At 42.7% G+C, this 286,893-nt stretch overlaps 13 protein-coding genes and 2 long non-coding RNA genes across 20 annotated transcripts in view; 6 read left to right on the plus strand and 9 right to left on the minus strand.

Annotated features, from left to right (window-relative positions):
* Positions 1-4,154: 4,154 nt before the first annotated feature.
* Positions 4,155-18,838, minus strand: MED20 (mediator complex subunit 20). 3 transcript variants are annotated; one of them, XM_083618079.1, is made up of 4 exons: positions 17,939-18,838; positions 14,650-14,804; positions 11,354-11,607; positions 4,155-5,291 (listed from the first exon to the last, which is right to left on the minus strand). In XM_083618079.1, exons 1-4 carry the CDS (start codon positions 17,950-17,952, stop codon positions 5,076-5,078), a joined length of 639 nt encoding a protein of 212 aa, XP_083474205.1. In that variant the 5' UTR covers positions 17,953-18,838; the 3' UTR covers positions 4,155-5,075. The 3 variants fall into 3 exon arrangements, with proteins under 3 accessions (XP_083474205.1, XP_083474206.1, XP_083474204.1); XM_083618080.1 differs by having other exon boundaries at positions 11,354-11,602; positions 17,939-18,811; XM_083618078.1 differs by lacking the exon at positions 17,939-18,838 and adding an exon at positions 17,449-17,895.
* Positions 18,839-19,440: 602 nt separating this feature from the next.
* On the plus strand, positions 19,441-29,690 carry BYSL (bystin like). The gene is made up of 7 exons (XM_083618049.1): positions 19,441-19,791; positions 21,783-21,945; positions 24,006-24,144; positions 24,575-24,708; positions 26,365-26,525; positions 27,326-27,428; positions 27,904-29,690. The coding sequence occupies exons 1-7, from the start codon at positions 19,512-19,514 to the stop codon at positions 28,250-28,252; spliced, it is 1,329 nt and encodes a 442-aa protein (XP_083474175.1). The 5' UTR covers positions 19,441-19,511; the 3' UTR covers positions 28,253-29,690.
* Positions 29,691-31,998: 2,308 nt separating this feature from the next.
* On the minus strand, positions 31,999-53,547 carry CCND3 (cyclin D3). The gene is made up of 5 exons (XM_083618071.1): positions 52,704-53,547; positions 50,003-50,218; positions 42,405-42,564; positions 41,426-41,568; positions 31,999-33,955 (listed from the first exon to the last, which is right to left on the minus strand). Exons 1-5 carry the CDS (start codon positions 52,890-52,892, stop codon positions 33,785-33,787), a joined length of 879 nt encoding a protein of 292 aa, XP_083474197.1. The 5' UTR covers positions 52,893-53,547; the 3' UTR covers positions 31,999-33,784.
* On the minus strand, positions 34,180-41,414 carry LOC310764382. The gene is made up of 2 exons (XR_014549135.1): positions 37,625-41,414; positions 34,180-37,581 (listed from the first exon to the last, which is right to left on the minus strand). It is a non-coding gene; the product is annotated as an uncharacterized lncRNA (long non-coding RNA).
* Positions 53,548-62,832: 9,285 nt separating the features above from the next.
* On the minus strand, positions 62,833-108,910 carry LOC310764381. Its single transcript, XR_014549134.1, has 3 exons — positions 108,854-108,910; positions 104,965-105,279; positions 62,833-62,924 (listed from the first exon to the last, which is right to left on the minus strand). It is a non-coding gene; the product is annotated as an uncharacterized lncRNA (long non-coding RNA).
* An 11-nt stretch (positions 108,911-108,921) lies between these two features.
* On the plus strand, positions 108,922-116,658 carry TAF8 (TATA-box binding protein associated factor 8; the record flags this gene model as incomplete). 4 transcript variants are annotated; one of them, XM_083618065.1, is made up of 8 exons in its annotated part: positions 108,922-108,990; positions 110,000-110,159; positions 111,684-111,782; positions 112,327-112,389; positions 113,507-113,631; positions 113,911-114,058; positions 114,544-114,686; positions 115,328-116,658. In XM_083618065.1, the coding sequence occupies 8 exons, from the start codon at positions 108,922-108,924 to the stop codon at positions 115,469-115,471; spliced, it is 951 nt and encodes a 316-aa protein (XP_083474191.1). In that variant the 3' UTR covers positions 115,472-116,658. The 4 variants fall into 4 exon arrangements, with proteins under 4 accessions (XP_083474191.1, XP_083474192.1, XP_083474193.1 ...); XM_083618066.1 differs by having other exon boundaries at positions 110,003-110,159; XM_083618067.1 differs by having other exon boundaries at positions 110,003-110,159; positions 114,544-114,677.
* A 7,799-nt stretch (positions 116,659-124,457) lies between these two features.
* On the plus strand, positions 124,458-141,636 carry LOC310764327 (acidic mammalian chitinase-like). The gene is made up of 20 exons (XM_083617974.1): positions 124,458-124,508; positions 124,655-124,684; positions 125,400-125,604; positions 127,553-127,609; positions 127,914-128,079; positions 128,947-129,071; positions 129,203-129,326; positions 129,428-129,610; positions 130,471-130,587; positions 131,040-131,172; positions 132,081-132,233; positions 133,434-133,638; positions 134,040-134,096; positions 135,840-136,005; positions 136,159-136,283; positions 137,073-137,196; positions 138,170-138,352; positions 139,164-139,280; positions 140,333-140,468; positions 141,271-141,636. The coding sequence occupies exons 1-20, from the start codon at positions 124,484-124,486 to the stop codon at positions 141,537-141,539; spliced, it is 2,700 nt and encodes an 899-aa protein (XP_083474100.1). The 5' UTR covers positions 124,458-124,483; the 3' UTR covers positions 141,540-141,636.
* Positions 141,637-148,711: 7,075 nt separating this feature from the next.
* Positions 148,712-158,637, plus strand: LOC310764345 (acidic mammalian chitinase-like; the record flags this gene model as incomplete). The annotated part of the gene is made up of 11 exons (XM_083618048.1): positions 148,712-148,736; positions 149,435-149,464; positions 150,311-150,515; positions 151,003-151,059; positions 152,164-152,329; positions 153,524-153,642; positions 154,703-154,826; positions 154,928-155,110; positions 156,170-156,286; positions 156,494-156,629; positions 158,281-158,637. The coding sequence occupies 11 exons, from the start codon at positions 148,712-148,714 to the stop codon at positions 158,556-158,558; spliced, it is 1,440 nt and encodes a 479-aa protein (XP_083474174.1). The 3' UTR covers positions 158,559-158,637.
* An 8,389-nt stretch (positions 158,638-167,026) lies between these two features.
* Positions 167,027-175,741, plus strand: LOC310765273 (acidic mammalian chitinase-like; the record flags this gene model as incomplete). Its single annotated transcript, XM_083620052.1, is given in 12 exon segments — positions 167,027-167,051; positions 167,822-167,851; positions 168,649-168,850; positions 169,769-169,825; positions 170,606-170,771; positions 170,896-171,020; positions 172,130-172,250; positions 172,340-172,499; positions 172,502-172,524; positions 173,371-173,487; positions 174,298-174,433; positions 175,406-175,741. Coding segments are annotated over 12 exon segments (1,428 nt in total). The 3' UTR covers positions 175,672-175,741.
* Positions 175,742-181,800: 6,059 nt separating this feature from the next.
* On the plus strand, positions 181,801-206,406 carry LOC310765274 (acidic mammalian chitinase-like). Its single transcript, XM_083620053.1, has 22 exons — positions 181,801-181,840; positions 182,482-182,622; positions 184,044-184,082; positions 185,516-185,545; positions 186,371-186,572; positions 187,959-188,015; positions 189,340-189,505; positions 190,241-190,365; positions 190,982-191,105; positions 192,212-192,394; positions 193,609-193,725; positions 194,985-195,114; positions 198,930-198,959; positions 199,601-199,802; positions 201,786-201,842; positions 202,203-202,368; positions 203,234-203,358; positions 204,087-204,210; positions 204,301-204,483; positions 205,227-205,343; positions 205,720-205,861; positions 206,172-206,406. Exons 3-22 carry the CDS (start codon positions 184,058-184,060, stop codon positions 206,360-206,362), a joined length of 2,496 nt encoding a protein of 831 aa, XP_083476179.1. The 5' UTR covers positions 181,801-181,840; positions 182,482-182,622; positions 184,044-184,057; the 3' UTR covers positions 206,363-206,406.
* A 779-nt stretch (positions 206,407-207,185) lies between these two features.
* Positions 207,186-214,871, minus strand: CIMAP3 (ciliary microtubule associated protein 3). The gene is made up of 6 exons (XM_083619770.1): positions 214,678-214,871; positions 213,195-213,337; positions 212,774-212,872; positions 211,351-211,490; positions 210,080-210,197; positions 207,186-209,349 (listed from the first exon to the last, which is right to left on the minus strand). Exons 1-6 carry the CDS (start codon positions 214,820-214,822, stop codon positions 209,278-209,280), a joined length of 717 nt encoding a protein of 238 aa, XP_083475896.1. The 5' UTR covers positions 214,823-214,871; the 3' UTR covers positions 207,186-209,277.
* Positions 214,872-218,585: 3,714 nt separating this feature from the next.
* On the minus strand, positions 218,586-230,715 carry LOC310764342 (acidic mammalian chitinase-like). The gene is made up of 11 exons (XM_083618040.1): positions 230,609-230,715; positions 230,016-230,045; positions 229,396-229,597; positions 228,244-228,300; positions 227,663-227,828; positions 226,968-227,092; positions 226,421-226,544; positions 221,893-222,078; positions 220,446-220,565; positions 220,209-220,350; positions 218,586-218,933 (listed from the first exon to the last, which is right to left on the minus strand). The coding sequence occupies exons 1-11, from the start codon at positions 230,631-230,633 to the stop codon at positions 218,668-218,670; spliced, it is 1,443 nt and encodes a 480-aa protein (XP_083474166.1). The 5' UTR covers positions 230,634-230,715; the 3' UTR covers positions 218,586-218,667.
* An 8,177-nt stretch (positions 230,716-238,892) lies between these two features.
* On the minus strand, positions 238,893-246,875 carry LOC310764341 (acidic mammalian chitinase-like). Its single transcript, XM_083618039.1, has 11 exons — positions 246,803-246,875; positions 245,916-245,945; positions 244,923-245,124; positions 244,459-244,515; positions 244,191-244,356; positions 243,140-243,264; positions 242,287-242,410; positions 241,587-241,772; positions 240,820-240,939; positions 240,505-240,646; positions 238,893-239,270 (listed from the first exon to the last, which is right to left on the minus strand). Exons 1-11 carry the CDS (start codon positions 246,825-246,827, stop codon positions 238,978-238,980), a joined length of 1,470 nt encoding a protein of 489 aa, XP_083474165.1. The 5' UTR covers positions 246,828-246,875; the 3' UTR covers positions 238,893-238,977.
* A 6,452-nt stretch (positions 246,876-253,327) lies between these two features.
* The window catches only part of LOC310765275 (acidic mammalian chitinase-like), a 44,818-nt gene continuing 11,252 nt past the window's right edge, over positions 253,328-286,893 (minus strand). Inside the window, exons 10-22 of the mRNA XM_083620054.1 lie at positions 286,825-286,893; positions 285,414-285,664; positions 262,809-262,848; positions 261,571-261,600; positions 261,248-261,449; positions 260,546-260,602; positions 259,077-259,242; positions 257,868-257,992; positions 256,527-256,650; positions 256,208-256,393; positions 255,482-255,601; positions 254,586-254,727; positions 253,328-253,694 (exon numbers count right to left, since the gene is read on the minus strand). The exon at positions 286,825-286,893 is cut by the window's right edge and continues 67 nt beyond it. Coding sequence (XP_083476180.1) covers positions 253,420-253,694; positions 254,586-254,727; positions 255,482-255,601; positions 256,208-256,393; positions 256,527-256,650; positions 257,868-257,992; positions 259,077-259,242; positions 260,546-260,602; positions 261,248-261,449; positions 261,571-261,600; positions 262,809-262,848; positions 285,414-285,664; positions 286,825-286,893 — 1,787 coding nt within the window. The 3' untranslated portion in view covers positions 253,328-253,419. The remainder of the gene's footprint in view (positions 253,695-254,585; positions 254,728-255,481; positions 255,602-256,207; positions 256,394-256,526; positions 256,651-257,867; positions 257,993-259,076; positions 259,243-260,545; positions 260,603-261,247; positions 261,450-261,570; positions 261,601-262,808; positions 262,849-285,413; positions 285,665-286,824) is intronic.
* Positions 267,032-281,448, minus strand: LOC310764352 (chitinase-3-like protein 1). The gene is made up of 10 exons (XM_083618059.1): positions 281,230-281,448; positions 280,762-280,794; positions 279,182-279,380; positions 277,996-278,052; positions 276,022-276,172; positions 275,187-275,299; positions 273,689-273,812; positions 271,095-271,277; positions 269,247-269,363; positions 267,032-267,561 (listed from the first exon to the last, which is right to left on the minus strand). The coding sequence occupies exons 1-10, from the start codon at positions 281,252-281,254 to the stop codon at positions 267,403-267,405; spliced, it is 1,161 nt and encodes a 386-aa protein (XP_083474185.1). The 5' UTR covers positions 281,255-281,448; the 3' UTR covers positions 267,032-267,402.

The raw sequence follows: 286,893 nt of genomic DNA on the forward strand, positions 1-286,893 counted from the left end.
ATCTTAAGAGCAGAAAAGCACTTAGGTAAGCCATCCTCTAGCTGAAGCCCCATTAGATATTGTACTGTGTTCTAGCATAGCAGAGACCACACCTTGACACCTTTCCTATGTGACAGCCCTTCAGGTCTTTGAAGATTTGCTATCATGTCCCCTCACAGTGTATACTTAACGAGATTTTTAAAACATGAAGTGATTTAGAAATGCTTTTAAATAAATATATGTGGGTATATAAACAAGCATTAAAGAGGCCTCCTGGCCCGCTCACAGGTCCTTTATAAGACCAGTGGTAACAGTTGGCCCTGGAGAATATTAACCACTCTCAATTTTACCTGTGGACTGCCATCTGTCCAGATTTTAATTTCCTCTGAACTAATTTTAAGATGTATTTTAACTAATTGATTGCCTGCTTTTATGTTTTTTGTATACTGTCTTAGTTTCATGTTAGCCGCCCTGAGCCTGGCTCCGGCCGGGGAGGGTGGGGTACAAATAAAATATTATTATTATTATTAATTATTATTATTATTTCAGAAACTTGCAAACTCTGATGTAGTTGAATGCATACTTTGGTGTTTATTTACAAAAACCAGCTTGGTGATTTTTGCCAAGTAAGGTCCCAATCCTACACGGTGTGTCCCAATCCTGGGCAGTGTTAGATGTTGAACATCGTGATGTATCACCAGCCAGACATTGCGGTTTGGCGATGAACTGCAATGTTGAAACAAGCTGCGTTGGCCCCAGCCAGCTAGACGCAGGGTGAAACTGCCGCAACTTTCGCCACCAGAGCTGGGCCCCTTTCACCCCAGTGCCTTGTAGGTTAGGGCCAATGCAGCTGGCCCAGGCCGCTACTCAGCTGGGGGTGGGGGACTCTCCCTCCCCCCAGCTGAGCGAGCCCTGATGCCTCAGCAGCATCAGGCTTCGCTGCAGCATCAGATTGCTCAGATGGGGCTGGTGGGAGGCTTCTTCTTCCACCCATTTGAGAGATGTGACACCGCAGTAGCATCAGGCTTTGTGCAGCTGTTGTGTAGAAAAAGCCGCCCCCCCCCAGCTGAGCAATATGATGCTGTTGAAGCGTCGTGGTTGCTCTGATGGGGGGGACAGTTTCACAGAGCCCCCACCCCACTGCCGGCTTTGGCAAGCCAGCGCCGGACTGGGGGCTCCATTAAATGCAGCTTGTCTCTCCCTCTGCCCCATATGAGGGCAGACTGCAATGTCTTTTTCACTCAGCGGTATATCGCTGGTGAAACCACCGCTCTTCTGAGTCCCTCTGCTAGCAGCACCCCCTGGATGAAGTTGCGCTGCTAGCAGAGGGACTCAGAAGTGCAGCAGTTTCATCGGCGATATACCACTGAGTGAAACCAACATCGCGGTCTGCTCCTCATACTGGTCCTGGGCAATATATCGATATATCGCCCAGGCCCATCTCACAGAAGCTAATGTTTCTCCTCACCTCCTCCCCATGCAAACACATTTTAGAACGGAGGCTTATGTTAACTCCTTTAAAAGGCACAACATCAATAAGCCAAAGGTCTGAGCCTTGAACACTTACCCACTGCAGTTAATCAGTAAGCACGGGAATCAAAACTTATTAAAGTCAAATGAAGTATAGTTCATAGATCAGGTTCAATTTGGTTATTAATATGTTAAATTTACTTGCAGTACAAACCATTTTCCGCACATGTTATGAATCAACTTGTCAGATCTTTCTGGGCTCATAGCCAATGGATTGGATTGAAAATACCAAGAAGCTTTTCTAAGTGCCTTAATGTTTAGATATGCAGGCTTAAGAAATGATTGCCTACCAATAAAAATCATATGTAATTAATAGCTTTGGCAGAATTTCTTTGTAGGCAGTGAATAACAGTGATCATTGTATTTCCTTATTATTTGTATAGTTCTAATGTTTCCTAGTAGCTGGAGGTCAATGGATCAAATACAATTAGTGCTGCAAGTCAAAGTAAATATTCTCCATTCAAACTTATAACTTGCTTTTTGCAGAATACAGTAGATGTGTTATATAGTTTTTACAACTTTGCCCAAATGCAAATTCTGATTACCAATAGCTTTCTTTTAAATGATCAATCTGCACGTATGTTGGGAGAAAGGTTAACATACAATTCAATGCACCTGGATCCAAAAAGTACTATTTGCATTTTGTTCAGAGCAGGAATACAGCATTTCCCCCTCTGACTCTCCAAAAAAGTCCCCTTCCAATCCTGTAAATTAAACATTCTGCCTCACATGCAGTAAAGGCACTACATTTTCAGAGTTTACATTCTGAACTTGCAGCAGAATCCATATATGGGCAGAAATGAAAAGCAGTTGCTACCATGCACTCTTCACACAGTTAAGTTGGGGCGAAGGAAAGAGAAGTGTTTGATTTTTCTAGTGCTGTATTGAAAAACAAGGAATCACTATGGCAAACCACATTCTTGACCTCTCTCTCTCTCTCTCTCTCTCTCTCTCTCCCCCCCCCCCCCCGCTGTGCCATATGCCACATTATGCACACAGCATCCTGATTTGCATGTCATAATAAGCCAAAGTATGGCTTATCAGGGAATGTATGGCTTATTTAGGGAAGTTTTTAATGTTTGATGCTTTATCGTGTTTTTAATATTCTGTTGGGAGCCTCCCAGAGTAGCTGGGGAAACCCAGCCAGATGGGAGGGGTCTAAATAATAAATTATTATTATTATTAGGACCTCATAGCTGCTTTTCTCCTCCCCAGTCTCTTTTACTCTCAAGATGCACTGAGTTAGGCCAAGGTTTGACTTACTGCATCATCTGAACTCAAGCTTGTAGTAAAGCGTTCTCCTCACTAATCACGAGCTCCAAGGTTTGTTCTTGGTTTACAGATTGTGGCTAGTTGGGCAGAGAGCTAAACCATGGCCCCAGGTACAGGAAACACACTAAGCCAGACCTGGCTCCTCCTCAGGTCTTTTTTTACTTCCATGCCACACAAAGTGCCATGCAAAGTGGCTGTCACCTCCTCTCTGGGAGCCTACATATTTGCACTAAGCCATGTTTGGGCTTAGTGTGATCTGTGAACCAATCTGCCTGCACTCATACAAGGCACATCCCTTTTTCATTAAAATGTTTTGGATCATCAAAGGTGGTTGGTACTCTAACTGGCTCTATGCACCCTACAAAAATTAAAGCAAAATATCCTCCCCCCCCCAAAAAATACTCCACTTCCCCTTCAACACATTTCAGGGCACGCATGTCAATATTAATGGGCAGAAATGCTCCCATAGTCCTTATGATAACCACTTATTTGCCACAAATAACTCCTACCTCTGCCTTCTGCTCCCCCCCCCCAAGTGCCATGCACAATTGTCATACGCTGTGTAGTGGTTTCAACAGCACCAGCCCAACAGTACCAAATGTATTGCTATCTCAGCACAAAGGTAGCACAAATTTTCTTTTTTTTTAAAAAAAAAAGATATTTATTGAAATTTTCAAAAAATAAAGAAAAAAAATAGAAAAATAAAAATAGAAAAAAGAAAACACACATATAATTACATTCCTTTCTTTCAATAACATATTTCCTTGACTTCCCCACACCTCCCCTTCTTGTATTCCAATTCAATTTTTAGTTCAGCAAGTTCTTATCCCCAAATTTTACCTTATTATATTTAAATCCTTTTAATTAACCAGTTTTAACATAAACCTCATTCTTTATGCATCAGTACTTATTCTTAAGATCTTTTTCTAAGATCGACCCCAATTCCCTTTCACGAGTTCCCCATTTTAATATAAGTAACAAAACAAAAATATATAAAAACAAAGTATAATTGTACAGCCTTTGGATGCCCAAAACCCCACTCCCCACCTTTCCCGGTTTCAAGCTCCAACAAATGTCCATCAGTCTATCTGGTGTCAGCCTGGTGACCTCACATCCAAGGGTAGCACAAATTTTCATTACTGGAGCACAGGTACAAAGTTTCCTTACCTGCACACTATTACAAGGATCCTGGGGCTGAAGCCTACAGCCTGTTGCTACTACACAGAATAGCACAATACCAGGCTCATACACAAATAGGTCAGGGGGAAGAGAGAGGCAATTGTAAGGCTGGGGGGGGGGGGGAGGTTTACACAGCCAATCCAAATTCTTTATCAAGATTTGGACTCCGTTAATAAAGAAGAGAGGGTCCTAGATTAGTTTTGTGTTTGTTTTTTTAATTTGGGAAGCTTTAAATGCAGTAAACACAACAAACTGTAGAAGTAAGAAAACATAACAAGTTTTAAAACACAAACGAATACAATAAGGTGAAAATGTTGTGCATTTTTTTGATATCGTCTTCAAAAGATAATGATGCCTTAGTGATTTTGACTGAAATCTTGCTCTGTACAAGTTTTGCACTGTCAGGGCTTTTATCTGTTCCAGCAGAAAACATTAGTCAAGAAGGCAGAGGAATTAAGCCCTAAGACTTCAGTGAAATGAACCTGAAGCCCAAACATTTTACTCCTCTCAAATGCTTTTTGAAGATAGTGAGATGCCAATAACTTAAACACAGATAAGCCAACAGATAATTTATCTTGCTTGCTTCAACGAAATATTACATTTCAACCCAAAATATAAATCTCCCACAAATTATAGGATAAAATCTATAAAATAGATAACATCTACAACATTAATATGCAAAATTAAAGTTCCTTTAATAAAAGCCATATTAACATATTTTCACTCTCATAGAAATTTCATGTTCACTCATAGCCAGTCAAGGAAATCAAGAACCCCCAAAGCCCATTCTCCTATTTCTATGCAATTTCAACCTGTGCTCCTTCAAGATGATTGTTTTCCTCCAGTTTCCACTCAGGGGCAGGAATCTTGCTTCAAGAGCGGGAGGCAGATCTCTGAGATAGCAGTCTAAGGCAAAGTATGCCATTATTATAAGAGAGGCATACCCCTGGAGGTTTGAGATGAGACAGAATTAATTCTACCTCTCTTAGGGAGCCAGACTGCATTGATTTAATGGGAAACAATTGCGATCTGGACTACTGGGATGGAACTGCAATTTCAACCGACTATTCAGCAAACTGATTGCTCCCGTGAAATAAGGCCTTACGAAGCTTTCCTCATCTGATTCCTGCGACAGGCACCTGCTGCTGCTTGCGAATCTTGTTGAAGAGTTCCATGTACTGGACCATTGTGTCAGCCGAGCTGTAGATGCTGTCGTGCTTATTGCCAAACACAGAAGGGATTCCGGGAGCGTGACTTCCCATGAAGCTTTGCATGAACTCCATTAACAGGTTCCAGCAGTCGTTGGCTACCACACACGGACAGTATTCCACCTGGCAACAGAAACAAAAGCTCTGAAGCAGCCAGCAGCCAACAAGAACTCTCCAGCGGGCAGTTACGATTCCATCCCAACCTCTCAAAAAGCATAATGTTTAGTAGCAGTGGAGAGGCTCACCCGTTCTTTGCAAGAAAGATTGCTAGGGATTAATGGAGATCGTGAAAATCCTGAGGCACTTGAGAACTTTCAAGCAGACACTCTCAAGTTCTTTTTTTGTCTTTTTTTTAATTAAAGATTTTCTTGTTTTACAAAAGTGTTTGCAATGTCTCTCTCGTATTTCCCCCCCCATGTAACATTTTTACAAATCAGTTTCATTTGTTGATACATTGGGAAGAAAAGGGGGAAAGAAGTGGAGGGGGGGAAAAGATGGGTGGGGATGGGGTCGGGCGACGGTGTTACTATTTTACTTACTATATGTAGGGTTTGGTGTCAGCGTTGTTTGTGTAGGTTCTTTGTTGTTTGCTTGTGTTCCTTTGGTGGTGAGAGAGGTTGGGGTTGGTCTAGGGTGTGGTTGTTCATTTGTGGTTGGCTGTGGAGGTCTTTGTTTTCATGTGTGAGTGGGGTGGGTGGGTGTTTTGGATCAGGTTACCCATATTGGTTTGTATGTTGTTGGTGGTTTTTTGTCGTCTTGTTAGGCTGTGTATGTGATAAAGGGGAGCCATACCGGGGTGAAGGGGACACTCTCAAGTTCTAGCTCTATTTAGGGTTGTATCAAACACTGCTGTTTCGTTCAAGCATTTGTACTATGGAAATTTCCTCTCCGTTGCAGCCCCCACCCATGTACCCTCAAAATCTGCTCCATATGGTTGCGGGGCGCTCCAGAATAGATTTTGGAATCGCATAGTGTGAGGAAGGGGAACTCCCACTGTGCAAACAGAACTCTGGTCATGCAGCACTGGCTACAACCCTTAAGCTTGCATGGGCTTACCACTGCAAGATTAGAATAAATGCCAAAACAAGGGCAAATTCAGTGCCTTTTTGGGGTGGAGTCCAGAATACTGGAAGTGTGAATATTATAAAGCAACCCCCTTCTTTCTGACACATAGCAATTTTTTTTATTATAAATAAGCATAAGACTAAAATTAGCCAAAGTCACAAAACATTTGCTCATGTCACAAATGTATTAATTCTGGATTCTGATCAAAACCAGGCTTTGGCAAACCTCTCGGGGGAGGGGGAAAACAGTTCCAAAGCTGAGGAATTGCCAGTAAAGTTACCTCCCTCTAGGATTTTACTGTTCATCCTCAGCAAATGGAGACACAGCTCTCAGCTGATTAGAGACAATTACTGAACCCAGAGGTGGAAGTAGTATTTATACGGTATAGCTGCAATGCCTAGGTAACTGACAAAGTGACACAGCAAATAAGTACTAGGTAGCAATATGAAAGTCTCAGCTTTTCAAGCGTATGCCTTTGGTTCTGATCATTGGATCATGTCTTTGGCTGAGATCAACAAGGCCACCTTGTAATTCGTTTTAATTAGCATTCATTGCACAACAAAGGTTTAACGCTACAAATCCAAAAGAAAAGCTTTGTGTAGGTTTGTGTATGTAGGTCTATGTTCAGAGCTTGCTAACCACTACCCATTCAGTTCTCCATAGGCATTGGACTAGCCTTGTGTAAAAATCAAAACCATGCCTATACAGTGGTACCTCGGGTTAAGAACTTAATTCGTTCTGGAGGTCCGTTCTTAACCTGAAACTGTTCTTAACCTGAGGTACCACTTTAGCTAATGGGGCCTCCTGCTGCCGCTGCCGTGCGATTTCTGTTCTCATCCTGAAGCAAAGTTCTTAACCCGAGGTACTATTTCTGGGTTAATGGAGTCTGTAACCTGAAGCGTATGTAACCCGAGGTACCACTGTAAATCGGCATAAACAACTCAAATATAATTTGTGAATTACACCCTCTGAAATGCATTTCGATTAGTTCAGAACCAAAGACAGCACATCCTGTTCACAGGAAAAAGTTTCATCTGTAAAAAGGATTAGGTCTTTGATAATACTTTTTTAAATTGTTGAAATTAAAAGACCTAACTGTCTGGATTGCCGAGCCAAAGTTCAATTAGTAACACAACCTCCAGTCTAACAAATGGATTACACTTTGAGCACAGGTGTGATATGCCAAGAGACTCTCCTATCAACAATTCTGTTGTAGCATTCTGCGTTAATGGCAGTTTCTGGACCAAGCACAAGGGAAACCCCATGTAGGGTGCATTCAAGTAGTGCAGCCTTGAAGTTACCCAGATGACCCAGTGCAGGAATGGTTGCAGCTGTCTGCCCTCTTTGCCACCAAGGACAAGGTTAAATACCTGCTCCTTCAGAGGGAGCGCAACCCCATCTGTAGCAGCCAATGGACCAGCTTCTCAGACACAAAAACCACTTGCCCACAGAGCCTCTTTCTTGCCAGGATTCAGGCTCATCTTATGCATAGCTGTCAACTTACAGATTTGAAAATAAGGGACCAGCAGCCTTGAAAATAAGGGACCAGCAGCCAAAATAAGGGACCTGCAGCCTCACCTGTTCCAGGCACTCCTGTCTTCCTGTCCTCCTGCAGTCTGGTCAAACTCATGCTGGTAGCTTCGAGAACACTGTCCAACCAACTTTTAAACCAGAGGTTCAACTGACTAGAATCTGAATCACATGCACCACAAGGCCTATGCAGCCTCAACTTAAGATGGCTCCCCGGCCTGGCTTTGCACTGCAAAGTTTGCAGCAGCACGTGCAACAAAATGGTGTCCAGCATTCAAAAACCCCTTCAGCTTGCATTAACTAGCCACACACAAGGCATGCAAGCTCCACCCCCCAGTCGTTCTTAGACTTCTTATTGGGTGAGCAACACAGCCAAGCAACACAGTTGGAGCCTCCCTCCTCCCTGGCCAGCAGGGAGAGGAGCTGCTTCCTTTGAAATTTAAGGGACATCATTTAAGGGACATCCATCAATAAGGGACAGCAGCGGGACATGGCGCTGGAATAAGGGACTGTCCCTTCAAATAAGGGACACTTGACAGCTATGCTTATGTCCTCTCATTCAGCCCACCATTGCATCCAGACACTGGCCCAGGATCTTCACTGCCTCTTGCTTTTAATGGACAACTAGGCTATGGACAACGAGAGCTGAGTGTCACCAGCATATTGATGGCATCTTGCTCCATTTGCCCCAGTGATAGTCCCTAATGGCATCAGAGATAGAAATGGCAAAGTCTGAATCTAGCAGTGTAAAAACAGCCACCAACACACACAGACCATTACACTGCTCCAAGACCGCTCAACTTCTGGGGCATTGCCATAAACTCCAAGATAGCACTGGTATGCATTAGCTTTTTAAAACGTCTTGAGGAAAAGCAGCAGTGGACTCTGCTGGGGCACTGACAACTGCCCAAGGATGTCACCCCACTGACACCAGGCTTTCCCTCAACTGAAACAGCTCAGTGACCTCGAGCTCTCAGCTGTCTGAATCTGCTCCGCCAATATTTTTTTTTTTATAATATATTTATTGAAATTTTACAAAAACATAGATTTACAAAATACCAAAAAGAAAAAAAAGAAAAGAAAAAGAAAAAAGAAACATACAAAATTACATAAAAGAGAAAAAAGAAAGATAAACATACAAAGTACAGGAAAAAAACACGAATAGATACAAAAGAGTTAAAAACAAACCCATTTTTTGTAACTTTAAACTCATTAGCTTGTTTCCCTGACTTCCTCACACCTCCCCTTTTTGTATTTCCATTTAAATAATCAGATCAGCAAATCCTTACCCTCTTTCGTTTATCTTAACTCTATATCTTAACATATTATAGCTCTATATTTTCATCCATTATCAACTCATTTTTGCATATTCTCACTAACTTTGTTGCTAATGCCTCTTATTTTCAATCCAACATCATTTTAACATTCATTAATTTTACAGTGTTTCTGAAGATAGTCTTTAAATTTCTTCTAATCTTCTTCCACCAACTCTTCTCCCAGGTCTCGGATTCTGCCAGTCATTTCCGCTAATTCCATATAGTCCATCACCTTCATCTGCCACTCTTCCAGGGTGGGTAAATCTTGTGTCTTCCAATACTTTGCAATGAGTATTCTTGCTGCTGTTGTAGCATACATGAAGAAAGTTCTATCCTTCTTTGGCACCAATTGGCCGACTATGCCCAGGAGAAAGGCCTCTGGTTTCTTCAGGAAGGTATATTTAAATACCTTTTTCATTTCATTATAGATCATCTCCCAGAAAGCCTTAATCTTTGGGCACGTCCACCAAAGGTGAAAGAATGTACCTTCATTTTCTTTACATTTCCAACATTTGTTATCGGGCAAATGATATATTTTTGCAAGCTTGACTGGTGTCATGCACCACCTGTATATCATTTTCATAATATTCTCTCTTAAGGCATTACATGCCGTAAATTTCATACCGGTGGTCCACAAGTGTTCCCAGTCCGCAAACATAATGTTCTGACCAATATCTTGTGCCCATTTAATCATAGCAGATTTAACTGTTTCATCCTGCGTATTCCATTTCAACAGCAAGTTATACATTCTTGAAAGTATCTTAGTTTTGGGATCTAACAATTCTGTTTCCAATTTTGATTTTTCCACCTGGAAGCCAATTTTTTTGTCCAAATTATAGGCCTCTCTTATTTGATAATAATGAAGCCAGTCTCGCACTTTATCTTTTAATTTCTCAAAACTCTGCAATTTCAATTTATCTCCTTCTTGTTCCAATATTTCCCAATATTTCGGCCATTTGGCCTCCATATTGAGCTTTTTCTGAGCCTTCGCTTCCATTGGTGACAACCACCTTGGGGTTTTATTTTCCAATAAGTCTTTGTATCTTATCCAGACATTGAACAATGCTTTCCTGACAATATGGTTTTTAAATGCTTTATGTGCTTTAACCTTGTCGTACCACAAATATGCATGCCACCCAAAAACATTGTTAAAACCTTCCAGGTCCAAAATGTCCGTGTTCTCAAGAAGCAGCCAGTCTTTCAACCGGCAGAATGCTGCTGATTCATAGTAAAGTTTAAGGTCTGGCAGGGCAAATCCGCCTCTTTCCTTTGCATCAGTTAATATTTTAAATTTTATTCTGGGCTTCTTGCCCTGCCAGACAAATCTAGAAATATCTCTCTGCCACTTCTTGAAACAGTCCATCTTGTCCAAAATTTGCAATGATTGAAATAAAAATAACATTTTTGGCAATACATTCATCTTTATAGCTGCAATTCGACCCAACAAGGAATGCTTCAAATTTGACCATATTTCTAAGTCTTTTTTCACTTCTGTCCAACATTTCTCATAGTTATCTTTAAATAAGTTTAAGTTCTTAGCAGTCATATTAACCCCAATCTGCTCCGCCAATAATTGCCCATCCATCCATCCAGTTTTCATTTTTCATGAACTAGGCATATATTCGCCCCCTAAAAAGATCATGTTATACAATGCCTACAAAACACTCTACGGAGAACATTTACACAGCTAATGTGCTACAAATGGTGCTTAGTAAGCTCATTGTAACGGGATCACTTCTTTTAAAGCCTGTGTGCCAAGCAAATCAACCAACTTGTGGACTCTCAGGTTGAAATAAGTCACGGCTTTGCACAGAGATAAAAGATCATGAAGGGAAAGACAGACTTCTCAGCATGTATGGAGAAATTCCCTTTTTGAAATACTACCCCTTAACCAAAGTGGGTGGGGTGGGGGTCTGGACAGGGATATGGGAAGGGTTTGTGTAGGTTTCATGAACCCTGGACCACCCTGGTGCCCTGCCTGTGTGCACACCCAGTTGCGTGCTCTGAGGGGAGAAACCAGGTACTGTTATGTCCTATGGAAGGACTGGGGAACCTGTGGCACTCCAGATGTTGTTTGACTCCAGCTCCCAAGAGCCCCAGTTAGAATGCAGTCCACACCACCTCAAAGGCCCACAAAGACCATCTCACCTCCTAGATACTTATTACGTATGTTTCCTGATTCAGCAAACTGTTTGCTAAACCTGTCCTGAGCTGGAGCCATGTAATATATTACCTCGTATGCTGACTTCCCCACTGTCTGAGGAGCATCCTTACCTCTACAGATATACCACGGGCGCTGGGCCCCATGGTAACAGTGCCAATCTTCACCAAGAAATCGCAGTACTGGTACCGGGTTCCCCGGCTCTCTATCTTGTTCCCTTTGGCATTCTGAAAGAAGCCTTTCAGCTTTACCATAAGCACGTCAAAGTTGGCATCTGCTATGAGGCAAGGGCCATTTTCAAAGAGAGCGAAGCAGCTGAGGGGATATTCGGAATTGTGCATCACATACATCAGCTTGGCAGCCTGCCCTGAAACAAGAGCAGCATTACTTTCACTTCAAGGTTGTTATTCCTTCCCTCTTAAGATGCTTTAAAATGAAACATCTGTTACATTTTCCTTTGTCTCTTTGCTGCTTGACAACCACTTGGGCTGTTACAGAATCTCTACGTCGCGCTGGTCGCTGAATGGCTTTTCCAGGCTAGCAAAACACAATCAATGTTATTTTACTTAAAGAACCACGACCTTGAGATAAATGAGCATTTGTTCTTTCTAGAGTATATACTTCAAATACACATCCGCTTAACCTCCTTACAAAAGTACACTCAACAACATTCTTTTGCAAGATGGAGAGAAGAGGGGTTTGACTATAATTTGAACTACAACAGTCATTGCAAAAATCTTCAGAAGCCTAATGAATCTATTGTGACACAGTATTATGCAGAGCACAATGAACACAAGACCTGGGATTGTATCCAGTGTTGTAGCTCTATTGGCACAATGGACTTCTGCACACACAATAGAGCATCCTCTCCCTCTTCTGTCTCCTCCTCCATGATCTCTGGCTCCCCATGCACCTTCAAAGCCAACTCCAGAGGGTTGGGGACAGGATAGGGTTGCCACATTTCAAAAAGTAAAAACCAGGACACCCCGAAAGTTGTTGAACTTTTTTTGGACAAACCCAGGGAAGATCAGGATGTATGGCAGCCCTAGGGCAAGAGGACAGGAAGAAGTTCTGCACCAGGAGAGCCCACTCTTCCCTGTCCACCTCTGGTAGGTCAGGGACAGCAGGGGAAAATGCTGCCTTTTAGAACTCAGAGGTACTTCTGTAAGGAACAAAATACGTACAGTGCTTCCAATCCTTCCCCTACCACTGGAGTGGGAGGGGTGGGGGAAATGCTGCCCTCAATGTCACCTCTAAAGAGCACATAGAACGTTTTGTCTCCCTAACTCAGCGCTGAGATCGGGAGACAAAGAAAAAGTTGTAGGGGCTGGCAAGCCACTTCCTGCAGCTTGCTAGGCTGAATCCAGCCCACAGGCTAGCCAGCCCTGCACTGTAGCCATGCCTAAGTAGACATTAGCACTAAGATCTGCATCTCTGTTACACTCCAGAGAAAGTTTGCCAATCCCCCTTAAAATGAAGGGATTAAGCTGATCTGATCAATGGATCAATTCAGTAATAGCAAATGTTGGTCCTACTGTACCAGTGGGAATTGTACCAGGCAAAAACGATGCTTTTGCAGGAGTTGGGGTATATTTGTGGCCTATTTCTTTCCAGTTTTGAGTGGCGTGGGTTGTATTAGACATGTCTTTTATATATGTTTGGAATGGATGTGATTTTAGACTTCTGTTTTTATACCTGATTTTAATGTCTGTAATGTAAGTTGGTCTGGGGTTGTTTTTTTAAGGCAAGTACAATGATGTGTTAGCAACTGATGTAACTGTCCCCTGTGCTGCAACTGTTTTAGGATTCCAAATAAGATGCATCTTTATAACTAATCTAAATGAGGCTTTAGAAATAGCTCTTTAAAAAATCACTGCAGGGTTTCTCTCCAGATTAAACTAGTAGTTATACAGGCAGCCTAATCCGATCTATTTTTAATTCAGATGCTCACTGTCACTGGGTTTAATAGGGCTTACTCCCAGATATGCTTACAGTACAGCTCTAGTGGTGTTTTGCTGTTTTTCCTCCACAGTTTTAATGTGCTTAGTGAAAGCCAGGAGTAGGGAATTGATTCAAGCCCTACTGAGAAACTGCAGAAATATATGTATCTCCATGCTAGCAATCATGGATCCAGCCATGTTTATGAACCTGCGGCAAAAGGATGGGTGCCCAAGCACACTGCTGACATCTAGAGGGAAAAATAATTAACTTATTAGAAAGTGGCAAAGAACATTTGCTGGCAATCCAGAACGGCAAACTCCCTGAGCCATATTCCAGGGTGATGAGGAATACACTGAACGTTTCCAAGTTCCTTCAGGAAATCTGGCTTCAGCTACCACTGTAAAACCTCAGCTCTGCTAATTATCTTCCAGATGAATTTAATTCAGGTCTTACAAGCATCACACAGCTTGTAAAATATGCTTTGCTTAGATTAATGGAACCTTGAATCAATCATATGTCATTTGGAAGACACAAACATTGCTGAAATGTTCATTTGTCAACAAGTTTTTGTGTAAAAGTTTCTTTCAAAGACTTACTTGCAGGGTTTATCTGATGATGCTAAAAGTGTTTGGTGCTAGTGGGTTGGATCCTGCCTAATGATGCAAAGGTCCACTGAACTTTGTTCCCACTGCAGTCAATGGAACAAGCAAGGATGCTGAAAAGGATGTGTGTGTGCAAAGAGGTACATCTATACCAGCCCAAAGCCAGTGGAGGGTGGGTACATGAGATTTTAGTTTTTTAAGTCTCGATCCCTTTTAGAACAAAGATTATGAAGCAAAATGTACAGGTGCCGTTCAAAACCCATCGCTTTGTGAGATATGAACCCACTGTGATAGCAGAGTGCTAGAGAGAAATTTAGATTCATACGACTTGAAGAGAAGACCCCCAAATGATTTCAAAATGACCCAGGAAGTCCTTCCTTCATTGTCCAGTGAAGGGACTTCCTGGTTCATTCTGAAGCCATTTTTAGGACTTCCTTGGCAGGGAATTTTTAGGACTTCCTTGGCAGCGCGCCTTTCCCGCTGTCCCCCGACTTGGTTAGAAGGCTGGCGGGGGGGAGAAGCCTGCTCCTCCCCGTCGCCAGCCCCGCAAACTCGGGGGTCAGCGGGAGAGGCACAGCGCGCCTTTCCCGCTGTCCTCTGACTTGGTTAGAAGGCTGGCGGAGAGCTTCCCCCTCCTCCAGCCCCGCAAGCTCCCAGAGCGATGCCAAAGCTGCACGCAGCTTCGGCATGGCTCTGGGTCCCGTTCTGGGGGCTGAGGGAGGGGGAAGCTCGGACTTCCCCCGCCCCAGCCCCGCGCCTGGGGGGGGAAAATAATTTTTCCCCCTTTATTTCCCCCCCCCAAAAAATCTAGGTGCGTCCTATGGGCCGGTGCGTCCTATAGGGCGAAAAATACGGTAAATGCTTACCTTGATTGCCCATTGTGGAGGGTGCAGTGTGGTATGTTTCGCAGTCTACACAAAAGGTTCCCTGTTTCTCTGCTCCAAGCAGCTCAAGCTTTCTTGTTAAAATTTCAACTGTTTGCTGGACACTCTTCCCCTCCGTCACTGGCATCTGGGAAACACTAATACAGGAGAAAGGATTTCAACAACAAAAAAACCCTCATTGATCAAAATCATAGCCACTATGTACTTTAGTTCTTTATATGCTACCCAAGGAAGCCCATGTTTGTAACATCTTTATTGTCAATATTAACATAGCACTACCAGTGCATATGACCCCTTTGCAAAGTAGATTGTAGTAAAAACAAATTTAAGTTGTTATTACAGTGGTACCTTGGGTTACATACGCTTCAGGTTACAAACTCCGCTAACCCAGAAGTAGTACCTTGGGTTAAGAACTTTGCTTCAGGATGAGAACAGAAATCGTGCTCCGGTGGCGCAGCTTCAGCAGGAGGCCCCATTAGCTAAAGTAGTGCTTCAGGTTAAGAATAGTTTCAAGTTAAGAACAGACTTCAAGAACGAATTAAGTTCTTAACCCTGAGGTACCACTGTATATCTATTTTTAATTGCTAACTGCTTTGGGATGTTTCATGGGCAGTGATAAACAAGTAAATAAACAAAAAAAAATTGTCTGCCAAGAGGCTTACCATCTAAGTTTCAATAGTGTGGGAGACGTACCTGGTTTTTGTAGAATATCACACAATTTATCTCAAGTCACTTCCAAAAACTCAAATAATTAATAAATGGGGACTTATATATATAGGCTAAACTGACATGGAAGAGTGTGGAGTGTTAACTCAAGCCACAAAAATTCTCATACTGTGTGGAATCTGCTGTATAACCAAGAGCATTCTGTAACTACAAATACAGACTTATTAACGGTTACTTGCAGTAGTTACAACTAGGAAGACAGGCTGGAAACTAGAAGAGAGTTGCTGTTCTCCCACTGGCTGTGTTGGTATGCCGCAAGTAACTGAGGTACTGCAAGTGTGTGAGTAAACATTTATGGCCTGATAACTTTTATGATGTTATTTGCAAGGCTGTATAAAGCATTTGAATGAGACTGAGAGTGAGGTAGACCAGACAAAATCTGCTTGTTTCAGATGTTTTCCTACACACCTTGAATGTGCCATGTACTGGCTATCACTGGCAATGAAGTGCAAAACTAAACACATTGCCAATAATTTATTCAGTTGGTTGTCAAGGCTGGTAGATGTACACACACACACTTGTAATGGTGTACTAGTGAAGAAACATACATTTAGCATAGACACGATTTTTACCATTTTAAAAATGTTGTATGGCTGGTACAGGTTGTTAGAAGAGAAATAAGGTACACAGTGTTTTTTTCTTTGTTTTGAACCTGTCCATTTACTAAGATTATCACCCAAGGTCCTATTTGAGAGCCCTAAATTTGAAGCGTAGACAAGACCTTCTCATGGGCATGCCCAGGCTGAGGAAGAAATATTTGCTTGACACCTCTCTTTTTTTGCTAACGTTGGTCCCAAGGTAAAACTGTTTTATTTGAAAGAGCTCTTCATCATAGATAGCATAAGGATGCTCTTGTTGTTTATATTTACTAGCTCTTGAGACTGATGTGTTGCATTTGGTTTGTTTTTTCTTTATGTACCACTGGGAGGAACGCAGAGAGAAGAAACACCATGGTGTGCCTTTAGCAGCAAATCCAGATGCCTTTATCTGCCCCACCTGCAATAAAACATATCTCTCCCTTATCGGTCTCTACAGCCACATCTGGCACTGTAACTCTCCAGTGGTCCTGCCCTTACATGAAAAGAAGCCCAGTGCAGCAATAGTATCATAAAAACACTGTCATGAAAATTATTTTTAAAAAGTCAAAAACGTTCTAGTTTATAAGCATTCTAAAAATAATAGCATTATCTATTTAACAATTTCAGGATTTCCAGGAACAGTATCTTTCAGCCATCCATTGGCTCAGTAAAGAGGAATCTTTTCAAATTCCTCCTAAAAGTCAATAATGAGGAAGGGCATTTCACAGGTGGGGAGCTGTCACTGAGAAGGCCCTGCAATGAATCAACAACAACCCAGCAGCCCCCAGTTGTGGCACTAGCTACTTCAATATGTATATTTTAATTGTAGTATAAAAATATTTTATTATTGTCTATATTTGTATATCATTCTCCTGTAAACTAGTGTGGAAAGGCTAACTATTTTGAATTAATTAGGGTGCAATCCAAACCACAACCAGTGCCTGCTCCCCTCAAGCTGGTGGGGGAAAGAAGGGGGCAACTTGCTGTGGCAGCCTGGAGCTAGCACAGCAATCAGGCTCAATTCTGTCATGTGATGGCAATGGGGCTGTTTCCGGATCCACCTCAGCTCTTCCCCAGAACTTCAAGGAGGCTTGGATTGCTATGCCCATAATACTGGACTCTCTGGATTCTCACGGGGATAAAACGAGGAAAGAGAACTGTGTTTACCATTTTAACAAACAGCACTTGCCACCCTGGAAGAAAGGTGGACTTGAAATAAAATACTAAAAATCTGTAATTTATATATCTAAAGGTAAGTCAACAGCAATAATTGACCAGATCCCAGATGACCCTTTGTTAGACCTCATTGTCCATTGTCTTCTCCCTTTTTATCTCCTGCCTTGAGTTTCCACCTAGGTTGAGAGGATGTGTTACTAATGGGGCAACTTAGCCAGACGGGCAGGGTATTTATTATTATTATTGAATCCAGGGCAGGGGTACGGTGAAGCTGTGGTGGTACCAGCAAGCGCATACTTGCCTACATCCAGCCTCTAATGTCAAATGCATCCACCCAAGGATCCTGACTCTCTGCGTCCTTCATCTTCTCAGCCTGAATGTCACAAACCGATATCCTCCTTTCTCATAATCAGGCAACTGCCTCGGCTATTGCAACAACCCCCCGTTTGCGGGGACACGCAATTCGTTCACACAGCCAGGTCACCTACTTACACCCTCCCCCCTGCTGAAGGCGTCTCATTTGCATCTATTTGAACAACCCTGCCTCCCGCTGCTGCTGCTTCACGAGCATCTCGACTCGCCTTGTCTTTAAAGCGCCGGTAACCCAATTCTACTACAAAACCCGCCGCTCGCGTGTTCACACGTTACAGTTCTAAAACCTATCCTTCCCCAACTCCTTTTCGAAGTCTTTTCGGCTACTGATCGTCTCCCATCAAGCACCACCAGCCTGCTACAAACTCTGCGGCAGCAAAATGCCCGAGTCAATCAATACCCGAGTCAAAATGCCGTACCAGGTGACTCCCATGCTTCCGACGGCCTCCGCGAGAGACAGGGGTAGTCCTTGCAAAAGAAAAAGAAAGAAAGATCGATCGCGGCTCCAAGGCGCTTCCTTCCTGCCCTTTTAAACGCGTGCAAAGAATGCTCTTCGGGGCGTCTGCACAGGAGCCTCCTTGCCGGAACAGGGACGAAGAATCAGCCTCGCCTTCCACGCTCTCACAGAAGAAAGCCAAAAGGAAGTGATGCAACCGAGCTGAGAAAGGCCCCATCTAGAACCAGCCACCTGGTGCTCCAAGCAGGTAATGCAGAAGCATCGTCCAGAGAGGAGCAATGGGCATCTATGAAGCCATCCTGCCCGATGAAGATCCGGGTCTGGATCAGTACCTGGATGAAATGGGACCAGAAGGTCCCCACGGTGGAAGAAAGGCGGGATTTTTTTTAAATTAAAAAATGTAATAAATAAGCGCTACAGCTATAAGCCGTAGTATGAATTGAGTGGGATTTTGGTTTGCAAAGCCAAACCAGTCTCAGCGACAGCTCTAACCTGCGATGATATTGCAGGGTCGTGTTGCTGCCGTGCGCTCCAGCTTCACACCCCACCTATACTGAGAGTATTCCTACACGGCAGGGTTGTTGTCAAGCCCCCAACGTCAACACCACAGAGCTGTTGTGGGGCATGTTTTTTCTCCGCCTCGGCTTGAAACACGGATCTGCAGTGTGAGGACAGGGGACTGCATCGCCACTGAAGTTTGAACAGGCAGAGCTATTCATATGGGGGTTTTCCTTTGAGGGGGAGGATGCTTCTTCACACGAAATAAGCTCTCCCTCAGCAAGGGAAAGCACACCCGACTTTGCCGCGGCCATTTGCCCCATAGCAGACACGGCAGCGCCGCCAGCGCGAGCACCAGGGATTCCTCCATTGATTGCTATGGGCAGCTGTCACTTCCGGCCCCGAGGGGCATTTTAAAATGGCTTCTCTGAGCAGAAAGCAAGAGGGTGACCCACACTCAGGCAAACTCACAAAGACTCACTTAAAGACTAACACACTTTATTTATTTGTATTTTTTTTTTAAAAAAACACCACATTTTTATATTAAAGATTTCTTGGTTTGCAAAAGTATGTGCAATGTCTCTTTTTTCAAGTTACATTTTCTACAGATCAGTTTCATTTGTTGAGACATTAGTGTTACCTTAGGGAGAAAAGGGGGAAAGAGGTGGAGGGGGGCATGGTGAGTGGGGTCGGGGTCGGGTGGCAATGCTTCTGTTCTGCTTAATGTATATATGGGGTTTTGGGTCAGCGTCGCTTGTGCGAGTTCTCTTTACTATGCGCTTGTGTTCCATCCCCAACCTCTCTCACTACCAAAGGAGACTAACACAATTTATTTGACCGTCAGCTTTCGCCATAAGCTCAACAGCTGGGGATGCCGCAAGAATCTCTGCTGTAGAGTTCAGCGGGAGCCCGGAAACCGCCTATCCAGGCAACGACGCGTCTCTCCACTTTCATAGCTCTGTAGTCGGGAGAGCGCGCATGCGCTTTGCAACTGCCCCTCCTGACACGTGTGCCGGCTCTTCAGCTGCGGGGGCACCATGCCGAAGGTGAAGCGCTCGAGGGGCTCCGGCGGGGCGGCGAAGGCGGCGTCCGTTCCGCTGGCCGAGCAGATCCTCCAGGGCGACTCCGTGAAGCCCGTGACGAGGGTGAAGCGGCGGGGCAAAGCGGGGAAGCATGGCGGCGGCGAGGACGAGTACGTGGACGAGAAGCTCTCCCGGAGGATCCTGGAACAGGCTCGGATCCAGCAAGAGGAGCTGGAGGCCGAGCACGGCGCCGCGGGCGGAGGCGAGCCCGAGAAGGCGAAGACCACCGTCCTGGGTGAGCGTCCCGTGGGCTCGCCGGGGTCTCTTCTTCGCCACGAGGAGGCTGGGCCGCAGCTCAGGGTGGGTGGGGGCACTTGCTTTGCTTGACTCCAACCCCCTGCACCTTCAGGTGGGGCTGGGAAGGACCCCTCTCTGAGCGCCAGCCGCCTCCTCCCTGCTTGGTTCCCTCCAGGTGTCGCTGGGCTGCAACATCTGTTCTTGCTATGCTATCCCTGAAGGAGCGTCTCCACCTCCATCGTTCAGCCCGGACCCTGAGGTCCTCCTCCGAGGGTCTTCTGCTGGTTCCCTCACTGAGAGAAGCGAGGTTGCAGGGAACCAGGCAAAGGGTCTTCTCCGTAGTGGCGCCTGCCCTGTGGAACTCCCTCCCACCAGATGTCAAGGAAATAAACAACTACAGTCATCCCTCGGGTTACAGACACTTCAGGTTGCGTTTTTTTGGGTTACAGACCGCCGAAATCCGGAAGTACCGGAACGGGTTACTTCTGGGTTTCGGCAGTCACACATGCACAGAAACGCTAAATCACGCTTTGTGCGTGCGCAGAAGACCAAATTGCAACCCGCGTGTGTGCAGATGCGCTGCTGCGGGTTGCAAACGTGCATCCTGCACGGATCACGTTTGCAACCCGAGCGTCCACTGTATCTGACTTTTAGAAGACATCTGAAGGCAGCCCTGTTTAGAGAAGTTTTTAATGTCTGGTGTTTTATTGTATTTTTAATATTCTATTGGAAGCTGCCCAGAGTGGTTGGGGAAACCTAGCCAGATGGGCGGGATATAAATAAATTATTATTATTATTATTATTTGTTTATCATAAGTGGGGCTGGTGGGAGTTGTAGCTTATAAAGCTCTAGGAGGCCTGTGGACAAACCCAATAGGCAGTGCTTAGTGGTCAGAGAATGCTAACCCACTTGGTTGGGGGAGGAACAGAAAAAAGTGACGAGAGAATGGGAAACATAGAATTTTTGGAGTAGAGTTGGAAGGGGCCCTGAGGGTCATCTAGTTCAACCCCCTGCATTGCAGGAATTTCAACTGAAGCATACCTGACAGATGGCCATCCAGCCTCTGCTTTAAAACCTCTCGTGAAAGAGAGTCTACCATTTTCCAAGGGAGTCCAATCTGCTATCGGAGGTCTTACCAGCGGAAAGATCTTTCTGATGTTTAGTTGGAATCTCCTTTCTTGTAACTTGAATCCATTGGTTTGAGGTTTACCCTCCAGAGCAGGAGAAAACGAATTTGCTCCATCTTCCATGTGACAGCCCTTTAGATATTTGAAGAAGGAGCATTTCACACTTCAGTGCTTTGTTGCAGGTTCCACGTGTTATAGTTATAAGTCTTTTTTGTTAGGTTTCCAAGACCTGAAAGAAATAGCTGCATAGGAAACTGCATTATACTAAGTCAGACCATTGTTCCACCTTGCTCAGTATTTTTGACAGCAACTGGCAGTGGCTGTCTAGGGTTTCTGACAGGGGACATTCCCAGCCTTATTTTTGTTGTTGTTTAGTCGTTTAGTCGTGTCCGACTCTTCGTGACCCCATGGACCAGAGCGCGCCAGGCACTCCTGTCTTCCACTGCCTCCCGCAGTTTGGTCAGACTCATGTTTGTAGCTTCGAAAACACTGTCCAACCATCTCGTCCTCTGTCGTCCCCTTCTCTTTGTGCCCTCAATCTTTCCCAACATCAGGGTCTTTTCCAGGGAGTCTTCTCTTCTCATGAGGTAGCCAAAGTATTGGAGCCTCAGCTTCACGATCTGTCCTTCCAATGAGCACTCAGGGCTAATTTCCTTAAGAATGGATGCGTTTGATCTTCTTGCAGTCCATGGAACTCTCAAGAGTTTCCTCCAGCACCATAATTCAAAAGCATCAATTCTTTGGCGATCAGCCTTATCTAGTGATGCCAAATATCAAACCAGGGCAGACGCTCTACCACTGAGCCAGGATTTGTTTATTCTGATGAAATATCCAAACCTGTATTTGTTCTACTCTTTCCAGGACCTGCCTCAAAGGACAGAGATTCAGATACAGATGATGATGAGTGGCCAACACTGGAGCAAGCTGCAGCCATGGGGAAGGGAGAGTACTGTGATGAGGTAACAGTGAATCCAGAGGATGAAAAAGCCATTGAGATGTTCATGAACAAGAATCCACCACTGAGGTAAACACTGGAGTGCTCAAATCCTGGCAGTTGCTTACAGTTTATTTTTTATGTTGCAGTATTTATAGATTGCTTAGTGGTAAAAAGTTAGACATGAAAAGCAAGTTGACAAACAAAAATATAAATCAAAACAGCATTTTAATACACACACACGCACGCAGGCACACACACACACACACACACACACACACATACATTATACATGTCAACTTTACATGTCTGGATAGGCTTCCCTAAACGTAAATGTTTTTAGCAGGTGCTAAAACACTATACAGAGAAAGTACTTGCTTAATGTCATTGGGTAGGGAGTTCCATAGTGTAAGGAACCAAACTTTCAGTACGGAAGTACCTACAAGCACAGAATGGACATTGTGTGGGACTTGTAAAAGTGCTTGAGTGTGCATATGTGGAATAAAGCTGTTAATGCTTTTGTCTATTTTGAGTGAATTGAGCTTGAATTAGGCTATGTTGTTGGACAGCCATCTGGTAGGGAAGATGTATGCATACTCTTTCCCTTACCCCCTTGTCCATTCTCATTTATACAGTTTTTAAGAATGTGTAATGCCCTACTTCTTCTAAGACAGATATCCAATGTAAAATTAATTGTGAGCCATTTCCTTTCTGGAAGGGGATTAAGGCTCGTTGAACTGTGTACAGGACTGTAAAACTATTTGAAATTGTTAGGCTTCTAGGTGACTAAGTTATCTTTGCTATATGGTTTTACCTCCACCCCCCCCCCCCCGAGTTTCATCACTTCAATGAGCCCTGGTTGCAAGTGCCTATTTTGTATTGGTTATACTTGAGAGGGTTCTGAGTGAAGAAAGAGAATATGAGAGAGTTTCACAGTGGTTGTTTTCCTTCCTTATGATCATTTGTGGTGTTTTATGTGCCTGTAGTACATGCAGATAGTCCATGAGTGGAGAAACTTTGACTCTCCAGAAGTTGCTGTACTGCAGTTTCCATCAGCCCCAGAAAGCATGGCCAATGGCCAGGGATGATGGGAGTTGTAGTTCAGCAACATCTGGAGGGGCAAAGGTTGCCCACCTCTGATAGAGTTCCACATAAGCTGGTAGCAGATCTTGGTGCTGCTTTCTGAAGCCACTGACATCCCAGCAACAACTGCAATCTTATGTAGGGGAATTAAAACTTGTTGTCAAGCTGTGTACAGGAAAAATATTTGAATTTTTTAGGCCCCCAGGTGACTAGGTACCTTGTGTTTTTCTATATTTTTCTACCTGCACATTTTTGCTAATGTATGCGGAGAAGGGAACAATTGAGTAGAAGTCATTTAGTAGTACAGTGATACTTTTATGTGTGAATTGACCCTTAACAGAATATCTCATCTAAGAATTCTGGCACTGCTTTGCTTATGGAACTGGCATGATTTCCTCAGATTCTCAGCAATAAGTAAAGCAAGCTAGCACCCAAGTATACTTTTCAATTCTGTTCTTGTTTTTGTTTTAACCAGCAGATGGTGCTTTAGTTATTATTTTAGGCATGCCGTCTTTGATACTGCACGGGTAGCAGGAAGCACAATTTTCAGCCCATTCTGTTTGGCATGCCCAGTAATGACCAAGTTTCCTTTCTCCAAGATTGGAATGCAGAGCAGGAACCTATGGCCCTCATATGACTTACCCACGTTAGAATTTCTTCATGCAAAATAGATTTGGGCTGACACCTCTCTTTTGGCATCATGTTATTTTTGTGAACTGAAATTTTAATTTAACCTTTAAAACTTTTGAGAGCTGCCCGTTCTTGTTGTCAATATCTTCATTGAGCTAGAACCCCAAGATCTTGTTCCTCAGCAGATGCCTGTTGCCACCTTCAGGCTTATTTGTATTGCACAGCAGCCTTTTTCACTGAACAGTATCAGTATGGCAGACAGTTCACTTAGCAAAGGTGGGTAGCCATGTGAGCAAGGGATATCACATGTGGAAACTTCATCTCCCCTGTTAAACGCTAGGCTGGGAATCAATCTTATTGTTGCCTCTGCTGCCTTGATTTGCCAATGAGCTTTCTAAGTTCCCTGATCCATATTGTTTCCTCTGAATACCCATTAGGCGCACCTTGGCAGACATTATCATGGAGAAGATCACTGAGAAGCAGACAGAGGTAGAAACCGTGATGTCCGAAATATCTGGTCGGCCCATGCCACAGCTTAATCCCCGTGTCCTGGAAGTCTACAAGGGTGTCAAAGAAGTAAGAGTAATGCTACTTCTGTGCAAATAGGTGTGTGTGCTTCTGCACACATCAGGTTGGACTTAGTCCAGCTGCTGCAGCGTTTAGAAATCTTAGTTTTGGGCAACTCTTTGCTTGCTCTGATTCACCACCCATAGCATGATTGGTGTGGGTGGGGAACAGCTAATGGCTGTGTTTCCATACTGGCACTATAGGTTAAGATGATGCATTATACATATGAATATTAACTAGAATTTGTTTCCATGCTGATAGACTGGTACAGATTTTGCTAGTATGTGGAAAATTAAGAATATCCTATCTGAATGCTTCTTAAAATACATTCACTGAAGATCTCTTAAACAATGGGTATAAACCCTGGAATAAAGTAGCCTTGTCTGCCTGTCCGTGTTAAATTCATCTCCCCCCCCCCCCCGCTCCATTTCTTTTTCAGGTGCTGTCAAAATATAGGAGTGGGAAACTGCCTAAAGCATTCAAGATCATCCCAGCCTTGTCCAACTGGGAGCAGATCCTGTATATCACAGAGCCTGAAACATGGACAGCAGCTGCCATGTACCAGGCAACAAGGTAGGACTCCATCTGTGACACTGCAGGGAATAATGTGTTGTCTGGAAGGTTTCATCCTGACCCATCCCATGAGCTGCCACAATTCCTTTGATTCTTGCTTTTTGCTCTGCTCATCCTGCAGTAGGTCGAATAGCCAAAATACAGCACTATGCAGCAGATGAGTCCTTATGCTCAATGACATACAGAAATGAAAGTCCTTGTTTCAATAATACTGATACTTATTTCTGCAATATCACTGACCTACACATGGTAAATGTGTGGGTTGATTACAGAGCAGTTTGTGTTTATATTTCCAATAGCTCCTTTTCTTTCATTTGGGATCATAGCACTACACTGCACTTTTTAATGCATGCACATACACATCACCCTGTGCTTAAGTTTGCTGCTTTTCAGAAGTGGAACCCCGCCCCCATCAAATCCTGGGCACAAGATCAGATTCTGCCCCCTGTCCCACTCCCCAGTGTGTGGGCAGTCAGGTTGCTTTGATCTCACCACCAGCCCCCCTCCTCCCATCTACTCAACTACTCCTGCCCAGTATTGCAATGCATGAGGCTCCTCTTGTAAAAAGAAACCTGTTATTTGACAAAGCGTATCCAAGCAATGTCTGATTAAAAAATGACCTTTCTATCTATGGCAGCGTTTGAATGACCCTTGTCTAAACAAACTGTTAAGAAACTAGCAAAAAGGTACGAATTGTTGTAAGAAAGTACAGAAAGAGTAAGGTAATAATGATAAGTACAGCCATCACCAGATAGGTTATATGCATCGGGAAATGATAGGAAGTCTGTTCTATGTTAGCAAAAAGATAGGAAAAAAGAGATTGCATAAATTTAATTTAAATTTGATTTTTGTAAACATATATAAGATTATTAGTACACAATTGTTTTCATCTTGGTATATTGTGTATGTTATCTATGAATTTCAATAAAGTATTTAAAATGGGGTTGGGGGAGACCTTTCTAGCACCATGTCTTTGAGCCAGGAGGACCTGAAACAGAGCATTAGGACCCAGAGCTCTTGAGATACAGCACAGTGGGCCCTGGGAGGAAGCTACAAGTGTAAATGCATCTGATGCTTGTTCCGTGTTCTCTCAGAGAGAGAACTTTGGTTCCTCTTCCTCTTTGGTGATACACAGTGCAGTGTGCAGCTCTGGCGAAAGACACAGGCCATTCCTAAAACGAATCTTCTCTTACACATAAACCATTAGGAATTGGTGTTGGTGGTGCATGGCTAGTTGCCTGGCTCTGATATATCTTGCATGGACATCTCTTTTCTTTTTTATGAGAACAAAATAATTTGAGGATCTGGCTTTTTGTGTGTGCTGCTGTCCTTGTTTCGGATTGTATTTTTATTTTATACCGTTGTAATTTGCCGCTTTATTTGGTAAAGAGGAACCAAAACTGTGAAGGGTTAGGTTGAAAAGGCAGCATAGAAATGTGTAGATAAATAAAAATGATTCCGCAGCCTCAAAAGCTTGAAGTATAAAGTCAAGATGGGGGGGCGGCGGCAATGTGGAATGCTGCAGTTATACATGTATTGCATAGTGCAAGCACAAGGAGGGAAGTTGACCAGTTCTCCAACTATCCTAGCTCAGGTTGCTTCTCTTTTTCTCCATTTCCACCCTCTCTCCCCAAATGCCTTTGTTCCTTTCCCTAGGATCTTTTCCTCTAACCTCAAAGAGAGGATGGCCCAGAGGTTCTACAATCTGGTGCTTCTCCCGCGAGTCAGAGATGACATTGCTGAATATAAGCGCCTCAACTTCCATCTTTACATGGCGTTGAAGAAGGCCTTGTTCAAACCTGGAGCCTGGTTCAAAGGTGAGTGGAAAGTTGACCTTGGAGGACAAATACATGGAAATGAGGTTTATCCAGGGGTTCATATATTTCACTATAATAACACAAGAGCCTGCTGGATCAGGCCGACGACCCATCTGGTCCAGCATCCTGTTCTCACAGTGGCTACCCAGAGGCCTGAGAGAAACTCTCAAGCAGAATCTGAACACAAGAGCCCTCTCCTCTCCTGTGGTTTCCAGCAACTGGCATTTGGAAGCTTTGTTGCCTCTGGAACACAATTCACGGTAGTTGAAAATTATCAAAATATGCACTTGATAAATATGCATTTATCACATTTATCACATATTTTGTGATGGTTTGTTTTGTGAGGGTTTGTTTTTCAACAACAAAACCCCAAATACAGAATGGAATTATGAGTGAAATCATTACCAACCTGACACAAAGTGGAAACAAAGAAAATTGCTCATTCCTGCTGCTCAGTCCTGTCCCCCCCCTCAAAAAAAAAGTTGGCAGTTTTCTCTTTGACAGGCTCCAGTCCCAGAAGTAAGACAGGCTAGGAGGAAAGCCTCAAGGGGAAGCTGCTTCTGGGTTTGGTGAATTATTCTTAAACTTGATTTTAGTGATAAATAATACTGAACTGTGCAGAGGTGTTGTTACTGTGGTATGTGTGTGTTGCATATTCTTGCATCAGCCTTCTAGATGCGAAAGAACTGAATGATTCCCCCCCCTTAAAAAATAGTTTTAGCCTTTGATGAAATACTGTGTCTGTATAAGAGATAACTATATGATGCTCCTTTCTCCCCCTCCCCCCATCATCTCCCTAGGGATCCTCCTCCCAATATGTGAGTCAGGAACATGCACACTGCGAGAAGCCATCATTGTGGGCAGCATCCTCACCAAGTGTTCCATCCCTGTCCTTCACTCCGGGTAAGAAGAGTTAGGCTGATTTTGAGGTGGAAGGGAAATTGCACTAATGATAACAACAATAATAAATAATTTTATTATTTATACCCCGCCCATCTGGCTGTGTTTCCCCAGCCACTCTGGAATGGTAGGACTGGATAGACTTTCCTGCCTTTTCTCCCATGCATCTCTCTCTCCCCCCCCCCGGGGGGGGGGGTCAGAAACACCTTTGCTGTCTTGGGGAAAGTCTTCCTAAGCCTGCATGGGCTTCCCCATTACAGATTGTATTCTGAAGCCACGCTTGTAGCTGGGCTGAGGGTCTGCAGTGTGACTATCAAAGGAACTTGCCAGAGAGTACTTAACTAAACTGTGGCAATTTCCTTGTGTCACTTTTTCTCTTCCCTTGGCTTTCACGAATGGAGGGTCATCCATTGATGTGGACCTGCAACAAAGCCTCATTTGCTGCTCCTGCTTTTCTTCCCCTCCTCCACCCCCACAGGGCTGCTATGCTAAAGATTGCTGAGATGGAGTACAGTGGCGCTAATAGCATCTTTCTCCGCCTGCTCATTGACAAGAAGTACGCCTTGCCTTTCCGCGTGGTGGATGCCCTGGTCTTTCACTTCCTCGCCTTCCGGACGGACCGACGCACCCTGCCTGTCCTCTGGCACCAGTGCCTCCTGACCTTTGCCCAGCGATACAAAGAGGACCTGTCCTCAGAGCAGAAAGAAGCCCTCTTAGAGCTGCTCAAGTTTCACAGCCACCCCCAGATCTCTCCAGAGATCCGCAGGGAGCTAGTGAACTCCAAGTGCCGGGATGTGGAGGGGATGCAGCCAGTGGCAATGGAGTGAACGGAGGATGGGAAGGGGAACTCCACAGATTGTGATCACAGCAGAACTTCTGAGTCAAAGGCAGCTGCTGGTTTGAACTTGAAGCTACAGCACGCTGGCGAACAAATAGGGTTTGTACCCTCACTGCTTTGATCCACAGAAGCCTTATTTATGCAGGGTTGATAGTATTTGTAAGCCCTCTGCCCCCTTTTGACTCAACATGCATTCATGGTGATTAGAAACCAGCATCCCTCCCATGAGAAATGGGTCCCCCTTTTGAGGTCCTGGTGGATGCAAGTTGCTGATCAACAGCAGGGAGATAAACCGTTGAGCTGCAGATTAGTAGGGAGGAAAGAGCATCTATCAACTGCAGGGGGTTGTAATTGCTCTGTAGGATCTGGCCTCCAATGGAAATATTGGTAGTCAAGAATCTTACCCTTTTACAGCAGGGGGGACCAGTCTTGGTGGCCCGTGAGCTGTATCCAGCCTTTCTGGCCCGTTTGGCTCAGAGGTGGCGTCTGGCGTCTTGCTGCTGGTCTCGCAGGGGCTGTTGGGTTGACCGTTGCACTTCTGTGATGAATGTGGCCTGCTTTGCTTTTGAGGGTGACACAGCCCAAGCACCACACATTGTGCCTGAGAGCCATAAACTCCCGAACTGGCCGTCCACTTGCCTTTCCTAGTTATCAGTTGGGGAAAACTGCATTGGGGTGGGAAGTCTCTGGCCCTCCAGATGTTGTTGGAATCCCCACATCCCGTTTGCTCCAGCCAGTGTTGCAAATTGCCGTGTATGGTGGGAGTTGTAGTCCAGCTACATCTAGAGGGCCATAGGCTCCCCAACCTTGAGCTAGGCCTAAGCTGTTTCTCTGAACAAGTCTTTGGGAAACCATCTTACACCCAGCTCAGCACAACTTGCCTGAGGCTTGTATGCTGCCTCTGAGCTGGGCGGTCTCCAGCACTGGAATATAGAGATGCTCCAGGGATGTGATGATAGGAAGTCACCTCGGGCGTTGGGGTTGGGCTGCTCAACCTCCACATAGCTAGACTGGCTGAAGAAGACTTTGGACCCCTGGAACAAGTTAGCCATTGCCAATTGAGATGCACCGAGTCCCTGCTGCCCCATCCTCGGTTAATTTGATGCTCTTCCTATTGTTTTCCCATATAAGCAGCAGCCATCATGTATGTCATCAGGTTACTGCAGCTGAGCACCCCGTATTCTTGTCTCTTTCCCTGTCCCCTCTAGGTAGATGTTCTTGGCTAAATCTGTCAGCTGGGTGTTTATACATTTGAAGGTTAGATTTTTGGCTTTCTGGGTTTCTAAGACTATTCATAGTACAGCTCTAAAAATAAAGGCATGCTAGAGCTTGGTTAATGCCCATACTGCTGGTATATAAACCCAAATGAGGTGCATAAGTTTGAAATTACATGTAATGCCCAGAATAAATATCTGAGTAACCAGCAACCTTTTTTCAGAAAAGTTATTAATTAAATTTGTATATTGTCCTTCATCCAAAGAGCACAGGGCAGTTCACAACAGAAAAATACACAATGAGAACACAAAATACATAATAAAACAAAAGCCAGCCAATAATCCTGCTCTCCCAAACACATTTAAAAGGTCATGGAATGCTAATCAGACAAAGGCCTGTTTATAGAGAAAGGTTTTGATCTGGCACCTAAAAATATGTAATGAAGACACCAGATGAACCTCCATGGGGACAGCATTCCACAAATGGGGAGTCACCACAGACAAGGCCTGTTTTTGTACTGCCACCTTCTGGATCTTTCATGGAGGGGAAACATGAAGGGCCCCAGATGATGATCACAAGAGTCCCAGGTTGGTTCATGTGGGGAGAGGCAGTCCTTGAGGTACAGTGGTACCTCACAAGACGAATGCCTCGCAAGACGAAAAACGCGCAAGACGAAAGGGTTTTTCGTTTTTTGAGTTGCTTCGCAAGACGATTTTCCCTATGGGCTTGCTTCGCAAGACGAAAACGTCTTGCGAGTTTGTTTCCTTTTTTCTTAAAGCCGCTTGAAGAGGTGCAGTTGCGACGGACCGTGCTTCGCAAGACGAAAAACCGCGCAAGACAAAAAGACTCGCGGAACGAATTAATTTCGTCTTGTGAGGCACCACTGTATTGCAATCCTGAGCTGTTTTAAGGCGCTATATGTGGCTCAAAGCTCTTGCCTATTCCTTCCTCTGTGGGAGGAGAGAAGTGCCTCTTCAAAAGATGGTGCTTTCTTCCTGCACTATCAAATGCAATTGCTTCCCAGTTAATCAAGGGCACCTTGTTAAGTGATCAAAAGCTTCTTAAATACACCAACCACATTTGGTGACTAAAGATTGCGGCTCTAGTCTTTTACAACTTGTGTGTGCCCACCCCACCCACCACTTCCCTCCTCCCTCGTTACCAAAATGGTCTGGTAAATTGGACCATATTTCAAGTTGCAGCAATATTTAGGTTTTTGTGCTGCTGAATTTGAGGCATCCCCTGAGAACTAGAAACAGCTGTGAACAATCACTTGTGGTGCTTTAACAAGCCTGTTCCCATAATGGCTTTTTTCCACGGTATATTTTCCCTGGCTTCCCTCTATTTGCAGCATGGGAACGGCAATCTTCCCAGCTTGATAGCTAGGCAGTGGGGGAAAGTGGGCACAACTCTCTGGGGACTTGCCAGGCCACTGGGGGAGTGAAGGAAGGCTCTGTGCTGCCCTCTGGCTGCCCATCCTTGCTCTAGATGCTTGGCGTCTTGCTGCAGCCACGTTTCTAGCCTTGGTTAACAAGGAGAGGATATCTGAGGGCAACCCTCTCCTATTGGTAAGGCAGCAGCAATGCTGGCCTCCTGTGCTTTGCAGCCCTAGGGCTGCATTAAATGTCTGAGCATTGATGCCCATGTTCACAAAGCAGACGCGCTCAGTGCTGTTCCAGCAGCAGCTGGGTAGAGAAGAGTAATTGGTTTTGAACAGCTTTTAGCTCCAGGGGAGATTTGGTTGAGTGGCTCCTCTGTGCAGTGTTTGTTTGCGCTGGGAAGATGTCCCCTAGGACAGCCTCTTGCCTGAGCGCAGATTACAGAACAATTTGCACGTCTCCCATCTATCTACTTGGCATCACTTAGCCGAAGCGGTCACAGGCGAAAGCTGTTAACTCCATGCAGAGCTGGTAAATGAGCCTGCTGAAGCCGCCTAGTGCTGGTACGGCTGGAGATCTCCCATGCTTAGTGCCTAAGACAAACCTGCAAGGATGGGTCTCAGACTGGAGAAAGATGTCATGCTAAGGATAAAGCTCTTCTGTATGCCAGGGCAGCGAGTGGCTTGGGGTAGAGCAGAAGGATGGCCAGCAAGCTGACTGCATCAGTGTCTTGGGTCACTTCCTTTGTATTGCTTGTAGGAAGCAGCAGCTGTGTGGTTGTCCTTGCAAAAATCATGAAGTAAATAGGGTAGGAGGGAGTAAGACTCATGAAGAGAGACAGGCATAACACAAAGGTCTTACAAGAATACTGGTTGCTATAAACCTATATAGACTACTTGCTATCTAGAACAGCTAGCCAAAGTTGCTACAGCCAAGAGGCCTCCCGTGTTTTGAAATCAGCTTGTCAGAATTGAATTGTTAAAAGTGGATTACATTAGCAAGGCAGAAATCAAGAAAGCGTTCTTGTCTTTTATTCTCAACAGGCTGATTTCTTAGAGGAACAAGTCAAGCAAGCTGTATTTTAGATGCATTTGGTTCTTTTCAGTCTTATTTCCATCACCCAGGAAAGAAGACAAGAGAGTGCCAATTTTAAAAAATGCTTTATTGCAGTATGGTAAAATATCAGTAAGGCATACTTTCCTTAACAGGAGGGTTTTGAGTGACAGTGACTATCATATTGACAAACTTTATTCAAAGCTCTAATATATAGTTGGGTGGATGTATCTATAAAATACATTCCTCTCGTCTTCAAACTTGTTCCAATAGACTTACTTATCAGAAATGCTGATAGCACATTAATTTTGACTAATCGGCATAAGCACAATGAGGGAAAAGGAAAGGCAAAAACATAGTAAGAGAGAGGCTTTTTCCTGTTGGCCAAGGTGACGGCTCTCCAGTGGTGTTTTAGGTAGCATCAGTTCATGTTTCTTTTCCCAGCTGGAGGGTTGAATAATGAAATGCCACTAGAATTCAAAAGACAAAGTTTGCTCCCATTGCTACAGTTCCCCCACACCAAAGGTTTCTAAAGTCTCTCATAAAAGCAGCATTTAGGAAAAACACACACACCTTTTTCCTGAACAAAACACACAAGAACAATACAACTCTCTAGTCCAGTGCAGTCGCAGCTCATTATATTGTAAACTCTTTAGGGGAAAGAGATCACTCTTGACCCCCTTTTTATTTGCTCAGAATAGATTTGTATAGCTGGACTCCCTTCTCCTCCATCACCCATCCCTTGCATGTAGCTCTCCTGCCCTTTTTTGTTTCTTTTTTGGCAGTGAAGACAGGAGGGATTTGTACATACAAGTATAGCAGCACTTGTTGGGTGTACTCTGATCGGGAATGACCGTGACTCTATCAAAGTAAGCAGCCCAGAGAGGTATGAAGGAGGACGAGGAAGGACATTAAGGCACTCTGTTATATGGCAAAAGGGATGAATCAGGACAACATACCCTACTGAGCTTCTGATGGTGCTTTGTGGCTTTGTAAGGTTTGATCCTCACAATAAATAAAGTAACTCGGGTCTCACAGGAGTAAGAGAAGGCAACTGGTGCAGCAAGTAGAAATTTTCCCCTTGGGTTTCTAGTGAAGAGGGGATTCTCCCCAACCCCCAATATTTTATATGGAAAGCAGCACTTTACAAGCACCTACTAAAAGCGAGCCGAAACCCACTTATTTCTCCTGAACGGGCTAAAAGACTCTGAAGGGTTAATGGATTGTGATACTATTAATAATCAAAGGAGAACTAAGACTTCCTTGGGACTGGTAAAGAGATTCCAGTGCCGGACTTTAAATATAGCCTGGTCTCTCTCTACCAGGTGCCCACACATGGCTGGGTGAGCAGAGCGGCTTCAGCCAAGGATGTCTCAGGTGCATGTTTCAACTTCTTCATGTTAAGCTGAAGGCTGTCTATATAACAAAAGTGCGTTTTCTCTCTTGACACACATGCAACAGGCATGCAGCAAAGATTGGGACAAAACAGCAGTGATCAGCAGCGCGTCCTCCAACGAAGCAAACCCAAACTGAAGAACTTTTGAACTGACGCTAAGCTCACCTATCCTTCCCAAGTTCAAGCGTGGCTCAAAACACCACAGGAAGGTCCCCTGATCCTAGGAAAAACTAGGCTAGCAAGGCAGAAACAGTCCAACTGCAAGGGGCCTATTCCCTTTTGGAGTCCCTCCCACGCCATTCCTCCAAGACCCAAATCCCACACGATCTCATTACAAAGGTTATGCTCATGGGGTCATTTTCTCCCACTCCCCTTATTCTTCAGTGATCACATGGCACAGGCAGAATGTTCCGGGAGGTTTCTTTTCCTGCGTTAAGTTCTACTTGCTGGGAGCTGGGTGATTGGAGGGAGGGGCTGGTCACAGGTTGATGTCTGTGACATCCGTAGGTGTGCTGGTCAGGCTGACATCCTGGCTGTCAGGGTAAACGGCATCCTTGGAGGGGCTGTACTCTTGCCGAGGCTGTGAGGTCTGTTTCAGGTTCTCTGCTAAGGCCACCTCAATCTGCTCCTGACAAGCTTTCAGGCAGTCCTGAGAAAGAAGAGAGAAGAAGGGGGTGCTGTTCATTTCCACTTAAATTTTCACTGCAGCAATAACAGAGCTCCTTCAAACATCTATGCTTTGGTTGGTTTGGACGATAGGCTTTTCTGCTCCAGTGAAGGAGCACATTCACAGTGAATTCCTTCTTCAATATCATGCAAAGGGGTTTGCGGGGCAACTAGCATCCTAGCAGAGTTCTGATTATTCTGTTATTCTTAGATATGTATGAACAGGAAGGTCTTATGAAGTAGGTTAGAAATACCTTATCCTTGTTCCGTATCCTAAGCCTGAGACCAGGCTCAAGCATTCTGTATAGGTGACCAGTATCTGACAGCGGAGACTTTGCCTCTACTTGAAAAAAATTAAGTGTTTCAAATATGAATTCCAGCAGGCTAAATTACCCTAGTTGTGCCTCCACACATCTAGCAAATATTGAGTCTGAATGCAGCTTCTGTGAGTCTTTGTTTCCCTTGGAGCCTTTTGAAAATACTTATTAAAAATTCAATGGCAATAGTCTCAGTCTGCAGTTCTCAAGACTACGATGCCTGTTAGATCAGACCAAAGGCTCATCTAGATCTCACAGTAGCCAACATGGTGCTTTTGGGAAGCCTGCAAGCAGGACAGGAGAGCAACACCATAGCTGGTACTCTGAGACATGCCACCTCTGAGAATGGAGGCGGTACAAAGTCACTCAAGCTGCTAGCCATTTCTATATCCTGTAGGGGCGAATCTCACAGTTTATGTGTGAAGAAATACTTTCCTTTGTCTGCCCTGAACCTTCCCGTGTTCAGCTTCATTGAATGACCTCTAGTTCTGGTATTATGAAAGGAGGGGGGAGACTTCTCTGTTTCGTTTCTCTACACTCTGCAAAATTTAATGTGCCTCTACCCTGCTCCTCCTTACTTGCCTTTGTTCTTAAACATAAAAGACCTCAAATGTTGTAATTTTTCCTCACTAGCGAGTTGCCCTTTTCTGAACATTCTCCAGCTCTATGATACCCTTTTTGAGATGTGGCCACCAGAACTGAACACTGCAGTCCAAGTGCGGTGACAACATGCGTTTGTGTAACACTTTTCTGATCTTGGCAGTTTGATTGTTAGTCCCTTTTTCTAGTGCTCCCTAATACAGATTTTGCCCTTTTTAGAGCTGCTGTACACTGGGTCAACATTTTATTCAACCTAACACACCAAAATCTCATTCCTGGTCAGTCACTAACACTTCACACCTTACAAACTTTTATGTGAAGTCAGAATTTGCCCTAGTCCTTATTGCTTTTTCTGCTCAGGGCTTGCAAAGCTGTGTTAATCAGCTGATTGCTGGCACTTGGGAAGTCCTGTGCAAGGGGATTTGCAAGCTTTGAATTCAGTGCTTCCTGAGAAACAATAATCAGCTGATAGTCAGTGACAGGGAAATGCTGTCCACTTTTTTACCTTTGTGGTTTGGTTTCAAACTGCACAGGCAAAAAGGGAATCACCAGGTGTCACTGACACCAGTTGATTGACAAGTGGGTGACCCCACCCACCTGCCAAACTTCGCACATTGAGGGGGGCCCTTGGCATGGAGATAAAGATTTGGCCCACCAGCCAGATCCAATTCCCCAACCCTATCCTAGAGAGTGATCTAATTTATTGTGTTTATTTTACTTATGTTTATTATGCAAAGCTAAAAACTTCAACACTGTCAAGCTTGTCTCTTACTTATTTGCAACTGGCACCCATCCTTGTTACTAAGGAATTTAGAAAATGGAAACATTTCCACGGACAAGTAAGGCATTGCAAAAAATTCCCCTCCCCAAACCACTGATTGCTATATTAAGTACCTGAAATATGTAGGGTTTCAACCCTAACTACTCCACACATGGCGTATGTTCAGTCCCACCCCCAATTCACCCACTCCCCAACCGTGGAAAGCTTCAATTATAATCTATAAGCCTGTCTTAGAATATAAGCCCAGGAACTTTTTAGAACAGTGGTTCTCAATTGGTTGGTCCGTGGAACGTACTTGTCAATTGTCCAGGATATCCCGTTTTGGGGGGCAGTGCTCTCATGTAGGTCAGAAGACATGTGTTCTGTCCCGCCCCGCCGCACATAAACAAAAACTACCACAGAGATATCAAAATTTTCAAACGTAGGGAGTCCATGGCATGGCTTTTTAAAAATGGGGTCTGCACTACTTAGCTAATTGGGAACCACTGTTCTAGGACTTTCTTTGAAGGCTAATTGCTTTTACGTCATAGCACTAGGACGTGTTCAGCAGTACACTGAACCCCACCCCACTTTGAATCCACTAGCCTGCATGTGACTGAAAATGCTACTGCCAAGGCAATTGCATTAATGCAAGGGGAAATCTTGACCTTACGCTTGGGAGGAGCCGCATACAGCAACGATTTGAGATGAGGAAACCCCTCTTGTTTTGCAATGAGTCACGGTGGTGAGCCCCAATGAACCCCATCGCTGCCGCACCTCCTCCTTTAAAGGCCAGGGTTCGCTCTCTTGCCCCAGATTACAAGAAAACTGACATTTTGCACTGCAGAGCGTCGGGGTTCTGATTGGATCCCCAGCCGGCTCCCCAAGGCTGGGTCCATTTGCAGGATCCTGCAACATACATAATCTTACAAAGAATCCACGTTTAGTTCTTAGAAATTGACAGAGGATGTGGCAAGTAAAAATAGCAACACCCAACACTCCTTCCCCAAGACAGTTCCAGTAACTGTGGCCTCTAAAACCTCCACCCAACAGAAGCCAGGGCTCAGCAAAGGCCATTCTAAATTTATTGGCCAGTTTGTGGGTGCAAGGGAAGGAACGGGAAGCAACACTATGAAAGGAGGAGGATTGATTAAAGGAATTCAGAAGCACTTGTATGGGTTTATGCATGGGAACCAAAAGCTGTTTTTTTGTGAATTGAACCTTGCAAGTCTGTTTTGCAGAGGGGATTCCAGCACTGTTCAGAAACCGAGGGACTATTAAGAGTGGTAGAATGCATGTGCTGCATGAAGAAAACCCCAAGTTGAATTTCCAGTTTCTTCAGGGCGGTCTTGTACCCTGGAGAGGTGCTACTGCTCAGTGGAGAACAAGGCAGCTAATATCCTTGGTGCTCCAGATAATGCTGAAATACAACCCCCAAAATCCCTAACCACTGGCCATGAGAAAGAGCTGAAGGCCAGAAACATCTGGAGTGCCATCGGGTTAGCACTGATGAACCAATGGAAGGCACCCTTCTAAAGAACTTGTGACCTTGCAATGTGACTATGATGAACCAGTGCTGTATGTCTACAGGAACAGCATGGCCTATTGACAGCCATAAAGATTCAAACTGACCCTTCAAAGCATGTTTCTGAGCTTCTGGAAGTGTCCAGTGAGTTGTAGGCAAGAGAGATGCCAGCACAAGACATGGGGCAACTCTGGGATGGAGGGTGGGCAGTAACATGCTGGCTAATGTGATGTAACACCAATGACAAAGCAATTCGTATCTAAATGTGTTTACCCTCAGCTAACCCTGACAAGCAATTAATGAAATGGATGAAACTGACATATTGATAGGAAAGGAAAGAATGCAGGTGTGGAGAAGATATAGGAGGTATAAGGTAAGTTCAGATCACATAAATACTATTCTACATCCTTTTTGTTTGTGAGCTGGTCTCCACTACCCTCAGTCTCACACTTAACTTTCTTTGACAGGACTAGAAACATGAGAACAAAAACTCAAGTCTCAGGATTTTAAAAGTTGTGCCAGGTGATGTGGCTTGCAACAGACAGATACCCAAAACAGGAAGACTGAATAACTACGGACAGCATATCGCAGTATGTACAAAGTCCCAGACTAGCAGCCTAAACTCATGTTCTGAAGTAGATATAGAGCATGTTCTCCTGACTCCAAGTAAAAATCAAGCAAAACTGGAATGCAGCAGAAATCAAAGGTTGATTACGACTGAAGATGTTATCTAGCCTTGAGGATGCATGTTTACTACAGAAGATGAACTGGCAGAGAAAAAAATAGGTACTATCTGGGTCACTGGAACCTGCACAGTAACCAACAGCTCAAGAGGTAACCAAGAAAACCAAACCATGAACCCTTTGGCTGATATTAACCAAACTTCTTGGTACGCTCCAAGCACAACATCTTAATTGGACTGGTACCTTTGTAGGCAAAACATCATGGAAGCATCTATTAAAATGAGGCAGGCCTAATATAAATACCAGAAAGCCTACCCAGATATATAATTTAGTGATGTATGCTTCTTTAATATGAAGTAGCATTTTCACCTCAAGAGGGCCAACCAAGTGAGAACAGAGCCACAGTTTGAAGCCCCTACCCACTGAACCCTCAGCAAAAGCCTGTTAGGTGTGGCAGATGAGATGGCAGGGGACACCACAAAGAGGCATCTTCACCCCGAGCTTGTCTTCTAATTAACTTCAAAAAGACACAAAGAGCAGAAGTGCAGCCAAAAGGAATTGGGCAAAGGAAAGACCCTCCCAATCAGCAAGATAAGCTCAGCGTTCCAACGTAGGCTAGGCCCAAGCTTCTTTGTGGCACCAAGCCTTGGCTACTTTTAGTGCTTCTAATCTGCTCTTTATGGGTCACTTTTGTAATCCTCTCCCCACCTTCCACCTGTTCTCTGCTGTCTTCGATCAACTGTGCTCACAGGACCAGCATTCAAACTCCGCCTCATTCACAGCAGCAGCTTGCAAGCAGCTGGCTGCGGGCAATTCAGAGACTAGGGCAAGAGGCCAAAGAAAACCCAGCAAGAGATAAGTTTCTGCTCCACGACTGTCAAGCAGCGATGGCTGGATCTGCGGGAGAGGTCCAATTCCAGAGCCTTCGCTCCGCCTTTCAGCTTTCGCCAGGTAGCAGGAGACATGAAAAGCTCAGCTTCCCCCTCCTCTCTGATGCCCCTCTGGCACCCAGGGAGCGCCCTGGAATTCTGCTTGAAATGAACTTCTTTGGACTCCATGCTTGCCCCTGACAGGAATCTGACACCGCGCCACATGAACAGATGCTAAGCTGGTTCTATCCCTTCCCCATCGGCCAGCCCAATCCCTAACACCTGTCCGTTGAGGTGAATGGCTGTTTTTCAAAGGCCTCCTGTGTACCCGGGACAAAGAGGAGCAACTGATCTGGGACCTCATGCAAGCCATCGGTGGGAGAGCCACCTGCATCATGCAGCCATCACCCATTCAGCAGCGGGCCAGGAGCTGGCACGGCACATTTGGGAAACGTGGTTGGGCTTTAGAGAAACAGCCAAATTCATGTCAACCCCCACCGGTCAGGGAAGAGACACAGCCACTTGCTGCGCTGGCTCTGGACCAAGAAGTGAACACTAGCTTGGGAATCAGGAGGGAAGGGAAGGATAGAGAGGAAAGCCTGCCAACCATGCAGTCTTTGCATTGAGTAGGCGAAGAAAGCCAACGGTGTCTTCCGTTTCTGGAGGATGCAAGCCCTTCCGCATCAGACTGGAGCTTAAGAAAGAATGGACTCTTCTCAATGGATACCCGGACATGATGAAATAAGCTGTTCCGTGCAGAATATTGTGCCAAATTAAGTAATTAGTCTCCAAGCTGCTGAAAAAAGGTCCATTGTCCTTGACGTCACAAGCTGGGATGGCTGCTCTTACAGCAGGGGTGGGGCGGGGAAGAAATGCAGCCCTCCAGACCTCTCTGCCAGGTCCTTAGGAGCCTCCTCAGGCCACGCCCCTAGCTGGCCCTGCTTTGTATCCTGAGCATTTGCAGGAATGCATCCTGTCTCCTGCTTGTCTGGATGGAGGATAAAGAGGGCTACAAACGTTTGTAGAATATAGCTTGCAGTACAAAAGTGAAATTTACATTTGGTTCCCCACCCATTTTGCCTCTGGCCAGGGCCAGAGCTTGTATGTGGCCCCTGAAAGGATGTCCATAAAGGGAACACAGCCCTCCGGCTGAAAAAGTTCCCCCACTCTGTCTAATGGGATAACACAGGTTATGGAACTGCCCTCATGCCACATCTGGGCTGCCCATATTTCTCCTTCCACTGCAGCTTTTCACGCTGTATGCATCTAAGGGGGACCAACGGAGAAAGGAGAGGCTGGTGAACTCCAGAAGGACACCTTGCACAATATTTCTGGGCAGCATGAACAGGACGATAAACTGAACCACAAGAACTGTCCATGTCCAAAGGATCATTTCAAAGGATGGTCGTGTACTGCAGATACTTATGACTACCCTCTCTGCACTACAATATGATGGCGCTATCAGCAGACCCACAGGGTAAGAGAAACAAAGGGGGCCCAGGCTAGAAATGTCACAACACATGGTACAATAGGGGCTTGTCAGACATCTCTCTCCCCCCCCCCCATGCACTAAGTGAGTGAATGTGTGAAAGGACTGCATCTGCTAACCCTGTTCCCACTGACCATGCTCTTCTAAGGCCTGCATGTAATAATAAGAGCCCTCCACATGTACAGCTATGAATTTCTGTGGAAAAGAAATAGCCTATCTGCTAAAACCAATTTTGTTGAGATATATTTTAATTTGTTTTACTGTAACTTTAATTACGGTTCGAAATACTTAAATACCTGTTTTAACATTGTATTTTATCAACAATTTCCACGTTTTTGGTAAACTGCAAGGGGGTTCTATTTACAATCAAATGGATTATAAATTTTGCTAATAAAGCACTAATATAGAATGATTTCTATATGGCAAGGGGCCCTGGGGGCTGGTTAAAGATACAGTTCTAAGACACACTTACTGCAGAGCAAGACCAATAAACTCAGAAGGGCCAGCTTCTGCAGAGGATTACACTAAATCACTGGCACGGAATATGTTAAGGAAATAGGCCTCCAAATTGCCTTACCTTGACACAGACCCTCTTGCTTGATCTTGCGTACAGTATGTCTGTCCCATTCCCCATTTATTTCTCTCTGATATAATGGGCCCTTCCTGCCTCACAGGTGTGCACTTAGGTTATAAAATAAGACAGCAACTTTCGGTCCTGAAGCCTTTCTTCCCAAAAGAGCAGCTACTCCACCAAGATGAATGCAGCAGAGGTTCTCTCCAAACATACGTCTTCTCATGTGCTTTGGTACACTTAAAAAAAGAGGTGGCTGCAGCTCAGGCACTTCCTGGACTTAATGCTACTACTTTTACAATGTATTCATTGTGGTGATATGCTTTATTGCTGCCTTATTAGCTGCCTTGGACATCTAATTAACATAAAGGTTGGATTGAAATAATTGTCACCATAATACTGCATGGCTATCGTGTGCCTCTAAAACAAAGAGGTCGGCAGGTAGAAGATGAGGCACATTAAGTCCATGCAATAGTTTCTGCAGAGAGATGCCAAATGCCACTTCATAAGTAAAAGCAAGATCTCTGGGCTTGGGCAGATGAAGCCAGAGTAAGCTTGCCTTGAGTCAAACAGCAAAATGCAAGCAGGATCCCAACTGCCCAGAACCAGAGCCCTGTTCCCCACTGAGCCCATACTCACCACCTCTGTGCCAGTAATGCTAGCAAGCAGTTCCGTAAGCTCCTCGCCAGAAAAATCGTCGGATGAGGTAGAGAGGCCATGGACTGCCGCTCCAATGCTTCCAGTAGCAATCATGGATGGGGGATACATAGCAAATGTGTAATCTACAAATTCCAGAAGGAAGAAGAGAGGGTGTCAGGAGAAAGGATGATACGAATTCTTTGCTCACTACAGCTTCCAACAAAGGTGTGATAACAGCACCCCACAAACAAACACATTACCGTTAAGGCCTTTCCTATTGTCCCTGAGAGGTCCTAGGACTTCCCACCATCCAGCTACAGTATCTTAAAAGCATGCACTCCATTAGCTTACAGAAATAGTTTGCCAATAGAATATTATGAGCAGGTTTTCCAGGAGTGGCCTGGCCAATGCACAGGAGGAACGCTGAAGTCCTCTTCAGGCATTTCTCACGTGAAGGAAGAAAGTGAGTTGAGAGCAGCTCCCATCCCCACCATGTTGAGGTGTTAACTTCAGATGGACAAATGGATTTTACCATTCTATTTGGTGGGCTTACACATTGCATTCTCATTTAAATCAAACAAAGACAGCACTCTGCAATGTTGTTGTACAAACTCTCCCAGCCCAAAAGACTATCAAGGGAGAGCCAATTACTTTAGTAGCCAAATGCTAGATGCTTCTGAGAGCAGAGTGCTGGGGTGGATGTGTCTTTAATATGCAATGTGGCTTTTTATGACAAATTTCAACAAGGAAACCTTATAAACAATAGTTTGCCTAATATTCATCATCCTTGCCTTTCAGTCATGAGAAACCAAAGAGGTCAAAGGTTCTAGTATCAATGGGGAAAAGCTGGGTGTCTCTGAAAAATGAGATCCTATGATGCCACTGATAATTTGTTTAGTATAGCTAGGGATAAAAATTAAGTTCTGTTTCATTTTAGCCCTGTAATTTAACTATGCTCCACCATTCCAAGGAAGTATACCTGTAGCACACAATGCAATGAACGTCTGTGCATGCTTCTTCACCAAGTCCACCTTCTGCTGGGGAAGCGAGAGCCGCTGGAGAATATGATCCAAGAAGTCATTGGCTATCACTGACACTAGGTCCCACTTTAGCTTCTCAAGGACTAAAAACTCCCAGTCCTGAATGAAAACACAATAGAGTGTTAAAATAGAATGGGCCTTTTTGAGCAACTTCAAACTACAAAACAACAGTGGTTCAAAAGACACATGATGTATTTCGTAAGACATATCAACAAAAGGTTACAACAGCCAATGGTCGGGGATGCAAGGGACCTGCTTTGCTGGAATAGTCCTGTGGAGATAATGTGGAATCTGCTAGCATTCATAAAGATAGGAAGATATTGAATCCTGCTGCAAGCAGAGATCACACAGTGGCTTGATGTATTAGCCAAGAACTTCAGCTTGTACACTACTGCACACTAAGTTTCATAACTTCTGCCCTTGATTAACCACAGACTGCCATGTTGTCCAGACCCAGAACTATGGTTAGTTTAAACAAGCCAGCTTCAGCCACCGTGGTTTGTAGCTGGCTTGTTTGAAAGTAACTGCAATTAGTATAAACCTCAGTTTGCTTCTCTGGATGACACAACAAACAGGAGTTAAGTAAGAGTGGAGGCAAACATTTCTGAACTCCCCCTAGCCACTTGGCAGGACAAGAGAATGGCCAAACATGAGGCTCACTCTTTCCCATACATGTCATACAGAACTATAGTGAGTGTGACATGAGAATGTGGCCAATTGCTCTCTGCCCTCTTCCGTCCTTTAGTTGGAATTGCAGGCAAGTATGCCTTCTGCTATTGCTCGTGGTATATGTTGACCACTCTTCCTCTCTACTCTCCTAAGGAATGAATTTACAGGTTTAAGTAGAAAGCAGAGCTATACAACATCCAAACCCACCAATGATTTGTCATCTAAGCACAGAATACAGTCAATTAGACACATCAAAGTGGACTGGTGCACTAGCCCTGTGGAGAACAAACTGCATTCTAGGCTAACATTCACCAGTCAATGATGCCCACAGAAACTCCATGATGCAAGGTGTGCATGTGTTATTAAGACCCAACACTTCAGAAGTTCAGGTGCTTTTGGGGTCAGCAGCATGGAAGCTGCCTTCCTCTTTTGCTTAAAATGGTATCCCATTTTTATCGCCTCCTTCCACTTGTAGCAATGCCAGTTCATGGCAGTTTCCAAACCGCTTTAGTTGTAGGAAGAAGCAAGCCTGGCAATTGGAAAGGGAACAGAGGAGCTGCAGCGCTTTGCTCGAAACAGCAAACATCCTTTTCCTGAACTTTCCCCTGACACTTCACAGGCTCAGTTTGGGTCACTTAAAAGAAAACAACCACCAACACAGAACAGAAAACTGAGCATGCCGGACAGCAGTGATGTTACATAACTACCGCTGCAGTTCTTCAGATAGCGACAGGGGACCTGAATGCTTGCATAGCTGTGAACAGAAAGCCCCCACCCCAAACACCCACTTTACCCCAGTTTCTCCCTGAGGAGGTGCCCCCGCTCCAACACCGCAAACTGCTAAATTCCTTAAGTTTAAAAGCTATGCAGAGATCGGACACAAAAACCATTTAAGGGAGAAATTGTGGCATTCTGCATGCACGTGTCTCCCCTCCAATTTGCCTAATCAGCAGATTTTGTGCCTAAAGCCCAAACTGCATTCTAAACTCAAGAAAGCTGGATCCAAACGGAGTACATTGCAGTTAGATCCCATTTGCTTCAATAGGAACAAAGTTTTAAGCCATGACTAACAAGTCGTGTTGATTTTACTGGGACCCAAGGGCAACTAATTTACTCTGGATCAATCCCAGAGCGATTCAAGAGCAGTTTTGCATTTCTTCTGTATCAAAATCCCTGGAGAGGGGAAAAATACAGACCTGGGCAACTTATGTGGAATTTGCACATGACCCCTTCTGAATCTTGGACAGGGCTAAACACACAACATTCTGGAATATACTTTGCGCATGCCTGCCCTTGCTTTCTCATCAAGATTTTTTTCTACATTTTTTTCCATGGAACCCTTAGTTCACTTTCAATACCACAACTTCCTCTATAGACATTTCTCAATAGGCAGCTGATGAGCTGCATCAGGCCTCTAAAGCATCTCCAACTGGCTCTCTGGTTCTTGCCTGCCTTCACCACCCATTACTCTCTCCCACCTTTCTCCAAAAGCCTGCAGTGGATGCCACTAGGCCAGCTCCAGCCACCATGTTTTCTTATGAGGCTACAGCTGCATGATCAGTCACTTGGGAGACATGGTGACCAGGACTGGGATAGCAGAAGCTACCGTGAGCCACAGATATATGGACAGCGCTACGTCACAGAGACAGCTCTTAAATTCTTTGGGTTTAAGATTCTGATTCTGAAGATGTCCCAAAGGCACTCTGACGGTGCAATTTTACACCATGTGTTACTTTATGGAACAGATTCCCTCTTCGCATCAACAACAGCATATCCACACATCAAACTAGCAGAAAAAAACTGCAGAAAAGGACAACTATCCCAGATGCAGTTTGCCACCCAACCCACTCAGCAAGAGATAGTGAAACAGGGAGGAAAGGAGTCCATTGTGCAAATAGGAAACTTCAGTTGAATGTGCACTGTTGCCTCTTCTGCAAGAAAGGAAAGCTAAAGGTGCTATAATCCTTGGTGAAAACTGAAACAACTTCAAGCAGTACCCTTCATAGCTTAGGGTACAGTCAGCACTCACAACCACATTACCAAGTTGAAAAAGAAGTATGTGTACTGGGTAGCCTTAAGAAACAGAAGCTGCCTGGTTTTTGCAGGCAGATGAATGAAGCGATAGAATCCTGAAGTAGCAGACTGGACCATTAGGCGGAGGGGTGCCATTTTTTAAATGCTCCCCAATGTAAATATTCACCACAAATATTCTGCTCGAATATATGTGGTGCCTTTATAGATAAAAATACTAGTGTATCAGAGAGAAAGATCCTAAGTTAGCCCTCTCTTATTGTTATGCTTTGTTCCCTATTTGTAGGGAATGTTTTATATCGGGGAGCGTTAAAAATGTGACATGCACACATTCTTTGTAACCTGAAGTGGAACAGTTCATTCTACCACTTCATGCCCAGGGAAGTTCATAAAGAGCCAATTAATGCCCAACAGATTTCTAAAACACTGGGAAAGTTTTCTTGCTCCCCATGGTGATGCCATGGCTTATGATCTTTGGGAAGAAACAGTCTCTGATATCTATGGAGCAGTCCAGAGCATCTTAGAGAGCAAAAATCCCAAGTGCTAGGCAGACCAGATGGTTACTGAATGAACTGTGAAAGCAGATCCCATCAAGCCAAAGACCTTGTGACCTGTTGACATGAAATGCCCCTCTAGCCATCTCTGCAGCTAAATGTGCACGCAGCAAATTGGCTGAATGAATGAAGTGCAAGGCAACTTAGATAATACCCGTGGACGGAAACCCAGCTTCCTTCAAGTGGATAAATTCCTTGTTGCATCATTTCCTTCTGCTAAGAATAACTTCATCATGATCTTGAATGCTGAGCTGCTGTCAAGCAGGCATCCTCCTCTTCTGCAAGAGGAAATTGACCTACTGGGAAAGTGAGGCGGCTTTCCTTCCAGGAGCGGCTGAGGAGCTGGCTTGATGCTACATCCTGATAAGGCACCAGGATGTAGCCATTGTCCAAACCTTGATGAAGACGCTTTCTCCTTCCTATCCCTGGATCACTCTCACTGCCCCGTTGTGAAAGTAGAGACGCACGGGACATTATTAGCACACAGGAGGGAAGTAGCAGATCTCTGCGGTTGTGTCAGTGAAGCATTAACACTCTCAGTCCCAGGGGCAGATGCCAACCAAGCATTACCCAGGGGAGCCACTGACCCTCAGTCACCTGAGAGTCCCTTCCTGAAGACCAGAGTGTTTCAAGTGCAGGTCTGGGATCAAGGGACAAATTCACATTGCAACCTGGTCTCCTGGTTGTTCACCCACTGGCTTCTAATAACAGAAATCTTCTATTTTGTTTCTGCAGTAGGCAATGCGCAGCGACTCTGGGTTCATCTTGTGTTAAACATCCACTTCCTAGCATGTGTGATGCCTTTAAATAGAGAAACCCACCTTTTCTTCCTACTCCTGGAGACAGGCAGCTGTAGCTCACAACCAGAAATATGGCCACAATGCATACTTTTCCAATGGGCAAAGGTGGCCAGTCTCAAAACATTGAAAGCTTGGCCTAAGAACATTGCCTAGTCTGGACTCCTAACTGAAGTGGGAGGAAGCTGAGTCAAGAGGAACCTTCTCATTCTTCTTACAACTATTTTCTTGCTCTATAGTACCCAATGAGCAGAATCTTTGTCTTAGCAGCAATGGTTGTACTCGGCTATCTGTTGCTTCTACAACATCCCCTATCTTTACAGGTTCAAAGGAGTATTAACAGCCCGGAGTAGCTGGGGCAACCCAGCCAGATGGGTGGCATATTATTATTATTGTTGTTATTATTAACCAGTCAGATATCAAGATGAATTAGAGGCATTCGTGAGTGAACAGGAACTGCTTGCATGGCCCATCCTACAAGATTAGGAGCAAAGGTACAGACAAGTATGAAATTTAAATTCACAGCAGACCTAGATACCTTGCTAGAGAAACTTTTGAACACTAATGGGGCAGAACCTCCCCACCCCCATGAACACATAGTACAGCGGTAGCCAACATGGTGCCCTCCAGATGTTCTGTACTACAACACCCATCGTCCCTGTTCATCAGCCTTCTGGCTGGGGCAAAACATCTGGAGGGCACTACATTGACTAGCCCCGGCCTATTAAAACCCAGCAATGCTTTCTGTACAAGCAAACCTGCAACCACCTAGCCTGTACAAAAAAGGAAGGCCCATGGAAGCCATGGGGATTCCCCTGCTTGCATCTGCATTAAGAAAAATCCTAACTGCTCTGACATCATATCTCTGTTCTTCTCTACCCACACATTCTAATTTGTCAGACGGGGTCATTCACAGATCATCTCAGCCTCCTTTCAGAAAATTCCAACCAGGTGGTGATTACCAATGTTTGCCTCTATAGGCAACCTTTCTGAAAGAACATCTGGCACACTGAGTGACATGCACTGCAGTCAAAAAGTGGCTGTATATATAAAGTCAGATTTTAAAATATTTAAATCAGATTGCAAAAAATTAACTGCATAAGCCTAGCCCCACAATCTGTGGGTTGGGATGTAGCCACTGCTGCACAAGACATGGCAGACTGAATGCTACTCTGCTAGCGGAAGCCAGAGTAGGGTCCTGAAACTGAGCATTACAGGGGTGGGATAAGGCTGGATCCTAAGCAATTCCATTCTCATAAAAGGGGCCTGGCATGGGGCCCTCAATTGTGCCAGTCTAGAGATGGTGCAGCAAAAAATGAAAGACAACCTGCCTCCTTTTGCCCTGGTCAGCAGAAGCAGCAGAGCTTTGGATGTGGTGGCCCCCCACATTTCCAGTTTAGGCTTAGGATTGTTCTGCCTGGATTTCAGTTACATTAAGTATCATCTAAAACACACACAATATAAAATGGTATCTGAATATAATACAAACAAGCACATTAAAAGGCTACATTCATCATCTTTTAAAAGTAAATCCACCACACTTTATCAAGAATATTGTTAACCTACTTCTCTATTAAGAATGACCCAAGAACAAAACACTGTACTTTGGAAATCAAAAGTTTAAGCATGACCCAATGGGCCATGCATTATATTTATTATTGGGCAAATTGTGAATATTTACCCCCCAGCCTTTCAAGCATAATTTCCAGCCCTTGCTTAAGCAAAATCCTGGTTACGTAGTCTTCAAGTAAACAATTTTGCTTAGGTTCCTTACATGTGCATAAGGACAGCAAAACAGAAATCATACCTAAAATAAATTCTGTAGTGGAAAATGGGAAACCAGAGATTTTGTATTATGTGAATGACTTTGTTTACATGTTTATGAAGCTAAACAGAAAAATGCTGTCCTAAAGATTATAAAAGCAAGACTAGAGATGCTGTATTATGTATAGAAGCCCTATTTAGTGGCAAACTGATTATGATTTAATGCTTAAAAGCAACCAAGTAGAATGTTTATATGTTCAGGAAATATATGAATTAGGAAGTTGGAAAATTGGTTTAAATCAGTTGTTTAGTCCCTTTGCTTTGGTGGTTTAAACGTCCCTGATTTAAATCCTGCTGATGTCAACGGATTGCAGTCTCCTAAAGTACAGTCCTGCAGAAGTCCCTCAAAGGGAAGACACAACTTTCCTTTCCCAAGGGGACTTGTTCTAAATGCTAAGAGCTCTTCACTGCCCTGACACACCAGCCAATCTTTCACCCCTAATTAGGCTCTCGATCCTAAATGCAATTATTAGGGAGGGAGGCCTTCTGTACACAGCAGGACTTACCTCTTAGCAAACATGCATAAGATAGCACTGTAAGTAACACTGCAACTCATGCTTGAATTTAACCTGCCTCCCAATAGAAGCTTTTGGTCTCTAGAAGTCCAGCGCCACATTCAATCCAAAAGGTTCCGTCAGAAGACCCAGTGAAAACTCAGCAGCAGAGAATCTTTGGACTCCTTTTTTAACATTTTCAGAACATGCATTGCATTAATATGAAGTCCGCAGTTTGAAAGAACTGTCAGGTTATTAACCAGTGCACCCATCATTGGCTAAAAATTTAGATTAGCGCCCACAGCAGAATCCCATGCATGTCTTCTCAGAAGTATGACCCATTGAGTTGAATGGTGCTTACATCCAGGTAAGTGGGTACAGAACTGGAGCCTTAGTCTAACAACTGATGACTTACCTGTTGGTAGAGAAACTATTTGCCATCAGATCAGCACCAGAGAATATGGCCATACCTTGAGAACAGAGAATCCTGCCCATACTTATGGAAGCTCTAACTGAAGAAGTACCATTATCCATAGGATACATTTATGCCTGTTCATCATGCTACTGATTCACAACTAGACCGGCTACTGGCAATGGCGATGCTGCTATAATGTCTGCACTTCAACAATGACCGTTCAGTTCGGTAAATCAGATTTTGCTACCTCTGCAAAATTCAGTGTTTGTCCCAAACATTCCAGGGCAGCCAACATCAAAGGGACAGTGCAAACAGTTACTGGATTCAGAGTAGCGTGTTCTGTCCCAAATAGAATTGGTTAGCTAGTGTGTCCTCTTCAAACACTGCATCCTGCACGATTCCTTGCTCATTGCAAGATAATATGAGAGAGGCACAGGCTTCTTTCCAATATAAATTGTGCATTGGGAACAAACCTGGTTAAATGGGATGAGTGAAATCTCAGGTGAACTGTGCATACAAAATAATCAACAGCTGAGTTATTACGATGGGGACATAATCAAGAATAGAAAAATGGTGGTTCCCACAGGCATGGAAAAGCATCATGTCTACTTGGGTGTAGCAGGAGAAAGGAAACATATAGGATGCATGGAAAACAGCAACTAGAGCGCCAATCCATGCTTAAGTGGCAGCGAAAGTAGGCCTGTGGAAACAGGGAGAAGGAATCTTGTAACTGAAGAGGAAGAAACAGCTTACCAAAACTTCACGCGGGGTGATGGAATTGTCTGTGTAAATGCAGAGTTTCTCCACTGTTAAAGGCATGGTTTCTCGCAGCTTGGAGGCCAGGAGCATACACACAGCCCCGAGAAGCTGCAAGTGGTTTTTGCGGGTGGGGACACAGGACAGGTAACGATCCACGTAATTCATGGCCAAGGGGAAAACCTCTTCTTCGCACTTCTGTTCCTCACAAACCTGACAAAAACAACAAAAGAGAGGGTTTATAAATAAAACAGTTATCCACTGTGGCCTCTGTATGAAGGTTTCAAAAATAGTTGCTATCAAAGTGCAAAGATAAAGCAAGACAAACTTAGTGACTTCACTGAGCCATACTATCTTTTCTGTAAAATGGGAATAGTTCCCTTCTCCATAGGAACCTGTAAAAACACATAAAAGTTGACACAATCAAGACACTCGGGTACTGTAATTTTCAGTTCTTTAGAGAAGGATTCGTAGCATTTTCTAACAGAAAATATCCATGTCATATGGTGATTTTATTATATTAACTACTTAAACCATGCTGTTGTAGCACTCTGATTTATTGATTTATATTTTACCTCTTTATTTTTCTTGAAGAGACAGTGAGGCAATTTACTGCTCTGTAAAATATGCGTATTAACAAACCAACTTAGTAAGCCTCTCTTTTTATTAATCATAACCCCACCTTTCCACCAAACAAAGTCAAGGGAACTAACAACATTAATAAAAACAACAACAGTACAATCCCTGGAGCATTTACCTAGCAGAGGCATTGAACACCCTCAGATTCCATATATTCAAGTTTCATGTACGAAGTGCAGAAGTCCAAATGTTTCAGATTTTGAATATCGAGTGAGGAATTGGGGTTTGAAAATGCTGGTAGCATCTCACACACAATGAGTAAGAGCCCAACCATCCAGACCCATCTTATCCCAAATTCCTCTAGCTGCAAAACAATATGAGCCCAACCTTCAACCTCTTAAGACTTGTGCCATTGATTTGACTGGTGCTTGCCTAGAGGAAGCCATCAGATGAAGACAGTACTGTATTAACTAAGACCTTTCTCTTCAAATGCAAACCAAAAAAACTTCTGTCTTCCAGTCCCTTATTCCGACCACTGGCTAGACTGTTACCAAGGCGCTGCCCACACTGAATTAAGTCAGCTTAGTAAATGAAACACTGAGGTTTCTCCTTTTGCAGAAGCCCATTTTTCTTTGCTGGCAGTTTTCCTATATCCTATGAGGCAGTTTTTGTATGGATTTGCTGTCATTTTTGCGCCATCATTTTTCTTTAAGTGACATTGAAGCAATTTACACTTCTGTAAAATGGGTGCAATAAAGGAGGAACTTTCTAAGCTTTTGATATTAACCTCAGTCATCCATTTTAAATATCTATGAAATTAAAAAAACAATAGCTCAGCCCTACAAATAAACCAACAAAATGTCATACTTCAAAAACCAAAAACTCTTTATTAGTCTACCTGCCTACAAGGACAGCCTAAAAAGTGTGCTTTGGGGAATCAATTACTTTCTATGGAGGCCACTCTTACCTGCCACAGGCAATTGGGAAAGCTACTTTTTACAAGCCTGAATTTATTAACTTCCTGACACACAGGACAAATAACAATTTATTCTGAATACTTTTCAAAAGCAATCGTTTGCAGGGAGGAGGGGAGGAGGTATATGCATTCACACAGCACTTGCCTCTTAAAGAAACCAACTGCAAGGCAAGCATAACAGCCCTGTCTCCCATAGGCTCTTCAACAAGTGCTGCTCTCTCCATTTCCAAGTCTGGGAAAGCTTTGCCTGTTGAACTTCTGCCTGCAGAGCAGTGCAACCCAGTTCCATTTCTGATAATAACCCACAACATTTATTTGCCTGACATGCGGAGCAAACCTTTACCCGACTTTTACTTTTGATGCAATACGTTTAAAATACCCCCCCCCAAGGTGGAGACGATCTTAGTATTTGTGTCACCCTGTACTCGCAGCCTCCCTTGCCGCTGCCTCTTCATCCTGGCCCTCGTTTTGTCAATTTGTAGATTTTAACTGCGGGGAGATTAATCAACCCCATGATCTTGCGCACGAACCGGGCGAGCGACTGGCGACCCCTAGAGGTCACGTTGCACACTGCGGAGGAAAGGTGCATGCCAGGGTGCTTTTGAACTGCCCCTGCACCGAAAGACAGAACCGGAGGGGGACACACAGGCCTCTTGGAGCTCTGCTTCAGTCATTCCCATCCACGCTCATCACGACCCACCGGCCTCTCTCCAACCCAGGCAAGCTGGCCCACGTACCCGCCTGTTTTAAGACGCATCGGTTCCGGTTATAATACGTCTTCGATCCCCCTCACCTACTGCTCCAAAACGTCCCCCCACCCCGTATTCAGAAGAGGTTGAATCCCCCACTCCGGCTCTCCCGCCGGATCCAGCCGATCGCAAGGCCTCAATCCAACGCGCACTTCACCTAGGGGCGCCAGTTCCATTGAACTGCACGAGATTTACTCCAGAGTAAGCACGCCCAGGATCGGGCTGTGATCCTAGACGTCCTCGCCCAGGGCAACCCAGAGAGCCTTACTCCAGAGTAAACCCGGCCTTAATGGGAAGGGAAAGGGTGTCGTGCGAGCCGGGATCTGATCCCGCGAGCGGAAGGGACGACGCAAGGCATGAGGGGGAGGGGGGGCAACGGGATCCCGGCACAGACCTCCAACATCCAAAAAGCCAACATCTTCCGCATGTAGGGCTGGATCTCCTTCTGCACGCACTGGAAATAGGAGACCCGGGGGCTGTAGCGCTCTTCCTGACTCAGGAGGTTCTGCAGGACCCGGCGGTCCCTTAGCAGCTGCGGATCCCGCTTGGCCCGGATCACCCCCTCCACGCACAGCAGTTCCATGTGTCCGGATCCGGGGATGGGAGGAACGGAGGAGCGGAGGGGATCCGAAGTGCCGGTGGGGGAATCTGGCTGCTGCAAGGCGGGGAGCTCGGAGGGAGGGAGGGGAGGGCTCTCTCGCGCTCGCAGCCCGGGAGCAGGCTGGATCACCCAGCGGCAGCACCGAGCCCAGCAAAGCAGCCTCCCCTCCCCCTGGCTAGGCTCCTCCAGGCTCCCGGCTGCAGAGAGGCGAATGAATGTGCGGCGGCGAGAGCTGCGGAGAGGCGGAGCCGGGGCCCGGATCCTCCTCCTCCTCGGGAAGGTGGAAGGAGGAGGTCTGGTCTGCTAGGCTGACTGATGCCTCCCTCCAGGCCACGCGAGGCAGCTGCCATCATAGGGGAGGAGAGACCTCCTTGCCACTCCACCCCTGCAAACTTTCTTTTCCCCCTACCAGAATGTTCTTTGCAGCAGAGGCTTTCAGATCTGCAACACCCCCCCCCCCCTTTTCTCCATTGTCATTTCATGACCTCTTGCTCCTTACGCTCCGGCTTCCTCCTGACAAGCCAGGGGCATAGTCTATTCCTAGGGATCACGCAGTGCGCGCTTGGCAGGGAGAGGAATGCCGCCAGGCATTGTTGCGCATCGCTTTGCCATATGAATGGAGGAAGCGCCGTCCTGCAGAATGGCAAGGCGCAACATCCGTTTCCAAGGAAGGGCCTTGAGGACGGCTCTGGCTGCAATAGCCCCGCCGCCCGCTGTTGGTTCCAAAGACGGGGTTCCCACGAATAGGATTACGTCCCTGTGGAATCCCAGATCTCTCAATGGAGCTGATAAAGGCTCCGCATTGCCATGCTATCTTGCAATACTCCCATTGCATTCTGCAGCTGCTGTTTTGCCTCTTTTCAAGGCTGTGAGAAAAAAAAGAGGCTGTAAATTGGTAGTGGTGCAATGGCTAAATGTTTGCAGCTGCAAAAAGCAAAAACAACAGCAGAAAATACTGTGATAGCCTCTGGCATCTATATCAGCAATGTAGCCAGTTTGCTGGTTTAGGGAAACAAAAAACAGAATCTATGCAGGGAAGGGGATCTTGTTCTCAGAGATATGTAGGGCCAGATTATGACCTTTAGGGGCCCTAAGCACTGAAAATATTACGGTGCCCCCCCCATATGTAATACAAAATAAAATCTAAACTAAAATGAAATGAAATGAAATGAAAGTTCAAAAATCCCATAAATTTATTGCAGCATATGACAGGATCTGATTTACTTTTACAGGTGCACACACACACACAATATTGCACCCCTGCTTTGCTGGTTCCCTACGCACAAAATGGGTCTGCCTATTGGGTAATCCAGCACTGGTTATATGTGGTGTCCAAATAAGTGGACTATGGCTTAGGGTTACCAGATGTCCCCGTTTCCCGGGGACAGTCCCCGGATTTGTGAATAAGTCTACGGACAAATTCCATCCGCGGAATGTCCCTGGATTTCATCTAATGTCCCTGGGAAACGCAGCAGGGCAGTCTCAGCAGCCCAGAGCAGTTGGCTCTGGCTGGCTTCAGGAGCTGCTCAGAAGTCCCCATATGATGGTGGTGCGGGGGCTCTAAGATGCAGCTTCCGGGCTGCCTCCACCTTCCCTGACCCCAGCAACTCAGCTGTGAAGGGAGGCTTCATGCTGCCTATCAAAGCAGCCTCCCAACTCCTACTTGCATGCAAGCAGGAGCGGGGCAGGGATATCTCAGCTGTGAAAGGAGGCTTCACGCTGCCTATCAGCTTGTGTGCAAGGAGGAGGGGGCAGGGATCTCTCAGGCAATGGGAAGCCTCCCTTCCCAGCTGAGGGATCCCCACCCCCTCCTGCTTGCACGCAAGTAGGAATGGGATTGGGGCTGCTCCGATGGGAAGGAAGGCATTGCGCTGCCCAAGCCTCACCGCCACTGCTCTTGGCCCTCCTCAAGCATTCCATGCCTGATCCACCGCGCACCACTTCACCACCACCACCACCACCAAAGAACCAACAATTCAGGGGCTGCTCAGGCTCACGGAGAAAGGAGATAGAAGCCTCTGAGGAAGGGGAAATGTGGCGGTTGAGGTCAAGGTGGCAGCCGTCCCTCTGCCACCGCCATCGCTGCAGCATCAGTGTCCTGAACGTGTAGTATTTATTTAGAGTGTCCCTGGATTCATTGAAAAAAATCTGGTAACCTTACTATGGCTATGTACTCATTACTAGCTTAAAACACAAGTCTTTCATTTTCTCAATTCAGATTGAAGCTGGTTTTGGGGGGGGATACATCAAAATACAGTGGATGTGTACACATTGCACTAGCCCCCGCTGCTAGTGTTGAAGTCATGTATATGTGATGCTACCCATAGCCCATATCCTGTAGTTTCTTGACAAATGCTGTTTGATATGTTTCCCTTCAAACCAGATTCCATCCAATTTGAAAACGTAATCCATAATCACTGCAGTTAAGCTGAAGTATGAACATTTGAGACAGTCATTGTGCATGCACAGATGAACAGGAGTTTGTAGGGTGGGTGTTTTTTGTTTTTTGCTTGCAGGTGCAGAGAAACTAAGCAGGTAAGGCATACCGGGCAGAGACATCTCTGCTCCTCTGTGGTGTGTAGAGCAGTGTGCAAGTGTGTAACTTGCAACACATCAGATGGAAATTACCTTGCTGTGCTTGAAGCTGCTAGTGTGCACAAAGCCAGTATTTCATAAGAAACAAGATGAACACAGGATAGACATGGAGTGTGGCTAATGTCATGTGTGCATTGCTTGCAAACCAGTAGTGGGATTACACTGGATACAGAGTAATACGCAGTCTAAGAAGCATGGCATAGTTCATTCTAAGCTAGTTCATTCAGAAGCAAGTGTGATGAAATAAACATGACTTATTTGCATTTTTTTTGTTTTGTTTCTATGGAAGCCGCCCAGAGTGGCTGGGGAAACCCAGCCAGATGGGCGGGGTACAAATAACAAATTATTATTATTATTATTATTATTATTATTATTATTATTATTATTATTATTAATGTGTGGAACACTGCTTTCCATTGCTTATACATGGCTGCTTACAACAGTTTTTATGAAGCACCTTTTCAGCACTAATACAATTGTTTTTTAGTTAGGGTAACCATCTTTGCCCAGTGCAGTACTGCACACAAGATTCTAAATTTCCAGAGATATAGTCATGTTGCCTATCTCTTGAAACAAAAGCAGAAAAGAATCTTATGTTATTATATTATAGTTTTCTGTAATGGCATTATGATACTAAGCATTTTATTCTCAACCCTTTCCCTAAGCATCTCTAACACAAAAGTTGCCTTTTTAACAATTGCTGCCCAATGAGTTGATGTTTTCATTGACTATGTCCCAAGGTCTTTTTCCTGAGTAGTCGCATCCTGTTCTGATCCCATCAGCCTATACTGTATTTTAAGTTGCTCCCCCATGTGCATACACTACATTATAATGAAACCTGCCATTATTTGCCATTTTATTGCTCATTATCCAAATTGGAGAGATCCTTTCGAAGCAGATCACAGTCTACTTGGATTTTCACCATCTGCAAACTTGACTGCTTCCCCAGCTCCAGATCATTTATAAATGTTAAATAGCACCAGTCCTCAGCACGGATCCTTGACACATTGCTCTTTATTTCTCTCCCATTGTTCATTTCTACCACTAAGGAGGGGGCCCACTGATTATGGGGCAAATTCCAGAACAGTAACCATTGTAGCAGCAAAAGGATTTGCCTGCCTTAGAGGACAATCACTTCTAAGAAACAAATAGTTGTCCTGTGGCACTACCTTTCACATGCAATGTAATGAATTGCTTTACTGTGGCACTACCTTTCACATGCATTAGCCTGCTTCCTTAGACAAAGTATTTTTTGAAAATGAAGAGGACAGGTTTAGAAGACTGAACAGACCTTCAATACTAGAGCACTAAACATATGAATAGCTGCAGGAGAGAGAGAGAAGGTTTCTAGGACAGAACTAACCACCTTTGTACTGAATAAAGCCAACTGGCAGCATCTTCTGGACCTAATAACATTTGCTATGCAATCAAAGACTTATTCAGATAGTTTGATATATCCACACACACACACACACCCTGCCACTCTCAACAATGCCCTTCTATGTTGGCTAAGCATGGCAATTCCAGAGAATTTAATGGTCACAAAGGAAAGTATTTCATTGGAAACTCAGCCTGTTGACTCATTACCTGCTTAAAACACACCTAGGTCATTCTTTTTCTCAATTCAAATCAAAGCTGGTTTGTGGGGGAAACACATCAAAACACAGTGTTTCATTAGAAACAACAGGATAGATGCAGGATAGAAATGGACTAGCTAGTGTGTATATATACCATTTCCCAAGCCAGCAGTGGGAGTACATTTGTTGGAAGCTGTGCAGAGTGGCTGGGGCAACCCAGTCAGATGGTCGTGGTACTAACAACAACAAAACCAACAATTAATATCAAGTAAATAGGAGTATTGGAGCCTCAGCTTCACGATCTGTCCTTCCAGGGAGCACTCAGGGCTGATTTTACCTATCCATTCTTAAGGAAATGAGCCCTGAGTGCTGACTGGAAGGACAGAGGCTCCAATACTCCCTGGAAGAGACCCTGATGTTGGGAAAGATTGAGGGCACAAGGAGAAGGGGACGACAGATTGTTGGACAGTGTTCTTGAAGCTATGAACATGAGTTTGACCAAACTGCGGGAGGCAGTGGAAGACAGGAGTGCCTGGTGTGCTCTGGTCCATGGGGTCACGAAGAGTCAGACACGACTAAGCGACTAAACAACAACAACAAATAGGAGTGTGTGCATAGCCTAAGATACTTGGGGATACTGTCTCCCAAGTCACTCTCACAGTTCTTGAGGAGATATGCAGGGATGAAGCATAAATAAAAATTGCCAAACTGTTAAACTCATCTCCCTTTGGCAAGGGATCCTGCCATAACACATTTAAATATTTACCACATGGACCACATTATTAGTCTTTCTGCCCCTGCCCCAGTTCATTGACTGCTGATGACAAAAGCATGGAGATGCTTATGGGGAGAGATTTGTGCAATAAGCAGTTCTCTATATTATGGCCAGAATGGGAATAATTTGTCATGTGAAGCCTCACCCCCCCCCCGCATATTTCTTGGTGCAACAATAATATGTATTCCAGGTCAGGTTGAGAAGGATATAAATAATAATTAGGACTCAAGTCTTAAATTTGATAGCAGTTCTCAATGATAACTTCAGAGCTAAAAACCGAGATGGGGGATGGCAGCTGGTCAAAGTCTGGTCTAGATTGAGATTACTGTGATGATGACAAAACTTTACTCATGAAGCTTCTTTGGAAAGCTTAGTAATTAACAAGTAACAAAAGCATGGAATAATAATCAAGAAAACTCAAAGTAATATGAACACAAATACAAACAAATAAAAATACTCCATTAGCAAGTGCTGCGTCAATATAATTTCAGAAGATTATATCACACTCATAAATCCATCTTTAATAGCTTATGCTTGGATTGCATAAACTCTTCCAGCCTCTGTGGCCATTAAATATTTGAAGAATCCATGAGCCAAATATCTGTGTTCACCAGTGCAGGCCAGTCAGCTGAATTTAAACTATGGTTACCTACCATTCCACTTTTTTGGCCGACATTGCTTGGTTTGCACAAAGGCATCAAGTTCTACATATTCAGTGAAAAAAGGCAGAGCCTGTATTCTTTGCCAAACATTGGGAAACCAGAGCACTGGATTCTCGTTCCTTAGGTTTTCTGGATCATGTATTTTGAAACTGAAGAGCCAGGCCACACACTAAACACAGTCATCCCTGGCTTTATCCAAGGTTGGCTCCAACTCAGCATGGAATATTCTGAAGCAAAAGCTAGCAACACTTAGAAGAACAGCAAGGAGGAGAAAAAAATAAGGTTGTTGCAAAATAGACCAAGTGTTCCCTCCAGATGATGACTTGGCAAAACCAGGGCACCCAAAGCCACAGTATCAGGCCAAGATGGCAAATTATAGACTGCAGCAACCCTGAAAAGCCCATTGAATGGCTATTTGGAAGGAAGGGAGAGGATGTTAGGGAAACAATAGTTTGTTCATTGTTGACTAAGGATGGACAACTTCCTGGCTTTCCTGGCGCAGAACTTGGCAATCAGAAAAGGAAATTCTTGTAGATTTTTTTAAATGGCACTGGGGGTTTCTGGGCTTCCAATATAACAGCTATGTTTTTCTTTGATGAATCATAGAGAATTATCAATTTTTTTTGGTATGTGGATGTTGGAAGAATAATAGCCAGCTTAACTAAGGGTGACAGATCTCAAGCAATTGAAGTGGCCGGCTTTAGCAATCTGTCAGGAGGATGCTGACTGCCTCTTAAGTAGAATGCACAATTAATGTAAATCAACCTGTTTATGTGTATAATTATGATGATTTACAATAATTAGGGATCTGGCAAAACTAGAGATTTTTCCCCAAATGGGATTATCTTTTCCCTTCTGTCACAGTCTAAATGCTGCACAGAGATGAACCCCAAAATGCTGAGGAGTGTTCAGTTCCGTGGGCTTTTTTGTTTTGTAAAATTGAGCAGTTAGACGGAGATCCCAATAGATGTAACCCCAGTTGTAGAAAGAACCAAGTTATTCACCCTACAATAAAAACAATGTATGGAGTATCTGAAGAATGTATGGAGTATCTGAAGAATATAGCAGAAAGAACTATGATTCATTATTGCCAGAGGCCCCTACGCCTACAAGGTGCAAGAAATTTCACAATCAAACCCCGCTTTGTCGAGGAAGGTAATCACAGATGTATCATGCATATCAGCAACTAATCAAACAGTGAGCAACGCGACTCCTATCTAACATGGTTTGAATTAGTACAAGGCTGTTTACGCACATTCCCATTTATGTCCAGTGTACCCAAACTGCTGGTTTGGGAAGCAGTGAACATATGATGCTAGGCACAATTCACATCTATCCTGCTCTTTGCCCCGGACCAGCTTTGATCTATACTGAGATCTATACTGATCTATAGCTGCATTTTAAGATGGTAATGTGTACACAGCCCAAGTGTTAAAATGGTATTTCTTTTCGACATTCAGGTATCAAATACAGTGGCCTATTCTGCAAGCATAGTCCTCACTGATGATCTGGATTAGAAAAATGATCTCTACTTTTTCTTTTTTCTTCTTCTTTTTTTTGTCTACAGGATAAATTCCAGCTATTTGTGCTGCAAAGGAGACGTTTCAGATTCCATTCCCGTGTGCCTGCTCTAAGCAAGACACACACAGCCTGGCAATGAACAAGGATCCCTGCTCCCTCGTTAAGGGTATGCTGCTGTGTGGTCCCACACATACTGCAGGAAGAACGGCATTGGCTATGAGTCGTTGGTGACAAAGTCGGTCTGTACTGAAAAGGAAAAAAATAGACAGACATTTCAGCATCCGCCTCCAGCCATAGCATTTTGTGTACAGACATACCGGTATATAAACACAACTTTTTGTCCTTTGGCTAAGATCAAGTCGGGGTCTGGGGAGAGAGCTAGGGGCATCCATGACTGAGAAGGAACAGTTTTCTTTCCCACTGCCAGATGGTTATAATAAAACTCCCCCAAGCTAGGTAGTTCAACCAGTTGTCACTGGACCAAAGCAAGAAAACCTTTGCTCTATAGTATAGGTGTAAAACTCCATCTATTACATCAACAAGAAGAAATAATGCTTTCTTGACTGTTGACTACTCTGAACCCTATCTCGGAATTTAGAAGAAGAAGAAGAAGAAGAAGAAGAAGAAGAAGAAGAAGAAGAAGAAGAAGAAGAAGAAGAAGACGACAAAGAAGACAAAGAAGAGTTTGGATTTGATATCCCGCTTTATCACTACCCTAAGGAGTCTCAAAGCGGCTAACAATCTCCTTTCCCTTCCTCCCCCACAACAAACACTCTGTGAGGTGAGTAAGGCTGAGAGACTTCAGAGAAGTGTGACTGGCCCAAGGTCACCCAGCAGCTGCATGTGGAGGAGCGGGGACACGAACCTGGTTCACCAGATTATGAGTCCACCACTCTTAACCACTACACCACACTGGCTCTCTGACACCACACTGGCTCTCTGTGTTTAAATGACACTGGCTTTAAATGACAGCCATGTCCATTAGGAAATCTGCCTCATGACATCTCTTCATGAAGTTCTCAGAGTCCACATTCTGTTCATCCTTCCCTCTTATAAGCATGACTAAAACATCATTAACAATATCATAATGAAACTTCTTAATATATCAACATGAAAACCTAGCCCACACATATCATCATCATCATATTATGAAGACTAGGGTCGGAAATACCCCGGGTGACTCTTAAAAAGAAAGGTAGTTTTGTAATATTATTTATAATTTTCCACTTTGGGCACAGGATCACAAAATGTTTATTAAATTTGCAACCACTTCCCCTGAAGTCTGCAGGTAGTACATACTAGCAAGAACTGTATCACATGGCTCCCTTCCTGGCTCCCCCTTCCATTAGAGAGAGTGGAGCAGTCAGATTCTGAGTATTATCAAAAGATGGCAAATTGTTACTTATTTAGTTTATTGTATTTTTACCACCAAGGAAGGGGATGTGTTTGTGGGATTCACCCCCACCAGGTTCCAAAATATCTTATCCTGCCTTGGATCCTTTGCCCTTGATTTGGGGCGGCAGGGGTGCCACTTTGGGCTCTGCTTCAGACAGCAAAATGTCTAGGGACAGCGCTGATGCCATGAATATTTCTATTGACTGAGGCAGGCTAGTGTGCCTGGAGCTTGTTAAGACTCTGAACCCTCCATCCACTGTCTTCTTTATCACCGTTCCTCATCTGTATTCGTGTAAATCCACAAATTTTCACAAAGAGATCACACAGGTGATCACTCATCTAAAAGAAGCTGACTCTACAAAAGACTGATCTGAACTTCCTAGCTGTCTTGGAAGGGGAAAGCTAACATATCTATGCCTATGCTCGTTTTATTGAAAACTGAGGTCAGGAAGTTTTACTCCCAGCTGATGATTAAAAGCAGAAGTCTTCTACCCTAGTTATATAAAAAAAGTAATTCCTCATACTTTTTCCTGTTGCTTTCAACTTAGTGACAGATGGATCCCAAAAACATATTTGCTTAGACAGGTGACTCAGGTCCTAGCAAGTACATTCAGGGTTGCACCTTAAGGGTGTAACTACACATTCTGTCTTGAAACTCTGTCAATTGATTCTTCTTTGCAAAACAGCAACAGGGGGACAAATTGCAGCTGGCAGCAGTGCCCCCATCTACTACTTTCCTCTGCTAATTTGACTCTCACACCTTCTTTCCCTGCCCCCAGCCATGGTTCTGGCTAAGCAGAGTGATTCAGGCAACTGATTTAGTGTATCTTAGAAGGGCAGCATCTTGTTAGTACATTTATTACCACTATTATTTATGCCAAGGGTGGGGGAAAGTGCTTGCATGGTTTTCTGCCTCAGCTGCCAACATAATTTGACCTCACCTTGGGGACAAGGGACACCATTTGCTGCTCTGCCTCAGGCAGCAAAACGTGTTTGGCTGACCCTGCTGTTTGTGATGCTCATCTTAAAGAAACTGGCCAACATGCAGGGGTGATGGCAGAGTACAACTGTGCCTCCACCACAGATTACAGCAAATAACTGCATGGAACACTGTTTCTACCAATGGCAAAAAACCCTGATGGATGCAGTAAAATATTGGAGGGATGAAACAACCCCAGCTTCCCTCCACATCCTCCAAAATGGTGGGGACAGCAGAGAACAGTTGCAACTCAATTGTTTAAGGCTCCCCAAGCAGCTTACATGAAATAATAATAAAAAAAAGATTAGGATTTAGTGTGGTGGGAATGAATCAAAGAACATTTGCTAGTTCTCACCCTCAAAGAATTCATGTGTGCAACTGTATTCTTATTTAATGTAGCTAGTAAGCTTTCCTTACCTCCATTAATTATCTGTTGTCCATATGACGTTCTCCTCTTCCTTCCCACACGTTCTGTTCCCTCAATCCAGATATTCCCATACCAGGAATACTCTGAAATGGAGTAAAAGAAAATCCAGGTTGAGGGAGTGGAAAATGTGGAAAGGCAGTCATTTGGAGAAGAACATCTTATAGACAATGGAGAATTAATGGAGGTATATGAAGCTTCCTAGCCATATTAAACAGCTGTATGGATGAACTCCTTTAAGTGGTGAGGAGGCTGTGCTCATCCCCTTGTGGGGAGGGGGTCTTGCTTTGAGCTGCAAACAGGCTGGCTTCCAAGACTGCAAGGTGGTGAACTGACCTGAAGGACAGCCTTCAGCGGAGACCAACTTCCTTTCCCTTAAATTGATCTCGATCCAAATAAAGATGGAGCAGAGGGCAACATTGCCACATATCTTTCCACTGCAGTGCATCTAGAAAACCTCTGCAACCCATTTTTGCTAAACCTACGTTTGCTGCCACCTCACCCCCCAGTGTTTTGTCTTAAAGCATATTTCCCCTGTTATATTTAGTTATTGAAGCCTTTGGCTGTGTACACACAAACATTTACTCTGTCTCCAGTGCACTCCCAGTGCTGCTGTTTGGCATTAGCTGCGATCCACTGGATTAGCTCTGGTGGTACATTTGTAGCACGCTGATCTCCCTGCTGCCTGGCAGCAGCGGCTCAGCTGGTTCAGGAGGGTCAGGTGAGTGCCATCTCACTATCACACCAACCACTACGGCCACAGGATGTTACCTATGTAAAAATATGAGCAAATGGCCTTGGGGGGCAGGGTTTGGTCACTTCTAGTGGCTGATTTTCACTTTTCATCTGAATGGCTGCCTTGATATGTTACGCCATAGCATGCAGAACATTTTAAGCCACTCCTAAGTCTGCAGATAGAGAGGTGACTGATTTGCCTGGCAGGCTGCAGTCATTTTGCGTCAAGGGAGATTGCATATTCTCAGCATTTAAAGCAGGATATTTGGTACCTTGGAACATGAGATCCATCCCTAAGCTTAGCTGCTGTAATGCAATTGCAACGTGGAATGCAGCTCCATGCATTATCATGATGGACACTGATTGTATTGCACCTGAGATCGTGGGTGTAGCCAGAATTTTTGTTAGAGGGGGCAGGACTTTTTGCGGGAGGGGGGGGGCAGAACCAACATTATTGGTCAGTTAGTTAAGTATTTCTATTGTTTAACTTGATCCAGCGGGTCCCCCTACTTCATGCCCATGCCTGAGATGTCATCAGTGGCAAGTGATTCTTAGACAATAGCCAAACCTTGCCCATTACACTGACACAATTCTGTCTGCCCCATGAACACCCACAGCCATGTTGTGGCTTTCAAAAGTAAGTTTATTTATTTATTCACATTTTTGCCAAAGCAGAAAGGCATAAAAAATAGTAAAAAGTAAAAAATGATGGGGCACAATCATTTTGTGAGCTTCACTCACAAAAGTACTCAGAAAGGTAGCTGCCTTTCCTCTGCAAAAAGGAAATGCACACGCAGTCATGCACACAGGGCTCCAATGAACACATAAAATGATTTTTTTAAAACAACGAAACACATTTACAGTGGTACCTGGGGTTACAGACGCTTCAGGTTACAGACGCTTCAAGTTACAGACTCTGCTAACCCTGAAATAGTACCTCGGGTTAAGATATTTGCTTCAGGATGAGAACAGAAATTGCGCAGCAGTGGTGCAGCGGCAGCAGGAGGCCCCATTAGCTAAAGTGGTGATTCAGGTTAAGAACAGTTTCAGGGTAAGAACAGACCTCCAAAATGAATTAAGTTCTTAACCCGAGGTAGCACTGTATATTGCTTTCCCAAGGGATGTAGGGGATTGCACAAAGCAATGCACAAGAATAAAGCGGCAACTATCATTTTTAAAATGCATTTTAAAATGCTTTACATTGTTATTGGAGGGTGAGTGCTCCTTCAGTGCATTCCTCAAAAGTGAGAATGCACATTTGACCTTATTTTTAAAAGAAGCAAACACCAGTAAGGTTCCCTCAACCACTCTAGCAATGCTGTATTATTTTATGAACATATTGCTTCCCATTTTTTTTAAAAAAGGCTGTGTACTTCCTTCTCTAGATTGTACATCTGATCTTTCAGAGGTGTGATGTAATATCCTTGCATCACTATTGTGACATCTTGCTTGGGGTGTTGTACGGATGAAGCAATCAATATGCCCCATCCTCAATATTTATTTGCAGTGAGAGCAATTTGTTGGAGTGCGAAAGACAACTTGAGAAATGTAACTGACTCTCTTTTTGAAAAGCATAACTATAGGTTATTATTTGTTTTCTCTGCAGCAGGAGCGGGCAGACTTCAGTCTTGCTGGGTCTACCTTTTAAAAACTAGAATCCCAGTAGCTGTGTCAACATTTCTCAGAATACATTTTTCTGAGAAAATTTCTGATGTTTGTTTTTCTTACCCCACCCCCAGACAAAGGAAGATGTTTGGCAGATCCCCCCCCCCAATATCCCCCCCATATTCTCCACCATTTTTGTCTGCGTGTGTGTGTGCTGCTCACCATCTTTCTCTCACAGTTGCAGAATGACATTATGCCCAGAATATTGTGGGGAATGCAAAATGGTCAAGCCAATATAGTTGTCAAGCCAATATAGTTGCTGACACGGTGCTACTTACTGCTGTTGGATAATTTCTCCTTTCCCTGGAAATTCAGTGAAATGTTGTTTCCTCCCCACACCCCCATCAACCACCCACTTCTCTGGAGAATTTAAAGAGGCCATTTGTGCATAGCTGTATTTGTTGTAAAGCATCTCTTCTCAATTGAGACATAACACCAATCTTTGTTTATATGTTCCTAATTGCACACTTAGAGAACACTTAAATAACATAAGAAGTGTGGCGAAGGATCAGATCAAAATCTAACTGATTCAGCATTCTTTGCAAGTATCCCAGCAACCAGTGAATCCTAAGTTATCCACCAGAAATCAACTAGTTGTCCATGATCTGCCCATTCATATTCTACACACTACAGCAGTTGCAAGTAGACAAATTAAGCTAGAAACTGTAAAAGCTGAATGAGGTGTGGAAAGCCCCTTTAGCTTATTTATAGTGAATTCTAGGGAGTTCTCTGTGGCAAGTTTTATGCAAATAGGGAAAGAGCTCTCAAATCTGTATTTTTAAGTATATTCCTGTAAATCCACCTTGTTATTCTCCAAGGCATCACATTGTCTAGATTCTGTCTATTAAAAAAGAAAAAAGGAGGAATTGACATGAATTGAGTAATTTAATTGCATTTGTAGTGCTACAGCTCACCTCTCCGATTCAGTAGTAAATGCTACTGGTTTCAATTCAGTATTCATATTCAAGTCAATATGTTTTGCACTGATGTTTTAGTTACCTTTCCCTACATACAGTTTTTAGCACAACATGTTTGCATTTCTCATGCATTGTGCACAATGCTTACATCTTCTTCAAGTTTGCCAAATAGCTTGGAAGGAAATGCCTGGTTGCTTTATCTTCCTTGTGGGCCAATTGCCAAGTTCTTTTGTACAAAAAGTGTTGGAGCTTGTATTTTTTTAAAAAAATAATGCTGGCTTGTTTGCTTCTTTGTTTTTGGTAAAAGCATCCTAATTTTCACTTAGTGTGCATGTTTGATCTGCTTTGCGTAGCACTAATGCAGTAAGAATTTCAGCACATCATTTCACACCATAGAATCATAGAATTGGTTGGAAGGGACCCCAAGGGTCATCTAGTCCAACCCCCTGCAATGCAGGAATCTTAGCTAAAGCATTTGTGACAGATGGCCACCCACATGCTGCTGTGGACACTACCAGATGCCTTGGTTATGGAGTGTTCCTTCTGGTTTGTTTGATGTTGCACCAAGCAATTGCTATCCCACACTTTCCAGTCCATTTCCCCATCACTTTCCTTATTGCAAAAAGTCTAATGCAGGGGTTGTACAAGAGCCTGAAATCCACTTTAATTGCAAATTAAATCCACCTGGTTTTGCTACTATGCAATTGAATCCCACCTGCAAAATAGTGGAAGTCTGGAAGCGGCTTTAGAGACTGCAATGCACATATATGTCCTTCCTCTTTAGCCATTCCCCACAGGTTTTGGAGGCAGTCAGAGTGGGTGACAGTAGAGCAACATGGCAACAACAGCTGTGGCAATTGTTCTTGTGCCCACTTATCTGTTCAGTTTCTTCACCCTGCTGACCTAAAATCAAGTGCAGGTTCAGCTGATCCCCTAATCCAACATTAACCACAGGGGTCAAAATAAAGCTTTAGATATTACTTCTACACTGTCAGGAATGCAGCAGGCTCTCCCCTAAGGCCAGTCCAAGGCACTGCCATCTGCCGTATGGTTCCGCTTAGGGAGCAGAATTATTCTTTCCAGTAGTCCTAAAGGTTGCATTTCTTCTGCAGAGATATCGTATTTCCCCACAACAAATTGCAGTATTTTATGCCGGGGAGAATGTGATTCTCCCCTAGATTCTGCAACCATTCTTACTATGATTCCTTTGTGGCAAGTGACTGCACAGGTGTCACAATCGTCACTGACATTTTTTGTGATGTACTTAGTGATAAGAGATAACAAATGCTCTCATGCAATTTTGTGAAGCTTTACATTTTTATTTTCCACTATTTTATTGTTTCATCTTTTAGTCTTTTAAAAATGTATTTTCTATTTTAAAAATCCTTCAGAGGTTGTCCAGTTTTCTTCCTCCACCCCCATCCCTTTCTCTAAAGTGGAGAACATCCAGCCATTTTGTAAGTTGGTGTCAAAAAACTAGAGAAGCACAGTTGTTTCAGCTTCATCCCTTGGCTCTTACTTTTAATTCACTATTAAGGGTTGACAACCAATCTTCTGTTTATTATTTTTGCCTCTGGCTTCGTATCTGGCATTCTGATAAATAACCTAGGTATTTTATTAAATAAACTGAGGGGAATTAAATTCCCCGCCTCCACATTCACCACAGTACCTTGCCTGATTTTTCAGATTGCCCCTTGACCCACCAGGCCCCTCCTTGCCTTTAAAAAAGAAGCAAGCAGCAGGGGCGGCCTTCATTTCTAACTTGCCAGAACCCAACCTCTGCTCCACCCACTTGCTCATGTTAAGTTCCACTCACTGAACTGGTATTTTTAACTTGGCAACCCTATACATGGCATTGTGCAATAGTGTTTGGCTCCCAAATATGCCTTTGCTGGCCATTAGCTATTAACAACAGGGCAGCATCCACTGAGAATCTCATGACCTGAAACTGTAGCCTACCTGAAACTATAGGTGTTGCAGCCTCTGAGCTTTCAGGCACAGAAGGGGTGTGCCAGATCAGCCCCTGTGACTGGCAAGTAGTAGAACTTAGAAAAATTGCTCTCCCTTCCGGCCAGTTTTGCAGCCCAATTTGCAAACCGCGAAAGTGGAGGGCCATTTTGGCTCGCATCCCTTTTTGCAGGTGGCGAGGCCCGGGCACCTGTTTTGAGAGCGGGCACACAAAGCTCACCATCTCCTTACTGCTTCTTTGCTAAAGTCTTTTCTTTCCCAGAATGCTACACCATTCTGGGCCCTCACAAGCAGCTGCCCACCACAGATCACAGCACTGCCATCCTTGCCACTCACAAAGTCTGCTTGGGGACCACTGATGTCAACGGGTCTCACCAGACAGTAATTTCCCTGGACCTTGCTTAGATATAGTACAGTGGTACCTCGGGTTAAGTACTTAATTCGTTCCGGAGGTCTGTTTGTTCTTAACCTGAAACTGTTCTTAACCTGAAGCACCACTTTAGCTAATGGGGCCGCCCCCTGCCGCCGCGCCGCCAGAGCACAATTTCTGTTCTCATCCTGAAGCAAAGTTCTTAACCTGAAGCACTATTTCTGGGTTAGCGGAGTGTGTAACCTGAAGTGTATGTAACCCGAGGTACCACTGTATAATGGTTGGGAAAGGACAGTTCTCTTCCTCCCTATGCAGCACCCATTGGGTCCATAACATGCCAAGCATACTTTGTAATAGTACAGATTGGACTAGGGGTGGAACAGGCTTCTCCACCATTCACCGCTTGCCAGAGTCTGGTCTCTGCACTAAGCCTAGCAGCACAAGTAATGGCTTGTGCCAAAGCAGTTAAAACCTCACGCAGTCAGCTCTCCCTCTACACTGTTCTTTGCATGCTTCAGCTTTTTAGATTGGTGACATCCTGCTGAAGATACTGTGGGTGACTGGGTGCAGGCTATGATCAAGTGAAAGATGAAACCCAACCCTGCAATCAGCAACATGGCATCCGTGGCCCCACTCATTTTTAAAGTAGTGTGTGAATCTCAGGCAGAGAGGTGAATGGAGGGGGAAAAACCCACATGACAGGCTGAGTTTTCATTTCCCAGGCTTCAGCTCAAAATAGCACAGCAGACATCATTTTTCTGATTCTGGGGATGTGCCCAGCTTTTGATTTGCATCCTTTCTTTCTTTGTTCTCTACAAGGTTGCTCCAGACCAGCAAGAAATGGTTCTTGCAGAAGTCTTCTTGTTTTGAAGATGGTAATGGGGTTCTGCAGCCCCGTGTCCTCTTTTTGTTCGTTTTCACTCTTGGAGATTTTCTTATTCTTCTCAATTCTCCATGATTCATGCTGGAAGACTGGCTACAGCCCCAGATAGTCACAGAATATAAATTTTCCTTGTGGGGCTTCCTGCTTCAACCCATACAAAGGTGGGAGGGCGGGTTTGTGTAGGAACAATTGCTGGAGAACTGTTGTCTGCTGGGCATAATGGTTGAATCAGAGAAAGATACACTTTCACATATAGAAATATTTTGAGTGTGCTTGCCTATCTTCTAGGTAGAGAACCTATAACAATAACTCGGGTCTTCAAAATCCATTGGATGACCCAAACTATCCACAGTATCATTCGGTAAACCTTCCCACTTTTCTCCTTCATCTGAGAGGAGCTCAACAATTTCAGATCAACTGTATCCTGAAGGATCTTTGAGAATTGTATCTGTTTCCAGGGTCCCCAAAACTCCTCTGTTCATATTGAGATAACTTATTGGAAGAGGCTGGTTTCTGGAATCAACGGATGTGGACTGGATGTTGGAACTGGGACAAAGAAACATGGTTACAAAGAGAGGAGAGTTTTGGATCTTGAAAGGGATGGTTGCAAAGGAGTGGGTTCAACATAGCAGATACACAGAAGCATACCTAGGGATTGGTGAAACTGACCTTGGCTGAGGGCATAGGCTTGGGTGGGTGCACAAAAATCACTTGCAGACTATGGAGTGTATGGTGTATATGTGTGTGGTGACGTGCCGCCACTGTTGTCAAATGTGGGAGAAGCATTCCATCCTTCTCACACTGCCGTACAAAGACGTGCAATTTTTCGCCCTTCCTCCTCACCTCACCCTCCCTCTGGACACGTCAAGTATTTGGGTCGTGTAAAATGTAGGAATTTCTAATGTGGCTATTGTAGTAAAGTGATTTTTCAGGTGGGGGAGGCACTGCCGATACAGCTCCCTTTCCTTTGTGTTGAGGCTAAGCTTATGAAGTAAGTATTTAAAAATTATCTATGGTTCATGCTAGAACAATGTCTCTAGAGAGTGGTCTTCATGATATACAAATATTCATGTGGGGCTTCATCTCAAACAGAGGAGAATCAGGGTCTGGCTGTGGGAATATTTGCCAGGGACACATTGGGATTAAGCAATAGTCGGATCAAAGGACATGGCTGAGACACTTTCACATAGTGGAATATTGGAGGGAGTGGGTGCCCATCTTTTAAGTAGAGAACCTGAAGCATCTTCAAGAGCTATTGGATACCCCCAAATTCTCCACAGTATCATTTGATAAAATATTATTTCCTTTCTCTTCTCCATCTCATTGTTTAATGGTCTTGGGTCAACAGTCTCATTTTGTAATTCTACATCTCAAAGGACCCTGCAGCCCCAGCACTGTCACATGGGTAGCCATAAGACCCAGACTGAGATAGCTTGCTTGAAGAGGCTGATTTCTGGAATCAAGGGATGCAGACCCAGTTGCTGTAACTGAAGCAGAAAATGTATGCTTATACAGAGAGTGCAGTTTTGGATTCTGAAAGGGATGGATGCAAACGAGCGATTTTGATATGGGGGTGAATCAACTTTCCTTTGTGTTGAGCTAAGATTTTGAGTGATTGTGGAGTCTGTGAGTTATAGCCTTTATTTTATTTAAAGAAATACATTATTTTAATTCTGTAAATACATAACAGAGCATGATAATATAGGGTTAGAATAATAGAATGATAAAGGTAAAGGGACCCTGACCATTAGGTCCAGTCTTGGCCGACTCTGGGGTTGCGACGCTCATCTCACTTTATTGGCTGAGGGAGCCGGCATACAGCTTCCAGGTCATGTGGCCAGCATGACTAAGCCGCTTCTGGCGAACCAGAGCAGCGCACGGAAATGCTGTTTACCTTCCTGCCGGAGCGGTACCTATTTATCTACTTGCACTTTGACGTGCTTTTGAACTGCTAGGTTGGCAGGAGCAGGGACTGAGCAACGGGAGCTCACCCCGTCGCGGGGATTTGAACCGCCGACCTTCTGATCGGCTGGTCCTAGGCTCTGTGGTTTAACCCACAGCGCCACCCACATCCCTAATAGAATGATAGAATTGTATAATTGGAAGGGACCACAAGGGTCATCTAGACCATGCTGTCCATGCAAAAGCAGAGTGAACTTCTGCTCATACAATAGGACTTCACCATCCTCTCCTCCCCTCTACAGCCTCCTGTGTTCCCTCAATATCTGCTCCAGAGTGTTGGGTATTCCCCAGAATAGATTCTGAAGGCACCCTGGTGGAGATGACTGTGGAGTCCTGTTGCATGAACAGAATTCTATTTCCACAATGCAGCTTTCAGTCATTATAAAACAAACATTAAAACATACAAATTACATAGTTCACTGCTTACAAAATAAATTCCTACCAACACTTTTGGACTGGCCCAATAGATTCAAGCTTTTCATGATATAATTTCATAAAAGCTACATCCGTATCATTTATACCAAGTTCATTTCTTATATGCTGCATCACAGGTTAATGCCTCTCTAACACCACTGTCTATTTCATTTGTGTACTTTGAAAGCCTGTAAGCTTAACAATTTCAAACTGATCCAAACATTTCCTGCTTTTGTTCTACTATGTTTTTGATTACACTTCCAAAATTATTGCATTTGTGCTTATATATACAGCTGGTTCTTATATCTCCAATGAAATAACAGTTTTCACATAATTCTATAAGCATAACAACAGTTTGGATTCTACTTTTAACTGGAAAAACTCAATTATAGTTATCACCAGCTTTGTTTCTTTCATACATTTGCACCACACGCACAAATATATATATATATATATATATATATATATATATATATATATATAAAATTGCCCTTTGCCTCCTGACATATTCAATATTTATTTTCAACCTTATATATTTTATAAATTTTCCATGTTGTCAAATGCCTCTGTTTAGCCATCTTGTATCAGTTTTCTCTTAATTGCTACAGAAAGCAGGATCCTTTTCTAAATAAAAATTGCCATCCTTCATCAAGAAAAAACTGCACATACTCATGCCATTTTAAACTTAATATTTGTAACAAATGTTTGTATTTTAAAAATGATCATACATAATTTTTATATCTTACGTTCTTCCTCCAATATCCATTTCTCAAATTCTTTTTTTCCCTTCTCATCACAAAGGATTAATATCATAATAAGTCAGTGGTCTTAGTTACACGCTCATAATGCTTTTGATTTTTGTATACACCATTTCCCTAATTTATAAGATTTTATATATCTTTTATAATTACTAATTCTAATTGAGCTGAACTTGTTCTTGACCTACTTTCCATATGCAGTTTCCCATTTTTTACTATTTCTGTTACACATTTGTTCGTAGTACTTTCTGTTTTCATTTAAATAAGCAGATGAACTTTTAAAAACCCCTTGCACAAAAGGCCAACCTATTTCCTATGCTATTGATTACCTGCTCCTGAGAATCAACACCATTGTATTCCGGTTTTAAACCTTACATATCATCCCAGCTTTTAAAAATTGCTTAAGTTGTAGCAATCTTTTGACCTTCCATCTCCATTTGAATTTGAACAGACAAATAATTTTGTATCCCCTAGTTTGGACATCCAATATGTAATGTGGTTGATGAGACTACTACTGGAGTTTTGTGACTATGTATAATCCTGGCCCTCTTCATTAATTGTCTGTTCCTCTACTACCTTATTGCCCATTCTACAATAAATTTATTTAATATTTGTCTTATATTGTTCTCCTTAAAATGTACTGTTCTCTGCAGCAATGATGGTGATGCAAGCTTTTTATGGAAAAATGAATGGATAGAGGAAGTTTGTGCATTAGCTCTAGGTGGCAGGTATAATAAGAATTTTTACAGGGAAAGGATAATGATTCCCAGGGGCTCTATGTAAAGGGCAAGGAACCTTTTCATCAAAATAAAGTAAAATAAAATATGAACTATGTGCATTGGTGTTGGTAAAGACACACATGCTCTTTTGAAAAAAAAACCAGAAAAATACATACGCCCTTCTGGAGAGCAATATTAGCAAAGATAGCAGCAGGTGCTCTTCGTGAGGAAAAGGAAGAGTAGATGGGTGGGTAGGCAGATTATCCTAGGAAATGTAGACACAACTGGTGCTACATAGATAAGTGGGAAGGCTGGGGAGAAGAGTAGCTCTTCCCTGAAGACTGCTATTCATGATATAGGAACAAGATAATTAGCAACGAAAATGGGTAGCAACAGTACTATAGAATTAGCAAAATTGAAAAAACTCAAAATCCACCCACCCCCAAAAAGGTGGTGGCATTGTCCAGAAGTTTTCAGTTCCCCATTCTTTGCATCTCTTTAAGACAGAATTAGGGTGCAAACCTAAAGCAGAGGTCTAAGAGAACTGGAGGCAGGTGAGCACTGAGGTTTTGGATTTCTGGGGTTCCCATTGGTTTTCAGCTAAATACTGAGCAGCTGGAGATTGCACAAGGTGTGTGGATTACCATGAAAAGCAAGGAGATGGAAGCAGAAGACAAAACTTTATTTTCTGAGATGTTCTTCATGCTCTGAAATCCCAATTGTATCCTTGGGGAAAATCACAGGGTCAAATTCCTATGGACCAAACCAGTTCTAGAAAACATTTATCCTCCAGGCGGCTCTGTTCCTTTCCCATGAAACGTGTTGGTTCATTCAGCTTTATTTGTAGCCCACAATGATTCACTTTCTGCTTTGGACACAGTCCATTACGGATAGTTATACAGTACGCCATGTTTGAAAAATCACACAGTTGCATGTATGAAGTCACCATGAAATGGAGGGGCAGGGGGATGGGCAGGGAGAGGAATAATCATGCTGCTCTTTGCATTTCCCCCCTAGTAAAATATTAGGCTGGCTGAGGGCTCCAAATTAGGAGCTAGCTTTTTTTCTTCATTTCAAATACAAATTGATGAAACAACAGAGCAGCACAGGAGAGGTGACAGTGGCTACAGGAATAGCCCTATTACTAAGCAGAGTGAGGAAGCTCATGACAAGAGGCAGGTTTTGACCGTATAGCAGCAGATTGCTGGTTAGGTAGTTCTGTTAGTTTTTTTACCATCTGGAGGGGGGCACCATTGGATTTTCTGACTCCTGCACCCAATATCTCAAGCTACCTCTAGGTAGCCTTGCTTTTGGGGGGCCTTCAACACAAAGCAAGGGGGAAAGAATGAATTTTATTATGCGCATATTAGTACCATAACTAGGCACGAGGGGGGGGGGATATAACACTACTGTGGCTCTACAGAAATATTGATGAGGATGGTAATAAGGGAAGTGTATAGTTCAGTGCAGGCATGCTGAGGGCTTGTGTTGCTCACCATTTGTGTTGCTCAGCATTTTTATCCTGCTATTCAGCCAAAAGATGGTGCAACATCAGACTACCTACCACAAAGTTCATGTTCATGTCATAATATAAGAACATAAAGGAGCCCTACCAGATAAGACCACAGGCCCATCCAAGTTGGTGACCATTACTTCATCTTGCGGTAGTGCAATGCCCTGTGGCACTGCAATTTATGATTAGTCACGGGGCAGTATCATCAGTCAAAAAGCTAGACACGAATGGCCCACCACCCATGACTTGGATTCTTAAAGCCTTGGCACCAGCAAGCTATACTTTGATCAAGAGAAATCCCAAAGCACAAAAAGCATATATTTTACATAATGATTCCACCATAATCATGCTCTAGACAATCTTCTGGAAAGGCTCTAAACAAAACAAGAGTCTGAATGCACCTTAAACTGAATTCAAACGGCCACAACTTTAATCAAACAAAGTTTGGGAACATCAGAACCTGTCCCACCCGAAGCTTTGCAGAGTTCTTCCGAAAAGCAAATGCAAGCCTGCCTCATTTTTCCACTTGTTTTGACATTGCACCAATGCTCCCACACACCACTAGTCTTTGTCAGAGCCTGAAATCAGTGAACATATTTAGAGTTGCACAGCTAGCTACATTACACTCTTGCCTTTTCTTTTCAGGTCCATCACCTACAGCATGCCTAGGACTAACTCACAAGTTGAGGCTGAAATGTGAAGAATGTTTAAAATTAATTTGACTGTCACTGTTGTCAGCACCAGTCACCTGTTGGAGCACTGCAAGTGAGACAGCCCAGCAGTCGAAGGCAGTCAAACCCAGCAGTGGAACTGTGGCTCCACATTGCCAGTTTGTTCATGCATGTGCGAAGGACAGCACAGGATGGCTTAAGGTTGTAAAATGTTGGTGATCTGGTGAAACATAGCTGCAGAGTGTCACTCAGTTAAAATGTTTTACAAAACAAAATGTTATTGTGGTAGAAGTATATTGGTGAGGACAGAACCTTAAAAAAAACAATCCCTGCTGGTTTCAGTCCTAGTCATCATTAATATGATTATGTGTTGACTTCTTTTAATTCTTTTTTTAAAGGAAGAGTTTAGTTCAGGCTTTCATAGCCTAAGAGGAACCACACAAGCCAGCAAGGCTAGCAGAAACGAATCCTGACTGCCTCCAAAGATAGCAATCAGTGGTAGTCACCTCTGTTGACCTCCACAACATGGCTACTGAAACTGCAACGGCAAACTGACAGGGTGTGGCTGGGCACAAGCCTCCGTTTCTAATGTGAATTCTTCTGCCTGAGAATAACAACTGGAAATGGCACACACAGGGGAAGGGGGACTTCAGAAAATTTGTTGTTTTCTACAGGGGACAGTTCCCTCCCACGCCTCCAAAAGAATATGGGTGGTGCAGGCCTATCTGTCCTTTCTTGGCAGTAAGTCCTGCTGTGTGCAGTAAGCCTGTGCAGGATTCCAGCCTTAACAATTGTGTACAGCTGGTTCTTTATAAGGCTCTGCCTTGCCTCTGCAAGCATGGAATGAGGCACCAGCTATATCATACCCTCCATCACATCACAAAAAAACAAACAAACAAACAAAAAATGAGGCACCATCTTCCGGGGCTGCACTCTGATGCATGTCACGTGACCATGCGAGTTCATGGTCCCCCAAAAGTGCTTTTAGGGCCTAGATCATGGTGCAAAATTGCATGAGATCGTGATGCCTGGGTTAAACATGAATGATGGTTTGCCCCAGGGATGGGGAATACAGTGGTACCTGGGGTTACATACACTTCAGGTTACATACACTTCAGGTTACAAACCTAGCCCAGAAATAGTGCTTCAGGCTAAGAACTTTGCTTCAGGATGAGAACAGAAATCGTGCTCTGGTGGTGCGGCAGCAACAGGAGGCCCCATTAGCTAAAGTGGTGCTTCAGGTTAAGAACAATTTCAGGTTAAGAACAGACCTCCGGAATGAATTAAGTACTTAACCCGAGGTACCACTGTATGTGGCCCTCCAGAAGGTATCAACTGTGGCCAAAGAAGTTGATAGGAGGATGAACAGGATGATAGGAGCTGTAGTCAACAGCATCTGGAAGGCCACAAGTTCTCCATCCCTTGTTTAACATGACTGGCAAGCCAGGCATTGCCTTAAGCAGATATTTTAATTAGATCATTGTCTTCTTTTCCTTTCTTTGGGCTTCTTTTCTGAACTTTAAGCACAAGGTCTTTTCAGAAGCTATCTTCTGCTCATACTAATCAAGGCATCCCAGCTCCTGCATTATCTGAGGCAGCCCTTCGACATGACACCCTTCAGCCATAGAATAGTTCAAGATAAGCAAAAGGGCTTTTTTGTCCTACTGCTTCCCCAGCCTACCATTTACTGTCTCAGTTTCTTAGAATCCATCTGGTTTCAAAAGAAGACAGGGAAAAAAACCCCAGCAGCCTGTTGACAGGGACTGATAATGCTTCATCAACAGCTGGTTTTCTACTTTATAACGCCTCCTGCGTAGGGCCCAGCTTGCAAAGAAGGTTTTAACTTCTCTGCACACACCTTTATAACCAGCTTCTGCAAACCAAGTCATGGTATCTGACCAAGTGAATAGTGGCAATTCTCTGTGAAAAGATTCACACATACTGAAAGTAGACTGTATTATTCTGGTAAAAACCAAGCTAGGAGAATCTGAGACACTAGATGGTTAAGAATTTGCATTATTAACTGCAAGTTCTTGAGATGAGATTCAAACATCTCAGCTGTGGATTTCTTAAGCAGCCCTAGGCATAGCACTAGTGCATATAGGGCTGGGCCCTCCCAAGTTATTACCTAGACGCAGCACCAACCTACCCATGAGGCAAGGTGAGGCAACCGCCTTAGGCACAGGGGCAGTAGATCTGGCCTCCAAGGAATGCATCATCATCATCAGCTGCCACTGCTGCAGTGGCTAAAGTATGCTCCTTGGAGATGAATTTGCCGCCTCCCAGGATTTTTGGATTCATGTGCTTTAAATGTAGTGTATGTACACAGTCAGGGTCAGGGACAGGCCAGTGTATCATGTATATGATTAGAGATGCTCGTTGTGCTTTTATTTTATATTAAAATATATATTGGCCCTTTCTACAACAAAATGGTACCAATTCCCAAGTACGGTGGTACCTTGGGTTACAAACTTAATCCGTTCTGGAAGTCCGTTCTTAAACCAAAGCATTCTTAAACCAAGGCATGCTTTCCCATAGCAGCGGGGGACTCAATTTACAAATGGAACACACTCAACAGGAAATGAAACGTGTTCTGCTTCCAAAGCAAAGTTCACAAACCAAAACACCTACTTCCGAGTTTGCAGCGTTCTTAATCCAAGTTGCTCATAAACGAATCTGTTCTTAAACCAAGGTACCACTGTAAATATGTTTAGCATTAGAGCACCAAAAGCAAACTTCATTTTCTTCCAGTAGCCATGATGATGCTTTGATCAAATGAGTTTAAAGTATTGAAACTGCACATGCTCAGTACTGGCATTACTTTTTAAAACCAGGGTGGCAAAATGTCATTTATTTGTTTGATTTAATCTATCAGGAATACAGAATAGTGGTGGGGTGAGAAGGGAAATGTTCAGTTTGTGCTTTCGGAACTTAATAACTTTCTATGTTGATTTCCCAAGATTTATATACTGCTTGATTGTAACAAAACATCAAAGTAGTTTATAGAAGAAAACAATAAAATTATCAGTAAAAACAGTCAAAAACAACTATTTAAAACATTCAACAAACAAATAAATAAAATCAACGAGAGACTAAAAACCAGATTAAAACATGTCAAGATTCTACATTTCTGGATAGGGTTGCCTATACATACTGTAAATGGTTTTAGCAGGCACCGGAAAGAATGCAGTGTCAATAAGCAGGGAATTCCAAAGTTTGGGTGATGCCACACTAAAATATTGATTTCTTACAAATGCGGAACAGTGTTACGTGGCACCTGTAACAGGGCCGGTTCTGCAGATCGAGGTGGTCGAGTGGGCATACATGGGGTAAGGCAATCTCATAAGTCAAAGGTTCCAAGCTGTTAAGGGCTTTATATACCATCATACCTCGGGTTACAGACACTTCAGGTTGCACGTATTTGGGTTACGGATGTGGTGAAACCCGGAAATACCAGAACGGGTTACTTCCGGCGCTTGCGCATGCGCAGAAGACCAAATCGTAACCTGCGCATGCGCAGACACGGTGCTGCGGGTTGCGGACGCTGTGGGTTGTGAACGTGCCTCTCGCACGGATCACGTTCGCAACCTGAGCATCCAGTGTATTAACACCTTGAACTTGGCCCAGCAGCAAACTGCCAACCAGCAAACTGCAGAAGTGTTATATGCTGACAGGGTCTCACTTCAATGTTAATACTGTAATACTGAAAGTAACTGAAAGGTTAACTGTGTGCCTCACAGCTGAAGTAGTGTAATACACATGGCCATCTAATGCACACAGGCATAGTAAAACGTCATGGAATTAGCTAGTTGCATTACAATTCAGATGTTTCAGTTCAGTTTACACAATTCAAACATCTCACCCCAAACTACACTATTCAGACAATATAACGCCAGCTTATGTTGTCAAAATATTTCACATACAACTCAGTAATCAAGAGCCATATAAATGCTGTTATCAGTACCACCACCTGCAAACACATTCCTTGCACTACATTTGTGTATCAAAGTATCATTTTTTGCATACCAAATACATTTTATCTGTCACACATGATACTCCTGCAAGGCCCAATCCAGCTACAACAGCGTGATATATTACCTTGCACACATAAGGGATAGGAGGAGAAGAATGGATTTGTTGTGCGGGCGGAGAACAGTTGTTGGCTCTACATCTAAAAAAATGTAACTGGATGTGTACTCGTAGCACAGGAGAACAGAACTGGAAACATTTTGAAATATTAATAATCAAATACAATTAAAGGGTCACAAAATAGCAGTAAGGCTAACATCACTGCTATACACCAGGATCTTCATACTGATGACTACAGGGCACAGGAGGCTAACCTGTTGTCCTCCATAGGTTGCTGAACTACAACTCCCTGACCTTTGGCCATTCTGACTGGGGTGCTGGGAGTTGTAGTCCTTCTGGAGGGCATCATGTAGAAATCCTGTTAACATGGAATGTCACCATTGTGCTACCCTATGGAGTTGCACAGACAATGTGTGCAACAGCATGTCCTGATAACAGTTCCCACATTCTTACTTAGGTAATGTAGCGCATGTACAACTGGAAGTGTAGTAACCATACTGGGGAGAGGCTTCTTCGCCACTTGCTGTGGCCAGCAAACTGCTGTCAGGTTATGTTTGGCAGACAGTGGGTGATCTGGATGAGCTGAATGCCTTTGTCTGAGTGCACAGATGAGAACAGGAAAACTGAAATCCTTTAGAGTCATGCAGAGGGGCCCCTAGTCCTTTCTGTGGAATTTGGAGGTGCCAACTCAGGGGTTGCTTCTTGTTTGGCAGCAGTTACAGGAACAGATAAACAGACGAAACAGCAATTCACACCATGTTGCAAAGCAAGTCAACATCGAATTGTTCAGCTGCAGTATGCTGTGCTGTAGATGAGCCATTTATTACGAGCTGGACAGTCCACCCACCCACCCCCACCACCATATTTTCTGCTGTTTCCCACTATGAAATATATTTTAGCTTTCACAGGCTGTTTTTAGCTATTATTTTACCTAACTTCATTTTCTGTTTTCTGCTGCTCCTTATTTTAAAGTGATAGTTTTTATTGGTGTCCTTCGCCTCCTTGGGTGCTATGTAGAAAGGCAGAATATAAATCTGAAGAAATACAGAAGCTTGTGTTGTGTGCAACCTATGGCCATGAATTGCAACAGGTTAATTATGTGTTCAGGGACAAAATATGTTGTACAGTATATGTGAAGGTATGCAAAGTCTGACCAAATGATTTAAGGGCTGCTGGTTGCAGTTGTCACCTCATTCCATGTCCCAAGCATCTAATTCAATAATCAATAATCTTGTCACAATGTCATGTAAATAATTTGGTCAATTGCCTTGCAACTTTTTTACTCTGTCATTGTTGCTACTCCACCCCCCCTCACATTCTCCATCAACTTTATCAGTGTTTTTAATGTTTGCTATTCTATTCTGAATCCAACTTTTCAGAATCCAATTCATCACAACTTTTTATTTTATTTTATTATTTTATTTTCAAGAGGACCACACATCTTTTTGCCCTCACTTTACAGATACCTCTTCAAAGTTATGTTTCCTTTTATTTACAAATTCTGTCCACCCACACTGCATAACTGTGGCCAAAAAGGGACTTGTGTGAATATAATGACATAGCTAAAATTATTTTGGGGCATTATTTGACCCTATGGAAAGATCCTGGCCAAGTCCAACTGACCAGATTGTCAAGCCGTGATTCCTAAACTGATTGTTTTTTTTTTTTACCCTCTTGTCCAAATACTTGAAATTCCAAGATGTGCTGAGTATTTTGTTGAACTGGGGCTGCTTTGAGAACTGTGTAACCCACTTGTGCTATCATCCCTGCTTCTAAAGGTCTGCTTCTGAACATTTCAACAATCCGCTGAATCAAGCCACAAGAATTGCCCTCACACTGAAGAGGTGAGAAGATCTAGAAAGTGATATAGGTCACATGGCTTCCCTGTTCTGCTGAGTCATCTTCCAGCATCCCAAACTCAGCTTTAGGTTTGATAGAAGTACTTGCAGTTCCTTCTTCTACCAGCTGCTGTGGTGATGCAGGAAGTAGGGAACTGCTCCCCAGAGTCTGAGACCCACAATACCCAACACTGGTATGTGTGTGTGTGTGTGTGTGTGTGTGTGTATGCAAGTGCCTATTTATAGACTGTGTGGAGCCAAATATCCCATGGCAAACACAGTCCTGCCAACAGAATTAAAGCTAAACATGATCACACAGAACATACATTTCAGCTATCTTTATTCAAGTCACAGTTTCTCTGTGGTAGTTTGGATTGCCTTCTTCTTTTAATTAAAGGAAACCCATGCAGCAGAGAAGAAGCGTAGAGCTTGATCACACTTGTGGTTTGCTCTAAACATCCTTTGCCATCTCAACTCAGTGTGAACTGAACCCAGCTGTTCACAATTGATCAAGGATCAGGTTAATACAAGCGTCCTGAATGCATCGTTACAAAATGCTGTTTATTCAGTGCAGAACAGCCATTTTGTGAACCAGATGATTGCGGTAGCCAATGTGGGTTTCTCATTTTATGTTCATGTCCAGGCAAACTTTTCTATAAGTGTATGTTGTAAACAAGGCCTAGCCTAGGTCCCCCCAGGACAATCTTGGGGATAGTAGAAGTGGCCATAGAGTACAGTCCTTTATTTGAAGGCCAGTCTAGATTCAAGCCTGGTTTAAAGATAAAACAAGGGAGGAGTCTTGAAGCTGCCCATGACAGAACTGTATAAAATTAGGCATGGTACAGTGGAGCCTCAGGTTGAGGATGTAATCTGTAATGGAGGCACGTCCGTAACCCGCAGTGTTCATAGCCTGCAATGCCGCGTCCGCGCACATGTGTGACGCGATTTGGCACTTCTGTGCATGTGCAAGCGGCAAAACCCGGAAGTAACCTTTTCCAGTACTTCCAGGTTTCCCGCGGACCACAACCTGAAAACATGTAACCCGAAGCATCTGTAACCCGAGGTACCACTGTACAGAGAAAATGAATAGAGAAAATGTTTTCTCCCTTTCTCATAACTAGAATTCATGGACTTCCAATGAAGTTGGATGTTAGAAGATTCAGGACAGACAAAAGAAAGTACTTCTTCACACAGGAGGCAGTGATGGTCAACAGCTTGGAAGGCTTTAAAAGAGGATTAGACAAATTCATGGAGATAAAGGCTATCAATGACTTCCAGCCACAGTAGCTTTGCTCTGACTTCATTGTCAAAGACGGCATGCTTCTGAATACCAGTTGCTGGAAACCACTGGAGGAGAAGTGCTGTTGAGCTTGGGTCCTGATTGTGAGCTTCCCACAGGCATCTGGTTGGCCACTGTGAGAACAGGATGCTGGACTGGATAGACTATTGGCTTGATCTAACAGGCTCTTCTTGTGAAAAAGTGTTGCCATAGAAATTAAACAGCTGGAGACATTTCTGGAAGCTAAGCTAAGCCAAAGGGGACATCTCTGTCTCCTCCTTTGGCCTGGATATGGTGTCAGCAAGGTGCCTCCATGCTTTAGGGAGCACAACAGTCAACCCTGGAGCTGGAGCTGGAGCTAGGCACTGGTCTGTGCTTTAAAGCACTGGGTCTGAGTGTTGTAGGTTTTGCGCTAGCACTCTCCCTGCAAAAAATCATGCTTTACCGCTGAATTGCTTTTAAAGAGTGGGGTTTTATGGGGACAGCACCGAGCATTTTTTTTAAAAAAGTGCTCAGACATGGCGCTTTACACCTGTGCCTAGGAAGCGTGGGGCAAAAGGTAGGTGTGGATGAGGCCCCAAAAGTGTGACTTGCTTGCTCTGCTGGTCTAGTGTTATGGCATTGAGGAGTCCCCCTAGAAACTAAATGATAGAGCAAGATCTACGAGAGTGCTAATGCTATAAACCTTCCACCTTATGCTTAGCATATATATTTGGGTAAATGATTATCATATCACAACAGTGCCATAGTCTCCCCTGGCCTTCATTCCAAGGAATGTGCTGGGACTCCTGAAATCTCTCACTGCTCAGAGATCAGGGAGTGTATAATAGAGAACAAAACCTTCTGTCTGGGATAGGACAGGTGGGTGCATGGAAATAGAAAAATTATGGGAAGTACTTTTGAAACCAGGGATGTTTATCATTCTAAAAGCTATTTGAAACAGACAAATACAAGATGTTCTGCTCTGTGTCTTGTTCCTTTTAATTTATTTCATTTTATTTAAAATGTGTCCTGTGTGAAGCAGTGTCTTGTCTGTCCCAGAGCCTTAGGGTTGCGACAGCATGTTAAAAAACAGAACAGAAAAAAAATAAGCCAAAACTTAAATCAAAAGGAACCTGCTTGGTTTACCTTCATTACCAAACTCATTGTGCTTGGCTAGGGATCAGGTCAAATCTCCTTATGTAAAGGAAATTCTGACATTGTTAAGCAGTTGCTTTTACTCCAGTGATGTATGTATGTATGTATAAATCATTCTTAGGGACTGTAGGGAAGGAGACCATTTTTGAGGCTAACATTACGGATTCACTGCTGTGATGGTGATGCGTGGCTTGTGGATGTGATCTACCCCACACCACTGCTCAGTTATGTATCAGCTACACATCAACAGGGACTCTGAAAGTGTTCTTAAGGTTGTGAGTATGCGGGAGGCTCAAGATGGCTCAGCATTAAATGAAATTCTAAATTTAAAATGGATCCCAACTGTACCAACAAGACACAGTTCATGATGACAGAATGGCAGAAAAAAGAAGAAGCTGACTGTTTGGGACCTGGCCTCTTCATCCTCAAAACCGCAACTCTCCCCCGCCTGCCCGCAAACATTAGGTCTCAGCTCAAGTCAGAAATGGTCATCTGTCTGGGTTCATGCCTGGTGTTCTTTTGGATTCTGGAATAGCTCAAAAAAACAACAGATCTTTAATAAACACAGCTTAAAGTCCAGTGCAAGTTGAATTGTAAAAATGCAGACATTTTTCTGTGCCTCCAAATCAGTAGTTTACAAATTTCTTTTGCAGCCAAAAATATCACCCGCAAGCACCTGTTTACTTGAGGAATAACTTGTGCGGAAACTAGCAGGTAAAATCTAAATAGACAAAAAACTATTTGTATATAGGTTGGGTTTTTTTGAAACACACCATTGCTTCCAAGCAGGTTGAACATCTATTTTCTGCCTCTTCATTTGCACCCCTGGAGGAAGTAAGCTGACAGTAATGGCAAGCCCAGTGAACTGAACATAGTTCTGCTTTTCATTGCCTCAGCCATCATGTTAAAGGGTTTGTATGATGGTCAGTTTTGGCTTAGTCTTTTGCTCCTTTGTATAAAATTGGTGTTGATAGTTCATCTCCTCAGGGAAGAGCTCTTATTCCCTAGAATAGCACATTTTGCTCTGCCACTTAGGCTTCCATGATTATTAGTACTAGCAGGCTGCTAATAATCATACAGGCCATCTTTCTAATATTAGGTGACCCAAATATGCAGAAGTCTAATTTATTATGAAATATAATAAAAACAGGATCCTTTAATAATAACTGTTCCATGTGCCCAATGTATTTTGAGTGAAAACATTATTCATCTGTGTGTGGTAAAATACTTATCATAAAACAACACATGTCTTATAAATAAATCATTCTTTCAAAGCATCCTTCATCAACACAACACTTTGATAGTCTACCTGATAATTCTAAGATCAGAAGTGATTAAAAGTAAAGCATGCTCAGGAATTTCCAGGGCATGCATTCAGTCTTTTTAAAGGTTTTTCATTTAATGTGTAAATTATATTCAGATAAATATTTATGTGTTCAACATTCCATGCCATTCCAGCCAAATAGGTGATTGAGTCTTGTGCAATATTTCTTCACTTCAAAGCAGCTGTGGGAGCTGCTATTTGACAGGGACAAAGCGGCAAAGAATGGGGTTGGCTTTCCTTGATCTGAATCCTCTCATGACAGAGGGCAGACAGAGGTACACCCACTGAGACTCTACCCCCCTCAACGGAAGTTGGGGTGTGTTATGGATTCAGTAAACAGCATGGGATAATGGGTTAAAAACTCCCTTGCTTAAAATTAAATATTCTTAGGATTAGGCTTGCTTAGTTTTAGTTACATTAAGGCTGTAATCATATACTTATTTACCTGGAAGTGCATCCCTAACAGACCCTCCAAGTGTCCCAATTTTCAAGGGACATCCCTGATTTAGAGAACCCATCCCGGTTTCTGATTTGATCCCAGAATGTCCCATTTTTCCTTAGGATGCTGCTATTTTCTTTGGAGAAATGTTGGAGGGTACGGAGTTATCCATCCCCTGAGCCGTCAGAAGGCAATCCTGTATAGGGAAGGTTTTTTAATGTTTAATGTTTTATATATGTTGGAAGCTGCCCAGAGTGCTGGGGCAACCCAATAAAATGTGTGGGGTATAAATAGTAAAAATATCATTATGGAATGGGACGTCCCTATTTTCATCAGAGAAATGTTGGAGGGCATGCCTTAACTCTTGACTTACTTTTTAGTAGGCAGTCACAGACTTTCACTGTTAAATCTCTGATGAAAAGAAGAGGCAAGAGTTCAGCATGTGTATGTACATTCTGAAGAAATGTTCCTCCTGTCCCCATCAAAAGCTCCAGAACAGTTCCCAAACTGACTAGTGGAAATTCTGTAGGCTTTCATAAAAGAAACTACAGCAGATGTAGACGGGCACCTGGTATTTTCCATTGCTGCCTCTACTGTACAGTACTAGGTAATAGTGTGTCCCTGTCTGACACTTATACTTCTAGATATGACAGTTTTTTAGGCATGACAGCAATTCTCTTTGGCCTTCACACTAGAAAAATAAAAAAGTAAAGCACACTTGAAAGACTCAGAAACCTAAAAACAAATACTTTAAATCACTTCCATTTTTTTCCTGATTGTGATTTTTAAGGGTGTTGCTAATCATCATTTTGGGCCATATACTACTGGAACTGTGCAGCATGAAGCCCAAAATTCATGGACATACTGCAGAGCACCCTTTGCATCAGGGTGTTAATGACAGGAGTTTGCAAATCCTGAAGACAGAAGGAATTTCTCCCAAATCGGGGGATGCCTTGGAATAACTATTTCGAAGGGTGGTACGTACTGTACATAAATGCCTAAAATAATTAGGATTGCTTAAGGCTTCATCAGTTTTTATGCTTAAAGGCTAATCAGTATTAACAGTGATTCCATGTGCACACAAATAGTTTCTTCAATGCTGGAGGGTAGTGGGAGACCCTTTAATGTGGCTTTTTTCCTGTGGAATCATACTGAGACAGGATTCCAAGGCTCTTTTTTTTAAGATAAGGGATTGTCTCCACCTTGAACTATTTGTTTATGCAAGTGTTTCCAAGAGAAAGGCCCCATTTCCAAATGCCTCTACCTATCACAGAGAATACGGTACTTCCTCTTTAGGAGACAGCTGTTGGGAGGGGTCATCATGCATTATCACTATGATGCTTTTAAGGTTGATATGATGATAAGCAGGAGTTGCCAACCTTTTAGGGACTGTGGGCAAATTTGCAAACCAGATTAGCTATTGTGGGGGCCACACACACATTGCAACCATGCACACACCACGACCCGTTACAATGGTTACAACAAAATGCTTCTTTCAAGTCTACTTTCACCCCTGTAGATGTCAGGGTAACTTTTGCCCATTCAGTGTTTTACATACATACATATATATATATCACCACTGCATATGATTTTTTCATGGAACATGATACTTCACTGAAGATATAAGCAGGGAAAGTACTGTGGTAAAGGAAAAGAACAATGCAGAAGTAAGGTTTGGCATTCAATTTTCCCTTTATTCATATGAAACCACAGCTAAAAATGCAGTATGACCTTCTTCAGGCTATTCCTAGTTTTGGTAGGGATATGGGAAGATGCTTCAAATAATCTGAATCAGGGATGTGGAACTCGTGGCCCTTCAGGTGTGGTTAGACTCCAACTGCTATCATTCTTGAACCATGGGCATGCTAGCTGGGATAGGCAGATGGAAAGTGGGATCCCAGTCCTGCACTAGATGCTTCGGTCCTAAATCCTGATGCCACCTTAGTGCCACAAGATGCATGAAGCTGCGGTTTCTGCAACACTTTACTATAATATTATCTTCATAGCCATGTGACTGGTAGAGGCTGATGTGAAAATGCCTACTGTTCCACACTAAAAAGCAAAAGCAAGTGAAACCAAGATAGGAGTCTCCACCATAGCACAAAAGATTTGAAATATGTCTCAAATGTATACTGAACACCACATTGTTATGACATTAGCTGTGGATATGTAAGCAAATCTACTTTGGAGCAGGAAGGCTGAAGTAACTCTTGCTCTTTTAATGAATGACAACACTGCAATGACTAAGGAATAGACTATGCACAGCCCTGTCCTTACTGGGTGGACAAAGGACAGGGAAAGCAAATCCAGAAAACGTTGTGCTCCATCTGTGCAGAACAGTAATGGGCATGGCAAGGTAGGTCCCTGATCCTTTCCCCATGTAGCTTAAAGGTAGTGGTTTTGATGAAAGCTGATTTTGCTTATCTACGTTACATGCAGCATGCAAAGAACCTTACCCATTGCCCTCCTGCAACAACTTCTACTTCTGCTCTCAGATAGGAAGTTGATTAATTTCTATTGCAGAAAGAAAATCAGATTTCAAAACCTTGGCAAATGTTCTCTAAGCTCTGTTAACTCTTTAGAAGAGGCTGCTCCGCTCTGCATCTGAGACTCCTACAATGTAGCACTAAATGTCCCCATAAGTAGATACAGAGGGCTTTGCTTTTGGGTGGGGATAGCTGCTTTATTTGCATATAAAGCACGTTCAACTCACATTTAAAGCATAGGATTCCTCCCAACAAATCCTGGGAACTGTAGTTCCCCCTCCTAGAGTTACAATTCAGAGCATCTTTAACAAACTATAGTTCCCAGGATTCTTTGCATTGGGTGTTCTTTTAACTGCTGAATTACAACTTATCCCTAAACTGAAAACTATGGAGAGACTTGGTCTAATAGAGATATTGAATTCCTGTCTCATTACATATGCTAATCATCTGCATACTATCCCTTGTAGGACTTTTTCCTGTAGGACTAATTGCAGTCTTTAACAGTCATCAACAGGTTTACCATACCCATTGAGTATCACCCATCTCCTACTACCCTCCTGGGGAAAAACCCACCCCACCCTCCCACTATATATAAGGGTCTGGTGACTTCTGTTTCAGTGTATCTGAAGAAGTGTGCATGCACACGAAAGCTTATACCAAGAACAAACTTAGTTGGTCTCTAAGGTGCTACTGGACAATTTTTAATATATATTTTAATGTATGGTGTGGCTCCGCTTAGCAACCTTGAGAAGGACATGATCTGTTAGTAGCCATTTTCCCCACTTTAAAAGGTTTGTGTAGACTCTGAGGCTGCAGAACAAGAGTACACAGCCTGGGGGGGGGGGAATGTTCAACAGGAAATTCAAATAAAAACAGAAAAGGCCACTCCAGATGGATGATGGTAGATCTAGCTGCTTTATGCTTTGTTTGTTTGTTTACTTCACATGAAAACCAGAATGAGGAGCTTGTGGTCCTCCAGATGTTATTGGACTACAGTGGGCCAGGGCTGATGGGAGTTGGAGTCCAACAACATCTGTTTTACAAGGACTAGCTGAGTTCTCTTGATGGATTGGTGCTGAAAAATAACAAGCTTTTAAAATAGTATGAGGTGTAGCAATAGATGTCCCAGGATACCGCTGATGTCATGTAACTGCCAATGGGCATCTAACTCCTGCAGACTCAGTCCATATAGTATTCATTACTACAACGGGAGCAGCAGCGGAAGGGGAAACAGGATCAGCATAGTTGCTTGATACAGGCAAGATGTAGTGAAATCATTTGTGGCCTGTATTGAAACAAGTACATTGGCTCCCAGCATGTTGCTGAGCTTAATTCAAAGTGCTGTTTTTAGAGCCCAGATGCTTGTTGGACTGCCTTCTCCCATACAACTGCCCCTGTCTCTGAAATTGTGGCCTGAGGCCTTTCTTCAGGTACCTCAGCCATCTGAAGTACGTATGACATGTGGTGACCATAGAGAGAGACAGAGAGAGAAAGAATAAAGAGAGGGAGAGCCTTTTCAGTGGTGACCCCTTGTATTTGGATACCTTTGTAAGGGAGCACCATTTGGTACCTATAGTACTATAGTTTAGAGGCCAGCCCAGAGTTTTAAAGACTGTTAATATATATATACGGTGTGTGCATACACACACACACACACATTTTTAAAAAAAATCTGAATGGACTGTTACTGTTTTAGCTGTAACTTTAGTTTTGTATATTTTGTCTTTTTATATTAAATTTTGACTTATATTCATACTGTTAGATACCTTGGGAACATTGTGACTGTGTTGAAAGTTTGGGATATTTCAAGGCCTTTTCAAACAAGCATATTACTTACTTTTAAATTTTATATCCCAAACTTTCAACACAGTCACTATGTTCGCAAACAAGACTTTTCAGAACATCTGCTTCTGTCGTCTTGTATCACCGGTCTGAGGTCAGCCTTTCCAAATCTGATGCCCTCCAGATATTTTGGACAGCTATCCAGTCTCAGCCCCAGTGAACACAACTGATGGAAATTGTAGTCCAGGTGGGCATCAGGTTACGAAAGGTTCTTTTAAGCCAACTGCATTTCCAGTCTAGTTTCATGCACAGTCAGGCTAGGAGTTGAAAGAGGTGAAAGAAGGATGCTAGAAAATGGTGGCAACGAACCTGGAAGAGTAAGGATGATGGAGAAACAAGTTTCTTTGCCTGATGGGAACATAGGCCTTAATTTTGAGTCCGACCATAGGCCCACTCTAGTTCAGCATTTGATAGGGAGTTTTGGGTAGGAGTTTTTCGCAGTCCTTCCTGAAGTCTGAACCTGGGACTTTCTAACAGCTCTGCCACAGTACTGCCCTTCCCCATGTTTGTGACAGCATCACTGGAGATATGTCGCTGCCATCATGTTACAACTGCCCACCTGTACCACCCGACCAGTAATACTGTTGGGAATCATTTTGCATGAAACTCTGTAGTTTGGCCCTTTGTCTTCCTTCTGGCAGGTGCTTTCACCGTCCTTAGTATAGGCCCCTTGTGCTCCACCTGCAACACCAATTTATCTTCAGGGGTTCCCGCCTTCTGACTTCCCACCTCTGAAAGACTATGGGTGGCTAATTTCCATCCCCTGTGTCAGCTGTGGTTTTTCTTGGGTATTCACCGGCATTCGCTTCATCAGAAGTAAGCCCATTGTCTCAAGTGGAACAGGTGTTTGGTTCTTTCCCCCAATGTGAATTTTTGTTTATGATTATATCATCAAACCCAATCAACTGTCAGTGCCAGATGAGAAGACCCTGCTCCTATCAAAGAGGAAAAGAAACCAGGCCTGTGAGCAGTGACAGTTGTTCACAGGTGAAGCATGAACTGCAGCCTCTTGCAACCTGTTCACCCCCTGCAAAAAAGATGGCCCCTTGCCTGTTCTTTTACAGGTGGAAGCTATCTTAGACATCTGTTGCCAGATGACCCCATTTTCCAGGGACGTCCCTGATTTAGAGAAGCCATCCCGGTTTCTGATTTGATCCCAGAATGTCCCATTTTTCCTTAGGCTGTCTCTATTTTCATTGGAGAAATGTTGGAGGGTATGGAATTATCCAACCCCCAACCTGTCAGAAGGCAATCCTGTATACGGAAGGTTCTTTAAATGTTTAATGTTTTATTATGTTTTTCATATATGTTGGAATATCTTACTGGGTTGCCCCAGACAAGTTGTGTGGTGTATAAATAGTAACATTATCGTTATGGAATGGGACGTCCCTATATTCATTGAAGAAATGTTGGAGGATATGTGTTGCCAGAGCAGAGAAAATGGAGGGTGGACAAAATAGCCAATCCCATTTAAATATGGACTGTGGAACAGGTGCGTTCCCCAAATCTGGACAAATATTTAATATTGTATAGTCAAACTCTGGAATTCATTTTAACAAGAAGTAGTGATGGTCACCAACTTGGATGGCTTCAAAGAGAGGATCAGACAAATTCATGGAGGATAAGGCTTTCAATGGCTACTAGCCATAATGGCAGTGTTCTGCTGCCCGTGTCAGAGATAGTATGCCTCTGAATGCTAGTTACAGGGAATTACAAGTGCATACCCCCCCAACATTTCTCTGATTAAAATAGGGATGTCCTAGGGAAAATTGGGTCATTCTGGTATCAAATCAGAAACTGGGACAGCTTCTATAAATCCGGGAAAGCCACTGAAAATAGAGACACTTGGAGGGTCTTCAAGGGAGGAGAGCACTGTTGTGCTCAGATCCTGCTTTCAACCTTCCCATTAGCATCCGGTCGGCCACTGTGAGAATAGAATGCTGGACAAGATGAGCCACTGGTGATTGAGCCTGGGACATTCTGCATGAAAAGAGGTGCTCTGTGATAGAGCTATGGCCATTTTGCCAAAACAATGGGGAACTCGAAACAATGCCCATGTTATTACAATCTAAATAGCCAAGACCCTAAGAGCTCTTTGGATCCACCAGCCTTCTGAAGTATAACAAGTCATGATCCAAGATACATGGTGTTGCCTGGTCTTCTGAATGCAAAAAGCTAGGAAGGCGGCACAGAAACCAGACAGAATGCAAAATATAAGACAACTGTTCTGGAAAGTGCCAACTAAGAAGATTTATCTTACAGATCAACATGCTTTGGAATGCAAGTTGTTTCTTCAGAAGCAATCTATATAAGTCAACTATTCCCTTATTCACACCGGCCTTGGGCAGTAATTTGAATTGTTTTTCAACCTATCTTTGGTTGTTTTTTGTATTCACTTAAAAACTATTTTTAGCTGTTTTTATGGTATGTTTGTAAATCACCTTGAGACACACATAAAAAACAATTCATGAATTAATGAAGAATGATAATAGTAATACAAACAAAATTATATACAATTGTATTTAGAATACTTCTATATTTTTAATTATTTGCATATTGCTTCTTTTGTGTTCCAAAATATGTTGAGCTGTAATAAATCTTCTTAACTGGCATTTTTGAGAGCAATTACCTCTTTTGCATAGTCTTTCCTGTCTTTGGAATGCCCTCCCCCCAAAAAGACTCACCTGGATTCAAGTTTGTCATTTTTTCAGTGCCAGGTAAATACCTTTTTATTGCTCTGGCCATTTAAGGTGTTCTGATGTACATTTTTAACTTACTAGTGTGGATTTCAAGCTGTTTTAACAACTGCTACTGCTGCTAATGTTATAGGTTTTAATGTGATAATGTGATAATTTGCTGTTTTAAACTGATAATGTTTAGTTGTTACCTGCTCTGCAAACCCTTTTAAAGAGTACCACATAAATGTACGTAAAGAAATAAAAGTCTCATAGGACTCCTGATCCACAGCATCTCAAGGTGTATTAGCATTCAATATGTTATCCACTATAATCTTAATCTGTTTTGGCAGGGATGCATTATTTATCCACCCCAGACCTCATTCCCCAGATAATGCTTTATACTTGTCCCCATGGAATTCAATTTTACTGTTTGAAGCTCTTGTTTAGCTTGATAATTTCTTATTTTTATAACCTTTCCAGAGGATAAGTATATAGATCAAAAAATGTGTGGCTCATTAGAAAGTCAAGAAAGTCAAGATGTTTTCTCTTAAGGAAGGAGTTCTATGTGAGGGACATCACATTTGCCCAGAAAGCTGCAAATATATTGTTAGTAGGGAAATGTGATTCCTTCTCCATCTAGCACTGGTCACTAGGATTTGAAGTGCTCTCTGGAATGCATTGCATAAGCACTGCAGGCTCTTATTGGACAGCACCTGTGACATTGTTGATGTCATACACCTCAACTTCCACCCATACCCATCCAATTGTGTGATCCTAACAGCAGTACTGGAGAAAAAACGCTTACAGAGGGGCAATACCAGAGGGCTTGTTCGCACATGCATGTACATCACTTGCTTTCTCTGAATTTGATGATGTATCTGGCTCCATGATGAAGCAGTATTTCTCTATTTATTTCAAGATTTATACAGGCAAGGCCCCCACCCACCCAAAGAAGCTCACACCAATATAAAACATAAAACAAATACTACAAAATGTACCATATGGTTAATTAAGTCAGACTAATAATAAAAATAGTACTATTAACAATAATTACCACCATCACCTTCACCTTCTAGTGTTAAAAAAGCAGCAGTTAAAAACAATTCAGAGCCCCACACATACTAATTTAAAAATTTGAAATATAAACACCTTCCAGGTCCATTTAAAAGCCAGTAAAATAGGGGTCATGTGTACTTGGAGAGGGAATTCCACAAATACGTAGCCACCACTGAAAAACCCTGTATCTACTGCTCACCAATCTGACAGGTCACAATGGCATGCCTATGATCAGGGACAGGTCCGTATAGGTGCAGGTGGCCTTTTAAATAGCCTGGTGAAATGAAGAGATATGAAGTTCTGTCTGTTGTGTGAGTTTTGGAAGAAAGGGTTCAAGTGCATGCCAGAACTTTAGGACGTGGGTGGCACTGGGACGCGGGTGGCGCTGTGGCTTAAACCACAGAGCCTAGGGCTTGCCGATCAGAAGGTTGGTGGTTCGAATCCCCACGACGGGGTAAGCTGCCGTTGCTCGGTCCCTGCTCCTGCCAACCTAGCAGTTCGAAAGCATGTCAAAGTGCAAGTAGATAAATAGGTACCACTCCAGCGGGAAGGTAAATGGCATTTCCGTGCGCTGCTCTGGTTTGCCAGAAGTCGCTTAGTCATGCTGGCCACATGACCCGGAAGCTGTACGCCGGCTCCCCTGGCCAATAAAGCTAGATGAGTGATGCAACCCTGGAGTCGGTCACGACTGGACCTAATGGTCAGGGGTCCCTTTACCTTTACCTAGAGCATATTAAAACACGATGTCGCTGTAGCACAACAAATCCACTTTTTAAAAACCAGGTCTTTTTTGCGGTTAGGCAAGTGACAGGGAAATGCACTGAAAAGTGATGGATTGAATGAATGATGAACGGGAAGACACCCTGCAGGCAAATCAGGATGGATGCTTGTTGCTGTGTAACTGCCCTGTAAACCAGTCAGAACACCAGCTCAATAAAGAGGGGACTTGGTCTAACCACCTTGTAAACTTTGGGCATGCAAATAAGAATGAATGCCAAATAAACAAACCATCCGGAGAAGCCCCCAGGGCTTTTTTCCCCAGCCAGAACTCGCTGGAACACAGTTCTGGCACCTCTCAGGTGGGCGCCATTGCCATTCTAAGAGAATGAGGGAGACGTACATGGTGAATTCCAGCACCTATTTTTCTAGAAGAATAGCACTGAGGAGCTCACATATATGCAGAATATTGCTTCAGGGAAGTGCCAGGCTTGTCGGAGAACTCACACACAGAATTTACACCAAGAAGGAGAGCCCCCTTTTTGGTACTCTGCAGCAAACCCTCCATGCTTGAAGTTACTCCAGAATGTTTATGACACTCAGAGAGAATATGTTTTAATCTCCTACTCCCATGCCTCCCTCTTACTCCTCTGGTCATCAGGAGGAAATGTATTTGCCTAGCTTTAATGGCAACATTGCTTTTTTATTTAACAAACAGCAGTATGACGCTTCTGAGAATATTTCTCTGCACAAGCTACTGGCTTTTTGGAGCACCTACCAAAGGTAAGGTAAAGGGACCCCTGACCATTAGGTCCAGTCGTGTCCGACTCTGGGGTTGCGGCGCTCATCTCGCTTTATTGGCCGAGGGAGCCGGTGTGCAGCTTCCAGGTCATGTGGCCAGCATGACTAAGCCGCTTCTGGCGAACCAGAGCAGTGCACGGAAACGCCGTTTACCTTCCCGCCGGAGCAGTACCTATTTATCTACTTGCACTTTGACGTGCTTTTGAACTGCTAGATTGGCAGGACCAGGGACCAAGCAACGAGAGCTCTGCTGACCTTCTGATCGGCAAGTCCTAGGCTCTGTGGTTTAACCCACAGCGCCACCTGCGTCCCTCTACCTACCAAAAGGGGTCAGTTAAAAATAAAACAATAGGCAGTGGAGCTGGGGGTAGCCAGGCAAATTCAGCAGAGCAGAGACAAGTCTGCAGACAAGTCTACAGGGACCAGCTGACAGGGTCTAAGGAGACAAATATAGACCCAGAGAGGAAGAGCAGGCAATGCGAAGGAGGGAAGGGGGAAGGAAGGGAGATTATATATGTCGGCTGTCCCCAGAGTAGTGAGGGTGAACAGACAGCAGGCAGTGAAGCCTATCAGTGTCTCCCAGCTGGTGCAGATCCCCAGGGATGTCCCGCAGGGTGCTGTCTTGACAGCAAGGCTTCGTGAGGCTTTATCGGCAGCTGTTTTTCGGTCTCTCTCAGCTAACTGTACAGCTCCGAAAAGGGTGGGAGATCAGCTGCACAGAACCAGTGGTGTGTCCCCAACAGATGTGGCTGATGGTCCCCTATCTTTGCCCATTAGTTGCCTCCCTGCATTCTTTCCCTGCTGTCTATGAATGACAACCTTTCCCACCCAACAAATAAGCAGATATCTTTGTTGCACATGTATCTTTGTTGTACTTAACTATACTGAATACTTTCCCTCCATTTGCAAATGCTTCTGACCTCATTCTGAATTTTGGGGAAGTGAGACAGACAAAGCACTGCCAGGCCCCTTGCCCATGTTTATTCAGAGCATCTGGCTGTGTACATGCCATACATTTAAAGGACATGGCTTACACCAAAGAATGCTGGGAACTGTAGCTTATAGCTTTTATATATATATATATATATATATATATATATATATATATATATATATATATAGCTCTTATAGAGCTACAATTCAACCCCCTAACAAACTACATTTCCCAGGATTCTTTGAGGGGGAAGTCATGCACTTCAAATGTGCTTTAAGGGTATGGTATATACACAGAGGTTTTTGCAGCCAAGTCACAGAAGGCTCAAGAGAACCACAATTTTTAACTCCCAAGAAGCTCTGTCCTTTGGACTGGGATGCCTCCAGTAGCCTGCTGTGGGCCACCTAATAACCCTTGCTTGTTGAGACTTTCTCACCCTGCTTCAGGGCTTTGTTACAAAGAAGAGGGTATTTATCAGTAGAAAAACACATGCATTTCATGACAAAAGCTCCACCATCTCCCGTGGAAGGGTCACAGGAAGCAAGGCTGGAAAAGACTGAAGACATGTTGCCAGGCAGAGTAGGCGGGCAATTGTTCCGACTCAGCGCAAGGCTCCTTGTCCCATATGCAGCAAACATGAAGCAAGAAACATACATTTTAAACCATTCACCTTAAGATGTGGGTGTTTAAACATCAAACCCATTTCCAAAGCCATGTTTTAAAATAGCACATTCGATGCTCTGCTTCTGTCTCCTTACTTCAAAGGAGCCAACAGCGCACATGTTGCAGAGCTCCTCAAAACGTTGCAGCAGCACAGCAGCACAGCCAAAAACAGGCCCAGTTCCAATGGGAGACCAAGTCAGGCATTGGCCAAGGTCCCTAGGAGATCAGATGGGCCCCTCACTGGCCGCTAAAGATGTGCTGCCACTCAGCACTCTTTCACCTGGCCAAGGAGTGGTGTTTTAGCGGTGCATGGGCTGTGGTGCCACTTTGAAATGAGAGTCCAAGTCTGCATTTCATAAATCTGTTGGCCGGAAAGAGGGGAGGAGTGTGGGACTGGCAGCATTGTTTCAAGGACCCCAGGAAGTCTGGCCCTGGCCAAGGATGCAAATTTTCTCTTATACACAATTTTTCTGGCCCAATATCACCAGACAGCTGTCCCACAACAACCTCTTTTGCACTGGTTCTGGTCTGGCCCAGTTTATAGCAGATCTGCTCATTGTTCATCTGTAATCTAACTAAATATTGCAGATGAACAATGAGCAGATCTGCTATAAACTGGGCCAGCAGTCTCCCTCAGGAGACATACATCTAGAGGGTCCCCCAAGTACCCTGTGGGAGTGGGGGGGGGGTTGATTACAGGTTTCCTTTTTGGAACCAAAATACTTAACTCATTAACTTATGTTATATTTTATATTGGCATTGCAAAAATTGCTCTAATTGAAAAAAAAGGGGGAATGGTTTGGCTGCAAAGACCCCCCTCTTCTAAACACATATAACCTTCAAGAACTGAACTAATTAAAGGCAATTTATGAATGGAGTGACCACAGGTGAGTGAACAGGAAACAACTAATTAACCACTTTATAATAAAGGGAAAAAGTAGAAGCTACTAATTAAAGGGGTACTAGTCCCCTAAACCCTCAACTGTACTGAAATTTAACTTGTTTTCAACAATGACACCATCTGGGTTATGTGTAAAAACCAAGTGAACAAAGGACACCCATTTCAGACTAAACAACTAGTGTGGAAGGAATTAAACTTCACAAAATCTCCACTCTTTTAGTGTATAAGTAGAAGAACCTCATGATGTGCCAACTGGGAAGAACACCCTCCCCCTACACGACTCAGAACACACACCCTGCAATTCACCACCCTTCCTGTGGTTTCCTGAAGGCTTTGTAGTTGCTTTGTCGAAGATTATTGTGAGAAACCCTAATGTGGTAAAGTGCGAAGATAAGCGGCCCCTTTTGGGGAAAAGAGATAGATGTCAATGCAGGTCGCAGGGAGCAAAGCTGTCATTGGTGTAACCTTGCAACACCTTTCTCTTTGCAAAGCTTTCAGAAATGCATACAACAGAGGATTGCAGTGTAGCCAGCTAGGCTCTCACCTAAACCATGATTATGCAGAGGTTACCATCCTTCCCGCCTTTCAGAACTCTAGCTTAATGTAGTTGCTTCTTTGCATTTAGAAAACAATGCCTAATGTATTCTTTGAGTTTGTGCATGCACAGTTTGCTATAATGGGATACACCATACAGAAGGATTGTATTCGCTTGTCTTTGTAAGTGCTCATCTGTTGCAAATATGCCATTACTTGTGGGCACAGGATGGGATCCACAGGGTGGCACAGTGGAGACATGGGGCTTCTCTGGTCTGGGGTATCCATGTACAGTTTCAATGAAGGTTTCTTAGACTTTTATTCTATCCAATCTGGGTTGCTAATTTTCCTTTCCAAGCTTGAGTCTTTTAGTTGCCAGTAAATCAGATCTCCTGTGCTCAACTCCTGTGTTTTTAGTAGCCAGCTAAAGATGCTATGCATTTTAATGACGCTGAGGTTTCCAGTACAGTGGTACCTCGGTTTAAGAACAGCCCTCTTTACGAACTATTCGGTATATGAACTCCGCAAAAACCAGAAGTAGTGTTCCGGTTAACAAACTTTACCTCGATTTACAAACAGAAGCCGAACGGTGGAAGGGCATCGGCAGCGGGAGGCCTAATTAGGGAAAGCGCACCTCGGTTTAAGAACAGACTTCTGGAGCAGATGAAGTTTGTAAACCGAGGTACCACAGTATCATATTTATACTTCAGATCATAGGCATTGTAAGTCTGAGGAGGACCAGATGATATGGACTCAAGTATCTACAGCTCTGTACATACACCCAGTTATTGCACATCCAGTCCATTCCTACTGCTGGTTTGGGAAGCAGTGTACATGGTGTTAGCTATAATCCACATCTAGCCTGTATCCATCCTATTTTTTTTTTAAATTAAATACTATTTTTGATGCATTTCCCCCAACCAGCTTTGATCTAAATTGAAAAAAAACAACCACGATCTAGATGCATTTTAATCTGATAATGTAAAGAGCCTTAATACTTGCCACATCTAGTGGTAACTAGTGACAAAAGCTAATAAGATTATGTAAAAAATGTATTGATAAATGGTTGAAAATATTGGGGTATAATATGTTATGACACAAAGTTAAGATATTTGAAAAAAGGGTAAGAATTTGCTGAATTAAGTATGTAAATGGGAACACAAAAGGGGGGAGGTGTGAGGAGGTCAAGGATACAAGCATATGACTCTGAGGATCTTGAGAAAAATGGATTTGTTTTATTTTTTTTTAATTTCTTATTTTTTCTCAATTAGCTGTTCTTAGTGTGTCCTGTGCGCTTTCTTTTTTGTATTGTCTATTTTTATCTGTGGTTTTTCTTTTTTTATTCTGTAAATCTTTACTCTTTTTTCTTGTAAAACTCTAATAAAAATTTATTAAAAAAAAAAATACTTGCCACATCTATGGTTGTTGACTGCATACTTTCCTGAAGGGATGAGGAACCTGTGGCTCTCCTGATCTTGTTGGACTCCATCTCCCTTCAGGCCCAACCAGGATGGCTAATGGCCAGGGATGATGGGAGCTGTGATTAAACAACATCTGGAGTTGTGCAATGGTTTTGCACCCCTGCCCTTCTGGAATACCCGGTGTGGACTCTGTAAATTCACCAAAGCTGTTTTTGCTATATCAGCCTTAATTAGACATCAAGGTCCAGTCTGCATTAGTGTGGATTGCACACAAGTGTACACTGTTTAATCATCAACAATATTATTTCCCCTTGATACACGGAGGTCACCCATTCAGCTCTTTTGCCTTTCAAATATATTCTGCAACACTAGTTCACACACTACTGCATCCATTATGTTGCCACCTCACCAAGTAAAAGAAGATAAAAGAACCAGAACCTCTTCCTAACCAGATGATTTCATTCATTGTAACCTCCAAATCCCAAAGTTCTTGGCAGAAGAAGAGAGAGGGAAAAGACAGGGCAACCAAATCTTCTGAGTCACCCATCAGACGTGATACAATTACTAAAAATCTCTAGTGGTTCTCGGCAGTCCAGGCTTGGGGCTTTCTGTCAAAGCTGTGGGTCCACATGCTTCTTTGATTAGACATGGGGCTGTGACTCAGAAACTGAGCTGCGTTTTTCTAATTTACCAGGAATATGACTGTGTACTTTTACTCCCAACACATCTCAGAGAGTTTGGTGGCGAAACACATAAAAAATGTCTCAGACTTCAGAAGCCATTAGGTGAGCAGGATCAAATGTCTGTCTCTGACTATAAGCTGAAGGGTCCTAGCCAAGTTCACAGAAGTGCTGAGTCAAGAAGGAATAAGGAAAACGGTCCAAGGAGAAAAAAAGCATCTGTCCTGAGAAAACGGCACACCAGGTGTGTCCAGATGCTGAGACTCTAGCATATTCACTAGAGAGCATGGCTGGGGAAAAGGTTACATCATCTTTACCCTCACCCCCCGCCCCCAAGGCAGAAATGCAGAATGGTGTGAACAGCAGTATGTGGGGTGCTGTCTGGTCACTGAGAAAAAAAGAAATTAGTCAGCCTAGGAAGCTTTATGAGGTTTGAATACCATAAAAAGGTAGAATGTTAATGCTGTTGCCTGGTGACAACTAATCTGTGGCTCTACAAATGTGCTTGGATTACAACTCCCATCATCTCAAATCATTGGCCAGCCTGTGTGGGCCTGGTGGGAGTCCAGCAATGTCTGGCCACAGGTTCCCCACCCCTGCATGGTCTTTCAGTGCTAACTGTACAGGTCCCCTATTTTGTTCTGTTGCTCAGAGAACAGATGCAGATTTACTCTAAAGTTGCTTTGCTCTGCTGGTAAGTGACACATCAGCACCAGGTGGCTATTAAAAATCACACAAGTCAAAGGAGAGCCACTGTGTAGGTTGCAGAGGCTGCTGGATTGTTGGGCTTGGATATGGGAAGTGCAAATTCAAATACCAGCTCTCTCATGCAGCTTGACTGCATGGTGGTCTTGGATAAGTTGTCAGCTCACAGTCTAACAAAAACTGTGAGGGGAGAGAGAGACTGCTTGCCGTCAGGGGGTGGTTGGTTCACCTGTGCTGCCCTATCTTCAGCCCAGGAAACCATCAAAAGGGAGTTGCTGCCATGGGCATTATATGAGAATGTGTATTTTAATGAATAGAGTGAAAGATTAGGAATCATGGGGGTGAGGAGAGTATGTGTATGAACTTAACAGTGCTTAGTTTATCTTTTGGTTGCTATTTTGTTAATGTTGTTTTATACAGTGGTACCTCGGGTTAAGTACTTAATTCGTTCCGGAGGTTTGTTCTTAACCTGAAACTGTTCTTAACCTGAAGCACCACTTTAGCTAATGGGGCCTCCCGCTGCTGCCGCGCCGCCGGAGCCCGATTTCTGTTCTTATCCTGAAGCAAAGTTCTTAACCTGAAGCACTATTTCTGGGTTAGCGGAGTCTGTAACCTGAAGCGTATGTAACCCAAGGTACCACTGTATATTATAAATGATGCATTGATTTGTTAATCATGTAATGTAACTTTTGCTTTAATTGTGATCATAGAATCATAGTGTTGGAAGGAACCACAAGGATCATCTAGTCCAACCCCATAAAATGCATGAATCGTTTGCTCAACATGGGGGTCGAACCCAGGACTCTGAGATTAAGAGTCTCATGCTCTACCGACTGAGCTATGCTTTGTTTACAGTGTTTTATAGATTTTACAGATTAATGGTTGCAATGATTTGTTAATTATTCTATAGGATTTATGCTCTATGTGTGATGTTCTACTATGTTAAATCATAAAAAATTCCTTCCAGTAGCACCTTAGAGACCAACTTATTTTTGTTATTGGTATGAGCTTTCGTGTGCATGCACACTTCTTCAGATACCAACACAGCTACCTGTTCAATCATGTTATTCTTATTTATTGTTTGTAAGATGCTTTGGAATTCATTTCAATGAAAAGTGGCATAGAAATATAATAAAATGAAATCAGATTTTTACTTGCAAGTGGCAGTAAGCTTTCCTTCTGAGTTGAAATAGGAATAGATGAACAGTTAACTGGTCAAAGTCTGCCCCCTTGTGGCAAAGAAATATTAAAAGAATGGGAAAGAATCATAGAATCATAGAATCATAGAGTTGGAAGAGACCACAAGGGCCATCGAGTCCAACCCCCTGCCAAGCAGGAAACACCATCAGAGCACTCCTGACATATGGTTGTCAAGCCTCTGCTTAAAGACCTCCAAAGAAGGAGACTCCACCACACTCCTTGGCAGCAAATTCCACTGTCGAACAGCTCTTACTGTCAGGAAGTTCTTCCTAATGTTTAGGTGGAATCTTCTTTCTTGTAGTTTGGATCCATTGCTCCGTGTCTGCTTCTCTGGAGCAGCAGAAAACAACCTTTCTCCCTCCTCTATGTGACATCCTTTTATATATTTGAACATGGCTATCATATCACCCCTTAACCTCAGTGCTTCCGGACAGTGCTTCCGGACAGGGGCATCTGGATATTGCAAATGAGTTACTGGCAGCATATTCCTTTTAATTCAATGGATTTTCCACAGAAAAGATAGATACAGATTAAATGAAAAAATACAGGCTGACATTTTGATGGATGCTGCAAAAATATAATATGCATGAGCAGTACCCATCCCAATATAAACACCTGACTTGGGGCACCCAGAGAGCACGTAAGTAATCCGAACTTAAAAATGGAAAGCATAATGCTGGTGGTCAATAAAAGAGGTTTAAAGATTGTCTCAAGGCAAATCTAAAAAAATGTAGTATACACACTGACAGCTGGGAAACACTGGCCTGCAAGCGCTCCAGTTGGAGAAAAGCCTTTACCAAAGGTGTCATGGGCTTTGAAGACACTCGAACTCAGGATGCAAGGGAGAAACGTGCTAGGAGAAAGGCACGCTTGGCAAATCCACACTGTGATCAACCCCCGTCTGGAAACGAATGTCCTCACTGTGGAAGGACGTGTGGATCCAGAATTGGCCTCCACAATCACTTACGGACTCACTGTTGAAACTGTGTTTATGGAAGACAATCTTACTCGGCTATGAGTGATCACTGAAGAAGAAGATAAGCGAACAGGGTGGCTACCACACTTGCCATTATTCTGGAACTGCCATCCTTTGTTCACTCCCTTTTATCCACATGACACTGTTGCCAGCCTGTTGCATTCCAGCATTCTCTTCTGTTGCCCTCCCAACTTTTTTCAGGCCTGCTCTGAGGAGATCCACCCAAGAGAGCCCCAGCCCATTTAATACAGTGGCAGTGCCAGGCTGTCTAATACAGACAAGCAACATGCTATCAAAACTTTTCGTGGGTCCTGTTCTTTAATTAGAAGCTTCCTCTTTGTGGCTTCTTCCATTAATCAGTACTCAGCTTGGCTGTGGCATTACTAAGGAACGAGTCACACAGTGCAATCCTATATGTGTCTACCCAGAAGTAAATTCTATTAAGTTGAATGGGGCATACTCCCAAACAAGTGGAAATAGGATTTCAGCCTCACTCCCTGTCCCAGATGGAATGCTAATCGGCCCAGGGTCCAACACTCTAACTACTACCCCACACTGGCTTTACTGAAAACAAATAATTCATCATCTAAGGTAGGCATCCCCAACGTGCGGCCCTCCAGATGTTTTGGCCTACAACACCCATGATCCCTAGCTAACAGGACCAGTGGTCAGGGATGATGGGAATTGTAGTCCAAAACATCTGGAGGGCCGAAGGTTGGGGATGCCCGATCTAAGGTTTACAGTATAACAATCAAAATTCAAAACTGACAGGAGGCAGAAGGAATAGTTCAAACAGTTTTTATATGATAACATACAAGGACGTTGTTGCCAATTACTGAATGCAGAGGCCACTGACAGGAGGGCCTGGCCAAAATTAAGGGGTAAATTTTTAGAAGCTTCTAAAAGAAAAAGAGTGTAGCAGCATTATCTATATGAGAAGGCAATTGATTCCAACAGGAAGGAAAATAATGATGCAAATAGGCAGATGAACTAGAGATTCAAGATTCTCCCAGACCCCAAAAAGGAAAATTACACCTATCTCCCTGGGCCAGGAGAGGTACAGTGTTATTCAGATTATTATTTTTAAATTCGTTTGACAACATCAGACAACAGATGGAACTGTAGTCCCTCTTTGCAACATTTCTCACAAATCTTTAGCAAAATCCATCTCTAAGCAATGCAACAGTTTTTAAAAACAATGTTAGATGTGTACATATATATGTTTGATCTGGTGTGGCACCAATCAACTGGCCAGGTTTGATATCAGCAACATTCAGGAACTGATTGCAGAACACAATAAACATATATGCACTGTGCCTTTGAGAAGGTGCCTGTAAGAATAAATCACAGTCTAAGTTGGCATGCAAAATATATGTGGGTGTGCACACCATACTTTTCAAAATGGTTGCTTATGAAGTTTGCAGGTAAACACTGTGACTGACACAGATGCACCCATGCAATCACACACTTTGAACTCAGGATGTGGCTCCAGGAACCCAAGATGCAAAATATAAAACAGCACCAATATTGGAGGAATAATAGAATAACGAAAGCCAAAAAAGCAACACCAGTGGAAGGAAAAGCAAAACACCACAAACAGTAATGCAAATAAAAGCATGAGAAATGCCTATTCTAAAAGTCTCATTTTGCTGTATGTTTAAAAGCCAGTTGATTTAAAAAATAAAACATATCATCCCAGACCAACCAGTAGTCAGATCTGTATTTACTCTTTCAGGTCCTGAGTATTACCCACATGACTGTATAGATCCCTTTGGATTTCAGTTAGCAAGCCCTTAGGACATGAATTTTTTTTTTGCTATTTACATTTAAAGAAATGGAATCACTTCCTACCTCATAGCTGGCAACCAAGAACTCTTTTGATACAGATGTACATATATTTAAAAAGTAATCCAGCGTTTCCTAAGTTCCAATTTATATTTTCATGGTCATCCTCTTGGCTTCCATCACTACCAGGAAATCAGTGTTGGCTGGAATAGGTGTTGCGCTTTAAATCAACACAGTATAAGACCTTTAATTTTCTGAGTTCTGACAGTTGTTTACATTTCTGCATTTCGGTGACGCCTTTTCTCTGCCACATGCATTGTACTTGAACAGGAAGTGGGGAGAGCAGAGGGGTTGTAGGAGGTGGGTTTCCTGTTGCACAGTCTGTAAAGCACACAAGTTTTGATGCTCAGTGGAGTTTTGATCAAAACATCACCACCTTTGAAGATAAAGTGAAGCTGAAGGGGAGGGGGGACCAAGCAGGAAAATTAATGCTGAAAAACTAAACAACACCACAACATTCCCAGTGTTTGGGAGATCTAACCAAGAGGTGGAAGCTATTTATATACTAATATTTTAAATATTATACACAGCCGCTGCAGAAACTCACAAATGGTGGTTTGAGAGCCACCCATGCAGTCTGACAGCTTAGGAGCAATGGATATTGGAGACAATGCAGCAAAAGAGGTAAATGGATGGATGGACACCACAACGTTGTTTTTGTTGAATAAGTTTGGATGATCAGCTCAAGAATTCAAACAGCTGCTCGCGTCATTGCTCCTGAACATGCATCCTCTTACTGGCAAGTGGTTTAGAGACGTCCAACTGTACTAGCCTGAGGGACTATGGGAGAGACTGACTGTTCTTGGCTCTTAGATTTATATATAAGTAGCCACTGCCACTTATGTCAAAATTATATGAGCGAGCCTTTTGCCTGGCACACCAGAAGCTGGGAGCTGAGGTGGCTCTGGTGCAGTAGCATTTTAACTGTTGCACCAATACACATGTCAGGGAATAGCGCTAAAAGAGACACAGGAAATTTCTTACACTGAGTCAGGCTACTGATCCATCCAGCTTGGTATCACTGACACTGACTGGCAGTAGCTATTATGGGTTTCAGGCAGGAATCTTTCCCAGCCCTTCTACAGATGCCAGGTTTTGAGCCTGGGACCTTTTGCATGCAAAGCATGTTCTCTCCACCAAGTTATGATTCTTCCCTTTCTGCTGTCACCTGTGAGTCCTTCTGCTCAGTTCTTTAAACTGATGTTTTCATGCATAAAGATGTGAAGAAAAGAAAACTTATGGAAGTGCAGCTACTATTTAATCCCAATGTTAAAAGCAGCACATACCCAAATTCTCTGTTCTGTGCAACTATTAAAAGTACAGGAGCCATGTCCACCTTTGCCTTGGATCACCCTATAAAGGTGCTCAACCCCAGTCAGACGTTTTAATAGTCATGAGAGGTAGGCAGCAGTGTAGTGGCAGGCTGATATACACACATTCACTGCAGTGCTGAAAAGACCCCTGCTCAGACAGCTATACATGTGGAGGGCTTTCTTCCACACATTCAGTAACCTTGCTCTTCTTCCTGCATTTGGGAACCTACATTTCTGTGTTCCTGAACATAGAAAGATGTCTTATGCTGCCTTAGACTACAGTGGTACTTCGGGTTACAAACGCTTTGGGTTACAAACACTTCGGGTTACAGACTCCACTAACCCGGAAGTAGTACCTCGGGTTAAGAACTTTATCTCAGGATGAGAACAGAAATTGTGTGGCGGTGGCGCAGCAGCAGCGGGAGGCACCATTAGCTAAAGTGGTACCTCAGGTTAAGAATGGTTTCAGGTTAAGAATGGACCTCTGGAACGAATTAAGTATGTAACCAGAGGTACCACTGTATTGATAAATCTAGCTCAGTATTGTCTATAGAAGTTCCCTCAACATGTGTAGAGAGGGCACCAACAATGAAATTATCACTCATGAACCAAATTAGTCTAGACAATACAGAAGAGATTAATTGCATGTTTATTGTCTCCTAAAATTTTTGCTTCAGGCTCTCAGTAAATAAAAAATTATAAAAACGCAAATGAACACAGTACATTTGTATCTCACAATGGCAAAGAAGATGATTTGGGAAAACTATGATATGAAAACAGTAGCTCTCTCCTGACATTTGCCTCCTCACAGCACCTCTTGCAACAGATACTTCATCATATACACCCTTTGAACCTGGGCATTCCATTTAGCTATACAGTGGTACCTCGGGTTACATACGCTTCAGGTTAAATACGTTTCAGGTTACAGACTCCGCCAACCCAGAAAGAGTACCTCAGGTTAAGAACTTTGCTTCAGTATGAGAACAGAAATCGTGCTCCAGGGGCATGGCGGCAGCGGGAGGCCCCATTAGCTAAAGTGGTGCTTCAGGTTAAGAACAGTTTCAGGTTAAGAACGGACCTCCGGAACGAATTAAGTACTTAACCCGAGGTACCACTGTATTGTCTAATAGCCATTAGCAGGCAGGACCTGCAACAAAGTGTTGCAATCTGTATCGGCCCTGATCAGAGTTCCAGCAAGCCAGACATGATCCCTCATGGGATACTCCGTTCCATTCTCCTCCCCCAACTCATAACTCTGTACTTTTTTTGACTTGTGCAAACTGTGGGGTCTCCTGAAGTCTTCTGCTACCTCATTTTTGTGCATGAAGGGGCAATTTTGGCTACATTAAGATTGGCACTGAGTTTGCTATGTGTATGGACCTGCATAACAGGGGTTGGACTAGATGACTGTTGGGGTCCTTTTCAACCCTACAGTTCTAACCACATGTTACAGTGTAGAGTCCCCCTATTCAGGTTTCCAGCCATTTTGTCGAATCCTCTCTTGAAGTCATTTAAGCTAGTGAAGACCATCATATGGAGTTTTCATTGGAGGTGGGTGTGGGTGGTCATCTGTCATGGATACTTTAGTTGAGATTCCTGCATCGCAGGGAGTTCACAGAATTGTAGAGTTGGAAGGGACCCCAAAGGTCATTCTAGTATTAGGAGAAAGGACGGAAATTTCCCCAGGGAATGCATATAGCTGTGATAAAATGTGAACTTCTAACATGAGCAATATTTATTTAGACAACTGTTTTTGTGCACTTTACCTCTTCTGCCGTGCTGTGTGCATGGCTCCTAAACCCAACCATGCCTAAAATTATAAGAGTGAGAACTCTTGCAGGAGTAGCTGCATTAGTTTGTTGCAGCAAAGAATACAGTGAAGTTCTGAGCCTCTTTCAGCACTAGCAGGTTTACTTCACTACTGTCTAATGTTATCCTGAGTTGCACAAAAAAAGCCCCCTCACAGGCTGCACATTTTAGATTTCTCTGCCCCCTTCCACCTAGGTTTACAACCCCCTTTTTTTAAAAAAAAATCATTTTTATTTGATTTTACAGATATAAATTGATAACGATACCAAATACATACCCTTGTATAGAGAATTCTCTGAATCTCGAGACTTCCCCCCATCCCCTCAATGGGTCCTATTGTCAACATTTTCAACTGCATATCATTCCGTACTCTGTATTTTATATCCATCCATATTATCCATAATATTTGTCACGTTACAAGTGAAATTAAAATCCTGCTAATGTTTTCATCTGCTTACAGTGGTCTCCTAAGTAAATTGTTCTTTACGACCCCTCTGAAGCGCGCCACGTGAGGAGGAAAACACTGCAGGCATCTGAGGCAAAACCCCCAAAAATTTTATGGATGCAAAAAAACCACAAAACCCCCTCTTCGTTGCAGGATCACTTTTGCTTCACCGTCTCAGAAACGTTTCCCTGCTTGGGTTGCTTACAGCTGCCCGGGGCCCTTCTTGCCTGTGCCCCCTTCCCCAAGTTCTCTGACAGGGCAACTATAACCGCTACCTGCGGGGACGCCTGCTGGACCAGCCCTTAACCTTCTCGATCAATAGGAGTACCAGAGGGGAGCGCCACCGTGCCGCCTCACCGCGAACTACAACTCCCACCATGCTGTTCGTAGAGGCGCATGCGCGCATCCTCCCATGGATCCAAAATGGCGGACACGGGGACCGGCGGCTCTAGTAGCTCGGGCACGGTAAGGCTGGGACTCCGGAGCCCTTTGGGGGGCGAGGGCACGGCCCACCTGCGGGCCCGCTTTGAGGTCACCAGGTGCCCGCCGCAGGCTCTCATGACAGCGTGGGGCGGCGTCAGGACACCGAGGAAGGGGGAGGTTCTGGGTGGGAGGCAGGCGAACGAGCGGGCGCCACTTGATTTGCGGGGCGCCATTGCTTGCTGCCGATCACTTTCAGACCGCTCTGGGTTTCGGGGCAGCGCCTTTCCATTCCCTCTTCTGCGATTCTGCGCTTGCAGAAAGCCAGATAACGTTGCAAGCAGGTGGCCACCCAAAACATGCGCGCAAAAACACCGCTTTCTAAGATCACGAGAACTGTGCACGAATCTTGAGGTCACGTCTAAACACACGCGTTCCCCCCTATCTTCTTCCCACTTTCCGGAAGCTGCCTAATACTGAACCATGCCATTTCTTCACCTTGCCTGCCCAGTACTATGTCCCCCTGACGCTACACATCTATCCAAGGCGGGGGGTCTCTGGCGGATGGGAAAGGCAATTCTGAAAGCTGCTGCTTGAGATCCTCTTTAACTGGAGAAATCAGGGGTGTTGCTTTTGCACACCTGTTCCCATGAGTAAGCATGAGACTAATTCCTTGCTAATTTTGCACACTTGGAAAGTAGAGAGAGCACTGTCAGAAGTGGGACATGAGAGCACATGTTGGACTTTGGGAGAAGGACCCATTTAAGACATGTTTAGCAGTAACTGAGGGTGGGATTCACATAACGAACACTGTTAGTGGAAGTGCAAGGGCTTCTACTTGCACATTGGCCCTTGGGAAGCAGTCAGGAGAACCCCCAGAACAGTGGAGGGAGGATCATTCCATTTGCAAGCTGATACACTTGTGCAAATGGAACATTTATAATAGCGCAGTGTTGAATTCCACCCTAAGTGGTGTTGTTGACAACTTCCGCATGCTCCTTATTTATGTGCTCCCTTTACTAATCACATCCTCCTTGATTGGGTTTGGTTCCAGCAGCGATCAGGTGGCAAACACTCTTCAACCCCGGCAGATAACTACTATTTGGCTCGAAGGAGGACCCTTCAAGTGGTGGTTAGTTCATTGCTGACAGAGGCTGGGTTTGAGAGCTCTGAGAAGGCTGCTGTGGAGACCATGACAGAGATGCTCCAGAGCTGTGAGTATCCCCAACTGTGTAATACTGAGAAACCTCCACTGCTAGTATTAGGCACATTAGTCTTAACCCTCTCCACCAATGACAATAACAGACATGGGCATATGCAATTTCTGCAGGAGGAGCTGACCAAAATGGGGGCTCTGTTTCTTCAGGAGCGGCTTGAAAGGGAGATGTTTGGCAGCACTTTCACCTTCTGTGTGGTGCTGCAACAATTTTAGAGCTGCCATTTGACATGCTTCCCATCAAGTAGACAGCATGACCCTGCATACCAGTTTCACTGCCAAAACTCTGTTTTGAGCAACTGAAGCCCTTTGGCAATTGCTTGACATTATTTAACAAAGTAGGAGAACTGTGATCTTGATTTGCCTGACAGACCACTGGGAAACATAAGCTGTTTGGAATAAAATAAAACCCCAAGGTGGTTGTCACCAATGGAAGCCAAGGCTCAGAAAAAGCTCAATATGGAGGCCAAATGGCCGAAATATTGGGAAATATTGGAACAAGATGGAGACAAATTGAAATTGCAGAGTTTTGAGAAATTAAAAGATAAAGTGTGAGATTGGCTGCATTATTATCAAATAAGAGAGGCCTATAACTTGGATAAAAAAATTGGCTTCAAGGTGGAAAAATCAAAATTGGAAACAGAACTGTTAGATCCCAAAACTAAGATACTTTCAAGAATGTATAACTTGCTGTTAAAATGGAATACGCAGGATGAAACGGTTAAATCTGCTATGATTAAATGGGCACAAGACATTGGTCATAACATTATGTTTGCTGACTGGGAACAGTTGTGGACCACCGGTATGAAATTTACGGCATGTAATACCTTGAGAGAGAATATTATGAAAATGATATATAGGTGGTACATGACACCAGTCAAGCTTGCAAAAATATATCATCTGCCCGATAATAAATGTTGGAAATGTAAAGAGAATGAAGGTACATTCTTTCACCTTTGGTGGACGTGCCCAAAGATTAAGGCTTTCTGGGAGATGATCTATAATGAAATGAAAAAGGTATTTTTCACATTCCTGCTTGTTTGGTGGTGGCAAGTAGCAAATGGCATCAAATGTCTTGACCTTCTCCCTTACTCCTGTTCTTAAAACCTAGAACAGGCTTCCTCAACCTCGGCCCTCCAGATGTTTTTTGGCCTACAACTCCCATGATTCCTAGCTAGCAGGACCAGTGGTCAGGGATGATGGGAATTGTAGTCTCAAAACATTTAGAGGGCCGAGGTTGAGGAAGCCTGACCTAGAATATGACACACACAGCATTACCAATTCTTGTTTTATATATTCCTTACTATTTTCTTGGAGGAAAAGGATTCATTTTCTTAAAAATGCTGAACACTCCACAGTAGAATACTAGGTTTCTATTCCCCCCACTTCCTCTGCAATCTAAATGCTATGGATGGATGATGGTCTCTAGAGATTCAGCTTCTCTAAATTCAGAATAGTGCTAAAGTGAGCATGTGATGATATATCTTGACTCTCAGTTCTGTGGTGATTTTTGCTTTGCCAGACATTTCAGAAATTGGGAGGAGTGCCAAATCTTTCTGTGAACATACTGCGAGGACTCAACCAACCCTTTCAGATATTGTCGTCACCTTAGTTGAAATGGGTGAGTGTCAGGATTACATGGTACAGGCATGGCAGTTGCGGAGAGGTCAGAAGGGATTGTGTAAGTGTAGTCATTGAGCAGATACCGCAATTACAGTGGATGTACCATTGATTGGATGCTTGATCCATTGAGCATGAAAGATGGGTTGCCATCCTTTGGGAATCTTTGGGAAGGATGCCAGAGTCCTACTGCCCAACCCCTTTTCCTGCTATTGAAGCTCCATATCACCTCTTTGTACAGAGGAAAGTTCAATCCATCCACCACCTCATCTTCCTCCTTACTGTGGATGGTGTACCTCCATTTGGCCCATTCGGTGTTGAATATATATTCAAGTAAACCTATCTGCTATTCTGTCTGGATCCCTCTAGAATCAGAGAAGGGAGAGCAAATGCTGGTGAATTAATTAATACTTCCCTCCCCACATAGTGTAGCCATAGTGCCAGGGCTTCAGTAGTGGATGAGTTAAGATCGCACTGTGGATTGGCTTGCTAGAATGACTTTTCCTTTCTTTTGTTTTAGGCTTCTTTGCTTTCTTCTGTTTCAGGCTTTAATGTGGAAACGCTCCCTGCATACGCCAAACGGTCCCAGCGGATGGTGATCACTGCCCGTATGTGAGCTCTTGCATGCATTTTATTTCATTCATACTTAATTTTATAAAAGGAACTTTGGCCCAGTAATTGGGCCAAAGCTCTGTTGCTTTGGAATTACACTGGGCCAGTATCTTTTTCCTATGTCATATTCTCAGGAGGGAAAGGAGTGGTTTCTGCAACAGACTCATTCAATTGGAGAAGCAGTTCACTATTTTTCAATTTAGGCTCTGTGGATCCCTTTAAGATGTTCTTGTTGGCTTTTATCACAGCCTGAAACTCAGCTTTATTTAGTATTCTGCCAATTGTATGTTGCATGGCTGCTGAAGCTATTGCATGATCATTATTTCATTAAATATTTCTTAAGAAGCACATCAAAGGCGGCAGTTTTAAGCACACTTAGCTGGGGAGTAGGCTCTGTTGAAATATGTGGAACTTGATTCTAAATAAATGTGTTGCGTGTGACTTTGGCCTTGAATGAGAACAAAGTAACTTAAGGCTTGTTCCTACTTTTGCAGAGTCTTAATATTTTTGAGTTACACCATATTTGTAGGTAAATATATACTGAAACAGAGTTCCAGTGACTGAAGTGAAATTTTGGCTGCAGTGCTATAAGCACACACATTTGGTTTCAGTGAAATGTTTAAGGCTTTAAGGGCCAGAGACCAAAAGTGAGGGAAGCAATTGATGTCACTCTTACCTTTGTTCAGTAGGCTGCATTCCAGGCACACAGATGCCAGAGGTTTCTACATACACAAACACTTCACACATCTCTCCATATTCCATCCAGGCAAGCAAGAGGCATTCTTGCAGCTCAAGGACACAATCCAGCCAGGCAAAAGCACTTGAGGAGAGTGCAGAGCTGAGCCAGTGAGGGGTGTGGTTTGAGGAGAGTGTGCATAGCCTGGACTGAGTCCCAAGAGCCTCCTATACAAACTTGGAGGGCTCCAGGCCTGAAGTTCCTCATTCCTGCCTGAGGAGTGCAGGCATAGGCAGAAAAAAGTTTGCCCAGCTCTGGCCTAAATAGATTTGTTATATCGGTTGTGCTAAGTTGAACAGAGATTGCCTCCCTCTGAAACTGGGCTGATACCACTGAGGCAGAGGCTGCCATGACCGAAATTCTCTTTCCAATTGCAGCACCTGTAACAAATCAGCCCGTGACTCCAAAAGCCCTGACGGCCGGACAGAACAAGCCTCACCCATCCCATATCCCTGGTCACTTCCCAGAGTTTCCAGATCCTCACACTTACATCAAGACACCAGTAAGTAGGTCTGCCTTGCTTAAAAAAACTGACCAGAGATGGTAGACAAGTTGTTGTGAGACACTTTCAGCCTTTGGGGATGACCAGTGTTTTAAGTCCACTGAGCTATTCCTTTTCCGTTATTTCTGAAAATGGTCCTAAATAGGAGGATTTGGTTGTCTACTGGATAGATGTGAACTTAACTGCACAGGAATGGCTGGATTGCCCCCAGTGACTCTAAACAATACAGATTCGAAGTCTGTGTATAGTCATTGTCGCCTCCCTCTCTTTGCCTTACAGACGTACCGGGAGCCTGTGTCAGATTATCAGATCCTGCGGGAAAAGGCTGCTTCTCAGAGACGGGATGTTGAAAGAGCTCTGACACGCTTCATGGCAAAGACAGGAGAGACACAAAGTCTTTTCAAGGATGATGTCAGCACCTTCCCTTGTAAGACAATCAATCCAGTGGCAGGGCACATTGTTTCAAGTAAGATGCTGTGTGTCTAGTGCAGCCTTCATCCACCTAGCCCCCTCCAGATGTTTTGGAGGGCCAGCAGGGACATTGTGGTCCAAAACTTCTCACGGGCACCAGATTGGCCTTTGGGCTGTCCTATATTGTAAATGAACCCTCCTCAAATGAGCTGCATTTGCAGTAAGGCAAATTACAAATATGAAGTATGACATTGTTGTAACTTTGTCAAAAACTTCTGCATAGCTACCACAGATGGTGACATCTTTACTTGTAGGCTGCTGGTGGTGACAGGTTTACGGTATAACTTTTTCCTTGACCTTGAAAGCTTGCATAGTAGGAAATAAATCTCAATAGTCCATGGCTTTCTTTGCGTTTTTTCTCACTTCCAACCTTTTAGGCCGGACACCTGAGAGATGGATCTCAGTATCTGAGATCATGTCTTCTTCCTTCTTTATCCCTAGTGATAGCCGCCAGGCCTTTTTCAATACCCTACTTGACAGCTCTGCTTCCTTCTGAATTGGAGATGCAGCAGATGGAGGAGACGGATTCATCCGAACAAGATGATCAGACAGACACAGAGAATCTCCCCTTGCACGTGAGCACGGTGGAGCTCGGTTCGGTTCAGCGTGACGTTGACTCCAGATTCCTGGAAACACTGTATTAAACGGTCACTTAAGTGCAAACGGGATATTGCAAGTGGCATTTGTTGGGCAAATGCATTTTATGTACATAGTTCTGGTTGCAGAATAAGCTTGGGGCAGAAGGCAAGCGTGGGCTCCTCCTGTGAAATGCACTCCCTTCTCAGCAAATGTTCGCATCCATAGAAGGCTGTGAAACTTTGCAAGGGGTGGGATGGGGAGAAGAGGAGCCATGTCCTTGTCGCTGGAGCAATTAGGCCAATGCCTCACCTCAATTCAGTTGCTCATCGTCGGTGGTAGGAACAGAATGTGGATGGGATAAATATAGTGGGGTGGTGCATGTATCCCCTTGCCCTGAACCCTCGCTGTGATCCCTTGTTCAGGATAACGCCTGAATCTTCAAAGTTTAGGAAAATTCATTTTGAATTCCATAACACATTTTTGTTGCCTGCCAGCAGAGGGCACCCAACTCTTCTGTGTGCCAGCATTGATTGCTTGCTGCTTTGTCTCCTGCATGTCCTTGTTGCTTTCTGCCTTGCTTGTTCTTGTGTGTGCTGATTTGCCAGCTGAGACCCTGACGTTGTTCACATCTTGTCTTACCTGCCAGGATGACCCGGGAGCTGAGAAGGAGAATGCATCAGTATTACAACACAACACCTCGCTTTCCGGCAGCCGGAATGGAGAGGAGAACTTGATAGACAATCCCTACCTTCGCCCAGTGAAGAAGCCCAAAATCCGCAGGAAGAAGTGAACTGTGGCAAGATGATGGGTGGGATAGGAGGACGATTTTGGACCTCCTGTGGTCCTTGCAACTGCTGAGATGTGGCATGGGAAAGGCAGAAAGATGCTGCTGGTTGAGGGCCAAATGGAAATCAGTCTCTCTGGTTCAGGTCCTTTTCTCCCCAACAGTTTGTTATATAACTTAAGGTGAAGTCTGAAATGCTCACCTAGAAACATGGAAATCTATCTGTCTCTTCCAGGGAACAGCATGCTGCAGCTTGCAGTACTTACAGCATCTCTTGCCATCTTCAAGTGTACCTTCTTTTTTTGAGGACTGCAGACAGATTAGCAGGAAATGCAAAATACTTCCTCACTTTTTGCCAGGTCTCCTCGAACTTCAGAAGGAGAATCATCTCTCATCTCTGCTTGCCTGTCATATATGCTGCTCATCCTGGGATTCATGCCACGTCACCTTGCTAAATATGACATGTTTGGATGAGGGGTAGCCAAGGGCATCAGCTGGATATTCACTGTTGTGCCTTTGCAAAAGATGAGGCTGTTCAGAACCACACAATTTCTAAAGTCTGTGTGCTTGGAGCTGAGGGTTTGGTCTGATCTTATCTCTGGTTTGAATTGTCGGGAGAGCTGAGCAGAGAAATTTGATGGTGGCAGAGCAAGAAGAGAAACATCCCAGCAGATCTGCAATGCTTAACAGTACAAGACAACTCACTTTTTACAAGTGCATGTTGATTGCGGATCTTGTTTTCACCTGGATGAGAGAGCTCTTTGTTTAGAATCATATTGCCTGTGCATTGGCTCAAAGTCTTAGATTTATATTCTCCTTGGCAATAAAGCAGCAGTTTTTCTACCTTTCTCTTGTCTCCAAGTAACGTTGACAAAGGCTGTATTTCTGTCTGTGATAGGAGACAGGGAAAAAGATGCCACCCAGAATGCAATTATAAGTTGTCCACCCTCCTTGATGTTGATGGCTGGGGGTGTGGGTGGGGGTGTTAGGAATGTTCATGGTTGCCTCTGCTTCAGTCTCCCATCAGCAGAGAGAAGCGAGAAACTACTCTCTTCCCCCAACACCTTCCATCCTGGCCAGCATGTGCCAGCAAGGCCTGGGATGTAGCAGTAGATTCTGCATCACTCCCTGACTCCATCTTCAAGTGTCCCTTGCTATTTGTATTATATGCCTATCAGTACGCTATCCTAAAATATTCGATTGAAAAGGAAAAAAGAAAAAGACCACACCTTGGTTTTTTTCTTCAAAGTTTCTGATTACCTTTGGGGAATTTAGTTTTACATCACCTGCTTCTGGAAGGAAATAAAGAACAGTGAGATTGCCTAAAGAAACCTGGTTCAGATGTCATGTCCTGATTGTCCAGGCTATGGTTTGGAGAGTTGAGAATATGCTGCAGCTTTTACTCTCAGTCTTAACCCCTCAGGTGCCAACTCCCTCTGTTTCTTTGTTTCCTCTAACCATAGTTTGACATGACGTCTCAGTCAGGTAGACTGTGGTTAGCACTAACCTCCAAAACATGATTTGAAACAGTTGTTTGGATGCACTCCTGGTTAGCTGTAGCAATTGTTTGGAAGATAGTCTTAATTGGTTTGTGCTAGTTGGTTTGTGCTAGTTGGACTCTGGTGATAACTTTACTATTCTGTTTGGTGAGTAATAATTCAAATTAGCATCAATCCACTTTAACCTCAGCAACACTAATAAGAAGAGCTTCCAAAATGTGGTGCTGAACACGAACTGCAAATTATGCCATGTAAAAGCAGAATTGTGCTGTAGCTTTGTAGCTTCACAATGGGCCTATTTGTAAATACCGTATTTTTCGCTCGATAACACGCACCTGACCATAACACGCACATTGTTTTTAGAGGAGGAAAACAAGGGAAAAAACATTCTGAATGAAACAGTGGATGTATCATTTTTGTGCTTCATGCTGTGGCCACAGACATGTGATCTGATGGTGAATTTGGGGTGACCCAATGCAAAAATCCTGAGAATCCCTGTGGATCCATGCTTTGTAACCACGTTTTTGCACCATTGCAGCCCCAGGCAACAGTGGGTGTGTGATTTTGGGGGGGGGCAGGCTGTAGCCATGGACATGCTATGTGCTCTGATGGTGAATTTGGGGTGACCCAATGCAAAGATCCTGAGGATCCATGTGGATCCATGCTTTTTAACCACATTTTTGCACCATTGCAGCCCCAGGCAACAGTGGGTGCGTGATTTGGGGGGGGGCAGGCTGTAGCCATGGACATGCTGTGTGATCTGATGGTGAATTTGGGGTGACCCAATGCAAAGATCCTGAGGATCCATGTGGATCCATGCTTTTTAACCACATTTTTGCACCATTGCAGCCCCAGGCAACAGTGCGTGTGTGATTTTTGGGGGGCAGGCTGTAGCCATGGACATGCTATGTGATCTGATGGTGAATTTGGGGTGACCCAATGCAAAGATCCTGAGGATCCATGTGGATCCATGCTTTTTAACCACATTTTAAGTGGGGAAGGAAGGAAAAATACAGAATGGACAAGGAGCACGAGAGGGGTGTGCAGAGAAGCAGCTGGCTAAGAATGCAGGAGAGGGGTATAACGGGAGGGAGGAAAGGAAGGCAAAAGTTTTCCCTCACCTACCCACCCAAGCCAGCCAGCTCGCTCGCGCGCTCTCTCTCTCTCTCTCTCTCTCTCTCTCTCTCTCCCTCCTGCATGTTTTCAGCAGCACCGGAGCACAGAGACGACACTCTGCTTTCCCCTGGAGGGGAGGGGCTTTCCCTGCTCTTTGTTCCGTTTGAGCAAACACAGCAAGGAAACAGAGGAGGGTGGGCAGTAAGACCCTGAGGCAGAATGCAGGAAAGCAGCCACTTCCTCTTTTCAGGTTTCCCTTCTCCGAGACGCGCGATTTGATTTTTGCCTGATTTTTTTTGCCATTTGGCTCCAGGGACCACACATTCGCTCAATAACACGCACAGACATTTCCCCTTCCTTTTTAGGAGAAAAAATCTGCGTGTTATAGAGGGAAAAATACGGTACTCGGAGCTCAGTTAATATCCTGTTATGATTTGTTTGCAGCACCTCTCTACTGCAAGTGCAAATTACAGCAGCTGCTCTCTAAATCTCTGTATACATCTGCTCTGCATTGCTCATACCTGTGGAAAATACTAGTTTAATAGCACTATCTCTTCATCTACCCAGTTAAGTAAGCTGGTAACAAAATTCCTCTGCTGATTTGCCAGATAATTCAATGCTCTTCTAGCTCATTAAGAGACATTAGAAAGTCATGGTGCCCTTTAAATGTGTAGAGTTGCCCCAAATGATCAGCTATTTTCCTCTAGGTCCTTTCAGTTGCTGGACTAGAGTGTTCACCATCTCTGACCACTGGCCATGATGGCTGGGGCTGATGGGAGTTGGAATCCCAGCAGTATGTGGAGGGCTCCCCACGACTCTGTAGGTGCAGAGTCAGCGAAAGGAAGGCTCCAGCAATAAAGAACTGGTTGGTGTGGAAGGGAAATAAACTTAGCAGAGTTTCTTTTCAAAATATCCCAAGAGCTTGCACTTATTAAACAGTCATTTTTGCTATAGCCTTCATTCCATAATATCCAAGCAGCTTTTATTGATAACTCATTCCCTTTCCTTCAGTGTAGCCTGTGAGCCTAAATGGATTCACAGATTTTGGCGAGTGTAACATTTGCTGTCTGTTGGTGCTGTGAATCTTTCTATTGCTGGGTTGAACAAACTGTGGTGCTCCAGATATTGGACCCCCAACTTCCATCAGCCTTATGGTGAGGAATGATGAGTGTTGTAGTCCAAAAACATTGAGGACCACAGGTTCTAGAAGATAAGTTGCATTGCTTTCCCCTGCCATTAAAAAAAAAAGGAAAGGAAAGGAAAGTCTTTCACATATCAAATTATTCTGTCCATGGAGATCTTGGGGAAAAACTGTTGTTATCCATTTTCATTTGCCAAAAAACTCTTTCACTGTCAATCCTGCTGATATACTTGTATGTACAAATGTAAATAAAGACAGTTGTATATTTATACATTTATATATTTTTGGTCACTGGTTAGGTTTTTGGGCGATTTAAAATGTTAGCCAGATATACACAAATAGTGAAAATAGTTTATTTTTTCAGTTCATAATAAAATGGTGCCTGCATAAGTCAAACTGAGTCTTTGTTTTATATGACTGGTCTTGCATGGGAACTGATTGTCCATTCTCCTTGAATCTCATAGACATCTGCTACCTCTCCATAGCATTGAGGAACGCACGACTAGCTTTTAAACTTTTCCTGTGTAGCAGCATCTAAATTTGAGCCCTCGACTGATGTCAGTACTTTTTCACATTCTGTCCTGCTCCCCCCCCCCGAAAGCATCAGTGTAGCATTTCAAAGTAGCATCTCCTTCAAAGAGTAGGGAGAGGACATAACAGGTTAAAGCCTATGAAATGGTCCAGTAGGAAAGAGATTCTTAGTTGAGTTGCAGAATAACAGGCTCCAGAACCTGTCTTAACAATGACAATACAAATTGGGTGTCTAATGCAAAATCAAAGAATGTTGGCTTATCTAGCTAATATTTTGCTTCAAATAGAGGCAATTAAAGATTAAACTCTAAAACAGATTAATTCTTGCAAAAAAATTAAATGTGAGTGGTTTTAGGTTGTCCCAAATTACTGACACTGAAAGTAGTAGAATTTATTTTTATGAATCAATAGCTTGTGTTCAACATAAACCATAGTGTTTAGTAGACCTATTGAAATAGGTTGCTAGAAGTCATGACTGACTTAACTTGAGATGAAAGAAGGAGCGATGGTAGATTTTGCTTGTAAGCCCAAAATGAAATGGTGCCATAGAAATAATGTAATCACATTTGTCTGCATGCACCTGTATGCAGGTGCACCTCTTGGTAGCAGGAGGTGTGATCCCAGGGTTTGAGAAGGTGGAGCTCACTTCACCCATTTCTATTGGCGCTGTTGACTTCTAGGTTAAGGTTAATGACTTTGAGACCTTGGGACCTTGACCAACTAAGATAGAGAGTACCAGTAGCTTCAAGGCTGATAAGCCTGCATTTATGTAACCATTTTGTTGGTTCCCCTCATATCTCAATAGTCAACGTAACACTTGATTTTGAGAAACAGAAAGAAAATGGACTTTCCTGCCATTTTCATCATCACCACCATCATTCTTTATTTAAAGTTCTGTCTTGCCTTCCTCCCAAAGGAGCCCAAGGTGTCAAACAACAGAACAGCAAAACAATGCAATAGCAAATTTAAAGCCAGACAAATATTCTCACAGCTGATTTCAAGGATTTCTTGGAAGTTTATTTTAGCCACCAAATTTCTTGGTGAACAGGAATGTTTTAAAATTACCCCTCAATATTAGTAGGCATTCCACAAATGGGGACCCACCCACCATGTCATGGGTCGGAACCATAGTTGTCTTACTCAACAGACAAGCTGCGGTTTTTGAAGCTTGGAATAATTGCTCAGGAATCCACTGATTCAAAGAAAAGTACTGTAATGAATTAATAGCTCTGTAATACGGTGGCTGGTTCCAGCCAGAGAAGGGGATGGGGGTTACTTTGCAATTCTGAAGTGCGTTGCAGAGGAAATGCTCAACAGCAAAATGCCTGGTGAGAAAACGAGAGATTGGTTTGGAGTTTGGTGTCAGCAATATTCTGATGGCACCCAGCTCCAAATCTTGTTTTCATTCGGTCTATGTCATACAGGTAAGTATGCTAGATACGTGGCCATGGAGAGTGGATGTTTGCTGACTCACGATGACTAATAAATTGTAGCAGACACTGATAATATGCTTCAGCAAATGTAAAGCTGCGGTCACATTCCCATTTAATGTAGACTCACTGTCTCCAGCTCTGGTTTTTAGTCTGTGTTCACAAGACATTAACCAAAATGGATATGTATTCTATACTTCGTTGTATGATACTACAGTTGGATACATTGTTTCTCAAACCAGCTTCACACTGACTGGAGTCCTTCAGTCCTCTCTAGTCAAAGTGTGAACACCATGGCACAGGGGAAAAGACATTCTGTCAGTGCCCCCTTGTGTGTAGACAAGCAGGAACAAATGGAATCTGCAGGTGTGAGCAACTGGACAGGGAGCGAAACAGCTTTGAAAGGCACCAAAACCCCCCCTTATGAAAGCAGTAATGGGAACACCCTTAATGGTCAAAGTACAGGCACGTTATATGATCATGGACTGGGCTTATTTCCATTTTTGTGAGTTTGCTGAACTGAGACTTGTGAACGTTTAACTTGCTTTTAGCTGAAACCCTTGGCAACCAAATGGGGCTGTTTGCATACTTGAAAATTACCCAGAAGGAAATTTATAGGCACATTATAAATTTCATAATCCTTTCCTCTCTTTCATTGCCTCTTAATGCATGCACCAAAACATGGACAGTGCATTGCTTTTTAGCAGTCCTGCACTTTCTTTGGATGTCTCCCACCCAGCACCTTAAAGCTGCTATAGCAGTTTCCCAGGGGCACATGAATATATGAAGCTACCAACTAGTCCAGTTGTCTATAGTAGTTGATGGAAAGGTTGTAGCTCAATGGAACAACCTTGCATGTGAAAGGTCCCAGGTTCAGTCTTCAACATAAGCTCCATGTAGGGCTGGGAATGCCCTGCCTGAAATCCTGGAGAGTTGCTGCCAGTTAGTGTTGAGTGGCAATACTGAATTAGATGATCCAGTGAGTCTGACTCATGATAAGGCAGTTCACTATATTCCTTCTCTAACCTGGTGCTCTCCAGATGTTTTGGATTACAACTCCCGTAATCCACTGTCCATGCTGGTGGAGCTAGTGGGAGTGGAAGTTGAGAACATCTGGAGGGTATCAGGTTGGGGAAGGTTGGTCTACACTGGCTCACAGCATCACAGGCAGAATGCTATTTCCAGCCCTTGATCCCGTTTTTCTCTCGAGATGATGGAGGTCAAACCTGGAATTAATCTGCATGTAAAGCAAGTGTTCTTGTCATTGAACTATGGCCCTTTATCTTGCTGCTTCAGCTCAGCTCCACCACCCCTGGCTCCGAGTTTAGCTAATCACTAGCTTTTTAACAGTTCGGAAAAAGAAAAAGTCACTAACAAAGTGAACATGCCTTGAAATGCAAAGTAATTATTTAATAAAGTGTTGAATACCAGTCTCATGATATACCTGGCCAAGATCTCAACTCTGTAGGCATACTGAAATGTTATCATGTTTGGTGTAACACTTCATCATTTCACTGTCATGAAATTATTATGTATATGACTGAGATCTACTTTTTCATCTATGGCAAGTTCTAAGTGCATGCTAGCAACATAAGACCTATGCAACATATATTAGTGGCCCAAGTTTATTGAGATAGGGGCGGCTAGTGAAATATGACAAGCCATCTATGACCCTTCCTATCACACTGAAAGCAGTACGACAAGGCTGTATATTGTCTCCCTGCTTATTTAACTTATATGCATAATTCATCATGCGAAAGGCTGGGCTGGATGAATCCCAAGCCAGAATTAAGACTGCCAGAAGAAATATCAATGACCTCAGATATGCAGATGAAACAACCTTGATGGCAGAAACTGAGGAGGAATTAAAGAACCTTTTATTGAGGGTGAAAGAGGAGAGCGCAAAATATGGTCTGAAGCTCAACATTAAAAAAATGAAGATCATGGCAACTGGGCCCATCACCTCCTGGCAAATAGAAGGGGAAGAAATGGAGGCAGTGAGAGATTTTACTTTCTTGGGCTCCATGATCACTGCAGATGGTGACAGCAGTCACGAAATTAAAAGACGCCTGCTTCTTGGGAGAAAAGCAATGATAAACCTAGACAGCATCTTAAAAAGCAGAGACATCACCTTGCTGATAAAGGTCCGTATACTTAAAGCTATGGTTTTCCCAGTAGTGAGGATGTGAGAGCTGGACCATAAAGAAGGCTGATCGTCGAAGAATTGATGCTTTTGAATTATGGTGCTGGAGGAGACTCTTGAGAGTCCCATGGACTGCAAGAAGATCAAAGCTATCCATTCTGAAGGAAATCAGAATCATAGAATCATAGAATCATAGAACTGTAGAGTTGGAAGGGACCCTGAGGATCATCTAGTCCAACCCCCTGCAGTGCAGGAATATGCAGCCTGAGTTCTCACTGGAAGGACAGACCCTGAAGCTGAGGCTCCAATACTTTGGCCACCTCATGAGAAGAGAAGACTCCCTGGAAAAGACCCTGATGTTGGGAAAGATTGAGGGCACAAGGAGAAGGGGATGACAGAGGACGAGATGGTTGGATAGTGTTCTCGAAGCTACCAGCATGAGTTTCACCAAACTGTGGGAGGAAGTGGAAGACAGGAGTGCCTGGAGTGCTCTGGTCCATGGGGTCACGAAGAGTCGGACACAACTAAATGACTAAATAACAACCATCACACCACTGAAGTTGCTAGTAAGGGTTAATATCACACTAAAGGGGGGCGGGTATGGTTTCTGTCCCGAACTGGTTGCACATCATGGCTGGTTTAAGGAATACAAGGGTTTTTTATGGAAAAAGAAGTCCCAGTGGAAGAGGCCCAGTATTTTATAGGTTCAAGGAATCAAACCCTTTCTGCAAGGAACAAATTCAGCACAGATCCAGTCCATGGGGTGGGATGTTGGTGGGAAGGGTGTGTGGACTGCATACATAAAACATCATCTGCAGAATACTTTGACCTGGTTGTGTTTTTCATAAAAAATGTAGCAAGCAAGGCAATTGGGCACTCAGTAAAAATACCCACGTTACCACACTGTGAATCTAGATAGATAAAATAACACAGTATGGCTTAATCCCCACCAAGTCTGAATCTAAAGCATTAGGGGTTTCTTCTTACTGATTTCATTATGATTAATTACTATTTTTTAAAAGTTCAGTAGATGTGTTTTGCTGTGATCCTACCTTCTCAAGAGTCCAGGTGTGCAGGTTCCACGGTGATAAGAAGGCCTTGCCCCCCTATAAAGTGCTGCTCAGAGCTTCACCTGGGGCTCCTTCATGTGAAAGCAAGATGGGGAAGGTGCTGCTGTGGGTCGGTGAGTCATTTATAATATTTTGTAGACTGCCTCTCTTAAGATTTGTAAGGTGGGATTTCATTTCACAGACACCAAGAATGGTGCTTTGTTAAGCTACGCAGCGCAATTTTTCCATTACTTTGGACTCTCTTCTCTGTTTTTTGCAGGTTTGGCTGTTTTGCTGCAGTTGCAAATCAGTAAGTACTTATTCCATTCCTTAACTAGCGATGAGCAGTGTGTTTTTGTGTGTGCAGAAGATGCAATTAATTAATTATTTCCCTGCCCATCTGGCTGGGTTTCCCCAGCCACTCTGGGAGGCTCCCAACAGAATATTAATAATAATTTTTAAAAGCGATAAAACATACTCTACCCAGCATGGTGCTGTCAACTGAATTTTGGACTTTAGAAGCTCAGGTTTACTCTCCTTCTACCTTAGCCATCCCAGATAGACATGTCTCATTACTTTAGAGTCATTTCAAAGGTAAAAAAGGAATAATTTATATTGTAAGCCATCAAGAATCCTGGGAATTCCATGTGAAAGAAATATTTACAAATAATCAGAACTGCTATTTAACTCAAATTAACCAGTGCCCCCCCATATTTTATTCAAGTTGGCACTCCTGGTTGTATGTATATACTCAAAGTCTTCTCCCTCACCCCACAATTTATCATCTTGCTACATGCAAAATTTGCCTGTGTGACGAAGATTTTTGGCAAAATGGTACAAATTAAAATAGCCACATCCCATCTTTCCAAAAGTTTGTCCCCTAAGGGTTTTGTTTTTGCCTGCTACACAGTCCTTGCATGCTTACCTGGCATATAAATATATGGTTGGGAAGGGATTTTAATTAAAAAATTAGATGTAATGAGTATTTAAAACAGCTGCTTCATTGTTTTGTTTCTTCCGATCAGGCTCGGCATGCAAACTTGTATGCTATTTCACCAACTGGGCTCAGTATAGGCCAGAGCCAGCCAAATACTTCCCAAACAATGTGGACCCACAACTCTGCACCCACCTGATCTATGCTTTCGCTACGATGAATGAAAATAAGATTGCCCCTTATGAATGGAATGATGAAGACAGGCTCTTCCCAGAGTTTACTGCACTGAAACAAAAGTAAGCAGCAATGCAAAACCACAGAGCAACATTTCACATATGGATGTCTGTTTAGGGCCATGTAACTGTCAATTTGGGACACGGGTGGCGCTGTGGGTTAAACCACAAAGCCTAGGACTTGCTGATCAGAAGGTTGGCATTTTGAATCCCCGCGACGGGGTGAGCTCCCATTGTTCCCTGCTCCTGCTCCTGCTCCCTGCTCCTGCCAACCTAGCACTTCGAAAGCACGTCAAAGTGCAAGTAGATAAATAGGTACCGCTCCGGCGGGAAGGTAAATGGCATTTCCGTGCGCTGCTCTGGTTCGCCAGAAGCGGCTTAGCCATGCTGGCCACATGACCTGGAAGCTGTACATCGGCTCCCTCGGCCAATAAAGTGAGATGAGCGCTACAACCCCAGAGTCGGTCACAACAGGACCTAATGGTCAGGGGTCCCTTTACCTTTACCTTTAACTGTCAATTTATGTGCCAGGATGATAGAAATTCTTCTGAGCAGTGTCCCTTTACATGACGCATTTCAACTAATGTGGTGATGCCAGCTGTTTCAGTCTTTGCTTGCTGCTGTGCATTACAGCAGCTTTTGCTGTGCCATCATTAGCTAATATTTAGGAACTTTGCTTCTAGCTGCAATATAATATTTGCAGTGCACTGTGATTGATATTTAATATTAGGCCCACAATTCTTGAACTCTGATTGCATCAGCTAGAGAATGGATGTGAATTCATACCTGCTGGCAGAGGAATGGGGGGCGGGGCAGAGGGAGACCGCCCCCAGCACCATCGGGGAGGGGGGTACCATCGCGGCTCCACCACAGACATGCGCAGCGCACCCCCCACTGTACCAGGCATGCCACGCCCCCAGGATGCATGCCACACCCCCACAGGCAGCATGCCACGCCACGCCCCCGGGATGCACGCCACTCCCCCATGGACAACGTATCATGCCCCTGTGACGCACGCCAGCCACGCCCCCACCGGCTCTCTGCCCCCGGTACTGGAGCATGCAGCTTTGCCACTGTTCATACCAAAATGGTTCTTTGCACGCTAATACTAATATACTAACCGGTAGTTTGAAGAGTTTTACTGAAAGGCATTAATGGTCCATGGCAGAGTGAACGGCCTGACCGCTAGATCAGGTCAAAAGTATACATTCTGTCCTCACATTGACCAACCAAATGCCCATGGAAAGGCCGTGAGCACAATAGCATTCTCTCCCCTTGTGTTCCCCATAGTTTTTAGAGACATACCGCCACTGATCCTGGAGGCAGCAATGAAACACTGTGACTAGCCTTATTCATCATCAATTTAAAGGTCTCTGGGTTGGTGGCCATCACTGTATCTTGAAGTAGCAACTGTGTGAAGGAGGATTTCCTTTTGTCCATCTTGTGTCTCCCAACACTTAGATTCTTTGGTTCTAGTATTATGAGAGAAGAGGAAAACAACCTCCTTGCCCTCTTTCTCCAATCTACGCAATAATTTTGCACACTCGGGTGTAGTGACTAGCACATGGAAGTTGGTTTGGGTTTAAATATCCACTCAGTCCATGTTACTTACCAATTGGTCTTGGGCAAATCCCCACATTTTAGCTTGACCAACACTGTTGTTAGTAGAATAAAATAGGATAATTCCATGTAAGCTGCTTTGGGCTTCTTGTAAGAAAGGGAAGATACAAATGTGATAAAGAAATAAGCATTGGGTTGGATCCAACTTAAGTTAAACACACTTAGGTCCTATAGAAATAAATGTGTGAAAAGTTAGTTGGTTTCAGTGGGGCCTAAATGCAACTCCTTTAGGTTAGATTCATCCGATTGATGCATGTGCCGCATAAATACATAATTGCACAGGGAATGGTGCTGTACTGTTGTGTATAATACTGTCTTGAGTGTATAAACCTATATCTTTAAAACGTTTCTCTATTCACTTTAATATATTAATATATTCTGTGCCTTTTAGGAATTCCGAACTGGTTCAGCTGTTGGCTATCGGAGGGTGGAATTTCGGCACTCAGAAGTGAGAACGGCTTTTGTTTATTTACCTCTACACTGACAAAGAGTCCAAATTATGAAGCAACCAGATGGCTAGAAACCACACTGAGCTCTAGCAGATGTTAGAAATTCTGAAACTTCACAGCAATAAAGGGAAATTAAGTAGTCTGTACGAAAAGGCAGGGCTAGAGCTAAGTATTAATTTATTTGCGAACATGTTCTTGCAAGTGTTCATACATTCTCTAAGGGAGGCATTTTTACCTTAAAGTAAGTTTTCCTTAGCACCACAGTAAAAATGCAATACTAAGAATGAGATCTGTTCCTTTTAGATTCACCACAATGGTTGCCACAGCTGCCAACCGAAAGACCTTCATTGATTCAGTGATAGCATATCTCCGCAAATTTAATTTTGATGGGATTGACTTGGACTTTGAATACCCGGGCTCTAGAGGCAGCCCCCCTGAGGATAAGCAACGGTTTACCATCCTGATTCAGGTGAGGTACCAGCCCAGCATTCTCTCACAGATCTAGTATACTTCCATAGCTAGCTTAGCCTACTGAAAGCTTTTAACAAACATAGCAATCTCATAAGTAGAATGGATGATATATGCTGTTAAGTTGTTTCTGCCCCTAAATGGGCTATATACCAAGAACCTCAACTTATATACAAGGTTCCCCCTAAAGTTGCTTATCTAACCCTGTCTTGGAAATAACAGAAACCCAGCATTTTTCGGGATTGTGTTAATCAGCATGTTGCTGATCTTTGCAGATTAAAAACAGATTAATGTTTCGGATATATTGTTACCATTTTCAGAGCTAAAATGTTTTCCTCTCACTATCACAAAGGGGAAAAAATATACATTAGAATCTGGCAATTGCTGAACATGTGAAGAGGAACTTAAAAGTCCTTTGCTGCTAAATGGCACAGATATAAAGCTAGATCAGTATGAGGCAGACCAGATTATAAGCTTAGGCTCTGGCCTTTCAGATGGATCTCTTGAGATGAAAGGCAAGACGCTGGACTAGCTCAGCTTTCTGACTTAGTTACTGAGAGAATCCCTGATAAATTGGTACTCTTGACTGAGATCTCTGATACCGTTGTCAGTTTTAGAATGGTCATTTAACCTCATGGTCAGAAAGACAAATGACCTTCTAATAGGCATGTCTGACTCCACATTTAGGGTGCCTAGGCATCCTACTGTTTGGGCACTGTCATTTTAATTTGCATCAGTGCCCCACATTGATGCAATGCATTGTAGGAAATTAAAATGACCACAGCTGCCTAGTTCCAGAAAAAAATGACGCGTGTTTGCTCTTGCTCCGCTAATAGGTATTCACTAATAGTTCCTCCTCCCTCTTTAGGAAATGTTGGAGGCCTTTACAGCTGAGGCTGCCAGCACAGGTCGCCCCAGACTGCTAATCACAGCAGCTGTGTCTGCAGGGAAAGGAACCATTGACGCTGGGTATGAAATAGCCGCAATAGGAAAGTAAGTAAATGAAAACATGCATTTTCTTCATAATAGCCCCCTTCTCTGACTTTGGCTTCTCTTAGATACACTCCTAGTGCCTGTGTCAGAACGTTGGCTGTTAACTCTGCTTCTTGTGCAACTTCCTCCAGGCTCCTGGATTTCATCAGTGTGATGACATATGACTTCCATGGCGGCTGGGACACCTTCACAGGCCACAACAGTCCATTGCATGTGGGATCCAAAGACCAGGGTGACTTAAAGTATTTCAACTGTGTAAGGAGATGGAGAATAGATTTGACCAACTCCCATAGAATAAGACAGATATTAAATCCCACAACCCCCTCCATATCATATTCTTTTTTTTTCCAAAACAGGAGTTTGCAATGAAATACTGGAGAGACAACGGTGTTCCAGCTAACAAGCTTCTCATGGGATTTCCCACCTATGGACGCACTTTCAGGCTTACTACCAGTGATACATCTGTGGGTGCTCCTGCTTCTGGGGCTGGCTCTTCTGGACCTTATACTAGAGAAGCTGGGTTCTGGGCCTACTATGAGGTAATGATTTGAGGAAAATTGAATGAGTATTCATTGAATGAGTATTAATGCCTGCCATCAATTCCATGCACGAATGCATTCATTCTGGGTAAGTATTAATGCATATTCATGTAGCTCAGTGGCAGAGAATCTGCTTTGCATTCAGATTGTCCCAGATTCAATCCCCGGCATTGCCAGATAGGGCTACAGAAGGACACCCCCGTTTGTATTCCTGGAGCTGCTGCCACCAATTGGTGCAGACGGTACTGAGCTAGCTAGATGAATGGTGGGCCTTAGAATCATAGAATTGTAGAGTTGGAAAGGACCACAAGGGTTGTCTAGTCCAACCCCCTGGAATGCAGGAATCTTTTGCACAAGGTGGGGCTTGAACCCACGACCCTGAGCTCAAGAGTCTCATGCTCTGTCAACTGAGCTATCCCAGAAGGGCACATAAAGCAGCTTCCTGGGTTCTTATGAATGGGCATCCAGCCCATTGGCCACTCCCCACACATTTGAAATGATTGCACAGGAATGACAGGTTCCCTAAAAACAATCCATAAATTGCTAAAATGGAAGGTTCAGATTGCATGTGCAGAGAAGCCTATGCATCTTTGGGTACAAGCATAGGCTCCTATGCAAATTTATTATAATAGGAGGCTAATCAAATTGAATACCAATTGAGTACAATTACATTTAAAAGATACAAATAAATTCACAAAGGAGCCATCTTCTGCAAGTGACAGGCGGAAGCAGCTGCAGGTATGATCCTAAGCCTCTCACCATATGATAATTTCTAAGCACAATGAGTGTCATTGTTTTCTTGACATGACCGTTCTACTTCTTCATTTTGTCCTCTTGCTAATATCATAACATTTTGGCAGATCTGCACATTCATAAGAGATGCCACGGTTAGTTGGATTGAAGACCAGAAGGTGCCATATGCCTACAAAGGGAACGAATGGGTTGGCTTTGACAATGCCAAGAGTTATGAGTACAAAGTAAGAACCCTTTTTGCATACAACTTTCCCCCTTACATTTGGTTTGTCACAGACATCCTTATCAGCATTCTGAACTTTGTGTGTTCTGTCACGTTTTGTGCTATCACAATTTACATGTTGTAATGTAAGTGACTTCTTCCACGCAAGGCTTCCCCTTCCAAAGATTCAGTGTGTGGGAAACCAAGGAGTTCCATGTACAAGCAGATACCATTTCTGTGTGTGCATTATTCCGTATTGTTTTGTGAAATTGTAATGTTATATGCTGAAAACTGCCCCGAGTGGTCTTTTTAAGGGTGGGGCATGAATGTTTTAAAAAGCAACTAAATGAAATACAAGTCAGATGGTAATATGAATAGCACAAGAAGAGGCCCAAGGCAACTGAAGCTTCTTCCTGATGTGAAAATGGCATCATGGGAATGTCATGATGGATGATGATGATGATTCTCTTGCAGGCCCAGTTTGTGAAGGATAATAAGTTTGGGGGTGCCATGGTATGGGCAATTGATTTGGACGACTTCAGTGGTGGATTCTGTGGTGAAGGAGCCTACCCATTAATAAACAAACTGAAGAGTCTCCTTGCAGGAGGTAAGGCATCTAAATGTAGCACCAAAGGCCATCTTGTGCTCCACTGTGTATGAAGCAGGATCCTCCAAGGGCTCTCCAAATACAAAGTGGCCCTAATTACCACAGTGTGACATTCCTTCCTTGGGTGGGTGGGGATGTATGTATGTATGTATGTATGTAGCCAGTAGGAAGAATGCCAGCAAATTTGATTCCCTAGCATGTATCAAAGGGACCTCAATGCAGAGTGTGAATGGATGAAGTTCTTCCCAATGTCATTTGATTTGTACCTGGCTACGCTCAGTTGAGGCTCACTGGGGACAAAGTCAGAGACTTTCCTCGGTTGTCAGCTAATCTGGCAACAAATTCCTACCTGGTACCAATTTGTAGGTCCTTAGTCTATACAAATTAAGTTTGCTATTGCCTCCTGCCCTATATCTTGTGACCAAGTGCAGATTGTGTAGCTTCTAACATCAGGCCAGCTCAGTAGCCTGATGAAGAGTTCAGAAGAAGCAGAAATTTTGCTCATTGTTTTGTGATGTTTTGGTTGTTCCAAAGTATTGGTCAGTTGTGGATTTTGGTTTCCTTCTTATGGAACAGCAAGCTACTTTGGTCTTTTTTAGCAATGAAAATGTAACCTATCACTTGCCCATCCAGTGATGTACACCAGTATGCCTGTTGACGTGAACCTAGATCAGAGGTCTCAGGTGAATCTCAGAGTAATTAGTTTTTAAAGATTAAATGCCATTTCCCATCAAAACAGGAGCTTAAATGTATTTCTCAAAAGCCAGTAGAGCAATAAGATATTACTGACAGCTTAAAATACTGAACAAATCCAGAATTGTCAAAGTAGCCACATAAGTCAAAATACCTATTAAATGCATTCGCGATTTCCACATGCCTTTCTGAACATCTGTACTTCTTATTGTTAGGCTGTGGTGATGTTCCAACTGTTGATCCTCCCACCATACCTCCTGATGAAACTACTACTCTTCCTGATGACGTAACACCACCTCCTGAAGAAACCACTACTCAGGTTCCTGATGAAACAACTCCTAAGCCAAGTGAAAATCCTGATGAGGGTGGTGAGTTTGCTGCGGACAAAAGTTACAGTTAGCGGTGTAGGAAGATGTAGGGATGGAGCAGCTCATGGGCTGGAACAATTTTTAAGCTGGCTTCTGGTGGCCTAGCAAGTGATTGTCAAGATGTGATAAAATATGTCCGCGATTTTATTTGTGCATATGTGTGTGTGTGTGTGAAACATGTATAAATGGAGAGCCATAAACACTCAAAATGTATTTAATATGATATCTGTATTTTAGTTGTCAAGGTGATGTTCTGGCATAATATTCTGTCAACATTTGCCACTTGTCCTGCACACTTTGGTTTCTGGCTCCACTCTCTGAAAGGTTGACCATAAGTAGGGAAAGGAAGGTTCTCTTTGCTTCTCATTTTTCCTATCTTAAATTCAGTTCCCTACATTTTGCAGCAATTTGCAATAATAAAAAAAACCTCATGAAAATTCATCAGCATTTTCATACGAATTTCTCCTAATAAATACATTTTTAATAGACAGTTCATAGACACATTTTTGCAAGCCATTTCCCCTAATATAATGCATTTTTAACTAATTTATTTTTATTAATTCCTTCATTTTATGCATACCTTCATTTTTATGCATATATCCATTTTTTGCATATCTCCATTTTTATATCTTTTCCCACATATATGCATTTTTGTAAACATAGGGTTCGCCTATCTTGAATACTGCAGTCGGCAACAGTATCCAGACAGAAATTTGAAAAAAAAATTCCACAAAAATAGCTCAAAAACGATGATTTTAGCAAAAAAGCTCAACAACTTTGGGCAGAACTGAAAAAAGCTCAACACTGAAATATGGCAACCCTACTAAACATCGCTTGATTGGAGAACTGCATCAAAAAACGTGGATAAATGCGAACTTTGAAGGATAGCTGTGTTTGGGTTCACATATTATTTCAGAAACAATATTGGTTACCCATCACTCAACTATAGCATTAAATTGGAAATGGTAGGCTTGGGGAATGATATCTCAAAGTTGTGTGACAAACTAGCTCTGGGATTTTGTGCTGTAGTCCCCTTTCCTTCTAGCCCCAGACTGTCTTTAGAACTAGGAAAGATTGCATAATTGTTATGTCTGCCGCTTAAAAATCCTCCATCCAGACACGCTCTTAGAGGATAATGATGGAATGAACTCTGAACATGACTTTGTGTCAACAATGGCACCATCTCCATTTTCTCACCAGGCCATTCCTGCAAAGTTGTGTGCTATTTCACCAATTGGGCTCAGTACCGCCCTGAACCAGCCAAGTACTTTCCAAACAACGTGGACCCACATCTTTGCACTCACCTCATGTATGCGTTTGCAACTATGAACGACAATAAGATTGCCCCTTATGAGTGGAATGATGAGGACAGGCTCTTCCCAGAGTTCCAAGCGCTAAAGCAGAGGTCAGCTTTTTCTTAGACACAACATTAAGATGTAACTGTGATGTGGGTAAAAGAGGTGCTTAACTTTTTGTAAGATGCTTCAGAGCTGTTCTAGAAGCTGATACAGAAGCTGTGGGTCCACCAGACATTTCTCTAGCCTAAACTGATACAGATATTGCAGATGTACCATCTGACCTGGTGGTAATGATGCATTGGTAGCAGTAGACCTCATAAAGAAAGAACTTGTTCCATAATCTAAACTTGACTTTATATAAGCATTAAGTAGAAGTCAGCGGGAAATTTTGGCAGGCAGAAAATATAAATAGTGAGCAGCTTAGTTTTTACAAGAACAATATCTATAGATTTTCTACATCAAATCTGTTTTCAGTTTTTGTTTAAATATATATATTTCCTTTTCACAGAAATTCTGCCTTGGTGACATTGCTGGCTATTGGAGGGTGGAACTTTGGTACACAGAAGTAAGTTTTCTCTATAACTTTGGAAACATGAGTGGTAATCAGCATACAACTGTTGAACATAATAGTATTTGACAACTGACAGACTGTGAGTGGAATCAGACTCCTATAAGCTAAGCAGTGCCATCTGGGATGCCCTCCCTCAAGATTCCAGGTCTGTTTGACCTCTCTGTACTTTTTGTAACAGGAGAGTAAGAGACTGAGAATGGCAAGTGCAAGGAGAAGGGAGAGCTATTCTCTGACGTGCCTAATTCAGTCACTTCCTTCTTAGATGTGACAGTGCCCACAACTGTATATACATCATACACTTAAAGCACATTTGAAACAAATTCTTTCCCTCAAAGATTTCTGGGCACTGTGGTTTATGTCTCATGGAGTGACAATTCCGAGCCACCCTTAACAAATTATGGTACCCAGAGTTCTTTGAGGGAAAGAGCGTTCATTAAAGGTATAATGTGTACCCAGCTATAGACAGCTATAGACATTCACGGTTTGCTGCTTTCTTATTCCTTCCTTAGGAGATGGAAGGCAGGAATGGAGGCAGATGCCTGGTCTGTATTGGTAGTAAATTGAGGTGGTACAGTCCTGAAGCGTATAGTGGATTGTACCATTTCAGGCTGCAGATCAATAATGCCATTTTTAAAATGTTCCTTTCCATATTAAAAATACATGAGAGACAGATTATGGTTTAGCCTGCATTTTAGTGTTCTATCCTTTGTACTTGAAGAAAACTCTTAACACAAAGTGCACTAAAAATTTGAAAGCAACCCTCCACTCCAGACTGAAATGGTACAGCCCATTTTACCACCTCAGGGCTCTTCTTCCCTTCTTTTACTGCATATGTTGACCAGACCAGACTGGGGATATCCATGGGAGAGGTTAGTCCATTCTTTCCTCAGATGCATTCTGGCCTCTCCTTCCCCACTCTCCACTTTCAGGTAACATGAAGAAATAAGGAAAGTTTGGCCTTCCACCCTCTCTTGCAAGGTGCTGCAGACCAAGATGTAGTGGGGGGGGGCAAACCTGTCAGGAATGATTGGTGAGTGCTAGCAGAGATAAGAGGCTGGGAATCCAGCCATATTTACAAAGATTTATTGGTTTCTTCTTGCTATTTACAAGAGCTCTAAAAGTCAGCCTCCATCATGGTGAGTCAGTTGCCTCGACTGAAGGAGCTTTCCTTTCCCCCAGCATATCCACTTCCTGAGCCCAACCCCCTTCCTTCCTCTGTTACGAGAGTGGCTGGGCCCTGGAAGTGGCTCCCCCCTCTCAGATTCATTGCCTCCTGACAGCCCTTCACCACCTTCCTCGTCCAAGGAAGAACAGCTGCTAATTAACGGAGGTTTATCTCTGTAAGTCCCCATTCTCTCCCCCTTCTCTGCCTCCAATTCCCTGACAAAACCCAAACACAGATTGATGCAAAACTAAATGCCATATAACTGAGGGTAGGACTGTGGCTGATAATGGAAGTATGTCAACTGCATAAAGCAAAGAAAGCAAGAAAACAAAGCTGAGGAACAGAAAAAAATAGTCTGTAAAGCAATGTGCAGTTGGATTGGCTGACAGGGAAAAACTGAACAACAAACCAAAAAACAAAACAAAAGGAAAGATACTAGCAACAGATGCAAGAAAAACAGAGGTGCAGAACTGTACCTTGGTAAATTGGATGAAGGTAGGCTATACTCTTGCCTAGGAATGCTCTTTTAAGAAGGTGCTGCCAGACTCTGCTGTTGCTTTTGTTTCCCCCAGATTCACTACCATGGTTTCCACTGCAGCCAACCGCAAGACTTTCATAAACTCGGTTATAGCATACCTCCGCAAATTTGGCTTTGATGGGATTGATCTGGACTTCGAATATCCAGGTTCTAGGGGTAGCCCCCCTGAGGACAAGCATCGTTTCACTATCCTGATCCAGGTATGAGATCAGTAGGTTCAGCAACCCGGCTGGTCAGGCTTCGCAGTTGGGGAAGAAAGCTTTGCTGCTCAGAAGAGGTTTGTAGAGACCTGTAGAAATAGGACTGTGTCACTTAACAAAAGGCTGGGATAATAGTTCATTCTCTTCCTTTAGGAAATGGTAGCAGCTTTTGACAAAGAGGCCAAAGAGACTGGGAACAACAGGTTGTTGGTGACAGCAGCTGTCTCTGCTGGTAAACCGACCATTGATGCTGGATATGAAATTGAAGAAATAGGAAAGTAAGTGGAGAGAAAAAAAGAGCTTTGTTAAATGCAATTATAGTAATGCTTAATTGATCAAGCCTGCTTGGAATTCCAGTCCTATGGCCTGTAAACCTTATCACTCGATGCTAAAGGAAGCTACATACAGAGGTGTGCTCCCTTGCCAATTATTGCTTCACATGTTGCCAGAGCTGAGACTGCCAACTGGAAATGAGTACCAAAGGCCAAATGTCCTGCGAGACTTGTTGCATTGTTTGGCCTCACATGGCTGATTTTTTTTAAGGCATACTGCCCTCCGCCCCCTCCAGATCAAGACCATGAAGTGAAGGCAGGTGGGAAGGTGTTTTTAACAATTTGCAACCACCATAATCCCAATCAGAGTTGCCCTCCTTCATCCTTGATGTCAGTGGGAGAGCTTTCCTTCCATTGTGAATAGCAAGTGCAGAAGGGGGGCTTTTTACAGTTAGAAGCAAGGTCCCCTACCATGGTTCTCACTCTCAGTCCTCACCTCAGCAGCCTCTGGGCAAGGCCAGAAAAGACATAAGCATCAGAAAGAGTTTGGCCTTGACTGAATTTTGACTTTCTTTTCACCCCACATTCTGACTGATGGTCTCTCAGACCCATGGTCCCTTGAAAGTGAGGTTGATAAGGTTCTGAATGCACCAGAAAAACGTTTTTATTGCAAGAATATGCTGATGTGAAAAGTTTATTTCACTCTGTGGTGGGTGCGGAACCTCCAATTAACAAAACCTACCTAGACTTGGTTGTTTGAATCAGCCTAATTCTAAACTGCACTTTTCATTTCAGACATCTGGATTTTATTAGTGTGATGACCTATGACTTCCATGGTGGCTGGGACACCTTTACAGGGCACAACAGCCCATTGTACGTTGGTTCAGCTGATATTGGAGACTTCAGATATTTCAACTGTGTAAGAATATAAAGCACGGTTTATTTTCTTTAGCGGGTTGCTTTGTGTTGTAACATGGAGTCCTTGGAGCACCCCACAATTGCCTAACTTTGACTCCCACAGGTTCAGGTCAGGTGCCACTAACATGAGACTTTAGCTAGGAGATAGAAGCAAAACAGTGGCCTGTAGGCCTGATCTTTATTGTTGCAACAAGACTTCCCACTACCACAAAGGCGAAGCAGCCAGAAGCCCCAAACAATGGTTACACCAGTATTTTAGTTTCCCAAAGTTTCCCATAATACATCTCAGGATGCATCATCAAGACATCATGGATATGTCACAGAAAAGGTGTGGTCTTCGGTAGATTGTGAGATCCAGGCATGCCCATGTCACTCAAATATAGTCTTTCACACTTACGCCATCACAGTACAAAGGAAAGTATTTACAGTTCCCTGGTTGCCAAGTCAAGTCAAATACACCCCTTTGTCTTGTCGGGGCTTCATCCCACTATGGGATGGGTAGGCATTGTGACTGAGATGGTTATCTGTCTGGCGCTCTTGGGGCAGGATATCACCGGTCATGACTCCTTAGGAAGGCCCTGCAAACATGACTGTAAATCTCTTGGGGATTATGGTTGGCTCATACACCTCCTAAATGCCATTGGAACTGAGAAGATTGATACGAGTGATTTCTTATGAATTTCTAAAGTCTTCCCATTGAGCCAGTACGTAGATACATTTATCAAGTGAATTGCTACATTTAGTACTGACACTTCCCCTGTTTTCCTTTGTTAGAGACCTGGGGCTCAGAGGCGAGTCGCAGGCTCCTGCAAATTGAGCTGAGCTTCCCTTGCAGATGCAATGCCTTTGTAGATTGTAGATGTTGTAGATGTTGCTGTGTGGGGCGGGGAGGTCTCTCACCCCCATTCCAATTTCCCGGTAACAGTGTTGGTAAACAACGATTGTGAGGTTAATTCACACTGTCATATTTGCAGGAGTTTGCCATGAAATACTGGAGAGACAATGGTGTTCCTGCTGGGAAGCTTATGATGGGATTTCCCACCTATGGACGTACCTTTAGGCTTACTACCAGTGATACATCAGTGGGCGCTCCTGCTTCTGGGGCTGGCTCTTCTGGACCTTATACTAGAGAAGCTGGTTTCTGGGCTTACTATGAGGTAAGATGCTGGAGAAGTCCTAGGGCAGGATGCCTTTTAGGTTACGGTCCTATGTATGCTTACCTGGCTGAGAATAAGTCCTATTGAATTCAGTGGAGCATGCTTCTGAATATAGAATTGCACTCTAATACAGTTACAATCTTATGCCTGCTTACTAAGAATTAAGCTGCATCATAACTATACTTTAGGACTGCACTGCACATGGTTTGCTGCCATTCTCATGTTTTTCCCCAGAATATATAAACCAAATGAGCCAAAATTATTTTATATACATGTGCCTTCAAAATCTTGAACCTAACACACTGGAATATTTTGACAATATCACGCTACAAGTTTGGCCCAAAATAAAGATCATGCTGTCTTTCTACTTGCCTTCTGGATTTGGATAAATTGCAATTTTTCTTAGCAGCTGTTATTATGGTTGTGTGAGGTTATTTGCTGAATTTCTAATATTTTGGTATTTGCATATATCAGAGTAGTTTTACCCACACAACAAATCTGTAGGGGAATTCAAACCTCCACTGTTACAACAGCTGCTTAGTCTGCAAAGCAGCTTTTATGGTGCAGTCATATTGTTCCTGTAAGGGCATTTTAGGAGCTCTAGGATGCTGTCGCCCTCCATCTCCAAAAGTCAACAGGGACGTCTGCTGTGTTCCTCTCTTAACTGGGACAGAAAGTTCTGTTTCTGTGGTTTCCATGAATTAGATCATTTAAAACCAAGTAACTTCTCTGTTGTGACTTTAATTTCATGTTCCTCCTGATGAATCTGATTCAAATCCATTAATCTATTAATACCGTACTGTGCTTGCAGATCTGTACCTTTATAAGGGATGCTACAGTTAATTGGATTGAAGACCAGTGTGTTCCCTATGCTTATAAAGGTTCTGAGTGGGTTGGATTTGACAACAAAAAAAGCTATGGATGCAAAGTAAGGCTGCCTTTGTTGACTATGACCTTTTATTTTATGCCTTCTTATTACCCACAGTGCTGTACTAAATGCCTGTGTTGCATAATTTGAACACAGGAGTTGCTATTTCTCATTTACAGATCTAAGTGACCTTTAGATGTTGTCCCAGCCATTTAGGAGCTGGAAGATGTTTTCTCAACTATTTGTTTATTCAGAGCGCTGAATTGAAGTATAATGATTTATTTATATCATACACAGAAATACACAATAAAACCATAACATAAAATGACTCAACCACATGGGTAGGGTTTTATTGCATGTATCTTTCCCATGGAATCTACATTGTGCTGTGGGTGCTGATTGCCTAGAAAAACATTTATACCCCCATATGGTTGGGTCCTTTAAATATTCTCCCAGCCGTGGGGAAAGGAAGCTGTTTACACATGACTGGCAGAATGTTTAGAGGGCATCAGCAGTGAAGAATGGAGTTGCATATTGCAGACCAGGAATAGCCATTGTGGGTTGGACTCCCATCAACCAGCATGGCACATGGCCAGGGATTATGGTAATTCATCCATTTACAGCCCTGTGATACCACTTTAAACAGTTATGGCTTCTCCCAAGGAATTCTGGGAACTGTAGTTTGTTAAGGGCACAAAGGGTTGTTAGGAGACCCCTGTTCCAATCACAGAATTACAATTCCCAGAGTTCCCTGTGAAGAGAGATTGGAGCTCTGGGAGGGGAAGAGGGGTCTCCAAACAATGCTCAGTACCCTTAATAAACTACAGCTGACCAGAATTCTTTGTGGGAAGCCATGACTATTTAAAGGGGTATCATAGCGCTTTAAAGGTGCAGTGTGAATGTGGCCTTGGTTGGCTACGTAGACCAACCCACAAACATTCAGGATACAAACATCAAGACTAGATTAATGGCTGATGTAATTTTGCCAAGTAGCCTGTTTGGTAGTTTTCCTGGTGTCATACTGGTATTGAATTAGTGGGGTTTTCTCAACAATCTTCACTGCTTGCTTGGGGGCAGAGCTTGTCATAAAGCATTATCCTTTTTGTTTATAGACCCAGTTTGTGAAGGACAACAAATTTGGTGGTGGCATGGTGTGGGCTATTGACCTGGATGACTTCAGTGGCTCATTCTGTGGTGAAGGACCTTACCCTCTCATAAATGAGCTGAAGAACCTACTTTCAGGCAAAGGTAAGATGGTACCAAAGGATCATTGGAGGTAGGGAAGTTATGAAAAGCCAAACAGTTATTTAGATTCCACACCTGACTCTTTGCAGCTATGTTTTAGTAATGGGAAAGATGCACATTCATTGTCCAAACCGCCCAGTGGCAAATGTTTTGGAACCAGCACATGGTGTTTAAAAGCTCATCTCGCCACATGATGTCTTAGTGTGTGCAATTTAAATGAAGAAAGAAGCAGATGAACTTTTTGCAGTGCATGCATTCCTTAAAAGTCAACTGTGTTGACTTTCACCAGGATGTATGGGGGGCAAGGCACAGTCACTTCATGTTGCATTTGTTTCTATGGACCATCACACCAAATCCTACACAACATAGCACTTCATTTTGAGGAAGATGGCTTTTCCATTTCTAGTTTAGTTTTAAAGTACCAAGCTAGCCGAGTGAGAAGCTCCTTTTAGAGCATGCATTATTTTGAATGCCCAGCTGCTGTTGCATGGCTTAAAATAATAGTTAGCAAAATGAATCTCATTGTATACAGAGTTTCTGAATTTTATTAGAAAATAATTTATACAGGATAATAAGCTTTGCCTCCATGATATTTTATACAAACATATTATACAATGCTCTGACACCCAGTCACCTGCATTATGTGAGAGTAACAATATTTCCTGTTATGGAAAGTGCAGCTCACTACCATTCCTCCTTCCTAAAGCAGGTGGTTTTTATACTCGTAGACTATAATGGCTCTAGGAAGAAGTTATTGGTGGATGAAAGCAAATGTCTGATTCCTGATTTTGCATGTTTCTTTCAGTTTGTGGTGACCCAGGAAGCACCATAATACCATCAACCACTCCTGAACCTATTACTACTCCGGGGCCTACAACCACACCTGATCCAGATGCTCCCACCACTCCTCCTGGAACAGAATTTTGTGCAAACAAAGCTGATGGCATGTATGTTAATCCAGTCGATCCCAATAAATTCTACATTTGTGCTGGAACTGCAACATTCCCCATGTCTTGTGCAGCTGGCCTGGTCTTTGATGAAAGTTGCAAGTGTTGCAACTGGCCATTGAATTAAGGACTCTCAGATGCAAGGCGCTAACAACAACCTCTTCTTACAGTGCCTGTAGCACCTCCCTTTCCCTTCATATGGAGCAATAAAATTTATTCATGGATCTTGGTGCTTTGATGTTTTGTTTATTCTTTTGGGAGGCAGTGGGAGGAAACTGGCCGATTTTGCCCAATTTTAGGTGCACCAACATAACTATTGTATACGGAGAGAAATTCAGTGCAAACATTTCACAACACTTGAAACTGTATGTGTGTATTTGACTGGCACACTTTCTCTGCATGTGAATGGTTTCTGGCCACCAAGAACATTCACCTTCACATTAGATCCCTGAATAATACTTTTTTCAGACCATCTTTTAACGAGAGGAGTTGGGTGGAAGGATGTAAGTTGGAACTTTGGAGAGCTGGCAGCAAAAGTATTTATTTTACAATGTATTTATTAGGAATATTTATAAACTGCCATTCATCCAGGGATTCTCAGGCATTGTACAATAATTCATTGTCAGACATGGATGTTACTATTTGCCTAATTTATCCCCTCCCACAAGGGATCCTCAGATCCCCAACACAGGCCCTTCCCTCAGGTACTGACTGGTGGATCCTTGACTCCACAGAGACACAAGAACCCTTTGCATCCTAGGGGTTCCTTCTGTGTGCAGCAGCTACCTATCCTTTACCTTGTTTCCAGCTCTCTGAGGACCCTGGTCATCTTTGCTGTTCCTTTAATCCTTTGTGCCTGAGTCTCTGCTGAAGGAGAGGTTATAGATTGCTCTGCCTTTACACCTCCTGACCAGGCTTCCTTTCCTGGAGGACCTCTCTCTTTTCTTCTGCCCAGCCATTCCCAATGGTGGTGCTGTGCTCCCAAATGCCCAATGGTAACCTTTTTGTGGGGCCATAGTGAGTGCAGGAGTGTGCTGCCATTGCACGTCAAGGCCCCGAGCTCCCCACCCCCCATTTCTGGATAATAACTCACACGGACACCAAAATTTGGGTTAAAATTTGGCTAAATAAGGCCACAACTTTATTGGTTACAGATGTGAGTGGTATTGGCTTAGGCACTGGACTAGAACCGACTACAGTCATACCTTGGGTTACAGACACTTCAGGTTGCGCGTTTTCGGGTTGCGCTCCACGCTGAACCCAGAAGTACCAGAACAGGTTACTTCCGGATTTTGGTGCTCGCGCATGTGCAGAATCACTAAATCGCGCTTTGCGCATGTGCAGCAGACCAAATCACGACCCGTGTGTGCGCACACGGCTCTGCAGGTTGTGAATGCTGCGGGTTGCGAACGTGCCTCCCGCATGGATCACGTTCGCAACCTGAGCGTCCACTCTATATCTGACTCCTGCCTGCCATGCAGGTAGTCTAGAAAGGGTCAACCACCAATAGGGGGAGCCCTGTTGATGTACATCAACTGCGAGCTCCCCCAGGGTCCCTGATGGGGTCGTGGCATGGCCCTAGCCCATACCCAGGCTTCGGACAAGATCCACACACCCAGATTCCTTTAACGGAATACCCTTAAAGAGGAGGGGCAGGTGAAGGCCACAACCTCCCCTCCCATAAACCAGGTTTTTCCAATGCCTAACCACCAAACCTTACAAAGTTGTGACGATTGCTACAAGGCAGGCAAAAACCACATGGCTGGCGCCAATTTGCCAAGTGGGAAAATTCCTACCTGGTCCCCTCAACAGGCAACCAACCATGGTCCATAGCAAGGCCAAGATGGTGAACGCATGGAAATAGGGTGGGAGGGTGGGAGATCCGAAGCCCAAGTAGGCAAGAAGAGAGAGCCCCCTGGCCACAAGGCTGTTTAAATAGCCCAAGCCACCACCCCCGGTCAACCAGATTGGTTGGCTGGGGCCGTGACACAGCCAGGGACTCCCTGTAATGCGGATGGCATCACCACGCCCCCCACTGTGTATAGGTAGAGTGTGAGGCCCGAGTGCAACCCTGCCCCGGGAAGGGGAGCGGATTTCCCACCACCATGACTCCCACGTCAAAGCAAGACACTGTGGAGACCACAACACGGCTGTCCCCTCACATTAATGTACAGCTAGTGATGGAGGAGAATTTAAAGTGAACGAAGTCCATACATGATACAATTCATGTATGTTATTTTCACTAATTTATGCATTTTGTGCATACTTTCCCTAATCTGTGCACTTCTGTACACTTTTTTTTTTGGGTGGAGCAGTGTGAATATCAAAGGAGGTTTTGAATCACAGATTCTTTTGGGAAATTCAGATCAGGTCTGTTCTCATTAAACTGAGAGATGGACTGAATCCCTAGAGGTGGATTTAAGGGAGTGCGACTGGTTTGGTTGCACTGGGTGCAGAGAGGGGGTGCTGCAAGGGGGGCCACAATTATAATGTTGAATGGAAGGGAAGGGGGGGACACATCAGATATTGGGAATGCACATGGCATAATTGAATTTTGAGACCCACTGTTCTCCCCCCACCTCTAGCTACAGCAAGATTTTTTGCTCCTCTTCCCCAGCACCCCTGGAAGCCTGTATGCCAAAATTGCCATGCCAGCACTTTTTGTGTGTTGCATATTTCTGGTCAGGGCCAGAAATATTGAATATATGGCTATGATTGTCAGTCTGCAACTCAGAGAATGTATGTGGGCCTTTCACAGTTATGTAACTCAAGGAAGGAGATGCAACTGTGGATACCCCTGCTTCCTCGAGCAGGCTGGAAAGAGAGTGGCTAAAGGGGTGGGGGTGGGGGGACGGAAGAGGAGCCTAGGTAGAGCTGCACACTTTTCATGGCTGTTGAGCTGTCAAGGGTCCTGCATTCTCTACTCCAGTTGCTGGACAACCCTATTAGGACTCTGGGGCTTGTAGCGTTTGCCTGAATTTGCCCTCTTGGCTGCCAACACAAGTGAGAGAAACCTTATGAAGCGGCTGAGGGTCTCAAAGGCGTTCCAGTTGCTATGCAAAGCTGTTTCTAATAAATGATGCTGGGGCCACAAGACCTTCTTCTCACTAGCAGAAATGAAGAATGTGTAAACCAGAGGAATGGTTTGTGATGACATTACGATGTGTAAGATCTTTCACTGCTTGTTACTAGCAAGGAGAGATGCAAAACTGCTGGTTTCAGCAACAGCAGCTAAGTATCCCCCCTAACATCCAGCCCTGCCCAGAGATTACTTTTTGTATTTTGTCCATGAATTATGCATTTGCTGATGGGGATGCAATTATGAAAAAGAGTCTTAAAAATATCTAGACAATGGAACAAATTCCTCAGGACACTATGTGCATTCAATTCTTTTAAGTCTACTTAACACAAACTTAGTTCTTTTAAATCAATTTCAAACTTTCATGTAGTGGCATCCTTTTAAACCTTGGGGTTTTGTACCACTATCCCTTCCTTCTCACATGCCAAAGTTAATTCATTGTAATGGTCTTATAGCCCAAATGCATCAACATAGATCAGGCCTGCACAACTTGTCACTTGCAAAACCAAGCATTGTCTATTGTCCTACTGCATTTCTTGCAATAGAATTTTATGGCAGAATGCCTACTACAAGGCTCATCTATACAGCTCCAAATAAAACATGTTAAGTGTGTTTTAAGTGCAATATACAATGTGACACTAGATGGTGATGGTATGCCTTATGGAAAATTCAATGTATTTTAAAAAATGCTTTAAAAAGCATTTTCAGAACAGTTTTTATATGTAGATTCCACCACAGTTGCTAATGAGTTGAAGTAGTTTTGCAGTACTTGGACTAATAGGAACTTAAGAAGCTGTATTGTACATTACCAAGTCACAGCATCAGTCTATCTAGCCTAGCACATTATTATCTATATGGACAGGCAGCAGTTCTCCAGGGTTTCAGGCAAGGGTCTTTCCCAGGCCCAGTTGGAGATGTCAGGGACTGAACCTGGAGCTTTTATATCCACTACTTTCAGGCACAGCAGTAACCAATGCTAAATGATCACATCAAGGACCAGTCCTGTAGCCAAGATGGGGCAAATCAGTGCACAGTCATTGTCTTTCCTGCTTGGCAGGGGGTTGGACTCGATGGCCCTTGTGGTCTCTTCCAACTCTATGATTCTATGATTCTTCCCCACCCTGAGCTGTGCTTTGTCCCCCCTCTGGATTATTAAAAATTGTCTTTTAAATATGTGACATGACAGGCAAAGACAGCCTCCATTTAAAGAATGACAACTTGTTTTAAGAAGAGGAGAAATTTAAGAATTGGAGCCTTTGAAGTATTCAGCGAAAAAGGCAGGGTTGAGCACACCGCAAAAGCCTCATTTGGAAGAGCCACCACAAAGTCTGCTCACTCAAGATTTTCCCTGACTACGGGTGGATTTTTCATTATCACAATCACCCTATAATTACTTAAGTAATCTTGGGTGTGTGGGGAGGGGATGGAGGGTGGGGAAGCCTGCATTGTCACAGCAACAATCGCAGATAACAATGGCTCTCAAAGTGAACCATTCACAGTGGGATCAGGTGTTAAACAGGGTTGTGTTCATTGCATTCATTATTTTCATTGCCATGATCCTACACTTTGTCGAAGGGAAACTTCCCACTGGAGTAGAAATCATTTATCGAACAGATGGAAAGCTCTTTAATCTGAGCAGACTGAAAGCAAAGAGTAAGGTTACCGTAACTTCTGTCATAGGGCTCCAGTATGCTGATGACAACGTAGTGTGTGCCTGCTCAGAGGATGTCCTCTAAACCTTCCTAAATATCTTTGCAGAAGCTTACGAAATGCTTGGCCTATTGCTCAACATCCAAAAAACCAAAGTGCTGCACAAACAAGTACAAAATAACTCCTCTGCAGCGCCACAAATCCACCTCAATAGTGTAACGTTAGAAAATGTCAATCACTTCTCCTACCTGGGCAGTTATCTTTCCACAAGGGCCAACATTGATGCCGAAATCCAGCATCGCCTGAGCTCTGCGAGTGCGGCTTTCTCCCAATTGAAGTGCAGAGTGTTTGAGGACTGGCACATTTGCAGGGAAACCAAAATGTTTGTTTACAAAGCTATTGTACTACCAACCTTACTGTATGCTTGTAAAACATGGACCACTTATAAATGCCATCTGCAACTCCTCAAAAGATTCCATCAGTGGTGTCTCCAATTTTTTTTACACATCATTTGGGAAGACAGGCAAACTAATACCAGTGTACTGGAAGAAGCAAAGATCACCAGCGTTGAAGCAATGATTCTTCAACATCAACTTCATTGGACTGGTCATGTTGTGCAGATGCCTGATTATCGTCTTCCAAAGCAACTACTCTATTCCACACTTAAAAATGGAAAGTATAATGCTGGTGGTCAACAAAAGAGGTTTAAAGACTATCTCAAGGCAATTTTTTATAAATGTAGTATAAACACCAACAACTGGGAAGCACAGGCTTGCGGGTGCCCAGAAACCTATGTCCCCACTGTGGAAGGACGTCAGCTACGGACTCATTGTTAAAACTGTGTTTATGGAAGACAATCTTACTCGGCTACGAGTTATCACCAAAGAAGAAGAAGAAGAAGAAGAAGAAGACGACCAGGTCAGTCAGGGCTACAGTCGACCTTCCTCCCTAGATGGGTTGGTGGCCACTTTTCTAGATGGAGCTTCAGAGATATGAGCTACAGTTTCTCCTGCGCTTCTGAGGAACCAGCTGGGACCTGAAAAGTGGCAACTTTAAAAGCGCATATCTTTCTTAAAGACAAAACGGAGACAAAGAGACCAGGAAATAGAGATATTCCATGGTAAATAAAGGTAGCTGGAGCATGTGCATCAGTGACAAAATTATTACAATGCAGAGATTGCCAAGGCTGCTCCTTTTCCCAAGCCAGTCCTGTTTTAAGGCGTCATCAGGGACACACCAGGCCTCCTTGGCAACCAAATAGCCAAGATCTGTTTCCAAACAGCTGATCTCTCTCACTGCTGAATTGGCAGATTCAGAGTGGATTTGGGACAGAGTGACCTGCCTTGGCCGACTTTAGTGATTAGCAGGCAGGTGATTTATAGGCCATTCATCATGGTCTGAAGGGCACACTGGCCCTTTTGACACCTGGCAGGCATGGAATTTAACAAGACCAGAAACCAGGACAGCTGATTTGCTCCTATCAATACCCTGTAGGGTTTTCTGCTTCTTATCAATATGGTTGCAAGGCAGTTCAGTGGATAACAGCCAAGGAGATCAAGGTTTTTTGTGACGGGTTGAGTTATGTAACTCACAGTGCAATCCTATATTGTACATGTCTCTTCAGAAGTAAGTCCCATTGAGTTTAATTTGGGCTGCCATATTCCAAAAATATCTGGACAAAGTTGTTGAGCTTGCTCCCCCCCTCCCGAAGTCCCCTCCAAAGCCTAAGTTTTCAGCTTTTTTTTTGAATTTTAAAATGATTTTTAAAAAAATCTTAACCCTCACCTTGCCATAGGTCTGGGTTCCCCCAGACATTTTGCATATTTTCTGAAGATATGCCCAGACGCCATTTTCCTGTAACTCAGACGTATGGCAGCCCTAGGTTACTCCATTCTAGGGTAGAGAATGGCAGCCTTTAGTTTGCTACCGAGCTTTTGTTAGCAAGTTGCCTTAGGCTGCAATCTTATGCATACTTACTTGAATGAAATCCCCACTGAAGTTTATGGGACTTAGGCTGTGCCCACATTCTCATTTATGCTGCATCCAGTACATTCTCAATGCTGGCACACGTTATATCAGCCACAATTCATATCTATCCGGTGGTTTCATATGAAATTCTAAGTTTTGATGAGTTCCCCCTTCCAAAATCAGCTTTAATCCAAATTGAGAAAAAGAACAACCTTGCTATGTTTTAAGCCTGTAGTGTGTACGCAGCCTTACTTTTGATTAAACATGCCTAGGATTCCATTGTGATTGGGAATCAGGAGATAAAATTTGTCACAACTTTCATTGCAAGTACTTGGTGACGTAGCTGTCCCATAGGCTATTCAATGCCATTGCAATCTTTAGGGGACTTTGGGAGATTTTATCCTTGTGAAGGCTTCTGAGCAGCTGTTGACCTTGACTAAATGAAATTTTCTACCTGTGATATTTCATCTGAACGTTTTGGAAGTCTTATCTCCCTCATTGCAGGTGCCTGAGTCCCACAGTGATAAGAGGGATTTTGCCCTCTACATAAAGCAGATCTTACCATTGGGAGTTGGGCACTCACAGTTGGAAAAACCAGGAAGATGGGGAAGGGTCTGTTGTGCTTTGGTGAGTATACCTTTCAGTTTTCAATCTTCCTACTACAGTTGTTAGGAAGGACAGAGATTTCCTACAGAGTTGGTCTTAAAAGCCATAGGGTGAATGTGTTCTAGAAAAGGTTTCACACTGTTGCCTTTTGAGAATGAGCAATAATGTTCAAAGTGCTGTCACATGGTTTGGAAATCTTTTTATTAGAGTTATGCCAAATTTGTGCCAACATAAAATATATGGGGGAAACGTGGAGCTACTGAGAGTGGGATTTCTCCAGTATTTTTGAAAGAAGGCATCTTCCTGAGGTGATCCCAGGTAGTCAGAATCTACTTAGAAAACACTTAGATAACACTATCTCATCATGTCATCATTCAGTCAGTTAAATATAGCTATGTGATGATGCCATGAAGCCAAATCAGAGTGAGGGTTGGAAACTCAGGCTTCTTGGTGATGCCAGGTAATCAGTTGGGTTTGACTACACAGTGATGTTACAAAGCCAAATCAGAATGAAGGCAATGCTTTTGGTGAACAATTCTATTCTGCCTTGCTGTAGAATCCCAAAAATAACCCTAAAAATGGGTATAGGGTTGTGCTGGTTCATCGCACAGGTGGTGCATTGTGTGAAGCATGGCCCCTCCATTTTGATTCAACTCTATTTCCACATACTGATGAAAATATTTTTATCTGTTTCTAACACTTTTGCTTTTCTTTTGCAGGTTTGGCAGTTCTGCTGCAGCTGCAGCTTGGTGAGAAACTTTCCCTATATGGTTAATGAGACTAAAGTAAAGGTGGCTTTCTAGGGAGGCAGAGTGTTTAAACCAGCCATATTCACTATGCTGTTATAGTCCACAAGGGGTCACACAGTGAATATGACTGCTTAGGTAACAAATGACTATTATAGCATTAAGGTGTCTGGAAGGGATAAAGCTCTTTAAAAGTACAGTTTATAGATATTTTGGCATGAGGATGCCATAGGGAAACAACTTTGGAATCTCAGTAGGATCAGTGAGAAGGAGACTAGACTTTCCTGAAGGATGGTGGAGTTATTTCAAACTATATGTGATTATTTCGTCCATTTTTAAAAAAATCACAGTACAGTCTTGCATGAGACACATGGTGGGAAAAGGGGATGCTTAACCCTTCCACCTGTTCATCCTTGAAAATAGTCATGCCTAGCTATTTTCCCATCCACTGAGGAAAATATAAAGGCTTCCTGTGCATGTATTTTTCCAACTTTGAACAACACGTTAAAACCCTCCAGTTCTGAAACAAAGTAGCCCTTCTGCCAATCCATGCATTTTTTGGGCTGGGGGAAGATGCCTGGTATACATGCACAAACTCTCCCTGTTTTAGAACTCTGAGCAGGGAGAGCTAATGCACAAGGAGGTCCCCTTTTACAGACACCTTCCCTGTGTGGGCAGTGGGAGGTGGATGGGGGAGACGCCCAACAAGGGCTAATTTGCAGCGAGTGGCTATTTTACTAGCTAGAATAGTTTTTATAGCATAGTTGTATAAGGCACAATGACAGCAAGAATGAAAATGAGCCCTGCAAATGTTGCTCATCTTGGTTTCACCCCCCTGCCCCTTTTCAGGTTCTGCCTACAAACTAGTGTGCTATTTTACCAACTGGTCTCAGTACAGGCCAGAGCCGGCCAAATACTTCCCAAACAACATTGATCCAAATCTCTGTACTCATTTGATATATGCCTTTGCCACTATGAATCAACATAAAATTGCTCCTTATGAATGGAATGATGAGGACAGGCTCTTCCCTGAATTTCAAGCACTTAAGAACAGGTCAGTATTTTCTTTCCCCAGAATGAAGTGAAAACAGGTGATTTTCCAAACACGATTTTCCATGTATGGAGGCACAAATAGTATTGAAGACGGAATCACATATAACTGTTTTGATGCAAACGTGAGCACAAATAATCACGAATGCACAATAACAAACACATTTGGAGAGGCCCATAGTCTAATTACTATGTAAGCTTCATGCAAGCAAATCAAGATGAATCAATAGGTCATCTGAAGAAACCCTGTCTATTTGTACAAGCATGTAACATGGATCCTTTTTTAAAGTTTCAGTTTCAAGAAATTGTTGCAAGAGATCTTGAAATAAAATAATAATAATAATAATAATAATAATAATAATAATAATAATAATGAATTACTTTGTGCCTTGGTTTTTGTTCAGCATCTCAACATTCCTTTAACATTTCACCTTTGACTCTGGAATCACCATGCAAGTTTCTAGACTGATATTCTCTTACATATTTTACAGCAACCCCAATCTTGTCACACTGCTAGCTATTGGAGGCTGGAATTTTGGCACACAGAAGTGAGTATCCTTTCCACATACATACTAAACTGTGACAGTATTAAGACTCTGAAGCCATAGAGTGTGTTCCTGTTGAGCATTTGAAACGCAAGCAGACATAAGGTTCAGGCCAGAGTGATAGCTATGGACAAGCAATGATCTGAAATTAAATTCTGACACTGGTTGAGGAATAAGGTATGGGTTGTGATAACAAACCACTCCAACAGGGTAAAAGCAGCTTTTGACGAGGGGTTCCAGTGACCTTGTTATCTAGGAATAGGGTCAATAAAAGTGATGATGATTGGCATGATACCTGCAGAACTGTTTATGCTGTGTTCTAAATAAAAACACAAAAGCAACAAATCACAATTTTGTGCTACAATAATCTAGTTCTATGCCAATAATTCTGAATTCTGTATAAATTATTACAAAATGGACATATTTGCATATATTTCTTTCATTTGCACAACGTAATCCGATATGGCTAACCAGAGGAGCTATCCAGGGTACTGGAAACTCCCTCTGCCTGACCTGTCCTACTTAGCCTTCCTTCTGGCTTCTGAGCATGAAGCAATGTCCAACTGTCATACTTCTATTGGGTTCCTCTTACATGTTTCCCAAGCCGCTTGCCCATGGGCAACTTCTGCATGACTAGAGCAACATTTAAAGGACTCAACCCTATGAGTGGGGACTGATTGCACAGACTCCAGTCAAGGAATCAATGCTTTGCCAGGAAGAAATGCCGGTTACATGGGCAAGATCTATATGACCAGACCCCTGACCAGTGGTCGGGCCATTTAAACATTACATGAGCTGTGTGGAAGATATTCTTGGAGAAGTGGCTCCAACATGGTTGTGATAAACTTTATAAAGTACATAGCAGCATGCATTAAGTAAAGGAAGACGTTTGCTGGAATTCTTAGGGTGTAAATTGTGCATTCACCACTAATCTTTCACTGTGCAATTGTGTTTTATACATACTCCTAATTATGAGAGTATGTGTGATATCAGTTGCAAAAGAGAGCATACATGCATTAAACAGAATATTGTTTACTAAAAAGGGAATGATATCTAAATGGTATGCAAAGGCATGTGGGAAATTGTCTAAGAATCCCCTCTTCCTAGGTTCACTGAAATGGTTGCCTCAGCTACCAATCGTAAAATCTTCATTGATTCAGTGATTGAATATCTTTGTAAGTTTGGGTTTGATGGGATTGACCTGGACTTTGAATACCCAGGATCGAGGGGAAGTCCTCCCGAAGACAAGCAACGCTTCACAATCCTGATTCGGGTGAGAAACCAACACACTAGTTTTGATAATCCCCCACAATCTGTGCTTCAGAAAATCAGCAGTAATGTTTGATTCCCCAAACCCCTTTGAAACCACACTTTCCTTATGTCTTACAGTTGTACATAAAGTTTATGTGCAGCTATTCACTACGCCAGATTTATGCACTGCATGAAAGCTTAAATGATTGGGACAAAATATTTTTGGCATAATATTTTGTAGCCTTTCTGGCTTTTGTCACTTTAAACAACACAATTGTTAGATTAGCACTACTACACCAGAGCTGCACACTGTACAGCAGGTGACACTCTTCCTCCAAGGATTTAAAAGAATAGCAGCAGCAACAGCTGAAATATAAGCAATGGGGCATGACCAATAACTTAGTAATAATAATGACTTAAATGGGGGCAGGCATGTTGGTCACTTGCAGAAAACAATGGAAGAGAGTTGAGTGGCACCATAGGACACTAGTCTGTTAATCTTTAAGGCAGGAGTGGGGAACTTCTGACCTCTGAGCTGGATGTGGCCTGTGATGGGTTCTCAAATATCCCTAGGCCTTTCCTCCCCAGTCCTGCTCACATAGTGACAGGAGAAGATAGATGGAGAAAGAGAAGTCCCACAAGGCTCTGTCATTTTAAATAACAGCAGCTCTAAAAAAAGTTCACAAATTGGTTTGGGTGGGTAGTCATGTTGCTCATCATTAATCGTGCAAAAAAGTAAATCAATAGGTAAGGCTCTTGCGCTGTTATGTTTCACTCACAATTTAGAAAAGCAATTGAAGCAAGTCTTGGGACAAGAAACCCATTCCCACCCCCCCTTACAAAAATATTATGTTTTCACTGCAGGAAAAATGCTTTTAGATAAGAATTGTGGAATGAATGCAACAAATGTGCAACAAGCTATTAGTGTGGAATGTTCTAACATTTACAAGATGTCTGTAGTGTAGATCAAAGTGCTGTTTGGCAATTTAAAAAACAGACATACATACCAATAAGGTGGCTGATGAATTAACCATAAATTTATGTAACCTGTTAACCAATTTAGAAGAAGGGTTTTTAAAAAAAAAAAAACATGCAAGAGTTTATAAGGAACATTAGGAAGGGGCAGTTTCAATGTCTCCTATAGAAATGTGTGAGCAACAGATACTCATGAGAAACAACAGTAAGGTTTGACATGATTCTCAATATCTCTCCATAGGAAATGCTGGCTGCCTTTGAGAATGGTAAATGTAATGGGAAAAGGCTTTTGATCACAGCAGCAGTTTCTGCTGGCAAAGGGACCATTGATGCTGGATATGAAATTGCTGCAATAGGACAGTAAGTACCAGGAAGTTCAAATGAGGATTTCAACTCTGCTCCTAAATCAGTGGTAGAATTTCCATTTTGTGCAGTTAAGTAGCAGTGTCACTGATGAAAACCTAGGAAGATTATAGAGTCATACCATAGCCTGGTATTGGATTTTCCAGCGTTTCTTATGTCATTACTCAATGACAGGGGTTCTCATATTTTTTACCTCAGGACATCACTTGAGATAACTGAAAACTACCAAGGCCCACCTTGGCTCAGAGCCAGAGCCAGTCACATATTGGTGGTGGAGCTTGGCCTAGTAAGCTGGCAATTATCAACACCATTTTCTGTTGATATCTATTCACTCTCTTGAAATTGCTAAATTCTTCTTCTCCACAATTATTTTCTTGTGGCAAGGAATTCCATAGTTCAGCCTTCTTTGAGCTAAGTACAGACATCAGCTCTGGAGGTTTTGTGACTCGGAGTCCCTGTTTGGGGCAGAATCTGCTAATCCAGAAGTGCTGAGTGAAGACAGCTTTTTATTTTATATTTTCCCTTCTGCTTGCCCACATGCTGCTCAAAGTATTTTTTTTTACTCTTGTGTTGCCATTTCTTCTCCCACTCTTCTATCACATTTCACTTGTACCCCATTCCTCTCTAAACTGTGAGTTTCTTTCACCTTTCCTCTCTACCCCTTTTACTTCCTCCTAGAGCAGCTTCCCTCTCATATCCTCTTCTCTTTTCCTAGTTTATTTATTTTTCTGTAACTATTAGTCTTCTGTCTTCAGCACCTCCTCTTGCCCTTTCCCCGCAGAGGAGGGAGACCTCCTTTTCCTCCTTGCTCCTGAACATCTGTCTCCTGACCACTGTGTGAGGAGCTGCAGGTGTTGGCACTGGACCAGCCAAAAACTACAGCATAGCTAAGGGGGCAGGGGCACAAGGTGGGTAAGTGAGGAGATACTGTGGCACTGAGGCCCACCTAAAAGTTGCCTGAGGCCCACTGGTAGTCCCCGGCTCACTGCTTAAGACACAGTGGTCTATAAGAAACCATGTACTAGCTATAGCAATGGTTTTGTTTGATTTATTCCAGACTTTTAGATTTCATCAGTGTAATGACATATGACTTCCACGGAGGTTGGGATACCTGCACAGGACACAACAGCCCATTGTATGTGGGATCCAAAGACCAGGGTGATTTAAGGTATTTCAACTGTGTAAGTAAAGCCTCCTGATCCTAGAAATGCTACTATTGTGTGTTTTTCACGAGACGGATGAATGTACTGAGTCCTAATTCCACCCTTCCCCTTTTCCTCAGGATTATGCCATGCAATACTGGAAGGACAATGGTGTCCCAGCTCAAAAACTGCTTATGGGATTCCCCACCTATGGGCGCACTTTCAGGCTTACTACATCAGATACAGGTGTTTGTGCACCTGTCTCTGGGGCTGGCTCTGCCGGCCCTTACACCCGCGAGGCAGGCTTCTGGGCCTACTATGAGGTAATTCACTTGCGTAACTCTCTTTCAAGCTCTGCTTGTCAGGCTTTTCATGCAGGTTAAATGCGATATGACTGTGTATATGGTTAGTTCCTGGGTCAAAGGGGGAGTACTTGAAGAGGGAGCTTTCTGTAGAGGTGAGTAGGAGGAAGAAGCCAGTGTGTGCCCGGAGACCTAGGAGTAAGCAAGGCTCTTTGTCTGCTGTAAAACAACTCAATGACCGCTTGCTTTAATAAGCACTTTCTCTGCGTATGTTGGACAACCCGGAACAACAGCATCTTATTAAAAAAAATAATTAAATGGCAATTCTAGAGAAAAGGGTGAATGCGGAAGTATCCTTAGTTGGAGCTGAAAGACTTAGCATTCCATGTCCTGTCACCATCTTGAGCTCTTGCAACGTTGCTTAATGGCAACAGGTCTGCAAACCGCTAATAATGTCCCATGTAATATGAGAGGACTACCACATAGCGCAGTTGGCACGGACTAAGGCTGATAAACTCATGGATTGCATGTTCGCACAGTGCTGGCACATGTTCCCAAGTAGTCGCATTGTTGGAAAACCCCCCCGCCCACATGCTATACTCAGTCTTAGATTATTTAAGCACCTAATTAGAGAACCGGACTACAATAGTTTTGTCATAAATGTTTCTCTCTATAGTTATCATGCTTATGCCAGCATTTTAAACAGTATCAGACATTTACCTTATCAAATGTGATTTCTTGTGCTCAATAATAGGTGCTTAGCTGTGGCTTGCTTTTCTTATCCTCTGTTTCCAGGTCCACACCCTCTTTTTAGATTTGTTCTAGAGGTCCAGTTTGAAATATTAATGATTTACTCTGCACAGAGGTTCAGATCAAGGCCTTAGAAACATGTGGCCATTCAGAGATAGATGTGTCAGGGGATGCTCTGATATGAGAGAAAATCTTTCTCAGGAAACCCTAACCCTTATTAGTTTTTAGGTGCCTGAATCAGCACAAAATGGGGGCCAAAGCTGAGTCCACAATGATGTCCTCTGGTATTAAGATTTGCAGAATGATTTTTTTTTTGTAATGTTTTCACAGATTTGCACATTTTTAAAAACTGCCACAAAAGAATGGATTGATGACCAGAAAGTTCCATATACCTACAAGGGTAATGAATGGGTTGGATATGATGACATTTGCAGCTACAAATACAAAGTAAGATGAATGTGTTTCATTTTCTTTTTACCATTTACCTAAAATTAGGACATACGTGGACTGCATGTTTGAACTGACATGGGATTTAGCAAAGATGTGAATTATTGCTGTCCAAATAAGAAGTGGTTTGAGTTACAGATATGAAATGAAAAGGAAAAATGCCATGGAATTTTTTATTAAATAGCTTTTTGTTTTGTTTTTTGCCAGGTCAAATACCTGAAAGAGAACAATTTTGGAGGTGCCATGGTTTGGGCAATTGATCTGGATGATTTTCTGGGTACATTCTGTAATGAAGGAAAATATCCTTTAATAAATGAGCTGAAGAGACTTCTTGAATCAAATGGTAAGCTGTTTCCAGAAGGGTAGCCATGTTAGGATCTTGTGGCATCTTAAAGATGAGCAAATTTCCTATGGCAGAAGTGTTCATGGGATGGATACAGTTCATGGCATGAGTTGCATGAAGTAGCAAACAGATATACAAACAAAAAGGGTGATGGTGGGAATGTAGAGGACTGAGGTAAGAGGAAAATGAAATGCAGAAAGAACAGACTGTGTTGATTACCTGAAAGCAAGATAGTGACAGTGACAAATTAGCAAGGCAGCAGTGATCGTGATGACACCCGGGCATTAACTTAATCTCAGTTTAAGCTACCAGTGACAGAAATGAATTGCCTGATAAACTATAGCTCAGCGGTTTCCCACTGAAGTTTCCATCTGTAACTCCTTTGTTCAATGATCTAGGACACTTGGAAAACTTATTCCTGCTCAGTTATGTTATTGTTAAGTAAATAGGCATGGTTAAGTAAATAGAATATTTGACTTACTGTTTAAATAATGCTTCCAATATGGCTCCAAGACTAGGAATGGTTATACACTGCTCCTAAATCACCAGAAACAGTGTGAATGCTTAAGGATTCAGTCTCTGGCACATGGTCATAAGTGGTGACCTTGCACTGCAGCAATGTCAGGATCTTAGCACAATTGCTACGCCTCTGCTGCTCACACAAGGACACTCACATTGGCAGTGCGGAATGGAGCAAGGTTTCCCTTTATTTTTTATGTTGCATTCCCTGGGCTTCTCATACTTAGGACATAATATCCTGGGATTATTTTAACCTCAGAATGATTCCACATAGGGCCAGATTTAGATTTGATGAGGCCCTAAGCTACTGATGGTAATGGGGCCCTTTATATGTCCAGCTGTCCTTTGTCAACAACAAAATGTCGCTGTTTTTTGTGTTGAATATATGGTATACAGTGGAACCTCGACTTCCATACACCTTGTCTCACGGACGTTCCAAGTTGCATCCGCGGCAAACCTGGAAGTAAACACTGGGTTTGCCGTGATTTGTGCATGCCCGGAAGCAGCTTATGCCATCTGCGCATGCGCAGAAGTGCGCTACCGCCAGATTTGTTGATCATTTTAATACTTTATTTATTTGTAATTAAATTCATTAATGGTTTTATTACAATCAAGCAGCATATACCGGTAAATGTTGTGAATCAATCAATCAATCAATCAATCAATCAATCAATCATGAAGCCATTTTCTAAAGTGTGAGAAGAGGACCATGCCTGTAAACAAACAGTGGAAATAAGCAATACCAAGTTGGGGATTCCCCTTGATATATCCATCATATGATCCCATATAATTATGAACGTACAGAATTCCTTTACAGGGTTCTGTGTTCAATGGGAGTCACAAATTCCTAAGCCATAAGTCTGTCTCCCATGTGAAGTGCAAGTCAGCCCCCAGTTGATCATGTACCTCTAAGAAATGAATAGCATTTGCAAGAAGACAAGTAGACTGGACATCTTTGGTTTACATAACACACACAATGAGCTTTGCCTGGGAGCACTTTCCTATTTATTTATTTGTATCTAAATTGCTATGACCTGTTTGCATAAACACACCTTCCCTGGGTGGCTTAGTCTTTTAGTATGATTCAGTAGGAATATGATTTTCTCACTACGTTGTTAAATATTAATTTTAGAGCCTATTGTGCCAGACTGCCCTGGTGGTGTAACTCCAACCCCTCCCACAACTACTACTACCACTAATGGAGATACAGGTCCTACTCCTCCTCCTGCAACAACAACTGTGGGGCCCCCAGTGCCTGGTAACTTTTGTGCCAACCAACCGGATGGTATCCATGCGGACCCAGAAGACAAGACCAAATTCTACGTATGCGCTAACCATCAGAGTTACAGTTTCAGCTGCGCAGCTGGATTGGTTTTCGATGACAGCTGCAAGTGCTGCAACTACCCTTAAATATTAACAGGTGGTTTCCATCAAGGAGAGATGATTAAAATTATGTAGCCTTGTGGTCCGCAGCAGACCCCTTTGCCTACAAATAAAATCTACCAGGCATGGCTAAAGTATGTTTCTGCTGATGTCTTTTTGGTAAAATACATTGGCTGGGTGTCCTTACTTTCATTCATGATAAATTTAAAGAAGATGTGACTTTTTATGTCCCTGAGCAAGATGTCATGGAGCTGAATGTGGCTCACCCAACATAGGCTTGTGCATAGGAGGGAATCACCAAAGGAACTTGAAAATGGGGAGGGCATAATCCAAAGGCATACGATGCAGCAATTTTGTTAAAGTTAATACTAGCAACAGAGGAAGTTTTCTTTATCTAGCCCAGCATTGTCTACTCTGACTGGCAGAGATTCTTTAGATTTCCAGGCAGATAGTATTTCACAATTCCTGCTACCTGATCTCATTTTGTAGTTTTCTGTTGTGAACTGCCCTCGGATCTTTGGATGAAGGGCAGTATACAAATTAAATAAATAAATAAATAAATAAATAATAATAATAATAATAATAATAATAATAATAATAATAATTGGAGATGCCAAAGATTAAACCTTCAGCATGCTAAGCATCCCTCCCCAGTCCAATCTCAGTGTGGCGATTGCTTAGATGTGAAACTGCCCAGTAATTTCATGTATTCTGCCCCCCATTCCATCACAGAAGAACAAACAAATGATAATAAACAGTATCTTAATTTAGGCTGGATTCTGTCCAAATAAATAGTGCTGCACGTCATCCCAATCTTTGAGTGATGCAAGATTCCAGAGGTTCCAGGTGTGCTTACTCAGGGTACATGTTTGCTTTTGGAAATGAGGCACAGTGGAGACTGTGGTGTCTTTATGATATGTGTTTATTTATATAACCTGAGCCTACGATGCAGGGGTTCACAGCATTAACCCCCTATGATGGAGGGGTTCACAACATTAACCCCACAGCATTAACAGAAACAAGAGGGTCTTGTTTCTCCCATAGCCTTGGATTCAAATAGACACCAGCCATGGGTCTAACCCTCTCTGCAGCTTGCTGCCTTTACCAGACTGCAACCTTTTCCCTCCAGGTCACATCCCAGCCAACTCTAAACCCTTTCTTTTGTTCTTCTGAGTTCCCAACCACTTGCCATCTAGTATAGAGCCTTTCTGTCTTAACGGCTTTCTTAATGGTTTAGCACCTTCATTTTGTCCTTCTAATGGTCCATAATCTCAGTTGCTTTTCTGCTCAGAAAATTGGCCTATCTTATACACTGTATTAACAATTGCCTTGATTAAATTCTCACCCCTACTGGACTCAGGAATTTAGAGGAGTCTGGTACCCACAAACTCATAACAATATCAGTCTGTTGAGAACTGACAACCCACCTTTTAACATGCCAAAATACCCTTGCTGAGATCCAGAATAAATTAACAACACAACATGGACGTGCCATACTGATGAAGCTCTGTGGAATGGTGGAGTTACCGCTACATCTGCAATCTGGTTACTCAGCAGAAGGTGGTGGTGGGGAAAGTTAGACTGAGTCTGGAACAGGCTTTCTGCTGGTGCCACTAGTTGGGAGAGTAGCTTGGGCAGACCCCATTTCAGGGTCTTCTGTGGGGCTGCTCTGGCAGTGATATCCCTGGCTAGCATCTTGCATGCCTGCAGATTCAGTGGGTGGGGTGGGCAAGGTCTGGGTTGGTGGGATTGCACTGGCTGAAATGACCAAAGGAATTCCTCCACTCAGTGCTTTTTTCTGGGGGGACACAGGGTGCACATACCCCTAAACATTTTGTGAAAGCCGGTCGCCTTCCAAGGTGGGCTGGGTTGCGGTCAGGCCTCAGACTCTTCCTGCACCCAGCAGGGGGGCATGGCTAGTCCCCTGTACCATTGGGGGAATCCCAGTCATGTCATGGCCACAGCCGGCCAATCCGGTTGGCTAGGGGGCGTGGCTAGTGGCATTTAAACAGCTGCATGGCCGAGAGTTCGCCCTTCTGTTCCTGCTTCCTGGAATCTAAGTTTGGCCTCATCGAGGGGCAGTATTTCAATATGAGTAGGAAAATGAGAGTACCCCTAAACATTCTTTTTTAGAAAAAAAGCACTGCCTCCACTCAATCCAAACCACATATGTAAGAGGGGTGTGTATGTTGAAGTGCATTAAATATCAAGTTACAAAAAATAAAATATAAATAGCAGAAGGGCAGCAGTCAAATAAAGAGGCACAATTAAACTCCAAAGCAGCAGTAGAAGATCATGCCACAGTTCAATCAGAAGCACAGGCAAATAAATTATTTTTAATCCCTCTCCTGCAATTTAACAAGGATGGCAGTAGATGGACATTTCCAAGGCTGGCTGGCCCAAGAACAGATGGCACTTCAGGAGAAGGGAACTTTGGTACCCAGGCCCCATTGTTCAACTTCTGATTGCCTTTTGTAAGCTGCCTTGGACCCCATTTTGGAGGGAAGGCATGGGATGTGTTGTGAACATTAGTTCTACTCAGAGTGGACGTATTAAGCGATTTGAGTAACTTAGGTCCCTTCATTTCAGTTGGCTGGATTCAACTACCCGGTTCCACTAGCAGAAGAAGAAGAAGAAGAAGAAGAGTTTGGATTTGATATCCCGCTTTATCACTACCCGAAGGAGTCTCAAAGCGGCTAACATTCTCCTTTCCCTTCCTCCCCCACAACAAACACTCTGTGAGGTGAATGGGGCTGAGAGACTCCAAAGAAGTGTGACTGGCCCAAGTCACCCAGCAGCTGCATGTGGAGGAGCGGAGATGCGAACCCGGTTCCCCAGATTACGAATCTACCACTCTTAACCACTATACCACACTGGCTCACACTAGCACAGAGGGGCTTTTCCAACTCTCTCTTCCCCTTGCATGCCCCCAAGTCTGCTCTGGAGGGTCAGAAAATCCCTAGAACAGCAGTTTGGGAGAATGCTCCAATGGGCAAACAGAAATGTTTGTGCTAATGGTACAATTAGAGCAATGTTGAATTCCCCCAGTAGGTCTACTCTAAGTAGAATTTATTTAAGCTTGTCGGGTTGATTCCAAGTAATAATTTATCCCTGTCATATACGGTGGAACATTTGCACACACAGATATGTAAATCTGTATTTATTTGTGCCATATATAAGCAAATGTAAAACAGTTCATAGCATAGAGGAACCTCTACAATTTAAAAATAATGTGCCCAACATCAAGAAATTGAAATGTTCACCAACACTGGGTGGGCCACTGCTAAATAGTGTTTACAGTAGATGGCAGTCTTGGAATGTTAATCTTAGTCCACTAGCTCAAAGCATCACCTCTCTCTCTCTCTCATCATAATAATCAACAACAACATCCACTGAGTGTGTTGTAAACTAACATGGGCTATAGGTAGATGAGTGGAACTTGATTTGTGCAGTGAAGTTTTCTTGGTTTCTCTCTGCATTGCATTATCCTATGCCCCCTAAAGTCACTCCTGAGGGCCAAGTGACCCTCTGAATAGCTCGTGTGCAGCAGGGCATGGGGATGCTGCAGAGGGATGAAATTTGTAGCTGTGCACACACTTTCAGAAGTGTACACTGAAAGCACATGGGGTGGGGCAAACAGGTGTGATTCCCATTTGGCTAGAGATGATACAGATGATTAGTGCCAAGTGGTTACAGGCATACCATTATACTTTACTTCCTTGTCTGGTATAATGTATTCCTTTAGGGAAAGTATCATATTTTCTTCTTAAGGCTGCATTGTTAAGGGCAAACCTCTTGTGATAATGAGGAGCAGCTTATTAGCTATATGCACGATTTATGCATGATGACTAAGATATTACAGTGGTACCTCGGGTTACAGACACTTCAGGTTACAGACTCCGCTAACCCAGAAATATTACCTCAGGTTAAGAACTTTGCTTCAGGATGAGAACAGAAATCGTGCAGCGGCGGCACGGCAGCAGCTGGAGGCCCCATTAGCTAAAGTGATGCTTCAGGTTAAGAACAGTTTCAGGTTAAGAACGGACCTCCAGAACGAATTAAGTTCTTAACCCGAGGTACCACTGTATTGTTAAACACCATGGTGATTTTAAAAAATGCATAAAATTAACACTGAAAAACTTTTGCAATAGCTGAACTTTGTAAACCTTTTGTGGTCTGGGCAGCCTGGAACAGGTTCCCATGTCTTGTTACTCTCTAAGGAATCAAGTTCAGCCTTCATGGCATTTAACCATAGCTCAGCAGCCTCTGAGGTTAAACTTTGGACCTCTTGGAAGCTTGAAGGTTCCCAAGCCTTCTCTGAGTTACTAACAACAGCTGTATCTACAATGACTGTTTTAGCAAACCCATCAGCATACCTTTCGGCTGGTTTCCCCTATGTGGCCCTTTCAGATCTGCATCCTATATACAACTATGGGCCTGGGCAGGCTGCAGATGGCAATAGAAAGCAAACTAAAAATGCTTTTGCAGTTCATCAAAACTATTCAGCAATATCAAGTTATAGGAAAACTGGTGCTATTAACAGTAATCCTTCTAGTTGGTTAATTGGTTCGGCAGCTTCCATGCATATGACGTGTGATGCTAATTATTTTCCCCAAGCGTTAAATGATAACTAATCAGAGGCAGCTACAGGAGAGCTATGAGATTCAGATGAGGGTCAGATGCCTTGTCAATCCCAGCAGCTATATAAGAGGAAGACCCGGCCTGCGGCCTGCCCATATGGTGGGTCCATACTTCACATAGCAGATATTATTGCTCAGGTATACCAGTGTTCAGTGATGTTTTTTCCAGCAAATGTACCATGTGGGTGGCATGTCTGCATCTTTAATCAGGCTAGGAGCATGATTATATTATCCACAATTTGTTTATTTGCTTCAGAAAGCAGCAGTGTCATCATAGTTTCCATAAAATGTGGCGTCATAAAGTGAGTGATAAAATGGATTATGTTTACATCACTACTACAAGCCCTAAGTTCACATGCACCATTTCCATTAATTCACTGGGTAGCCCTGGATAAATGGATATATCTCAGCATTCGGCTTCAATCCTATGCACACAACTTTAAGTGCCATTGAATAAAGTGGGTCTTATCTTTTAGTAAACACACACAGAATTGCTCTTTACATTCCCAGTCTGTAAGTGTAAAAAGTACTATGGAGTTGGTTCATTCAGTTCAATCCTTTGCCCCAAGAGCATTCATTAAAAGATAGCTATAGCAACTTCTGTAAAAAAGGACCTAATGAGGAAGTCTTCCAACTTCATTAGGTGACAACTCTGTTCCTGGTTGGTTCTATTCATTTGGCTGTTTTTGTAGCCTCTCAACTCTACACATCTATAAAATTGTACTTTTTTTTTAATCCTTCCAACTAGACCATCATAATCTCCATGGTCATCATCATGTGGTCTTCAACAAAATTACTTTCTGGTCTCTTCCAAAATATTCTCCAACTTTCCCTATCTTATGCTATGGCTTTTGTGTTGTTCACTTCAGTTGACCAGAATGACCGCTCCCTGCTTAAAACGGGGGGCGCCCTTTGCGTGGACGCGTGCAGCCCCTAGATCTGGAGCGGCTCCAACAGCATAGGCTTGGCTTTGCCTTCCCTCAGGTGGGATACCTGGAGGTCTCTGCCTACCTCAGTCAGCTGTCCAATCCCACCTGGGGGAAGCGTTGCCAAGGAGACCAGGCCAGGTAGGGGAGGGATTACCTGCCCACACAATAGAGGGAGGATCTTACCTGGGAATCCTCACTTGGCTCCAGAGCTTCTCCCACCCTACCCACCCTCAGTTAATGTCTTATTTTGCAGGTTAACTTTTCGTCACAGGTTTTGCAGGTTAACTTTTCTTCACAGGTATGCGGGCGCTGCTACGTTAAGGTCGCTGTTAAAGGGCCGGAAAGGAATTTCCCTGCATTGGCAGGTTTCGCCTTTCCCGTAGCAAAACGTCACAACTTTGGCGGTATCAGGCCTTGGGTGGAATCCTTTTGTCCATCTTCCTCTTTGCGGCGGCGATACCAGGGTTCCCCGTTAAAGGGGTTTTCTGAAGGGAGGCTTTGACCGTACGCCGAAAGGTCGTCATTGCTCTCCCCTGCAGCGGCGGCGTAACGGGGGCGGCTATCTCTGCTTGAACATATGTTCTCCAGAGCCGGCCCATTCCCCCCCCCCACTGGATAACCCTGATGCTCCCTAGGTCCCCGGCTGGGGACTGGGGAGGGAGAACGCCCAATGCCTGAGCCAAGGTCTACCCACATTTGAAATTTAATAAAGTTGTGGCCAATTTAATCCCATAGCACGTTGTCTTGAGTCGTGACGGGGGGACTGCGCGGGATCTGGGGACTCCGCCTGTCCACGCAAATAGAAATGTGAGCAATGTAACCTTCATAATAAGTGTATAAAAACATTTCCCTCTGAATAATTGTTGTGGAAGAGTCTAACTTTGGCTTTGCATACGTGAAGGCAAACCAAGGCCACTGAATAGGAAAGCCAAATGGGTATTTTCAAAACAATAGAAACTGCTTTGCTGTGGATATGGCAGGCTAAGTACAAACAGAGGGAGGTGGCTGGTGAGGCAAGAATAAATAGCCTTGACTTTCTTTCATTATTAGATGAAGTTCAATCAGTCAAGCTACTTGTCACATTCTGAAGGTTAAGTTGACACCATGCCCAGTTAGAACATTTCAAAGAGTTTGCTCTGATTGATCAAATGTTTGCTCCACTCTTGCCAATATTTATCTTTATTCAAGGGGCATTCAGCAGAAAGATGCCAAAGGGAGGAATACTGAAGAAGTACTGAGTCATTACACTTCTCTTATATCACCCTATCCAAATCAACAAACCTGAGAAACTCAGATGTTGAACATCTGAATTGCTCTATGACTGGCTCAACAAATAGCATCATCAAAATGGAACCACCTAATTAAACCAGGGCTGTGGAACCTGTGGCCTTCCAGATGTTCTTGAACTAGAACTCCTATCATCCCTGATTTCCCCCCATGCTGGTTGGGACTCCAACATCATGGTCCAACACCATCTGGAGGGCCAGAGGTTCCTCGCCACTGTATTAAAACCCTGGGTACTTTGAATATTAGTGCTATGTTTTATTTCCAGCCTGCCATCAACATGGAGAGAGAGCATCACCTGCTGATTCAAAATTGATTATGAAACCTGCTGCTGCTATTTGACTAGGAGCTGCAACAAAATATATCTGAATATGCATAAAAGCAGAAACCAGTGACATCATGTTCTGCACCATTTTTCAAAAGCATGCAAAACCTGACCCTGATTGTATTTGTCATGCAAATTTGTTATGGGGGTATAATTGCAAACAATAAGAGAATTTGTTGTCAGGTGAAATGTACACACATTTTTGCTGGGCCCACTAGGATAAGACACCTGCAGTTTTATTTGTTATTATTTTATTACATGAATATCCTTCTCTCCCCCTAAGGAGCTCAGGGAACATAGATGGGTTTCTTGCCTATTTTATTCTCACAGCACCCCGTGAGAATAAAGTAGGGTTAGGCAACAGGGGATGGAAATTCAGTTCACATTTAAAACAGAATCTATAAAATTTGCAAAACAATATGAGAACTACAACACAATCATCTTTCAAGATTCGCACTTACCCGAATTTTGCAAGGGAGTTCTCGAACGAAAAAAATGTTTACAAAAATGCATATCTTTGGGAAAAGTGTGCATCAAAATGAATGCAATCATATCTTGGATCCCGAATGCCCTGGAACTCGGACATTTTGGCTCCTGAATGCCGCAAACCTGGAAGTGGTCGTTCCGGTTTGAGAATGTTCTTTTGGAACCCAAACTTCTGATGGGGCTTCTGTGGCTTCTGATTGGCTGCAGGAGCTTCCTGCAGCCAATCAGAAGCAGTGATTTGGTTTTTGAATGTTTTGGAAGTCGAAGGGACTTCTGGAATAGATTCTGTTCGACTTCCAAGGTACAACTGTATCTTAGTGAAAATAACACACAAGCATGCATTATATTAGGAGAACTTGCAAGCAACAATAAACTTCATCCAAAAATGTGTTTATTAGGAAAAATTCACACTAAAATGCCGAAGAATTTTCACCAGGACAAAAATAAAATAAAAAATTGCTGCAGAAATGTAGAGAACTGAATTGAAGATTGGAAAAATGAGAATCTGAGAGAACCAAAATGGACACACCCCTCCCATCCCTGGTAGTGATTGTTCCAAGAGCAGTTCCCCTAGTCTGACCATTATATCACATGGGTTCTCTTTAGGTCTTTGCCAGGGTAGAGACTTTTGAAGTGATAGTCAGATGCTCAAGTTGCTGTTGCCCTTGAATACATGAGATTTTATTGATTGTTCTATTTGTCTGGGTAGTATGCAATCTGGTGGGTGCACCACAGGTGTGTGGGTTCCACAGCGATAGCTGATATTTCAGCCTCCATATAAAGCCTTGCTCATCTCCTGATCTGGACTTCCATTCGAAGTCAGGAGGAAAGATGGGGAAATTTCTGCTGTGGGTTGGTAAGTCACTCTTGCATTCTCGAGACCTGCCAACTGTTGAAACCAGATTTTTTTTAAAAAAAACATCCCTGGAAAGCTTTGCATTATGACATCTTTCCCTATTAAGTTTTGTGTTAATACACAAACTTTGCTAAAACATTTGCTTAAGGGCAGATTCAGTGGGTGACCAATTTCTTTGTGGTCAGGGTCATTTGATGGCCCCATATGAGATCAGGAAGTCTTATTACTGGCAACCCACTTTCCCAAAGGTGGGAATTCCAGAGGCATCTCTGAGTTTAGGTTTCTTTGTATGAGAAAGCATCAGTGTTTTGATAGCATTTAATTCGTTCACAAATATAGAAGCAGCTCATAGTGGAGCCGACAGGAAAGCTGCTCATCTTGCACCAACCCCTCAGAGACAACAATTGCACTCCAGGGATCTTTCCACTTCATCAAACACACAGTCTCCAAATTCAAAAGGCCAAACTGTTTCTCTGCCATCTCCCTTAGCATTGGGGCATGGGGAGGCGGGACACAAGAAGGAGCTTGGCAGCTGATTCAGTGAAGGTTGCCTGGCCAGTGTAAGTACCAGAGCTGGGAATGTAGCACAGCTTCAAGTCCTCCTACTGTTGGCCATGGGATAGGTTTGTATTCTTAGACATAACACACTTTTGGCCTCTGGGTAGCTTTATGGACACTGGGAAAACATTAACAATGGAATGGAACCCTGCTCATGGTGTTTCTCACTTTCTCTTTTCCTATTATTCTTATTCTGTCATTTTCTTTTGCAGGCCTGGCCATTTTGCTGCACCTGCAGCTGGGTAAGCAGCTTATTCATTTTATTTGTTTGTGTCTATGTGGCTGCATTATATATGTGAAGATGCATCATGACCTGATTCCCACTAATGGAAGGAACTGAACACTGATAAATAAAGTCACACTAATGAAACATTTACAAGATGCCCCCTTCCCCCAATTTCTCTGAAATACAGAAATAGGGGCACAGTAGGGACAATGATTTACTAGGAGCAGGCAAGAATGTACAGACTGTTCCTGGTACAATAAGAGGGACAAGGGAGTACATGGCACTTATGGGGATAACTGAGCTCAAGGTTGCAATGACATTTTGTTGTCACAGGGAGAGGGACTGGAAGATGAGGGAGAGGGAAATACCTCAGTATAAAATACAGTGGTACCTTGGGTTACAGATGCTTCAGGTTACAGACGCTTCAGGTTACAGACTCTGCTAACCCAGAAATAGTACCTTGGGTTAAGAACTTTGCTTCAGGATGAGAACAGAAACCGCATGGCAGAGGCGCAGCAGCAGCGGGAGGCCCCATTAGCTAAAGTGGTACCTCAGGTTAAGAACAGTTTCAGGTTAAGAACAGACCTCTGGAACGAATTACGTTCTTAACCCGAGGTACCCCTGTACAGAAGTCCAGCTCAGATGATATGTAAAATCTAAAAATCCTTAGTTTAGTCATATTATTGCTGAAGAAAATGCATGTAAGAACAAACCCTGTGTGACTTGAATCAGTCATTGAATGTGTGACATGAATAAGCCACAAGCAGAGGTTTCTTCTGCCTAATTAACTGTGGTTTTCTTTCCTCCATCCAGGCACAGCTTATAAACTCGTGTGCTACTTCACCAACTGGTCTCAGTATAGGCCAAGCCCTATGACGTATTTCCCGGAAAATGTTGACCCACAGCTTTGCACCCACTTGTGTTATGCTTTTGTTACTATGAAAAACAACGAGATAGCACCTTATGAATGGAATGATGAAGAATTCTTCCCTCGGATCCAAGCATTGAAAGAGAGGTCAGAATTATGAAGTTGTGTTAAGGTAGCTTATCTGAATCCTGCTTATAAATACAGGGTGATAAACAATGATAGAGAAGACCAGTTGAGTGATATCCAATGAAGTAGTTTCAAGAGTGCTAGGCCTCTGGCTGCTCCTCCCTCTCTTTTCCCCACATGCCCCTTGCTCCCTCCCCATATCAGTTCTGGAGAGTTGGGGGAACCTACAGAACACATTTGAGGCATGCATGGGTGAAGGAGAGGGAGTTCTAAAGTGCAGCCAGAAATTCATACGCTAATAGAACTACCTTGTTGGAAGCCACTCATTTAAATCAATGGGCATAAATAAAGTCCACTGATGTCACACTGTAATGACTTAGTTGGATATTACCCATACTCTGCAACAGCTATAAATGCAGAATAAACTATCAGCACAGCACCACTGCAGACGCACATCTCCTTCTTGTGCCTGCATCTGTGGCACAGAAGAATTTGGTTGCTGTTGATTCTTGTCTCTGAAGGTAGTGGCAGAGTAAATTTTGGATTTCTTCCACTACTTCACTCTATAATTCTGTTGTTCACATGTTGCATGCAACTCATTTTAGTAGAAGTGGAATCTGCTGTTGTGCCTGCATTCATGGGAGTGACATAATATGTCAAACAAGGGTGAGATCTCATGGATTCCATCTGGTTTCAGATATTGGGTCATCAGTGCTGCATTGCGCATGCTGCATAATTTCATTGTATGTATGGCAAAGGGTGATGTGAGCAAGTGGCTACCAGTGTCAGTGTGGCCGCACAGCCAGATTTTATAGTTCAAAGGTGCAGTGCAAACACTGTCATTTTTCTTTATCATTAAAGAAAATAGTGTTGAGGGAGGGGTGTTTAAAACCAGCAAAATAATTGTGCTGTTTGTACTGTGTCTGCCTTTTCTCACAGGAATTCGGAACTGGTGACACTGCTCTCAATTGGAGGATGGAACTTTGGCACCGAATTGTGAGTCTTTTCCTATTCATTTTATGCTGGCACCACTGATGGTGAGAAGGTTTCTGATAACACCATACATAGCCTGATTCCACTTCATGGGACATTACGCCTTGTTCTGCTATGTGCCAAAGGTTCATTGAATTCTGATGAAATATGTAACCCTACTTATCGTAGGTTTTAAAAAAATAATACTCTGCAGTTTTCCAGTAATCATGCCCAAAGGAATGATTTTGAGCCTTGTTGCTGAAAGGTGTTAATTGCTCAACACCAATTCTTGTCACAATGCCTATATTCTTAATTGGTGTACTGTTGTGGAGATGCCCTCTGTACATGGCCAAAGGCTTTTGTCAGCATCTAATAAACAAACCATTGTTTATGCACACAAGGTAAAACTTTGCAGATCCTGTCTCCTGCTTATCTGCATTGAGTAGAGCCAAGCTGATTTGCATTGCACTGAAGTGTGATATTACTTCAAAGATCAGAAATGCTCTTTGTCAAGATTTATAATTTGTATTCAACAGAGAAATGAAGCATTAATGTAATAAGGCGTGATAATGAGTACAGTGATGATGGCAAAAATGGGTTTTGGAAAATATTGAAAGGTTGTGGTTGAGCATGGTTATGTTCAGCACATGCTCCAGCTCATATGAAGCACTTCTAAGTCCCAGATATTCCTGAACAAAGAATTAATGAAGAGTGCTTAACTCTGCTGTGTTGTGCTCTAAAGTTTGTTTTTGTCTGCACTAGCAGAAATAAAGAAATCATATTTAAGAGTGGACTTCTCCACAGGTTCACCATCATGGTTTCTACAGCTGCGAACCGCAAGACCTTCATAAATTCAGTGATTGCATACCTCCGTAAATATGGTTTTGATGGAATTGATCTAGACTTTGAATACCCAGGCTCTAGAGGAAGCCCTTCTGAGGACAAGCAACGCTTTACCACCCTGGTTCAGGTAGGAATGTCACCTGAATACACCAGTTGCAAATATTCTTGACAATTTTACCTGCTTTACTCAAGACATTAATAAATTCATTTATCCTGTTGAATAAGCATTGCTCACCATTCTTGTATCATAGGAAATGCGGGATGCCTTTACACAGGAAGCTGCAAGAAGTGGGGCGTCTAGTCTACTGATCACAGCGGCAGTGTCTGCTGGTGTGGAGACGATTGATGCTGGATATGAAATTGCTAAGCTAGGGCAGTAAGTAGAATTCTCAAGATACCCTGGGTCTAATTCAATGTGAGCTTGCACAGTTATTGTATGCAGAAAGTACACCCTCTCCTTTTATAAATACAGGAAAAGGTTGAAATCATAATGGCCATCTTTCTTAAATACAACATATTTATTATGAGTATCAGTAAAACAAAAGGCACAATTAATGCACTCTTTGTAAAAACACACATTACTAGGATCGGATTTGAGGAACTGCACATTGGTTCCTCAAATTTACCAAAACTGACAATTCTCTTGAAATGAATGGGATTTCCAAACCAGTGTTTTTAAGATCAGGGTTTTAATATCCCTTGTAAAAGATCCTGGGAGATTCATTAGGTGTGGATGGGTGTTGGGCTGTTGCTGTTAGGATTGCAGTGGCTCCTCAAAGTCTGAGAGATTGCTGAGATGGATGTTTTAATGGCTAAAGGAAGAATATATTTTTATCTGATTTAGAAGAGTAATGGACACTTTTTATTCAGAATGTAGTCTATATTGTAACCATGTAACACTGCAAAAACGTGTTTTGGCAATTGCTTTTCTTTCTTAACAAAAACAATAGTAGACAAAAGTAATTAAAAATGGCAGTAGGATGGTTTGTGCTCCCCCCTCACTCATAGCCATAAGCTGTATCCAGTTGTGACCCTCCGCTGATGGAAGGCTCTTGGGCCTACCACAAGTTTCTGTTGATGGAAATGAGGAAGACAGTTTTCCCTGATTTCCTCTTCTCTCTGCACTTCCCTCAAATCTGTTCAAATGGGTTGGTAGATCTTTTGGAACAACATAGTAGGCTGTGTGAGGGGAAAGAGGGAATTCACAAACCCCTTCCAGTCAAGTGACACACACCTCTCCCATTGAATCAGAGAACCTTCTGTCAGCCAGGTTGGACTTCTGATCCATAGGACTGAACTGCATATTTTCCATATCTTACAAGGGCAAGGGGAAGTCTATGTATATGGGAGTCAGATTCAGTAAGTGCAAAATGATGCTCCATTTGACTGGTGGCATTTTAGCTCATTTCCCCACAAGAGCAAACCGCAATGACACAGTGGTTGAATTCAACTGCTTCCTAACGGATGATTACTGATTTGCGTCAGACTCATGGATTTCATCAGCGTGATGACGTATGACTTCCACGGTGACTGGGATAGCACCACTGGATGCAACAGCCCCCTGTACTCAGGTTCTGACTGGTGTGACGTCGACTATTTCAACTGCGTGAGTAAAGATCCCTTGAAGCCCCTTTCTTATCTATCTAGTAAGATTAAAATATATTGTAAAAGATGCACCTCTTTGTGTTTTGGCAGGCGTATGCGATGGAGTATTGGAGGGACCAAGGGGCCCCGGCTGAGAAACTCCTCATGGGATTCCCCACCTATGGGCGTTCTTTCACGCTCAGTAATAGTGGCAGCACAGGTCTCTGTGCTTCAGTCTCTGGTGCTGGTCCCCCAGGGCCGTATACAGAGGAGCTGGATATTGGGCTTACTTTGAGGTATGAAACCTGAGAACATGATGCTTTGTAATAATGAATTTTATAATTACACATATAAAAGGTTGAGGTTTGTTGCTGTTACTGAGAATATTTACTGTTGCTGTTACTGTGATGCAGTTCATATTTGCATTGGGGGGAAAAGGTCCACAAACCTCCTTCGTCCTTTCTTGAGATACCAGAAGAGTTGAAAGACAAACTTACTTGTCCACCATCGTTTCTGCATTACAGTTGTACCTTGGAAGTTGAACGGAAACTGTTCCAGAAGTCTGATCGACTTCCAAAATGTTCGGAAACCAAAGTGTGGCTTCTGATTAGCTGCAGGAAGCTCCTGCAGCCAATCAGAAGCCGTGGAAGCCCCATCGGATGTTCAGCTTCCAAAATAACGTTCGAAAACTGGAACACTCACTTCCAGGTTTCGATTGTTTGGGAGCCAATTTGTCCAGGAGCCAAGGCGTTTGAGATCCAAGGTATGACTGTACATGTCAAGCAGTGGCATAGCGTGGGGGGTGCAGGGGGGCCGGCCACACCGGGTGCAACATCTGGGGGGAGGCACGGAAGAGACTCGAGTGCTAAAATCCATGGGTTACTTCCCTTGCCCCGGGTGCTGACAACCCACGCTACGCCACTGATGTCAAGTCCTCAGTGAGTCTAAATCAAGCTGCCTAATTTTCAGCCAAGCATTGTTCAGTTCTGTGGATAGCTACCTATCAGGGATGCTAAAGTATTGGATTTCCTGTATCAGCAGGAGCTTAGACTAGATGGCCTTTGACTCAAAGCAAAATAGCAATAGCTTATTTGTTTCAAGGCAAGTCTTGGATAATCTCATTAATTTCCTGTTTTTGATAGGTGTGCGCTTTCCTAAAGGATGCTGAAATACGATGGCTGGAGGATCAAAAAGTCCCATATGCCTACAAGGGGAATGTATGGGTTACATATGATGACATTTGTAGTTATAGACACAAAGTAAGTCTTTTTGTTTGTTTTAAAACTTTATTTACTAATTCTACCTCTAAAATATTTATTTCTGCTGTTGAGACATACATGATTACACTTGTTACTGAAGGGAGAATGATTGAACTTTGCCCTCTTTTTCCTTGTCATACAATTTTATAAATGTTTAACATGTCTCCCTGTTGCTAAATTAGCTGCAGGGAGAGCAGTAAGTTCAACATTTGTACCATTGTATGATAGTTGGAGGAGATTTTTGTCTGGTCCATGCTTTAAATGAACCAAACCAATTTGTACTGCCTGAACTAATAGCCAGACCAGAACATAATTATCCCTCAGATTCCACACTTCTCCAAATGTTGTGATAAACTTCTTGGCTCAAATAACATATTTGGATGCATGAAAAAAAAAGATATTTTAAGATAGAAATGAGTTTAAGTTTTTAAATCCATATTTTGTGATAAAATACATATTTAGATACAAATGTTCATACGGACTTGTTGTATGCAGATATATCACAGATTAATGCGGAAATGGGATGGAATAAACTTGAATGAACACATGTACAGTTGATACAGAACGATTTCTCTATCCTCACCCTTAATCTTATCTTTTCTAAATTTAGAAGCCCCTAAACCCTGGAAGGTCTAATGGGTGGGTCAAAGACAGTTCTTTTTAATGAATTAATTCTATGGAGGGTAATGATATACTAACTGTTATATCATCTATTTCTGTCTACCTTTTTTGGGTGATTCCATTGCATCTGTTTACATTTGATGGCAAATCAGAATATATAGTCAATTTTTACATTTCTTAAAATTGTAGGTCAAATATCTGAAAGAGCATAAGTTTGGAGGTGCCATGGTTTGGGCCATAGACTTGGATGACTTCCGTGGTACTGAATGTAATCAGGGAATAAATCCTTTAATAACTGAGCTGAAACGATTGCTTGAAACAAATGGTAAGAGAGTGTGATGGAGTGCAACTTTTTCATCTTCTCTAGTATTGAGATGGGAATGAAAAGTGCATAACATATTCTGAGCAAGCCTGAATTGTTGGTGTCCCTCTTGATGGCCTTTCCCAATAGTTACAATAATGACAACCTAGGCGACTGTGTTGGAGCAGAAGTTCCTCTATATTATTACTTGGCTGGTTTGGTGCTTGAGAAGCCTTCTCTTTCACCTACACCAGGGGTTCTCAAAATTTCTAGCTCACTCAAGAAGGCTGGGAACCATGCCCACATGTATTGTAAACGTGCATTCACAAAATAATGGTGCTGAGGCAGAGCTAGTCACAAATGGTGGAGGATGGAGCCAGAGTTTGGCATAATCAGTTGGCAATTACCGACATCATATTCTGTTGATATCTAATTCCTCTTCAGAAATGGTTCCTTCTTTTCTTCTCCCGCAGCCGATCTGTCCCTTTTGCCTCCCTCCTTCCCATTTTCTCTTTTCCTTCCCTCAGACTTGGCTAGCCACTCTGCCCATTTCCTTTATTCTATTCTCTTCCTTCCCCCTGCTTCCATCTTAGCATGTTAAAGCCTTGTTCTCTAACCAGCTCCTGCGCGCGCACACACACGTCTGCACTGCACATATTGGGGATGGTTGCTGTTGGTCCAACCAAAAACCTATGGTACATCCAAGAAATGGGCTGTGGTGCTGAGGCCCATTACTGGTTCTTAGCCTACAGTTTGACCAGCTGGAGATATCTGCTATCTCTGATATCTGAGAGAGAGCTATCATTTCCTTGACTTGGGGAATGGACTTTGGTAGGGAACTGAAAGACTCTGTAGTCTTCTCCCTCAGTTGCATCCACCATGCACATGCAGTAGGAATAAGGGAGATGAGGAGAACAGGGAAAAGAGAAAGGTGTCTCTGTGTGTATAAATGAGAATATCACAACTGTTAACACTAGCAGTTCAATTTTGTTTCAGATCCCATTGTGCCAAACTGCCCTCTGGTTGATCCTCCAAGTACACCTACGGTTGATCCTTCAGTTACGCCCACAGTTGATCCTGTCATCACGACGCCAGGGGATTCAGGAGATGAAACTTTTTGTGTTGGGAAAGTTGATGGCATCCATGCAGACCCCAAAGACAAGTCAAAATTCTACATTTGTGTGGGAAACCAGACTTTTCAGTTTAATTGTGCAGCTGGCCTGGTCTTCAATGACAGCTGCAAGTGCTGTGACTACCCATAATATGAACACTACCCCGAACAAACAACAAAGATCAGGCTTACTGTGGAAGTCTCCTCTTCTCCTAAATAAAATTGTGAAACAGCCATGGCGTTCCAGTACACAATCATTTCCAAGCCAGTACACAATAATAAGAACCATTATTAACACTGTGCATCAAAACAGGATGCGAGCCACTGATTTTCTTTAGAAACAATTTGCTGCTTTAAAGTAGTGACTTGCATCCTATTTTGATAGAGCAAACCTTAGCATAACAACTAGAACCATAGGAAATTGACTAATTTTAGCTCCGTTTTCTTGTCCACATAGCCCAGTATTGGCTGTAGCTCTTCAGAGTCTCAGGGAGAGGTTTTCCCCATCACACGCTAGCTGATGCTTTTTTCAAGTAGAGAGGCCTGGGATTGTGAAAAGTCAAAGTTAAACCAGCAACAGTTTATGTAAGACAACCACAATATGAGAACATTAATTGTCTCTTTGCTGCTTGCAGGCAGACACCTTTCTAGCTCTCCTTACTCAAATTTGCGATCTCCAGCATAGTTCAGATGCAGGCCTTATTCTGACATGCCTTTCTCTATCTATTTAAGATTGAGTTTCAGTGTGTCTTCCCACCCACATCACCCACCATAGAGTGTCTGCTTTTTTTTATAATAGATTTTTATTGATTTTACAACATATATTAAAACACAATACAACTAACAATTGACGACACATAAACAAATAAACATGTAAACACATATAATTTCTTAACCTCTCTTTCTTGAACCTTGTTTCCACGACTTCCCCATACCTCCCTTTTCTGCATCCCTGTTTTAAACTTTTCCAGCAACCCCTAATTTCAGTCACCATAGAGTGTCTGCTAGTGCCTAGTTCAGCTGGTTGAATAGGGAGAAATGGCTTCACTATCCATCTCAGAACTTTGGCAGAAAAAGATCTGTTGTCTACAAAGTATGCTCCAATTCAATGTACTCTGGTATACTAGCTGCTACTGAGATCTTCTGCATCAGCTCATGTGGTCTCCCACTGAGCAACTCGGCTTAATTATACTCTGCTTCCATAAGTTGTCCTCCATCAGCAGGGTTTTGCATAGGATCTATGGGGAAGCTGTTTTCTCTTTGGTGTTTCACAACTCACGCAAGCAGTAAATACTGGGTGCATATCACTTTCCAGAACTCAAGAATCCAAGACTGAATACAAGAAGGCACATGGTGGTTTACAGTAAGTCAAACTAAATGAAGATAGGAAGTTGCTCTGGCCTCCAGGCATCTTATGAGAAATATCATTGCAGTCTTGAGGCTTGAACTTTGGGACACATACAAGGCCCGTTTCCCATGACAGGATGACTTTTAGCTTAGTTATTGCAATGGAAATCCACATGGAACCTGATCTGTGAATGAGCTGGCTGCCATCATACTTGTGGCTGGAATACCTTGGGGGCAGCCTGTAGCCACCCACAGCCTCGAATCCATCTATATAAAGAGTAGGATTCTTGACACTGATCCATTAACACAAATCTTTCCCATTTGAGATGGCATAAACAAATGGAAAAGCAAGAGTGATTTTAATACATCTAAGCCAGGGGGAGCGTGTCCTATTTCACCATGAACATGCTGCCATGCTGCTGAACCATCTCACAACCCTTACCTGGGAAGCTGTAGAGGTAGTACTCCAACCAGTGCCCCCGACAGTGGAGAAGATCTCATGAGATCTTGCTGGAAACTGGTGCTGCTGCTGGCAATGTTTCTTCACTGGTGGTGGAGGTGGTGGGGAGGGACTGATTTGCCCACAGGGGCACTGCCTCTTTCATTTCCACTGCCTGAGGCGGCTGCTTCAGTCTGCCTCATGGGTGGGCTGGCCCTGATCTTAGTTATCATTTGTTCTGGCCATGAAGAGCAGATTTACTTTCCAATGGAAAGATTTTTGTGGAAATTGTTGTTGTGTCAATTAGATTTTAAAATTTCAGTGATGAAAAACAGTAATATTTCAATTATCCAGCTGCTGTATAATGGAAATCAACATTGCATTAATCAGTGTTCTGTCAGGGCAAGCATTTCAGCTTTTCTGGTGAATCGTTCTCCCCTCTGCTCCCTCCCCTTATTCTCTGTGTTCTTCTGAGTCTCCCAGAGCCAACTAAAGGGGGTGAGTGGGGAGCAAGGGGGAAAGGCAGAGTATGGCCTTCATCATGGCTAGTAGCTATTGATAGACCTTTCCTCCATGAATCCTTCATAGGATCCCTCACAGATCCCATGAAAGACCCTTTGTCTGATATGAACTTAGTAGTTTACTCAGACATAATACTCCAATAAAAGCTGTTCAATCGCCTACAATTATTTCAAATGATTACTGCTAACAAGGTAATATTAAGAGCTAATATTTGGGTTACAATTGAGCTCATTTTGCCACAGGCAGGAGAATTAACAGTGTATTTGTTTTTCTGCTTCTGAGGCAAACTTTCAAGGTGGGAAACTGTATGTTGGGCAGCATACAGGATATTTGGATGGAACAATGAACAAGTGATAAGATCATTACAAGGTCAAGGGCATCACAATTTGTCTGTTGCCCTGTGGGTGGTGTGGGAAAAGGAAAGACAATCTAGCCAAAGTCATTAGCCAGAGGAACAAGGATGCCTGAGGGATTGCATCCTCTACCTCTCAGGATGCAGAAGATTGACCTGACTTAACAATTATCTAAAGGACCTTAAGCTTCCGGAAGCTTGCTCTGCCTTCCTATCCTGAAAGAAGTCTGCTACAATAGTTGCCCTTTGGCTGTAGAGGCAAGACTGAAGGCAATGGTTCCAGCCACTAACCAAGGGCTTTAGGCGGTTGCACTCCTTTTCTTTTAGCAAGACTTGTGCTGAAGTCAGAATCACTGCCATGAAATACTACCTGTTTGGGGTGTTCACTGAAGGTTTAAGCATATCCATTTTAGAGGGAATCTATGTGCTGTGAGAGGGGGACTGGCTATGTGCTGAGGAAGGAGGACTGTAGGGAATAGGGGCCAAGGTTTTAGTGCTTTTAAAATAATATTACTCAGTGGTAACACTGGATTCACAGTTGCACCCAAAATTCATGGATGGTGAAATTTGGAGGTATGTGTGTGTATTTGTGCCAGTTTGGAGAATTTCTCCAGGGGAAGGTTGAAACTCAGGAGGAGCTCAAAAAGAACACTCTCAAAACTTTACCTTACCTTTGTTGTTGTTTAGTCATTTAGTCGTGTCCGACTCTTCATGACCCCATGGACCAGAGCACGCCAGGCACTTCTGTCTTCCACTGTCTCCCGCAGTTTGGTCAGACTCATGTTTGTAGCTTTGAGAACACTGTCCAACCATCTCGTCCTCTGTCGTCCCCTTCTCCTTGTGCCCTCCATCTTTCCCAACATCAGGGTCTTTTCTAGGGAGTCTTCTCTTCTCATGAGGTGGCCAAAGTATTGGAGCCTCAGCTTCACGATCTGTCCTTCCAGTGAGCTCTCAGGGCTAATTTCCTTAAGAATGGATGCGTTTGATCTTCTTGCAGTCCATGGGACTCTCAAGAGTCTCCTCCAGCACCATAATTCAAAAGCATCAATTCTTCGGCGATCAGCCTTCTTTATGGTCCAGCTCTCACTTCCATACATCACTACTGGGAAAACCATGGCTTTAACTATACGGACCTTTGTTGGCAAGGTGATGTCTCTGCTTTTTAAGATGCTGTCTAGGTTTGCCATCGTCTTTCTCCCAAGGAGCAGGCGTCTTTTAATTTCGTGATTGCTGTCTCCATCTGCAGTGATCATGGAGCCCAAGAAAGTAAAATCTCTCACTGCCTCCATTTCTTCTCCTTCTATTTGCCAGGAGGTGATGGGACCAGTGGCCATGATCTTCGTTTTTTTGATGTTGAGCTTCAGACCATATTTTGCGCTCTCCTCTTTCACCCTCATTAAAAGGTTCTTCAATTCCTCCTCACTTTCTGCCATCAAGGTTGTGTCATCTGCATATCTGAGGTTGTTGATATTTCTTCCGGTGATCTTAATTCCGGCTTGGGATTCATCCAGCCCAGCCTTTCGCATGATGAATTCTGCATATAAGTTAAATAAGCAGGGAGACAATATACAGCCTTGCCGTACTCCTTTCCCAATTTTCAACCAATCAGTTGTTCCATATCCAGTTCTAACTCTAGCTTCTTGTCCCACATAGAGATTTCTCAGGAGACAGATGAGGTGATCAGACACTCCCATTTCTTTAAGAACTTGCCATAGTTTGCTGTGGTCGACACAGTCAAAGGCTTTTGCATAGTCAGTGAAGCAGAAGTAGATGTCTTTCTGGAACTCTCTAGCTTTCTCCATAATCCAGCGCATGTTTGCAATTTGGTCTCTGGTTCCTCTGCCTCTTTTAAATCCAGCTTGCACTTCTGGGAGTTCTCGGTCCACATACTGCTTGAGCCTTCCTTGTAGAATTTTAAGCATAACCTTGCTAGTGTGTGAAATGAGTGCAATTGTGCGGTAGTTGGAGCATTCTTTGGCACTGCCCTTCTTTGGGATTGGGATGTAGACTGATCTTCTCCAATCCTCTGGCCGCTGCTGAGTTTTCCAAACTGGCATATTGAGTGTAGCACCTTAACAGCATCATCTTTTAAAATTTTAAGTAGTTCAGCTGGAATACCATCACTTCCACTGGCCTTGTTATTTGCAGTGCTTTCAAAGGCCCATTTGACTTCACTCTCCAGGATGTCTGGCTCAAGGTCAGCAACCACACTACCTGGGGTGTACGAGCCATCCATATCTTTCTGGTATAATTCCTCTGTGTATTCTTGCCACCTCTTCTTGATGTCTTCTGCTTCTGTTAGGTCCTTACCACTTTTGTCCTTTATTATGGTAATCTTTGTACAAAATGTCCCTTTCATATCTCCAATTTTCTTGAACAGATCTCTGGTTCTTCCCATTCTGTTGTTTTCCTCTATTTCTTTGCATTGCTCATTTAAGAAGGCCTTCTTGTCTCTCCTTGCTATTTTTTGGAAATCTGCATTCAATTTCCTGTATCTTTCACTATCTCCCTCGCATTTTGCTTGCCTTCTCTCCTCCGCTATTTGTAAGGCCTCGTTGGACAGCCACTTTGCTTTCTTGCATTTCTTTTTCATTGGGATGGTTTTCGTTGCTGCCTCCTGTATAATGTTACGAGCCTCCATCCATAGTTCTTCAGGCACTCTGTCCACCAAATCTAAATCCTTAAACCTGTTTCTCACTTCCACTGTGTATTCATAAGGGATTTGACTTAGATTGTATCTTACCGGCCCAGTGGTTTTTCCTACTTTCTTCAGTTTCAGCTTGAATTTTGCTATAAGAAGCTGATGATCTGAGCCACAGTCCGCTCCAGGTCTTGTTTTTGCTGACTGTATAGAGCTTCTCCATCTTTGGCTGCAGAGAATATAATCAATCTGATTTCGATGCCGCCCATCTGGTGATGTCCATATGTAGAGTCGTCTCTTGTGTTGTTGGAAAAGAGTGTTTGTGATGACCAGCTTGTTCTCTTGGCAGAACTCTATTAGCCTTTGCCCTGCTTCGTTTTGAACTCCAAGGCCAAACTTGCCAGTTGTTCCTTTTATCTCTTGACTCCCTACTTTAGCATTCCAATCCCCTATAATGAGAAGAACATCCTTCTTTGGTGTCAATTCTATAAGGTGTTGTAAGTCTTCATAGAATTGGTCAATTTCAGTTTCTTCAGCACCAGTGGTTGGTGCATAAACTTGGATTACTGTGATGTTAAAAGGTCTGCCTTGGATTCGTATCGAGATCATTCTATCATTTTTGAGATTGCATCCCAATACAGCTTTTGCCAGTCTTTTGTTGACTATGAGGGCCACTCAATTTCTTTTACCTTACCTTACCTTTTTTTTTTTTTTTAAAAAAAAACCCTCTACCCTAAGAATTTCATTGTATGAGCTCCAGAAGAGGTGTCTCACTTGGTCTGTGTACCAGGCCAGTCCAGGGCTAATGCAACTTTACAAAGCTGTGCTTCTCACGAGGAGGAGAAATCGGTTATCTTGCTATTCATCAGCTGCTTTATTTGCTTTCTGAGCTGCTTGTCGTTATTGTATTGTGTTCCTGCAGATCCTACACTGTGTCAAACAAGGTGCTTTGTGAGGTGAAGTTTGAGAAGAGGTAGAGATTCCTTGCAAAGCAGTAGGATTATTTCATACTCTATCAGGTATTGCGGATCTTGTTACCTTTAAAGAACTTATGTTGGAAGTCTGAGCTTTGCCAGTGTTTGTGTATGTGTGAAAGAGAGAGAGCAAGAGAGAGCACTTCTTCACATTTCTATGTGTCACTTATTTTCAGAAGCAGATGTGAAGGAGGATCAGTGTCTTGTACCTTTAAAAGCTTTATGGAAGATGGAACGTTCAGCCTCTTTGCTCTGCTCTGCAATACAAGCTGCATGAATCAAACTTCTCTCTTCTAGGCAGGGAAGATTAACAAATTAGCAAATTAAATTAAGATGAACAAATATGATTAACAAATTAAAAATGGGTTCCATGTTTCAGGCTGTAGTTAATATTCTGTGCTCCTGAGTGTGAAAAAGCCGAAGAGCCCTGGACGAGATAATGCTAGAATATATTTGAATAACGCTCTCTCATGGAACAATTTCAGGTCATGGATGCAAACAGATTAATCTTAATTTATTTGTAAATATTGTTGTGGTAGAAATGGATATACCTGTGTGGGATCAAAGGTCTCTTCCCGGACCAGTTGCATAACTGACAGAGAGGGATCTCAATGTCTCTTTTGGCAGTTACTTCATACCATGTTTCATCACAACATTTCTGTCTTATAACTTCCTTTTCTTTTCAGGTATTGCCTCAGAATATCAAGAATATAGGGCGTGGAGAGTGAGGAAGCAAAATGTATAAAAAGGTGCTTTCTGAGACGTGCAGTAGGCAGAGACTGAATGCTACAGAGAACCGTGCTCTTTGAATTGCAGGATTTTGACAGGTCTGTAGTTGCATGAATAACTATCTAAAATTAAAAGGAGTTCTGTGGAGGCGTTTAGGCTTTGTTATGTGGGTTGGATCTCATGCTGAATAGATGGAAGGTGCATTTATGAGAATACAAATTACTTAAAGGGTGTGAACTATTGAATGAGTATTGGCAAAACATATGGAATGGTGCTGTCGTATAATTTCTAAGTTTTCCATTACTGCAATATGCTACAGAACCCCCTGGGTCAGAGGTGGAACATTCCATTTTTCTGCTTGAGGCAAAAGGGGAAGTGCCACCCTGCCCTGCTGCTGCTGCTACCACCACCACCATACCTGCCGCTGCTGCTGCCACTGCTGCCTCCCACTCTGTCACATTCACCACTGGCGGAGAAGCACTGCCATTTTTGGGCAAGCTGGCTCTGATTCTGGGAGAGATCTCACCCCAGAAGGCTGTAAAATCAGTACCTGGAGAGCTTCTTCTGCCTGAGGCAGTGGCCTCACCCTGTTTAGTGGCTGGGCTGGCTGGGCCCTAGACTCATTGGAGTTGTTTTGCTGTTACAGTCTAGAGCAGGGGTCAGAAAACTTTTTCAGTGGGGGGCCGGTCCACTGTCCCTCAGAACTTGTGGGGGGCCGGACTATATTTTGAAGGGGAAAAAAGAACAAATTCCTATGCCCCACAAATAATTGAGAGATGCATTTTAAATAAAAGCACACATTCTATTCATGTAAAAACACGCTGATTCCCGGACCATCTGCGGGCTGGATTTAGAAGGTGATTGAGCTGGATCTGGCCCTCAGGCCTTAGTTTGCCTACCCATGGTCTAGGGTTCAGCTGTCTGTCTAGGGTTGCCACCTTTCTTAGAGTTTTATACCCTGTATTCTCCTTATTATGTTGCAATGTTTTCATTATAAGCAGCATCTATAAATTGTTGTAAGCTTGCAAGTGCAACCTGTCTCTTTTTAAAGCATGTACAGTACATAATTTTCTGAAGCACCATATAAATAACTTTTGCTGTTGTGGTTGTTGTTGCTGTTTTAAAAATTGTTCTTTGCTAATGTTAACAAACTAGCCAGGCAGCAGTCCTATTATCTTAATCAAAGCTCCAACGCAGAATGTGAAGCTGATTGCTACAGGGGACACAGGTGCACCATGGGACTATGGAAGGGCTGTAGATTAGTGGTACAGTACATGCTTGGTGTTATGTATTGAAGTTCTTACCCTGGCCACCAGGAGTATCGTGTATATAGTTTTCACTCAGGTCCACATCAGCTTTTTTATGTAGACGGAGAACTAGTCATATATATACTAGTCACACACACAGAGAGACAGACACAGCACTCAGGGGTGTGTTATTAAGCATGCACAGATTTTGTATTAAGGCAGATCCATTCATTTTACTGTATCTCCATCCCTCTTCCTGCATTTTTGCCTAGGTGCAAGTGTCATTATGGGGAAGCTACTACTGTGTGCAGGTGAGTGTTGTATTAGTATCTGTGTTTCATGATAACTAATAAATAAATAAAACAATGTCATATAAATGATGTGGGGGAAGAGCTCCTTGTTATATATAATTCCATAATTCTTTCTCCAAGGGTTTAGTTTTATCAGGCAACACCTCCCCACACTACTTTCTTCTCAAGAGAGAAAAGATACAGAGTCCTGTATCCTTTTTCTTTGGGGGCTAAAATCAGCTGGTACTCCAGAAAATTGAATTGTACTTACACAATTCCTGTCCATGCATGTAGGCAGCTATGTATCAATATGTGGAGGCCAGGTGCACGAGGATTGGAATAAAGGGTAACTGGATCTGGTGGGCGGGCTGTATTTTGACTTCCTCTAACCGCTGTAGACTATTTTCACAGGTGGGCGCACCCACCTGTCAATCCAGTGTAACACTGGATGCAAACCACATCAGCATAGACTCAGGGCTTTGCAGGCACTGCCAACCAGCTGATAGGCACTGTTCTGTCCCACAGGCCTGAAAGTGGGCCTGGGCGAGTGGTTTATTGCAGGGATTCCAAACAAGGATGACAAAAGCCCCAGAGAGACTTACAACGCAATGCAGAGATTCTTGCTGCTCCGTCTTGGAATGGACATTGAAGTAGCAAGTATGTCGTGACTGTCCATGCCCGACCAAGCATTTATGTATTACTTCTACAGAAATTGGACTTCTGGTAGCAATTAATCCCACCTGCCCGAAGGCCTGTTCCCAACTGTCATCCATCCATCCATCTGACAGGAGAAGGAATAGGTGACAAGGGTCCAGGTTGCATGGGTGGCTCCTGACTTCCATCTCCCTAGGCCAGCAGCCAAGCACTCAGGCAGCAGATAAGCATATCAAAGGAAACAGATACACATATGTGAGAGCAATTTCACAGCAGGTACCAATTAGTCCCAGGGTTATCTTGACTACCAAGATAGCATTTATAGGCTTTCTGGGATGTTTGGCTTTACACAGGCATCTCATACATACCTCATATTTGGCAGGAAGCCACAACTTTATCCGCCCCAAAGCTGATGTCACATATAGCATCAGATGGATAACAGGTTCATGTGGTTGGGAGAAAACAGCCTAGTGGGGCCAAATAAGGATTCCTGTTGGACCAGAGACTTCCCACCACCTGCAGCAAAGGAGGACAGCATTAAATCCCCCCAGCCTCCTGTGATCTTATTAATTATGACCCCCCCATCTGATGCAATTTGCATATAGCCCCCACCCCATTCTGGGCAAATGCCAAACCCATTTAATGCCAAGTTTTGTTTGCCCCCCAAATGCATATTTTGCCAAGCTTCATGGAAACATGCTTGCCATCTGCCTACATTTTGAGTAGAATGGACAAGAATTACAGTGCCTTCTTAAAACCCACATCTAATGTTCAACATTCTTGTTTCTTTTGCTTTGCAGGTTTCATCCTTCTGCTGAATCTGCAGCTTGGTAAGGCTAACTTCCTTTCTGCTTGTTTGCTAGGGACTAGTTCTAAAAATTTGACAGATCTGCCGTGTGCATAGCCTGTGTGCATTGCTCCCAGTTGAGGCAAAGCAGGAACACTTATTGTTGGGTAAGATCACAGCTCCATATAAGGGGCTCCTTATTTCAAAATGCTAAAGCCCTGCAAAGCTCCTTTATTTAGAGTACCACTATTTCATCAAGAGTCCAATCAAGTTAATGTAGGATTTTTCTAAACTGTTCAAAACAGTTTGTCTTATACACACAGACATGTGATGAGTAAATGGCTTGATATAAGTCTGGGTAACTGAGGTCGAAACTCCAACAGCTGCTGCTCCTAGCCAAATAAACTTGCATCAACTCTTCTATTGTGTTTTCTGGGGTGGTGGAAGTTTCCACAACAATCACTTCCCACATGTCTAGACCTGGAAAGTTGCTGGCTCTATAGCTTTCGTTTTGTGTGGAGCTGGTGGTTCTGCCCTGCAAGAGGGTCAAGCTCATGACGAGGATTTGAAGGAAACTGTAGAAAACAGCGTGGGTTGAATTCAACAAAGTCATTGTGTGAGGGAAATGGAACTCCTATCCCTTCTGCTCCCCGTTGTGCCGCTCACACCCTCCCCAAAAAACCCCAAAATAGGGAGAACCGCTAGAGCAGACATGGGAGACTCAGAAGGGCAAGGAGGAGAGAAAGTTTTCATTTCACAAACAGGAGTCATTCTACTTGTGCGCTGACTATACTGCGTAGGACCCTGCATTACAAACTGCATGTAGTATGATCTTTTCTAAATATAACCTTTCGCCTTCTCTTTCCAGGTTCTGCCTACAAGCTTGTGTGTTATGTCACTAACTGGGAACAGTACAGGGACCCGCCAGCCAAGTTCACACCAGATAATATAGACCCACATCTGTGTACTCATGTGATCTATGCTTTTGCTGGCATGGACAACAACCGACTTACCACTATAGAATGGAATGACGTGGAACTCTACAAGAAACTTAATGCCTTAAAGCAAAGGCAAGCAGCTCTCACAATGAATGTATTCACATCATGATGTTTGTTTAACGGCTGCTTCTAGACAATCCCTGACAATAGCAGCAGATGTAGAAGCAAAAGAAGGAAGAGTCTCATGGGGTCCCTTCATGAATTATGTGTTTAATAAATTAATTAAAGTACTTTTAACCCACACCTCACCACATGATTTCAGAGCAAGGTACAATACAAGTTAAAATACAACCAACACAATTCCAGTATATGTAGTTGAAAGAGCAGGCAAGAACACAACACATCTTAAAAATTACAGTATATAAACTCTCAAGGAAACCACCCACAGGTTCCTTCATTGCAGAAACAGTACATTGATATTGTTCTCAATATCACACAAAAGCACAGGTAAACCGGCAAGTTTTTACCTCACAGAGATAAAAGTGTCTCTGCCAATCATGCTTTCAGGGGGAGAGCATTTCTTAATTAAGGTGCCACCATAGAAAGGTCCCCATCCTTTGTCACCACATAATGTTTTCCCCTTGGAGGAGCAACAATAAGAAGGGTCTCCTTCTAAGATCTGTGAACATGGGGAAGTGTTCCTTTAGAACTAAGACTTTTAAAATATTCACCTAAAAATATTAAGGGTGGAAGTGCCAAACAAGAGTTTGAAAGTATGTGTTTCCTAGAGATACTTGTCCAAGAGCTAGGATTGGCTATGGCTCCTATGGAGCATACACATGATGGTAAATCTGTACTTTTTGCTATATAATGTGAAAAAAGTAATTTGGAGATGCCTGGCATTCAGGGGGGTGGGGTTGGTTGGAGTGATGGCTGATGTTTCCCTGTGATGATCATTTTTTGCCTAGTAGGATTCTGTAACTATGTTTCTGAAGACACTTGAGAGTGGAATGATAGTCATCAGCACACATATTCGTTTTGTTCTGCCCTGCCTTAATCTCTGATGAAAGAGCTTTTGCAGGTTTTTGAAGCACCAGGTTGGGGAAGACTGCCTTGCAGGAATGCAAAAGACAGTTATGAAAGGCTGCACGCTTGTTCTTTTCACTGTAATAGCATCTGCTTGGCCAGCCTTCTCTGTCCTTGCTTGGAACTGCCAGCAATCTCAAGAACAACAGCAAGCTTTTAAGTTCTGTCTCACTTTGGGCTCTGTCCCTGGGAGTTGCTTTAATTTCCCCAATGGCCCTGAAAAACTTTTGGGATTCTGCCCACACCCCTGAAAATGAACTAGAGGAGCTCTCAAAAGCTCTTTGGTTCTGAAATCTATATCCTACAATTATAAGGAGCAACTGGTGATGGAAGTCTTGGATATTTTGAGGTGGAGAGAGTAAAATTCCTTTTTAATTATCACAAAATATTTGTGTAATGTTAATTCCACTGTATCTTTTTCTTGCTTTCTAGGAATAATAAGCTGCTCACATTGCTGGCGGTTGGAGGGGGAAGCTTTGACAACCAGAAGTAAGACCCTTCTCCTTCTTATACTCATAGAAAGAGCAGAGGGTGTTCATGAGATATAGCTTCCTAAGAAATTTGTGATTTGGGACACCCGGCTTAAGGCATTTTGGAGAGCTTGAGTCTGACATAAAGAGCATTTCCTTTTCTGAGAAATGAATGTCCTTCAAAGATCAAGGAACATTTTCCCTCTTTTGTTTCTGTGTACACTATTATTCAGTGCGAGCCTCCTTCCCAGAGACGCAGTACAGGCAGATAGTGGTTTTAATAAGAGAGTCTTTTTTTTAACAGATTAAAGAAGAGGGGGGAAAGGAAGAACCCCCCCCACCAACAAATGCAAGCTCCTTCTCCTCGTTGAATCATTCCACTTCCCTCATTTCTTTTCACTTGGAGAGGTTTGGTTGAAAAATCCCCCTAAATTTGGCCAAAACCCCAAAAAGAGTAAAAAGGGACTACTCCTAATTAGTAGAATGGGTGGGAGGGCACTGTGATGTAAACTGGCCTCACTCCACTCATATCTTGGGGTGGAGGAGTAATTTGATTCAGTTTATATTTAAAGATGAACTTACCAGCCAAATGGCCTGGCAGGCTGCCTTTTATCCTTGTCCTTGTGTGCATCCAGGAGTCCTGAGTCTTGTCCTGGGTGTGGGGCCAAGCGCCACCATTGACCAGTTGATCCCACACCCAGAAGAACACCCAAAAGGCCCTGCCGCCAGTGGCCAATTTGGCGGCAGGCAGATGATCCGGCCTGCCATTCGCCGGTTCATGGGAGTGGGCTTGGGGCCCTGCCCACAAAGCCGTAAGGGGCAAACGGACTTACCAAATTCATACTTTTTGAAAAATTATATAAACTGAAACCTTCAGAATTCATACTTCTTCAAATTTTCCAGTGCGATTCCCCAGGTTATGTGTCCAACAATGCACATAGTAGACTAAAGTGTGCATAAAAATGCCTTATATTGGTGAAAATTACATCCAAAACTGTATTAGATTAGGGAAAATTTCTTGCAAAAATGTGTATAAAACTGCATATAAAAATGTTTATTATGAGAAATTCACACTAAAATATTGAAGAATCCTCATGAGGAGTTTCAATTTATTTATTCATTTTTGTGGATTGTTGCAGAAATAGAAGCGAATTTAAGATTTTAAAAATTAGAAACTTGGAGAACCAATATCGACAGATTGGTCCATCCTTAGTCCCTACTGATGTCAAAGCTCTTCCATTTTATAGCAGCTGTTCATGATGCCCAGCAAAAAAATAAGAGTGAAATATAGGGTGATGCAAGTTGTAAAAGGCAGCTGTCAAAAAATAACACATTTCTTCCAGGTTCACTTCCATGATATCCTCTCCAGCAAATCGGCAGACATTTGCCACCACATCAATCGATTTTCTCCGCAAACATGGGTTTGATGGTATGGACCTTGATTGGGAATATCCAGGTTCCAAAGGCAGCCCTGCAGAGGATAAGCATCGCTTCACCATCTTGACTCAGGTATGAAAATAAAATAATATAGATGTCCATCCCAGCTTCAGCAAAGGGTGCTGGAAGCCCCTAGGGAGATAGCATGGATCATACTTACTTTGACAAAAATGGTCAAAACCTTTCTTAAAAACAACAGTGAATGATTGTAACAGAGTTTCTTTATTTTAAAATGGTATTTAAAATTAATTTCCTGGAATGTATACTGTAGTGATAGAACATATGAGTACCTCTGAGCATGTATAGAGTGCTTTTGTAATCACAACCAGCCTCCATATATTTATTCTTCCACATGAAGAACAATGGTTGGTTTGGGTCCCAGTGACAAACAGTGTAATGCTATGAATATCTACTCAGAAGCAGGTTCCATTAAATTCAATGGGGCCTAAGTGACCATACCTGAGAGAAAGCACTATTAAACTTAATGGACTTTTCTTCTCAGTACACTTGTATTGGATAGCACTGTGAATTACTAAATATGACAAAGAAGACTCAACCATCAAGAAGAAGAATTGCTCAGATGCAATCAAATAAATAAAAATAAATAGGCATGCCCAACTTGTGTGTGGAGATTTATCTTTATTTATTGATTAAGTTTATATACCATCCTTCATCCGAAGATATTTCTCATCATGATCTGTATGGGTGGAAATTTCCAGCCTGCAAAAGGCCAGCTGTCCTTTGAAAGGTGTTCTGTTCAGTTGCACATGAGCAGCACCCAACTGATCCTGCTATTTCTCTCTGAAGGAACTAATAGCTGCTTTTGAGGAAGAGGGCAAAAGAACAGGACGCCCACGGCTGTTGCTTTCTGCTGCAGTATCTGCTAGCAAAAACACCATGGATGCTGGATATGAAGTTGCTGCCCTGGGGAAGTGAGTCACATGGTTTCTGCTAAGCGACATGCCCTGCGTCAGAATCTCTGTTGAACACCAGCTCTGAATGCTCTAACTTCTAGGTTTGGACAAATTGCTAAAGAACTCAGGAGAAAGCCGTTCAAATGAAAAGCCTCTGTTTTTCCTCCCTTCTCTTTCTGCTTTATTGCTATTATTATTACTTATTAAATTTGTGCTGCTGCTGAACCTGTACACAGTACACTACACTGGCTCTCCCAAAGATCCAGCCCATTTCAATAATTTTGAACCTCCTCTGGGGATTGATGTCCTGGTTTTGTAGGCTCTCATAAACAGTGGTTTGTAGGGTGGTATTTATTGACCATTGTGTCTATGCAGCCATACTGTGCTGTAGGCTTTATATAAATAAATCTGGGCCTCATTCTACAGTGCCTTTGGAAATATTTCTGAGGGCTTTTAAAGGAGCTGCTACATCATGCTTATGTAATCACAGGTTGTTGTTTTTTAAATTATTTGTCTATGAATCAAAATAACTGTCTTATTATTATCACTAACAGTGTGGCTGTTGGATCATAGATTCCTTAATGTTTGAAGAAATTGTTCCTTCATCTTGCCATTCCTTTCTGTGTGCATCCAGGAGTCTTGATTTAATCAACGTGATGACCTATGATTTCCATGGAAGTTGGGCACCTCAAACAGGACACAACAGCCCCCTGCACAGAGGTCTACCTTCCTATGACTCAACGCCCTTCTTCAACAGTGTAAGAACAAACAACACATTGTTGTTGTTGTTTAGTCGTTTAGTCATGTCCGACTCTTCGTGACCCCATGGACTAGAGCATGCCAGGCACTCCTGTCTTCCACTGCCTCCTGCAGTTTGGTCAAACTCATGCTGGTAGCTTTGAGAACACTGTCCAACCATCTCATCCTCTGTCACCCCCTTCTGCTTGTGCCCTCAATCTTTCCCAACATCAAGGTCTTTTCCAGGGAGTCTTCTCTTCTCATGAGGTGGCCAAAGTATTGGAGCCTCAGCTTCACGATCTGTCCTTCAAACAACACATAACCCAATCTTAAACTCATAGCTAAATTCCAGTGACAATTTCCCCCACCCAATGCACTAAAAACTGAATCAAGCCTAAGCATTAGGGTGGCCACTTGTACACCACCAAAAAGGAGGAGATGCGTCATGAAAAAGACCTGAACAGATTTTCATGTCCTAATTTATATGTCTAGATGCAAAGTTAGAACCAATGTCTATAAATTCAAATAGACATAGAAAACATTTTACCATAGTGGGGAAGATGGGACCAAGTGACCTGTGTGCTAGCTCAGTCTGCTGTCCAGGAGCTGTTACTGGGTGACTTCAAGGCCCCTGCTCTCCCTTTGCATGATTCCTTATCTTTAAACTGGGCCTGGACTGGACAACTCTTCAAAAAGAGGACTTCCTCAAAGAGAGGACTCTTCTCTGTCCAGTGGAACACATGGCCACCCTAGCAAACATGGGTGGGTGATTGATGATGAGGCTCAAAATACATGTTCTGTGTAGCTGCATGAAGAATTCCTCTTTTAAAAAAAAGAAAGTTCAAAGGCAGAGTATATTTGAGTGAATTTCAGCTCAAAAATCACCTTCCCCAAGCTCCCCCAAGCTTTTTTTTTCATTTACAAACATTTTTGGAAGACACAGAGACCCTGACTTCCCACAGATGACAAAGCAGCTTGAGGAGGTTGATCCAAAGAGGGAAAGGGCTAAGCAGCCCCTCACTGCCTGCCCTTCCTCTCAGCTCCTCCCAAATACTTTTGTCTTTTAAAAAAGTAAACTCACCGAGGAAAGAATGACAGAAGTCTGCATAATTTGTCTGTGCTTCAGGAATATGCCATGAAATACTGGAAGGACAATGGAGCGCCAGCTGAGAAACTCATGATGGGCTTTCCAACATATGGACAGTCTTTCAAACTTGCTAGTTCACGAACCGACGTTGGTGCTCCAGCCAGTGGTGGAGGTTCTCCTGGACAGTACACCAAAACTTCTGGGATCTTGGCATATTACGAGGTAAATGGGCCTTTGGCGCTTTATTACAGAATATTGACGACTGAGAGCTACTATAATGTAACTGATCATGTTGGGGAGGCAGAGTCAATTCCCACAGCTGTAAATCTCAAAGGGTGGGCTTGGGCAAATCATTTTCTCTTAACACATCTTATTTTGACAGGGTTTTTGTGAGGATAAAGTGGGATGATTCTGTGGAAGGTGCCTAAGACATAACCAAAGTCTTAGGCAGCAATCCCATGAATATTTATTTGGGAGCCATGCCACGGGTACAGCCCTGTTCAGGCCTTCGCCTGAATAAATGTGGACTAAAACCAGGGAAGGGACAGAAGTGTCCATGTATGTTTCTCTGTTTCAGACCTTCCTGAACTGAGAGGGAAGATCTGAAAGCTGACACTTAAGTGCCTTCAGCAGAATGTGCTTGGCATCTTCACTGTGCTTGGGCTCCTTGCCTTATCAGGGTTTCTGGTGGGAGGAGTCCAAGCACCTATGGGAACATTTGGGATGGCACTTGGGTATGCATTTCTGCTCTCCGCTTTCCATTTTCAGTCAACAAGCATTTAGAGGAATGCCTGATTGGGGGCTTCAGTGTTCCGTCAATAATGCATAGGACCAGCATGTAGAGCTGCAATCCATTGCTAGGGAGCACCTGTTATTCAATGCAGTGGGATGTACTTCTGAGTCAACAAGTGTAGGCTCACACTTTTAGAGAAAACCAGAACAATTTGGTTACCATATACTGGAGTGGGGATTCTTGTCCAGCTCAAGGGCCACAGGCAAATATTGGTAGAGTGATGGATGCGACTTAACTTAGCAAAGTAGTTTACCTTCCAGCCACACAAAATCCATAGGTTTCATCCATCCATAGGCCTCCATCCAGACAAGCTTAAGGTGTGATCACATGCCAAGAGCACATTCTAGCCAAGCAAAGGCACTCATGGAGGGTGTGGTGCAGGGCCATTGAGGCGTGTGCCCTGGGGAGAGTCCTGAAGGTCAGAGGGAGAGGCTGTGGAAGGTCTCATTTGGCTGTTGTATACAGTAAATTAATGCTGCAGACCATCAAACGCTGTACTCTTCTAGCAATAAAATAATCAATGATTCTGATAGGGAAGCTTGGACTGATTAACTTTTAGGATTATAGACTTTGTTTTTATTTTTGTTCATACCCCCTTGAGTTTCTGCTCTTTATCTAAACAGGGATTCTATCATTTTGACAGGTGTGCCCATTTTTAAAGGGAGCTACCAAGGGATGGATCGAAGAACAGAAGGTTCCTTATGCTTTCAAAGCTGGAGACTGGGTTGGATATGACGACGAGAAGAGTTTTCAGTTTAAAGTGTGTCACTGCTTTGTGATAATTGCTACATCCTATGAGAATGAAAATCCTTTAGGCCCTCTAGCTGCTAACCAAATTTACAGCCACATTCTCACAGTCATGGGCTGTATCCAATGCCGTTATTCCACTAGTGCAGCAGACTCATGCAATGGAACTTCCCCCTTTTCTCCTATCCCTAGTGGCCCCTGACATGAAAAGTTTACAGCATCCTCTGGAACAGATTTTGAGGGCACACAGGGAGAGGAGCGGAATTGGAATTGGAAGTCCAGTTGCATGGGTGGACCTTTGTGTACACATGTTCTTTAAGGCTCCATGTTATTTAAAATCTTCTTCTTTTCCCATGATACACCGTTCTGTTCCTCAACTCCATTCTTCCCCCTCTAACAGACAATCCGAATTCTGGGGCCTCTGAACATGTTTTTCTTTTTTTTTTTTTAGTGTTCAACTCAAATATTTTTTGGTACTTCTGGAAACCCTGGGATCCCCCAGGGCATGCTGATACCCTCTTTTATTTATAAGTAGCATTGTTTGAGTACCATCCTGTTGGCTGGCACACAACATTTTGGAAGTAGAAGGAGTGTACAATATTAAGAATTGTCTGCCTCATTCTTATTTCATCCTGGGAGTAAACAGAAATAAAATTCTGCTTCATCCCCTACACAAAATTAATGTTAGCAGCTCCAAGTGCTCTTTAGCCACCCTCTGTGGTTACCTCACAGAAAGAAGGAGCATCTTATTTATGTCACCACAGAGTGGCACACTCTCGATTCACAAAAAATGGGTTACTGAGCCACTGTACGTTAGCTCAATTTCCTTTGAATGTTATGCTTAAATGTAAATTGTATCTTTTTGTAGACTGCTTTGAGGTTGTTGGTTTTTTCTTTTTACAATCAAGTGGTATATAAAATGTCATCTAGTCCAACTCCCTGTTGTGTAGGAATCACAACTAAAGCACACATGACAGGTGGCCATCCAATCTCTGCTTAGAAGCTTTCAAGGAAGGAGAGGCCACCACCTCCCGAGGGAGTCCATCCACTGCTAAACAGCTCTTACTGTCAGAAAGCTCTTCCTGATGTAAAGCCAGAATTTCCTTACGTATATTGTAAATGTGCTGCAGTGTCCAGAAGGAATTTGTAGTTGCCTGTTATTAGCAAATGATAGAAGAGGCATGTTATGTGACAACTATTATGGAATGGGTACATAAGCACTAGTCTGTGGGTTATTTACAAATGTCCCCCCCCCCCTCAACTTCTTTGCAGGCTGAGTTTCTGAAGAGGGAGAATTATGGAGGAGCCATGGTTTGGACTCTGGGGATGGATGACTTCTCTGGCAAATTCTGTGGCCAAGGAGCCAATGTCCTTGTGAATAAGCTTAAGGGTCTCCTAGGAAACTGAGGTAATGACAAATTAGGCTGCAAGGCGCATGTTTCATTAAGCTACCAATCTATCGTCCAGTGAAGTTTGAATTAGGCATACTAATTACATCAGTTTCAACCCTTATTTTCTAACCTCTCTTTTTAGATTTGAATGTTTGGAATAGTCTCAAGGGGATTCATGTGATTAAACCCTGCGATATGAAAGCATTTTAAATATTATATATATATAGTCTCTCAGCTGTAGTCTTCTAAGTGGCTCACAACATGAATACAAGCCACACAACAAATAAAGTTGCTAAAATTGAAATTAAATTGAGACAAGAGGAGAAACCCACTTTGAAAGGGCAGCAAAAGCTAAAATAGAAAGTTAAGCAAAGCTTGTGCATTGCCTACTTACCTGGAAGTAAAGGCCACTAAACTCAATGGGACTTGAGTTACTCTCCATGTGGCCCCAAACTATATGCACCTCATGGATGCTATTTAGTAAACAACAACCAAGCATGCAGAGGCCTATGGAATGCGCAGTGTCATGTCTGAGTTGGTCTAGAGTCTGAGGAAGTGTTGCAATACAGGGTTAAATGTTTCAGGGTTGTTTTTGCTCTGCTATGCTCTTGATAAATAGGAAGTCTTGCAAATATCTGATGTGCTTCTGACATGCATTTGTTCTCCTATGACAGAACATGAAGTATCACACCAAGCAAATAGAGGAATGCAACGTGTTGTGGAACAAAGATGGATCCATGTTATATCTCTCACCTCCTTGAACCTTTGCAAGCGAAAAGATACTTCAAGATATTCGCTGCCTATCAGCATGTGATCATCCAGACTTGAGCAACCTGTTGTGGAATCTTCCATTACAAACTTTTGTTTGAGTCTGCTGCGTGTCTCATTTTTCTTCCTTTACTGTTAATCAGATTTTGAATATCGTGAGATTTATGCAGAATTGGAATGCACATGCTCTTTTTAGGCAACTTTGATTTTCTATTTCACTATGCAATCTAATAAAAAAAAAATTGCATTTACTTGTACTTTAAATCATTTTAAATTGTGGCATAATGGTGATGACAATTAAGGCATTTCTTTCAGGCATTTGATATTTATAACTTTAGGTGCCTCTCCCTTAGCTATTTGTTTCCACCTGTCTTTAAAAGAGAAAGTTTATAAAAATCAAAGACACAGGGAGCTTCACCTTATTCTAGTTTCCAGGAAGGTGTTTGTTGCTTAGTGAGTACCTGAGTCTTGCTGTCAAGGTCCAAAAGAGGATCAGATGGCTTTTTGCTTGGTTAAAAGGCAGAGGCAGCAGTGCTTAAACGAGGAGAGATTATTATTTAATCAGCCTGAAATGTAAGAAATTGTATTTATTTTGAGAAAAAAATCTAATCATCACTCCCTCAATTTTTTTAAATGAACCCCAAAGTGTATAGCTCTACTCCCTGGAAGAAAGATCAAGGACTGCTATGAGAGCCAGAAATTCAACTAAATTCTGCTGCCCTTCTGATTGGCTAAGAGACGGAAAGTTAGAATAGTGTTATGACTTTGCAAGACACTAATCTAGACAAAAAATGGGAACACTTCCCCTTGAGGTTTGAGATCGTTACTTAGAAGACAATGCCAGAGTTTTTGTTAGGAGGAAGTTTTAGGATTTAAGTTGGCTGTGGAGTGATCAAGGGAAAAAACTGTCAGTCTGTTAAATGCAGCAAGTTGGAAACGGGGTGGTGGTGGTGGTGGTGGTGGTGGCAGAACTCAAGTTGAGCTGCCTGTTTTGAATAAGAGATTGTAGCCATGAGAGAGACAGGACCCCCTTGGAGTGTAATGCTTTGAACCCCTGCATTGTAGGCTCAGGTTGTATATATGTGTAAATAAGCCATACATCATAAAGACACCACAGTCTTCACTGTGCCTCGTTTCCAAAGAAAACCCTGGGTAAGCATCTGGAACCCTTGGAATTTTTCAACACTGGGAAATTGGGGTGGCGTGTAACAATAGTGTCTATAAGTGAAGCTGGGGAGCAGCAGGAGGAAGAAAGACATGGAAATTGGAAGAAAAAGCTGGAATAGAGAGTGCTACAGAAGATTTGGACTCCAGGGACAAGTTGTTGGACAATAAGTCCTATCATCACTGACTATTGGCTATGCTGGTCAGGGTTCATGGCAGCTGGAGTTCAACAACATCTAAAGGGCCACAGATTCTCCATTCCTGATTTAGCTTGTGTTCTGTTTCCAGTAACGGTCAGATTCAACTGGAGGCTCAAAAGCAGGGCCTGATGGCTTAGTAAATCATCCCCATAGTTCTTAGAGGACAAGAAGTTCTGTGCAAGTTCATTTTAGCTTTCACAGCTCCGCTCTGTCAGTTTGACTACATTGATTGTTGTTGTTTAGAGGCTTCTCAAAGTCTCATTTCCAGCATCATCAGCAATGGTTTTAGATTGCAGTAGCAAAACTAGAGGAAACTACTAGCTATGTTGCTGTTATTCAGCTCCACTTTGAGCTTAGGCTCCCACTTCTCTGCTATATCGCGTTCTCCTTTTTTCAACATGAAGCATTAGTATAGAGTCTTATCTTGCACTGATATAGTGTCATGGAGGTGTGCCTTGCAGAAACAGCCTTGGGGATTTTAGAGATATATAATCTCAAAGTGACTTTTTATGGGGGGCTGAAGGCCAGTTGCATAAGTTTTTGGCATGGTGTATGGCTGCAAGTCACAAACTAATGTTCTCCTAGGGTTTTTTTGCTTTTTAAGCTGTCATTTAATGATAACCACTTGTTGGGCATGAAGAATGGCAAATTGTGCAAGAATACTTTGGCCCCATTTGGACACAAATATCATTGCTTATTTATCTGACATCTGCATGTTGAGCCGTGTGCCTTGCATGCTATAAATAGTTGTCTAGAAAGGCTATTAGAGCCTCTTCACATATGATTACTCAACACTTGAGCAAGTTTAGACTAGGAATGGACAAATCCGTCCATTCTGCTTTTATCTTAGTTTTCTGATCGTCAGCTCGCTTTCCACATTTCTGCATTGGGTTGCAGGGTTATTTTCTTTAAAAATTTCTCCTGAAAATATCATTTTAATGTTATGTTTTAATGCTGGGACCTTGGAGTGAAGAGTGGGCTGTTGTTGTTGTTGTTGTTGTTGTTGTTGTTGTTGTTGTTGTTGTTGTTGTTGTCCTTTGCCTACACAGAGGCTGACAACACTAGGGTTTGTTTTCAGCTTAACCACATATGTTATTGGGTTGTAAGATTTCTACAATTGAACATTAAGTGATTAATTGAACATTCATTAAAATCATTGGGACGTTTGCTGTCGACGTTTGCTGACATCCAAATCTGTCAAAAATCAGAAAAAGATAGGCCTTTGTGGTTCTCTTCATACACACAATGTAATTTTTCATAAAGTCAACACTTTTTCCATCCTTGAAGTTAGATCTGTTTTCTGTCCCGGGATTTATTCTTCAGCCACCTGTGCACTTTAGCTGCCAGATGTATGCCCCTTTAGCAGGTGTGTGGCTCCCATACTGATAAGTGAGCAGTTTATAAGGCTGTGTTGGATTTCCCCAGATGGGCCATTTCCTCTGAAAAACAGATGGGGAAGATGCTGCTGTGGGCAAGTGAGTGATCCTGTGTGTAATTTTACGTCTTGAGAAACATAAAGAGACATTTCTTCCTAGAAACAAGGGAGGTGAACTTTGAGCTTAGACTTGGGAATGAGAACACCATCAGGTTTGCTTATGAGACAAATAACCCTGGAAATGAGGTGTTTAGCAAATTGAGTCAGATGGTTTTATGCATACTGTAATGGTGTTTTGTTGTTTTTTAATCTTTTGTAGGTCTGGCCATTTTGCTGCACTTGCAGCTTGGTAAGCAGGATTCTTTATTGCTCATAAATTTATTCCTCAAAAATAGATGGAATATCTGAGACAAATTGAGGGTGGGGGAGATGCTTTCAGGTTTGATATTGTCGTTTTCATTTCTGCCCCCTCCTGGGAGCTTGCAATACTAAGGGTGTGATTATGAGTAGCAGCAACCAGCACAAAGGAATGTAACATTAAGAATGAGAGACTGTATCTTTGCATTATATAAATCCACAGATTTCTGTAAAGGAAATATATGGTCCCTCATTCTGGGGGTGATAGGAGTTGTAGTCAAAAACACCAGCAAAGGCTGGGCTAGAGACTATAACTTTCTAATTGAGTATTGTGCATGTATCTTAATCACAATGAGTTTCCTAAATCAAGAGGTAAGCGCACAGGGCCAGACTGAACTAAGTTGTTGCACGAGCAGAATGAGATCTGCTTGTGCAATGGGACTTTGCTCTGGAAGGCTGAAGGAAAACCTAGAACAGGTTTAAGAGGTGGGAGGAGAGGGACAAAATTCCTGTTGCGTGAGCTGACCTCATTCCATTAACACATATAGTATGCCGGTTTTAGAGTCAGTTGCTTTGATTTCCATGTTGTTCTTGCCTATGACATTCACATCACAATGTTCTTTCTTACCTCAGGATCTTCTTACAAGCTGGTCTGTTATTTCACGAACTGGTCCCAGTACAGGCCTGATCCTGCTAGATATAAACCAGCAAATGTGGACCCCTGCCTGTGCACACATGTCATCTATGCCTTTGCTACTATGAGCAATAACAAGATCGCCCCCTATGAATGGAATGATGACGTCCTCTATCCACAGTTCAATGGTCTAAAAGAATAGTTAGTAAATTCTTTAAACACTTGGTAATTACGAAGAATGAACACAGATTGGTTAATCTCAAAATAATAAGGCTTGTTTGGACCTGATCTGATTTTCTAAGCCCCCTAGTTGTAAATGTTTGATTCAGTTTTTTGGGGAAAAACAACAACCCTGGAAGGTTAATATTAGCTGCTGCAGAGCTGCAAAGTACTCTCTACTCTCTGCTCACTAGGCCAATGGCCAGAAGAGAGAAGGGCAGACAAGTCAGTTCTGGGCATAGCTGTCAAGTGTCCCTTATTTGAAGGGACAGTCCCTTATTCCAGTGCCATGTCCCACTGCTGTCCCTTATTGATGGATGTCCCTTAAATGTCCCTTAAATGATGTCCCTTAAATTTCAAAGGAAGCAGCTCCTCTCCCTCCCTCCCTGCTGGCCAGCGAGGAGGGAGGCTCCAACTGTGTTGCTTGGCTGTGTTGCTCACCCAATAAGAAGTCTAAGAACGACTGGGGGGTGGAGCTTGCATGCCTTGTGTGTGGCTAGTTAATGCAAGCTGAGGGGGTTTTTGAATACTGGATGCCATTTTGTTGCACATGCTGCTGCAAACTTTGCAGTGCAAAGCCAGGCCGGGGAACCATCTTAAGTTGAGGCTGCATAGGCCTTGTGGTGCATGTGATTCAGATTCTATTCAGTTGAACCTCTGGTTACAAAGTTGGTTGGACAGTGTTCTCAAAGCTACCAGCATGAGTTTGACCAGACTGCAGGAGGACAGGAAGACTGGAGTGCCTGGAACAGGTGAGGCTGCAGGTCCCTTATTTTGGCTGCTGGTCCCTTATTTTCAAGGCTGCTGGTCCCTTATTTTCAAATCTGTAAGTTGACAGCTATGGTTCTGGGCACTGCTACAACAGCCCAGAGTCTCCCTAGTGCTAAAGAATCTATCCTGTGCTATTGTCTAATATAGGGATCTCAGATCTGCAGGAGTCTTAGTCCAGGCAACCCATCACTGTTGAAACCCGCTTTAAAAAGGTAAAGGTAAAGGACCCCTGACAGTTAAGTCCAGTCGCGAATGACTCTGGGGTTGAGGTGCTCATCTCACTTTACTGGCCAAGGTAGCCGACGTTTGTCCACACAGGGTTTTTCCGGGTCATGTGGCCAGCATGACTAAGCCGCTTCTGGAGAAACCAGAGCAGCACACAGAAATTACCTTTCCGCTGCAGTGGTACCTATTTATCTACTTGCACTTGACATGCTTCCCCTCAAAAATATGAGACTGACTTATACTCTGTCAGAGCATTAGTTCTGTAGTCAAACACTATTCACACTGATTGGCAGCTGCTGTCAGGCAGAGGGCTCTTCCTCATCCTGAGATCCTTCCATTGGAATGGCCACTGGCTGATTATTATTATTATTTTGCATACAGTACATGCTCTCTACTCACTGAACTGACTGTTTTATGCCTTTTGCCTGCCAGTTCCTTCTTGTATCTGTGTCCCAGAACATGCCACCTCTCCAGGACTCAGGGAAAACTTAACTTGACATTAAGCACATTATTTAGTATAGGAGAGTCCCAACCAGAGAGTCTCAAGGGAGGTCCTAGCATGGGCAGAGAAGCTGTTACAACATTAACAATCTGGAAATGCTGTGGGGACAATGGCTTGATGTACCTGTCTGCATGTCTATTATTTGCACTGGGAGGTAATCTCTTCCTAGTACCAGTGACAGCCTTCCTCCCAGGGCACAAATAGGGGTTGTGGGGAGGCTGCTGCTCGATATCAATGGATCAAAGTCCCTTCCCATGATTCTGTGGCCCCAACCCAGATCACTCCTCATGGCTATTTAGTAAAAAAAAAAAAAAAAGAACAAGCACACAGTCCTATGATCAACACAGTATCTAGTTTGGTCCTCAGACCACGCTTAATGGCAGTTCACGAAACAATAAACGATGATGGGAAAAGCAACAATTGCATATTATACATTTATTTCCTAATTTTTCCAATCCCTTCCATAGCAATGAGAAAATGGTTACCCTTTTGGCGATTGGAGGATGGAATTTCGGCACCCAGAAGTGAGAACTTTTCTTTCACATGTATAATGAACAAGATGGGGAGGGGAGGGGGGTAGTTTGTGGCTACTGCTGCTGGCCTGCTGAGGAAGAGGCAATGAATGGATAAAAGGGATGTGGAGGATTTTCACGAACCTCTGGTGGATAGAAAGATAAGACCACTGTGGAGTTAAAGGAGGAGAGTTGGGGGTTTTTTTTGAAGAGTCAGAGGGAAGTATGGGATAAGCAAGTACAGTAGAAACATTTTGTGGGGAAGGAAGTGGTAAGAGAAGCTGAAACAAGCTAGCATTGCTTAATTTTGTGGTTCATATCGTGTATATCCTCATACTTTCAGTAACTTAAAAACAAATCCGGTTTTGTTAGGTTCACCACAATGGTTGCTACAGCTGCTAACCGCAAGACTTTCATCGATTCAGTGATTACGTACCTTCGTCAGTATGGGTTTGATGGGATTGATCTGGACTTTGAATACCCAGGTTCTCGGGGCAGCCCCCCTGAGGATAAGCATCGTTTCACTATTTTAGTCCAGGTGAGGAAGCTTTGCCCAGCATCCTGTGAACATCGTGCCTTGCTCTCTTTGCATAAACAAATGTAATACGGTATGTGAATGAGTCGATTATTTCAGATCCTGAAATCACAAAGCAGATGCTGATTGATATGGTTGCTCAGTCACACATTACCTTTTCTCATGTGATGGGAGTTATCCTCAGCCAGGAAGGCTCCCATCAACAACAGACACGCTTGTCCAAATAAAGCACTAATTCCAGCTAAATGTTGCTAGAAATAAGGTGCCACTGCCAATTACACAATCACATAATAGAATATCCTTTCCTAGAAAAAGGAATATACTTCACTCCATTTCCAGGTTTATAAGAATGTTAAAATAATTTGAAATTTCTTCATATTTAGCTATGTTTAAATGACAATCAGCTGAGTGTACTACTACTACTACTAATTTATTATTTGTACCCCCCATCTGGCTGGGTTTCCCCAGCCACTCTGGGTGGCTTCCAACAAAGATGAAAAATACATTAAAATGTCACACATTAAAAACTTCCCTGAACAGGGCTGCCTTCAGATGTCTTCTAAATGTCAGGTAGTTGTTTATCTCTTTGACATCTGATGGGAGGGCGTTCCACAGGGCGGGCGCCACTACTGAGATTAGTTAGATAAAGAAGCAATCTCAGAAGCAATGGCTGAGCTTTCTAAATTCCTCCTTATATGTACATAATGGCACCATAATGGCACTTTGGTTCATATACCAAAGAAGTGGGATTTCTTCATATATATATATAAAAGATGTTGCATACCACCAATTTTTGAAACCTTGCACACAATGAATTAGCTAGAACTGAATGCAGCTGTTAACTTTACTCACCCATGCCCTTCTCCAGGAAATGCTGGCTGCTTTCTCAAGTGAAGCCACCAGGAGTGGGCAACCCAGACTGTTGATCACAGCAGCTGTATCTGCTGGCAAAGCAACCATTGATGCTGGATATGAAATTGCAGAGATAGGAAAGTAAGTGACAATGTGCTAAATTGGGGACTTGTGAAAATAGGACAAAGCAAGGCAAAATTCATTATTCATTTGGAGGGAATTATTAATTATATTAAGGAAAAGGTGCATACAGAGAAATATATACATGTCAACAATATGAGACAATATATTTGTGCAGTTTTGCCAAAGATTTAAACTTGGTTGTTTGACATTCAAGAATTTAGATGCAGCATTTTGAATTCTTTGAGTGACCACTAAAGGTCTAGTCACAGTTCAATATAAGTGGCTGCAATATCCACTTACCTGGGAGTAAGTCCCGTTTAACTTTATTAAGTTTACAGATAGATATGCATAGGATTGCAATGCTGGACCCAAAGGACACTAAGCTTTAGCTTTCTAGTCAATGTCCTCTTTAGCTTGTTCTGTGATAAAAATGAACAGTGTAGTCAACTTGAACTTCATTTGTTGGGAAGGTTGGATGAGAATTTAACAACTGGACAAATATCCTTGCAGAAAAGGGGAGCAGGAGCTGAGGATCATATAGCTAGCTGTTTAGCAAACTACAAGTCAGATGTACACCATATTGTTCAAATGCATACAGTTTTTGTATGGTTTCATGCAATCTTCAAAAGCTAATGTGAAAGACAATTGGGTTCAGCCCACCAGTATCAAGGGGATCTTTATTTCAGCGTATGGATCCATTAGGCAAGTTGTTATTACTCTGCTTTTTATTTATTTATTTGCACAAGGGTTCTAGATTTCATCAGTGTGATGACCTATGATTTCCATGGAGGATGGGACACCTTCACAGGTCACAATAGCCCCCTGCATGTGGGATCTGCAGATAAAGGCGATTTTGTGTACTTCAACTGCGTAAGGAAATGCTAACAAACTATTGTTTGCTCAGAGCCAGTAAAAAAAATGGTCAGTTCATACCTATATTTATTATGTTCATATTGAAAGGAATTTGCCATGAAATACTGGCTAGAAAATGGGGTTCCTGCTCAGAAGCTTATGATGGGGTTTCCTACTTATGGCCGTACCTTTAGGCTTACCACAGCTGACACATCGGTTGGCGCTCCTGCATCTGGTGCCGGATCCATTGGACCTTACACAAGGGAAGCTGGTTTCTGGGCTCATTATGAGGTAAATGAAACATTTAAAAAGGACCAAAGTTTAAAAGCATGCAGTATTTAAAAATATCTAAGCAAAGTGCATTTTGTCTCTCAGCAGTTATAATCCTGTTTTACAATACTAATGTCTTGCCGTTCACCCATCCGGGTTGCTTATAATCAAGATTACATACAATTGTTTTATATAATTCCACCACATCCATTTTCATCCTCTTTAACAGGTTCCTTAATATGTTCTGATACTTTTTCTTGAACTTCAAAAACTGCTGTGGACTTCGCATATAGGGGAGAAGTTTTTCCCATGGACTAGAAAAGGTTTCCAGTCCTCCTAAAAAGATTCTAAATTTGTGTCTCTCATCAGTGCCATTGATTTTGCCATCTCTGCACAATCCATGATTTTCGCCAGCTGTTCTTCCTTTGAGGGCATTCTTTCCTTCTTCCACTTCTGTGCCTAAAGATTCCTTGTCACTGTGGTTACATGCATAAATACAATTGAAGCTTCCTTTGGAATTTCACTGTCTAGTATCCCCAGCAGGAAGGCTTCTGGCCTCTTGGGAAAAGTCACTTAAAAAAAATAATCATTATTTATCAGGTGCATGGTTTTTCCTTTTTGGTATAATTACAGGAAATGCTGCTAGGAATATTACATTAGCCACAGAAGTGCACCTCAAAGTATAGAATATATTTCACTGATAAAACACCAAGTGCCTGTACAGTTGTTTGCTGTTGTTTGCTAACATGAATGTTCCTTGACAGATTTGTACGTTCTTACCAGAAGCGACAACCGTCTGGATTGAAGATCAGAAAGTCCCTTATGCCTTCCTGGGGAATGAGTGGGTTGGGTTTGATGATTTAACCAGCTACAAGTACAAGGTATGTTATTTTTTTTCTAGTGCATCTAACAGATTTATCTGTACCCACACTCAAAGTACCTTGCAAGATTTACCAGTGCAATGTTTGAGCTTTATAACAATGCTTGGTGCATATGTGTGTGTGTGTATATGTACTGCCGACACTGATCTTGGGATATTTTTTTGCGAGTCAGCTGCTGACATCATTGAATCAACTTTAAGTTAACATTGACTTTTAGGAATGTAGTCAAGCCCTTAGATGCATTGATCTAGTCCAGTGTTTGTCTTTCCCAAACCCCATGAGTCTAAAGAACAGCACCCCAACAATTCATGTCATGTTAGTGCGTGCAACTGACATCAAATGTGATGGGAATATCTTGTACTTGCTTTCTGCGCAGGTTGAATTTTTGAAAGCAAACAACTTTGGAGGGGCCATGGTTTGGGCCATTGACCTTGATGATTTCCTAGGCACTTTCTGCAATACGGGGCCATATCCTCTGATATCACATTTGAAGACACTCCTTGACATACAAACTCCAGGTAGGTCAATTTATTGAGAAGAATTCTGCACTAAGACGTGTATATGCATGAGCGCACATGCGCAGAGCGCCATGCTGCAATCTGGAGGTGCAAGGAAACAAGTAGCCAATGATAAACAAATTATGTGATGTGCAAAGACACTTCCCAATATGTTTTAGCAAAAGGGAAGCAATTTAATGCACACCCAATCCCCTTTGAAACCTCTGTGGGGATGTTCCCTCTAAGTGACTGGCTTTGCACTTTAGTACAACTGCAATGTATTAAACAACTTCTCTCAAGTGTCTTCTCTGATTATATTCTCCACCCTTAGGTTGTGTAGCTCCACCCCCTCCAACAGCCCCACCTCCTCTTATTTTCTGTGAAGATAAAGCTGATGGTATCTATGCCAATCCGGATGACAAATCAAAATTCTATGAATGCTCTGGGGGCAATACTGTTTCCAAGAGTTGCGGAGAAAGTCTGGTGTTCGATGAGAGCTGCAAGTGTTGTAACTGGCCTTGAGCCTGTGGCTACCAACAGTCACTAAATAAAGAGATGGAATGGCATGCAAGTTTTCTCAAAGAATGTATAAACCAAGTGGGCAGTTCCTAATGATAAGAAAAAATAGATGGGAGGAAAATGAGCAGAGGAAATAAGTGACAAATGGACCTTAACAGGTGATGGGAAACACTTTACAAAGTGCTGGAGTCCACTGTGGTTTGGGTTAAACACACACACACACACACCTTTCAGGGTCAATTCAGTTTCTTCAATAAGACCTCAGGATGTAGGAGACAGCTAGTTAGCAGTATTATTGTGCCAGAAAAGCATAAATTGATTTCTCCCTTATATTTTAAACCCCCCAAAGGTTTTTTAAATGGATGTTTTTAGTTTAACTGTTTTCTGGGACAACTGGGGCCCTCTCCTTTCACTCCTCTACTTCCTAGAGAGGCTTACAGCCCATCATGGATATGTTGAAGGCTGCATTCCTATGCATCCTTGGGTATGACCCCAACTGATCTCAATGGAACATACTGAATAAACCGTAAAACAAGTACTACCAAGTTACTTCATAACAGGTGTGGATATGATTGCAACAGGCTTAATTTAAGTAAACCTTGCTTGCCTCTATAGATGCCTATTAATAAATTGTAGAAAAAATATTAGAATAGTAGGAACACATAATCCAGCCCTTATCATAGGGGGAATATTCATTATTTGTATCTTATGCCTCCAGAATGGAGTTATACATTCCGTATCAGATTAACTGCCAATGAAATTCATACTACTTGAGTGATATGCTAATCCCTTGAAAATGAAAAGCATACACACTGACCACACAGAATAATTTTCTGAATTTTATTATGCAGTAAAACAGTAAAACAAATACATTTGGCTATTAATGACACATTACTAATTATAATAAAAAGCAAGGGACTGGATGGGTGGTAGAACATCAAGCACTATATGGCCTTATTTCACTTTGAATTTTTCTCTGTCAACTGTAAATATTTCTTCTTTGCTGTAAGGCACATGGTTTTACACACTGTCTAATCTGAACCCTCTAGCTTGCAAGATGTATAAGGGAAGTCGTACTTAGGAACTGTAGGAAATGATATATCAGCATGTGGCTCCACTGGAATCACAAGGCTCCCACGTGAAACAGTTAAGTGTAAACAATGTTTAGAGAAATCGGGAGTTTCCAAAGGAAACTGCAAGTTCCATAAATAGGGAGGGTTATATAGATATATTGGGTTATATCCAACATTCTGCACATGCAACAGAGTTTTGTTTGTGCAATAGCATTTTCTCTCTCAGAGCACCCCCTGAACCTGCTGGGGGGGGATGAGTAAAGGAGAGGAAGAGGAAGTCCCACTGTGCAAGTGGGCCACTGCTTGTGCAGTGTTTGATATAACCCACTTTATCGTGATGCCATAGATAAGACAAGAACAGCAACAAATAGCAGGTTGTGGGCTAGCTATATACTATCTACCAGTGCTGAGTGAGAAAGCTGCAGTAGTCTATCAACATGTTTCTTATCAAGCATGTATTTCCTCCCATGTTGTAGAACAGATCAAGGAACAGATTGTATGGATGAGCCTACAGTTGTTCACAATGAAATATTCATATACCATGAGTACAAGTTTATAGCATATTGCAAACACATGTTCCTAAGTAAAGTACCTGTGCCTCAGTTCAGACATAACAGGAAACCATGGTTTTTCACTTTGAGAACAAGTTAAAGAGTCTTAAGCTCACATGCTCCTTCCCATCCCTCCTCTTTCATGCAAGTCAAGGAGAAGATCAAAAGCTTCCACAATTGAATTAAAAGAACAATAGTTCCTCATGATGCCAGAATTTTTGAAACTCTGGTTTGTTTAAACTCTGAATAGTGAAAACTAGCAAAATTAGAACTGTGGTTTCTGATCTCATTTTATTAATCCAAGTTTGGACATCTCAAGAAACTGGTTAGTTAAAAATATAAAGGTCTCCTCTCCACAGGCATGAAAGTAGAGAAGGAAGGAGAGATTGCACAAACCTGAGGTTCATCTAGGGAAACCATGGTTTGCTGCTTGGTATGAACCAAGCCTCTCTTTCCCCCAGCAGAGGGTCTCTTTGTGTAGGCGGTGCACTTTTCAGTGGTAAAGCAGCAAGAGTGAACAGCATTAAGAATCACCTCTCCCCTGTTGCCTACTTCAAATTTCAGCCTCCGTAACTGCATTATGCAAAAGAAGAGAACATTGCATAAAAGAAAATGCAGAGATGGAAAGCAGGCACTGTTGTGCTTAGACATACATACCAGGCCACCTATCATCATATCATACACAGTAACAGCAGATAAATGAGCCACATGCTTCCAGGGCCTCTTGTGATGCAAATAGCATGAGGAGGGTCAAGAAGTAAAAGGTACAGGAGATTCTGGATCTGGGAATTTCACCAGGATGTGCTGCTGCAGGCAGTAGCGACTCGTATTTGACATGGCTTTTGTGGGCACTGTGACCTCGTAACTCAAAATGTTGGCAAGATTTTCCAAAGTTGGTCTACAAATTAAAGTGAGTCAGTGACTATCTGTGCTTACAAATTCTCCAAGCCTAACTGACTGCAAACTGGGAGGACTGGCACATGCAGCAAGGAAGGAAAACTGAAGGGCTGGAATAGCTGTTGTCAACAGGCAAGAGTCAAGACACCTACATTTTAAGATACTTTTTGGCTTCACAGTTATGAGTGCTTCACATAAAATCAACAGTTTTGAACTAGGCAATAAAACTAGGAAGGTAAGAGGCATAACAAGACAGCTGTTTATGAAGCAATCTGGTAACTGAATCAGAGTAACAAACAACTAACAAAGTCTAAATTTCCCTTAACAAAAAAACAAACAAACAAAGGCAAATTGGTAGTTCAAGTACACAGAAGAGGAACGACTCCAACCAGAGTAATTAATCACTGTAGTATATGCTCAGGTAGGCCACTAGGTTCCGGTGCTTCCTAAACTCTTTGTCCGAAAGCAGCTAAAACAAATACAAATATAAAATATATTCAGCGTTGTTCAAAAACCCAATAAGCACAATAAAGAAGCAAATGTTTTAGTGCAGATTTCTATCTATAGCTCCATGTCCAGAAAACAAACCGTATGAGACAAAGGAATTCCACAGAAAGAAATGTATGTTATTGTCTTCTGAAAGATCTCTTATTCCTTCCCGGGTCCTTCCCAAGGGGTCTGAGACTCCGACACCTTGTCTCTGCTCTGCCCTCTTTATACCTCAGAGGGTTCTAGGAGACCAGGGGGCGGAAGCTGGTCACAACAGGAGAGAGACCCCATTGGCTTCTTCAGCAGATTGCCTCATCTCTGCCTCTTGGCCCCCAGACTCTCCAGCCTCCACTTCTGCCTCTGATTCTGGACTGCTGCCTGCCACAGCCTCTTCTTGCTCACTAAACCCTGTTACTTCATCAGCTTCTGGCACCTACTCCTCCCAGTCTGCTCCCTCTTCTCCCTCTGACCACTCATTGTTGTCCCACCACCAATCCCCTGGTTCTGAGCCTTCACCCTTTAGGGGTTCTGTTGGGGGTTCCCCAGCTGGTGCCTCCCACCACTCTTCTGTACCCAGCCAGTTCATGACAGATACAGCCCTGAAAAAAATGGCTCTCCCTTGCTGAAATCAAGCCTGTTTGAGATTCTAACATTCTTAATCCCCAAATTGTCACAATGATCATTTAGAAAACTGTATCTGAATTTCATACCTCACTTCTCAGCGTTCTTTTCGCTGGCATTGGTATTAAAGACCAGTCTGGAGCCCCAAACTTCCCTGGCCAGGTGACATGCCTGTGTGGCATGCCATATGGGTCATATGTTCCAGGTCTAGAGAGAAAAGTCTTTGCATCATTTCTTCAGTGAACTAATATGCTCCATTATGCTGTGCACTTTACACATTCCACATTAATACACTGAGATAATGTCTTCATATATTGTGCTTTATTCCGTCATGTTTATACTAGACTGGTAAATTTAAGAGTTATTTTTTTAAAGAAGACTGTAGCTACATCTCAACAGTGATTTGGGTAAATTGCAAAAAGCAACTAAGAATAGGCAAGAGATTAGGGATCCCTGTAATTTTTTATTTCAGGGTTGTTATTTTTTTTTACAAAAATGAACTTTGGCTCTCAGTGCCCATACAAAACCATGTAGGAAATAATGTCTCATGAAAATAATGTAAAATAGAGTCTGTATTAGTTGCAGCTTTTGTACCAGGGCAGTCCAACTTTCCATACCAAGTGGGCTGCAAGAGTACTTTTACACAAAACCTATGGGCCACACACTGAATTAAATTTCTATATTGTAAATTAAAGTGTTCACAATATATTTAATATACACAATTGATATATTTAATTAAATATATATAATTAAATACAAGATTTAAAGATTTAACATATTTAGTTACTAAACAAATTCAGTTCACAAACAAGTATATGCACTTTTGTTTAACAACGCATGATGCAAAAAAATATTTTTAAGGCTTTAAGATGGCCTTTCTTGACTGTTGCCAAGGACTGCATGCAGCTTGTGGGCTGTGGGCTGGACCACCCTGTTTTGGTTAGTAAACAAGTATAGCCCCATGTAGAGTGTATTACAGTCATCTAATATAGAGGGCATCAAAGCATGATTATAGCCAGGTTATTCTGGTCCAGGACTAGATGGTGAATCAGCTAGAGCTGGAAGTAGCCACTCTTTGCCTCTGAAGCCACCTGGGCCTCAAGTGACAATGCTGGACCAAGGAGTACCCAAAGCTCTGATCTTGCTGTTTCAGGAGGATTGCAACCCTGTCTAGAACAGCCACCTCATCAATTTCAGGGCAGGGAATCACCCACCAAAAGCACCTCCATCCTGTCAGGATTCTGCATTACATTATCAGTTTGGGTGACTATAATCCTTGGCCCCGCTTGAGCTTTCATTAAGACCTTGCTGCTCTCATTATAAGGGGAAGCTTTGTAATTCAAGAAATGAAAAATGGTACCCAGGATAAAAGTCTTTGTCCAGAAGCTTCTCAGAAAATCGTGGCATATTGCTGCAAAAAGAGACATGTGTCGGCTGGTGGCGCCTATGGTGGTCTCTGATCCATATAGACTGGTATGCAGTAGGATCAGGAGTCACATGCTATAAATGGAGCATATAAAATTAAGTTACAAGACAAATCCTCTATTAAAATATTGTTATAGTACTGGTGAGGGGGTTGCCCCGCTAAACACTAGAAACGAATAAATACTAGGATTTTGATTAACTGGGATATTAAGGTTCAGAACTGTGCCAGACAGGGAATTCTGGGAATTCCTGGACTGGCTTATGCAAATTCTCCTGGCTGGCTATGGGGAAGAAGAGCAGACCTGTTAGCATTATAAAAAAGGTGCTGATAGGCCATAGGAGGATCCTTTGGGCTGGGGAGCCAGACGTCAAAGGTTGCCGGGGTAACTATGTGTTTGAGGGGGCAGGAAAAGTGAGTTTGGAAGCAGGGATTCCTGGGAAGAAGACGGAGGAAGTAGGGCAGAGATCCATCTTGGAGAGGGAGGTGAAAGGGTCTCCTGCACTGTTGTGGACCATGCTGTAATTCACACACTACAGATTCATTTTGACTTGACAATCCAGGAAGAAGGTGGAGTTACATACTCATTAAATTCCACTCAGTTCATTGAGGTTTACAGCATAGTCCTAACCAGGTCTATTCAGAGTAAGTCCTACTGAACTCAATGGGTCTTACTCAATAATGTGTGTCAAAGACTGCAGCCCTAATTTCCTTTCCTGGGCAAAGGAAAGTTCAGCAAGTATTGTAATTTAATGGCAATACTAAATTTCTTACGTTGAAGCTGCCTTATCTTGGGTCAGTGAACTGGTCAGTGCACTGGTCCATAGTACTGTCTACTCTAACTGGCAATGGTTATCCAAGGTCTGAGCTAGAGTTCTTTTGCTCTCAGCCCTCATTCTGCATGCAAAGCATGTGTTCTGCCACCTTGAACCCTGCATGATGGAGAACAGAGAATGCCTCTTCTAAGAGGATGCTTGCTGCAATATCCCTATTTATCACTTAAAGCAAAGAATTACTGCTTTTTTCTTTAGAAAATGCTTTTTTCATCATATTTAATTAATTGCTCAATCAGCTACAACTCATACTATTTATCAATTAAGATTTCATTAGTGGCACAATACATGTAACAAATAAAGATTGCAGTTTAAGAACCGGCAAAAGCAGAGCCTTGTAGCACCTAAAGAGCATGGCTCAGGACATTTTTTAAAACCTGCTAACATCTAATTCCATAAACAGCTTACTTCAGGACAGACATGCTGAGGCCAGATTGAAATCAATGGAATTATTCCAGGACTATTGTAGAGGAAGTATAATAGACTATATAAAACACAGTACAGTAACGACTGAAAGCGGTCTTTACCTTGCTGAGTAGTCCAAAACGTGGGGTTGTTCTTGCTCCCATGGTGTAACCTTTAGTACTCTCTGGTCTGCGAGCCAATTGGTATAGAAGGTTGTCCTTCTATTAATTTTTATTTAGGAAAGAAAAGCACTTTGGTTATTACAATGCTACACATTTTATACACTTTACTATTTGTTATATTCATACATCACCCTTCTTCCAAGGAGCAGTGTACATAGTTCCTGAAACATTTAATCCTTAAAATCCTGTGAGATAGGGGCATAGGCACCAACTTGAACAAAGTATTGAGGCACAATGCAAAGGGCAGCCCATTTTTAGACGCAGTTCCACTGAGAGTATGGATACCAAATTTCCTTTCTTTACTTCAAAGTGAAGATACGTAGAGAGAAAATACAGCTAAATCAAATACAGTATAGTTTACCTCTGCATAGTTATAAGCTCCAGGTCCACGATCAGGATCACCTTTAATTGGCACATTCTCATTGCCTAACCGATCTGGAGGGTAAAAAACGGGGAATATTCTTCTCTCCTGGCACGATCCAAATGAGTTTCGTTGCTGTGCAGCTGCAAAAACCAGGAATAGTTATGAGTGTCATTTAGAAAGAATACCATCCGACTTGCAGCATGTACTGCTACTACCGACAAATGATGGGATACAAAAATAAATAAAGGTATGGTGCATTTTTCTGCCAATTGTACTGTCATCAGCAGTGACTTGTGAGGGGGAGCAGAAGCTACAGTGTCCTCCTAGCAGTGATGGGAGGGGATGTGGCAGCAAGATTGGGGAAGCCCCAGGGTAGTGGTGGTGACCCTGCAGATGCACACTTCCCCTGAAATGCCCCTTGTACTGAATTCAGCCTGGGAGCCAACTGCGGTCAAAGCATATTGGAATAATGGTGGACATCTAACTTCAAATGAACAATGAAATTCCATTATCATACACAGTGGTGGGAATGTTTGAACAACTAGTAATCAATAAGAATTAAAATGGGATGTTTTATACGCAGGGATGGAAATAAACAGAAATGACAAGTGAACAGAAATGACTTCTTCAGCTCCAGGACTGAGAATTATTTTTTGTGCGATCTCTTTTCATTGTTAAATGTTAAAACATAAAGCAAGAACCACTCTGACCTTGGGGTCCTACTGAATTCCACTGGACTCACTCCCAGTAAAGTGTGTAAAAGAGGTGGACAGCTCAGCTGGTTAGAGTAGGGTGCTGATAATGCCAAGGTTGCAGGTTTGATCCCGTTATGGGACAACTGCATATTCCTGCAATGCAGGGGGCTGGACTAGATGATCCCCAGGGTCCCTTTCAACTCTACAATTCTGTGATTGCTACCCTACATTGCGTAGAGTTAAACATGAAAAATTTGCTGTGGCTCCAGTCATGACGAAGACTGCTCTGCATGGTCTGCTAGCATGCCCCAGAATCCTTTGCAACATGCAGCTGATTCCTGGGCAGACAACTGCAAGTTTTACAGTATCACCAGAGGGTAAAAAACCCTATTGGTTTACCACTACCCTTGGCGTGTATTTCTCATTTGGGGACTCTAAATGGCCATATGTTTAGGTTGTGTACACACTCGAAAGCACGTTCTGTAGAATTCAAATAATTCTATGTAACCCCACACAGAGTTACATTTCCCAACAACGCCAAACACACTACAGTGCCCGGAATTCTTTGAGGGAAATTATGTGCTTTCAATGTATGTGGTGTGTAACTACGGCGAAAGAAAGGGGTGGGCTAAACTGTCTGAGGGAAAGATCCCGTTTCAGCTCAGCAAAAGCTCCCTTTTCAGCCCATTCCCCGGACGGGGGAGAAGGGAGACGTGAGCTCGCCTGGCGCACCTGGGCGACCTGCTCGCCTCACACTCGTTCTGGCCAATCCGTGCCCGCCTCACCTGAGAGCTCCCACGTCAGCTGGCGTTGTCCCATGACCAAGCTGAGGGCGCTCCTCTTGTGTGCCGAGCCTCCCTGTTGCCATGGAAATGCACCGAGGTGGAATCTATTCGCAACGCCCGGAAGACCTGAGCGGTAGTACGTCATTTCGTCCGAGCTATGGACAAAAGCTGCGGCAGGGAGAGAGGACCAGAAAAAGCACACACGTGTGTTTACTCGCCGGGCGCTGGGGAGGTTCAACCACGTGTTCCAAATATGTATATTTCTAAGTGTAACTAGTGCTTATTTTATTGTAGCCATCCTAGCTCTTCTCCCATTTGCGTGCGTTTTTAATTCCTAAATTGGCCCATTTGGCTCAAGTCGTCTTCTTCTGACTGAGAGCAGAGCGAGAAAGAGAGTATACACACGTACTGTTCTTAACAATGGTGGTGATGAGGGAGGATGTATCTTATAGGTAGGAGGCTCCAATCTCGGACCTGCATTCAGTTACAGGGCTTACCCCGGAGCATGGGAAGTAGTGCTGAAAAAGTAGAAGGAGCTTGGACTACGACTCCTATCACCCCTGAGCATTGGCTAAGCTGTGTGGGAATGGTGAGAGTTGTAGTCCTACAATAGCGAGGGACCCAAGGTTGTAGACAGGTGCAGCCAGAACGAACCTGTTCTCCTTGATCAAAACAAATCGGTGATGGAGGGGCAGTACCACCTTATACATTATAGTGGAAAGGTATAATAAACAAGTTATGCTGCTTGTTCAACTAGAGCTTAATCAAGTCAGGTTTTTCTCTCTTCTAATTTCTGAATGATTTATGGGTTGGCTCAAATGCTTGCATTAGTCAAATTGCTTTAATTTAGTTTAATTTAATTAATAAAAATACCTCTTCTCCCAGGCCCTTGACTAATTAAACAATCTATGGCCTTTAATGATTCATCCTGTGTGTGCACAGGATGGGTATTCTTTTCATTTGCTTCTATGGTATGTATTTTTGTGTTTTGATATTGTAAACCAACTTTTGATCCTCAGGTGAAGGTGGCTGTAGAAATTTAAGAAATAAATACACTTAAGCTGGGATACCACTTCAAGAGCAGCAGATTGGTGCTAAGTGCTATGCAGCTGGAGAACACTTCCTTCCATTGCTAAGATGCTGTAGGGAAAGAAGTCAGTAATGCTACTTTAATTATATTAAAAATGGTGAGAGGGACTTATTTATTTGTTTACCATCATTAGTGTGCCTGGTATTTTGCAGAGTGCAAAAGGACAGATCCTTGCCCTGTGGAGCTTACAGTCTCACAGTCTTGACAGAAGGGAAGGAAGTGGAGGCAGGGCTAAAGAGGGTAAGAATATGTACTTAGGCTTGGTTGTTGTAGGGCATGGGGACTAAAGTCTTTTCATACCAATGCCATGATCCGTACTGTGTGGCATGTGCACCTTTTTTAGTCACTCTTGATCATTAAGAGCTATTTGTTTTTGAGACTTAATGGGTTCTGCTGCCTCACACACCTTTTTGCTTTGTTCTCTTGCCTGCTCCTCCTTTTCGATGGTGCTAATGCACCATAGTGACCTCTACAGCCCTGTTGCTTGATGACTGAAAATTATGGAGTCAGGCATTTTTAAAAATTACAAAATGGTAAAGAACCTCAGGACCCCAAAGTCCAGTCAAAGGTGACTATGCGGTTGGGGCACTCATCTCGTTTGTCCACAGACAGCTTTCCAGGACGGACCTTTATAAGTACAGTGGTACCTCGGGTTAAGAACTTAATTCGTTCTGGAGGTCCGTTCTTAACCTGAAACTGTTCTTAACCTGAGGTACCACTTAAGCTAATGGGGACTCCCGCTGCCACCGCACGATTTCTGTTTTCATCCTGAAGCTAAGTTCTTAACCTGAGGTACTATTTTTGGGTTAGTGGAGTCTGTAACCTGAAGCATCTGTAACCCGAGGTACCACTGTAGTCTAGCCTGCCATTATGTTGCTTGCCACAAACCTGCCAGCTGACTCTCCCTTGTCCTACTATTCCTAGTCATTTGCCAATCCTTGACTCATCTTTGCACCATTCTCTTGCAGATCCTTTGTTCGGGACTGCTTAACTTTTATGTACAGCACCTAGGACACTGTTGGCACTTGATGAATGTCACATTGAAATACGTGGGCCTGAGTATGAACTCTGAAATATTAAGTGGTATGAACTCACACAGAAGATAAATTCTAAATAGATTATACTAACTAACAGCATGTACCCGGCAAAACCCCCACAAAAACTGGCTTACCTGGCCATACATTTGAACCTGACTTCAGTGGCATGGTAGAGCATAAATCTAACAGGGACAGATAAAAGTAGCTGATCTCTTTCCCCCTCTCAAATAACAGAACTGTGGTTCTTTTCAGGGACAGCCAAGCCTGACATCATACATACTATAGAACTGTAACCCTTGGATCGCTTTGGTCTAATTATGACATAACAGTCTACATCAGGAGTCAACAACCTTTTTCAGCCGTAGGCTGGTCCACCGTCCCTCAGACCATGTGGTGGGCTGGACTATATTTTTTGGGGGGAAATGAACAAATTCCTATGCCCCACAAATAACCCAGAAATGCATTTTAAATAAAAGCACACATTCTACTCATGTAAAAACATGCTGATTCCCAGACTGTCCACGGGCCGGATTGAGAAGGCAATTGGGCTGCATCCGGCCCACGGGCCCTAGGTTGCCTACCTCTGGTCTGCATCATTTTTATAAAACAGTGGAGGGGTAGTGTCATCAGGGCACAACTTCTCTATGGAAGAAGCTGTTTCTTTTATAGTCATGAGACATATTTGGCATGATGTGGAGTCTCTGTTTTCTAGAGCATTGATCTTCAGTTGTGGGTTGGACCCAATATTGCATCCCAAGGTGCTTTAATGTGGGACATATCAGCAGTGCTACCACCAGACAAATATATGGCATTAAATAAATGATTCCGCAAATGCATTTCTGGGTTATAGGTGAGCCTGAAAAAGTTGAAGACTACAGTTCTAGAGTATGAGTTACAGCACAGTATTCCTCACTTGAGTTTGAGGGGCCTTACCAGTTGAATCAATCCTATACTCAGCTGAGTAGGGGATTGCAGCTATACATGGTTGCCAAAACATTTCCTCCATCACTGCACCCTTTTGGGGAATGACCAGTTTCCAGTTTCCATCATTCCTGGAGAACCAGGTTTCCCCTTCAGATGCCCTGTGCCATCCAAGATGACTCAACTTTCAGACCTCTGCTCTTGGATCATGATGGTAAGTGTAAAGGATGATGAGCATATACTGTATACAAGCAGAATTGCTGCAGAATGTTTTTCCACAGCTTAATTCTGTGCTGGCCATGATGTTGCCACTATTCACAAAGGCACCAAACTGGGCAAATGACAGGCTATGCTTTGGATGCTGCAGAAGCAATGTATTAATGTAAGTGTCCTTTTCATTAAACACAAAATTAACAGTTTGTTAATAATGAATTCTAAAGAAATAACTGGGACGCGGGTGGCGCTGTGGGTTAAACCACAGAGCCTAGGACTTGTTGATCAGAAGGTCGGCAGTTCAAATCCCCATGACGGGGTGAGCTCCCGTTGCTAGGTCCCTGCTCCTGCCAACCTAGCAGTTTGAAAGCATGTCAAAGTGCAAGTAGATAAATAGGTATCGCTCCAGTGGGAAGGTAAACAGCGTTTCTGTGCGCTGCTCTGGTTCGACAGAAGCAGCTTAGTCATGCTGGCCACATGATCTGAAAGCTATACGCTGGCTCCCTCGGTCAGTAAAGCGAGATGAGTGCCGCAACCCCAGAGATGGCCATGACTGGACCTAACGGTCAGGGGTCCCTTTACCTTTACCTAAAGAAATAACTATGTAATGCCAAAACATTATAATGAAGGAGATGAACACACTAGGCTTTAACTTGCACGCTTTTATTTCTTAATTTTCTGCCATGAGTTTAAATTGAAAAGCCTAGGTAAGAGCTGGATAATCTTGTTTTATGCCCAGTTGCAGCATTCACAGCTTGTATCAAAGACCAAGCCAGCCTGGCAATTCTGCTCATAGGTGACTCCATTCAGACAGTGCCAGAAAGCATTTCTGTTGTTGGCCACGGGGTACAGACCATTGGCTTTGCCAGCACAGAAACCGCTACCACCACTGCTGCCACTGCCAGAACTTCCACTGCCAGAGCTTCCACTGCCACTTCCTCCACCGCTAGGAGCAGCTGTGATTGGAGGATTGGGTTGGGCAGGAGCGGTACAGCCTGAAATAGAAAGAAAGCATTACACACTTAGATGTATAGGATCAGAAGCAATGATTCTTCAACATCAACTTCGTTGGACTGGTCATGTTGTGCGGATGTCTGATTATCATCTTCCAAAGCATCTACTCTATTCTGAACTTAAAAATGGAAAGTGTAATGCTGGTGGTCAACAAAAGAGGTTTAAAGACTGTCTCAAGGCAAATCTTAAAAAAGTAGTATAAACACATCTGGGAAACAATGGCCTGCGAGCGCTCTAGTTGGAGAACAGCCTTTACCAAAGGTGTCATGGACTTTGAAGACACTCGAACTCAGAACGCAAGGGAGAAACGTGCTAAGAGGAAGGCACGCTTGGCAAATCCACATCGTGATCAACTCCCGCCCGGGAACCAATGTCCCCACTGTGGAAGGACGTGTGGGTCCAGAATTGGCCTCCACAGTCACTTACGGACTCATTGTTAAAACTGTGTTTATGGAAGACAATCTTACTTGGCTAAGAGTGATCGCCAAAGAAGAAGAAGACAGGATCAGTATTGCACGTATTCTTCCTTTGTCCCTAATTAGTTGTTATTTAATTTAATTATAGTCAGAACCTCTTGAAATGGTAAAAGCTTGGTGGAACAAAAATGCCTTTACTAAAAGGTCTAAAAACAATGGGTAGGATGACTTCTGTGCTAGGCTATAGTTTCCAAGATCAGTTTCACAAAAGCAGAAGGTATTGTTGTTTGTCATTGCTCTAATCTTTTCTCTCTTGCTGCCTTGTTTGCTTGAAAACTGCATGATGCCACCCAGTGGCGTAGTGTGGGGGGTGCAGAGGGGGCCAGCCACACCGGGCGCGACATCGGGGGGGGGCGCTCGCACTCACAGCTCTCTGCCCCTAAAATCCTACGGGTTAAAATCCACGGGTTAGGGGGCGCAAATTACTTGCCTTGCCCCGGGTGCTGATAACCCACGCTACGCCACTGATGCCACCTCTCCCATCTCCCTCCAAAACCTCCTTCAAAGCTCACCTTTTTGTGAAGCCTTTGGCTGAACCCCTTAGTTCCCATGCTCTGCTGAATTAGGGGATCTGCCAGTTTCTGTTCTCTTAGTTTCTCATTTTTCTAATCTTAATCCAGAATGTATCCTATGATGTGCATGATGCTCCATGCTCGAACCATTTGTATGTGTTTTAAGAAAAGTGGTGTGTTTTTTTTATTATTAGCATTACTGAGACATGACTGTATTGCCATTTATCCAAATGTTAATTTGAGAAAGCGTCTTGTTGCTGGTACTTACTGGTGCTTTGAAGACCAAGGGCATTCTTCAGGGCAGTGATCAAGGGGTATTTGCCTTGGTTGCAGAAAGTTCCAGTGAAGTCATCCAAGTCAATGGCCCAAACCATGGCACCTCCAAAGTTGTTCTTCATCAGCCATTCAGCCTTTGAAGAAAGAAACAAAAAAACCAGTCCTGAACCTACCAGGACATTCTAATGCACCAGAATGAATGTATGCTTTTGTGAGATGGATACCATACCTTGATCTGGAAGCTCTTGATGTTGTCATAGCCCACCCATTCATTGCCTTTGTAAGCATAAGGGACATCTTGAGGACCATCCCAAGCTTGAGTGGCTCCATTCTTCAGGAAGGTGCAGATCTGGAAGGGAGCAGACACACAATATTACCAGCTTACATGCTTGAAGAATAGCTTGCCACAGGGCTTGGGGAGGAGATGCTTTGTGCTATAACTGACTTATTAGTTTTTAAACATGATTTTAAAGCTGTTTATCTTTGTCAGAAGATTCCTCTGATCTTATGTCTCCATTGCTTGACTCTGTAATGCACATTAAGGAGTGTGTCAAGAACAAAGCTAGTCAGGTTTTATCTCCCAGGAAAGAAATTTAAAACAATTTTAGCACGAACTCAGATTTCATATGTTGCCTTCAAACAGAAAAACTATGGGTTATTTGGAAATGTTTGTTTGACACAGTTCTTCTTGCACCTAATGCTGCAATAAGCACTGTATAAATTAAAAAATAAACACAGTTACTGCCAGTAACCTACAGCAATCTTATATTTAATTTGAGTTTATCTTGTATTGCTGTTTTTGTACATTTGAGTTATGAAATATTTTTTGTCTGTGTTCTGCTATTTTTAAAAATATAGTTGCTCGAGAAGTTGGCTATTAACACTTTTGGAATGCATAATTCCAGAAAAAGTAACCTTGTGCTATCATAGCAGTTAACTAGTTTATTCTTGCATGAAATCATATAACAATAGCAATAGCTAATTTCATGAAATGACTATAAAATAATAATAACATTATTTGCAGTACTATTTCATGCTAAGAAACAGTCCAACAATTGACCCATAATAAATTGAGACTCTTCTAAGTGTTCCTCTCACCCTAGCCTTTGCTGAACCATAAGCTTTTTATCCCCTAGAAAAAAGGGAAGCTCAGGACAGGCATTCACTGCATGGTGTTTTACTTTATTTTATATCTTTCTTGCCCTCCCCCATAGATCATAGTTCATTGGTGGGTCTCTGGGAGAAGATGCTCCACCCGGTATCTAGGTCCTGAGATGTATAGGGCCACGTATGTCAAGGCAGGCACCTTTAACTTGCCTCTGTAGCATAGTGGAGCTATTTTGCAATAGGCAGCCCCTAATTGCAGCTTCTAAACCAACACCAAAGGCAGCCCCACTTACAACACATTACAGTAAAAATCCATTTTCAGCCCATGGGTTATTGTGACCAAGAATAGCTGTAGCTGATATATTAGATGAAGCTGGTCTAAGACGTTTCTTGCCATGGAGGCAATTGTGATAGATCTAGGAGCACCCCATGCTACATACCTGTTCCTTCAGACTGAGTACAATAATCTCCAAAACAGACGCTTGCTTAATCCTCATCTCATCCTCTATCTTGTTGAGATACCAAAATCTGCCCCTAATTTCTCACGGACATAACTTTGTGGCACATACCTCATAGTAAGCCCAGAAGCCAGCTTGTCTTGTATATGGTCCAGCAGGTCCAGCCCCAGATGTTGGAGCACCAACAGCTGTGTTGGATGGGTTGCTGAGGATGAAGGTGTGTCCATAAGTTGGGAATCCAACAATGAGCTTCTCAGCTGGGGCACCGTTGTTCTTCCAATAGTTCATGGCATATTCCTATAAGGAAAACACAGTGCTAAAATGTCTCCAAAGACATAGTTGGAAGTTTCCTTGAGCGAAGTTCCTTATTTAAAGCCGATCCCTTTGGCATTTTCTGGACTTCTGGTTTGGGATCGCAAGCAGCAGGGAGCGCGGAGAAGCCACTGAGAGCTTTTCCGAGCTTCATGGGGACTTGGGGCCGACGCAAAGGCACTGTGACCCCCAAAATCTCAAGGGGGGCACCCTTGAGGGATAAGCTATCCAGCAGCGTTGGAGTGGTTCCAAAGTTTTTTTGGGTTTTTTTTTTTAAGGACCCGAGAGCGACGGGACTGAGAAACGCGAATGGTAAGCTCTGCAGACCCCGTGTAGCGATGCCTGTAGCTCCTACTGAAAAAGCGACAAACCTCCGTAACTTTAATAACAGAACCCTTAGTGTTTTTGGAGTAATTCTGCGCTAAAAATTTTGGATTAAACACTAAGTGAGATCTGGATGTAAAAGGATTCAAGTGAGGAACCCGACCTGTTTTTTCAGAGTGAAAATGGCGCAGGACATATAGTTGTAAGAGTGAAGAAAGGAAGTGACTATTCACCCGCTGTAGAGAACAGAAAAGTGAAAGTCCTCAACAATCTTTTAAGCGAGGCGAAGGAAACTAAGTAATATAAAAGTAACTGAATAGATCTCTAGAGACTTTGTATCCCTTTTGGGGGGAAGACACTAAAAACAAGAGAATGAATTGAACAGAGTGGTTATAAAGCCTCAAACGCTAATATTGAAGCACAAGGGGGAAGGAGGGGAAAGGAGAAAGGACGAAATAAAATAAAGGCTTCAAAACAAAATAATAACTTCCACTCACTTGCCCTTTTTGTTTTGAATTCGGAAATACTGAAATCTTTATAGTATAGCTTGGGCAATTGATTAAGCAAGAGTGTAAATTTCTCTTTCCCCTTCTCTTTTAAACTTTAAATTTGGACATTAACCTCCCCCCCCCAAAGAACCTGGATTTTTGACCTCTTTTTTTTTGCTTCTTTTCTCTGAGTTGTTTGGAATTCTTCATGAACTGAGCTCACAGGAACATGACCAATTTTTACTTGAACACGTACTTCCTCCTTTTGAATGACTGGATTAAAATTTGAATACCCCTGACTCTTAAAGGTTTGGAAATTTGGATCTTTGTGGAACTGAAATATATTCGAACTTGAGAGAGGAGTGTATTTAAGATTATTGGAGGATATATTTATACTCATTTGATGGACTGGACTTGATTTCTGGTTTTTTGGACCTCTGGATCTTCTTTAATCATAGCCCAATATTGGATTAAGCCAGCAAGTGGCTGAAGAGCACAGAATTTAGAAGCTAAGTAAATAACTTAGAGATGCATGAGTTGATAGATAAGAAAATAGAGGGAGCAGTAGGAGAATTGTCAAGTAAAATTAAAGACTTGACAGTTCGGTCAAAGACTTTGGAAGAAACAAATAAAAAAATACAAAAAGAAATGAAAGAACAAAGAAAGGAGACAGATAGGATAAAGGATGAGATAGGAGAACTAAACAGAAATCAAGATCAAGTTTTGGACAATTTAGCGATGATTGAAATGAAACAAAAACAGTTAAATTTGAAATTTAGGGGAGTAGGAGAAGAAATAAATGAAAACATTAAAGAAAAAATGACCAAAGAACTAGCGAAATGGTTAGAACTGAAAGAAGAAGAGGTTGCATATATGATGGAAAACGCTTTCAGAATAAAAACAAAGACCAAACAGATAAAATCAAAAAAAGTCGCAGGAGACTAGTTATTTTCAACTTGATAGAGATGAAAAATATGATATTAAGAATAAGCTATTAAAAAAATTAATTATTGATGGCAGACCAATCATCATCTTTAAAGAGATACCAACCAGACTCCTGCGCAAAAGGGAAGGTTATAAACAGCTGGCAAGCGTCCTAAAAAAGAATAGTATACAATATAGATGGGAGTTCCCTGAAGGGATTTCCTTTTTTTTATAAAGATAAAAGATTTAGGATTGCCGAGACCCAAGAAGTGAAGAAATTTTTGCGTAGATACGAGAAAGAGCTAGGAAGAGTAGAGGAGAGATATGAAGGAAGAAATGAGGATCCAGAGGAGAGAAGAAGGAAAAAAGAGATAGGAAAAGATCAAGAAGATAAAGGTAGAGAAGAAGGAGTAGACGAAGAAGAAGAGGAAGAGGTAGTAGTGGAAGAGGAAGAAGAAGAAGAGGAAGAGAATAGAGAAAACAAAACCACTCGAATTTAAATTATTAGTTATCTGTAAACTGGAAAGTAGTCATTAATGAATTTGAAAGTTTTGTCGTGGAATGTGAATGGTTTGAATGAAAAAACCAAAAGGAATAAAATTGTAAATGTGTTGAAAAGAAAGAATCTCGATTTAATCTGCTTACAGGAGACACACGTGACTAAAAAGCATAAACATATCCTGGTACACAAAAAGTTGGGGTTGAGTTTATAAATTGTATAGCGGAAAAGAAAAGAGGGGTAGCGATATATGTGAAAGAAAAATGGGAACCCAAAGTGATTTGTAAAGATGATGAAGGAAGGATTTTGGGGGTACAAATTAACTTCCAGGGTGAAAAACTTAATGTGATAAACATATATGCCCCAAATCTGAATAAACCGGAATTCTTTAGGAAACTGGAACAAATTTTACTGGAGTTAGAGTGTAACAAGACGATATTACTGGGAGATTTCAATGGAGTGCCGAAACCAGAATTAGACAGACAATCAGGAAAGAAAAAAAGTAGACAAGGGAAACTGCCAAGATCCTTCAATAATTTGGAGGAAAACTTAGATTTAATAGACATCTGGAGATACAAACATGCAATAGAGAAGCAATTCACCTTCTTCTCAGAGCCACACAAGAGCTGGGGTAGAATTGATCAAATCTGGGTCTCAAGGGAACTTACACTAAGAACTATAAAGTGTGAAATTCAACCTAGAACTCTCTCTGATCATAACTCGGTAGTTTTAGAAATAAAAGGCAAATCACAGGGCGGGTTCAGATGGAGAATGAACGAACATCTATTGGAGAGCGAAGATGTGGTTGAAAAAGCCAAAGCTACCTTAAAAGGTTATTTCAGCCTGAATCTTAATAAAGAAACAAGTATGGACATAGTCTGGGACGCCAGTAAGGCGGTTTTAAGAGGGTTTTTTATTCAGCAAAATAGTTACAGGAGGAAAGTAAGAGAACAAAAGAAAGAGGAAATCCTTAACCAGCTAAGAGAGTGTGAGAAAAAATTAACAAATCCAAAAGATGAACAAAACATGCAAATAATAAAATTGTTATAATCTCAGTACTCAATGTTAACAAGTCAAGAAATTGAATGGAAAATTAAATCAATGAAACAAAAATACTTCGAGTCAGCTAACAAAACGGGTAAATTATTAGCTTGGCAATTGCGAAGAAGGCAAAAACAAAACGTAATAAACAAGATAAAAATAGAGGAGCAATTGATAGAAGATCCAAAAGAAATAAAGGAAAATTTCCTCAAATTCTATGAGAAGTTGTACAAAAAAAGAAGAGGAAGAAATAACCCGAATAGAAAAATATCTAGAAGATTACAATGGGAAGACCATAACAGAAGAAGAAAGAATTCAATTAAATAACCCCATAAAAGCAGAAGAGATCCAAGAGGTGATAAGGAAGATGAAACCAGGGAAAGCCCCAGGACCGGACGGATTATCAGCCAAATATTATAAAGTATTGGAAAACCAATTAATGCCAGTGCTATGTGACATCATGAACAACATATTAAGAGGAGGAAGGGTACCAGAGACATGGAAAGAGGCTCACATTACGATGATCCCTAAACCAGACACGGATAAATTAAATATTAAAAACTATAGACCCATATCACTATTAAATAACGATTATAAAATCTTCGCGGAGGTGATGGCAAGCAGACTTAAAAAATGTCTAGTAAATCTAATACATAAGGATCAAGCAGGATTCCTTCCAAATAGGTTACTTAAAGATAACGTAAGGCATACCATAAACATTATTGAAAATCTGGAATGTAAGAACGAAATACCCGCGGCGCTGATTTTCATTGATGCCGAAAAGGCATTCAACAATGTTTCATGGCAGTTCCTATTAAAGAGTATGGAGAAAGCAGGGCTAGAGGGCGAGTTTATGGATGGAATAAAAGCAATATATTCGAACCAATCTGCAAAACTGATTATAAATAACAATCTAACAAATTCATTTAAAATTGAAAAAGGAACAAGACAGGGACATTTTGGGTCAGCTTTATTTCCTTTAGGTTTGGGTCAGCTTTATTTCCTTTAGCTGATTTAGTTATTAGTGACAAAGCTTCTGAAATATACTTACAACATTGAAGTAGATGTTGCCGCCAGTGTCTGCAGGACCTCTGTACAGAGGGCTGTTCTCTCCAGTGTATCCCTCCCAGGAGCCATGGAAGTCATAGGTCATCACATGGAAATAGTCCAGGTACCTGTTGGGGAGGTAGGTACGTAGGTATTCAGAGATGGGTTCATTTGTGGCCAATTTGCTATCTTACCAGGTTGACAATTAGAATTGTGATATTGATATTGATAATCTATAGCTGGTCTTCTAACTTCTATGCAGAAAAAGCCCAAAATCTGTAAGTAGGGCAATGCCTTTATTAGGTCAGCCAAAATGTCACAAAATAGTGAGCAAGCTTTTGAGTTCTCTAGAACTCTTCATCAAGCTGAGAGCAAAGCAAAGATCTGTGTTAAGGTGGAGTTTAGGAAGAGAGCGCAGACCTACCCAGCTACCCTTTTGCTTTATTGAGGCAGAAAAGGGTGATATCTCTTTATCCATTGCTCACTCAGTATGCACATGCCAGGCACCTCTAAGCAGTAGCTCAAGTACATCTGCAGTTCAGTATACTTACTGGCCCAGCTGAGGAATTTCATAGCCTGACTCAATGTTGGAAAGTCCACCAGCCACAGCAGCAGTGACCATGAGCCTGGGCTTGTTGGATTGTTGGGCTTCCTGCTCAAAGGCTTCCCGCATTTCCTATGAAAGAGAAGAAGAACTGTAGCAATTACTTCTGCATCATGCTGGATATTACCCTCCCACTCTAAGGAGGAAACCCCTGTTTCATATGATAAGCACAGACATTGAGAGAGTCAATAGCAAAGTGGTAGCTGGAACATCTGAGGGTCTGCAGGTAGGTAGTTACTAGGACATGGTGGGGCAGTACTCTTATTTTTCCTGCAACATAAAATAGGAAGCTAGAGTGCAGCAGTCCTGTGTCCCATGCAGTCATATGCATAACATTCAATTTATTCAGAGATTCTCTGGAGTCTTTTCTGTCCATCTTGCTTGGTATACATAGAACTGAAAAATCGCAGGTACATCTATGTATTTGATGCTAGCCCTTAGATATGTAAAATTTCCAGGTGTCCACCTTTCTGGTGACTTAAATATCTCATGCTTGTGTACCGGAATTGCTTAACTGTCCACAGTATCTTTTGCAAGGGAGGGGGTTAGAGAGAAAACCAGAGTACGTTGATTCCGCCTATAGTGACCTCCTGGCTCTGCCTCCCATTAGCTGCCCTACCCACAGCACCATCTCTAGCTTACCTTAACCAGAACAGTAAAGAGGGCCTTATCCTGAGCAGTGCTGCCTCGAGAGCCAGGGTACTCCCAGTCAAAGTCCAACCCATCAAATTCATACTGGCGGAGGAATTTGATGACTGAGTTGATGAAAGTCTGACGAGTTGCGGAAGTGGCAACCATTGCATTGAATCTAAGTAAGAACCAGAGAAGTGGAGAATTAGGGGAAATAACTACAACCAGCACTCACTCCACTCAGCAAGAAAAGACTTGATAAAAAGTTGCAATGGACTACCTAGTCCAACCCCAAATCTCAAGACACTGCAACCCATCCACCCCAAAGCAGCTGCCACAATTGTGAAAATGGTGCACCAAATTTATACACCAGGGATCCCATAGTCAGGTACCAAAAATCAAATAATTGTAAATGGTTCAAATAAGTGAGCGAAATCCAATCTGCTGGTGAGATAAAAACCTCCCGTATCATCATTTGACTTGCGAGCCAATTCCTTTCAGATCTCAAATTAAGGTTATGATAATTCAGACTTCGAGTCCTTGAGTCAAACCCCATCACTGAATTGTCCCAAGAAAAATGTTATGGTGCTTACGGAGCTGTTCCAAAGTTCCAGCCTCCAATAGCCAGGAGAGTCTTGAGTTGTCCATTCCTTGAAAAAAAGGAGTAAGAGAGATTAAGTTCAGTTCTGTATTTTTTTTATTCAGCATCCCCTGATGATTACTTTTCCTTGGGCAGAAGGGACACTATTGTGCTATAAAATATTGACTGTGAGACATCTCATATAAGGCTATTCAAATAACCATTTTTGTTTCTTTGTTTGTTTGTTTCACTCTTTCCTGGAGCAGTGAGAAATCATTCCGATTTCAAGGGTGCTGATTATTTAGACCCATTTCAGTGCAGTTTCCACTGAAATAGCATTGGCAACCCTATTGATTCTATGTGGCATTTGATATCATTGACTCCTAGATCAGTTCTGTTAATGTGTTGTCTAGTTCACAGGGTTCTACTCTGCGTCCCATGCTTTTTAACTTCTATATGGGATTTGGAGGACAGTGTTATCAGCATGTTAACATAAATAACAAAGGATGAATCCTGATAAGATAGAGGTACTGATGGTGGTTTCTGGGTCTGGGAATTGTGTAGATTGCCTGTCCTGAATGAAGTTCCACTTCACGAAGGAGCAGGTGCATAGCTTGGGAGTGCTCCTAGAGCCATCACTTTGACTAGAGGCTCCAGTGGCCTCAGTGGCTAGGAGGACGTATTCCCAGCTATGGTTGGTCTGCCACATACAGCATTTCCTAGACCAGGATAGCTACCTGACTACAATAGTACATGTTGTGCTAACCTCACATTTAGAATACTGCAATGTACTCCACGCAGGACTGCTCTATGTGGGTCTTTCAGATAACAAAGTTGCATTTCAAAAAAAAAAAGGGAAAAAAAGAAAAGAAAAGAAAAGAAAAGAAAAGAAAAGAAAAAGAAGGTATACAACAACTTTCACTGGAATTTGTATATAAATGCATTTGTACCTGAAACAGGTCTGGTGCTTGATACATTCTAGATTTGTTGTATCTTACTGCAACAACTTCACAAGAGAAGCCCTGTGGTTTCCTGCCTTATACTGTATAATATCAGGCATTTGCTACCAATCATGCAGATGCTTTCAGAGAGGCACTCTGCAGAAAATGATCAGCAGGCAATTTAAGAAAATAAATTAGAACCAACTTGTCATCAGGCAACTTACTGGTTTTTCAGCCCGTTGAAAGATTGGTAAAGGGTCACATCATTCCACTCAATGGTGGCGATCTCGTTGTTCTTCATGCCAGCAAATGCATAGATCAGCTGGGTACACAGGCATGGGTCAATGTTGTCAGGTTTGAATTTTCCCAGGCCTGGTCTGTACTGGGCCCAGTTGGTAAAGTAGCATGTCAGCTGGTAGGCAGAGCCTATGGTTAAGAGAAAAGTTGTGATAGTAGTAGGATATGTTCCACAATGAACCCAGTGTGGCTGGGGAACAATTATTATTATTATTATTATTATTATTATTATTATTATTATTATTATTATTACAAGCCAGGATTTGGGACAGAGTTTTGGGCCTCATTCAGAAGAATAAACAAGAACTCCTCACCCCAAAACCCCCAAGAGGGTATTTTGAAATAAATGAAGGAATGCACATTACCATGTAAAGGGGGAGGGCATGAATTCAACTCAGAAATTATCTCATTATGTTAATGCTATTCCTTAGGAACAGGCAGATCCATTTTGTTTATCTCCCAAAATAAGCTCCTGAAAGTGGCACGAGTGGCATAGGAGATGCTCAACACAGCTCAATTGCTTTCGCTCTACCTGTTTATTACTTACCCAGCTGAGCATTCAGCAAAAGCGCCAGACCTACAAAGGAAATAAAGAGTAAAGAAATAAGCCATTGAGGTAGGTGTGTGTGTAAGAGAGCCCAATCATATGGACTTAAGAATGAAAGGCATTCAAATTAATGATGAACCCAAGAATGTTTTGCATTAAATAATAATGGCTCTGAAATTTTTTTTCCCTAAGGAAAAACAAGCAGTTTTCCCTAATATGCTGTTTTGGATGTTAGTTTCACTAATATATGTGGTTTTATGCACATTTCCCCTTAATATATGCATTTTTGTTTGGTTGGCAAACTGCATCACAAAATTTGGAAAAGAGTGCATTTCGAAGCATAGCCGTGTTTCAGTTTGTATATTGGTTTGAGAAATGCAGACAGGTAGTCAATAAACTGCAAACAAAATTGAATTTCCCCTCCATCCCTACTCAGAAGTAAGTCTTATTATGTACAATGCAGCTTTCTCCCAACTAACTGTTGATAGAATTGCAGCCTCAGTCACATTTCAGACTGGCTCATTCATTACAGTGTTTAAAAATAAAACTCAATAACACAATGTATAGACATAAAGTGGTCATTATAGACTTACCGGTAAGGAGAATCAACTTGGCCATGGTTGAGCTGTGTACCACTTTTCCATAGTTCTCAACTGCCTTTTATAGACGACATCCTTATTTAATCACATGGCTCCTTATCAGAAAAGATAACCAAATCAGCTTTTTGACAAAGCTAATTGGTAGTTAATGGATTAATAAATAGATATTTCCATCTCACCTCTGCAGTTTGCCGTTATTTTCCTACAGCGGATTATGTAAACCTGCTGCCATTATGGAAATGACAGAGCTACAATAATAGCCTCATGGACATAAAGCCTGTTTGGGAACGTGTTTGCTCTAATCTGTATGGAGTTGATAGTGGCTATTAATGCTTCTAATTGTTATAACAATGTTTGAATTACTGTGTAAACAGTGTTTCAGGGAATATGACTGTGGAATGTTAGTGGAGAGAATGACGATAGATAAAATTATTTCAAAGTGAACTGTATGGCAGGTAGACCCAACAAGGTTTTGTGTGTCTATCTGGTTTGCTGGCACTGCCAGCTTTTGTGGAGTCACATTTTTGATGTCCTTGCTCTATTCAGCCACTGATTTTCTGGTGGTCAGTTGGCCTTTGCCTTTACAAAGACTCAGAGCTTGGTTCCTCTGCTCTTAAGGGATGCAAACCTCTACAATGACTCTGGTCAAACTCTTTAAGGGAAAAGTTAATAGTGAAATGGCATTTACAATTAGTGGATGGATTTCAAGCACTTGTTTTTACTATAATCAGTCTGGGGCCCTGTTGTAATAAAATATTTGGATTTATGTTCACTTATACTGAAATCCTAAATTTGGGTGGGATCCAGAGGACTTCATCATACTTAAGTCCAATTTATCTCAGTTAGCAATAAACAGCAATCAGTTTAAAGATACAAACTGGTATGATAGTATTTGGAAAGTTAGAAAACCAGTCTAGGTCATCTGCATAGAAATCTTTACTTTTATTTCTTGCATATATGCTACTGGAAATTATTCCAAAGTTAATTTTGGTTTATGTGAATCTTTAAGTGTTATTTCCTTGTAATATCATGCAGAAAGTGTTCAGTGATTTGCTGTCTTTTATTTAAGAATATTTATGAATGTGGAGTCCTGGAAAAAAAATAAAAATTCCTGAACTTTAGAGTCATTCAGTGAAATCAATCCAATGTCCTGTATTCATTTGGTGCAATGTCATGACATTGCTGCACAGTGTTCTGTGCTGCTACAACAAAGCCACTATCAAAATGTCAATAGAACATTTATTAATAACCTTTATTGGAGATATCCACCAGCATCATAGCTTACATTTGAAACCCTTTTATCAAGTTTGCACTTGTGACACCCCTTAGAAGATTACCAGAGGCTCCAGCTTTTGGAGGCCCAATGGCTTCCAAGAGCAGGTGCACAGCTGCTGTGGTGCTTGCATTTCTGTGGGCCAGGACCTTATAAAATCACAGACAAACAAATATATGTGGTACTAGTCATAAGTGACCAGTGAAATACCAATATTTACACAGTCCTTCAATTCAGCCAAATATTGGTTCCTAGTCCCTTTTCTCCTTGTCATGTTACTGGCCTTTAACCTTTGCGCAGCACCAGTATTTTTCCTTCTTGTGATTCCTATTGTACTCATTTTAGTTCTTTTATTGTCCGTATATACTACAATTATTTTTTGCTGACCTAATAAAAAAAGCCCAGATAACATAGTTCTTTTTTAATGGAACGGTCATGTGAAAGCACTGTAGTGAATGTGAACAATGTCTCTTTATAGGTGACTTTCATTTTGCATTTTAAGTATTCTTTAGCATTTGGAATATTAAAGATTATTAAAGATTATTAAATAAGAATATTAAAGATTAAAGCTTTACGTCTTTAATATGGAATCTCTTTGTTATACAGTTGATGCACAACGCACGTGAGGGTTATGTTCTGGGGATGGTGCTTCAAGCCAAAATTGTGCCTAGTTAAACCAACCCTGGAACTGCCCCCAGGCAAGAAACCCTACGTTTTCTAAGCCATTGTGCCAAGCAAGCCTTGCCCCCCCCCATAAGGCAGAGAGCCTCCCAGAGCATCTTAAGCAAAGAAAGAGCTTAAAGCTCTTTCTGCACCAGGTTTGCCCACTGTGGAAATAACTTTTAAGCTCTTTGCTTTGCGTGCGTTTAATTTGTGCCACGTCCACTGGCTGGCAACCAAGCTCTTAAAACTCTGATGAGGCAAGTTAAATGCATGTAAGTTGTGAGTCGACTGTACTCTATGACAGTCCTCCCCAACCTGGTTCTAGATACAGGTACGTAGCCGTGTTGATCTGACGCAGCCAAAAAAAATTAAAAAATTAAAAAATTGTCCAGTAGCACCTTAGAGACCAACTAAATTTGTTCTGGGTATAAGCTTCCGTGCGCATGCACACTTCTTCGGATACACTGAAACAGAAGTCACCAGACCCTTATATACAGTGGGAGGGTGGGGTGGGATTTTTCTCAGAAGGATAGTAGGAGATGGGTGATTGACTCAATGGTATGGTAAACCTGTTGATGACTGTTAACGACTGCAATTAGTCCTACAGAAAAAAGCAAGGGATAGTATGCAGATGACCAAAAATAGCTTTAGCATATGTAATGAGACAAGAATCCAATATCTCCAGGTCTCTCCATAGTTTTCAGTTTAGTAATAAGTGTAATTCAGCAATTTCTCTTTCAAGTCTATTTCTGAAATTCTTTTGTAGTAAGACAGCTGCTTTGAGATCCTGTATTGAATGTCCTGGGAGATTGAAGTATTCTCCTACTGGCTTCTCTGTCTTGTGATTGCTTTGGCGTAGGGTTTGGCCTGTTTGTCCAATATAGAGAGCTGAAGGGCACTGCTGGCATTTGATGGCATACACAATGTTAGAAGATGAACAATTAAATAGGCCTGAGATGGCATGTTTGATGTTTTTGGGTCCAGTGATGGTGTTGTCTGGGTGTATGTGGCAGCAAAGTTGGCATCTGGGTTTATTGCCAACTTGAAAGAGAAGTTGCTGAATTACAACTTATTACTAAACAATAGAGATATTGGATTCTTGTCTCATTACATATGCTAAAGCTATTTTTGGTCATCTGCATACTATCCCTTGCTTTTTCCTGTAGGACTAATTGCAGTTGTTAACAGTCATCAACAGGTTTACCATACCATTGAGTCAATCACCCATTCTCACCACCCTTCTGAGAAAAACCCCACTCGACCCTCCCACTGTATATAAGGGTCTGGTGACTTCTGTTTCAGTGTATCCAAAGAAGTGTGCATGCACACGAAAGCTTATACCCAGAACAAACTTAGTTGGTCTCTAAGGTGCTACTGGATAATTTTTTAATTTATTTCCCCAACCTGGTGCCCTTCAGATGTTTCAGACTACAACTCCCACTGGGATGGCCAATGGCTAAGGATGCTAAGAGCTGTTTTCTGCAACTGGGTTTGTGATTAATTTCTCTCATCGCTGACCATGAGCTGCAGTCAAGAACAAACAGCTGATGGTTAGGAAGAAGCCGAGTGTCAGGGACTGAACTGAAGAGGAGGGCTGGGAATTGCCTCCTCCTTCTCCTCTGCTTCCCTCAGAGGATGAGTGGGGGAATCGCCCCCCCTCCAGTAGTTTCAAGAGAAGAGGGAGACAGGATTGAATTACAGTAGAACTCAGAGCTGCCAAGTTATGAGGTGTTAGGAGAAGGAGGGGGAGGGGGAGACCTGCCAGCAGAGACGTCATTGGAAAGCATAGAAGAGCCACCATCCCCATGTACTCGCCACTCAATTAGAATTGAAGAGCAAAGGGCTCAACGCCATTTGCCTCCTGAGGCCCGTAGCCAAGGACTGTTGCTGGGGAAAGAAGGGGAGGAGCTCAGAGTGAGCAATGTCACTATAGAGTTAAGGACTGGATTCTTTGTCTTGCACCACGATGACTGAACAAAACCATAAACGTTGTCAGGAGTCTTGATAACAAACGAGCATAGTTAATTAAAAGGAAGCTTTATTGCAAAAAAACAGATTTCACCGGAGCGGCGATCACAGCCTTCCATTAATAAAGATGTCCCTTCTAAGGAGGGTGTTTCCGGCGAGACCAGAAACAGCCGGACTTCCTCTTGTGACGTATTCTGTCTTGAAGACCCCCATACACCTAGACCTTGGGCTAAGGGGGTCAACTCCCACCCCTTCCTCATTCTCTGAGAGTCTACTTCCATGGTCTTTCACGCTCTCTGAGCTGCTTTCGTTTCTAGTCCCTGCCGTTTGCCCTTCACTGGCACGCTGGCAAGCTGCCGGCTGACTCTGCAACTCTGCTATCAGTTGGCATTCCTAAGGGTGGAGGAGTTGGTTCTCGGCTATTATCCTCCTGTCTTGCAGTTAACCCTCTCTCTTCCTGGCTCCTTCCTTCACTGGGAGCTGGCTGCAAACTTCCCTTGGAGACTGGCTCATGCATGACAGTTATGAACTTTCTGGTTTCTTCCCTGATCCTTGATGCTACTGGGGGAGGAGAGAATCCCCCATGCCTGACACCTAGATTCCCAATTTTTACTTAGCTCAGCACAGGTGTAAAAAAGAATCTGGTATAGCAAAGTGAATGTGAACTCCTCTGTGAGAGCCCATATATAGAATTATATAGTTGGAAGGAACCACAAGGATCATTTAGTCTAACCCCCTGCAATGCAGGAATCTTTTGCCCAATGTGGGACTCTGTATGGTTCTGGTAAACCATAGTTTGGCTTCCTGTGTTGTTCAAACCATCTCCCTCTCTCTTGCTTACAGGTTCACCCTAAAACGAATTACTTCTGGTAGGCAGGCCGGAAGTCAATGGTTATACCCAATGCCTATGCCAAACCTCTTAGACCTGTAATTAATAAAAGTTGTGGTCTTATTTGACCCAAAGTACTGTTTTTTGCCTGGTTACTGTATTCTATAAGACTGGGTGGGTGGTGGTGTGGTGCCTGGGCACGCAACACTCAGCTTTCTCTTGCCTCTGTGTCATGAAACTCAAGAGGATATGATCAGAGGCGTAGGAAGGTCAGGTGGTACCCGGTGCGGAAAATTTCTTGTCACCCCCCCCCCACATTGATTTTTAATTTTATTTTGCCTGCAAAAATGGTTTTACATTATTTCATATTTTCTTACAAAGGAATGTGGATTCTGGGCCTCTGATAACAAGTAGGCGACTATGGACAGATACTTAAATCTACAGGATGGATTGTGTTTTGGCTTGTGTTATTTTATTTATATTTATTGTTTATTTATTTAATAAAATTTATTTTTAAAAAACCTGCACACTGGTTTACCAAAACAAAAAACACAAAACACCACAGCAGTAAAATCAAGAAAAATTAACAATCCTACTTTAAAACATACAAAAGCTAAAATATTAAGATTAAAATTATTTCAGTTTCCTAAGCATCTAGGTTTGCTTGTCTAAAGAAGAATGCTTTTACCAGGTGTCCAAAAAGAGTCTAGCAAAGGCACGTGCTTTGTTGCAATAGGCGGGGAGTTCCAAAGTGCAGGTGCTGTCACAGCAGTGGCGTAGCGTGGGTTGTCAGCACCCGGGGCAAGGCAAGTAATTTGCGCCCCCTAACCTGTGGATTTGCGCCCCCTAACCCGTGGATTTGCCCTAACCCCCAGATGTTGCGCCCGGTGCGGCCGGCCCCCCCTGCACCCCCCACGCTACGCCACTGTGTCACAGTAAACAATGCAGTACAGATATTATGTGGAACCTGTAGTAGTGCTTGAAAATACTGAAGGGGAGATTTTATTTACTGTTATTTCACCATGCTTTGTATTATCTGAAAAGAAAAACATTTATTTAAAAAACAGGACTGCACAGCAGCAATCTAATCTCATCATGATCAGTGGGACTTATTCCGAGCCGATGGTGCATAAGATGGGCTGCAATCCTATGCACCCCTTGCATCCAATTTGTACCTAACACTCTGCACAAGCCTGCACCAGAGAATTGTAGAGTTGGAAGGGACCCCTGAGGGTCATCTAGCCAAACCCCTGGGGCAATGCAGGAATCTCAACTAGACCATCCCTGACCGATGGCCATCCTCCTTCTGTTTTCCCCCTCAGCTAGGACACACAACAGATAAAGACACAACAACGGAGACTGGAGGTGGGGGTGGGAAACCCAGCTGATGGTAGGGCAGTAGGGCAGTTCATAAAAAAACTTTTTTTTGGAACATGCCTGCTCCAAAGGTCTTATCTTACTAAACTAGGGATTATATAGCTATATCTGAAATTTCATGCATATCAGTTAATATCTTGACCCTGCTCCACTGAATTGAAAATTCAGCTTTCACAACATAGGAAAACGGCCAAGTAAACAGCTATTTTTGTGGAGGAGGGTCAAGATATTAACTGATATGCATGAAATTTCAGATATAGCCATATAATCCCTAGTGTAGTAAGATAAGACCTTTGGAGCAGGCATTTTTTTAAAAAAGTTTTTTTATGAACCACCCTAGTAGGGCAATAATTATTCCTTGATAATTTGTCACCCCCTCCATGATGGCACCTGGGTCAGAGCACCCCCCACCTCCCCTTCCTATGCCCCTGGATATGATCACTTCCTCCCAAGATTCCCAGTACTTCCACTTTGTGAATCAGTTCCTCCCTGTTGGTGAGGACCAGATCCAAGACAGATGATCCTCTTGCTGCTTCTTCCATCTTATGGGAAATGAAATTGTCAGAGAGGCAATGGAGGAATTTGTTGGACCTTACATTCGTGATAGAGTTGAGTTCCAACAGATATTGGGTAGCTGACGTTTCCTATAACTACTGTATCTCTCCTTTTTGAATGTTTGGCAATCTGCTCTTGGAAGGCATCATCCAAGTCTTCAGTCTGGCTTGGAGGTCTAAAGTCAATGTTGTTTCCCTCTCCTACAATTTTAACCATATTGGGCCAACTGAGTATGCTAGTTTGTGTAACACAGTTAAATTTGAGGTGGGGAATCTACATAACTCAAAAGTTTGCATATCTACAAAGCTTTGTGCAATAAAATAAATTGTCTGGGACCAAGCAGATCTTTCTAAGAGGGATCTGCTCTGTGCTTTAGGATTTCATGGTTGGTCAGTAGGGGCTTGTGGATGGACAGGCTTGCCTTGTGGTGAAAGGCTGGGCTATCTTTTCTAACTTTGACACCACATTTTCTACTTTTGCAGCCATTATTTTCTCTGGTAGCAACACCTCTGAGATGGCTACAAAGTGTAATATTAGATCTAGATGCTATAAAATATAACATGGCCATGAAGTTGAATTCATATTGATTCACCTATATTAGGAACTTTGTATTAATTTCCAAGCGGTCAATGGGAAAAAGGTTTGGGAACCACTGATTTATGCTATAGTTTAACATTGCTTTATGACAGATTGCATGAGTGCCCCTCCCCCTGTTTTCAGTGGTGCCTGGCACCTCATGGTCAGTTTTTGGGTGCCAAGCTATGACATTTTGATTTACCCAGCCCTTTGGCAGCTAAGTTAGGTTCTGACCTTTTGGTGGGATGGGGTAGGACTGGTCTTATTGTGTTGTTGAACGAACATTTTAGAGATTTTGTATTCTGGACTGTTTGTTAGATTTTTCTTTTTACTGTTGGTTGATTTTATCTTTTTGTGCTTTATCTTCTTAAGTTGCTTCAATACTTTTTGTATAAAATGTAGATAATGATAGTTTATGTGAAAAGTAAATTTCTTTGAAGGTTTGTTGTTGTTGTTTTGCATTGCGGGGTCACCTGTTTTGGATCCCCCTCTGTTGGGGGTCAGGTACATGCAGCTTCTGCAGGCCACATGATACTGGCCTAGATGGCAGGGCTGTGAGTGTCATGGAGGCCACATGGGTGCCACCACCCACATGGGGCAATGTTGCAAGTAACCAAAAGCAAAGGCCGGATAACATAGTTTTATGGGTACTGGTTCAACAGTCAACCAGGAAGCCAGTATCACAGGAAGCTCCCCTTGGATTATGAGCTACATTTCCTATGTAACTTTAAAGGTAAAGGTACCCCTGACCATTAGGTCCAGTCACAGATGACTCTGGGGTTGTGGCGCTCATCTCGCTTTATTGGCCGAGGGAGCCGGCATTTGTCTGCAGACAGTTTCCGGGTCATGTGGCCAGCATGTTTAAGCCGCTTCTGGCGAACCAGAGCAGTGCACGGAAACGCCTTTTACGAGCTCACCCTGTCACGGGGATTCAAACCGCTGACCTTCTGATCGGCAAGCCCTAGCAGGAGAAGCAGGTGAAAAGAATAGCAAAGCCTGCATGCCATGCAAGTAAATTGACACAGAGGAAAGAGCCATAGGTTTTGCTGAATTTTATTTCACTTTTACAGCTACATGGAATGTCGGATTGGGAAGGCTATGGAGTTAAAAAACCTGATCACTTCATGCCCAGTTGCAGCAGGAGCAGCTGGCATCAAAGACAAGACCCGTCTGGCAATGCTGCAGGTAAGTCCTGCCGTTCACACAGTGGTAAAAGCTGTTCTTGTCTGTTGGGTCTGGGTATAGGCCTCCAGCTCTGCTAGCACAGAATCCACTGCCTCCGGTGCTGGGGCTGCCACCAGAGCCACTGCTTGGGCTGCCACCAGATCCACTGCTTGGGCTGCCACCGGAGCTTCCTCCACCACCGCTGGGGGCTGGTGGGATTGGCTCAATGGGCTTGGATGGGGCTTTGCAACCTGGAAGAGAAGCAGAGGGTAAGCCATCTCAGCTGATTCATCTCTCAAATAACCACTACTGGCTCAAAATGTGAATTCTACATCATTCTGAACTTGATTTAAGGGATTCGGCCTACATGACATGTGTTTGGCTTTTTCCATAAAGAAAACCTGCCTTGTACTTTCTCCCCAGTGTGTGATCCACATCAGTGTGAATAGAGATGCAACTCCCATCAGCCCCAGCCAGCCTGGCTAATGGTCAGGGATTATGGGAATTGTAATCCTAAACATCTAGAGGGCACCAATCAATCATGAGCACAAGGAAAAGGCTTAAAATTTTTTTTTTATTTAAAAGACCTCTGATTTCTTATTCTACTCTACATCTGCACAACTTGTAATCCATTGAGCTGAATACAGGTCACCAGCTATAAACTGTGGCCTGGCAGTTTTTTGAGAACTTGTCTTTTTCTGTTTCCAAGTAGGTAGGAAGAACTGAAGGTTAATTCAACCTCTGCTTGGCTGTCATATACAGATGGTGGGTCATGAGTTGTACAGTCCAGCTCAAATCCTCCCAGAACTTGAGGGTCCCTGTGGCTGTAAATCTAAAGTACTTGGCTATCTGTGGAGTAGGTCAGGAACTACAGCTCAGTGGTAGAGTACATGCTTTGCATGCAGGAGGTCCCTGCTTCAGCCTTTGGCATTTTTAGTTTAAAGGGTCCAGAACCTGGTGATGGGAAAGACCCTTGAGATCTGTGGTCTAGATGACACCTGAGCTAGATGGACTGATAGTCTGTCCTAGCATAAGGCAGCTTCCATTGTTCTTAATTTATGAATACATAGGTTCTGCATTCAGTGCCAGTGATATGATCTCCAAAATATACCTTCTCTTTCACTCTGGACTGCAGCAGCCCTTTCTCCCTGAGTCTTATCGCTCCCTGATTCTATAGTTGTGGTGAATTCTTCTTGGTTGTTTTGCCCCCATCCTTTAATAATGCATTCTAATTTTTTGCCCTTTGAAACCTTCCAAATCCAACTGTTCTCATTCTCTCTTTTTTTTTAAGTGTTACCATTGATATCAAAATGTATCGAGCATGTTCTAAACAGGCCTAAAAGTGACTTAACTGACCTTGGTACCTCAGTTTGGAGGTTAGTTCTAAAATAAGCAACAGTGACTTGTTTTTCAGCATTATGAATTTTTGCTGGAACTTTGGCTTTCACAATTGTTTTGAGAACTTTTCCTGCTGCTGCTACTTACTAGCACTCTGCAGTCCGAGAGCGTTCTTCAGGGTGGTGATCAAGGGGTATTTGCCTTGATTGCAGAAAGTACCAGTGAAGTCATCCAAGTCAAGAGACCAAACCATAGCACCTGCAAAGTTATTCTTCTTCAACCACTCAGCCTGTCAGATGCCAAGAAAGATGCCCAAGTCAATCTACTATATAGAGAACCTGTACTTAGTGGCATTACATCAGCCATAGTCCTCATACCTTGATTTTGAAACTCTTGGTGAACCTACCAAGACATTCTAATGTACCAGAATGAATGTATGCTTTTGTGAGATTGGTACCATACCTTGATCTGGAAGCTCTTGATGTTGTCATAGCCCAGCCACTCATTTCCCTTGTAGGCATAAGGCACATCTTGAGGAGCATCCCAAGCTTGAGTGGCTCCATTCTTCAGGAAGGTGCAGATCTAACAGAGGAAATGAAAAAGGCACCTTGTAAATCATTGCGGGACTCTGTCTTGGTTGCTGTCTCATAATGCTATGTGCATAGTGCAGAGAAGTGAACTGAACGTATCACTGCACAAATCTGCATAGGCATCATAAAGCTTATAAGTATTTCCTCCATGGCTTAAAAAGGAGGCACAATGTGTATCAAGAGTTGAGAATACCTTATTGGCTGCATAGTGAAAAAAGTTATTATCTTGTCCTCAGTTATCTGAAAGTCCTGCCTACCCCAAAAACCAATGTGCATTAGCCACATTACTTCATCTCAGTATAATCTTGAGCAGAAATGCTAAAACCCAGGTGCCCTAGCTAGTGATATCCATACAAAAAATGATCCCTTGGTCCCTATGGAGGAATTTTTTTCTTGCTTTCTGTCTGGCACTGAGAAAAATCTCACTGGCTGCTAAGCTTTAGAAACATTTTTTGCAACACTGGTTTTGTGCGAACAGCATATTTTCCAAGCCATTAGGCCAAAATTTAGTTGTTGCATCTTTGTAGGATTTCTTATTTGATTGGCCTATCTTTAGAATTATATTCTTCATCTGTATAGTGTAAACTGAGTGACGCAAATAAATATTTTAATGGATTGTGGTGGGAAAAGTGAACAAACCTCATAGTAAGCCCAGAAGCCAGATTGTCTTGTATATGGTCCAGCAGGCCCAGCACCAGTTGTGGGAGCACCAACAGCTGTGTTGGATGGATCGCTGAGGATGAAGGTGTGTCCATAAGTTGGGAATCCAACAATGAGTTTCTCAGCTGGGGCACCATTCTTCTTCCAGTAGTTCATGGCATAGTCCTACAAAGGCAAATCATTTGTTACTCTCTGCTTGCAAAGTGGAACGTTAATTTCTTCATTTTTTTAAGGTTTAGTTCCTGGCAGGCTTTGAAGCACCCTGTAAAAATAGGCTTCCAGCTTGGGATGAGAGAATCTGCCAGTTGAGGGTTTTCTCTCTCAGTTTCTTCTTTTTTCCACCCTTAAATTTGGTTCTCCACATTTCCGTATCAGCGTATGATTTACATTAAAGTAAGCACTTTTGCCTTATACACATTTTTTTTGCAAAGCAATTTTCCCTAATACAATGCCTTTTTGTATGTTATGTTCACTAGTGTATTATTTTTTAATGCACATCTTATCCTAGTATATGTACTTTTGACACATTATTTTCCTGAAGAATTGCATTGCAATATTTGGAAAAGTGTGAATTTCAAGGGATGGCTATGTTTCAGTTTACATGTTGTTTCAAAAAGTGCAAATTAGGCAGATTGACCTTTAAATGTCTCTCCCAGCCCTACTTTCAACTTATACTTACAACATTGAAGTAGATGTTTCCACCAGTGTCTGCAGGACCTCTGTACAGAGGGCTGTTCTCTCCAGTGTATCTCTCCCAGGAGCCATGGAAGTCATAGGTCATCACATGGAAATAGTCCAGATACCTGTGAGGAGATTAAATGTATCTGTGTCCAGTTCTTCTTCTTTGCAACTATTAGTAATATGTTGAATAAACCCTATGCTTCTAAGGCTTTTGCAGTCTCATCTTCCATAAACATTACCTCTCTAGACCATAGCCCATTTTCTGCTATGCAGTAGCACCACCATTCTTTTTTCTGACTATATATGATAGCATTTGATGTATAATTAGACCCATAAATGCAGTTCCATAGTGTAAGCCCATCACAGGCCCAGTTTGCTCTTCAAAACAGATCATTATTGTGACTTTGACTTTGGAATATTTGATCATTGGGTTTTTTTAGCCAACCTTCTTAGGTTTGTCCTTCAGGATGAGTATCTATAGCTTTATTAAAGTAATCAACAGAGGAAATAGTATCTGTGGCTGCCTTGTCGCCTGAAGTAACTCTGTGTGCTAGGACTGGCTGTAAGGTACACTGTTCTCCTAAAACCAGCCAGTATGCTAATACTGCAGCTGCCTCTACGCCAATGATGCTGGCATAGTGATTTTACCAATGACACATACTGGCTTGGTTTCACTTTAACGCACAGTGTGCAACTGATGAACAATACGACACACATCAGATGATTCAAAATAACATTAATTGTAAGGGTATCTTCACCTATGCATATACAAAAGACAGAAGTTAAATTTAAAGAGAGACAGACAGACAGACAGACAGACAGACACTAAGCACCTAAAATACTGTACTTACTGGCCAAGCTCAGGAATCTGGTAGCCTGACTCAATATTGGAAAGACCAGCAGCAACAGCAGCAGTGACCATGAGTCTGGGTCTGTTCACTTGTTTGGCTTCCTTCTCAAAGGCTTCCAACATTTCCTACAAAGCAAACAGTAAGGTAAATGTGAATTTTCTGACACAGCCCCACAATCTTGTTACTGTTCGGGTTTTGAGCCAATCCTATGAATTTTAGCCAACAAAATCATTAAAGTGACAATTTCAGACTATAAAAAATGCCTATGAATAAAAATTTCTTGCAAAAAGTAAGAGGTGAGGAACCTGTGGCCCTGCAGATGTTGGTCTACCACCATCCCTGACCACTGGCCATGCTAGCTTATGCTGTTGGGAGTTGTAGTGAAACAACAACTGGAGGACCAGAAGTTGCCCCACTCCTGTTTTAGGTGTTGTCACAGGAAGCACCATTTTAGAAGAGGCACGCACTTCTGTGTGAGATAGATGAAAGCCTGTCTCTTCTAAAATGATGCTCACCAGTTTTGGTTTTTGTAGATAACGATATTAAAAATAAAGACCCCATCAATCTGAGGCAATTTTTAATTGATAGCAAGGTTTTAAAAGATTGATAAAACCTATTAACCGAGTAATGGGACAGTCATACACATGCTAACTTAGAAACAGGCTCCACCATCTTCTGTAGGGCTTACACCCAGGTGGTTGTGTGTAGGATAGCAGCATAAATGTTGTAGCCCTATGTAGCATTATTGTTATGCTGCTATGGCAATGGGAGACCGCTGCTCATCTCTGCTGGTGAGAGTGACTTCCTTCCTTGATTTTAGGGCAGCAGTAGGCAAATGGTGCCCTCTATTGTGGACTACAGCTCCCATCAGCTCAGCCAGCAATGGTCAACGGTCAGGAGCAGTGGGCGTTGTGGTCCACAGTATTTGGTTTTGGCCACCCTAGGTTAGGAGAATAAAGGCAGAGATAAATTGATGCTAAACTATCCAATCTGGCTTCTCCATTTCTGGGTGGTGGTGGGGAAATAAGAACAACATAATCAGTGGTTTTACCTTAACCAATAAAGTAAAGAGGGACTTATCCTGAGGGGTGCTGCCTCTAGAGCCAGGGTACTCCCAGTCAAAGTCCAGCCCATCAAACTCGTACTGGCGCAAGAAAGTGATGACAGAGTTGATGAAGGTCTGGCGGGTCTCAGGAGTGGCAACCATTGCAGTGAATCTGTAATGTGGCCATCAGAGGGTAGAAGATAATTACCTACTTATTATGTGCATTCTTCTCTCTATTACTAGGATGAAGTATACAAGCGTTGCTTCAACTTACGGTGCTGTTCCAAAGTTCCAGCCTCCAATTGCCAGAAGAGTCTTCAGGTCCCCATTCCTGTCATGGAAGAGATTGCAGAGATTAAATCTACCCTATTTCTGGAACAAGGAGTCCCGAGTTGGTGCCATCTTGCTATCCATTTTGTGTTTGTTTATATAATCTTGAACCCCATTTTCTTATGACAGATGATCTGTCAAGTAGTCTAGAATGAGTCACTTTTTATTATTGGTTTGCATCCCAACATCAGCTGACAACCTTGTAGTATTGTAGCTCCACATGTACTCAAACTTTCTTGCTTCTTTGTTCTATGTAGCGCTAGGCTCAGCTAGGTTACAACACTGGCCATTGGATCCCTCTGGGCAGGAAGGCATATGATAGTGCTTTCTGTTCCAGTTGAGCCTCATATAAACAAGGCAGAAGCAGAATGTGGGAAGGGTGGGTGACCATTATTCATGGATACTCACTGGTTTTTCAAGCCATTGAAAGATTTATAAAGAGTGACGTCATTCCATTCAATGGTTGCAATCTCATTGTTGCGCATCCCAGCAAAGGCATAGATCAGGTGAGTACACAGACAAGGGTCAATGTTGTCGGGCTTGTATTTCCCAAGGCCTGGTCTGTATTGGCCCCAGTTGGTGAAGTAGCATGATAGCACATAGGCAGAACCTATCAAGACAAATAGGACAGGTTATAATAAAAGTTTAAATGGAATCGAGCAAGACTGAAGGGTGAGGAGAAGAAAGACAAGTGTGTATTTTCTTTAGCTATAATAAAACATGTATACCTGCCAGATCTTAGTCTATATTGCAGATTTGGCATGTCGTTATAGTAGATGCAGAGGAGCATTCATTGCTGTGATATCTAGGAGGGATTGCTGCAATATTCTTAGAGATAGACACATGCAGCTTAGTGTAATGTAAATGCACTAATTTTCTAAACATATTTTCTTTCAAAATATGCATTTCAAAATCCCCTTTAATGGTTTTGAAAGCTGGGAACTGTGTTGCAACGTTTAGAGAAATGCAAAATACTATAAAAAGCTATGGGCTCCACTGAAAAGACCACAGTCTGCCACTGTGGAGACTGTGGTGTTTTTATAATATTGGGTTTATTTACACATATATGCAACCTGCACCTATGATGGAGGGGTTCACAGCATTAACACCCACAGAGGCTCTTGTTTCTCCCAAAATTACAGCCTTGGATTCAAATGGAAATCAAACATTGCTCTCAAGAGGTGCTTTACCTCTAGGTCACATCACTGCAACTCAACTCTAAACTCAGGCGTTGTCTTTCTAACTATCTATGAGTTGAGGGAAGGGCCCCACCCATTTGCTGCCTCACACAGAGCCACTTTCCTTTGTTTTCCTTAATGGCCCATCACCCAGGTTGTCACTCCAACACAGGAAGTGGCTAGGTGACACTTAGACATTAATTTAAAGAGCTGCTTTCCATACCTATTTGTGCATTCAGCAGGAGCACCAGACCTATAAAGAAAAAGGGAATAATTTGTAAATTAAATATGTATAAACTTTTATGAATTGTTTAGAAATCATAGTGTATCACTATTTAACTTTGAGAAGAGTGGCAAACAATTTCTGTTTTGATGAAAGACTTTGTTGTAGGCCTTATATTGACCGCTATATTATATAGTTATTCAAACACGATTTTAAATAGAAGCACATTAACTGCTTGAATTTTCAAATGAATTGTAATGGAGGTATAATTTACACTGTGCATGCTACTTGGAGGAGGAATAATTAATTTTCTTCCATAATTTGTACCTCAAAGGTATCCATGGACTTCATTGCTAAGTATTATGCAGGAATTTTCAAAAACTGAAATTAATAGTGGGAAAAGAAGGGGTTGATATAACTGAATAAAAATCTGCAAGATTTTCAGTTGTCAGTATTACAGGGAACATACTTGGGTCTCCAGGAATTTTCCCCAACCTTATCTGGAGACACAAGGGACTGAACCAGGGACTATTTGCATGCAAAGCATGTGCTTTCCCACTGAGCGATGGTCATTCTCCAATGGAGGAAATTCCTGATTTCCAAATATCCCGAACAAAGAAAGCTTTCTCTCCACACTATGGAATGGAGGGAAGCAACACTTCTGGTTTTGTAAGGAAATATGGTAGTGAATGAAATCTTTGCTATAAAATAGCAAGAATACAATAAACTTGCTCAGTTATTTTGAAATCCATTCAGTTAATTAAAAGTTGTTCTCTTTTAAATAATAGAATATGCACAAAAAAGGAAAGAATGAGAATTACAGAATGAGTTTCTTCCACCAGCAGAGAAAAGATACACCATTTTATGAATTTCAGATTTGTACTTACCGGTAAGAAGCATCAACTTGGCCATCTTGGTCTCTGTACTGATCTAACGTTGTTTCTCTCTTCCTTTTATACCATACACTTGCCCTTCTACCTGTTCAGTGCCTTGTGACCAAAGCATCAGGTGATTGGGACATTCATCTAAAATTATTGGCATGCAACAAATTCCAGTACCAGAACAAAGACACAATTAAAAAACCAAACTTAAGAAAACATGGTTATCAATATTTTTTATTTTACCAGTGCTATTGGGATCCTGGTGGAATTAGATTACAGTGTTTAAGTCCCTTTAATTGAATGATAACATATAGAAGTCAGGACTGTATATTTGCTGTGCCAATTTGCTTTTGATTACACTTATAAATTGAGAACAAACAGTTATATAACCTGTTTACCGAGGACTTCCAGCTGTTTGTCCCAGTTACCTGATTGTTCCCTTGCAAAACTGAACTGTGTGCATGTATTTTGTCTCTTTGAGGGGGCCGATCTAGGGTGAAGGGGAGAGAAGTGACTAGAGGAGAAGGTTCCCCCAGCATTTGCTCAAAAATCCAGATGTGTCCAGAAGCCTAGAAAGGTTTGCAACAATGGTTATAAATGGACAACTGACAATTCCTTAATTAGTGAGAAATTACGAGGATCTCCCAACCAGGAATATTCTCTGCTTCCGTGGTCTAGGTTTAACAAAACCATGGTTAGAAAACTGGTTCTCAAGTCTTGTTAGGCTTTCCTGTGTCACAGGCATAGAACCTGTGACCCTCCAAATAATGCTGGACTACAGCTCCTATAAGGGACATGGGTGGCGCTGTGGGTTAAACCACAGAGCCTAGGACTTGCCGATCAGAAGGTCAGTGGTTCTAATCCCCGTGACGTGGTGAGCTCCCGTTGCTCGGTCCCTGCTCCTGCCAACCTAGCAATTTGAAAGCACGTCAAAGTGCAAGTAGATAAATAGGTACCACTCTGGCAGGAAGGTAAATGGTGTTTCCATGTGCTGCTCTGGTTCACCAGAAGCGGCTTAGTCATGCTGCCCACATGACCCAGAAGCTGTATGCCGGCTCCCTCGGCCAATAAAGCGAGATGAGTGCTGCAACCCCAGAGTCGGCCACAACTGGACCTAATGGTCAGGGGTCCCTTTACCTTTACCTTTTTACAGCTCCTATCACCATTGAAGAAGAAGAAGAAGAAGAAGAGGAGGAGGAGGAGGAGGAGGAGGAGGAGGAGGAGTTTGGATTTGATATCCCGCTTTATCACTACCTGAAGGAGTCTCAAAGTGGCTAACATTCTCCTTTCCCTTCCTCCCCCACAACAAACACTCTGTGAGGTCAGTGGGGCTGAGAGACTTCAAAGAAGTGTGACTGGCCCAAGGTCACCCAGCAGCTGCATGTGGAGGAGTGGAGACACGAACCCGGTTCCCCAGATTACGAGACTACTGCTCTTAACAACTACACCACACTGATCATGCTGGCTGGAGTGTATGGGAGCAGAAGAGTCTCCTGGATCAGGGCAAAGGTCCTTCTAATCCAGTATCCTGTTCTCACAGTGGCCAGTCAGATTTCCTTAAGCAGGATCCGAGTGCAACAACACTCCACTTGTGATTCCCAGCAACTGGTATTCAGAGACATGTTGCCTCCAACAGTAGAGGTGGAATGTAATCCGTGTGGCTTGTACCCTCCATGAATTTATCTTACCCTCTTTTGTTGAAGCAAATTCTATAGTTTAATTATGTACTGTGTGAAGAGGTCCCTGTGGTTTTTTTTGTCTGTCCTAAATCTTCCAACATTCACCTTCATTGAATGACCCCAAGTTCTAACGTTCTGAGAGAGGGAGAAAGACTCTATCCACTTTCTCTACATGCATAATTTTATACACCTATATCATGTCACCACTTACATGACTTTTCCCTAAATTAACATGGTATTGGCCTTTTTCATAGCTGCCACACACTAGGTAAACATCTTCATCAAGCTACCCACTATGATGCCAAGGTCTCCTTCCTCACCAGTCAACTCCAGTTCAGACCCCATGAGCATGTATATGAAATTAAGATATTTTTTGTCACAGTGTGCATCATTTTACACTTATGTACTGTTTGGAGAGATCCTTTTGGAGCTCTTCACAATCTCTTTTTGTTTTAACTATGCTGAACAATTTGACATTAGCAATCTTGGCTTCCTTGCTGCTCACCTCTAACTCCAGATTATTTATGAACAAGTTAAGAAGCACAGATCCAAATACTGACCCTTGGAGGACGCCACTTTATTTATCTCTCCATTGTCCATTTCTTCCTACTCTCTTCTTCCTGTTTCTTAACCAGTTACCGATCCACAAGAAGACCTCTTCTTTCATAACTGCTAAGCTTACTCAGAAGTGTTTGATGAAGCCTTTTATCAAAAGCATTTTTTTGGTGTGTTGGTGTCCAAGAACTTCTGAAGAGCACAGGTTTCCTACCCCTGTCCTAAGTGAACCACTAACTTCTTCTCCCTTGTAGTGATTGAGAAACAGTCATTTTTTAAAAAGGAACATAGGGTGTCAACAAGTGTTGCATTACAGGATCTGCTGAGGAAGTCAGGAGTTCCTCTATTCTAGGGACTACAGAACTCAGTATGCGTCGCTTTCAGGTGACCTTTTTATTGAATTGTCCGCACAAAGTTTGTGAGGAGGTCATATGACATTTGTTCTTTGAACATTCATTCAGCTTTGTGGTGGAGGTTATTATATGATATTACATTAATCAACCATTATACCACACTTTCCAAAAACTTTTCCAGCCACAAAAGTCCATATTTTTTGAAGCAGGCTTGTTGTGCAAGAGCACCAAATACGCTTTAATTGCGCTACTTGAATTTACCCAGTATGCAACTGAATCCCACCCACAAAATAGTGACAGTCCGTAAGTGTCGTATCTGATAGATTTTCTACTTGGAATGCTATATCCCACTACAGTTTAGGCATGGCAAATTATTTCAGCTACTTGCGCAAAACAGCTGTATTTCAGGATCCATAACAGGAAAGAAAGAATTAACATAAAAGGTGAGGTTATGCAATGATCTAACCATGCTGTGTGCCTGGTTTCACAGTAAAACTAACAACCAAGCATACCAATGAATTGAATGCTGGCTTGAGCTAACAGTTTTGCTTGTTTCCTGTTTTCCTTGTCAACATTTTGCAATTTGTAAATTATATGGTATAAAAAATAATATTTTTGAGTTTCAAATTCAGATTGTTACTGAATAATTGCCTCAACACTAGAAATTCAAATGTTTCAGAGTTGTCAGCATGTCTTTGTCTTGATTTTGGTAGAAATCAAATGTGAAGCCTCATAATAATCTGTCAATCTTCAAATACCATCTACCTTTACACAAAAAAATGTCTAATAGAGTCAAGTATCCGTTATCAAATACTATTCTGTTTATTTCATACAGCTGCTGTAGTGCCAGCCACTGGGTCAAGAGAGGGTGAGCAGGGCAGGATAAGATAGTGGGAAGATCCTTAAGAAGCAGGAGACATGCAGTTGAGGAGCACCAGTTGCCCCATCATGAATGTCTCAGGTTGGCTGTGGTCATGAGCTTTCTTTGCCTTGGTAATGAATGTGAAATGGCCAGCATTGGTAGCCCATTAGGGAAAATAGCATGGGTGCATGTTCCCAACTGTGTTGGGCATAACACTGCCACACCCTTCTGTCTAATGTGTCCACATTTGTGTGATCCAGCCCGCTGACAAAGATGATGGCATTTTAACAACCAAAACCCCAATTTCTTTGAGGAAGAATGTATATAGTTGTAGGCAGTGCTTTCTCCCCTAAAAAAATGTTTAGGGGTTTTCTCATTTTCCTACTCATATTGAAATACTGCCCCTCAATATCTCTCTCTCTCTCTCTCTCTCTCTCTCTCTCTCCTCTTAGATTCACAAAAGGTTTAGTGGTATGCATATCCCCAGAAAAAAGCACTGGTTGTAGAGATGGGGGTGAAATTCTATTGTGCTTGCATTTAAAAATGAACCTAATGAATTCACACTTTCCAAAACAATATGAAAACTGAAAAACTGTCATCCTGCAAAATTCACACTTAGCTGAATTTTGTGCTGCAGTTATTCAACCAATGTTCCCAAGAGGGCACATACTAGGGGAAGATGGGCATAAAAGTGCATTTCTTACTGAAAGTAACATACAAAAATGCATTATATTAAGAGAAAAGTCTTGCAAAAATGTGTGCATTAGTCAAAATTTACATGTTTATTAGGAGAAAGTGGAACAAAAATGCTGAAGGATTTTCTTGAGGATTTTTTTTAAAACCACAAATTTCTGCAGAAAAGTGGAGGACTAAATTGAAGATTGAGGAAAATGGGAAATGGAGAGATCCTTCCATTCCTAATGCTTGAAATGTTTCCAGGTCGGACATGGAAAGTTTTTGTAGATTTTTTCTTTCTTGTTGTTTCCCTGTGTGTTAGAATCATAGAATCATAGAGTTGGAAGAGACCACAAGGGCCATCGAGTCCAACCCCCTGCCAAGCAGGAAACACCATCAGAGCACTCCTGACATATGGTTGTCAAGCCTCTGCTTAAAGACCTCCAAAGAAGGAGACTCCACCACACTCCTTGGCAGCAAATTCCACTGTCGAACAGCTCTTACTGTCAGGAAGTTCTTCCTAATGTTTAGGTGGAATCTTCTTTCTTGTAGTTTGGATCCATTGCTCCGTGTCCGCTTCTCTGGAGCAGCAGAAAACAACCTTTCTCCCTCCTCTATGTGACATCCTTTTATATATTTGAACATGGCTATCATATCACCCCTTAACCTCCTCTTCTCCAGGCTAAACATGCCCAGCTCCCTTAGCCGTTCCTCATAAGGCATCGTTTCCAGGCCTTTGACCATTTTGGTTGCCCTCCTCTGGACACGTTCCAGTTTGTCAGTGTCCTTCTTGAACTGTGGTGCCCAGAACTGGACACAGTACTCCAGGTGAGGTCTGACCAGAGCAGAATACAGTGGCACTATTACTTCCCTTGATCTAGATGCTATACTCCTATTGATGCAGCCCAGAATTGCATTGGCTTTTTTAGCTGCCGCGTCACACTGTTGGCTCATGTCAAGTTTGTGGTCAACCAAGACTCCTAGATCCTTTTCACATGTACTGCTCTCAAGCCAGGTGTCACCCATCTTGTATTTGTGCCTCTCATTTTTTTTGCCCAAGTGCAATACTTTACATTTCTCCCTGTTAAAATTCATCTTGTTTGTTTTGGCCCAGTTCTCTAATCTGTCAAGGTCGTTTTGAAGTGTGATCCTGTCCTCTGGGGTGTTAGCCACCCCTCCCAGTTTGGTGTCATCTGCAAATTTGATCAGGATGCCCTTGAGTCCATCATCCAAGTCGTTGATAAAGATGTTGAACAAGACCGGGCAACTGCTCTGAACTCCACTCATTGTCCCAAAGGAGGAAATACATTATCAACAAAAAGGACAGAAGATTACACAGATCTGCATAAAACTGGCAAATGTTGATTTGTGTGTATAGGTACATCTCAGTATAGTGCAGAAGAACATGACTAGGTGACCTGGGTCCCTGCTCAGTCCACTGTTCAAGGCCCCTGCTCTCCCTTCTTACTGTTCTTTGTATTTAGACCAGACTTGGGTTGGAAGACCCTTCAGATGGAGGATATTTTGAAACAGAGGCTTGTCCTCTCTCTGATAGCCCTTCAAATAAAAGTCTGCCCTCTGGAAAGCAGGACACATGGCCACACCAGGGCTGAATTCATTAAAGGTTGCTGCTAATTGAGGTCTTTATATGTTGTAGTGGCAGTCAAGAAAAGCATTGAGGGTTGGGGGAAGTTAGAGGGAAGAAACAATTTAATTGCATTTGGTCACCCGATTGCTACAATCCCAGAAATAGCATCCATAGGGGTAGCTGGGTACATACTATGCCTTTAAAGCACATTTGAATAACATTCTTTCTCTCAAAGAATTCTGGGCATTGTAGATTGTTAAGGGTTGCTGGGAGTTGTAGCTTTCTGAGGAGTAAACTGCACTCCCCATAATTCTTTAAGGAAAAGACTGTGCTTTGAAGATGTGGTACTGTATATACACAGCCTTACTATGCCTGCCGTAACAAAATCAACAAAGAATGCTGTAGCACCTTTTATAGTTTGTGGAGTGTGTGAATAGAGGGTTTTTCCTCACTGTAGGAAAATGGTGATCTTCAGACTCCAACAAGACCACTATGCTGCTACATTTATTTCCCTATATCTAACTAAATATTTACATGAGAGCTCCATACTTTGTCTCAGAATTGTAATCTTTGTCATGATTTTCTCTTGCAACATGTTTTATATTCCTATGTTGACAGTTTTCTTGCATGTTTCATTGGACACCTTTGGGATGGTAAAAATGATCAGTATGTTTTCAAAGCAAATGAATAAATTAAATAAATCACACATTTGATCAAGTATGGGGTTGTTTTTTACAGCACTGCAAGAAAATGTAATTGAAGTACTTGATTTAATGGGAAGAGATACTGAATTTGTGCAGAAGAAACCACAGACTATGATTTGAATGCAATGCATCTTTATTTATCATGCTGAATTCTTTCCTTGCTGTTGACTGCAGTGGAAGGTGTGTGTACTACTCTGGCTGTTCTCTTCATGCCCAGTTGCAGCAGGAGCAGCTGGCATCAAATACAAGGCCACTCTGGCAATATTGTTGGTAGGTCTTCCCATTCACGCAATGGTAGAAGCTATTTTTGTCAGTGGGATCTGGGTAGAGGCCACTGGCTTTTCCGTTGCAGAAGTTGCCACCAGAGCTTCCGCTTCCACTTCCACTTCCACCAGAGCTTCCACCACCAGATGGGGCTGCTGTTGTAGCCTGGGCAGGCTGATTAGCATTTGTGCCAAGGGTTGTCGCAGGCACCTTACAGTCTGAAAGGAAGATGAGAATAGCGTTAGAACTTTAGGAACACAGAAGGCTGCCTTAAACTGAGTCAGACTTTTGGGAATATCTTTCAATATTGCCTGCACCAGGAGTGAGGAACAAAAGTCTCATAAACACAAACCTCATTCAAGGAGAATTTAAAATTTAACAGAGCGTGGCAAAAGAAGCCCTGGCCAGACTAGACATGGCATTAACCACATCTTTGCAAAAATATAACCAGCAGAGAATGTATGCAGGATAATGACTGGGACTGCAGCCCATGTAGAGGGGGAAATGTAACCTTTCCCTCCATTGTGAAAATTCAGCTAGTACAGTCACACCTTGGGTTACAGATGCTTCAGGTTGCATTTTTTCGGGTTACCCGTCGAAACCCGGAAGTACTGGAACGGGTTACTTCCGGGTTTTGGGGGTCGCACATGCACAGAAGCACTAAATCGCACTTTGCACATGCGCAGAAGCGCCGAATTGCAACCTGCATGTGCGCAGACGCGCTGCTGCAGGTTGTGAATGCTGTGGGTTACGAACGTGCCTCCCGCATGGATCATGTTTGCAACCCGAGTGTCCACTATATTTGCACTGAGAGGAAGGTGTCCAAAGTAAGTAAGGACTTCAGAGGAAGGATTTTCCAAAGGACCATAGCAGAAAAGCAAAGGTTTAAATTCCGCCTCCCATCTGCTGAAATCCAGATAATTATCATCACACCCAGTGGCTTTTTCAGTAGTGGACCAGCCATACTGCCTCAAAAGAAATGAGCCAAAGAGGGCAGAGATGAACACACAATAGGAGTCAGTAGCACTATTTCACATACAGACAAAACGAAGGTTTCTGGGCATGCCATGCACTTTGTTTTGTCCTGCCAACAGGAGTATGCTACTCACTTGGTGTGGTGACTCCCAATCCAGTTTTCAAGGCATTCATCAGGGGGTATTTGCCTTCCCCGCAGAATGTGCCAGTGAAGTCATCCAAGTCAATAGCCCAGACCATGGCTCCTCCGAAGTTGTTCTCCAACAGCCACTTAGCCTGTGAGTTAGACGGTTAAGCATTATGTAATAAATGAGAACCAGAGCTATCTTTCCCTTGAGTTGCTAAGATAGAGAGAGAGCATAAACGACCTGACTCTACACTCCAGAGTTGTGGTCTGTAACTTTTAAAGCTGCAGTTACAGGAAATAGGTTAAGGAATTACAGTACATAAATCCTAAACAGGTAGTCTGAAATCCTAACCATATTTGGAGAAAAAAATCCAGCTGAACTATGTGGAGTTTACTTATATATAAAAAAAAACAGACTTGGATTTGCACTGTTAGAGGCATGAAACTCAGTTAATCAATTTTTTATTTAGGGGGGAAAAACTACATAATTGTTCCACTATCCCCAGTTTTCTGGGATGTGTGTACTTGGGTGCAGTTTTCTTTCTATAAGGTCATGGGAGATTTAAGATGTTGTGTAATATTTTCATATTCTTTACAAATATACTGGCAGAGCATAAATATACAGGTGGAACATAATGGATACCACTCCCCCATTAGGCTTCTAAAAGGGAGGGTGGGGGGAGCTTGTTCCTCCTGAGCTCCCTAGAAATCCTTCTGCTCTGCTCTTTCAGACTCAACACAGTCTAAACCTGCAGTTTCTTCAAAGAAAGCTTGATGGCATGACCCTCCATAGGAATGGGGAAGGTGGGAGAAGAAAAACAAGTTGCCTTCCAGGAGGAGCCTCTGGACATTTTAGAAGAGTGCTGAATAAGGGCAGAATATGGAGACAATAAACAGGCTTACCTTGATACCAAAACTCTTAGGGTTATCATAGCCAATCCACTGATTTCCTTTATAGGCATAAGGGACTTCCTGGGGAGCATTCCACACAACCGTGGCACCCTCCTTCAAGAAGGTACAGACCTGTGGAGACAATATCTTGGATTAAGCCAATGAAAGTGTTTGATCTAGTTACCCAAGGCTAGCTGAACTATGTTGGGTTATCTCTACTTTACACCCATTACCAGAAATCATACCAGTGTTTGTTAGCTGTGAGTAGGAGAGAAATGTGGAAATCATAGCTGGCCTTAGAGTTTTATTAGGGAAACAAGTCAGATGCACAAAATTTCATTCCTTCCAACCATGTCAGCTCCAACAGTGCAAAGAGTGGCTTGCACGTTGCCGTAGTTTAAAGCAGGCTGATGGGATGTTTTTAGTCCAAAACATCTGGAGAGCACCAGGATGGCAGATGCTGGCTTAAAAACAGCACACTTTCTGTATTCGAGAACTGGCCATTTTGCTCCTTGGCACAGAAAGCAACAAATAAACACCCATTCAAAAACAGGAACATGAAACTATACAGAAATAAACTGGATAACTATATTGGCTCACAAGTGCAATGTCCAGATGCAAAACTGCATCAGTAGTACATAAAAAGCTATAATTTTTTAAAAAATGAAAATGACAGCAGGACATCATGATAACTAACAAATGTTCAGGATCGCTGCAAGAACTGTGCCAGAGTTTTACCTCAAAATAGGCCAGCGTCCCAGCTGCTTGGGTGTAGGCCCCACCTCTCCCTGGCCCAGAGGTTGGTGCATCCAGGCCATGGTTAGAAGGGTTGCTCAAGGTGAAGGTGCGAGCATAGGCTCCAAATCCCACCATCAGCTTCTCAGCTGGTGCACCATTCTTCTTCCAGTAGTTCATAGCATAGTCCTGGTGGAAAGAACATTGAGGAGGCAATCAGAAGGCAAATCATGGGACAATTCTGAACTACATATTCAGCAGCTGAATATGTAGGATATGATTGATGATAAAGGAAACCCTTCATTTCTGTTCAGTCACTTACCACATTGAAGTAAATATAGGAGCCTTGGTCTTCAGGGCCTGCATACAGAGGGCTGTTCTCACCAGTGAAACCTTCCCAGGATCCTCTGAGGTCATAAGTCATTACATTGATCAGATCCATGTACCTTGGAGGGACGTGAGGGAAGCAAATAGGCAAATATGTCAGTCCAGAAATTTATTTTCCTCTAAGGAAAACATTGGACCCTTTCCTCATATGTGTTTACTCTGCTAACTAATCACTGCCACTTCTATCAGAGAAAAGGGAAGAATCATGGCTGTTGCACATTTCTATATATCAGTTTCAGTGTATTCAACATTACAATTCATTTAAATTTATGCAAATTTAAAACTGGCCATTTGGCATGCATTGATGCTGTCATCTCGTACCCCTCACCCTGAAAATGTATCAGATTTCAGTTGGTTAGGATTCTAGCCAGGAGGCATTATTATATGATATCCTCAGCCATCTCTGGTGATTCTCAGGTCCCTATCTCGTTTGGTCTCATGATTCAAATCATTGATAAGTAAGAAGGCAAAGTGTCTTGCTTCTGCAATAGAGTTTAATTGTTAATATTAATACAATGTAGATATTGCCAAGTTCCCAATCACTGAGCATGGGGCAGCCTCTCAAGATTTGTGAGATTTGCAGGGTATAGATGCAATACACACAAGATTCACACAGAGACTTTCATCAATCACTTCAGCATTACTGCTAATGTTTGTTTTTGTCACTGGTGAACACAGTAATATGCTCCAATGCACACATTAATAAACTGTTATGTATCTACTTCAGACTATGCTAAAGGATGTAAAGAATTCCATGCTGAAACATAATTTGGCCTGTGCATGTCCTCTGCCACATAAGTCACATTCTTTCCTCTTTCCTGAACTGACAAGTATAGGCAAGATCACAGGCAGATACAGTAGATGGAGATAGGCAGGTACTCTCTGTTTAATCTCTGCTGCTCTTGTTATTTCAGATTTCACTGAAGTGCTGAGCCATAGACATAACCACTGCTTGCCTGATATGTGACCAGGAAACCAGCCATCATATTCTGGATTTTTCTTATTAGTGTTTGGCAAGGTGAGGAGGCACCCGCTCCAACCCAAGAAGCTCTCAGCTTTTACCATAGTGGGTGATCACTGCAGCAGAAGGCCTAAGCTATGGTGCAATTGCCATAATGACCAGTCTGCCCCAATTCCAGTGTCTTTCCACTGTGTACGCCTGTCTCCTCTTAGGAACATAGGAAACTGCCTTATACCAAATGAAACCATTGGGCCAGCTACCTCCGTATTGTCTATGCTAGCTCACAATGAGCCAAGCTATCCACATGCAACTTACTTAGACATCTCTGGGATCTGGTAAGCAGTCTCAATGGTGCCCACACCAGCAGACACAGCTGCAGAGATCAACAGTCTGGGCTTGTTGGTTTGAGAAGCCTCCTGTTCAAAAGCTTCATACATTTCCTGTTATTGGAAAAGTGAATTGTCACAAGCTACTCCAGGTCTGGATCGAGGGTAGGGGGCAAGAGGGGGCAAGTGCCCCAGGAGGTAGGTTGGGAGGGTGGAAAAACTACAGACTTGCTGTGCCTGCTCCTGTGTGTGTATGGATGTGTGGAATGGTGGCCAAGGGGGAAATAATTATTTATCCTTTTCAACCTCCCCCCTGCTGCTGGAGTAAGCACACTAGGAGGGATAAAGGGAGCAGCAGTGCAGGCATTTGCTCCTAAGAGAAAATTTGTAGCTCCAGCACTAAGCTACTCTTTTAAGAACACACACACACCCTTATCTGAGTTCTTAAAGTCTTCATTGTCTGGTTGGTAGAGCATGAGACTCTTAATCTCAGGGTCATGGTTTTAAAAAAATGTTTAAAATGCTTGGCTTTGCAGACATAATGAAGTGATGTTCCAGAATGTAAGGCACAGGGTAACTAAGAAAATTGGGTTGTATTCAACGTAGCACTAAGTAGCTCCTTGCATAAGCAGAATGACTTCCGCTTGCTTGATGGAACTTTCTCCGCTTTCTGCATGCCCCCACCCCCCAGATCTGTTCTGGGTCCCCCATCTAACTTTCCTGAGTAGAGATGGGGGTGGTGTTGGGCATGCACAGAGGGTGGGGGAGTGGGCAGAAGCAGAAGTCATTCCACTCATGCAGTTATTTAATCAAAAACTGTAATCACAGTCTCACTTCCCTCTATATCCACTTCTGAAGCTCTCTACCCACCATTTGCCTCAAACTATGAGCATCACAAATGCTGTTAATATTTCTGAGATGCAGATTATTGGAACACGAACAGGGTACTCAGCTACATTATATTTCCCATAATAAAGTTCACAACTCATTTTCCTGAAACACTTTTTTGATGTGTCTAGATCCAGCCCAGGAAAGACTGAGAAAAAAGGTATCCTACCCTAAAGACATGGAGGTGTTATTATATCTGTTTTAGTGATTGTGTTGCCTAGACAAATAGCACTGGGTAAAATTCCATAACAAACCTTTGATTGCTATATTAGTCACCTAGATACAGAGAGAGCACATTGTCGAAGCCAACCTTGAGCAAGACTGTGAAAAGTTGTTGGGTATCAGCGGGGCTGCCTCTGTTGCCAGGGTACTCCCAGTCAATATCCAACCCATCAAAGCCATACTTGCGCAGGAAGGAGATGGCAGACTGAATGAAAGTCTGGCGGTTCTGAGCAGAGGAAACCATGTCAGAAAACCTGCAAAGAGGAAGGTCGGAATGATCAGTTCCACAAATCTGAAACCATAGAGCTTAATTAGATCTGCTGCTGATGGTCTGAGCTAGCTCTCACCAACCTAGTGCTCTCCAGATACTTTGATTATTGCAAACAGCATAGCCTTTTGAGATCGTTAAATTCTGAATTCCACAGACTTCAGGAGGGATGGGGAACCTTCAGCCCTCCAGATGTTGCTAGTCCCCACCTCTGGTCACCCCTGACCATTGCCCATGCTGACTTGTTGATGGGAGTTTTGGAGTCCAACAGCAGCTGCAGCGTCATAGGTTTTCCTCCCTGAACTAGAAATTTTGATTTCCTGCTCCATAATGCTATCCCTGATTTAGATAGGAAGGTGATATCTTCAGTCACTTAACCTTAAAATCCAAATATTTATTCTTTCTTGATAATATTCCTCACATCTCTTAAGGCATGTTAATTTCCCACATGCCTACAAAGGTGTTAAGTGTGATATTAACTGAGTTATTCGATTTTATCTCCTCAACAACCCTGCAAGATAGGTTAGGCTGGGTGACAGTGACTTGCCCAAGGCCACCCAGTGAATTCCATAGCTGAGCAAGGATTTGAACCCAAGTGTATCCTGTCCAAGTTCAATTGCATTGGCTGTGAACCGGAGTTCCCTCCCTTGTGAGGAACAGCTTGCATTAATCTTCATTGTTTGGACTTGAAGATACTTTCCTGTTGTTTCTGGCAGTGTACCCAGCATATCCAGTGTATCTATGGATTTAATCCAGTATAGAAATGTGTGTATGTATCTTGTGAGATGAAAGTTGCCCCCTGCCCCTGGAAGTTGCTTTTTCTGACTACTTGGAAGCAGAAACATGGAATCTACTTCCAGATGCACACAAGGAGCTGGAAACAAAAAGAGAAATGCAGAGAACAGTCTCACAATACACAACTCTCACACACATCTACATATATGTGTCTAGATTTGTACATGTAAAAGTGGTCCTTGGCTTGTTTAATCTAGAACCATACTGCACTAGTTAAGGAGCTGGAGGAAGGAAAAACAGTTCTCAGATGTGCTAATTTATGGGCTAGGGAAATAGAACAGCTAATGTAGAGCAAGGTTGGAGATGATGCTAAACAATATGTCCAGGTGGAACAGAGGACAGGGCACCTGCACCAGTTGTGTAGAAGAGGAAATTTCAGCAGTTGTGGAGGTTCTCTCTTCTGGTCAGTTATGAAAGGTGCAGGGGCCCTGTCCTCTTTCTCGCCTAATCATCCTAGTGCTAATTACGGGAGGAGATCTCCTAGAGGAACTTACTTTTGGGTACCGAAGTTCCAGCCTCCAACAGACAGCAAGGTTTTCAGGTCAGGATTGCTGTAAACAAATTATTTGGAAGGTCATTAAAGGGACTCTGAACCATATGGAAACAGTTACAAGCAAGCTGTCTTTAAAAAGAAAGAATTGAAATATCCACACAAACTTTACAAGTAGGGATAGATCCAAAGAGAATTCCTGTACCCTTTAAGAATTGTATAGAAAGGGCGATTGTTAATATAAAAATGCAACAGATGGCGAGATCTAATTGGACATTTGCTTCTCATTCCTCTCTACACTCCCTCAGAATCTGGGGAGTTGCAAGAGTTTTGGAGCAAATTTAGGGGGGAGCCTGTCCAGGGCTACAAGAAACCAGAAAGCAAATTGTAAAAGTGTGCTTCTGTTGTGAAAGTGGACAGAAAGTTGCCTGGAGAAAGGAGCAGACACACCCATTTATTACTTTCTTTTCCCTTCTGTATCATATATGTCTGATTTTTGCTAATATGAAAGACAGGTACTGGTATATTATTGAAACGGAATAGGAAATGCAAAAATTAGGTGTAAGCCATAGGAAAACATGGAGCTAAAGTCGCATGGAAGTTCATGGGATTTAAACTTAATACTCAATCCCCATTTATTTCACTGGAAATTCTCTTGATTCTGCCCCTTGTGTTGAATGTTGTATGTCAAACTGCTGGATCTTACTAGGTTTTGAGTCCATTGATGCCACCGTAGAGAGCCACATCATTGTACTCGATGGTCTGGATCTGGTTGTTTGCCATGCCCGCAAAAGCATAGATGACATGAGTACATAGGCATGGGTCAAGATCTTCGGGCATATAACGTGCAATACCAGGTCTATACTGGCACCAGTTGGTGAAGTAGCAGACAATATTGGTAGATGCACCTGCAGTTTGAAAGGTTAAAGTCAACCAATGCACTCAAATTGCTTACTACAGGAGAAGCTTCTTTTAGCTATTGCTTTTCATGGAATAAAATAAAATAAAAAGAAATTTGCTACAACTTACCCAGCTGCACATGCAGCAGGAGAGCCAGACCTATGAAAGAAAAGTTCCATTGTTAGTCAAACACAAAAGCTAGTCGTGTGTATTTCTTAGTTCACCCCAACTTCAAGTCAGTGAACGGATCTACACTACAAACTTGCATTGTCTGCATCAGTGTCATGGCTTCCCCCAACAATCAAGGGAAGTATAGTTTGTTAAGGGTGCTGATCAATTGAGAATACTTTGTAATAGATCCCTAGGCTTTTTCACCCATGGTTCCTTTGAGAGACAGCATTACTCCTAAGCCTGTTTAAGTCAATGGTGTTCTCATCAGGTGGTTTTGCTGTAGATCTCTGAAGCTTTTGAAGCAAGCCATGGGCTTGTCCTGATATATTGCAAGCAATGGTTACTGGCTTGATGAGACAGACAATTCAGTTTGTTATATGTTTTGGTCCTGTCTTAGATGTATGATAAATAAATACTTGGATTATGGGATCCTCTTCATAATGGCATAGATATAACGGGTGGAAATTCACATTTATGAGGAAAACATGGGGTTCCCCAAATCCTGTTTCCCAAATAAGGCAGCGGTGGGGAACAATTCCAGATGTTGCTGGACTGCAGCTCCCATCAGTCTCAGCCATCATTGCCAATGGTCAGGGATGATGGGAGTTGTAGCCCAGCAATCTGCCCCACCAGTCCACCTCTGTCTCCTTCAAGTGTCCTCCCTCCACATTGACGTTATCTCAGCAAATGCAGGATTGGGAATATGTGGTTGTTGAGATACTGTGTAGCTTTATCCTGACTCATTTGTTGCTGTAAAAAGATATTGTGGATCACCTACCCAAGTTCCACACATTAAAAGAATTATTGAAACTTAAGCGACATCCTGAGAGATTTCCCTCAGTCTCTTAAAACTCTAGAGCAAGGAATTCCAAAACTTATTTTAATCTATGCCTGTTCTTACTGTTGGAAGCATTTCTTGTTATCCAGCCTAAAAACATCTGTTATAATTTGTTTTTATTCTTATGTTCTTAGTAAGAGGTCTATTTTTTCCTAAACCATCACAGTTTCTAGTCAATTTATAAACATTTTTTAGAACGGCCATCAAATTACTATAGCTAGGTAGTCTATAGATGTAGTAAGCTAGGTCAGACTAGAATAGTGTGTTGACGAAGGCAGAGAACAACAAAAAGAGATAGATTGACAGAGAGATGGAAACTTTTGCCAGCTCAGTGGTAAGTTGAGCCTGTCCTACTCACCAGTCAGAAGGAATAGTTTGCCCATTTTGATACCTGTGTACTAGGTTGTTTCATCTTCTGTTTCCTTTTTATAAGAAACATTCAGTTCCCACCTCCTTCTGAACACATGTGACTTCAGATGCCCTCACCCCCCAAAATTAAATAGAAAGTTAATATGTAATCATTGGTAGACACAACTAAAGTAAATTACTATACCGACCGTCCTCTTCACCTTGAAATATTATCTTTCATCCCAATCTTCTGAAGTTTGGGATTAAGCAGGCATGCATTGAAAGAGGAAGGTTATTTTTGCATCCTAGATCCCAAATCAATGTTATACCCTTCCACTCAAAATTTACCAAAGGTATTGGGTATTGGATAAGGAAGGCAAACATATGTATCAGTAAGATTTGCTTATGTAATTACAGTGTTGAAAATGGACCATTTAATTGCAGAGAAATGACATTGGAAACAAATCCACGAGCCTTTAGTGAGGCATGAGAGATAACAGCTATTTGGGAAGCAAATTAATTATTGGTTCAGGCCAGTTTCTAATCAACTGCCACCAAGAATTAAAGTGCTATGGCTGTGCATAGGCATGCATGTACAAATCCCATTCACCCCAAAAGCATATCATCCTCAGTAACACATATTTTCCCCAATTTTAATTAGAATATAAATTTAAAATAAGCATTTATACATTTTCTCCATACTCAAAATCAACTCCAAGCCATAAGATTTCCAAGTGGAATATTTTGATTCAATAACACATTACAATCGGATAAAAAAAGATTCCAACTTTTAATATTATTTAACCTAATCCTATTTCTTCTTTCCTTCCAAATCTAACTAAGGGAATAAATTTCAACACATGCAGAGTAGTTTCAATTATCTTAGTCTATTTTTAAATCAAGGTTGTAATTCTATACTTCCTTACCTGGGAGTAAGTCCCATTTAACTAATATGGGGTCTTATATCTGAGCCGATGTGTCAAGGGTTGCACTGTTTAGAACCATTTGATGCTTTCCATTTATATGTTACTTCAGTTCTTGGCATTATTAAATTAGCAGCCAACACTCCTCATGGTGCAGTGCCTGCCGTGGAGAACCACTCTAGCAATTGTCACTCTGTGAGAGAAACAGGGTCTCCTAACAAGTCTCGGCACATTTAACAAACTATACAGTTGTTTTGGCCCCTGAGACAGGGTATCTCATGACTTCCTCTCCCTCTTCCTGGCAGTAGAAATACAAATAAACAATGCATTAGCTAACAGTCCACTGCCCTTTCACAACACCCCAAATCAGCTGCCTGAGCCAGTGTGTTATTTTGCTTAATGGTAGGGCTAGTGCTGCTGCATTCACATTGACAGCGATGGACTGTTTACTAGTGTTGCATCTTATATTTTATTTGCTGGTCTCTAATTTGTAGCTAAGCTGATGTTGTGAAGGGTCATAGCTCAGAGGTAGAGCATCTGCTCTTCGTGCAGAAGGTCCCAAGTTCAATCCCAGTCAGGTTTGATCCTTGGCTGGAAGAGACTCCTATCTGAAATCCTGGAGGACCACTTCCAGTCAATACAATTTTGACTGGAATATTGAGTCAAATGGGCCAATGGTGTGATTTAGTATAAGGCAACTTTCTATGTTCTATTGCAGCACTTGAATAATGTCTTGCATCCCCTGCCATCAGAGGTTGCTTAAATAATGGGAGTTGTTAGAGAGAGGGCTAAAAAGGCTCCCTGAACGTCCTGCTCACAGCCATCTGCTGCCATTGTGTCATTCTCCTTCCCCACCCCAACTCACCCTTCTTCCTGCCGTTACTACACCCTTGTGCAAATTAATTGAAACAAACAATGAATTTAGTAGTTTGTTGTACAAAACTCACATATACATGTACAAAACTCATATATTCGTACATTAGTAATGGATATGACCTCCGCTATTTTTAAGCAGCATTTGAACATGGTTTGGCATGGAGTCTACTAGTTTCAAACAGTCACTGTTGATTTTCAGATCCCTGTACCACACTTGAATCAGCGCCTGAATGAGATTCTCCATAGTTGGACAGTCTGCAGCACGGAGGAGACTTTTGCATATAGCCCACAAATTCTCAATGGGATTTACGTCTGGGGAATATCTTTTCCAGCTCTGGATTAACTCTCTTTCATAGAACCTCAATATATTGTGGCGAGTGTATCATCCCTTGCATTGGCTGCAGGCTTCCGACACCATAATGATCAACTGACTTTTTGTGTTTGTTTTGAGTACAGGATTACGAGTAAGATAGAAAACATGCTTTGTTTCAATTAATTTGCAGAAAGGGTGTATGTAGCCAATCAGATTTTTCTACACAATTACATCGCTGAAATTGAATGAAGTCAGTTCAAAGTGAGTGCAATGCTTCCTGTATTACATTGCTTTCACTCCGAATGTACGAACGCTTGTACTGCTTTGAACCCCATAAAATTGCTAACATGGACCAATTTTGCAGAGTATGGGAGAGTTAATCAGAAGCTAAACTACATGATTGCTGACTACATGCCTTACAAATTGGGTCTACATTTCTGATTCAGGGCAAACCTAGCACATTTAAAATGCCTCAAAGCTGTATGCCATTGCTCATCGTGTGCTTGATTATCTTTGCTGGAAACAACATATGCTGTAAACATTGCTTCATAGGTACATCTTTCAGAACCTGTCATTTTAAAAAAATGCTTTGAAGCTAACAACAGCAACAAAGGCCAAAGAAAGCTAAACAGCAACAACAACAAAAATCCCTTACATTTGGACTGCTGAAATAGTTAAATAAAATAGATACTTTAGCAAGGGACAGTTGCCAAAAACACCCAGCTGCAAAAAAATCTACCAGCCAGCTTTGAAAAATGCTTTCATTCTATACAATAGACTTAATGCATATTGAAACAAGTCAATTAGCTTTTCTGATGGTCCTCAAATCAGGCTGGGGAACCTGTGATCCTCCAGATGTTGTTGACTTCCAGTTCACATCAGCCCCAGTCAGCATGTCCAGTGATTCGGGATGATGGGAGCTGCAATCCAGCAACATCCACAAGACTACAGGCTCCCCATCTCTGCCTTGAAAGAAAGGGGCTAATGGAATTGACCAGGGCCTTTGAAGGAATCACACCTTAGAAAGCAAATGTAACATTAAGCATTTGTCCTTGGAATTCTCCTATAAAAACATTTACTGGGAGAAAATTAAGATAAGATATAATGTTGCTTAGGACCTTGGCAAGTTTTGGAAATTGCCCTAGTGCTGAAATAACCCCAACTTGTACAGAGGACATAAATATGATCTCAACTTAATAAGAATGGGATTGGACAAATTATAATGATAATTGCTTAAACCCTTAACAAACTTCTGGATACTGAACTGCACTTGACTGCAGTTGATTACTGAAGATAGCAACACATTCTCTCATCCAGATTACACACTTGGGAGAGAGGTTGCATGCACATCTTAAAGCACATCTAAAGCAACCCTGTCCCCAAGAATCCTGGGAAATATAAACTACAATTCTCAGGATTCTTTGGGGTAAAATGTGCCTGAAATGTATGGTGTTGTCCTCTTGGTATGGTGTTGTCCTTCTTGGTAACAAACATAGCACTGTGTGGCATGGTTGCAATGCTATGCACACTTACCTAAATTCAAATGTAGCACATTTGCAATAGATTAAGGCTTGCAGGAGTTTTGTGCAAATGATTTTGCTTGATTGTGTGGAAAGGACCTGAGAGACAATTTCAGCCTCCATGGGTGGCATTCAACTAGATTTTACTCAGAGTAGATCCATTGAAATCAATAGATATGACTCAGGTTGCTTAATTTCAATGGATCTACTCTGAGTAAATACTAGTTGAATACCACCCTGTGTGTGCAAAATGCTTGTTTGTGAGTGTTTTTTTAAAAAAGCAATTACATTTACACATTGAACATATTTTAAACCAGATTAATGGCACAACTTTGATAGCTCAGTTGGTTAGAGTGCCATGCTGATAATGCCAAGGTTGCAGGTTCGATCCCCATAAGGAACAGCTGCATATTCCTGCATTGCAAGGAGGTTGGACCAGATCCTCAGGGTCCCTTCCAACTCTATGTTTTTATGAATCTGTATGCCACGCCTCCTCACCCAACACATCATTACAAGACATACACGCACAAACACAATTTCTGAGATAACTATTTTGCAGGATAAGAAAAGAAAGCTTTCCCTGAAAAAAGACAGGAGAGTGTTTTATTGAATGCATTATTTATATATTTGGAAACCAATGCAAGCGCCACCATTAAGAACAGACTTAACCAGTAATGTCATAGCCCTTCGTCCAGGAACTTGGCAATAGTGATGAAAACTGCAGAAGCACAGAGTGGGATGTGGAGAAACGATGTCTTCACTTCACAGCAGTACAGCAAATTAGGAAGTAACATTAACCAAGAAATAATAGAAAACTTGCTATGGCCAACTACATTATAGCACTTTAACATGCATCTAACAACCAAATAAACTTCCTGACATTTCCCACATAGTAAATGGATCATCTGCATTCATGTCTAGAAGAAACAGATAAGCTCCAGCATGCCTTCACAGTTCTCCTGATGTTCAAGATTATCCTCTTGCAAAAACTGGAGCTTTTTTATCCAGTTCTTTCTTAATAGCACCAATTAGAGGGTATTTTCCCTGGTTGCAGAAAGAACCCGAAAAATCATCCTGCTCAAGTGTCCAAACCATAATACCTCCCAATTGATTATCCTTCATGTATTGAACCTAAAGAAGATTAAAAAAGAAAGAAAGGGGAAAAAAGAATTAAAAAACAAAAACAAATTCTATATCAAATGTAAAATTTTATGGAACTTTTTTGCATACCACACATGGATTTTGTTCACACATCATGGCACGCCATACAACATGACTTACCATGCATGAACCAAACACAGCTGCTTTGTTCCTATCTTGCTAGCTTGGCTGAAAACAAATCACCCCCTTTCTTAACATTACATCCAAACCAGTCTGTAGTACTTTGTGTTCTCCATACACAAAGCAGAGAAGAACAGAGCAACCCACAGCAAACCATTAATTATGGCTTACCATGGTGTACAACCTGGGCTGTGGAAGCATCTTAGTCTACGCTGTGCTCCAGATGTGTAAAACAGGCTATTGCTGTCATTTCCTCAATATAGACACATCTGTCTGTCAAGCAGCTGGAAGGCCACCATACTGCACATGCACACATTTGACAAACATATCTTCCAGGATGGTACCAGCCACCTCTATAGGTCTTCTGTTAGGGCTGGATTTTCACATGGCAGTCAAATGCACATGCATTCACACTCACAGCACAGAGTATTAACACCATATTCATGCACATTGCGCAACAAATTCCCATATGATCTCAAAGTGCACACATGTATTCTGTGACAGCTCATACATGTAAAGCAGCAAAGTGATATTTTGCTGGGATTTTTTTTATGGGCCTCTGTATTCTCTGATGTTGGCAGCCTGATAAAATAATAGAATTGTGAGCAGGCCTGCACATTGCTTAGCCGTATAGCAATCCAAGCTACAATCTCATATCTAACAGCCACGCAGCTTTGTACAATGGCTTGCCACCTAGTTTGAGTATCATTGCCCAGTGAAATAGAAAATTAGATTGAAACCAAGCCAATAGTCAAATCTTTGTAAAAACCTGTCCAGGCAGGTCCCCCCCTTATGCAGGAGTTACGTTCCAGAGCCCCGTGTGCATAAATGAAATCTCGTAAAGTGGAGAGTACCCTCTAAATACCCTTTAAACACCCTCTCTGCTGCTCTCTCTTCACCCATACCAAAAATACTGTATTCAAAAATGCCTACAACTAGAATTGAAACTCGGGGGCTGGCTGGAGGCTGGAAAAGCGGCTGCTGCTGCACTACTCCATATATCAGCTGCTAGGTGGGGAGGCTCAGCAGCCTAAACAAATCCCTGTTGTGCCTCCAGTCTGTTTGGGGCTTCCTCCTCCCTCACTGATATTCTCTTTGGGCTCTGGAAAGGGTATCCTTATGAACCGCAAGTGCTCTCCAGCTCTCTCCTGCCATTTCTGGGTTTGAATTGAATTAGTGAATTGTTACCAAATTGATTATACATAAGTGGGGGGACACCTGTACTGCCCGTCACAGTTTTTCTTTTATTCTGCTTCTTGCCACTTAATTTGCTAGTTCTTGCAGATATGGTCTGTGTAGGCAGCTGGGATCATCCAGCTCCTATCCTGATGTACATCTTTGATGGAAACAAGATTTGCCCTCTAAATAAAATTGAGTGGTGGCATCTCTCTGTATGACATTCAGGCGCTCAGCCACTATGGCCTATTTTAAGAATAAGAGGACCTATCCTCACACAATTTCATAACTTTCCTTACCAATACCTGTAGATCATGCAACTTAACGGACAAAGGGAATAGACATTTGCCAGTACTTACCTTGATCTGAACACTTGTCACATCTTCATATCCAACCCACTGGTTCCCTTTATAGGAGTAGGGGACTTTTTGTTCCTGAATCCATTCCTTCTTGGCACCGGAATTAAAGCCACAGATCTGACAGAAATAAATTGAAAGTCATAAACATGAATGCTGATGTTAGCAGATTGTCTATTACTGCAGGACAGGACTAGCCACCATTTTGTCCTGACATCTCTCTTTTGCCTGCCAATGATGGAAAGGCTTTTCACCGAAAATGGAAGGCGCTGGAGTCACCTCCACAGCTGGTGACATATTGCTTGGGGAGTCTGATCTCATAGAAGTGGGTCTCTCCTCTAATAGGCCACTAGACCCTTCCCTTGTGTCCAGATCTCCACCTGCCAACCTGCTAGGACCTTCCCCCACGTTAGTTCTCCAAGGTCCTCCCATTTATCCTCTGACTATTCTCTCCACAACGTTTCCACAGCACTCATGACGCTATAACAATATATATGTGAGCTATAAAAAGTAGGTTAAAGTTTTACCACAACACATGTTTTTGAAGAGAAAATCTGATATAGATTTAAAGCCCTCCCCCATACCATTGCTTTGAGGTCCATAAAGGGATTCCATAGGTAGTGGTACAGTTTGGACACATCACTCCCCCACTTTCCCAATTCTTGCCAGTTAAACTTGATTTTAGGGCAAATGCTTTATTTCAGATTGAGGACTTTAGCTTTCCCATTGCTTTGGGACTGGGAGTGCATACCCTCCAACAGTGCTTTTTTGTGGGGGTACACATACCCCTAAACATTTTGTGAATTAAGTTTGGCCTTGTTGAGGGGCAGCATTTCAATATGAGTAGGGAAATGAGAATACCCCTAAACATTTTTTTAAAGAAAAAAAACACTGCCCTCCAACATTCCTCATGAAAATAAGAACATTGCTCACCCCCCCACCAATTGACTCTCCTTGACCCCTCTTTTTTGGTCCTGCCCCCACAGAGCATTTCCTATCAGAAGAATGGCGAGTGCCACCACCACAATACCAACGGGACACAGCTTACATGCTAACGCCCTGAGAAAACCCCTTATTCCTTTTTTATTTTGCTTTGGTAGATTTAAAAAGAAAAACACACACCAATAAATAAATTTTAGAAAGGGACAAGATTAAATGTGGGTGCACAAAGCTTTAAAAAATCCAGACTCTTTGCTCTCTGCTCCGCTTCCCCTTTTTTCCTGCCCAGGGCGGCCCTGTGCTCTGCCTGCTCCTCAGAGCCAGCACATCATGTGGGCCTGGGCCTTGGCAGCAGCAGCTTCTCCTCCTCACCTGCTATCCAGCAGCTGCTATGAGCTGCCCAAGGGAGGAGGTAGGCAGCGGCGGCCATGGAGAGGCCATGGAGAGGCAACGGGATGCTCCCTCGTTGCCACTGCTGCTCAGGACAAGTGCTAGCTCCTCCTCGAGCTCAGCAGTGGCAGCACTGGTGGGGAAAATAGGGACATTCTGGGATCAAATCAGGAGCTAGGATGGCTTTCATAATACCCTGTCTGTCCTTGGAAAATCAGGACACTCAGAGGGTATGGGAGTGAAGAAATGCTTCGACTGTATGACATAGTGGTGTGTGCACTCTCTCTCTCTCTCTCTCTCTCTCTCTCTCCACACACCCCTATGTGATGTCTGGGTTGTCTATGAAGCCATACATATCTAATTATGTACCATTTCTAAGACAGAGCATGAGATAACTTTGTGTTAAATTTCTCCTGCCTTCTTCCCATCCTAATTCTAATTTGAATCCATCTCCTTGAGATTGATGAGACAGAAGGGAATTGGAGTTTCTATAGGCTAAATGGGAACTAAATGGGAACCTACCTCATAATAGGCTAGTACCCCCGCTTCTTTTGTGAAAGGACCTAGTGTCCCAGCACCAGATACTGGGGCTTCAACTCCAGTCAGCTTGGTAGAAAGGGTATAAGACCGGCCATAAGTGGGGATTCCCATGATGATCTTCTCAGCTGGGGCACCTATGCTGCGTAGATACTTCACAGCGTAGTCCTGAAGAAGGAAGAGTAGACTAGTTACTGCATACATTAGGTAGGACACTGAATGTTATTTCTAAACTTCTTTATTTATTATTTCAATTTCTATCCCAGCCTTCATTCATGGTCCCAACATGGTTAACAACATAACACACCATTAAAACAATTAACAACTCAGATAAAATATACAAAATGACAATACGTCCTGCTCATACCCAGACCCATGATGAGGACAATTGACTTGAATGTTATTTATTTATCAGCAAAGCACTCAGTTATGCCAGCTCCTAAGTTGCAAGGGATATACACACCTGTCAGGGGCTCGGGAGCAGGAGCACAGGGGAGAGAGGAAATGGAGAGCGAAGGGGAAGAATCCGAGGGCAGCGTAGGGGAGTATGACAGTGACCCGAGAGATTCCATGAGCTTCTCCAGCGAATCAGAAGATTCCCAGAAGGGGGCGCCGATGGTCAGGGCAAGGGGGGTCCCAGGGGGGACGCACCAGAAACAAGGAGCCAGCGGGGACCCCCAAAGCAGCAGCAGGGGATCAGGACCAGTTTCCCCACCAGAGCGTAGTGGGGGGGAAGAGTCACATGTGTCAGGACCAGCGTCTCCTCCAGCGGGGAGAGAAGATGAGTCAGGGCTGACCATGCCTCCATCGGAGAGTGGGGGAACGGAGGGGAGGTCAGTTGCAGCTAGCCTCCCCGAAGGGGGAAGCAGTGACAGCAGCAGTGAAACGGTCAGGAGGAAAGTTGCCGGCTGGGCGCGCGCGCCAAGTTCAAATGTACAGGCGCGAGGGACAGCAGGAGACCCGGATTGGGAACCAGCTCCTAAAGCCCACCGGAGGGAGGGGGAAGACTCAGGGGAATCAGCGTCAGAAGAGTCTAGAAAGGGTGAGACCCCGACGGACAGGCGGACCCAGAGGAGGAAAGAGCAGAGGAAGAGGTGGAGCAAGGCTAGAGTCTTAAACTGGTGTCTGGGGGGAGGAGATTCAGACGGAGCTTCAGCGGTCTAGAGTTTGAGACGTAGAGCTGCACGCTGCGGCTGTGGAAGTGAAACTGAACTTCAATAAAGACTTTCGTACTTAACAACGAAGCGGCGTTGGTCCTTTGTGAGCTGGGATCTCGGGCAGCTCTGACAACACCACTCCCCGCTAACTAGCTCTCTAGGCAATCTATCTCTGTAGACCTGTGTTCCATCTTGGACATTTGAGCAACAACATAGCCACGCCTCTTCCTGATTTCTTAAATGCCCTTGTCTGACATGGCCAACACAAGCACCCAATAGCTCCTCCTCAGTGACAGCTCCAGCTTCTCCTGTCACTTCAAGTCCCTCCTTGTGTATGGAGACAGTGGTGGGGAAGGATGGAGGCGATTCCAAAGGCACCACTCTCTCTGGACCCACCACAGGCTCTTTAGCTTCCAATACCTCCTCCAGCTCCCCACACATCACCGACCCCTTCCCCTAGATCTTCCTCCTCCCCGCTTGCCTCCTCTGCCCACACATTCTCTCAGCCCTCATGCTCCTGCCCATCCCTGAACCAAAACGTAATGCAGCACCATGATCAGTTTCCATGTGACCCAGTAAAGTATTCCCAGCAAATGCTTGGCTGCAGAAGTGTGTTTTTAGCTGCTGCTGAAAAGGAAGCATTGATGGCACCAACCACACTTGGAGGGAGAACCAAAGTGTTATCACAGAACAGGCCCTATCTTAAACTTCACCAATTGACAGGGTAAGAAGGACCTGACTGAACCACTCAAGATTCTAGCAGCTGTGTTTCCCCTTAGCTGGAGCTTCCAAACTATCTTCAAGGGTAGTCCCATGAAGACCATATTACAGTAATCTACCAAGAGGTTACCAGAGCATAGATCACTGTGTCAGGGCTCTTATGATCCAGAAATGGCCATAGCTTACCAGACATTGCTGGAAAAGGACACTTTGAGCCACTGATGTCATTTAGACCTCCAAAGACAATGCTGGATCAAGGAGTACTCCTTAAGCTATGAAATGTTTCCTTCAAGTGAGGTTCTCCCCATGCTGAACAGGTCACCTTTCTACTTCCTAGACCTGCCTGTTCAGCACATGTTGCAGATTTGTTGCTCAATGCTATTATCTATGGGATGCATGTGCCTTGGAAAAATGCAGGATCCTGAATACTAGGCTGTTTTAATACCAGACTGTTTTATTTGGGAAATCTGTCCCCTATCCATCTGCTTGAGTTAATCTATCTTGTGCCAGTCATGAAATCAATGGATGGAGGGGGCAAAGTAAACAGAGCTTTACCACTGATATTTGATTCAGAACCTTGTCCACCAGGCTAGCTTTACTATTGCTACAGTAAAGAAAACATGTGGCATTTTTTTTTTAAAAAAAAAGCTTATGGAAAAGCCCTTTGAAATATTTAACAAAGTCCTTGGACTGACAACTTACAACATTGTAGTAGGATGCAGATCCACTGTCAGCTGTGCTCTTCTGAAGGGGGCTTAAATGGCCTGTGAAACTTTCCCAGGCGCCGTGAAAATCAAAGGTCATGAAGTTAATGAAATCAACATATCTAGAGAAAGAAGAACAAATGGTTACTCGAGACCCTTGGGGAATAACTACAGTTATCTTCAGTTTCTGTTAGGTTTAATAAATGTCATCCACACTAGCCTTCCAGAATGGAAATCTATTTGTAGTTACTTACCATTTTGGAGCAAAACTGTGAGCTGACATTTTTTGGTCTCACCTCTACCTTACAACTGAAAAAGGCACTTTATGTTGAGGATATTAAATTTCTGTTATTTAATGTAGGGGGCAGGGGGCGCTGGGTGTGTTGCACTGCGCTTCTTGGCAACTCTCCAAAGCTGTTGCCATAAGCAGTGGACACTTGTTTTTTTAAGATAAAATTCAGGCTTAATTAGCAGGCATGCTCTGAACTAGGGAAGATAAAGTACTCTGCTAACTGATTCAGCCACTGGGTGCCAAGGATTCGACCTGGAGAAGGATTTTTGTTGCAACTATCGGTATGTTGGGGAGGTGAGCCTCCATTACTTCCTTTTGATATATTTTGCATTTGCTGGTTTTCTTGGCAAATCTCCCCCGAAGTACGGTTTGAAATAAGCAAGCAGGACTGAAAGAGTATCTTGCTATCATTATTGTTATGGTTTAACTACAAAATTGACTGTGTGAAATTTGGACTATGATTTTGGCAAAGACCTTTAATTGAATGATAAAAAGAATTTACGATGGGAGCTGCGATGTTTTTTACGGAAACATCAAGTCATTAGCAGCTGAAAAAAGATTACAGGAGGGAATTTTAGATATCTGCCCGGCGCTAATGGCGAAGAGGCAACATCTCCTCCGGTCTTGGCTGTGACACAGTAAGAAATGCAGAAAGTGAAAGTGGATGAGAATGTTGGATTACAGGACAATATTTCACACATAATTACAAAGGACTAATCCGCTTGTCTAAACAAACTCAGAGGATGTTAAAAATAAACAAAGGATCAACATTTGGAAATGTTTATTGGGATTATCTGACTAATTAAGGAATGCAGTAACAACATTAGATCATCACTCCCTGAACTTCAGAGCATGGGAAGTCACCCAAAGATTTATAATTTGGCATGATTATTTGGCTGTTTTGTTGTATTATAATTTGAAATGTTTTATGTGGTTTTTGCTGGATTGTTAAATTGGAAAACTTAATAAATATTATTTATGAAAGTAAATTACTGTTATTTATTAAATTTGTATACCACCCTTCTCAGGGTACACAAAGAAAGTTGTGCAAATAAGCCCTAAATCATCATTATAGCATCTGTTTGCTTGCCTGAACCATTTAAACTGGAACTAAAGAAATGTACTGCTTGCTCACTGTAATTGCCCCACCCAGTTTGCTGTTCATTCTGTTTAATGTAGATTCTTTTTTTAAAAAAGTACTTACTCTGAGATTGTCTGAATATCATAACCTTTGTCAATGGCTTCCCTTCCAGCAGGTATTGCAACACTCAGTAAGAGTCTTTTCTGACCCCGCCTCCGAAATGCTACAGACAGATCCTAATGGGTGATGCAGAGGATTAATGCAGCTACTACTACTATGAATCTTACCCCTCCTTCACCATAACATCCCAGGGCAATTTTGTTATTGTAACTTGCCCTGGGATGTTATGGTGAAGGAGGGGTAAAAAATAGAGTAGTACAACTTAAAACAGAATAACCAACCATTCACACCCCCACCCCAATCAGGTTAATTCCTAGTTTTCAAGTAGGTCACAAAAATAAATTTTGCCTGTCAAAAGCAAAGAGGTGCCTTTTCAACTGAATAATGATGCTGTTAGATTGACTTGTGTAGGGAGGGAGTCTTACAATTGGGGGCTACCACAGAGAAGTCTCTCTCCTGGTCTGCCACTCCTCAGACATCTGAGGAGTTATCCACAGTTATCTTCTATCCCACATTTTCAAGGCACCAATCCACATTTTCCCATTCTGTATCCAAGTGCTTTCCCCCCTTTGCCCCACATCTTTCCCCAGAAAAACCTGATCTTTACAGCTGAATTGAAGCAAATGGCTTTTCATTTTTTCTGTAGATTGCTGTTTGTGCCAATTCAGTGGTAAAAGAGCGGGGTTTTGCAGAGAAAGTGGTGGAGCAAAAACAAAACAAAGACATAGTCAAAACAGAAATCATAAGTTATTATTTGTGATTCCTTCCCATCACTGTCTTTTGAATCAATTTCTTTGTTAAATGTATTTGCATAAGGATGATTTGTATTTTGCTTTACCTTAACCAGGTTAGTCAAACGGCTTTTATCAGACAGTTCTGCTAAGGGCCAAGCAAGATCAAAGCCATCGAAGTTATTTGTCCGAAGCAACTGCAACACAGACATCACAAATTCTGAGCGTGTGGCAGGAGATGCAGTTATTCTTCTAAAGCTATTACAGACAGGAGACAAAAACGTAGAGGGATTCTTGATTACTTTGTATTTTTCATAGAAATAAAATGAAGCCATTATTATTATTTTTTACAGTAGATGATTGAAGTATTCCACAATAACTGGAAAAAAGTTTCCACGGGCAGAGAAGTATTCACACTGAAAGTATCACTCCCTCCAATAGAAAACTCAGTACACCATGCCAACAGAAATGGACCACTGGAAAACAAAAGGGAGCCAACAGAAGGGTTGGGAAAACTTGTTGATGACCAGGGCCATCTTTACCCAGTCGTGCAAGGGGTGCGGGGCACCTGGGCGCTGAATTCTGGCGGGGTGCCAAATGTATACCTCTCGATCGGCGACAGTGAAAAGCAATGGAGCTGTCAGGTGGCTGTTGCAGTTCGAGAGTAACCAGGCAGGACTCCGACCTGTGTTTTACAGGCTTTATTTTGGTGCACACTATTTACAGTGAAGAGCCCCAAAGCTCATGTCTGGCTCAATCACTAACAGAATCCGGGAGTGGTCTTTTTATGGACCTCCCCCAACATAAGAGTTTTGTTACCCCCAACCGTCTCTGCCCCTCTCTGCGCCTCAGACTACTGTGCAGGATGGACGGTGGCAAGGGCGTGTTTCCCTCCTGTCCAGCTTGCCCAGGTGTGGTGTTAAGGCTCCCACCAGCATCCTCTGGTCCTTGCACCTCTTCCCCACTGGAGGTGGGGCTTTCCTCCTCCCCGGAAGAGGAACTGCTTCACAAGATTTTCGGAGGCTCCCTGTAACACAACTGCCCTTCTGTTTCTTGCCTCTGAGCCAATGGCAGTTCCCTGACAGGAGCGAAAGTCCCCCCCCCCCCGTCGCTCTGTTACTCCATAGCATCAAATATCACTGGCAAGTCAGGAAACAAAAGCAATTTATTCCGCTGCATCATTGTTACAGGTGAGCGATTCCCCCCCTAAAAAAAGGTCAGCAACTTTGGCTTCCCCCCTCCCAAAAAAGCTCAATAAAAGTTAATTTGGGGGCGCTGGGCGGATCTTTGCACCCTGGCAGTGCATATGCTAAAGACAGCCCTGGTGATGACTATAGAAAAACAAGAAAGCAAATTGGGAAGGTGAATTGGCCTGTGTTGGTCCTTTTACAGCGCACAGTATATATTGGAGGGCTTGACTGGCTGGAGCACTGGAAAGCAGCACTCTTGTTAAAGGAAGAAGATACACATTTTGTTGCAGGTCCCACTTGCTGAGATGAATTGTAATCTAAAATCCAAGAGAAGAATGGTTCAGTGTGCAACTTTATACACCAGGGTTTGCCTATGCTCACCCTCCCACTGGAGGTGTCAAGAAGCATTAGGCTGTCTCACAGTTAGACAGGGAGAAATGTGGAAATAGCCAGGCTCTGACCATCACCACACATGTTCAGAGAGAGAGTTTACAGCAAGGTGTCAACCCCACTTCTGGGAAGTATACTTGCTATACTGAAAGGACAGGCCACTTTGGAAGAGAAACCTTTGGCTTTTTTTCACTTATGATTTTTACTGGCATAAGCAAAAATTAAGTTCAGTGGTACCTCAGAAGTTGAACGGAATCCATTCCGAAAGTCTGTTCAACTTCCAAAATGTTTGGAAACCAAGGCATGGCTTCCAACTGACTGCAGGAAGCTCCTGCAGCCAATCGGAAGCCGCAGAAGTCGTGTCCAATGTTTGGGTTCCAAAGTACGTTTGCAAACCAGAACACTCACTTCTGGGTTTGCGGCATTCGGGATCCAAAACGTTCAACTCGTAAGGCATTCGGGATCCAAGGTACGACTGTAAACAGATAGCTCTAGACTTACGGTTCAGGTCCCATGAGAGCTCCACCAACAGAGAGAAGGGTCTTCAAGTTGCGATTTCTAAAGAAGAAAAGAGTGAATAAAATAAAGAGTATTAGGATATTTTTAAAAAATGATTTCAGCAAAGCAGAAGTCAACTTTGGGTTTTTTATAGCACAGAACATCATCCAGAGTGTTACATGTGCACAGTTAATTAATTTTCTCTGGATTGTGCAGAAGGGGAGGGGAGACTGGCAGTAGGCCAAGCATTTTGAGTAATAGGCTGTATGGAATAATCAGAGCATTTGATACACTTGGAAGTAGCATATTTTTCACCATCCCTCATTTAGTGCTACCAAAGCAGTGATGAGTACTTTAAATAATTGTTTCAGCTGATGAACAGCTGGAGAGGTTAGAGTAAAGTTGTGTCCCTTGATACACTCCTCTTCTGCTCAGAAACAACCTGCCAGAGACTGCTTCAAGGCTTTTACTTTAAAAAAGTTTGAGAAAGAATAATACAACTCAACACAATGTGATATTTGAACCCCAAATACCCATCAACCTGTGAAGTTAGTTAAGTAAATGAGGCCTCTCCTTTCACAGTGGTTTAATTATCAGCATTATTGATTCCATTGCTGGTGGAAAGTGCAGTGACTTGCACTGAGGAAACAGTCAAGGCACTTGGTGTCTTGCAAGAGATAGAGTCTGGGGGTCCACACTGCATGCTACATAACATTGGGTTTTACCCTTCAGAAAACAGTGAACACTAGCTACTGCTGGGGAGGCAACTAGGATTGGAATCATGGTGGATATGATATAACCTCCCTGCCATGGTTATACCAAGAACTGTCCCAAAGCATTCATTTTTGAAGATGAAAGTTTCCATTGGCTCCAATGAGAGCTTCATTTTAGATACAAAATCAGGGGCTAATTATCACTGGGACCATGGTGGAGGGGAAGGGTTAAACAAGCCATGTCCAAGCACACATCATGTTTCTGATCACCATCCCTGGTGACTATTTATTATTGTAAAACATACATATGAGGTTAAGTTACATCTTCATGTGTAGTTTGACCCAAGGCCCACTCACTCCCTGAAAGAAAATTCCCAGCTAGGCTCAGCGTGGGCTGTGTCAACAATAGAGGATGCTGTGGAGGTAGGGTCCCCTTTGTGTTTCATGTTTTGTATGTGCCTTCTTATGTTACCCACCTTTTAAGCTGATTGAGAGTCCCATACGTAGTGGCATCATTCCATTCACCGGGCTCGAGCTGGTTGCCACTTATTTTGGCGAAAGCATAAATGATGTGGGTGCAGAGATTTGGATCAATCTGATCAGCGACAAAACGCCCTGAAGTTTCCCGGTACTGGGACCAGCTGGTGAAATAGCAAACCAGCTTAGAGGCAGAAACTGTTAAGATAATTAGGAGAGGTAATTAGGTTAAGATAATTAGGAAAGATAATTTTTTTAAAAAAGAGTTAGTTCCCTTCCAGATAGGGATGTAAAAAAGCATCGCTTTCTGCTGCCACCTGTGTCCATTGCATGCAGTGCTCCTTCCATCCCTCTGTTCTTGGGCTTCTTCTGACAAAACTTACATTATTTGTCTTGCTGTCCACTGTGGTGGAATTTCACATCATTAATTACATTGTCATTGTTTTGATCCATACCATTCAACTCAATGCAAAGGCAGTGCAATACAAACTGGGGTGGGGAGTAATCAATTATGTATGTATTGTTTGCAGACTGAAGACAACAGTGAATACTGATTCTTTTCACTAGATCAATTCTGTTCTGGGCATGGGATGAATAAGCAAACACCAGCAATTTCCACTGGCATTTCTACCAGAATTCTCCAACAGCCATACTTCAAAATGACCTTTTCATTCACCCTGACAGTGGTGGACATTAGGTTCTCAAATCTCAGCAGCACCCTGTGTGACGCTAAAATTCAGTGCTCCCCGCCTCTCACTCTCCATTCTACAGCATTGTTGTGGCACCTCCTGCAGTGCCACTGCCCTGGTCACACCACCCAAAAACCACCTCTGATCCTGATTCGTTTGCATAAAGTTTGTGGGGAAGTTAGAGGATGTCAGTTCTTCCCTGAGCATCCATACTGATTTGTTTGCAGGGATATTATATGATGTTGCATCAAGCAATTGTTATCTCACAATCTTTGGGGAATTTCCCTTTCACAGAGAGTCCATTTTTGAGGTGAAGTCAGTGCACCAAACCAACTTTAATTGTGCAAGTTGCATTTGTCTGTATGCGCTTGAATCCCACCCACAATTAATGACAGTCTGGACACACCCTTAGTCAAATAATATGTGGGAACCTGCCACAAAAGGGCAAAATGCAGGACCTGCAATTGCTTGGGCAGTTGGTACATATGTAGATTCACTTCACACAGCCTGTATCTATATCACGAGTAGGGCTTACAGATATGCTCCTTCCTTCCTTCCTAACCTCTCCCTGCCCCACTGCATACACTCTGGGTTGAAGGCAAGGACAGGAATTCTATCTCCATTTAGTAATTTTGCGCATATCACAAATAAAACATTGATTCAGACCCTTCCAGGGGAGGGGGAAAGTGTTGGGGCACTTTCAGACATCCTGGGATACCTGTTCAGTGGCCAAAGCCCCATCATGGAGAGCTTCCCTCATTACCAACCCTTGTAGAATGATTGAAATGAGGGAATGTGAGCATATTAGAACCCTAGTAGAGACTGACACAAGGAATTTCCAACCCCAGAGTGATTTCCGAAAGCCAAGAAAAGAGGAAAAAATAACTTACCAGACTGCAGAAAGATCAGCGCAGTGATGCTTACTGCAAAAAGTCAAGAGGAGAAAATCATGTTATGACAAGACCAGACCTGCTATAAATACCATATTATCACTACCTTTTTCAAATTCTTGAATGTTCAAAGTCATGCACTTTGATTAATAAAACTACTCAAGTCAATGAGCATGATTACCCTAGGCAGAGAGGGATTTCAAACTTGCTTAGATGGTTAGCTACATGGGATTTCCCCACACAGGGATACGGGCTTTTCTGTATTGCCCATGAAATTTTAAAAGGTACATAACCATAAATGTTCAAAATAGTATTCAGTTACCCTCTCCATAACTTGTACCCAATTAGCAACATCAACAGCATGCAATCAGTCACTGCTGTCCTGCCAAAGCAAATCCTTGGAACTCCAGCTGGAGAAAGCCCAGGATAGTCTCCAATCCTAACCTTCAATCACATTGCCAAACTCACCAGCCCACATGGAAGCCTGACCCATCCTGGCTGCTGTACCACAATGACAACGTTGCTTTCTTTACAATTGTGCTTCCACACCGCTGATCCCAACCTTTTAAAAATAAAATTAGAAGAGGAAGTGAAGGCATGTAACAAGTGTGTGGCTTTCACACACTTAAGTGAAAATGTCCTCATTTCTGTTCCTGGAATGATTGTGCAATTGTCTAGCCAGGAAGTGTTGCAATCAGGACTGTGGAATTTTTATTTTTCACAGCATGCTGGTTGAAGCTGACATAATGGGAAAACCAAGCCAAACAAGTTTAATATCCTTTCCTATGTGTTCCAGATTGCTTGATTAGCACATTTGAAATCTTGATACGGGACCAGGTTTATCCAAAATACTTTGGCCCTCTTCACTTGTTACAGTTCACATGTTCAATCAATGCATGGGTGGAAAGCGGACTGTGCCAGCTAGTTCCACTGCTACCACTCGCCTGACCAACCTGCATGTTGACATGGACATCAGCAAAGGGGACATGTGTGCTATACATTGTTTAGCTACATGTATGAAGGTTTTCAGGTCATGGGTTCCAAATTGTGTCGAAGCCTTTGCATAAACAACTGTACACATGAAGCTTTCCCCTTTGCAAATGTCTGTAGCTAACATATTGTTAGATGCCACCCCTATCTCCGAGTGATGCGAGATTCCAGGGGTTCCAGGTACTTACCCAAGTTTTGTGTTTCCTTCAGAAATTAGGCACAGCAAAGACTGTGATGTCTTTATGATATATGGCTTTGTTGTTGTTGTTTTTTTACATATATACAACCTGCACCTAGATGGAAGGATTGCAGAGCATCCTGGCTTCCCTCTTAAGGGCAGCATTGGATTCAAAGAACAGCAAAAAGCCACTCTCTGTGTCTCTTAGTCCTAGCCTGTCAGCCCCAGCTCACATGGAGTTTTGCCCCTCCTTCTCCTTCTTGCTGCTAACTGACTCCAAGGACCTCCTCACAGCCTGCTTCATTCAAAGCTGAAACCCTAAACCTGGCCTTTGCCTCTGCCCACTAGCACCCAGCATAGGAGGAGTCCCACTACTCTTTGCCTGGCTGTCTTGTCCTCTGGTGGTTTCCTTGATGGGGCATCACCAGCCTTTGTCCACTGCTACGGGACCATCCAGCTAGCTCTCCTGAGCTGGCTTGGCTTGTTAGCATAACTAAATCCAGGGGATTCTCTGTTTGGCAATGTTTAATCAAACCATTATTCAATCAAACTTTTACTAAATCCAGGCACGAACCCATAACATCATGGAGTTCAAGAAGGACAAAGCTGGAGGGGGGAGTGCAGTGGCAGGGGTGTCTCTAGGTGTAAGAAGCACCCAGACTTGCATGGATTGAATATTTGAGCACTAATAAGTGAACTGGGGCTATAGTTACACATTGATTTATAGAGCATTCAGATATCAGTTTCCGGTGCTGATCAGCTTAACACACCAAAAGCACTGATCAGGCACACTTGGATCTCATCACAAAAAAAGAGAGCACACCAAATAGTTTTGAAGACTACCCTCCATTTTGGTTTGCTGTGATGTGTGAGCTAGGCATGTACTGTATATATGACCAACCTGTGCTGTTGTCATTCCTGGTGTTCGAAGCAGAACTGTACAGTGGTCCAGCAATATGGTATAACCATTACTTCCTAAAAGGTATTTGCAGGTGCATGCTCGGATCAAAGTATTAATTAGGGGCTCTTTTTATGACAGGATAAATGTTATTTGTTATAGGAATGATATTATATTGTTTTGATTGAATTAATGTGGACCTTAATAGCAGGCCACATGATTGATTGATAGATGATAGAGTATTGCCAGATATATCTTTGAAGAACCCAGCAATCCAATAAGCTGATGGGAAATGGAGCCCAACAACAGCTGGAAGGGTTTAAAAACTTCCTTCTCATAGATCTAATCCAGCCACCAAGAGATGTAAGGGAAGAGAATCAAATGTTGTGAAAGGAAGGAAATTTGTGTACCAAACTGTGTTTTCTCTCATTTTATTCTTTTCCCTTTAAGTGACTCTGAGATTCTCAGAGAAGCTGCTCTACTGGGTAATTAAACATTTTCCTACTTCTGCAAATTCAAGTACCAGAGCGATTAACAGTTGGTATGAGAGTCTACATTTCATTGTTTGACGCAGAATCTAGCCTAGCATGAAAGCTATTTGCAGAAGCGAAAGTGATATAGCAAATGTTGTTCCTAATTCATACACAGCTTTCTAAGACTCTGTAACTAATTCAGGGAATATTAGCAGCAATTGATGATGTTTTTTTTTAAGGTCAGAACATTTAAGATGAACTCAGCTTAAAAAGTGAGTCAGTATTGGTCCTATATACATATTTAGGGATCATTTTGAATGAAACTGATTTGACCTATGATGTAGTTGCAGATGAAGTAATTGTAGTTTCATCATCAGACAAGGGTAATACAGGGCCTAATACTCACTCCATGCTGGATAAATACAACCAGAAAACCAGCGATGTTAGTTATGAATAAACAAATAATCCATCAAATAAAAATAATAGCAGAATAACTTGGTTAAATGACCAGGACAATAATTAGTCCATAGCGGCTTCTTTTAGTTAAGGAAATAAAGGAGCAAGAGGTCTTGAAGTCTATATCAATAGTCTTAGTAGAGTCACACAGTAAACTCAGTGGTAAAAGAATAAATTTGAATCAAGTTAAACTGTATGTGTATATGCTTCACTGCTTCTTACTGATAGTGGATGCTGAGCGTTTGCAACAGCTCTGATATTTGGGAAATTTTCTCTAAATCACTTACATGAAATCAGAATCAACTGCTTAGAATCCCAAAATTATAGCTGCAATCTTAAACATCCAAGGGAGCTAGCACCATTGAACTGAATGGTCTTATGTCTAAGTAAACATTGCAAAGGATGGTTCATTGTCAAGAAAGACGAATCCTTAGAGATGATGAAGGTGGCTGGAACTGTGGCTTTGGCAAGAAAGGACAGCCAGCCTTCTGATCAAGACTCCTTTCTAACCTGCCCTCTGTTCATGAGTCCGTGAAGACCTCAGTGACTCAAACAGAATCTATTGTTTTCTAACCTTTCATCTCAGTTATACAGACTTAAGATGGATAGCTTTTTTTCTTCCTATGCTCCTAACTGTGATTAATTTATAGGCATTTTAAAACTGAAATGCCACTTCAAGAAAACCTGTATTTTCTCCCCTGCAGCTATGAAAGCAGACACAAGGCTGTATTTCGGTTCAGAAATGAAATCAAACCATCTTTAGGAGGCTAATCACAGTTCTTCTGTGCCACATGTATATTTCAGCCCTAGTGGAAACAATAAATACAAAATAGCTGTAAGCTTAAATTCAAGAGCATGGTTGAGCTACTCAGATAAAAGGAACAACTATCTGATAAAATATAGAACATTATTTGTTAGAGAAGTGTAGAGTGCCATCTATTGGCAGAAATACTGGGCACAGCCACCAGAAATAAGTTTCCAATTTCTAGATTCAGGTAGGTAGCCGTGTTGGTCTGACGCAGTCGAAATAAAAATAAACAAAATAAAAAATTGTCCAGTAGCACCTTATAGACCAACTAAGTTTGTTCTGGTATAAGCTTTCGTGTGCATGCACACGTCATACATAGAGCCAAGAATTGCAAAGTTATTAGATAGTAAAGCAAAAGCAGAAATGTCACTCTTGGATCCTAAATTTGTTCCTTGTGGTTTTTTTTTTAAAAAAAGATGAACCAAACAGAGATAATGTTTTGAAATACATGTTTTAGTACCAGTTATTATTAAAATGAATTCACAGAGCTGGTTGCCTGCGAGGTATGCAACAAAACAAGCCTCTAACTACTTTTAGTTGATATGAGTTTATTTTCTTTTGCTAAAATTATCACAAATAGGGAGCAAGTGGATACATATTGTATAAGCAAACTATTATGAAGTGCTCATATCTTGCTGGCTGGTGCGTTGTTCTTTGGCGCAAAGCAGAAGCAGATACTATAACCCTATTTGTTAAAGATTTGGAGAAATATGCGGATGAACATATTGGAAGTATAGGCAGTTTTACAGGGACAGCAAAGCACTTAGTTCTGAAATACTTAGCTCTGAAGACAACGGAATGTCATCTTTGGGGTTTGCCTATATTAGAAGCCGTTTATTGAGGATAATTGCAACATTTGCACTGATTGTCAAAAGTTAGTCCTGTTGGGCAAGGCATGCTGAAAGTCTTTTTGTGGGTGCACATATAATACTTTGTGGCATCTTGCAAATCAGCATGGATCCCATCCTCCTTGTCAAGGCAAAAGGTGTCTGCTGTAGGTGCATCAGGTTGTGGTACATCAGGTTGTGGCGCATCAGGTTGTGGCACATCAGGTCTTGGAGGTTCAGCAGGAACTGGAGGTTTGGGGTTTGGTGCCAGGCCTGCCAGAAGAAGAATATAGATAGTTTAGCCTTTTAAAAAAGCACTCTCTCTCTCTCTATATATATATATATATGTATGTATATATATAATACTGTATATATCTGGAGCTGGCGCTCATGAAAGGCTCCAGCAATGCAGCTGCCTCTTCTGCCTCTTCCTCTGACTTCTTGTTTCTGGAACCACATGCAAGGCTTCTGTGCACATTGACTTTTAGGATGCTGTGGCAAATTTAAGCTTGCAGTGTGAGGTAAGCCTTTGATTGCTCAATCAAGGAAAGGTGGTCTTCAGATGTTCCAGATTAATTAAATAAATTAAATGGTGCTGAAATCTAACTTGAAATTTAATGGGGATGGGGTGAAATTAGTCACACACAAAGAGAACCTTTCAATATCAGTAGAAAAGGAACCAGGGAAAGTGCTGTTTGGTGCAGAGAAGTGGTGTGTGGGAAATGTTCATAAAACAGAAGGCATGGTGTGCAGAAAATGTTTTTCTCCTTCCTTCATAATACTAGAACCTGGAGTCACCCAATGAAGGGTGGGAGAGTCAGAAATGGTTAACTGGTTAAATAATGGGATTTCTTGTTTCCACAAGAAATGGCGCTGACCATATTAGATGGATTTCAAGGTAGGGATTAGATGAAATTATGGAAGCTAGGGCTGCTAGTCATGGGGAGAATATGCTGCCTCCAAGATCAGAGGCAGCATCCCACAGTTGCTGGGGGAGGGGGACAGTAGGAGAGACCTAGTGCCTCACATCCTGCTTGTGTGCTTCTCAGAAGCATGTGGTTGGCCACTGTGGGAAAGAGGATACTGGAATAGGTAGACTTTTGGGCTGACCCAACTTGGCTCTTATGTGCTTACACAGCCTTGATTGTTCATTCCCTGGTGTGTTGCATGAAGAGGAGGAGAAATGCACAGCCTAAGAGAGCTGTTTTAGGTTAAACGAGTTTATTTAAGCACAGCCAGAGGCCTAAAGGGAGACAAGAAACTCCCCTTTTCACAGAGACCTTTTTTCTTCTTCTTATATTATGGGTGCAACTACCTATTGCTATATAACAGGAAGCCAGAATGAAGTAAGAGTGTTGGGTAAATATTTAGTTCCCTACAGGCCTTGTGACTGAGGATTTCAAGAAAAACAAATATAATAACAAAGGATTAACCTGTGGAGCCAAGTTCTCTCTTCAGAGTCTGGAGGAGTGGGTATGCTCCTTGGCCACAGAAAGAACCAC

The sequence above is a fragment of the Podarcis filfolensis genome, assembly GCF_964270895.1.
Source record: "Podarcis filfolensis genome assembly, chromosome: 6".
Lineage (NCBI taxonomy): Eukaryota > Metazoa > Chordata > Lepidosauria > Squamata > Lacertidae > Podarcis > Podarcis filfolensis.

Coding starts and splice junctions, on each gene's coding strand:
- MED20 (XM_083618078.1), bottom strand. CDS start 17,477: ATGCATTTGACATTAGAGGCTGGATGTAG. Junction 14,805..17,448: donor ACATTAGAGGCTGGATGTAG/GCAAGTATGCGC, acceptor CTCCTGTATTAG/TGTTTCCCAGATGCCAGTGA. Junction 5,292..11,353: donor CCCGTGGTATATCTGTAGAG/GTAAGGATGCTC, acceptor TTCTGTTGCCAG/GTGGAATACTGTCCGTGTGT.
- BYSL (XM_083618049.1), top strand. CDS start 19,512: ATGCCGAAGGTGAAGCGCTCGAGGGGCTCCGGCGGGGCGGCGAAGGCG. Junction 24,145..24,574: donor TCTACAAGGGTGTCAAAGAA/GTAAGAGTAATG, acceptor TTTCTTTTTCAG/GTGCTGTCAAAATATAGGAG. Junction 24,709..26,364: donor GCCATGTACCAGGCAACAAG/GTAGGACTCCAT, acceptor TCCTTTCCCTAG/GATCTTTTCCTCTAACCTCA.
- CCND3 (XM_083618071.1), bottom strand. CDS start 52,892: ATGGAACTGCTGTGCGTGGAGGGGGTGATCCGGGCCAAGCGGGATCCG. Junction 50,219..52,703: donor TGGCTTTTTGGATGTTGGAG/GTCTGTGCCGGG, acceptor TGTTTTTGTCAG/GTTTGTGAGGAACAGAAGTG. Junction 42,565..50,002: donor TCACCCCGCGTGAAGTTTTG/GTAAGCTGTTTC, acceptor GTTTTCATTCAG/GACTGGGAGTTTTTAGTCCT.
- LOC310764327 (XM_083617974.1), top strand. CDS start 124,484: ATGGGGAAGGTGCTGCTGTGGGTCG. Junction 131,173..132,080: donor GAAGAGTCTCCTTGCAGGAG/GTAAGGCATCTA, acceptor TCTTATTGTTAG/GCTGTGGTGATGTTCCAACT. Junction 140,469..141,270: donor GAACCTACTTTCAGGCAAAG/GTAAGATGGTAC, acceptor TGTTTCTTTCAG/TTTGTGGTGACCCAGGAAGC.
- LOC310765274 (XM_083620053.1), top strand. CDS start 184,058: ATGGGGAAGCTACTACTGTGTGCAG. Junction 191,106..192,211: donor CAACGCCCTTCTTCAACAGT/GTAAGAACAAAC, acceptor TCTGTGCTTCAG/GAATATGCCATGAAATACTG. Junction 205,862..206,171: donor CCTTGACATACAAACTCCAG/GTAGGTCAATTT, acceptor CTCCACCCTTAG/GTTGTGTAGCTCCACCCCCT.
- CIMAP3 (XM_083619770.1), bottom strand. CDS start 214,822: ATGACGTACTACCGCTCAGGTCTTCCGGGCGTTGCGAATAGATTCCAC. Junction 213,338..214,677: donor GCTGACGTGGGAGCTCTCAG/GTGAGGCGGGCA, acceptor TGGTTTTTGCAG/CTGCACAGCAACGAAACTCA. Junction 211,491..212,773: donor GTTTTGGACTACTCAGCAAG/GTAAAGACCGCT, acceptor CTCCATTTATAG/CATGTGACTCCTGATCCTAC.
- LOC310764342 (XM_083618040.1), bottom strand. CDS start 230,633: ATGGCCAAGTTGATTCTCCTTACCG. Junction 228,301..229,395: donor TTCAACGGGCTGAAAAACCA/GTAAGTTGCCTG, acceptor CTTTTTTTCAAG/GAATGGACAACTCAAGACTC. Junction 222,079..226,420: donor GCAACATCTACTTCAATGTT/GTAAGTATATTT, acceptor TTTTCCTTATAG/GAATATGCCATGAACTATTG.
- LOC310764341 (XM_083618039.1), bottom strand. CDS start 246,827: ATGGCCAAGTTGATGCTTCTTACCG. Junction 244,357..244,458: donor TGGAACTTTGGAACAGCACC/GTAAGTTGAAGC, acceptor GCCACATTACAG/ATTCACTGCAATGGTTGCCA. Junction 239,271..240,504: donor TCTCGGACTGCAGAGTGCTA/GTAAGTAGCAGC, acceptor CTTCTCTTCCAG/GTTGCAAAGCCCCATCCAAG.
- LOC310764352 (XM_083618059.1), bottom strand. CDS start 281,254: ATGGGTCAGGCTTCCATGTGGGCTG. Junction 276,173..277,995: donor GCTCTCATGGGACCTGAACC/GTAAGTCTAGAG, acceptor TGTCTGTAATAG/CTTTAGAAGAATAACTGCAT. Junction 267,562..269,246: donor TGACAAGTGTTCAGATCAAG/GTAAGTACTGGC, acceptor AATCTTCTTTAG/GTTCAATACATGAAGGATAA.